General features: G+C 43.0%; 3 protein-coding genes and 1 long non-coding RNA gene across 20 annotated transcripts in view; 1 reads left to right on the top strand and 3 right to left on the bottom strand.

The window, feature by feature from the left end:
- Window positions 1-53996: 53996 nt before the first annotated feature.
- NEK10 (NIMA related kinase 10) lies at window positions 53997-156385 on the bottom strand. Of its 3 annotated transcripts, none has more exons than XM_081883146.1 (37): window positions 156243-156385; window positions 154620-154720; window positions 154230-154290; window positions 152981-153114; window positions 151041-151139; window positions 144758-144842; window positions 143549-143590; window positions 141188-141266; window positions 140743-140810; window positions 139662-139741; window positions 137690-137776; window positions 131612-131836; window positions 130020-130159; window positions 127528-127589; window positions 125975-126052; window positions 124167-124231; window positions 122093-122195; window positions 120874-121002; window positions 120084-120221; window positions 116701-116746; window positions 114450-114571; window positions 112774-112876; window positions 103672-103747; window positions 95670-95799; window positions 94478-94548; window positions 90811-91024; window positions 89504-89687; window positions 89081-89167; window positions 83275-83323; window positions 82821-82858; window positions 82576-82716; window positions 71807-71907; window positions 65290-65400; window positions 61389-61497; window positions 56617-56669; window positions 56466-56521; window positions 53997-55110 (listed from the first exon to the last, which is right to left on the bottom strand). In XM_081883146.1, the coding sequence occupies exons 2-37, from the start codon at window positions 154679-154681 to the stop codon at window positions 55062-55064; spliced, it is 3477 nt and encodes a 1158-aa protein (XP_081739272.1). In that variant the 5' UTR covers window positions 154682-154720; window positions 156243-156385; the 3' UTR covers window positions 53997-55061. The 3 variants fall into 3 exon arrangements, with proteins under 3 accessions (XP_081739272.1, XP_081739273.1, XP_081739271.1); XM_081883145.1 differs by lacking the exon at window positions 156243-156385 and adding an exon at window positions 156065-156223 and having other exon boundaries at window positions 54353-55110; XM_081883147.1 differs by lacking the exons at window positions 82576-82716; window positions 156243-156385 and adding an exon at window positions 156065-156223.
- Window positions 156386-156645: 260 nt separating this feature from the next.
- Window positions 156646-167658, top strand: LOC309353866. Its single transcript, XR_014162092.1, has 3 exons — window positions 156646-156700; window positions 166584-166688; window positions 167559-167658. It is a non-coding gene; the product is annotated as an uncharacterized lncRNA (long non-coding RNA).
- SLC4A7 (solute carrier family 4 member 7) lies at window positions 159306-228963 on the bottom strand. Of its 9 annotated transcripts, XM_081883136.1 has the most exons (28): window positions 226853-228963; window positions 224399-224437; window positions 205470-205551; window positions 200984-201127; window positions 197749-197887; window positions 196939-197099; window positions 195922-196110; window positions 194271-194627; window positions 190898-191013; window positions 189772-189831; window positions 189086-189243; window positions 188628-188715; window positions 187778-187924; window positions 186943-187043; window positions 182525-182699; window positions 179284-179417; window positions 178472-178717; window positions 177859-177964; window positions 176315-176476; window positions 174900-175013; window positions 173393-173554; window positions 172629-172880; window positions 171967-172035; window positions 170895-171068; window positions 170584-170715; window positions 168659-168759; window positions 166708-166815; window positions 159306-164061 (listed from the first exon to the last, which is right to left on the bottom strand). In XM_081883136.1, the coding sequence occupies exons 1-28, from the start codon at window positions 226898-226900 to the stop codon at window positions 163980-163982; spliced, it is 3846 nt and encodes a 1281-aa protein (XP_081739262.1). In that variant the 5' UTR covers window positions 226901-228963; the 3' UTR covers window positions 159306-163979. The 9 variants fall into 9 exon arrangements, with proteins under 9 accessions (XP_081739262.1, XP_081739263.1, XP_081739264.1 ...); XM_081883137.1 differs by lacking the exon at window positions 224399-224437; XM_081883138.1 differs by lacking the exon at window positions 189772-189831 and having other exon boundaries at window positions 226853-228085.
- Window positions 228964-282643: 53680 nt separating this feature from the next.
- EOMES (eomesodermin) overlaps window positions 282644-288358 on the bottom strand; it is a 156864-nt gene continuing 151149 nt past the window's right edge. For 6 of the 7 annotated variants that reach the window (XM_081883258.1, XM_081883256.1, XM_081883255.1 and 3 more), the window contains 5 exons: window positions 286629-286783; window positions 285962-286083; window positions 285522-285680; window positions 285015-285076; window positions 282644-284419 (listed from right to left, as the gene is read on the bottom strand). In XM_081883258.1, coding sequence (XP_081739384.1) covers window positions 283684-284419; window positions 285015-285076; window positions 285522-285680; window positions 285962-286083; window positions 286629-286779 — 1230 coding nt within the window. In that variant the 5' untranslated portion in view covers window positions 286780-286783 and the 3' untranslated portion in view covers window positions 282644-283683. Of the gene's footprint in view, window positions 284420-285014; window positions 285077-285521; window positions 285681-285961; window positions 286084-286628; window positions 286784-288148 lie in introns of all 7 variants that reach the window. The other variant, XM_081883254.1, reaches the window with a different exon arrangement.

Here is a 288358-nt window from a genome sequence, read left to right as displayed (position 1 = left end):
GCCTTCTTTATGGTCCAGCTCTCACTTCCATACATCACTACTGGGAAAACCATGGCTTTAACTATACGGACCTTTGTTGGCAAGGTGATGTCTTTTAATTAATCCTTGCTGGTTTTGAAATGGCTCCCTCCCAAACATACCCACTGAAGTCAAAATGGCTCCAGGATTTTAGTTGCAGATGAAGAAAGAAAACCAGAGAGACGAAGGCTCTGGCAGTTCGAACAGCAGAGTTGCTCTGTGAACTTTTGCCAGATACATCACCCAAGGAATTTCCGAATAACTCCAATCATTGACCATATGTTCCGCCAGTGAAATTTTTACAGCTAGATTAGGCAACTAATCAGAAAGATTTGCTAATGCTCAACAACTAATTTCTGGCACTGCTGCCCTAGAGGACTGCAGTCTGTAGCACATAGTCACAACCGAAACAGTGGTAAAGGAGGAGAAGGGAGATTCTTGTCTGGGTTTGAGTGTTCCCTTCCAGTTTGGGGACAGAATGCCCCATAGGAATGATCCTATATCATGACTATAATTTTTCCATTTCCTGGCTGTAAGCATAATTGCTACTATAATCAAGTTTAGAACTTGCTTCTGCATGCTGGATTTTATTTACACAGTATACTTAAAGCAGCCTAAGAGGAAAATGAATGACTTTTTAAATAACATACTGAGTATCCATTAGCTTAACTACATTAGCTACGGTATATGTTTCTGTTTCTTAACAGCTCCACCACATGTGATAAAAGACTACTTTAATCTCACACCTCCTTACTGGCATTAAACACCAATAATAACAGTTTTTATTCCAGCTAATAAAAAGTATTAAATTCATCCTACATCCTTCCCCATTCAGTCTAAAAAAGGTAAAGGTAAAGGGGACGCCTGACTATTAGGTCCAGTTGTGGCCGACTCTGGGGTTGCGGCGCCCATCCTGCTTTATTGGCCGAGGGAGCCGGCATACAGCTTCTGGGTCATGTGGCCAGCATGACTAAGCCGCTTCTGGCGAACCAGAGCAGCACATGGAAACGCCGTTTATCTTCTCACCGGAGCAGTACCTATTTATCTACTTGCACTTTGACATGCTTTCGAACTGCTAGGTTGGCAGGAGCAGGGAGCTCACCCCGTCGCAGGGATTCGAACCGCCGACCTTCTGATTGGGGAGTCCTAGGCTTTGTGGTTTAACCCACTGCACCAATTACATAATTGATTATTTCCCCAAACCCAAGGAAATAAACATATTCAAGTTGCTTATGCCGGCATAAGAAGTGCTGAATGACTTAGGACTGAAACATCTAATGTGAGACTTCCTCCCATAATTTCTGTGCATCAAGATCTGCAGCCCCTTTTCACCCTTCGGTGCTGTAGCTTGGCCATAAGCCCTACATTAAAGAGGACAGTCCTGTCTGAAGGCACTCCTGTGCTTGAAGCAGGACCAGTGGTCGGGAATGATGGGAGTTACAGTCCAACAACACTGAGGGACCCAAAGTTGAGAAAGGCTGATTTGTAGGGTAGTGCCCACTGATTCCTCTCTCTTTTTGGCCATGTGGAAGTGGACAGCCTGAAGAGATGTCAAAGAGAATCGAATAGACTAAGGAGATTGAGGAACAGGAGAAAATGCTGAGATGATATGAAGACTGAAGGCTGGCCAGAGGACAGAAAGACTGAGATGGTTCCAGAGAGGAAGGCAGTGAGAAGGAATCACTGAGGAAAGAGCAGTCACCACCTTCTGCCCTCACATAGCAGTTCCTCTGACAGTTCCACCTGAGGCCTACATCTGCATCACAATGATCTGTAACCAGAGACAGGTCTGACAACCTTTGAACACCTATGTCTACTTTAGTTATTGGATTCCATCCCTTCTTGTTGGTTATACATTTGTTTTGAATGTCTGTGTGAATTGTTCCTCTAACTTCCTCTCCTCCTTGTCATTCCCTCATAGTGCCTGATTTTTCCTTTGCTATTAAGATTCCCACTCTAGACCAGGACTGGCACCAGGTTTGAGTGGGTCCTGGACAACCTGTCCAGCGTGGTGTAATGGTTAAGAGCAGTGGACTCGTAATCTGGTGAACCGGGTTCGCTTCCCAGCTCCTCCACATGCAGCTGCTGGGTGACCTTGGGCTAGTCACACTTCTCTGAAGTCTCTCAGCCTCACTCACCTCACAGAGTGTTTGTTGTGGCGGAGGAAGGGAAAGGAGATTGTGAGCTGCTTTGAGACTCCTGAAGGGGAGTGAAAGGCAGGATATCAAGTCCAAACAACAACTCCTCCTCCTCCTCCTCCTCCTCCTCCTCATCCTCTTCCCATTGGGGTTCCCGCAGCATCACTCTGAAGCAAAAACTCTCCCTAGGAACTAGTGGCAGCAGAGAGAAAGGACAGCGCTCAGAGAAACCGGTGACTCTAGCCACAGGGTCTCCTTCTAGTGCCAGGACAGGTGGCTGGAACCTCCACCAACTAAATTGCCTCACAGAGCCTCCGGGACCCCCCCACCTCCAAAATAGTATCACTCTGCAACTCTACATCAACTCCCAGAGGCATTGTTAGGAAATAAAAAAAGGGTTGGCTCCAGCCACTTGCCCTAGAAGTCCCCTTAGCATCAGGCCCTGTCAGGGGAAAAGGCAGGGTATAAATAAATATACCATCATCATCATCATGATTAAAGTAGGGAGAAGAGTTTCCACAGTGGCGGCCCACTGGGCATTTGCCAGGCCTGCTACAGATCAACAACACCTTATAGGGCTTTCTCAACATTCACATTTTCAGTCTTTTCAGTGGTAGGTATGAGAACTTCATGATAGACTTGAAGAGAGGGATCACAACCTTACTGCGGTCTAATATACCTCTGTTTTGTTTTGCTCGGCTAAGAAATGGGAGTCATTAAAATTCCTTCAAATTCACTGACTGAGAGATGACTTCTTTGGCTTGTTAGTACAAGATGGAACAGAGTGTTCAGCTTCTTAGTTGCGTTCTGATATCACATTACACGCAAGGGTGGTTCTATATATAGTCACAAACAAAAGGAAAGACCCCGTCCAGGTTTCATCCCATTCATCAATTTCCATTTCCCTGTCCTTACTGCCCCAATGTGTCACAGGCTGGTAAATTCCTCAATTTCCATTTCACACTCCCTAAGCTTCTGTAAAGACTAGCCATTCTACTGCTTAGATACGTGAGTTAATTTCTACCTGAAATTAGTGAAAAGCTCTTTCATTCTCCAGTTAGTCTTGTATTTTTGATCAGGTGTATTTCAGGTGTATGACTGAACAAGTAGGGGCTGTTGATCTGTAGCAGACAGGATACCAAAACAATCTGGTTATGGTGACGTTCTCTGTTGGCTGAAACTGTGGAATCTTAGAATAGCATATTGGCTGTGGACTCCAGAAAAGAAGCAGATGTAGAATTGTTTTCCATACTCTGAATTGTGAGATAACAACAAATTGAAATGTAGGCCGTGTATCTAGGCTTGGGAATTCACAAGAAGCAACGAAGTACTGCTCTTTGATTAGGTAATAGTAGTAGACTAAGCCTCTAGTATTTCTAAGGAATGTGCACCAAGGACAAGGTACAATTTGGACTCTGCTCCAGCACTTCAGAAAGCAGGTTGCTTCACTTCGGACTGCTTTTAGGCACTGCCCACTTTGTCTCAGGTCTGAAGCAGAGCATTGCTTTGGAAATCCAAGGCCTCATATGTCTCCTCATGGGGAAATGGCTACAACTTAAAACAAAAAAACTTTCTGACAGAAGTGGTTGAAATTTGCAGGTTTCGTTACCCTTGCTGAGAAGCATGGGTTTCTGTACTAGATGGATTTACATCCCGTGTTATTGATTTAAGTTTTTTGTGTGTGTGTTATTATTTGGAATCTATATATTTTGTTACTGCTTGTTAGAACCTGGATTAAAAAAAAAGATTTTCCAACTGCACAAATTCCCCATCAAACATCTCACTCTAAGAAAAAACCAAGCTGAACAAACACAAAGATACTTTGCTCCTTGATTATACCCTTTCTCGCTGGCAGTTTCTTCATAAAAGTCACCAATTCTTCTCCACTATACATCATTTATGAATCTGCCTCAGTTTTGTACCTAACAGGTGCAAAACCAGGAGTATTTTAAGGGTGTGTACAAGAATATGATGAAGTATTACCTGCCCTAAGATAAAGGTGAAGAAGAGGAATTTCTGGCCCAAAAGAAGGTGTTTTGATATGGTTTGGGTATTTTGTTTAAGTATGAACAGTGCTATTTTTCTAGAAAACAAGGTGCAGGAGCTCACCATGAACTTTTCCCTTGCTCTCTTAGAACGGCAATGGCAGTCAACTGAGAAGTGCTGGAGCTGAGCTCCAGTGAGCTCTGATTGAAGAAAAACAGCCCTGTGTATGGAAACGTAGTGCATTCTACACTCATAATTTGTGAGCATGCTGTCCCTGACATTGTAATTTAAGTTTTTAATAGAAGCATACACCTAAGATATCTATCACTCACACACACACACACACACACTTTTTCAACAGCACATTGTCAGTTATCTAACTGCACAAATGTTTTTCCAACTCCACATTTCGTGTTCAACATCACACTAAAAAACTTTGATAGGAACACAGTCTTTCCTGTTTTAGTGGTACTGTGTGAAACAAATCACCTCCACAACAGTTCTCTTTAAGTAAAGCCACATGTTCGGTACTATTGTGTGGTATAGCTCTTCCTGGACTGGCCCACTTCTTCACATTCCTACCACAAACAATATAATTCACCTTTCCTATTTCCAGCAGGTTGGGTGAAGTAATTTGTATTTTATTTATTGCCACTGGGGTGATATGCTGTCTTACCATTGTTTTGTAAATTATAGCCACATTCAGAGAGAAAAAGTGTGTGCACTGTTAATTTCTTTAACACAATATTTCAGACCACAACACACAATATTGGTTTTAGCTAATGTTTTATTTGTATACGTCATTAATAATATCAAAATGCATCATTTCTTTCCATTCGTTGAGATATGGCCACTGCACATTACTATAAATAAAATTTTCAGTAAAGTGGCATTTAAAACTAATCAATTAGTTTATAATGGGAAAAATCTCCAGTGACATAATGGTGGTGAAAAGGCTACTATTTTTATCCTCTGATATTCAGAACTTTTATACTCACTTTCCTCTCTACCCATCATTCCAGCTAGAGAAATAGTTTGCTCTGGGGTAGCCAATCAATTCTGTTAACTACTAGAAATAACCAATCAATTTAGAGGCTCATTTACCAGGAAGACCATTCCCTTGTTCAATAAAACCAATTATGGTTAGTTCCATAAATCCATGGCTGGCACTTGGATACTAATATTTTGGTTTAGCTCATTAGTCATTACTGCTTCCTTTGCTCTTTTTAAGATGGAAGTTGGGTCCAGCACACTGCAATCAGGTGTGGACAAACATTTCTTGGCATGCAATTTGCAGATATCATTGAGAGCTGAAATATTGGTCTGCAGGCTCAAGAAGTGCTCTTCTCATCCATAGTTATTCTACTTTCAAATGCATGCTGCTGACTCATTGCTGCTGGAGTTATTTCGCCTCTTCTTTTCTTGCTGACTTTACCCTCCTCCTCCTCCTAGTAAACTGAGTGTGACTAAAGTCTGAGAAGTGTCTGCATTAAGGGAGCTTGTTGTGAATGCAACCTGGACCTCAAAAGCCAGTAAAACACACACTTCAGGGGAAGAAGTTGAGAGGGGAGGGGGTCCTCATCTCTCCCTGGTGTAAATGACTGTTCAGCGTAGCAGCTGGTGGGTTGGCACAAAACCGTATTAGGAGCCAAAGCGGATGTTAATAGCATCTCATACTGATCAGGTGCGCAGCCTGGCTCACCACTGTCCATGGAGGCGCAGGATAATTCTGTGCCCAGGGCAGCTGTTTACCAGCTCCATCTAGTACACAGGCTGAGACCCTACCTGCCCGCAGACTGTCTTACCAGAGTGGTGCATGCTCTAATTATCTCCCGCTTGGACTGCTGCAATGCGCTCTACGTGGGGCTACCTTTGAAGGTGACTCAGCAATTGCAGTTAATCCAGAATGAGGCAGCTAGATTGGTGACTGGGAGTGCCCACTGAGACCATATAACACCGGTCCTGAAAAACCTACATTGGCTTCCAGTACGTTTCAGAGCACAATTCAAAGTGTTGGTGCTGACCTTGAAAGCCCCAAACGGCCTCGGCCCAGTATACCTGAAGGAGCATCTCCACCCTCATCATCCAGCCCGGACACTGAGGTCCAGCGCCAAGGGCCTTCTGGCGGTTCCCTCATTGCGAGAAGTGAGGTTACAGGGAACCAGGCAGAGGGCCTTCTCGGTAGTGGCGCCTGCCCTGTGGAATGCCCTCCCAGCAGATGTCAAGGCAATAAACAACTATTTTACTTTTAAAAGACAACTGAAGGTAGCCTTGTTTAGGGAAGTTTTTAATGTCTGATGCTGTATTGTTTTTAATATTTGGTTGGAAGCTGCCCAGAGTGGCTGGGGAAACCCAGCCAGATGGGCAGGGAATAAATGATGATGATGATGATCACAAGTTCAGCACACACAATCTTTTCTCTCCATGCAGAAAAGGGTTCACCTCTGAATTTCCCTGTGTCACACTGCTGTTAAAAGCCAGATTTTAAAATGGCTACCCTATGCAGTTTGAGTGGAGGAAGACAACTACCACAGCTAAGCATTGGTGACTTAGTGAGGCTTACAGGGACAGCAGTGGTGGCCAAATGCAAATGGAACTAAATGTCATTACACACAGCCCTAGAAACACACACACACACACACACACACACCAATGGTGACTTTAATGCTCTTGTTTATATAATCTTTCTCTTTTTTGTGGTATTTCGAATCTTGAATTCTACGTCTTATATATACCGTCTTGTCTGAACAGTCCATTCAACAAATTACTTTTATCCCCCAACAGCAGTTTATTTGTCTCAATGTTCCGTATTTCTGTTACCTTTTCTCCAGCATCTTCTATTCAGATTTGTTTGGCAATAAATGCCCCTGCAGCAACTTGACATTTCAGGAAGGAGTGACTTGCAGAACCTACATGGCCAGGGATGTCATTAATTCAGGAAACGCCAAGGCTCATGTTTGCAGCTTTCCTCTGTCCAAAAGCACATGCAAATGTTAGGGGGGTTGACAGTCTTCCCTTTTGTTTTCTGAAAAGGAAGGGAAAAAACGAGGCTAGCAATTTCAATAACAAAAAAGTCATCTGTATTCATTTGCAGTTCGGGCTTACTGGCCTGTGTCCCTGGCAACGCTGCCAGATTTATTAGTGTCTTGCTTAAAGACTGAAATCTGGTATATATTATTTCTTGGTGCCCTTTGTCTTCAGCAACTATCATATGCATTGTTCAGCCAGTGCATTTTTTTGCTCCACATTGCATATTTCAGAAGGATTCTTTCAACTGTCCGCTTACCTTTCTTCCAAGTTGCTAGGGGTGACATATTAGGGGATAACTATCTCATTCCATGCTCACAACAGTCCTGTGAGGTAGGGTAGTGACTTGCTAGAGGCCATCAAAGCTGACCAGATATCTGAATCCAGGCCTCTCCAGTAATACTCCAGACCCTGAATGATTGTAAGATTTGTTAGCAGAGAACAGTAGAATCTATAACAATTTTCAAACCTGCTCTGATTCTGGTTGTGCTGAAAAGTACAGAGCATTTATTGATAGGGCTGAATTTTCAAAGAATTTAGCAATGATGGTGTCACTTGCTCTAAGAGTGAACTCAGGCAGCGAGCATCAACAGTATTGTAACCAAAACAAAGTCAATGAAAATGGAAGGAACAAGAAGCTCCCATCAAAGAAGAATGGATAAGTACCGTATTTTTTGCTCTATAAGACGCACCAGACCATAAGACGCACCTAGTTTTTGGAGGAGGAAAACAAGAAAAAAAATATTCTGAATCTCAGAAGCCAGAACAACAAGAGGGATCGCTGTGCACCGAAAGCAGCGATCCCTCTTGCTGTTCTGGCTTCTGTGATAGCTGCGCAGCCTGTATTCACTCCATAAGACGCACACACATTTCCCCTTACTTTTTAGGAGGGAAAAAGTGAGTCTTATAGAGCAAAAAATACGGTAAGTTAATGGGCTATGCAGAACTGGGACTCAGCTACATTAGTAAAGAAAAGCATTTTATATGCGTTTTAACACTATGACACCAGATGGCACTGTGGAGTCCCGTCTTTTGCCAGCATGATTTCCCACTATGAGGTTTATGACGTGTTTTCCTGAAATGGTTTTTGGATGTGTCTAGAATCATGGGTAGGCAAACTAAGACCCGGGGGCCAGATCCAGCCCATTTGGCTTCTAAATCCAGCCCACGGACGGTCCAGGAATCAGCGTGTTTTTACATGAGTAGAATGTGTGCTTTTATTTAAAATGCATCTCTGGGTGATTTGGGGGGCATAGTAATTCGTTCATTCTTATTTTTCAAAAAATAGCCCAGCCCCCCACAAGGTCTGAGGGAAAGTGGACTGGCCCCCCTGCTGGAAAAGTTTGCTGACCCCTGGTAGATCCAGCCCTGGCAAAATAAAGAGAATCTAATGAGTGTTTTGTGGAAGAATGGATGCCTTTTTCAGATTAGGTAAGGAAAGATTATTCTTTGGAATCTTGCTTTTATGTTGTATGTTTGTGACTGCAAATTTTTAATTTGAAGAACCAAATAAATAAATTTATTAACAGAAAACGGGGGTGGGAAGTCAACCAAAATAAGAGAAAAGACAAAATTTTGATTGTATATGTTTAAAATGTTGAAACTTAATAAAATATAATTTTTAAAAAAGAAATATATTCAGTGGAAGCCAGAGATATGTAGAAATACGAAAAAAGCCTATTTTCAAAACACTAAAGGAACAGCCTCGTACACACACACACAAAAAGCCCCAGCCCAATGCAGATCGATCATTGTCATCAGGCACTGGAAAATAAAAAATTGAAAATTTGTACACAAGAAGGAACATCTGGCTGACCAAAACCCTGAACAGAACCATCCCAGCTAAGAGGTCTGATGTAGGCTCGTCATCTAGCATGAACGAGTGACAGCAGGTGTTAGAAACTGATTATCAAAAGGCAGCCAAGAAGTGAATTGCAGAACAGCTGTACCAAAGCTGGCAAGAGGAAGTCAGCAATATGGCTGGACCTTTCACAGCTGGTCTCAGTGATTTCCGTCAACCGCTGAGTTTCATTTGAAAACACGGCTCCAATCTGCAGTGCCTTCAAGGTAGACTTGCTTTCTAAACTCTTTTTCTGGACTTGGGCCTGCACAGTCTCTTGGCAACTTCTGCAATTGTCACTTTCACTCAGAGGGTTGCCCTGCCTTGGCAGGTCGACTGCTTGACAGTCCTTCACCATCACTTGCTAATAAAAAGAGGGGGGAGCTTATGAAGCCCCATTCTTTTGTAGTGCTTGACCATAACGTACACCCTAATTTGGCTCATTGGGATTAAGCTAAGATTAACATCCCAACTGAGGGACGCGGGTGGCGCTGTGGGTTAAACCACGGAGACTAGGATTTGCCGATCAGAAGGTCGGCGGTTTGAATCCCCGTGATGGGGTGAGCTCCCGTTGCTCAGTCCCTGCTCCTGCCAACCTAGCAGTTTGAAAGCATGAAGTGCAAGTAGATAAATAGGTACCACTCTGGCAGGAAGGTAAATGGCGTTTCCGCGGGCTGCTCTGGTTCGCCATAAGCGGCTTAGTCATGCTGGCCACATGACCTGGAAGCTGTACGCCAGCTCCCTCAGCCAATAAAGCGAGGTGAGCGCCGCAACCCCAGAGTTGGCCACGACTGGACCTAATGGTCAGGGGTCCCTTTACCTTTTAACATCCCAACATCCCATTTTAAGGCTTAGAAACAGGAGCTCGTCCTACACTTGAGTAGGATCCTGGCAGAGACACATGCCCGACTGGCATGTTCCCTCCCTCCTGGTCAATCGTTCAGGAGCTTCAAAGGTTTCTTCTGCCCGAACATCACAGCGACCGATGCCAACAGACATCAGCACACTTAGGAATCGGCAGAGTCTTTGCAGCTTGTGTGACAGACCTCAGCAACTCAGCATTTTGGCTAATCTACTTTATTTACATATAAACACACACGGAGCACTGCAACATGGCTCCCTCTCTCTCTAGCATCAGACAGCAAAGAGAAAAAACAAAGGACAATAGTCCCACTTCACGGAACACAGTAACACAAACATCCTGTCTCTGTCACTTCCCACTCTGTGGAGTCAAAACATACCACATCTTGTGATACACAACAATCCTATGACTGCAATCACAGAGCAGGAATTCTAACACCGTTCACCCCAAATTACTCCAACAAGCTACAAAATGTCTTGCATTTTGCAAAGTTAACTTTGGAAATCAAAAGGGATGGGTGAAACTGTCAGTTTTGATTTCTCCCAGTTCCTTGCCTATTTCCCCCCCCCCCATTTCCACACCAGTTTATGGGAGAAGGGTTACTCTGCACAGAAGTCTGAGTGCATTTTTGTTCAAATTTCTCTTAATATGCTCATTTTTGTGTGTGAAATTTTGCCTAACGTACACATTTTAACCAGCGATTTTCACTAACGCGTGCATTTTTGTGTGCACACTTTCACCTGTTATGTTTCTTCTTATGCATTTTTGATTGAAGAAATACATCACAAAATTCAATCTAGTGTGAATTTTGAAGGATAGTTGCATATTGGGTTCAAAAAGTGCAAATTTGGTAAGTTTGCATTAAAATGTGAACCAAACGAATTTATTCCCCATCCCTATACTGTATATCAACATACACACCCCACGCCCCACTCTCATTTGCAGTTATAAATTCTGATTTCTACTTTTATTAAAACATCTATAAGAACACTCGTCTACATTAAACCAATGGTTTCGTGGTCCACCTCCACCAGTTACATGGCATCAGTCATGTGAATAAAAATCTATTAGCAGGTTTATTCCTGCCATAAAGGCTTGTACAGTATCATTCAGCCTAAATTGCCAAGACAGAATCCATCATATCCCTGTTCAGTAAGAGATTATTATTGAAGATCCTTTTTAAAAAGTCTGTAAGGAGCAATCAGGAAATAAAGTGATAAATTATGCATTCTCTAGCCTAATTTGAAGGGATTCTGTAGATTTCCGTACCTAACAAAGACCTTCTATGGCAATGTTCAGATTTTGACAACATGCTCATTTCAAAATGAAAATACAGCTTTGTAACATTACATTTTAGCTAGGGGCTTGCTGAAGCGCCTCACATAATCTTCTCCTCCCACATACAGAAGACTTCATGTATTCAGCCGCACGCAAAGGCACTGGCTGGATCAAATCCCAAATGTTTCAAAAATCTAAGTGAAACATTTCAGAGTCACATAATTTTATATAATTTTAATATAATACACACATATTTTGTAATGCTTTCCCCCCTTTTATGTTTGAAAACTTGCACAATGCAATAATCCCCCCCCCCATTTTGTTTATTGCTATTTCTCTTCCAAAGTAGAGGGCTGCTTTTCACATTACAGGTTAGAGGTACATGATACAGACTGCAACTGTGATGTAATAATAATAATAATAATAATAATAATAATAATAATAATAATAATAATTTATTTGTACCCTGCCCATCTGACTGGGTTGCCCCAGCCACTCTGGGCAGCTTCCAATATACATATAAAAACATAATAAAAAATTTCACATTAAAAGCTTCCCTATACAGAGCTGCCTTCAGATGTCTTCTAAAGATTATATAGTTACCCATCTCCTTGACATCAGATGGGAGCGTGTTCCACAGGGTGGGTTTTAAAACATTGAGCACATTGCAAAAAACATGATGCAGGGACCTGTTATTTTCACTTCCTTCCCAAGGTTAAAATGTTTGGTTAAATAAAGGCTCTGTATTTTCTACAAAGCTTATCCTATTAAAAAAACCAGGACTTCTGAAGCAGCCCAAAATTTGAGAAACAAATTTGGAGTGTGTGTGTTTATCTGTGCACGACAACTTCCTTCCCCAGAGCCACACAGCATGTATACATAAGGCTTCTAATGTGAGGACAACAAAACTAATCAGTGATCATAAGTGCACAGTACCCTCCCTATTCCATATGACAGAAATATATACTCTTCACAGTTCTACTGATTTTTTTTTTAATAAGGCCATAGCTCAGGGGTAGATCACATGCTTTGTGATCATAAAGTCCCATGTTCAATTCCTGGCATCTCCAATTAAAAGGTTGAAGTAACAGATAATGAAAATGCCTAAGGTTTTGGAGAATGGCGACTATCCAAATGGACAATAAAAAGGTAAAGGGACCCCTGACCATTAGGTCCAGTCGTGGCCAACTCTGGGGTTGTGGTGCTCCTTTCGCTTTATTGGCTGAGGGAGCTGGCGTACAACTTCTGGGTCATGTGGCCAGCATGACTAAGCCGCTTCTGGCGAACCAGAGCAGTGCACGGAAACGCTGTTTACCTTCCCGCCGGAATGGTACCTATTTATCTACTTGCACTTTGACGTGCTTTCAAACTGCTAGGTTGGCAGGAGCAGGGACCAAGAAACTGGAGCTCACCCCATTGCGGGGATTCAAACTGCCGACCTTCTCATCGGCAAGTCCTAGGCTCTGTGGTTTAACCCACAGTGCCACCCACGCCCCAAATGGACAATACTGGGCTAGATTGACAAACATCCTAACCTGATATACAGCAGCCTTCTACATTCCTGTATTTTTTTTGGTGCGGGAAATCGGGTCCTCCCTTAAAGAGGACACGTGTTGCGGTGGGACCTGGCAACCTAACCCTGTGTTGTGGGTGGGTACGTTTGGATAGCCACAACACCCGATTTGTAGTTCCCTTGATACAGGGTTCAATCAGGCTAATGGGATGCAGGCTAAAGGGATCAAGGGACCTATATATACCGATGCGTGTGACCCAGAACTTCCTCTTTCGGCGCGTGCATCGGAACACCCGCCCACCTCTCCCTATATTTAGGGCTTGCACGCTTGACCTTGCTATGTCATTGTGTGCCGTCTGTTGTTGGGACAGGGGCATGTCAGGAATTTTCCCCATTTGGCTGGTTGGCTGTTGCCATTTGGATTTCGCCTGCCGCGTAGCAAATCATCACAGCTTGTAAGGTTGCGGATAGGCTCTGGTTCAGGTGATAGGGATGAGAGAACGCTCTCGCTATCCCTATGTGAAGGGTATTCCGTTAAAGGAATCCAGGGACTCGTTGGTTTGATCAACCCCTGTGAGGGGGTTGTGCCCGTGCCTGAGTCCAGGGGGACATTTGGGTGGCGGAGTTAGCCTGTTCCCAGCTTTCCGCTTATCCAGGTGTTCACCCTCAGCTGACTTATGCTGAAACCCTGGGTCAGCGCTACCTGCATGGCAGGGAGCTAGACGAACCAGAGCCTATGCAACCAGTCACTTTCTGTAATTGATAAAGTTGTGGCCTAAATTCTGCCAAAAACCGAACCAAAATTTGAGTCTCGTCTGAATTTATTTAGGGGGAGTTTTAGAGGTCTCAACACGCAAATGGGGATCTCTGCAATACTGCGCCTCTCTTGTTTTTAGAGGCCACGATTTATGTACTGGGAACCAGTTTATTTCGTGCAAAGTTGCCTCCGTGTTCTTGGAAGGGTTTGCGTAGCTGAACAAAAGGTTTTATAATGAGAGTGCATCAATGGCCGCAGCCAATCTTTTCTTGCTTGGTGAATAACAGAAGGAGAATAGACATTTGCCAGATGATTTTGATGTCATATACAGTGACAATGCATTTCCATCAATCCAATTTGTTTTCATCTAAAGCCTTGCTTCTAGGGCAGTATGTTCTGATAGGGTGGCATTCAAGCAGTCAATGGCAATGTTTTGGCGTGCATTAATCAGCAGCCCCGCCGTTTCCAGCCTTTCCAACGTGGAGAATTAATCATTTGATTCTGATATTTACATTTGAAAAAATTAAATGATACGTATAAAGGCCAAGGCTGGGTGGCTGGCTGAGAGGAAGCCGTTCAGCTCTTGAAAATTGTAAAGAGCCACAGGTGACTTAATAAAATTCAACATTAAAAAACTGAAAATGATAAAGGAGGGTGGGAAGCTGTGCGTGCGTGTGTGTGTGTGTGTGTGTGTGTGTGTGTAAAAGCGTTCCAGTCTTTTTCATTGCTATCTTTCTCTGCATCGTTATTTGTGCAAGAATTGTGCAATGTACTGTCTGGCAGGGATGAATGAACTGGTACAAAATAGCATCTTTTGCAAAGTCCATAGATTGAGAGTACTACAGTGGCAGCAAAGCATAAGACATTGGCCCCTGCCCTTGAGGTGCTACATCAATAATAATAATAATAATAATTATACCCCACCCATCTGGCTGGGTTTCCCAGCCACTCTGGGCGGCTCTCAACAGAATATTAAAAATACATTAAAACATCAGTCATTAAAAACTTCCCTAAACAGGGCTGCCTTCAGATGTCTTCTAAAAGTCAGATAGTTGTTTATTTCCTTGACATCTGATGGGAGGGCCTTCCACAGGGTGGGTGCCACTACCGAGAAGGCCCTCTGCCTGGTTCCCTGTAACTTCACTTCTCGGAGCTGAGCCTCTTGACTGTGGTTCCCTAGATATGAAATTCCCTCCCCAAAGAGGCTCTCCAGGTTCCAGATCTGTTTTTGATGCCAAGCAAAGACTTTACTTTTTGCTCAGGCCTTTCAGCATGTCAGTTACCTGATTTTAATTGCTGATTCCACTGGTTTTATTGGCTTCACCAAGTTTTCGTTAGGTGGTGTCCAGCCAAGGTTTACTCACAGTACACCCATTGAAATTAATGTGCCCAATTTTGCACTGTTCATTCATTTCAATGGGTTGGTTCCAAGTGAAACTTAGTTGAAGTGGAAGTCCAGCAGTAGTTGACGGCTTTAACTCTTACTTGTGTAAATTAGGCCTCTGCATAGGGGTGCTGCATTTATGGGTCAGGGACGGAAACAGCCACTGAGGGATCCCAGGGCAGCATCCTAAAATCTGCTGGAACAGCACCACATTGTGTCTTCAGATATTAAGACAAGTGAGAGGCAATTACCATAGCCAGTCAACTCCTATATCATTGGTATCTAACACCGAGTAAACTGGCAAAAATGTATAAATCTAAGTCAAACAAGTGTTGGAAATGTAAAGAGAAAGAAGGTTCTTTTTATCATATGTGGTGGTCTTGTAGTAAGGTTAAAGCTTACTGGGAAATGATATATAATGAATTGAGAAGGATGTTCAAAATAACTTTTGTTTTAAAAAACAACAGCCCAGAAGCTTTTCTTTTGGGAATTATAGGGACAGAGCTACCTAAATTGTATAGAAATTTATTTATGTATGCTACTACAGCAGAAAGAATGCTGCTTGCCCAAAAATGAAAAGAAGCAGAAGTCCCAGCAAAGGAAGAATGGATACAAAAACTTGTGGAATATGCAGAAATGGCCAAACTTACCGGAAGAATAAGAAATCAAGATAACAAACTTTTTATAAAAGACTGAAAATGTTTTATTGAATATTTACAGATAAATTGCAAACAGATAAAAACATTAGCAGGATTGTTGCAATAACCTGCAGTTTCATAAGAGTATATATTTAAAGTAGATAATTAAATGAGCAAATTAAATGAATTTGGATATGCAGAAGATATTAAAAGATAAATTTAAGGAACCGCAGAAAGAGGGGGAAGGAAGTCAAACTTTGCAATGTTAAATTGATTGTAAAACTAATGAAATGTATAAACTTGAAAAGTATAAATAAAAACTTTAAAAACAAACAAACCACTAGCCAGTCAACTCCCAAGTGCCTGTCAAGATTCCTGAGAATCTCAACTCTCAGATTCTCTGTTCCAAGTCTTGTTTTAATGTGAGTGACTGACAGGGTCTTCTCTATGGCAGCCCCAAACTGTGGAATTCCCTCCCCATAAAAGTGTATCTAGAACCCAAACTTTACACCTTTCCGAAAATGCATCTGTTATCCTGGGTTTTGGAAATGAAGCATGACTTTTTAGTTGCCCAACTTCCTTGTAAACTGCAGTGTTAGTTGTGATTTGTTTAATCCATTTATTATAGTTGCTTTATAGGCTGTATGCACACCATAAATTTAAAGCATATTACTTTCCCCCAAAGAATGCTGGCAACTGTACTTTATTAAGGATGCTGCGAACTGCAGCTCTGTGAAGGGTAAAGAACAGTTTGCCAGGATTTCTAGGGTGAAGCTGTGTACTTTAAACGTGCTTTAAATGCATGGTTTGTATGAATAGACAGGTGATTATGGGTTATTTCGTAATCATAATTTAGGCCTTGTTACTAACCCTGAAACCTTAGAGTAAAGATCATACAGTGGTACCTCGGGTTATGTACTTAATTCGTTCCTGAGGTCCGTACTTAACCTGAAACTGTTCTTAACCTGAAGCACCACTTTAGCTAACGGGGCCTCCTGCTGCCACCGTGCCGCCAGAGCACGATTTCTGTTCTCATCCTGAAGCAAAGTTCTTAACCCGAGGTACAATTTCTGGGTTAGCGGAGTCTGTAAGCTGAAGCGTATGTAACCAGAGGTACCACTGTATAAGAAATACTAGAAATAAACAAAATTATATTACATAGTTCCTTCCTGTTTCAAGTTCAATAGTCATGTCAATATCTCTTGCTCTGGCTAATATGTTCAGTTTAGTATGACTATGTGTTATCTAATCTTACCATATTTAAGGAAAGCTGAATCTATCCATGAAATGTGAAGTGTAGGTGGGTTCCCACGAGGCAAGATACAGTGATAAAAACAAGAACCTTTACGGAACTAACAGAACTGGGCAACAGGGGCAAAGCAACTGCTTATATACATTTCTCAAGGCCACTCCCACTCCCAACGTGATTGGCTGTCTAAACTTCCAAGCTGCGAATCATGACTCGGAGTTTAAAGGCCAATGGCAGAGGCCCAAATCCTGAAATGGTCTGTGATTGGATATCATGTATTGAATCAGAACATAGGGGCTCAGAATCCTTAGTCCAGACTCAAGCTCAGGCAAACAAAGACCACTGAATACATAACACGACGTGTCACGGCCAGCTGAGTCACCTGCTATTACTCCAGAGGCGGTTTTAGGTTAGCAGACCCAGTTTCGGTACACTGGGCACCCCAACAATGACGTAGAACGGAGCATGAGATCCGGGGAGCATCAAATTTTAGCTTCGTAGAGGGGGCCACTGAAATTTGAGAGCTCAAAGTCTGCCACTGATTACTCCGTAACTTTGGGTGTTTTGATCTCTGCATTACCATCCCAGACACAGGTGGAATGCAATTCACTGAAGCGGGATCAGGTTTTTTAAAAAGACACCTGGTGCACAAACTCCCAGTTCAGAGTGGCTGATTTCATCAGGAAATGCCCATCCTGCTTGTGAGTTTCAGCTAAATTTCAAGTAGTTCCCCCTTTGATGAACCAGGAGGCAATTATTAAAAAGAATAAATCTTCCCACTGGCTACCAAGCTGCCTTCAATTGTCTTAGACACAGTGAAAACCTCTCAGTTAACTACCCGATTGTTCCCAAGAGAGCCAGCTAGGCTGAGGCAAAAGTAACCCAAGCACTCTGCACCCCCTCAGGCACCACACAAAATCAAATAACTCCTACATAGTCTTATTTCTGACTAGCAGCTCACATTATGATGTACTCGAGGCCCATCGAATGAGAAGGTGTCATGAATAGCTAAGTAACAAAACTGGATTTTGCATACAGGTAGGATTATTCCACACTCATCAATCTGTGGGACCAATGGTGTGGTTTTCCCCTAATGGCTGGAGAAGATGTTCTCTATTAATCAGAATTAATTCCTAGCTGTCAAGCTAAAAGCTGCTCTGAAATTATTCTAACAACCTCTCGGCCTACAATTTTCCTGGGGAAACATGAATTGTGAGACAACCGTATCTGTCTTGAGGACAGGTTTTACATACATGTATTTATCCATATAACTACTGTTTCTGTGCAGGAAGGAGGGGGGAAAGAAGCAACTGTCCTCCCGATCCCTTGGGTGCAGTGCCAGATTTATGTCTAGGCTAAGTGGGCTGAAGCCTAGGGCCTCTAAATCTAGGGGGCCTCGCCAACCCGCCTGCTCCCCAGAAGGCAGTATCCCCTCTCCCAAAATTGCAAACCCAAGACTTCATGCGAGGTCAGGGCAACTTGGGCCTCTAAATCTAGGGGGCCTCACCAGCCTGCCTGCTCCCCAGTGCCGCATCTCCCATCTCCCAAAATTGCAAACTCAAGACTTCATGCAAGGGCAGGACAACTCAGGCCCAGCAACTATGAGACTCAGGGCTAGCCAGTGGGGCCCAGTTTGAAGCATTGGGGCCCAACTTGAATTTTTTTTTGTAGGGCCCCAGTTCACAGCCAAAGTCTGCAAAATCTTAGAGATATAAATAAAATCCATCTAGATTGCCCTGGCATGGGGGCCCTCTTATGAGTGGCCCATGAGGCCCAATTGGCCCAATTGTTCCAATTGCCTTAAGTCCAGCCCTGATGAGACTGTGCAGGGGTTGAACTGACAAGCCCTGCCCCCTCACTATTCAGACTCAATGACTTGTTATGGAAATAAAGGGGGGCACTTATTGGAAATCAGTTTTGTCACTTCTCCCTCCCCCCCCCCAAAAAAAAACCCCTCGAGACGATGAGACCAGCCACCTTTTATTCACAGTTGCATAAGCACTACACTAAAGCATGGCCATAAACCTGTACATATACACCCAATAGGTACTAGTGGAGATTTATTTTACTACTTTATGAATGAACACTGTGATTTATGAATGGACTCTGTATTTTGTTAATTACCTAAGAGCCACCAATAGGGACCTCTAGAATCTGACAGCTAATCAATTGGGTACTAGTAAACAGCGACCCCTATTGCTGAAAGCAGGTAACCAGCAGGAAACGCTTCAGCTCAGCCTTTGCACTGTTGACTGAACACCCCCTGCTGTGCAGATAATGGAGAAAGCTCGTAAATTGTATCCCTTCTGGTTTTGATTGGCAAAACTTGTTACATTGTTGCAAGAAAGTGTCGAAATTGTATCCCTTTGTACTTGGACTACTAACCTTTGAGAAATCACATAAAATCAATGCCATAACTAATTCTCCCCATCTCAATGGCATTTTGCTTCAAAAGGAAAGGCAGACTTGGACATCGCCTTCCTCCATAATCCTCTAAGCAAGAGGTGACATATTCAACTTGGATACCACCCTCCTCCATAATCCTTGGGATATTCAGTTAAGTACACACCTCCCCTTCTTTGAGGGGAACCCATCTGTTGATGGGTTTCTTGAGGCCAGGTGTTCCCACAGCCCATCCTCAGGAGGGCCAGAAGGCAAGGATATGCATAGATAGTTTTATTGTTCTTTAGGTGGTGGGTACTTAAGGTGTTGGGAACTTGATCTGATAACCGGGGTGTCAGGAGTCCCCTTCCTGGCTTGATGACACAGTGAGTGTAGTTTATTAAAGGATGATTTATTGTCAAAACAAACAGATAACTCTGGACGGCTCTAACACAGCGATTGCCATCATTAATCATGATGACCCTTCTGAAGTCTGCTTCCGGTAAGATCAGAAGCAACTGAACTTTTTCCTCTGACGTCTTTTGCCCTGCTTCCTATCCTGTAGCCCTCCCATTCACAGAGACCTGGGATTAAGAGGGTCAGCTCCTGCTTCTTCCTCATTCTCTGAGGGACTGTCTCTTCGCTCTTTCTCTCCTGATGAACTGCTTCCTTCTCTATTTGTAGAATTTTGCATTTCTCGAGAGCATTGGCAGGGCTCTGGCTCACCCTCCGTCATTCTCTTATCAATTGCCAGTAGCCCCCACAGACTACTCTGCAAGCAGTGGGGCAAGCCTTAAGCATTGTGGGGCAATGCTTATTCCACAAAGGGTTTACAAAGTTCAGTTACTGCAAAAGTTTTTCAGTGTTAATTTTATGCATTTTTTAAAATCACCATGGTATTTAACAATAACATCTTATGTCCTTTAGAGGAGAAATTTTGAATTGCAGAATTTTAAATCCCCGTCGTCATCCTTGGCTTCACTCAATTTTGTTTATAACACTCTTCCATTTTCTTCTAGTTGTGAGGGTGGGGCCTCAAAAGTGGAGTAGCCTAGGGCCTCTCTTCATCTAAATCCGGCCCTGCTTGAGTGTTTTATCAGCTGTCATTTTAATCCCTCAGCAATCTGTAAAAAGATGGCCTAGTCTAGGAATACTTCAGCTGAGGCCTCAATTGGACTTCATTGGACTCCTGACAATTTTGTCTGGCCGGGGGGGACTTTAAAAAAAACCCACCAATTGCAAATTGATGTGGAAACATAGTGAATGAATTTAAGGCAGGAAAACAATTAGAAACCCAGAGAAAGGGTATTGGCAGAGTTTCCCTCTCCAGGGGCAGAGCAAAGTGAAAATCAGAAGTGAAAGGGTATTGGAAAGTTGGGTGCGAGATGCTCAAATGGCTTGTGGTTTGTGGAGATTAAAAAGGAGAGAAGAGGAGGAGTTTTTTGTTAAAAAATGCTTTTATTAAATATTTTCTTGGGTTACATAAGTACCTCAGTGTCTCTGTTTCAGTTCATAGAGTCCTTTCCACCGATCAGTTATATTCAATGTGAGACACAAATGGTTTAGACAGTGCTGTTTTTCTAGAAAAAGAGGTGCTGGGACTCACTGTGAACGCCCCCCTCTTTCTCTTAAAATGGCAATGGCACCCACCTGGCAGGTGCCGGAACTGAGTTCCGGTGAGTTCCCTCTGGAAAAAAAGGTTGGGGGAGAAGAGAGGTGAGGAGAGAACACCGAAGAGAGAGAAGGGGGGAATTGCAAACAATCAATCTTTTACATAGTTTAAGTGCAAGATTTTTGAAGTGTAGGTGGGTTCCCACGAGGCAAGACACAGTGATAACAGCAAGAACCTTTACTTAAACAACAGAGCGGGACAACAGGGGCAAAGCAACTGCTTATACTGTAAACATTTCTGAAGGCCTGGGCCACTCCCAACGTGATTGGCTGTCTAAACTTCCAAGCTGCGGATCATGACTCAGAGTTTAAGGGCCAATGGCAGAGGCCCATATCCTGAAATGTTCTGTGATTGGATACCATGTATCGAATCAGAGCACAGGGGCTCAGAATCCTTAGTCAAGACTCAAGCTCAGGCAAACACAGATCACTGAATACATAACAGTTTTTGTGTATTTCTCTTCTCTTTTGTGTATTTGTCTTCTTTACTGATTGGTAACAGCAGCGTATTCTCACAATGGGTTTCGAAAAGGGAACTGTGTCTGTCATCTTATTCAGGAGAGGATTAAAAGAGTAAACCACAAAAAGAGGAGGAGCTTAAGCATTGATATTAGGTGTCCTTATGGGTGTTGCAATGAGGAAGGTGCCTTGGACTCATCCATCCTTTCCTCTGTCCCACTGTTTTGCCCCAGGGAAAACCGCTCTATAAAGCTCAATAAGAGCAAACAGCAGCCGGGTTTTCTGCAGGTTCTGTTTGTTTTGATTTAGAGCTAAATAGCGAGTTTTCCCTGGGATAGGAGCCGGGGAAAGTGAAAGTGCTTGGACCCAAATATAGAAATCATGGTCAAGTGGAAAACTACTAAGCCCCATGCTTTGTAGGCATGGGGCAAGTGGAAGTGTCGAGCAGCCCTCAGCGATAGGAGCTCTGCAAACTCTCGTCCCTGTTCCTCAATATGAGCTCCCTGTAAGCCCAGGCAGTAATGGGAGCATTCTCCTTTAAAGAAGAAGAAGAAGAAGAAGAAGAAGAAGAAGAAGAAGAAGAAGAAGAAGAAGAAGAAGAAGAAGAAGAAGAAGAAGAAGAAGAAGAAGAGTAGTAGTAGTAGTAGTAGTAGTAGTTTGGATTTGATATCCTGCTTTATCACTACCCAAAGGAGTCTCAAAGCGGCTAACATTTTCCTTTCCCTTCCTCCCCCACAACAAACACTCTGTGAAGTGAGTGGGGCTGAGAGCCTTCAGAGAAGTGGACTAGCCCAAGGTCACCCAGCAGCTGCATGTGGAGGAGCAGAGACGCGAACCCGATTCACCAGATTACAAGTCTACCACTCCTAACCACTACACCACACTGGTTCTCAAGGGGAGCCAAGGGGATACATTCAGAACAGCCTACAGTGTCAGCAGGCAGATCTACACCCACTTAAAACAGTTCTGCTGCTCTGTTTTACTTACCAAGCAGCCATCTCTCCTGATTCAGCGCAAATTATGGACAGCAACAGGAGACAGTTCATCATTTGGCGGCTGGGGAAACATTGCCAACGATGAACGTTTCAGAAACAGCTTATATCCATGTGTTCTTGACCTTTCTGCAAACTTTGCCTCTCTCTGGGTTTGGCACTGTCTGGAAGATTTTGTTTTTTAAAAAAATAAAATAAAGTGCCTCTATATGCCAGGGTGTTCCTCCTGGGATCAGCACAGCCAATTCCAATGGCCTCCAAACTGCTTTGCTCTGTTTCTCTTTCTAACAAATCCAATTGCTTGAACTGTATGCTCTGTCCTCTCAGATGTCTTTAATTTATCACCGTATCATTTCCCACCTGCTTCGGATCTTCCTTTATCAGCTTTGAACCTCCCACCTCCCTACAACTGTAGATAAATAAATAAGGGTCCCCGGACGTTTAACGGTCTGTTGATCCCTGTGCCACCACTCTGCTCGCTTCCCTGCTGCCACCAACCCGTTACTCTCTGGTAAAACACTGAGTCCAGTCAGTTGTTAAAAGTGAACCAAAAACACCAAGTTTATTTTACAAACATTAACAAGTTTATGGTTTCTCAGATAATATTCCTGTCAGTATCTTAACTTTAGTTTCTTTACCGACCTATACCTTCCTAATACAGCCAGTGTGGTGTAGTGGTTAAGAGTGGTAGTCTTGTAATCTGGTGAACCGGGTTCGCTTCCCCGCTCCTCCACATGCAGCTGCTGGGTGACCTTGGGCCAGTCACGCTTCTCTGAAGTCTCTCAGCCTCACTCACCTCACAGAGTGTTTGTTGTGGGGAAGGAAGGGAAAGGAGAATGTTAGCCGCTTTGAGACTCCTTTGGGTAGTGATAAGGTGGAATATCAAATCCAAACTCTTCTTCTTCTTCTTCTTCTGACTGATTATCTCAACTGTTTGACTGGCTCCTCTTAACAATTTCTCTCCCTCTCTCACACCAGACTAGCCTAACCCACAGACTTCTCTTCTCTGTCTCTCCTAATTCCAGACTGTCTTCTCAACAACTCTAACTCTCGAAAACCCTCTGTGCTCAAACTTATACACGGTTAACTCTGCTCCCTGGGTTCCCATGGTTAGTCATTTTACAATTAGTTAGCCCTTGCATTATGAACCCAGTATGATGTCACACACATAGGAGGGCAAACGCCACAGCCGTCTTAAGCATATCCGGCGCTGTGGTGCAAAGATCCCTCCACTGCTCCCCCGCCCCGTTTCCCAGAGTTGTTGACTTGTCCACCTTTTCCCAAGGCTCTGCGGGGATCGCTCTCCTCCTGCGGAGGCTTGGGGAGGAATCTGCACACCCGCCAGCCATATGGTTGACACAGCTGGCGGGCATGCAGGGAAAGGCGAGGCAAAGCTGAGCAGCTCCCCCACTCGCTTGGGCGCCCCTGAAAGGCCAGTGCCCTGGTGCAACCCGCCACTAAGCCCAATAGGAAAGATGGCTCTGTTTCCAGGTGTGCAACCAGATCTCATGAAAATGATGTGCTTGTATGCACATTTCATGGTAGCGCTTGAGAGGGAACCACTTATTGAGCAGAGTCTTGGAGGAGCTTGTTTTCTGTGTCCAAACAGCAGGATCACAGGACTTTTTGTTCTTCTACTGTATATGATACTGTATATGATGCTGTGGGTTCATCTTATTGGCAGAACTATTGGGATACACGATCAAACAAGAAGGACCTCTTTTGTGTTTGGGGTCCAAAGACCCTGTAGCTCTGACCCTGTATTTTGACGGGATATAAGGAGAATACCCAAGTCTCTGGTTTTAATTGTGGTGTTGTTTTAATAAGATTAACTCTACAATTCTATGATTCTTTGATTGCACATTTTAATTTGGGGTTTGTTTTAATTTTTGCATATCGGCTTTTTTAAATTTTGTAAGCCACTTATTAGCCTATTTTGGCATGAAGTGGCATATTAATAAATCATCGAGTAAATAAATAAAAAATTCCAGTTCTTGCCATTTCCAACACATGCATACGTTCATAACTGCATTGGTTGAGCAACTTTGATTACTGCACTAGTATCTCCCCGCTGTTGAAGCTGGCAGCTTTCTGTGAACTTGGCTCAACTTTTATATAATATTGAGGCCAGTTTCTACAACAGAAAAGTGATACAATGGTTTGATAGGAAAGTAAGCAGCAGGTTGCCTTTTATGAAGACTGGAAGGAGGTCTGAAATGGGCTCCCTCCCTGCTGTCCTATTTCCTTGCTGTCCTGCTGCCACTCACATCAGCAGTTCCTTCAACCTTCAGAAGAAGTTCTATGCTGGGCTTTTTTAAAACTACTGAACTTAGGAAACCTTCCAACAAGTAAAAGTTTAAAGGATTCAAGCAGGGGCAGGGAGGAGCATAGAGTGGATGCGATGGAACTGAAATGCATGTCACTGGAACCAATGTTGTATTTATTTGATAAGAATAGAGACAGATCAAAGCAGTCTAAACTTCCACCAGCCCAATAGTCAGGTAGGAGAGCGGGGGGTGGGGTTTCACATCTGGCAACCAATGTGCCCCTTTGGTTTCAGATAGTGCATGAGTAGATGAGTCTAAAAAGCCCAGGACACAAATTTTCACAGCCCTCTAGAGACTATAGTGGCTCATTTACCAGAAGTGATGTATTTAGTTGTAAGGTAAGGTAAGATAAGGGGATGCGGTGGGTTAAACCACAGAGCCTAGGACTTGCCAATCAGAAGGTCGGCGGTTTGAATCCCCGCGACGGGGTGAGCTCCTGTTGCTTGGTCCCTGCTCCTGCCAACCTAGCAGTTCAAAAGCACATGAAAATGCAAGTAGATAAATAGGTACCGCTCCGGCGGGAAGGTAAACGGTGTTTCCGTGCACTGCTCTGGTTCGCCAGAAGTGGCTTAGTCATGCTGGCCACATGACCCGGAAGCTGTACACCGGCTCCCTCGGCCAATAAAGCGAGATGAGTGCCGCAACCCCAGAGTCATCCGCGACTGGACCTAATGGTCAGGGGTCCCCTTTACCTTTAAGGTAAGGTAAAGGAGCCCTGGACAGTTATATCCCGTCAAAGGTAACTATGGGGTTGCAGCACTCATCTCGCATTCATGTGTTTGTCCACAGACAGGTTTCTGGGTCATGTGGCCAAGATGACAAAACTGCTTCTGGCACAACAGAATAATACCGTGATGGAAACCAGAGCGCACGGAAACGCTGTTTACCTTCCCACCGCAGTGGTACCTATTTATCTGCTTGCACTGGTGTGCTTTCGAACTGCTAGGTTGGCAGGAGCTGGGACAGAGCAACGGGAGCTCACTCTGTCACAGGGATTTGAACTGCCAACCTTCTGATCAGCAAGCCCAAGAGGCTCAGTGGTTTAGACCACAGCACCACTTGCGTTTTCCATGTGCTCTGGTTTCCCATTGTGCCAGAAATGGTTCAGTCATGCTGGCCACATGACCCAGAAAGCTGTCTGTGGACAAAAGCCGGCTCCCTCGGCCTGAAAACAAGATGAGTGCCACACCCCTTAGTCGCCTTTGACTGGACTTAACCATCCAGGGTTAACTCTGGAAGTGTATGCTCAATCCTGACCAAACTAAGCCCCTGGATGTAGATTTTGTATATTTCTGACTGTTTGCCATGCTGGCTGGGGCTGATGGGAGTTGAAGTCCGACAACATCTGGCAGGAGCCATGCTGGCTTCCCCTGATTTAGAGGAATGTCTGTGAAATCCTTATTAGGTCTTAACAATAGCACAAGCAGACATGCACAAATTCAGTCTATATAAGCTTATTTGTATTCACACTTCCAGCACAAGGCAAGCAGCCCCAGGTGCATCTGAGCTGTTCGGAGACAAGAGTATGTTTATGATTAATAGTGGGGTTTTTTCTTCTCTGTTAATTAAAGATGAGCACTGCAAACTAACAAGTGTAGTGCTTGTTCTGGGGTTTCCCCTCTTCATAGCAAAACCGATATTGGTTTAACTGTCATGGCTTTCTGAAAAGTATACTGAGGTAAGAGCAGCTAATTCTCCTTCGGAGGCTCCTAATTCTCCCCCTCCGCTCCAGACTACAATTCCCAGGGCTCTTTGGGGAAAGGGGATAACAGTTTAATCAATTTAATTAAATTGTATATATGTATATATGCCCAAAGTAAATATCCTCCTGAGGAACATTAAAGATTAACTAGTTTATTTTGGCCTGGGGTTTCATAGCAGAAGCTTATGAAAATATCTAACTCGGTGATATAGTTAGTGTTTAAGGTGTCGTAGGAATTAACCACTGGGTAGAAACAACACAGCAGCGATAGCAAAGCTTTAACCCTATGGAATCTAAAGCTAAGGAACCTCTGGGCTGAGGGCCAACTTTGGCTCACCAGGCCTCCCAATTTGTCCCTCCAGGACATTTCTGAAAAACCACACCCACCTGCCCTGCACCTGCTATGATATGTAACATTGGGTGTGGGGCAGGGTTTCAAAAGAGCAATCAGGTGCTTAAATGCTAGAGCGAACCTCTGTTGAGGCACGTTGGAAGCGCCCCTCCAAAGAGACACATCACCTGACATGTGGCATCAGGTGAGTCACCTCTCAAATTTGGCCCATGATGCGTAGGCTAGAGGAAAGCTCCCCAACCTTACTCTAGAATGATGCTACTGAACTCCAACTCCCAAGCATGGTCAGTGGTCAGAGATGATGGAAGCTGTAGTTGAACGGCATCTGGTGTGGACCACAGGTTCTCCATCCCTGCCCTAGGAGATGCAGTGTGCACTACGGTTCTGTCATTCTGGACATGCCAGTGACAAAAAATCTTTTTCATTCAAATATAGGAATATAAGTTGTGCCTTAGATGAGAGTTGCACATATGAAGGGACCACAGATTCCCCAAAGAGGAGGTGTGAGATACTTGTGGGTTTGGTTGGTTGGTTGGTTGGTTTTTTAAAATTAATTTTTATTTGGTTTTACATAGGCTCCCTCAACCTCGGCCCTCCAGATGTTTTGAGACTACAATTCCCATCATCCCTGACCACTGGTCTTGCTAGCTAGGGATCATGGGAGTTGTAGGCCAAAAACATCTGGAGGGCCGAGGTTGAGGAAGCCTGGTTTTACAAGTATAAAATAATAACAATACCATCATACATTTTCACATTTGCAGATTCCTCCGAATCTCTGGACTTCCCACCTCCCCTCCATGGGTCCTATTATTAAACCTTTTCTGCTGCATCTTTCCCAATAATCTATATTTTATATCATTCCATTGTCTCCATTGGGATGCCCAGGCCAGCTCTGTAAACAGGAATGAAAACCTGGCATCATTCTTGATTTCATTTCAGACAGATTCAAGTCTTATCCCAAATCCATGTTATGTAAAAGGTAAAGGGACCCCTGACAGTTAAGTCCAGTTGTGAATGACTCTGGGGTTGCGGTGTTCATCTCGCTTTACAGGCTGAGGGAGCCGGCGTTTGTCCGCAGACAGTTTTCCTGGGTCATGTGGCCAGCATACTAAACCGCTTCTGGCGCAATGGAACCAGCACCAGAGCAGCGCACAGAAACACCATTTACCTTCCTGCCGGAGCGGTACCTATTAATCTACTTGCACTAGTGTGCTTTCGAATGGCTAGGTTGGCAGGAGCAGGGACCGAGCAACGGGAGCTCACCCGGTCAAGGGGATTCGAACCGCCAACCTTTTGATCGGCAAACCCTAGGCTCAGTGGTTTAGACCACAGCACCACCCACATCCATGTTATGTGCCCAGCCCAAATATTATTGTGCTCGTATTAAGATCTGTACATATTGTCAGGTGAACCCTCTCTTTCTTTTAGAATGCTAACTTTAGAAATGGCCGTAAGGGCATCGAGATAGTGGTTTGTGCACAATGCCTGTAAATGCTTCTGAGCCACAGAGGTGAACTCCTTGAATGCGCCAGCTTCCCTCCAAACTAAGGAAGCACAGCATCTAAAAAAGCCATTTTTGAACCCCTCTTTTCCCTTGAGAAAATCCTAAACTGCCAACTAGAAACTTCAAAAGAGGCTGGCAGCCTGCCACTCAATCAACAGCTTCCGGATAAATCGTAGTGACAGTATTGTCGCAGCAGGGTGCTCCTCTGGAGGAGAATCATTTCCAAATCTGCAAGAGCCATGCCAAATGCTTTGCCAGGGAGCTGCCCTCTCAGAGGTGGCTAGCGATCTTTTCTCTTGTGCCCCTGCCGAGCCATATGCTTGCAGGAATACTTGAGCGGGACAAGGACCGCAGGAGATAATCAGGCCTTGGAAAAGCTGGGTAAAAAACCTCAAAATCTGTGCATTGTACGTAACTAGCTGCAGGCCAGCTCAGGGGCTTGGACTGTGCTTGGAGGTCTTCCTTGCTCCCTTTCTCAACACTCGGGTTGTACCTCAGAGAGTTAAAAGGAGCCTACAGATTACATGTTAAATAAGTCCAATAAACTCCAGTTAGTGTCAGCCTCGTGCACTCAAGTCTATTATTCCCTGCTTATAGAAGCGAGCGCGTTTTAAATATAATTTAAAATGACAGTTTTCATTGTAATCACATTTCTTAATGTGCCCACAGGAATCCCCATTGCCAGCTTGAAATTTCCCTGCCAAGAAGCTTCCCACACCATGCAAAGAGCCTGGTGCTATGGAAGTGCTGAGGCCACAGATTCACAATGCACCAGTGGGCCTGGGAAAGTGAGGACTAGGCAGCTGGGAGATCTAATTTGGGGTCAGCAAGGCTCTGGGCTCCCTCGGAATTGGAGCGGGTGCATCAAACAGAAGGATGGAATTGGACCAGGAAGGCCTTATCTCTAGTCCCTGCTCAGCTTACTGAGTGATTTTAGGCAAGAAATTCTCCCTCATCTCACTCCATAGGGTTGCTGTGAGAGCTCTACTTGCATTGAGCACCTTGGTGAAAGTGTGGAGTCAAAAGTAAATAAATACAATGGTCCTCCTAGCCACTAGGGGGAGCCCTGGCTGCAGTGCCCTGCCAGATCTGACTCAGGGCTCATCCCTACTTCCTTTCGTGCTGCATTTCTAGACACAGGGCCAGGCTTTCCAGGTCTGTGTTCTGAACGCTGTTGTTGTTTTGTCCTGCGTGTTCCCCAGGAAAACCCATGTTTTACCGCTGAACCGGAGCAGACAGCAATGGGGTTTTCTGCGAATTGCCGTTTGCTCCAATTCAATGGTAAAACATGGGATTTCCTGAGGAAAGTGCCGGGACGAAAACAACAACAAATGCTCAGAAGCGGACCAGGGCTGGATCTACATTGATCTGTAAAAACGTTATTAAAAATAGTGTTATATAATGCTTTATACATTTTTCCATTGCTGGTGGGTCGCTGGTTTGCTGCACCCTCTGGAATTGCATTTTAATAACGCATTTTTTATTTTATTAACGACCAGTGTAGATCCGTCCCTGGAAAGCCCAGAGCTGTACCTAGAAAGTGTGGATAAGTCTGCAGTTGGATGTTAACATGCAGCTGCAGGAGCAGCCTGAATCTACGGACTCAGCTGCCACTTTACTTACTACCAATAAAAATAAAAATACTTTTATTATTTGTACCCCGCCCATCTGACCGGGTTGCCCCAGCCACTCTGGGCAGCTTCCAACAAATATAAAAACATAACGAAACATTAAAATATTATGATCTTCCCTATACAGGGCTGCCTTCAGATGTCTTCTAAAAGTTGTACATTTATCTCCTTGACATCTGATTTGCATGGGAGCAACATGGGGCTTCCGAAAGTTTCTCCCCTCCTGAACCGTAATGTAGATATTAAGACAATTCTGCACATTAGATGGCAACAGATTCAAGTAGCTACCCAAGTGTGCATGTTGATTAGCACACCTACATAACATATGTATTTCAAACACCAGTGTGCACTGCATTTGGAAGTCTGCATTTCAAACAAGTTGGGTCTTGGATCTCTCTTAACCAGATGTTGTGGGGGTTGTAATCCAAAACATCTGGATGGAGGACCAGGCTGGGGGAATACAGACTTACAGTAATATCCACCAAGGCACGCTTGTTTGTCTATGGTGCAAGGAAGCAGAGAAGATACACAAATACTTGGCATTAAATGGAATAATTACTATTATCCATAGAGGCAGGTTGAATAACAATGCAGCTGACTGGAGGCTGTGTGGATATATAAATCAAAGCCATCAACAGCTATTCGTATTCAAATGTTGCCGATAAAGATTTGCATTTGGGCTGCTTGCCAGCTTTTACTTGATATGGTCACCTGGAAGTAAGGATTCGAGCCATGGTTTTCTGCACCCCACTCCCTTCCCCGCGGCTATTCTCAAAGCCTTGGTTGCATTCTGCTTTTTGTTCCTCTATTCCCTCTCCTCCAAATCGTCTTCTGTTACCCATCTCATCTGTGCTGCATCCCACCTACAGCACATTTTGTTATTTCTGAGGCTGTCACTCTTTCGGCATGATTCATTTTTTCATGTTTTGTCACTTTCAATCCCTCTGTTTTTAAGAAATAGCTGGGGAATATGGCAGGTGATGGAAGGATTCAGCTGGGAGGTGAGTAGGGAGATAAACACACACACACCTTATAGAGAGGTGGCTGGCTGACATATTTCTCACAGCCCCACGGGCCTCAACTACGTTAAAAGTGCATCAAAGGTTCCATTATGGAAAATGCATTAACATGCACAAATGAGACATGTCACATACTAAATTTGCCACGTGCACCATGGAATTTCTATGCACATTTATTCAGAAGTAGATTCCGTTGTGAGGACTTCCAGAATGGTGGTTCAGCTGTCTCTCTGTTGGATCCTGCTAACAGAAGATAATTGCATGGTGGGTGATAATAGACAGACAGATTAGGTCCCCTTGTTGAAGTTTTCAGCCATAAGGCTTTAAACAAGGGTGGCAACAAGAGGTGTCTCTGAAAGACACTGAGGTCATAGTATAAAACAGGCTTCCTCAACCTCAGCCCTTCAGATGTTTTTGGCCTACAACTCCCATGATCCCTGGCTAGCAGGACCAGTGGTCAGGGATGATGAGAATTGTAGTCTCAAAACATCTGGAAGGCCGAGGTGGAGGAAGCCTGGTATAAAGACTAGGACCAAGCTTAGTGAATTATCTCAGAGTCTCAGCAGCAGCAGAAGGGAATAGGGATATGCCTAGGCTTTGGGGAATTGGTTTCCTTCCCTGTGGCAGTAAATAAGTAGATCAAACGAAAGAAAAGTCTTACCAGTTAGTTTCTTTAATAAACACAGTAAGAAACAAAAGAAAGTGTCTCCCTAGAATGGTGGTGCTCCCAAATAAGGCTTACCCCCCATCCCTATTAATCTATGTCACTCCTACGTCTTGTAATCTGAGTTTGTACCCTCTGCGTTTCCTGTTCTGAGACTTTCTGAGTTCTTCTCGACCTTGGTAGGGGGTTGATTGGTTGAGGAATACTGCCCAACGACTGTGACTCTGTTAACCCTCTCTCTCCCAGTGTTTCTTCTTCTCCTAGCTGTTCTCCATCCAGCATTTCCCAGCTTCTGCTTTCTGAACTATGTCCCTCTGCAAACCACTGTTCTAAATCTATATTGTCCTCCTGTTCCTGGGAAGATTCAGGATTGGGGGAGGGGGTTGCTCCCACCATTCCTCCTCGGTGCAGCCCTCCTCAGCATGGTCCCTGACACAGTGCTACTCTTCTAGAAGAAGGGGTGCTGGAACTCACCATGAACACCTCCCTCATTCTCTTAGAGAACACCTCCCTCACCCAAGAGGTACCTCAACAACAGGATGGAAAGCCCAGTCAGTGTGACCAGCCAATCCCTTGACTTGACTTCTTCAGCAACTTCCCTCAGGTGGTGGATTGGGAAGAACAGTGGGACGAGTATACACCCACCTGCTGCCACCTTCTCAGGCCTGTGCTGCTGTGCCAAAGGAGCCCCTACCATGTTGCCAGAACAAGGCCACCCCTGGCAATCTCTGCCACATCATTCAGATTCCCACCAGGGGAAGCAATTGGCTTGTCAGATGCTCCGAGACCAGGCTGGCAGCCGTGCCATGGCAAACCCCCGGTGGGTTGCCTTCATCAACCACCTCACAGAACAGGAAGCCAGTAATGAGCGGCATCTACTGGCTGGCTGGGCACTCCCCTGTCACTAGCATCCGACTAGGCTCACAGGCGGCTGGCACACCAGACTGGGTAGCAGCTGCTCACAGACTGAGGCTCGGCAACATGAGAGTGAAACAGCGATATGAGTTCGGAAATACAAGAGCAAAAAACAGGCATTGTTTCCCCATCACCACTCCATCACCTTTTTTAAAACTATTATTTCTAAGCAACACCACAGCTCTTATGACTCAGATCTGCTGACTACAACATGGATGCAAAGGGACTTTGTGGTGGGACTTAAGGAGTACAATCACTGGGGAGCAATTGCTTGTGTGGCCAAAAGTTAAGAGATGCTTCCTGAGGCACAAGCAGTGGCACTGATTGCTTTGATTGTGACAAAAGTGTGCACATGGCAACTTTTATCAGCACAGGTGAATATTAGTATACAGTCCTACAAATCAGATTGCAGCGCCGGGGGATCTTGTTAATTAATGCTCTGCTCAGCAAGAAAGAGGATGGATCTAGACACAGCAAAACACAGACACACACACACAAGGTGATCACACAGGGTCCCTGGGCATTTCACCGTCTATTGATCCCTGTGCCACCACTTTATTTCTTGCTGCCACCACCCAGGCCCTACCTGGTAGAATACTGAGTCCAGTCAGGGTTAAATTGGAACATAAACTCTTGTTTATTTTTTGCAGTTTAACAAGCGTGTAGTTTCATAAACAGTATCAGTCAATTACATTCATGGGGTGCCTATCCAGACCTATAACTTCCGCTACCTGCTCTTACTAAATCACCTCTCAGATATTTACTTGTCTGTCCAGCCCCTAACTGTTCCTGGCTTAGCATATTCTGTTACACTAACTCAACCTACCCACAACTCTAGCCCAATTCACTCCCACTCCAACCAACCAACCAACCAACTCCCAATGTACTCCTCAACGAACTCCTAACGAACACCCCCTTTTGCCTCTCCCAGAGCTGGTTTTATAGTCCCTCTGACTCCACCTCCCTGGGTTCTGATAGGGTAACCTGTTTAACTATTTCACCTCCAGCACTCTCATGTGGTAACGTCACAACACACACTATAAGTCAGAAATCAGATCCTTTTAGCAAAAGAAAAAAATCTCTATGGAAAACCGTGTTTTAAAATTTCCTACTCTCTGGCGCCATCTGGTGTTGCATGTTTGTTGCGCATTCAAATTGCTGTTTCTTTACTAATGTAGTTGAGTCCAGAGAGACAGTATCCACTCACCTAGAGCTCCAGGTGGGCAGTCTTTGCTGCATGGAGCAGCTGTGGTAGGTCCAAGGAGGCCGCCATCTTCCAGCACAGGTCGGAGAGGAGATGATCGCTTGTCGCTGCCCACCTCCTGTCGCTCCGGGACTTCAGGTAAGGGCAAGCAGTGCCCACTTAGCCAATTGGTGGCAGGAGCTTGGGGGCTGTAACCAGCCCACCCCTGGCCTATTTAAGGGGGTGGCTAGGTACCACCCACCCTCTTGGCCGATCATTGTGGGATTCCCCCCCCCCTCAGACTTTAGGGGCCCACCCAGCTGGGGTGGAAGTGGACAGGTTTACTATGGGCCTAGCTATGGTTTATTTGGTCACCATATTCGGGGCCAGGGGAGCATTTTCTCCTGCAAGCCAATTGGACGGCTTGCAGGTTTTTGTCTACCTCGTAGCAACCATCACAACTTAGGTGGATAAGATATGTTTTGTGAGTATTCCAGCCACAAAGCTGCTTCTGCATCTATCAAGTTCCAAGTTCGTTATGTCACCTTGGGACGGAAATAATTTAAAATGTTGTGTTAATCTACAGAGTGATCTCTGGCCGAGGCAGGATGCTACTACAGAAAATATTAGCTGAGGTTAAGCCTCGTTTGTCATTCAGCTACTTCGGTCGTAGGGAGAGTTCCCCAGTCGTGGGTATTGTAAGCTAATCTTGCTCAAGTTACTTTGAATTATGATGTCCTTCCTGTTTTTGACATGCCTTGGAACGTTCCTGCAGACCGGAAGGCAGCCTGCCATTTGACACACATTAACAGGTCCTTGGCTTTCCAGCCCAGAGTATATTCATACCAATTCATCATGAAAAGCATTTTCATAATTCAGGATATGAGCGCAGAGGGACTGCTCAACTCTATCTAATGCCTTCCTAATTATCCAAGAAGCTTTATTACCTGTGCTGCCTGTACGTAGTCAATCAAGTCAGCAAAGGCTTGTATATGCTCAGCTCCTCTTGAAGGGGACTCCTAAGCCTTCTGAATATGCAAAGCTTAGGAAGATTCCCTCTCAGCAAGTTCAGAAGCAGGAATACTTACGCCTATTTCAGGCATTGCATATCCAGGTAAAGTTATCAAGTAAGAAGCTGCCATGAAGCCATCAATGAGCCAAGTTAGCCACAGGGCAGGCACACACACAGAAGAGACGGAAGGCAATTAACTTTTTATTAGTGGATAAAACAAGAAGACAGCAACATCCCTGGTATGTCTTAACTCAACAAGTTTCCTTCCTTCCTTCCTTCCTTCCTTCCTTCCTTCCTTCCTTCCTTCCTTCCTTCCTCCCCCCTTCCCCGCTTTGGACAAAGTAATAATCATACATAAATAAGAATAAATATGTGCACCCCACCGCCAAAACCATTCCATTGTAACTATCCAACCTCCCAAAATTTCAACACCTCTTGTGATGGTTTGACTCCTTTCCGTTTAACAGTACAAATTCTACAAACACCCTCCACATCTCAAAATCATTTCTGCTGCATATTCCTCGCCTTACTTAATGGCACATGTTAATTTATCATTAATAGCTATATCCTGAACCTCTTTATACCATTGTTCCATTTTATATTCTGCTTGCCCCTTCCACTTCTTTGCTGTAATAATTCACGCAGCTGTCAATAAATTTGTGAGAAAGTCCTTCCTGGCCTGTGAACCTTCCACCCCATTGTAAATTGATAATAATGCTACCTCTGGATTTTTGGTCAGCTTTAACCCAGTGATTACTGTTATCTCCTTAAACACCCTTTGCCAAAAAAAAATTGTACTTATTTACACCCCCACCACATGTGAACATACGTACTTCCCTGTTTCCTGGCATCCCCTCCAACATAACACCGAATGTTGTTGTTGTCGTTTAGTCGTTTAGTCGTGTCCGACTTTTCGTGACCCCATGGACCAGAGCACGCCGGGCACTTCTGTCTTCCACTGCCTCCTGCAGTTTGGTCAAACTCATGCTGGTAGCTTCGAGAACAGTATCCAACCATCTTGTCCTCTGTCGTCCCCTTCTCCTTGTGCCCTCCATCTTTCCCAGCATCAGGGTCTTTTCCAGGGAACACCGAATATTCCTTGTTTATTTGGTTTAATCTGACTGGCGTTAAATACCATCTCCAAACTAATCTATAATAATTTTCTTTCATTCTTATAGACAATATTTTCAACGTACAATTCCCCCATGTTTTCCCCCAGCTTTGACTAGCCATACGCTGAAGGCTTTGCTGAAACTAAACTCCGGTCATGCTCCTGCCCTCTAGCCTCTCATTTTGGATCTTTCCCAAGCAGATGAAGGCTGCATTGAGGGGGTGAGATTCCTCCGCTAGACTTTCTACAATCTACCCCACATCTCCCCATCCCTCACCTTCACCAGCTCTGTTCAACACTCCTGCAAGTGTTTAGATGTTTAACAGCTATAATGTTTTGTTTTGTTTTTTGCTTGCCTGGATGCAGTGCTTTTTTTCTAAAAATAAATAAATACCGGTAAATGTTGAGGGGTACTCTCAAGAAAATCACCATTTTATAGTTCAAATCAGGGAAAATAAATACAGTAAATGGACAAAAGTACAAAGAACATGCATTACTCATACTGAAATACTGCCCCTCAATGAGGCCAAACTATCATCAGTAAAACACCACGCATCCACATTCCACACTGCTTCACATATTAAACGCTCGCTTCTGTCTGAGACTCGGGAAACACTGTGACAGGAAATGAGGCCGCAACGGAACTGATGATTCGCCGTGCAATCCAATGAAACTGACGATTCACTGTGCTAGAGGAGAAACTAAAATTTTTAGTTTCTTCTCCAGTTAGATTCACAAAATGTTTAAGGGTATGCGTACCCCTGTGTACCCCCAGGAAAAAAGCACTGCCTGGATGGAGGGTGATGGAAAGTTGAGTCTATAAAAACCTCTCTGATTTATGAATGGTTTTATGAATGGCTGGGATTTAGCCAACTGTACAAAGGCAAGCATCTCATCCATTCCGTTGCTTACTTTTGCCTCTGGCTCTGCCCACCACTGCATTGCGGCCCCTGGAAGGTTCCCCACAAGGGAATATGGCCTTCAGACTGAAGAAGCTTCCCCACACCTGCCAGAAAGAGTAAACCTGAATTGAACAGGGGGGAAATGGGACTTGGGTTTTTGATTCTGCTGAAGTCATGTGGACACCCAAAAAAACCAAAAACCAATATGCTGCAGGCATGAAGAACAGTGGTCTCACAGTGAGCACTGACTGGGAGCACCCTCTCTTCCTTTTCAAAGAATTGCTGGATAATTTCCCATCATGCTTCACTCTCTTTCGCAAAAGGGGCGGGTGAAATCTCTGAAGAAGTAAGCCAACCTCAGTTGCTCTCTGTGAATGCAGCACCGACAGCTGACACCAAAATGCTTCTAGGAAGTATATCACCATCCCAAATGAAACAAAAGTCTCATTGCAAATCTCCGATGCTGCTTCAGTAGCGATCCTGATCATGGAGAAGTACCAAAATCCCTAATGACTTCTCCTCTTTCTAGTGTCATTCGTTGGAAAACTAACTTGAGGTACAAAGCAGCTGCCAGAAATCTCCAGAGAGATACCTATATGAGGCTGTTTCTTGGAACTGGCTCTTGTATCACTCCATCTATCTTTATCATCAATGCTGAAGCTGTCTCCCTCTCTTCCTACTTGATTATAATATGTACGCCATCCACACAGATGGCTCCGCATTTCCATTCCTTTCCCCACATCTGCCCTTCATGAGCATCGCTTTATATAAACAGTGCTTGTTACCGGCGACTTTTCGCTGGAGGAGCCAAGTATAATTGGCCGTATATTTCCCAGTAAATTCATTAACCATGAAGGCCTACGTTTCCCTTATTACATCAGTCTCTTTCAACGCAGAGACACCAGTTCGGTTCCCATTTTACATTCAAAGCAGCTCTGAAACTCTCTGCTGCATTATACCGGGTCGTGCCTTCTGATTCCATTCTGTGTGGGGAGTTAAATGGCTTTATTGCGGCTTTATTTATAAAAATGGCAGCAGAGTTCTAAATCAAGGAGGTCAAGTATCAGGAACTAGCATGGCTAGAACTGTGAACCTTCAGGTCTATGTGCAGGTGCCCTGTCTGGTGAGCCACCAGAGAGGAGCATCTGCTAGGCTGTGACATGTTCTAAATTGGAAATTAAGCCAATGTCCAGACTTCGACATTCAAAGTCAAGGGAGACATGTGTGGGATAAGCAGCTAGCTAACATGCTTAAGTCTAATTGATGCATGAAGGGGTTAATACCATAGAGTAAGCTGCCCTGCCAGGCTTCGCTCACATTGTGAGGAACCAAGTAATCAAGTCTTTCTTCTTCTCCAGTGTACCTGATAAACTCAGCATATGAAGAGGCTAAGCTGATTGCTCCAGCTTGGTCACATGGCTCTTACAAGCCTCTCTTGAGCTCCTATAGCAATAATTTATGAACCTTCACTACTTTGCAACTAAGCCAAGTTTTACTGCCTGTGCAACTTTTCTGATGTATAGAAAAGCACATGAACATGACCTTTGAAGAGTTGGTAAGTAAACCAATTTTTAACTTGTTGAATGTGTTGTCTTTTCTTATGCTAGGGGAAGAGGGGAGTTTTGGAACACACAAGGGCATGATTTTAAAGGTCTAACAGCCTAAATTTCCACACTTTACTTTTGTGTTTTTAAATCTCTGTTGGGGGTTCTCTCAAGAGTAGTTGTCCAAACTTGGATCTTGTGATCCAGGAAGTCTCATTTTTATATCTTTTTTTTTCCTTTCCACCAACAATGTGTCCCAGCAGTAACACAGGGAACACTATGGGCAGACCTCCTAAGTCAAGTATAGACAAAGTCTAATTATGGGTAATGGATAGGTAGATGATCCCGAGAGGGAAAGAAATGGGCAAACAAACAAGGGAGAGGGGGTAGGAAAATGTTATGAGGCAAACTGAAGGACTGTAAGAAATTTGGCTGCCTTTGGAATTGTCCAAACCATACAGCAAGTTGAATTTTATGTTGGTAATTAAGATTTTATATGCCTGTTGTCTTTGTCCATGGATTTTTCTTGGCAGGGATACTGGAGTGGCTTGCCGGTTCCTTCTCCAGGTGGATCACGTTTGGTCAAAACTCTCCACTATGACCTGTCCATCTTGGGTGGCCCTGCACGGCATAGCTCATAGCTTCTCTGAGTTATTCAAGCCCCTTCACCACGGCAAGGCAGTGATCCATGAGAGCTGGACCATAAAGAAGGCTGATCGCTGAAGAATTGATGCTTTTGAATTATGGTGCTGGAGGAGACTCTTGAGAATCCCATGGACTGCAAGAAGATCAAACCTATCTATTCTGAAGGAAATTAGCCCTGAGTGCTCACTGGAAGGACAGATCCTGAAGCTGAGGCTCCAGTACTTTGGCCACCTCATGAGAAGAGAAGACTCCCTGGAAAAGACCCTGATGTTGGGAAAGATTGAAGGCGCAAGGAGAAGGGGACGACAGAGGACGAGATGGTTGGATAGTGTTCTCGAAGCTACCAGCATGAGTTTGACCAAACTGCAGGAGGCAGTGGAAGACAGGAGTGCCTGGCGTGCTCTGGTCCATGGGGTCACGAAAAGTCGGACACGACTAAACGACTAAACAACTAAACAACAATTAACATTTTGGGAGGGGGGACTTTTTCTACTTACAATGGGAGTGTTTGTAGTGTTGGTGAATAAATATATAAAAGATATCACACCATTGGCCATTGTAATACTGCAGTGGCATTTGCCATGTGGTTTGCATAAAGTCACAGAATGGCCACTGTGGGCCTGAATTTACATTTGTTGTAAGTCATCTGAGTGTCCAAATTGGCCCTGAAACCATACCCTTGGCACAGGCAAGATTTGCTAATTAAAAGGAGGGGGAATTGCGGCGCGGTGATCCTGCTCCAACACCCGCGTCCTCTGAGGAGACTGCCAGTCCTTTATCTCGGAGCCTGGCGTTTGATTCAGTTAGCTATTCCTCTGCACATTTTTCAAGAGTGAGAAAAATGCACACAGGCGCCATCACCGCTGGGCCCTGTGGCATTTCCCTACAGCTAACCAGTTTAGTCAAATGAATGTTTTCATTGAGGATAATTTAAACATTTCTTCTTGAGCAAATGAAATGATTTAGTACAAACAAACCCAAAGTTCATTCAGTGAGCTCAGGGCACGCCTGAACAACAAAAGGAGTGAATCATTCTGGATGTACAATTAAGCCCGATTCCTCCCCACCAATTGCCATTACTAAACGAAGGAAAGCACAAGAAAAACACCTGCTGTCTGAAAGGGGGTGCGTGGGATTTTTCACCTGCAGCCTTAATTTCCTCAGGAATTATCACACGTCATTTCCCTTAGGCTCCCTGCTCATTTAAACTAGGTGAGCCTCTCCTGACAATTTTCTTCTCACTGAATAAGTGTGAATTTGTTGTTGTTCATTTGTTGTGGAGTGCCACCTTTGCACTTGGGGAGAAGCTAGAGAAGGGCCTCATCTTAAATGTATGCATTTAAAGCAGTATCAAGGAGCCATGACTTCCGCCGAATGATTCAGGGAACTGTAGTCAGTTAAAGGTGTTATGGGTTGTTGTTGTTGTTGTTGTTGTTTAGTCATGTCCGACTCTTCGTGACCCCGTGGACCAGAGCACGCCAGGCACTCCTGTCTTCCACTGCCTCCCGCAGTTTGGTCAGACTCATGTTTGTGGCTTCGAGAACACCGTCCAACCATCTCGTCCTCTGTCGTCCCTTTCTCCTTGTGCCCTCCATCTTTCCCAACATCAGGGTCTTTTCCAGGGAGTCTTCTCTTCTCATGAGGTGGCCAAAGTATTGGAGCCTTAGCTTCACGATCTGTCCTTCCAGTGACCACTCAGGGCTGATTTTCTTAAGAAAGGATGCGTTTGATCTTCTTGCAGTCCATGGGACTCTCAAGAGTCTCCTCCAGCACCATAATTCAAAACTTCGGCGATCAGCCTTCTTTATGGTCCAGCTCTCACTTCCATACATCACTACTGGGAAAACCATGGCTTTAACTATAAAGGAGGAGAATAGAGGTCTCTAAACACCTGTCAGAACCCTTAACCGCGGTGGATGGTACTCAGTTGGGACTGGTAGGGTGGAAGGCGAGGGAGATGAAACCAGATCCAATGACAAACATAATCATTATCCCCAGCAGGTTGCAAGTAAGAAGGCAGGCAGGTGGGGCCTGGCTGAGGGCAGACCAAGGCTGGTGTGACCGTACCCGATTCACCTTAAAAGACAAGCTGGTGATTATGAGGATGCAAGGTGACATGATGGGCCCTTTGTCATATGCAGTGAGGCTTGAGGCTTTCTTTCTTTCTTTTCTTTCTTTCTTTCTTTCTTTTTTTGACTTATATACGCTACTGATTACACTCAGAGAGGTTCACTTCCAGGTGACGAATTGTAGAATCTTACCTGGGACTTGGCTCCACTGAACTCAGTAGCACTTCCTTTTGAGTAAACATGCATAAGGTTGTCTTCTCATTCTTAGCAAAGCAATGTTTTAATTGCTGCCCACCACAGATGTAGTTAGCAATGCCAGTATGAATTTGTTGATTTCCTGCTAACCTCTCCACACAAAAAACTCAATTCATCTAGTATTCAAGTTTTCAATTTATGCCTGCAGTCGGGAAGCAATGAATAAATCAAGGAAAAAGTGGGTCCTAGCCTGAGTGAAGCCAAAGTGCCTGAAAATAATTTATCTAGTCAAGTGAGCAAAGGTGTCAGCTGGGTCATTGGAAGCATGGATATCCTAGCAGTTTTTCTGGTTGACTACACAGGGTAATGAATTCAGAAGGTATATTTGGTATCCTAATTAACTGTGTGTGTGTGTGTGTCAGAGAGAGAGAGAGAGAGAGAGAGAGAGAGAGAGAGAGAGAGAGAGAGAGAGAGAGAGAGAGAGAGAGAGAGAAAGAAACTGGAAATTTGGGCTGTCTTTTTTCGTGCATTAAACACTCCTTCAGACCAGACAGTGTTGTGGCAATAATAACAGATGGCGGCAAAGAATAGTTCCCAAGGAACAAAGGATCAAGTGTACCTTCATCCATCTCCTCTAATGGAAACTTCTTTCATAACCAGATACAAGAAGGATTTCTCACCTTTTGCTAGCTCCCAGAATAACTTGGACATGCGCTCAAATGTTCTCTCATTCTCACAGCTTCTGTCTCTCTTACCTACACAACCACACTATGGACTGGGTTGTATCATATTGCTGCAAATAGGCACATTCAACCATTGCAAAGCTGTGTGTGTGTGTGTGTGTGTGTGTGTGTGTGTGTGTGGACTCTAGGTGGGGCCACAGCAGTCGTCCCCCCCAACTTCCACATATTATGGTTCCGGCTCACCCATTCGCATCAGCCATTTTCAAAGGAAAAATCAACCCCGAAGCGTCAACCTCATAACAATTGTCATGTGTCCAGCTTGTCTCACTGTGCCAGGAGCTCTAAGGCAAATTGGGATCTGGACCTGCTGTTAAATCACTAGGTGATCTGCAGTAGATCGACAAGGATTTCTGACTTTCAATTGTGCCACAGCAAAATGACTTTTCCTACTGCTGCTGAAATAAAGAGAGCTAACCAGGAGTGGACTTTTGTGTAGAAGCCCTGTGAGCTCAGTACAGGAGCTGAAAACTAATTCCTAGATTCAGGATGTGTTCTTTAATTCCAACCCCGTGTTGCCTTCTTCATCTAGTTCTAGCTAGTAGAGCTTAGGTTTCCAACTAGCTTGAAGTCTACCCACTCTGTTATAGATCACTACCAATATATCTAGTCTCTGAGATTGCCTTGGTGTATTCAGATGCTCTGACTGCTCCTGAGCTGACAGACCCACCCTCTCCTCCTTGCAGTACAGTGGTACCTCGGGTTAAGTACTTAATTCGTTCTGGAGGTCCGTTCTTAACCTGAAACTGTTCTTAACCTGAAGCACCACTTTAGCTAATGGGGCCTCCTGCTGCTGCCGCGCCACCGGAGCACGATTTCTGTTCTCTTCCTGAAGCAAAGTTCTTAACCCGAGGTACTATTTCTGGGTTAGCAGAGCCTGTAACCTGAAGCGTATGTAACCTGAAGCGTATGTAACCCAAGGTACCACTGTAAAGACAATTGGCATTCAGCCTTAACAGCTTTCGGAAAGAACGTATATTGGCAAGGTTAGGAAAACTCCAAGAAGCCATTCCCAGCATAACTATTTGAAACAAAGCGTATCTGGCAAATGGCAGAGGCATTTAAAAATTATCAAGAAGGTTGTGTACGCTCCTCCTCTCTCTCTCTGTGTGTGTGTGTGTGTGTGTGTGGTGCGTAAGGTTGCTAAACCAAGCAACCCTGGGAGAAAATAAACAAATGACCTCAGAACTGCAGGTTCAGGACTGCTCCCTCGTCCTGTTCTGTTGATGTGCCAAAGTGAAAATTGGTTTAAGCAGAAAACTGCTTTTAGGGTGGCTGAGGTCAGGTTTATCTCTAATGTCCAGCAGCAAAAATGTTCCTAACAAGGCAAATGCATCTATAAGAAATCTCTAAAGAGAGGCACACACTGGTAAGCCACACGCTGTGCCTCAGTCAGATTTTTAGCTGGCTGGACATGGATTGCCTCCTAACTCAAAATCCATGCTGATTCAGAGGGCATGTCTTCCATTCAGACGCTGTGAGCCGATTACAAGTTTACTTTTGCAGTTCTGGGGCCCTTTGCCACAGTGGCTAAAGATGCAAGCCAATGCAAACAGCAAAGAACAAATAATTTGGATTAAAAGAAAAGCAGCGTTCCCCCACACGGTTTAACCACACACAGAGAGTTCTGGACTGATGCCATCGGGATTTGCGGATTATTTGTATTATTACAGTCTCACTTTTGCTAAAAGCAATTGCAGCAAGCAATCATGTAATCACACAAGCAAAGGACCGTCTCTGTAACAACCTTGCAAATTTAATCTGCAACAGTGGCTAGGATCACAATAAGCCACCTGGGAAAAGGCAATTTTTTGGGATTTGTGGATTAGAAACTGTGCCAGATCTGAAAGGCTAAATATCAATTTTAATTGGGACCTGGGCAATGTGGGCAAAACACTTTAAAAACTTGTTATTCTTGGAACTGGATCCCAGTCCAGTAGCTTCCTACAGGAACCTCCATCTCCCATGCAAACATGGAGGTCCCTTGCCCGCTCTCCTGCCCCAGCTTGCCTCATTTACATGCCTGGCATCAGCACCTGCAACCCTTGGGCAGCTGCCAATAGCATACCAACAAGTGCCCATTGTGGACAGGAGGGTTTACCATAATGAGTAATAGGATCATCAGTCTTTACTGCTCCATAGGCCACAATAAATAATTTCAACAGGATTACACTGAGTTCCAGTAGCAAATTTACCGGTATTTTAAAATCCTCTGATTCAAAGATCTGAAGAAATCTGGGGAGGGGGAGGTTGATAACTGGTTGCCAGCAGTGGCAGAGGGAGGCTCTGGGGAACCTGGTGCAGCGCGCTGAGGGGTTGGGCAAACCACCCATATGGACGACACAAATACTGACGACAGACGGTGCACACGGCACCCATGCCCGGGGCTTCAGCCACCCTACAGCTGGGGGGGGAGGCAGCTGGCGGACAGTGTGGAGCCTGCGGGCACCTGAGACCCGTGGCTTTGGTACACTGCAGGCCCCGTGGTGAGTGCCGTCTGCCATTTTGTCACACACCCCTCAGAGTGACACCCGGGGCACACACACACCCCGCACCACCCTTTGTACGCCCCTGGTTGCCACTGCTACCTTTATAGCTCTTGCTGTATTTCCAGTTCTATCTTGGTAGAGTCAAGTCTAGATTTGAGTACCTAGGATTCTGGAAGCTGACTTGGCATTGTCCATCTGTGTGCACATCAGCGAGCACACTATGATGATCCTGAGGTTGCAGTACATGTTCTCTTGCACACACAGGTGATCCTTCCCTATGCTGAACGTCAGAAAGAGCACCCATCAATAGGCGCAGCTGATGAGGAACGAGCAATCTAAGAATATAAGAACAAGCAAAATACCCAGCAATGATGAGATTTGATGTGTGTGTTTCCAGAACCATAATTTCAGGATGCCTTGCCGAACCGGAATGACCTGCAATGTTTTATGAAAACAGAAAACACTCCACACATTGAGGCCAGCTCAGCCACCTCTGACACATTGCTGCCTTTGCAATGAAATGCATTGACTCCTTAAAAGCATGCCTTGACCGCACACAGTTGTGTAGCTACTGGTCTGGAATGCCACGTCCCACTTAACCCAACTGGGGAATGCTGATGATGCTGTACTAGTGGTTATAATTAAAGACTGCATATGCCTGTGACTGATTTTTATTTTATTTTTTAAGGAATACAGGCAGCTAGCTTATACTTAGCCAGACCAGTGGTCCACAATGCCTGGCAGCAGATCTCCATGATTTCAGACAAGGGTCTCTCCCAGCCATAACTGGAGATGACAGGGATTGAACTTAGTGCCTTCTACAGTTGCTCCAGCACCGAGCTGTAGCCTTCCTCAGTTCCACTCTGTGTTTTGCTGCAATCCAATGATGGCCTTGATTTATTCAATCCTGCTCTCACCACCCGAAGCTTTCATGGCTGTATTATACTCCTTAACAGCCTCTGTCCTCTCTGCAAAGAACCAGAACAGGCAGGACTAAACTGCTTCCCCAAAGGGATCTCAAGTTTCAAAACAGCTGTTTTGCTTCATGGTTTTCAATATATGCCGCTTTTTGTTGATAACACTGTTAGAGTAGCAAAGCAATAGGATCCTGGGACTATTTTGAGGGGACGAAAGTCTAGCAGCTACTTTGAGAAGGATGGTATATAAATTGGATTGAGGTCACCCTCCCCAAATACTGAGGAAAATGCAAGATGGCACCACCACACAGAAATTTTAGTTTCTCGTTGGTATAATATGTCCACAGAGGGCGAAACAAGACATGACACCAGTCTTGCAATTATATGGATGGCTCCTCCAGTCTAGACTAGGCACCTAGGGGAAGTGAGCTTTAACCCTTTTCCCAGTTCCCTATTGTGGCTCCTGTTTACATATTTAAGAAATGCATCCCTGCAACTGCTAAACAGTGTCACTTTAGTTTGTTCCTGAAAGTTCTGTATGTTTACAATGGTTTGGTTTTGAGTTATTGTATGTATCCGAATCATTGTATGTCAATATACAGAGTAACCCTGAACAAAATTCATGGTGGTTCTATTTTATTCAGAACAGTTTTCTCTCTGTGCAAAACATTCCTAAAGTTTGGGCAAATCATCTTGATTTGATAATTGTTAGAATGTCCAGGCACTGTCATTCGCTACGATGATTGTGTCAAAGAACAGAAGTGAACGATTTCTACATGAGTTTCACCTGGAGCTTGGATGACAGCGAGTCCTTTTCTTCTGAAGGTGTGTAGCCTGTGCATTCAGAAGCCACGCTGTGCTACTTTCACAAGCCAGCAATTATTTTCATGGAGTTTCAACTGCACGTCCAATGACAATCAAGCCACTCAGTGTTGTTTCGCAGGCGAGTTACTGCAGAACCTCTTTCAAAGCTGAAAATAATGAATAGTCTCTTATGGCGCTCCTCCGGACACCCTGTCTATTCAGCATTCATTCTGACTTGCTTGCACAAAGCTTATGTGGTGGTTAGACTGTGTCCAGTCTTTATTGAACATTGGTTCCATAGTATGTCTTTGTTATATTCTCAGTTCCCACACAGCTGAATGTTCTGCAAGCCAGTAATGAATTTCACATTTCCATCATGTTACTTCACCTTGTCAATTTCCTGTCATTGCTTTCAGACCTCATCAGTTCTTCTTTGACTTGATTGGATGAGAGCCCAGTTCAATACCAATCTGATTGTCATGTGACTTGCCAATCTATTTTCAAAAGACATCGGTCTATATTTCTGCAAGTTTGCTCATGCTTTGAACTTATTGGCTTAGAATTGTAACCCCAGAACAGGATGTTTGTTATATCTTCTTTCTTGCTGCAGCTCACACATCTACTTAGGTGGGTTGGGTTAGCCATGCAGAATAGTATGGGATGTGGTAGGAGGGGCTGCTTCAGTTAAAGTGATGTGTGTTGTTCTTTGTGTATTCAGAAATGGCTGTAGGGTCTCTGTAACATGTCTTAGTGCCCATCTTGGTTTGTTGCTCCAAAAACAAGTTTTAGAAAGCTCTAATGATATGCTGTTAAAGAAGTTCATTGTCAATACTTGGATCAGAATATATAGGCTGTCATCCAACAAATCCCGATTTTGCCATTTAGGGCAAATCTACTTGCCTATTAATACCTATTAGTCCTTGCATCTAATACAGTTCATTTTCCACTTAGCTCTTGAAATGTTCTCATGCTGCACATTGGCTATTTCAGAAAAGTCATACTGGAAACTCAGTTAATTCTCTTTGAAATCAAAACCGAAACTGTAAATGTTATATTCAATGTATGTTTTTTTTTTTTTTTAATATAATTTTTATTAAGATTTTCCAAATTAAAAACAAATTAGATCCAATTCATACACTTTCTTCCAAAACCAAAGCCAGGACTTCCCCTTCCCGCCCCCAATTGCGTTCCAAATCTTCCGAATAAGCAATTAAATTCAACAAGTTTTTATCCCATGACTCACTTAACATCAATAACCCAATTTTTCCAAATTCCCATCCCCTAAGATCGATTTTTTCCCTTCCACGAGTTCCCCCTTTCAAAATTTTATAAAAAAAGAAAAAAAGATATAAAAAAATAATTTTACAACCTTTGGATTCCAAATTTCCCTCCCCCCTTTCTCTGTTGTGTTCCTTCTATCCCTTCATCCTAATGTCTTCCTGAAGTTCCTACCCGCTTAATCCATATCCCTCTAGTAGTTTGCCAGTCATATTTAATTACAAATGTCCAATCTTGGAAGGAGTCTGTCTCAAAAAGGGGCCCATTTTTTCTATCCAGATTTTTATATCCAGGAGTAAGAAACTCCCATTTAATTTCCATAAGCTTGTCAAATCTGGATGTCCCAAATGTTCCCAATTCTGTCCAGTTCATGATGTTTCCATATTCTTGTCATTCTCTCTCCTCCTTCTGTTTCCCTGTTTTCCCGCAAAAATGTTCTTTTTCCATGACCTTCTTATTTTCTGCAGAGGCTTGTTATTCAGAAGCAAAACATTATGTCATGTCCCTTTCGTTTTCCAACTAAAGAATCCATTGTTTCCTGTAGTTTGTAGCCCTCTGTAGACAAAACAATGTTCCATTTCTGCAGTTCCCAAGAGATTAAAAGTTACAACTGTTCAGGTTTCCTAAGAAAAACACATGCAATGTCGCTCAGCTCCTCTAGGTGGATCGCAGTAACTAAGTTCCCTTCCAGATCAAATCCATTAGTCCAAATAGTTTGTAAATCCTTATTTGAAACAATTTGTATACAATTTAAAACAAATGTAACCGGCAAAGTCCTCAAAGCAAAGTCCCTGCTTTATTCTTCCGTTTTGACAGCCTTTGACAGCTGTCAAAACTCCCGATGCTCTTCCCCAGGTAGTTTCGCGGATCACTCCAGGGATTCCGGGGGGGGGGGGGGTTGTTTTTTTAATACAAATTCCACTTTTCTCCTCCAGCACAGTCTTATAATTTTCCCTCGCAAAGTTGCTAATTCATGAAGATAGAGATACGCTCGATCTTAGTCGTTAAGTCCTTTGTTTTGGCTCTTCTACAATTAAGGGGTAGGCTGACTTCCTTTTTTCCACCTCCCCCGTTCGCTCCAGATTTTAAAAATTTATCCCTCTTTTTTAATCCATAATCCAATTACTCACGGGTTCTTCTTTTAGGTCCAAATTTTCAATAGAAGAAGTCAGCGCTCTCCGCCGGATGGCATGCGGCTGCGCTCGGCAGGGATAGCAGAGAACTCAAAGCACCACGCTTCTCCCCGGCGCCCGATCCGTAGCCTTTAAAAAGGCTCCTTCACGAGCCGGGAGGGCGCTAACGGTGCCAGCCGAGTCTCCATGTCCACGGCCTCACTCTGGCCGTGGTTTTTGAGGGTCCCCGCATCGCCGGTGCGGTAGGACCCAGCCCCTGCCGAGCAGGCTCCCTCCAGAGCTCGGAGGGAGCCCGCCATTCGGCGATGGCGCCGACCCGGAAGTCTAAATGTTATATTCAATGTATGAAGGTCAAAGACTGAAGCAGGTAGTCATCGTAAAACAATTTATCAGCTCATTATCAGCCCCTTCCCAGTTCAGTCGGAGGGGTGGGGGTGGGGGTGGGGAATGACCAGCATTTGGCAGAAGTAACATTTGTACTTATTTGTACAGTACTTGTTAATTGTCATTCTTAATAGGTTTTTTACTGATGGCTTTATTGCATGGTTTGGTATTTAATTTGCTGAACGCCATATATAGATGATAGATGATAGATAGATAGATAGATAGATAGATAGATAGATATAGATATAGATATAGATATAGATATAGAGATAGAGATAGATAGAGATAGAGATAGAGATATAGATAGATAGATAGATAGATAGATAGATAGATAGATAGATAGATAGATAGATATAGATATAGATATAGATATAGATATTTGATGTTAAGCAACATAGAAATAGCCTGAAATAATTAAGTAATATTAGGACCCTGGCTCATTTCATGAAGCTGAAGGTTGGAAGCCTCAGGAGGGAGGGACTTTTTTGCACAGCACATAATTAAACTCTGGGATTTGCTCCCACGAGATGTAGTGATAGCCTCCAACTTGGAAAGCTTTAAAAGGCGCTTATATACATTCATGGAGGACGCTGAAGTCTACTAGAAATGATGGCTATGTTCTACCTCCAGTTCCTGCGGCAGTATGTCTCTAAATATTGGTTACTTGAAATCACAAGTGGAATGAGAGCTGTTGCCCTCCCCTGCCAGGAGTATCTGTTTGGTCGCCGTGAGAACAGAATGCTAGACAAGATGGACTACTGGGTCTGATCCAGTAGGCTCTTCTTAAATGTTCTTAACTTGCAAAGGCCAATTGCACTGTCAATTGTAGTGACCAGTGGAAACTCTCTTTTTCCTTTGCATGTGCTGTTCCTGTGACCTGCCACACCGGTGGGAATGTGATGTCTTTGTTAACTTTGGATGACCCCAATTAAGTGCTTTTAGAATACTATTATTTTCCTTGCATCGAGCACAATACGCTTTTGCCGAAAACCCAAAATGTGCATAATTCATGCTTGGGCTACTAAAAATCAATAGGAAAAAATGAAAGGAATTTAAAACTGAGGCCGCCGACTTGGGTGAATAGAACACACCAACTTCCATACCCCAAATCAATGGTCTTATCATTTGGAAAACAAAGACTATTCCCCAATTATTTTATTTTCCATTCATCAAACCATTTAAAAATCTGGAAAGGCTGCATATTTAACACATGCGTGTATTAAATACACAGATGTGAGAAGTGTTTTAATTGCACAAAACCTAGTAAAGGTAAAAGGACCCCTGACCATTAGGTCCAGTCATGGCCGACTCTGGGGTTGTGGCGTTCATCTCGCTTTATTGGCCGAGGGAGCTGGCGTACAGCTTCCGGGTCACGTGGCCAGCATGACTAAGCCGCTTCTGGCGAACCAGAGCAGCGCACAGAAATGCCGTTTACCTTCCCGCCGGAGCGGTACCTATTTATCTACTTGCACTTTACGTGCTTTCAAACTGCTAGGTTGGCAGGAGCAGGAACCGAGCAACGGGAGCTCACCCTGTCACGGGGATTCGAACCGCCGACCTTCTGATCTGCAAGTCCTAGGCCACTCGTGTCCCAAAAATCTACATTTAAGTAAATTCATTTGCCCACATTCGTTTCTTCCATTCCTCCTCCACTTTTACTTCACCTGAATTACTCCGGTCTTTCTGTCTCCATAATCCAAGGGCACCATCTCACTCTCAGGACTGTGGGTGCCTGCCACCATCACGGGTCTGTGTGACCTTACATGCACACACCTGCATGTAGTGAGTGTGGCATCACATGAGTGTGCATGTGAGGTTGTACGTTTGCACTGAAGCTGCCGGCAGCGGCTGCTCTTCATCCTCCTGTCTGCTGCTAGCGAGGAACCCTTTTCCACGGGAAGGGGCTCAGACTCTGAGGCAGAGAGACTCTGCCTCCACAACCAAGCCCCCTCAAAAAGGGTACGCGCTGGCTGGCAACATACGGTGGAGCTGAACTGCTTCTCTCTTGGGCACGGTGGTGCAGAGGCTTCTTCTTTTTCATTGAATTTATATACCACCCTATACCCATGGGTCTCATGGTGGTTCACAGAATAAAATCAATATATAAAACCACAATACAGTATACCTAATAAAAATTAAAACAACAAACCCCCCCCCCCAAAAAAAAACCATTTTAAAAGGACATAGGATGTAAATCTGATCAACCAAAGGCCTGGTTAAAAAGGAACATTTTTGCCTGGCCCCTAAAGGTGTATAATGAAGGCGCCAGGTGAACTTCCCTGGGGAGAGCATTCCACAGACGGGGAGCCATTGCAGAGAAGGCCTCTTCTCGTGTTGCCACCCTCTGGACCTCTTGAGGAGGCGGCACATGAAGGAGGGCCTCAGAAGATGATCTCAGAGTCCAGGTAGGTTCATATGGAAAGAGGCAGTCCTTGGGGTATTGTGGTCCTTTAAAGACTTTATAGGTCAAAACCAGCACTTTGAATTGGGCCCAGAAACTAATTGGTAGCCAATGCAGTCAGACCAGGATTGGTGTAATAATATGCTCAAACCGTCTTGTCTCGATGGTGAGCAACCTGGCCACTAGCTGAAGTTTCCGAACCATCTTCAGAGTCAGCCCTACGTATAACACATTGCAGCAATCTAACCGTGAGGCTCTCTCTGGCTTTGCTCATTGCCAGACTCCCACAATAATATTTTTGTGGGTGCCCAGGCACCTATGGGGCCCTGGTGTTGGCTCCTATGTTGTAATCAGTCATTTCTGCTCCTGTTCAATTTTAAATAGTAAGCTTCTTGGGAAGAGACCTATTGCAGCGTGTTTTTAACGATGTAATTTTACTGAAAAACAATGTACACAGCATTTTTTCCTAAATTGTCATTATGGTTGTTTTTCTGCTACAGAAGGGGCTTTTGGGGGGGGGGTAGCTGTCACAATCACAAAAATGTCTACTGATTGCTGCAGGCCATATCTGCACACAGACTGGCTTCACTATGCAATCCTGTTGGGAAGATAAGCAGTTGGCTCACATTTATTAAATGGCCCTCAGAGCACTGTAACTACTTGGAATTCTTTTCCAGTGTTGCACAGTTATTGTAAAGAAACAGTTTGACTGTAATCATGAATAAGGTTGGCCAACCCTAGATACAGCAACAAGATTCACAGGGCCAGCTGATCCCATTTCCATCTCTAAACAGTGAAAAAATGCAAGCAGAAATATTCCAAAACCCTGCCTACCACTTACAGTCTCATTCAGTAGATAAAATTTGCTTATGCATAGGCACATTATTAGACAAAATTGCAACTTTAATCAGCCATCCCCCAGCAAAATTGAGATTTATAGTGGTTATGGGTAGATTTTATTTGTGAATAAAATGATTCCGGGTATCAGCAGAAGTAGTATATTATTAAAATTAAGGTATTTTAAAAACTGCCTTCCCCAACCTGATGCTCTCTGGATATTTTGGACATTGGAGGGCAACAGGTTGGGGGAGTCTGGTCCAGAGTTCTCTTAACTACAGTCGTACCTTGGAAGTCAAATGTAATCCGTTCCGGAAATCCGTTCGATTTCCAAAAGGTTCGAAAACCAAATTGAGGCTTCTGATTGGTTGCAGGAAGCTCCTGCAGCCAATCGGAAGCCATGGAAGCCCTGTCGGATGTTCGAGTTCCAAAAGAACGTTCACAAACCAGAACAATCATTTCCGTGCGTTCGGGGTCAAAATGTCCCAAGTTCCGGGGCATTCAGGATCCAAAGTAAGACTGTATACAAAACTCAGTACATTTACACAGGACCAAGAAGCCATTTCTTTAATTGTTCCCTGCCAATTTTTGAACATGAAATGGCTGCAAAAATAGTGATTTGACTGCATAGAGAAATAATTAGGATTGATTCCTTGCAAACGCAAAGGCGCAACACCTGAAGGCAGAACTAAGAGAAGTAGTTTATGGTCTTTTAGGTATCAATCTCTTGCTTTTTTCTACTGGATGATACTTAAAATCAGAGCCATTACGAATGCAAATCTTTCTGCTCTCCAGTGGTGTCTACTTTTCTAAAAATAGGAAGAAGCCATGATTACTTTGAAATCCCCTGGATGATGAATGCTGGGTTTTGAAGGTTGCCAGTGTAATTACACACTTTTTTTTTTAAGCAATCAACATACTTTATTATTTGCAATTTCAAAATGTGTAATCACATTTTAAAATAGTTCCTATTTTTACAGGGCACTGCAGATGGCGCTTTCAAATCCAGTATCACTGTACAAGCATTTGATCTGTGCTTTTTTAATGGCAATCTAAATTGGAAGTGAAGTTATATGTTACGGTTCCTAACTTTACTGTGGCATCCAGCAATAAGCACGAAACAGAGCTGCACTGAAATTTATGGTATGCCATATGTTTGCTTAGAGACGGGAGGGTGAACCATGCGGTGATACATAGTTTGGAAGGCCTCTCTCTATATTGACATAAAGATAAGTGGTGATGGGTGTGTGTCTATTAATTCTCCGTGTGCCACTAATTTTTGCTGTCTGGCTCCCCCTTCTCCAGCAGCTGCTTTCCCCCCATGCTGCATTCTGCAATGCTCAGGAATACTTTTTTACGGAATGGGAAGAACTGCAATGGGAAAGTACCATTGTCTGGGCAAAATGCTACCCACTTCTTCTTCTTCGTCTTTGAACCAAGCAACTGTTGCCAGAGAAGCAGCAGCGCAGCAATACTTAGTCCCTGGATGCTTTGTGTACTAGAATGCATCACAACTGCTCTGGTTTCCACATGAAATGCCCTGGCCCGCTTCATTGTGGCAGAAATCTTCATCATGCAACTGCTTGGTTGGGTCCACTGATTTTGCCATGATGAGCAAGCAAAATATGAAGAACTTGTGCACTTGAGAACTCACCTACTGATGCCACCAGATGTTTCAGAACGGGCACCTTTTCTTACAGACTTTATAAGCCTACTGTGCCAAATGGAGATGGAACAACAGTATATCCCCAGCTCCCTTGCAAAATGTCAAGCTGCTATAAAATAACCCACCTAACGCATTTTTGCTGCAGTGCCATGGTCTAGATTTCAAACGGCCCTATTTGGTTGCTCATGTTGATGATGCCAGACTAACATGGGTCAGAACAAACAAGCTGAACTTGCCTTTTTTTTACCCCAAATTCTTCATTTGTGCTTGAACGATGAACACACTGCCTAGTAGGTTAGATGCACGGTAAGCACCCAACTTCAGCAATATTGCATTGTGTACCAAAAGGCTAATTAAGATAGGCAGGTTTTTAAAAATAAAAATAAAATCATTGAAATTTGGAGGTCTTACCTACAGGGGTATTCTACAGCAGGGTTAGCCAACTGGGTGCCATTTGGATGTTGTTGGACTCCCAACACCCATCAGCCCAGCCAGCATTCATAATGGTCAGGGATGATGGAAGTTGAAGTCCAAGAACATCTGGAAGGTACCACGTTGAATATCTTCATTCTAGAGAATCATACTTTCACTCAATACTGCCAGCAACTGAAATCTCTAGCATGCTGGCAAAAATGAGAGAAAAGTCTTAGCAACAGCTATGCGCACATTCTTATTTTGTATGCATTTTCCAAAAGCATGCATAGTTTTCCAAAGTGCATTATGTGCTACAGAGCTGAACAAAAATAAAAAAAGAATTATCTATTTATTGCACCGTGGGTGTGGGTGTAAAGGTATGAATGCTGCATACAAATGCACACTATACATTTCTTATATACATATTATTGGCATCACCCTATATCTATTTATAGAATCAACATGTATTTAGAAATAGCAATTATTAGAAGCTGTGCAGGTTTTAAATACTGTCTAATACACCATACTCGCAGCAGAAATTGCAAATATCCCAAAGGCTAGTCACAAATGTATTCTAGAAAACTCTGAACTCCGACTTTCTGATTTCCTCTCCTTACAAAAGGTACTCTTATTATAAAAGATAAATCTCTGGTATAAACAGATCTATAAAACATAAGATATATTTCCAACGTTCCTGAGTATTCATAAGTCCTTTAAAATTATATAGAAGCAAGAATTCAGTGGAGCATTATATTGCCATAATGCAGGTACCTGGGATTGTGTCCACATTGCGCACAGAAAGTAAGCATTCTGCCAGCAAAAAAAAGTACTGCAAACATCTACTGAAAAAGTTGTGCTCCAAAGTTCTACTGCCTGGATGACTCTTTGCAAACTATCCCTACATCTGATTTCCTCCCCCCTTTTCTTGTGTTGAAGCAAAGTGCATTCCTTTGGCAAAAGACAACAGCTGAAGTCAAGGCACTTAGACCTTATTAGAAAACATGCCAATCTCGTCCGAATTCCAGGCGCTCATCTTCTGGCCGGATGAGTCCTTGTTCCCCATGGATAGTATTGATACCTAAAAAGATTTAAGAGGCTGTAAGTGTTCACAGGGAATGAAAATGCCATAACATTTACAATCACCTGAGGCAGACTAGACCTTTGCTGCCAACATGACACAGATGCATCAGCATAGACTGCAGGAAAGCTTTGCGGGAGTTTGAGCTGCCAGATAAGTGAAATTCCAGCCTAAAAGCTCCTAAAATTAGGCACCAACATATATGCTGGACTTTAGTGCAACCCAACATTTGTAGAAACCGTAGGCAACAAATATCTCTCATAGCCAGTTTGTTCCTATTTAAAGGGGTCTTAAATTCTTTTGGATGTCACTATTGGAAATGATTGGCTATGGCTAATTAGTAGCATCATTTCCCCCCCATCCTTGTGTGGTACCCAGAGATGCTTTTCCCCTCTCAGTAACACACAAAGAACATAAAAAAGCTTTCTTATATTGAACTTGGCTCATCAAGGTCAGTATTGTCTACATCAGGGGTTCCCAAACAGGTAAAAATAACTATTTCAAAACATTCAAAATACCGTATTTTTCGCTCTATAAGACGCACCAGACCACAAGTTGTTGGAGGAGGAAAACAAGAAAAAAATATTCTGAATCTCAGAAGCCAGAACAGCAAGAGGGATCACTGCGCAGTGAAAGCAGCAATCCCTCTTGCTGTTCTGGCTTCTGGGATAGCTGCGCAGCCTGCATTCGCTCCATATGACACACACACATTTCCCTTTACTTTTTAGGAGGGGAAAAGTGAGTCTTATAGAGCAAAAAAATACGGTAATTAAAACCAGCAATAAGCCACCCCATTGAAACATATGCCAACATATTATTTCTATATCATACAACTTAGTGGAATTCCATTTAAACTTATTGAGTATGAGACACTCAGTCTATCCCATGAATGTTTGTCCCATCACTGTTGAAAATACTGCAGCAATAGTAAGCAGAGGTGGAGCACAACAGCAGCTGTATTGTTGTTCAAATAGCTTCTTCCAAATTTTACATCCCCTTTGCTTTGTTGTCCCAACCCATTTTTGTGCAACATCCAGACAATGTACCCGTAAGGCAAGCTGGTAGTTCTACAATTCTTCATTTGAGGTTTATTTTTCATAAGGGATTTTAAAACAAATTCTCATCCATCAAAATGAAAAGGATGGAGGTGCCTTTCTTTTCAAATATGATTTTACACTACTGGCTACAATGTTCCACACCATTTTATCTAGCGCATACCTACACATCATAAATCATGATTTTTTTAAAAAAGCACCCCCAAACCAAAATAGACAGCTGTAACTAGGAAACTGAATTATAATTTCTGTCTATTCACTTCACCATGATTTTATGTCTCCTTCTGAAATGAAACTCACCTATTTGAGGTAAAATTGTAATATCCACATTCCTCTAGAACCTCCTCGATCACAGTCTACAAAAGGGAAGCACATGGAATTTCATTACACATTACTGAAACGGAACTGAAAAGCAAATGATGAAACTACTAAAAACAAGGTGATGTCTGACCTGCATTTGTTCATATGTCACTCCTTCATCCACGTCAAAAGCGCTAGGAAGACCTATGAGTAAATAATATCAGATACTGTAATGCTGGATAATGGAATGGACATCTGATTTCATAAAAAGAAGCACCACAGAAGCTTCTTAAACTGTTAAAAGTTATGACAGCGTATACTGAAATCATGGAATTAACAACAATCTTAAGAGTTTGATTATTAAACTGATTATTAGATATAGAAAATGCTTCACACCCAACTGCTTCTGGTCACAGATATGTAATTCATTAAGGTGAAAGCAAACCACAAAGGTTAAATCAGCATTGTGGATTAAAGGGGGCAAGAGACATTTCCATCAATCCCGTGATTTGTTGTGGGCTTGGGAAATCCAGTAGGTGTACAGGAGCTTCTGTAGAGGAGCCAACTTTCCAGTTCACTTCTATGGAGATTCATTTATGCATGTAGATTGGCACCCACCATTTTAATTAATGGGAACCTGTGCCATTCACATCTGAGCATTTTCATGCTCATCCTACTTATATTTCCTTGAAACAGAGTTCCACTGAGTTTCTACATATTTCCAAGTATGTATTCTTAAAATAGCCAGCTTGGAGTTTTTATTTGCCCTCTATTTCACTAACCTTGACCATGAAAGCTCTGGGGATTTCTTGCAAAATTAGTGCAGAGGTAGTGTTGGCAGGTTTCTTTTAGCAATTCTTGTGCCATAACCTGAAACTGTCTTATCGCACTTAGGACAGTTAAATTAACTGTGTGTCTGTGTGTCTCTTTGTGTGTATACACACCTTCCAAAAAGGAAACACTGGAAAAATCAGGTGGGTGCATATTTGGTGAAGTTACATGTACAGTGGTACCTCGGGTTACATACGCTTCAGGTTACAGACACCGCTAACCCAGAAATATTACCTCGGGTTAAGAACTTTGCTTCAGGATGAGAACAGAAATCGTGCTCTGGCGGTGCGGCGGCAGCGGGAGGCCCCATTAGCTAAAGTGGTGCTTCAGGTTAAGAGCAGCTTCAGTTTAAGAATGGACCTCCGGAACGAATTAAGTACTTAACCCGAGGTACCACTGTATAACTTTTATTTCAGTCACAAAAGCAGGATACTATCATTGGTCCATTAGCAATTACATGACAAAGGTTGGACTTCAGTATCTCGCTAATTCAATCATTCCATGAGTGCAAGCATTTCTACTTGCCCGGTGAAGCCATCCCTCTCCTCCCCATGTGTGCTGTTCTTGGGGCTCTCCCTACTCTCCAGAGCAGATTTGGGAGAGGAGGGAGGAAAACCCCGCTGCACTAGCAAGAGTCCTTGTGCTGGCTTCTGCTAGCGCACCAAGTTAATTGAATCTGGCCCTTAATTCTGTATGTTTCCCCAGAAGAATAAAGATGCCACAGGGCCAACTTCAGAGTGATCAATACACAAATGTTCCCTTTGTAATTCCCTTGTTTAGTGCAATTTAGAACTGGGCTCATATACATTAAGCAGCAATGAATACTGACGTAATCAATGCGCAGCAATAGTTGTGCAAAAACTGCTTCTATATGCAGATAAAGAGGATCCTTCTTCGTGTGTGTGTGTGTGGACATAAAGGGGAGTGGGTGCGCATAGGTCCTATCTCTAATGTCCCTGCATGCACCAGGCCCATCCATCGTGCCTATAATCTTCCTGCTTTGACTGGGAAGGTACGATGCAGGCTTCTATGCATTCTGTTGAATATACTTAAGACCAGGGATAGACAACGTTTTTTGAGGCCGGACCAGTCCACTCCCCGGCAGACCTCTCGGTGGGCTGGAGCGTGCGCGTCTGTGCGTGCTCTCAAGCTATTTCCGGCGCTCTTCCGACCCAGAAGTCAGTCCCCGCAGCAATAAAAAAAATGGCACCATGGGGGGGGGGGAAGCATGGAATCCCCATGCCAATCCACGGAACGGCCGTGGGCCAGTTCCAGGAAGCTCATGGGCCGGAACTGGCCCATGGGCCTTAGGTTGCTGACCTCTGCTTAAGACGTTTCCTTGTGATAAAGAATCCAAATAACTCAGGGATCCCAGGATGATCCCAGGACAGGAAGGCTTCTAAGCACATGAAATGGAATATAAGAGCCTACATGCCTTATTTCCCACACCTCCTTTGCATCTTGAGTGCAACCCCCTTGGGTGATGTATAAAAGCAGTAAACACATGCCCTTTTCCATTAAAGGCACAAACTCATGGTGCATGAGCATGGAAACCAACCAAGACAGGACAATATTTTGAACGACAGAGCAGCAACATACACAACACACCACCCTTTCAAAACTGCATTCTAGCCAAGGTCTATAAAATTTGTTTAGTTGCTGAAACAGTTTCATAATAAAATAAATTAACCTCCTCTTTCTGGTTTTCCTTCCTGCTACCTCTCCCCAGTCCTGACAATTCAGAACGTTCCAATTGAAATATTTTTTTGCTGTGAATGTGTTCCTCTTCTTGATAATGCTTTATGCTGCTAGCAAGCTTTTCTATTTTTTTGCATAAACACTCTTGACTACATCTTTCATTCTCCTCATAAATGGATGTGCTACAGTTTTTGGCACTGTTTGTTGGGGTTTTGTTTTGTTTTGTTTTCACTATGCAGCTATCTAAATTATTTCCTTCATGTTCAATGTCCCTCACTTCATTCTCACTACACATATTTAATGGTCCATAAGCCTAGTTTCAGTATACTGTTACTATTATTTTAATATTTATAGCCTGCTTCTTTAGCCTAGCATTAGGCTGCCAAATCGGTTCAAGATGCAACACAGCATACCATATCAAAATCCTGTCATCTCTCCTTTGCCCTGCCAATTTAGCACCGGGGGGTGCCATTACTTTTGAGGGAACTCAACATCACTTGCCTCAAATATGGGCAGAATATAAGGACATAAGACAATTCTCCTGGATCAGGCCAACAGCCCATCTGGTCCAATATCCAGTTCTCACAGTGGCCGAACAAATGCCTATGGGAAGCCCGCAAACAGCACAGCAATGCAACAGCACCTGTGATTATCAGCAACTGGCATTCAGAGATAAAATGCCTCTTGCAGTAGAGATAAAACATAGCCATTGATAGTTGATGTCAGGGACTGTGCTGAGGAAGACTGTGCTGACGAAGAATGGTGGGAGTCTCCCCCTCCCCCTGATCTGGATCCTGAATCTTCCCAGGAGCAGGAGAACAGTATAGATTTGGAACAGTGGTTTGCAGAGGGACATAGTTCAGAAGGCAGAAGCTGGGAAATACTGGATGGGGAGCAGCTAGAAGAAGAAGAAACACTGGGAGAGAGAGGGTTAACAGATTCACAGTCTCTGGACAGCATTCCTCCGCTCTCCCCAAGGTCAAGAAGAGCTGAGAAAGTGTCAGAACAGAAAGCACAGAGGGTACAAGCTCAGATTACAAGATGTAGGAGTGACATAGATGAATAGGGACGGAAGGGGGAGTGATCCTTAATTGGGAACATCGCCATTTCTAGGAGGTGGGTTTTTTGTTCTCTCACTGTAATTATTAAAGTTTCTAACTGGTAAGAAAACTCCTTTTCCTTTGCTCTGCTTATCTGCTGCCACGGGGGGAGGAAGCCAATTCCCTGAAACCTGACTCTTGACCTCCAGGAATTTGTCTGTTCCAGTATGATGATCACCAACTCACCATGTATTATTTATTATATATTACAATTATATCCTCACTCCCTCAATGGGAATGACTGCAGCTCAGTGGCGGTGCACATGCTTTGCACACCAAACTCCCTAGGTTTCATATCTAGCATCTCCAGAAACGGCAATACAGAAATGGCCTGGAAAGACCCCAGGCTGAAAGAGTAGACTTGCTACAAGTTAGGACAGACAATACTGAGCCAGATGGAGCAATGGTCTCCTATAAGACAATTTTCTCTGCTCTTAGAAAAAGAGGAGTTTGGATTTGATATCCCGCTTTATCACTACCCAAAGGAGTCTCAAAGTGGCTAACATTCTCCTTTCCCTTCCTCCCCCACAACAAACACACTGTGAGGTGAGTGGGGCTGAAAGACTTCAAAGTGTGACTAGCCCAAGGTCACCCAGCAGCTGCATGTGAAGGAGCGGGGAAGCGAACCCAGTTCCCCAGATTACGAGTCTATTGCTCTTAACCACTACACCACACTGGCTCTTAGGACTTAAGCATGGTTCCCCCCTTTCTTCCCCCTCACAATGACTCTGTGAGGTAGGCTAGGCTGAGAGACAGCAACTGGCCCAAGAGCAGCCATGTCAATTCCTAGGAGCAGAGGACCCCCTTCAGCCCCCTCAAAATCTGCTGGCAGGGGACCGGGGCCCCTTCATATTGAGGGGGTGGAGGAGGCTGAGCACAGAGCGGTTCAGTGGCTGGCGAGAGGGGAAGCCACGCCATATTGAGCTCCGTGCTCGGCCTCCTCCCGACAATGCAACATCGCGCATCATGCTCATGATGTCACACAAGACAATGCCTCTTCTCAAGAGTTCATGGCTAAGGGGTATTTGAACCTGGGTCTTCCTGGTCTTCTTCTGAAATTCTAAGCACTACATCTCATATTGATTTTCACTCTGTGTAGATAGAATCACCACATGGAAATGGTTTAAGGAGCAACTGTGTGGTTGTTTTCATCCTATATGCCCTACACATTTAGCACACTGAACCTCGTTGGAGCTTAAAGAGCATTTAGCAGGAGGAATTCATACTTGCTGAATAATGTCAACGCAGACAGCCGTTGGCAAAGGTTGCGCAACGTGGCTTTCGCCGGACTTACCTGGTCTGTCGTCGAGGACCAAAGTACTCCCCCCTGAAGAGTGCAATAACAACTGGCAATCTGCTGTCAAAAAGTTAGGCTCAATCAGCTCTGGAGAACCTTGGAGAAGCTGCACAAAGACCAAACACAAACAAAACACCTATTGTTTTCCTGCATAAATGTTATAATTGGGAGTGAACGCAGAACTGTAATTTTCTGAAGTCAGAAAAAAATTAAATAGCAGTAAGATTAGTTAAAATGTTTGCCATATCGGACATTCAGAAAGTATGCAGACTTGGAAATATGAAACTGCTCTAAAGGAAAAGATGGATTAAAATTTAGGGGGGGTGGAAATTGGAACAACTTTCTGGATAGGGAATGAGGAACAGGAAGTGAATTGTTGAATATTCATTTGTTCAATAGAGCAGGCTTCCTCAACCTCGGCCCTCCAGATGTTTTTGGCCTACAACTCCCAAGATCCCTAGCTAGCAGGACCAGTGGTCAGGGATGATGGGAATTGTAGTCTCAAAACATCTGGAGGGCCGAGGTTGAGGAAGCCTGCAAATAAGTTTCATACTGAGCATGAAAAACCTTGATATAACTATGTTTTAAAAATAATATTAGAAGCCATAGTGAAAAACAAACAAGGCTTTGAGTTTTCTTAAAACTTGCCTTGCTATTTCTGTTACACACAAAACCGCCTCTCATACCCTGTTCTTTGCAGAGTCAAGTACCAAATACTGTATTTAATGCTTGTTTGGCATGCATTAAACTGTGCAGTCCAATGTAAACAGGGATTTTAAAGGTACTAGATGAATTTGGTATAGAGTATCCCCAATGCTAAGTTCCACAGAGTCTATATGTAGACACTGGCCTGCTTTTCACCACAGCAGAGTGCTTGGCCCCACTGATGCTTATGTGATTTCAGCCATTTTGATCCCTCCTGGGTGCTCAATCCTTTGGAAGTTGCTCAGAAAAGAAGTGACAACTGTCACAGCAGATGAAATATGGGAGGAAATTTCTAATCCTCAAAGTGACAGGTACTCATCCAAGCACTGCCTGGCTCAGCCAGGTGAATAGATTTCTGCAAATTTAAATTGGTAGAAGGTTTTCATATTATACACTATCAACTTCAATTTACAGTTTTGGGCTAAAGCCAGTGTTCTGTCGTTTTCAGTTTACAGAATTAGAAGTTCACAACTGAGAAGCTGCTGCTAGGTTCAGCTTTACTTCTGGGTGGGTATTTAACCCAGGCAAGAAGGAAAACAAGTACCCCTGTCCTTAGTTATGGATCCCTCTTCCTGCTTCAGGAGAGCCTTCTGCTCATTTCTATTAAGCCGCCATAGGAAATTCTCCAGGTGATCCATTTTCATTCATTTTAAAAACAGGTACAACAAAAGGAGAACAGAATTGAAAATGAACAGGTGGAATATTTGAGCTCTAAATGTTATTCCGAGACCAAGAACTAATTTTGTCCAACTTTTCAAGGGGAAATGAATTACAGTACTTTCTAGATTACTTCTGCACTATCAATACTGATTCCTGAGATGGACAGTACATGTTACATGAGAAGGTATAACATTAGTGGGAGCTAATGAATTGGAATTTGGTAGCAACCACATCAATCATGAAATAAAAGACAGGAAAAGACCTTGGAGACAACTTGGCCTGAGGTTGCTGGATATGAATATCATGGAGAACAGAGACTCACTCTAGGAAATGGAAGCAGCCTTGGTAGATCTGCTGCCTGGGGTGTGGATGTCTATTTGCACAACCTCCAATACGTCAAGGCAGAAAACTGGGACACTTTCTTCCGAGGTTGTGCACCGTGCAAGATTGAAGAACTGAAAGATGTGCTTTTAGGGGGAATACCATCCAAAAACATGCATTTTGGGGCACCACACAAGAACACAGCCCCCCAAAAGCACTTTTTTCCAGGGTGACATTGCAACATCCAAAATGGCCGCTGTGCTCTCATGTGAAAAAAACAGTATGTGCCAGGTATGTATTTGTTTCCACAGTGCTCTTCCTGTATATTCGTAAACAAAGCAGCTATTACAAAGACAACAAAAATATCCAGTACCCTCTCATCAAATTGGAAACTAAACCCTTTCACCACACAAGAGGGGATGCACAATATTATTTTCAGAACTAACAGATAAGCTTCAATCCAGAAATGCTCAGTTGCAGTAAGGCATGACTTATTCATCAGTACGAAGCAGAGCAAAAACTATTAAAGGGTATATGCACTATATGCTCATAAGCATTTGCACCAAGATTAATAAAAAGGTGTATCTTTATTTGTCCTGTGCTTAACTTACAGGACACAGGCTGTGCCAGCATGGACATAAACAAATTAAGGCCCAGTGAATGCAGAGTAATGCCCAACACAACAATGAAACCACATACAAGAACAGATCTCTCAAGCTACTTTTGTATAGCACAACATAGCTATTCTTCCTTGTGAGGTTTTTAAGCAGAGGTTGGATGGCCATCTGTCGTGGATGCTTTAGTTGAGACTTTTGCATTGCAAAAATAGACAACTCTTGGGGTCCCTTCTAACTCTACAATTCTATGATCTTGGTGACACCTTTGTGGTTATGAAATACTTTTATCAGAAGTAGAGATAATGATTATAAAAACAACATAAACAAATGGCACATCCGTTTCTGTTAATAAGACCGCATTTGCCAAAGACAATGCAAGGCCTTTCTTTATCTTGAGTCTTTTTGTGGCAGGGCATAAATAAATATTACCTGTTACTAGTCTTCTTGAGCCTAGGGGGTGCAAAATAAATAAATATACATGAATTACACTGGCAGTTGCCACCTTCTGTGGGAACAATTGGAAAAATACTTGGCATGTTATAGGATCAAATGTGCTGCTGATGTCCTTTGGACTTGCTCTGCTAAGACACACTGTAGTCTTTGAAAAAGAATCTTCTGTGGTTTCAGCATTATCTACAAATAACTGTTCTGTGCTGGATGGTATCCAAAATACGATCTCACAAATAATATGGTACCTGGAAAGCAATGACCCGAGTTAAGGCCTACTGGGCTGTGTCAATATTATCTAGCATCAAAGCACATTGGGATAGCTTCAGTGCTTTCTGGTCAGGCTGAGAAAAACCCCCTCAAGGTTTAAAGGGTAAAGCAAGCCCTTCCTTTCAAGCATCTGAATACATCTCTTTTTCTCTCTCTCTTCACATCCCTTCTCGTTCATCTGGGCTTACTCAACATCATCTCCACTTGGTATGATAAGGCAGAATTCGGTTCTGTGAAGATGAGGCGAGCCTTGCATCAACAGAACAGGCAAGCTTTTACTGTTACTCCTAAATTGATTATTCACAACAAAAAGCATTTCATGTAAATGGGAGATTAGAAGCATTATGTTGCTACTCTGACAATTCTGGAAAATTCTGTCTTGTGGGTTTGCTTCCCTTGGGGTTTTGTTTTTAAATCCCTACTTTCTGAACATGAAAGGAAATATAAGTTCTCTGATCTCCAGTGATATTGGCTTTATGCCTCAGTCTATGAGAAGCTGCCAGGGTTTGTATATGTGTATGTATATTTACACAAACACACACACACCACTGCTGGTCCAGACAAATGTATTAGTTTTAAAACCTAAGGCTGTTGACTGCTGATTCTTAATTCCCTACTATAATGAAAGATTAAGGATATATTCAAATTAAAGTGAAGTAATTTTTAAAAATCTATCTCCAAGACTTCTGGGTGAGTTGCTATGCGTGGACCTCCATTGTTCGTGAATAAAATATGACCATTAGCCTATGTAAATGCTTCACATCTGAATATGTAAAAATGTGCTTCCTTCTGCTCCCTGAAAATATCCCGTCCATATTTCAAGTAATAAGGGGAAGGGAATCATAATCACTCTGGGAGTGACCTTCAACATACTGCACCTTTTTAATTTCAGACTTCAAGTTACATGGGTTGCTCTGCTGGCTGAAGAGGCATTTCTTGAATCTCTCAATGACTCTTCTTTTCAAGTTGCAGTGTAAAGTTGGCGGAAGCTGTTTGAAGGTGCAAAAACAGTTATAGCTCGTCGTCATCCTCTTTTTGCAAGTGGTGTTTGAGATACATGAAAGCATAAACTATTGATAACCAGCAAAGCAGTGACCAAACAGCATATAAAATTTGACTTTTAAGAAAAGGCAGCTATGACTCAGTCTTTCACCTCCATAGTTTCCCATAAACTATTTACACCCATTTATCTCCCAGTTACTCCTACTGGCTGAAATGCCGCTTATTTAGCACTTCAGAGTGTAAAAAGCATTCCATGCTCCCAGTAAACCTGAATAAACTTGTAAGGTAACTTAGTATTATTGTACCCGTATTGCAAGGATGAAAAGGAGAGGCTTGCCAGTAAGTTCATGGCAGACCAAAATGTGAACTGCCCAATGGCAGGATATACTGTATTTTTTGCTCTATAAGACTCACTTTTTCCCTCCTAAAAAGTAAGGGGAAATATGTGTACGTCTTATGGAACGAATGCAGGCTGCGCAGCTATCCCAGAAGCCAGAACAGCAAGAGGGATTGCTGCTTTCACTGCGCAGCGATCCCTCTTGCTGTTCTGGCTTCTGAGAGTCAGAATTTCCCCCCCCCTTGTTTTCCTCCTCCAAAAACTAGGTGAGTCTTATGGTCTGGTGCGTCTTATAGAGCGAAAAATACGGCACTTCAAATACCGTTTTGCATCACGGTAAATGTATGGACTTAAAATTTTTTAAACATGTATGAACTACATTTTCACCCAGTTTTGAATTTCAGGGTGACAAACATTGGTATTCAGAATCTACATATACAATACAAAACATAATCAACAATGAAATAATATTATGGGGAATAAAACCATCAAACTAGTTAAAAATAACAACTTCTAAAAAGCCTTGGAAAATAAGGTTTCAACCTTGCACTTGTAGTGTTGTACTTGTACTAGTAGTACTGATGCCCAGTAAAGGTAAAAATGGTAAAGGACCCCTGGACGGTTAAGTCCAGTCAAAGGCGACTATGAGGTTGAGGCACTCATCTCGCTTTCAGGCCGAGGGAGCCGGCGTTTGTCCACAGACAGCTTTCCGGGTCACGTGGCCAGCATGACTAAACCAGTTCTAGTGCAACGGGGCACCGTGACGGAAACCAGAGCGCACGGAAACGCCGTTTACCTTTCCGCCACAGTGCTACCTATTTATCTACTCGCACTGGCATGCTTTCGAACTGCTAGGTTGGCAGAAGCTGGGACAGAGCAAAGGGAGCTCACCCCGTTGCAGGGATTCGAACCGCCAACCTTCCAACTGGCAAGCCCAAAAGGCTCAGTGGTTTAGACCACAGCACCACCCAAGTCCCTTGATGCCCAGTACACCACCTTCAGGAGGATATTCCGCAGGCAGGTGCCACGAGAAAAGGCCTCCTCTTTCATATATATGCACTTTTCCTAATGATGGAAGATGGAGAATGGCCCTCTCTTCTTCTGAGCAGTTCTGCTGCTCAGTGTTGACAAGTAATTGCCATAACAGAAGAGCACCCCCTGCTCCACCAGGAACCCCGTAACTTAGGGTGTCCCATCCAATTTCTCCCTGCTGCCATCACCCACTTGCTCTACAGTATACTATTACAGTTGTACAATACTTCAAGTCATGAAGCTGTCTTTAATCTCCATTTAAAAAATCGAGGTCAGGCCCTCATCCTAAGGTTCATAGGACAGGGCAGGCTTCAATTGCCCTTGGTGCCAATTGTTCGTTCAGTTTCAGTGCCAGCGCTTAACCCTCCAAAATCTAAAACAGGAAAGGATAGGAGCGGTTCTGAGAAAGTCTATATTTTGCAACTGAGTTAACTTAGACCCGCATGCAAAGATGGATGGAGGGGGGCCGCGGCTTCCAGACAGACTTGGGTTCCAGAATCGCTGCTGCTGGAAAGTAAACACTTACGGCAGCTGAAGTCACTGCACACAGTTGATAGAACAAAACACATATTGCTACGTTTTGGCTTGGACTAGAGGCTGCCTAGATTTGTCTGTCACTTAAGGATTATTTGCCAGCCAGAAACCAAACTGTGGGGAAAGAAGTTTCCTGCACATCTCCGTGGCAGCAAACCAAGGGCCCGAGAGGCTGGTTGCTCCCTGCTAAGGAAATGGAGCAAAGTTGGCTTTATGGTTTTCATTCCTAAATCTGTTTTCAGGGACTCAGATGTCAGATGAGTGGAAATAAGGTAAGAGGTTTACATAATCATTTTTTTAAAAAGCTTACATGGTTTTTTCCCCCTCTCGGATCAGAATGAAACCTGTTGCCATGGAAACGGGATGGGAACGGCTGCTGGAAGCCCAGAACTAACAATGAGAGCTCTCCCCTTATGAACTTCAGCTTCTGCTCGTTAAAGGAGATCTGCAGTTGATAGCTTTAAATAAACATCCTACGTGTTTTAAAGGGCTATATAGAAAAGGAGAGGGGGCAGTTGAAGGCTCCAGGGATGGTCAGTGAGCTGTGTTTTTGCACTCCTATTTTAAAGGCAGCCAAGAATTAATGAACATCCAGTGGAATGCTTAGGTAAAATAGTTCCTTTAGTCAGAAGGCGTAGGCAAGTCCACTTAAGGCTTGATAGCGTATTAGGGGGGAAAAGTGTGCTTGAGGGAAATGCCCAAGTATTGCTGTCATGTAAACATCACATAATAAGGTCAGAATGATAGTACAACTCTGGGTCTTCTAATGAGTCCTTTATAGTAGAGGTAATCAACCTTTGGTCTGTTGAGGGCCACAGTTTACCCTTTGAGGTAATGTGTGTGGGCCGCAAGCTGGTGGTGAGCCGATGATGGGCAGAACCAGAGATAAAAGAGTTATGGATTAACTAATCTGGAATCAAGACTGCTCTGTGTCAATTTGCACCATGCCTACCTCAGAATTCTAATAAATCCTATGCAGGCCGCCAAGCAAGTCCTGCTGAGGACACCCTTAAATAAATACACAGATTATCATCATCTTTTAGTGCAGCAGAGCTCTGGAAAGCAAGTGAAAATAATTAGTTTCTTACTTTAGTGTTAATGTAAGTGTGTGTGTGTGTTTTCCATACACTTCCAATTTGTTCACATACAGCTGCAGAAATCAACTTCTTTTCTCATGCAACACAACCAGAAAAAAATGTGGGTTTAAAAAAAAAGTATTTTCATCAAATTAAATAGCGTTCCTTCCTGCTGTTCTGAACTTACATAAAAGGGGGGGCGTTATTTCAAAAAGCTAGGAAACATGCAGGAAGAAAGGAAGGAGCTTGATAGTATGGAGGAATGGGGCAGAATCACCTGTGCCCTGTGGTCAGTGATGGGTTTGTTTTTCCAATCTTAAAGAGTCCACTGGCCAAATTTTCAGCTTAGCATTACAAGCAGAAATTGTGAAAATGTACAGATTTTTATATAAACTTCTCATCCTAATCCTCCTCTTCCTAAGTGGATGCTAACCTCTTAGAAACACATTTACCAACAGTAGATTCCAACTTAATCACAAAGCAATAACCACACTGGTGAAAAGCAGTACCCTGTGCTATACTATCGAATCTAGAGTCTAATCTAGGGTAGTAATTTTTGTAAATAAATAAATAAATCACATTTGACTTTATGGTTCAGACTGTGGATGAAAGTAGATTTATTTTCCTTGTAACAGAAAATTAACCTCAGTAAGGAATATCACCTTTTCTATATTTAATATTGAGGGGGTTCCCCCCCCCCAAGCCTTTGGATAAATTCCAAAACCTTCCATCCTTTAGCCTTAAAGTGGAGCCACTCCTTTTGGGTGGTACTAATCTGAAACCTTGCAAGTAGATAACTTAAGAATGGCAAATGCCCCCTTGCACTGACCACGTTGTTAAACCAAGAGAGTTGCTTCACACACTGTGTTGCAGTCCAGGTACAATACTATTGCACTATAACAGGGCTTGGTTCTATTACAATTAGGAGATGATTAGTAAGAAGGAATATTAATGACATAGCTAAGGAATATATTCCAGGAAAGCTCTGACTCTATTAACTCAGCTTTGCAGCATGACTTCTGCTCTGGAGGGGGGGGAATTCATCCATTCAAAAGAGGGAAGTTGGTAAAATTTGATAAAGCAATAGGTCTAAGATTCAAACAGGGGAAGTAAGAAATCTTACAACGTGTGATAAGACTGCCCTAGCAACTGAGAGGTCACAAACAAAAGAAACATCAAGAAGGGTGAATAACCGGATGGCCACAAAGGCGTAAAGGAAAGGTGGTTGAGTGAGAGGCCCAAGATAATGAAGGTACCGCTCTCAGCTAGCAGAAGCACTGGGATTATTCCCCCATATGGGATAGATCCACATGTACATATTTGTAACAATCTGCCTTCAGGGATCCAACTATGAACTGATGTGAGTAAACTTCTTTTATCATCTTTGAATAAGATTGTGGCATGTGTATTCTTTTAAGAGGGATTCAAGGGAATTTGCCAGGAACGTACAATTCAATCTGAGACACACTGAATTGTATAATAGTGAGAGGCTCACACGGGCCGGCAACCAGCTATCTGCTCTGCATGTAAAAAGGGGAATGTAACTCTGCTACATAAAGGAACTTGCTAGCACAAGTTAGGAAGGATATTAATAAAGAATATATCTTCTCCTGCCACCCTGAACATTTCCACAGTTGGGTGGCCCATCCATCCCAATGGACCAGTCTCCACTGTGACCAGAGCACAGCTGAAAGGCTATCCTCATGCCATCTTCTCTTCAACTAATCCATCAATTTAGGCTTATGCATACACAACTTGGGGGAGTGGGACCACCTCAAACTACTGCTTTTGACATCAGCAAGGCTAGAATGTGTTCCCAGGTATGGATTATGATTCCAAAACCTTTTCAGACAGGACCACTTGAGTCCTGTTTACTATCTAGAGGGAATTATGACAGTTAATTTAAACACCGTTTTATGTTTCTTTTGACATGGCTGAAATGAAACTGATTTGCCAACTCAAAATGGCATAGCTAACTGTTCTTGTATTGCTCCTGTACAGCCCAAGGCGACCCATAAAGTCTTGTTTAAACACTGAGATTGCGTTATAAGGAAGAAAACTACAGTAGCTTGGAATGCCACCTGCGAAGGAAAGCACGGCAGCTCAGTGGTAGAGCACATGCTATGCATAATGATGATGATAATGATAATAATTTTATTTATTATTTGCTTGTCGCCCATATGAGTGAGTTGCCCCAGCCACTCTGGGTGGCTCCCAACAGAACATTAAAAACGCAGTAAAACATCCAACATTAAAACTTCCCTAAATAGGGCTGCCTTCAGATGTCTTTTTTTTCCATGCAAAAGGTCCCAGGTTTGATCCCCACCAGCTTCAGGGAGGTCTAAGTGAGACCCTTGTCTGAAATCCTGGAGAGCTGCTGTCAGTCAGAGCAGACAATACAGGGCTAGATAGCCTGTCTCAGTATAAGACAGCTTTGTGTGTATGTTGGAAACACACGCCAGGACTTGTGGCAGTTAACTTCTTTATGGAATTGCTTGTGGTTTCTGGGTGTTGTTCTGCACTATCTTTTTGTAATTTGGGGCCTGGTTGGTGTTTATACTACTGTACTACTGCTGGCTTTTATTAACTATGTTGAGGTTTGTAGTGGGTTTTGTTCTATAAGCTGCCGCAAGAGGACTTCTGCACTAAAAATATTTTAAATAAACGAACTAAATATCCAGGGACTCTTGCTTGCTCGGCTGGATGTAAGAAAGAGGTTGTGTGCTTGCAGCTACTGGAGAAAAGCTGTAGAGCAGCTCTAAACATCTCTGAACCAAAGCATGTGCAGTTGTACCTTGGTAGTCGAACAGGATCCGTTCCGGAAATCTGTTCGACTTCCAAAACGTTCGAAAACCAAATTGCGGCTTCTGATTGGCTGCAGGAAGCTTGTGCAGCCAATCAGAAGCCACAGAAGCCCCGTCGGACATTCGGGTTCCAAAAGAACGTTCGCAAACCGGAACAATCACTTCTGGGTTTGGGAGCCAAAACGTACGAGTTCTAGGGTGTTCGACAACCAAGGTATGACTGTATATAAGAAGCTTAAGTACAGAATGATGTGCTGAAGGAATACCAGAACTGGATGGTGAATTGTTCTCGGGAACAGAGATCAAATTACCGAAGCATTAGAGGAGACTTTGCTCCTTTTTATACAGGGATTTCCCTCCCCCCCTCCCCAAACTCCTTTCAGTGATAGCCTCCCCCTCTGCCAGTGTTCTTTGGATTCTATTTTGGGGGTGAGAATGCAAGATTTGGGTGCAATTAGGGAAAATCAAAGAATGGAGTTAGATTCCATTCCTACCTTCCTCTCACACATCTCAAGCGCTGCTTAGGAGCAAGAAAACGACTGTGCTGTGCAGACAGAGCAATAAAAACAGGGACGATGGCTTGCACTAGAACAACATAATCAAAACGTACCTGAGTGATGTAGATAATCTTATGCAGCTGAATTAGAATCTGTTGAATAGGGTCGCTGATCTGACGCACCTTCCGTTGTGACACAGCAATGCCTGCAGACGCTGCAGATGATAATGCTACAATCAGCAGTGAGAACCCATTTGCTGGCCTCAGTGTCTCCCTCACATGCAGAAGTGAAACCGGGGAGGGAGGAAAGAAAGGGAGGAAAGCATTTGGATTTTGCAGTTGGCCAGTGAATCAAATGCTTCCTCCCCACCTTACGATACGGAAATTTAACTTTATATCAGGAATTCGAAAAGCAAAGCATTTCTGACGTTTTCCCAATAGGAAAGAGGAACAAGTAATCACCATAAACAGGGCAAAAAAATGCACTAAAAATTGACGCCGGTTCCATAAAGTTTGTCAAATCCCCATTTTTGCACAGATTTTCGGCATGCAAGGGGGACGACAAAAGCCACTTTCAATCTTTGAAATCTGTATGGCAATATCGTTTTATGTGTGCTTTGCAAGTAGATGAAAAAATCCATGAAAGCAATTCAACTTTATTCACAGTGTTGCATAAAAAGAGTACATTTTAATCTTCCCATTTTTGTTTTCTGGCTCAGTACCATGGAATATATGTTGCAAAACTTACAAATAGCTTGTTGTTTGAGGACAGTTAGTGTACTAGTCTACACGAATTCCTGCACAGGATTTAAAATACAGTGGTGCCTCGCAAGACGAAATTAATTCGTTCCGCAAGTCTCTTCGTCTTGCGAGTTTTTCGTCTTGCGATGCACGGTTTTCCATAGGAATGCATTGAAAATCAATTAATGCGTTCCTATGGAAAAAGCCTTCCCCCGACCTCTTCTGGCGGGCGGCATTTTAAAATCGCCCGGGACAGCGGAGGACTTCTCCGCTGTCCGGGGCGATTTAAAAGCCCCTGGGAAGGCAGGCAGGGGGGACAAAGGCTTTCCCGCCCGGCCGCCCGGCTTCGGGACATCGTTCCGATGCCGGGCGGCTGGGGGAGGCGTTCCTGCCCCACCGCCCGGCATCGGGACGATGCCCCGAAGCCGGTCGGCTGGGGGAGGCGTTCCTGCCCCACCGCCCGGCATCGGGACGATGCCCCGAAGCCGGGCGGCTGGGGGAGGCGTTCCTGCCCCACCGCCCGGCATCGGGATGATGCCCCGAAGCCGGGCGGCTGGGGGAGGCTTTCCCGCCCGGCCGCCCGGCTTCGGGACATCGTTCCGATGCCGGGCGGCTGGGGGAGGCGTTCCTGCCCCACCGCCCGGCATCGGGACGATGCCCCGAAGCCGGGCGGCTGGGGGAGGCGTTCCTGCCCCACCGCCCGGCATCGGGACGATGCCCCGAAGCCGGGCGGCTGGGGGAGGCGTTCCTGCCCCACCGCCCGGCATCGGGACGATGCCCCGAAGCCGGGCGGCTGGGGGAGGCGTTCCTGCCCCACCGCCCGGCATCGGGACGATGCCCCGAAGCCGGGCGGCTGGGGGAGGCTTTCCTGCCCCACCGCCCGGCATCGGGACGATGCCCCGAAGCCGGGCGGCTGGGGGAGGCGTTCCTGCCCCACCGCCCGGCATCGGGACGATGCCCCGAAGCCGGGCGGCTGGGGGAGGCGTTCCTGCCCCACCGCCCGGCATCGGGATGATGCCCCGAAGCCGGGCGGCTGGGGGAGGCTTTCCCGCCCGGCCGCCCGGCTTCGGGACATCGTTCCGATGCCGGGCGGCTGGGGGAGGCGTTCCTGCCCCACCGCCCGGCATCAGGACGATGCCCCGAAGCCGGGCGGCTGGGGGAGGCGTTCCTGCCCCACCGCCCGGCATCGGGACGATGCCCCGAAGCCGGGCGGCTGGGGGAGGCGTTCCTGCCCCACCGCCCGGCATCGGGATGATGCCCCGAAGCCGGGCGGCTGGGGGAGGCTTTCCCGCCCGGCCGCCCGGCTTCGGGACATCGTTCCGATGCCGGGCGGCTGGGGGAGGCGTTCCTGCCCCACCGCCCGGCATCGGGACGATGCCCCGAAGCCGGGCGGCTGGGGGAGGCGTTCCTGCCCCACCGCCCGGCATCGGGACGATGCCCCGAAGCCGGGCGGCTGGGGGAGGCGTTCCTGCCCCACCGCCCGGCATCGGGACGATGCCCCGAAGCCGGGCGGCTGGGGGAGGCGTTCCTGCCCCACCGCCCGGCATCGGGACGATGCCCCGAAGCCGGGCGGCTGGGGGAGGCGTTCCTGCCCCACCGCCCGGCATCGGGACGATGCCCCGAAGCCGGGCGGCTGGGGGAGGCTTTCCCGCCCGGCCGCCCGGCTTCGGGACATCGTTCCGATGCCGGGCGGCTGGGGGAGGCGTTCCTGCCCCACCGCCCGGCATTGGGACGATGCCCCGAAGCCGGGAGGCGGGGGGAGGCTTCAAAAGCCGTCCGGGGGCTTTTAAATCGCCCCGGACAGTCCCGGGGCGATTTAAAAGCCCCCGGTTAGGCAGGCAGGGGGGGCAAAAGTCTTTGCCCCCCCTGCCTGCCTTCAAAAGCCGTCCGGGATAGCGGGAAGCGCTTCCCTGCTATCCCGGACGCTTTTAAAATGCTGGCGGTGGGGAGCAAAGCCTTTCGCCCCTGCCGGCCTTCCTGGACCTCTTCTGAAGTCCGGAGGGGGGGAAAAGGCTTTGCTCCCCACCGCCAGCATTTAAAAAAAGGTCCCCGAGATTTCCCTATGGGCTTTCGTCTTGCGATGCAAGCCCATAGGGAAAATCGTCTAGCGAAGCGTCGCAAAAACTGAAAAACCCTTTCGTCTTGCGGGTTTTTCGTCTTGCGAGGCATTCGTCTAGCGGGGCACCACTGTACAACTTCCTTAAAAAGGTATGGTGTCTACTGTGTAGGTGCACATATATCAAGTTAGCACCAGTCCCTTTCCCCCCTGCACACACACACTGATATTTAAAATTAGAACCTGTCAGGAGACGAGGTCCCTAATTCTTACTTTCGTGACACAGTTACATTACTACGACGTGGTTTTCTCTCATCTTTTTTGCATGTTTAGATGCGATACCACCTCCACATGACAGAATGTAAATCTGCTAGGAGCGAAACATTAATTCACACATTTAAATAAGGGTAGAAAAATATTATCGCTAAACCATCATGCTGAATTCTAGAATCATAGATTAGCAGAGCTGGCAGGGACACAAGCATCATCTAGTTCAACCCTCTGCAATATCAGAGTTTTAGATAAGCTGGAACGTACTTTTGCATTTAAGAACTGCTGGTGTCGTTGAGAAGCTGACAAGCCCAAACAATGGTGTTTGTGACTGGCAGGGACTGCGCGTCCCGTTTCTTTGCTTGAGGCAAAGCCGAAATGTGCAACCTACCCTGCTGGTGCCACGCTGCCCCACAAGCCTTCCTTAACTGTACTGAGCAGCGGTGGCAGCTTCTAGTGAGATCTTGTTTGCTCCGTGAGAAGTAATGAGATTTAGGTAGTGGAGGGGTGCCACCTTTTGGGCATCTTCCACTTGAAACAGCTGCCTGTCAGGGACCGTGCTGAGGAGGGCTGCACTGAGGAGCAATGGTGGGAGCCTCCCCCTCCCCCTGCTCCTGATATCTTCCCAGGAGCAGAAGGAGAAGTATAGATTTGGAACAGTGGTTTGCAGAGGGACATAGTTCAGAAGGCAGAAGCTGGGAAATACTGGATGGGGAGCAGCTAGAAGAAGAAGAAACACTGGGAGAGAGAGGGTTAACAGAGTCACAGTCTCTGGACAGCATTCAACACCCCCCCCTCCTTCTCCAAAGTCAGGGAGAGCGCAGAAAGTGTCACAACAGAAAGAACAGAGGATACAAGATCAGATTACAAAATGAAGGAGTGGCGTAGATTAATAGGGATGGAAGAAGGGGTGATCCTTAACTGGGAGCACCGTCATTTCTTGGAGATGGGTTCTTTGTTCTCTAGCTATGATTATTAAAGTTTCTAACTGGTATGAAGACTCATTTTCCTTTGTTCTGCTCATCCACTGCCATGGGGGGGGGGGGAGCCGATTCCCTAAAGCCTGACACTGCCTCACCCTGTCTCATGGGCAGGCTGACCCTGTGAGTGGGAGAGCACCTTTGAACTGATCATGGTCTAATCATCATCATTATCATCATTTAAGAATTTTGGGAATCTCTGTCTCTTGGCAGCATGGAGCCAGCATGTTGTAGTGGTTAAGAGCGGTGGACTCGTAATCTGGGGAACCGGGTTCGCGTCTCCGCTCCTCCACATGCAGCTGCTGGGTGACCTTGGGCTAGTCACACTTCTCTGAATTCCCTCAGCCTCACTCACCTCACAGAGTGTTTGTTGTGGAGGAGGAAGGGAAAGGAGATTGTTAGCTGCTTCGATACTCCTTAAGGGGAGTGAAAGGCAGGATATCAAGTCCAAACTCTTCTTCTTCTTGGTGTGGAATCAGAGCATTATTGCCAAGAGAGCAGTATAAGGCAACTTAAATACTGAGTGGGGAAAGCATGTGCCCTGCTGCCTAGAAGTCAGAACTGAAGCCAGCATGATAATGATAGCAACTGGGTCAAAAGCGATGGCACAATAAGGTCTTTATGAAGATGATGCTTCTTTGAAGTGAGGCTAAGAATATTCCTTTGAAAAACGTAGGATCCTTCACTTATATTCCATGCATAATGTATCAAATAAGTTGTCACTGATGATGTTAAGTAAGAAAGGGAATGTAGATGAAAATGAAAACCCTTGAATCATTCCGTAAAAGAGTCACTGAAACTAACGCTTGAGCCCCAATCCAGCAACCTAATGTGAGAGCGGAGAAAACCTCAAAGTTCCCAAAGTTACGCCAAGGCCTCCAAAAAAAAGCCTGGCATAAAGACATTTGAGCACACTTGCATTCTGCACTGTTGATTCGGGGAAATATATCATTTCCCCCCCCTCCTAACTCATTTCTCAGAAGGAGTTAAACCAACAACCACCAAGTACAGTGTTTCCAGCAATTGAGAGTTTTAACATACTCGGAAACCTTCACTGCTAATAAGTGTTGGAAATGTAAAGAAACAGAGGCTATGTTTTATCATACGTGGTGGGAATGCATGATGCTTTAAAAATTTTTTGGAAATGATCTATAATGAAATGAAAAATATGTTTAGAATAACCTTTGTTAAAAAACCAGAAGCCTTTCTATTAGGTATTGTAGGAGCGGAGATCCCAAAAGACCAGAAAGAATTGTTTCTGTATGCTACGACCGCCGCCCAGATATTGTTAGTCCAAAGATGGAAAGAGGAAGCAGTTCTGACCAAAAAAGATTGGCAAACCAATTTAATGGACTATGCTGAAATGGCAAAACTAACTGGAAAACTCAGAAATCAAGATGACAAGAAATTTAGAGATAGTACAGGATATTTGGGAGGGGGGGAATCTGGAGTAAAAATGATATGCAGTTGAAAAGAATTTAAGGAACTGGTGGGGGGAGGAGTCACGGGATTTGGAGAATACCATTTTATGGATTTGATATTGGGTATATTTTTCTTAGTTTGTTGTTGTTGTTGTAATTGTTTGTTTGTTTTTTGTTATTTTTGTTGAAAACTTAATTAATAAATTATAATAATAAATAAAATAATAATAATAATAAAAAGAAACCCTCACTGCTGGAAACCTAGGGAGAACAGTTGTTTTTTGCACGCCTCCTGATACTGTCTCATGTCTCCCCACACCCAGCAACTTATAAGAATGAGAGTGCTATTCCCACCATTTCTGGAGGGGACAAATTTGCCACAACCCTCCTCCACTAGAAGAGGAAAGGTGGTATCTCCCTAGGGGAGAATGTTATGGCCTGATGGGTGATTTCGCCCAATGGGAAGAGGTGGTGACAGGCTATTTAAGCTTGCTCTGCCCCCACCCCCTTCCCTCTTTTTTATTCGGCATTTATTTATTTAATAAATATAACCTATTTATCCACACTTGGTTGTCTTGACTCTTCTTCCTGGTGTGCTGGCAAAGGGGACAGAGAGAGAGAGAGGAGAAACTGAGGTGATGATGTAGTCCCACGATGAGTTTTTCTAAGTTTTGGCAAATTCTTGGGGAAAACTCAAACCTATCCCCAAAATTCCTTAAAAAAAAGAAAAAGGCTCAGAAAGACGCAGCCCAGCCAAATTAAAATGGGCAGGTTTTGAACTATTTTATCAACTAAAAAGTCATAATAAATAAAAAGAGGCTTGCAGGTTTTCTGAGGGGGGAAAAAAAGGTAAGAATCAAACGTAATCTAAGCATCATGCCTTTGTCAAAGTCCAGTCACTGTACCAACAATACTTATGGCATTATTGTGTGACAAAGCTTAAAAGAGGCATTTTGTGGGGCTTGGCAGAGCTTTACACTTGACCGATCCCAATATTTCCTTCCCTTTTGGGCACTGATTGTGCAGAAAGATACTGCTGCTAATACTATTCTTGAAAAGATGAACACTCCCTTCAATATCTCTGAAAAATGGTACTGCCATTGCTAGCAGAAACTCCTTTGTAACGTCTTTCAATACGATTTCAGATCAAGATCAGGTATTATGCAGCTTGGCCAACAATTAATTCACTGACCCAAGCAAACTATTTCTGCTAAGCAATTCCGCAAAGCACACAATACAAATGGCACACGGTAGAAGTATTGAGAATTTAACAATGCACAGATAAACAGAATAGGCAGTTATGTCATCATAACTGAGCACCACTCAAGGGAAAATATTAATCCAAGCTCTAAGAATCAGTGGAAGAATATTGCTTGTTCAACCTGTTGATAATCAAAAATAGTTAAATAATAAACTATGAAGCATTCATTGATGAAGCAAAATATAGGTAAAGGTAAAGGGACCCCTGACCATTTGGTCCAGTCGTGATATACCGGCTGACAAACAAAAGTAGGATCTAGCAAGCAAAATACCAAAAGGTTCTAATTATTGCATATATTAAGGTCATATTTATTCCCTGTGTCTTATGGCGTCCCCGTGAGCATCAACAATGCACAAATATCTGCAAATTTTAATTGGATGCATCACATTTGAATCACTCTTTGAAAGGGTATTGTCTCCCATCTTCTTAGGTGGGGCAGGAGAAGGGAACTCCTTATAAATGCAACAAATATCTACTAGCCCTTGTTTCACAAAATAGGATGAAGGTTACTAATAAGGAGTTTTTTGCGTTATGGCAAAAAGAATAATGTCCTCTGTATTTGGGTATTTGTAACCCGAGTAAGGTGCCCTGATCTGCCAACAGGCCATCTGGCAAGCTAAGAGATTAGCAGCATAAATACAAGTACAATTTCTCATGCATTCTTCTGTTCCTATGTTAGAACTCCATCACTGCTTTTCTTGCTATGTTTGTCCTGGGATCTGGCTGCTATAATGGGCTGGATGAGGGCAAATAAACTGAAACTGAATCCTGATAAGAGATGCTGTAGCTTGGTGGTGTCTGGATCTTGGAAATATGAGAATGACTTGCTCTTGACAGGGTTTCAGGTACATAATCTGGGGGTGCTCTCTAATACGACCACAACACTTGGCCACAGTGATCCACCCTCTGATAACCTCCCATCCTGGCTTACTAGATTGCATTCAACATAGGGCTGCTCTTGCACATGTCTTAGAAACTGCAGCTGGTGCAAAAAAAAATATTATAAAAATTTTATAAAAATTAATTCCCCAGCCACTCTGAGCAGCTTCCAACAAAAGATTAAAAATACATTAAAACATCAGTCATTAAAAACTTCCCTAAACAGGGCTGCCTTCAGATGTCTTCTAAAAATCAGATAGCTGTTTATTTCCTTGACATCTGATGGGAGGGTATTTCACAGGGCGGGTGCCACTACCAAGCAGGCACCTCTGCCTGGTTCCCTGTAACCTCACGTCTTGCTATGAGGGAACCACCAGAAGGCCCTCAGAGCTGGACCTCAGTGTCCGGGCTGAACAATGGGGGTGGAGACGCTCCTTCAGGTATACTGGGCCGAGGCCGTTTAGGGCTTTAAAAGTCAGCACCAACACTTTGAATTGTTCTCAGAAACATACTGGGAGCCAATGCAGGTCTCTCAGGACTGGTGTTATATGGTCTCGGTGGCCACTCCCAGTCACCAGTCTAGCTGCCGCATTCTGGATTAGTTGTAGTTTCTGAGTCACCTTCAAAGGTAGCCCCACCTAGAGCGCATTTCAGTAGTCCAAGCAGGAGATAACCAGAGCATGCACCACTCTGGTGAGACAGTCTGTGGGCAGACAGGGTCTCAGCCTGCGTACCAGGTGGAGCTGGTAGACAGCTGCCCTGGATACAGAATTGACCAGTGCCTCCATGGACAGCTGTGAGTCCAAAATGACTCCCAGGCTGTGTACCTGGTCCTTCAGGGGCATAGTTGCCCAATTCAGGACCAGTCCCCCACACCTGCCCGTCCCCTGTCCCCCAAAAACTGTACTTCTGTCTTGTCAGGATTCAGCCTCAATCTGTTAGTGATGTCACCGACCAAAACAATGAGGTGTTGGTCCTTCAGGTTTCTCACTGGCTACCAAATAGTTTCTGGTCTGAATTCATGGTTTCACAAATGACATATAAAGCCCCAAGGGGCTTGGGAACTATACATGAGTGAGCACATCTCTCTCTATATATTCCTGCTTGTGAGCGGAGATGTTATGGGGAGGACCTGCCAATGGAAAATGCACGCTGGGTGTTAACGTGTGGGTAGGCCTTTTCCACCATGGTACCCCAGTATCAGCATCTTTAAAAGCATCTTTGTATCCTGGGTAAAAAAGCAGAGACATCACCTTGCCAACAAAGGTCTGTATAGTTAAAGCTTTGGTTTTCCCAGTAGTGATGCATGGAAGTGAGAGCTGGACCATAAAGAAGGCTGATCGCCGAAGAATTGATGCTTTTGAATTATGGTGCTGGAGGAGACTCTTGAGAGTCCCGTGGACTGCAAGAAGATCAAACCTATCCATTTTGAAGGAAATCAGCCCCGAGTGCTCACTGGAAGGACAGATCCTGAAGCTGAGGCTCCAATACTTTGGCCACCTCATGAGAAGAGAAGACTCCCTGGAAAAGACCCTGATGTTGGAAAAGATGGAGGGCACAAAGAGAAGGGGACGACAGAGGACGAGATGGTTGGACGGTGTTCTCGAAGCTACCAGCATGAGTTTGACCAAACTGCGGAAGGCAGTGGAAGACAGGAGTGCCTGGCGTGCTCTGGTCCATGGGATCATGAAGAGTAGGACACGACTAAACAACTAAAAAACAACAACAACCCCAGTGCCCCCCAAGTGTGGCTGACACCCATACTACCGAAATCTAGGTGCCAGGTGAAACTTGGGCATTGGTGCTGTGTTTCATATTGTTGATCCTGTTTTATTTATTTTCTCTGCAGTATTATTATTTTTTAAGAACTGAGATGTTGTCATTTTATTGATTTTATTGTGATGCACCCAGGATACAAATAGCCTAAATAAATAAATACATGTTCTTCAGCACCTATGAAAGGTCAGAAAGTCTGGTATTGTTAAGACTAGCAATAAGCTAGGTTTATTTTAAGGGCTACGGTAGAAGGAGCCAACTAGCAGCTCTCAGAGGCTACTTATCTTTTTTGAAATATCTCAAAATCACATTCCTTGTCATGAAACCCATAGTAAGACACAGGCAATGGGGCCTTTAAGCCTTCCCCCTTTCAGTGTGAAAAGCAAGACCGTAAGTCTTCCCCTTATTTAACAGCAATTAGAAGATGAGGTGCAAAAAAAAAAAAGTCCTGGAGGAGTGCCAAGCTATGTTGCACTTAATTGCATGCGGGAAAATAACATTCTTTGTGACAATGCAGCATCACAGGGGCAGAAGTGCCAGGAGTTTTGGGGGGGGGGGGTTGAGCCACTGCTGCTGTAGAGGGTTAATGCTGTAGAGAAATCGTGCTCCAGCGGCGTGGCGGCAGTGGGAGGCCCCATTATCTAAAGTGGTGCTTCAGGTTAAGAACAGTTTCAGGTTAAGAACGGACCTCCGGAATGAATTACGTACTTAAGCTGAGGTACCACTGTAGTTCAAATCGGGGGAAATAAATATAATGGACAAAAGTACAAAGATTCACAAAATGTTTAGGGGTATGTGTACCCCTGAGTTCCCACCCACCCACCAGAAAAAAGCACTGGTGCTGCACAATAGATCTTATTGTTGAAACAGAGGACTAGGTAGGTAAAGGTAAAGGACCCCTGGACGGTTAAGTCCAGTCAAAGGTGTCTATGGGGTTGCGGATCTCATCTCGCTTTCAGGCCGAGGGAGCCGGCATTTGACCACAGACAGCTTTCTGGGTCATGTGGCCAGCATGACTAAACCGCTTTTGGCACAACAGAACACCATAATGGAAACCAGAGCACATGAAAACGCTGTTTACCTTCCCGCCACAGTGGTACCTATTTATCTACTTGCGCTGGCGTGCTTTCAAACTGCTAGCTTGGCAGGAGCTGGGACACAGCAATGGGAGCTGACTCGGTCGTGGAGTTTCGAATAGAGGGCTACAGAGTCATGGATTGGTTGGAATCGTGGGAGGAAACAACTGGGGAGCCACCCAGGAAAGAAAGCTCAAAACCCAGGGAGAAGTGGTAGTGGGAAACATCTGAAAGGCACCAGCCTGATGAAGGCTGCTGTAAAGCTCCAGGGATCTCTGGGGAACTTTTGACTTGACTTTCCTGAGATTTTTTTATCCATGTATTTCTTTCTATTCAAGAATACATCTATACTATTTCTAAACTGGAAAGGAATCTTTGTTCTGTTATAACTTTGAGTGCAAAATTTATACTATTAAGTACTACCATGATCTTTCAGATTGCGGAGAATCACAGCTGGTAGGCTATGGGACTTCCACCCTGTTACTAACGAGTCCTCTATTTTCTGAACGTGGGCCCTGAACATGAGCGAAGGAGCTTTCAGAAGCAGATCAAAGGGCAGCAAAGCTGAAGGAATAAAAGAAGAAACTGCGTGTGAAACTATAACAAACTTTAAATGAGTGCAGAAACGGCAAGAGGTATTTCCATTGTCGTTGCAGGTGTGAAATTACCTGGTCTTGGTCTGGATCCTGGCAGTCCAATATAATCTCTGTAAAACAGAAAGCATATTGATAAAAAAAGTTTCCAACAATCCTTGTATTAGAAACTCAACGTGGTATTTCGGGTCTGGTCAGTTTCTGGGTCGGAAGTTGCTACAGAGAGGGCCTTCTCGGTAGTGGCGCCCGCCCTGAGGAACCACCAAAAAAGCAAATTTGCTGGGATGTTATTTTGTGAAGCTTTTTTTAAAAAATACATGACAAACCTTGATGATTTTGGCCTTTGCAAGCAAAGATTTCAGAGGTGCCCATGCAATCTTAAGTGCTGGTAAGGACATCCAGTGTGATTTCCACATCCTGGAAAATATTTCCTAATTTTGAACATTTCTACGTTCTGCAGTATTGTACAGTCACAGCTTTGGAGAACTCAAGATTAAAGCTGGCCAAAGATTTTACACTGCAAGCTTACCTTGCGTTAGTCTGTCTTTCAGAAGCGCTGAAGCTTCGTTTTATAATACCTGTAATGAAAGCACAATTGATATATCCTTAATGCTGGAAATATTTTCAGATGCCAGAAATAGATTCAGTCTCCCAACATTTTTATCCTATCATAGCAACTTTTAAAAGAAACTGGTAATAAAAGATAGCTCTAAAAATAAAGCGAACCAATATGTATGCAGTGCATAATGATTCACACAGATTCTAAATATCACATTTTAATCAGGCTAGTGAACCGTAAGAAAATTCTACTAGCTTGCCAAAACAGCTGTGTGCAAACCTACTAAATTGCCTTCATTATAAAATGCATTTCTACCCCACATTTTCAGAAGGACTTTTCAGGCAATAAATGCCTATTTCTTTCCGTCAGTGTCTAAAGAGTCTACTGCAATTTTTACACAGCTATCACTTCTTGTAATCTGTTTATTATTTTTGTAACATTGATACTCAAATAGCACAATATATTCTGTTTCTTTTTTATGTCCCCAAAGGAGCTGTCTCTTGGTGTCTGTCGTGTCACTGGTAGAATTAATGCTAAAGTAACTGTATAATGTTAATGCCCTCTCCTCTATTATATCATCAATTATTTTTTGAATTTTGATTCTTTTCATAACCATCATTCGATTTATCAAGTACCCACTTTCTTAGTTTAAAACAATTAAAGCGATTATCATCTTTGGGTATTACCTCTCTCCATTATTTCCATATGATAACATTCTGTTGTCTTCTACTAAAGCCGCAAACTTTGCTAATTTATAGAATTTCCAGCCATAATCTTCCAAAAAAATAATTAAAATTCAGATTTCTAAATGCAGCAGCTACTGCCAAGTATAGAACAGGCATCTTGGAAAAGAAATACAGGATCACAAGTGGAGATATACTTGGGAAACAGGAATAGAAGTTTTCTGCGTGTTACTTCGAACACATCTTATTATAAGACTATTGCAAGAGGCTTTTGACGTCCTGCAGGCCTTAAAGAAAACACCCAGGAATTATCATCTCATTGTTGAAAATGTGCAAAACCACAAGAGCCAATCAGATGCATGTATGGTAGAACTGCCTTCATATTAGAAATCCAGGTGTTATATCCATGAGTGGAGCTGGAGGGCGCTATCCTGCTCTCCTCCTGCAGTTATCAGATAGTTCTTACAAATTCTCAGTTCCTCTGATTTCCTATTTCCTCTCCCAGGTTTCCATTTATTTATTTATTGCTTTAATATCAAACATTTCCTGCATGGAGTTGAAGGTGATGTACTTAGTTCTCCCCCATCCCATTTTAACTGCACAACAACCCTGAGGGGTAGGTTAGGCTAAGTGAGTGGTCTAAGGTCACCCACCAAGCTTCATTACTGAGTGGGGATTAGACCCCTGTTTGCCAGGTCCTAATCCAACATGTATGGAAGTGAGAGCTGGACCATAAAGAAGGCTGATCGCCGAAGAATTGATGCTTTTGAATTATGGTGCTGGAGGAGACTCTTGAGAGTCCCATGGACTGCAAGAAGATCAAACCTATCCATTCTTAAGGAAATCAGCCCTGAGTGCTCACTGGAAGGACTGATCCTGAAGCAGAGGCTCCAATACTTTGGCCACCTCATGAGAAGAGAAGACTCCCTGGAAAAGACCCTGATGTTGGGAAAGATGGAGGGCACAAGGAGAAGGGGACGAAAGAGGACGAGATGGTTGGATAGTGTTCTTGAAGCTACCAGCATGAGTTTGACCAAACTGCGGGAGGCAGTGGAAGACAGGAGTGCCTGGCGTGCTGTGGTCCATGGGGTCATGAAGAGTCGGACACGACTAAACGACTAAACAACAACAACAATCCAACATTCTAGCCACTACACCATTCTGGCTCTGCATTAGGACAACATTCTACATCATTTAGTTGTTGGAGCATCATCAAACCATTCTAACAACTTCCCAATTTGTCTTACAGTGTGCAATTGGAATAACCTTTATATGAAAAATGGTACCAATACAATGCCAGGTGCAGAAAATAGCAGAGAAATAAAAACAAACTAGCAGCCTCCTGCCTGGTGTGGCTTGGGAATTCTAATAAACCAAAAGATCACTACAGTTTTGAAATCGGCATTTAGAACCAGTGCAGTTGTGAAAGTTTTAGTCCAACCCATCTTGATTCAAAATGGCATCCAAACCTAGATGGAGACCTCTGCTCCTTGATCTAAGGAACGATCATGTAAAACTATGTTTTGGTATCTTAATATATGTCCAAATGCGTAGAGAACAAACAACTTCCCAAAATATATAGTGGATACAAACAAGGATCAGCAAGGTAAAGGTAAAGGACAGTTAAGTCCAGTCACGAACGACTCTGGAGTTGCGGCGCTCATCTCACTTCACTGGCCGAGGGAGCCGACATTTGTCCGCAGACAGTTTTTCCAGGTCATGTGGCCAGCATGACTAATCTGCTTCTGGTGAAACCAGATCAGTGCACGGAGACGCTGTTTACCTTCCTACTTGCGCTTTTTGGCGTGCTTTCTAACTGCTAGGTTGGCAGGAGCTGGGACCAACCAACGGGAGCTCACCCTGTCAAAGGGATTTGAACCACCGATCTTCTGATTGGCAAACCCAAGGCTCAGTGGTTTAGACCACAACACCACCCACGTCCCTTAGGATCAGCAAAGGTACCTTAAATTTATCAAGTGAAAGGGCTTGCCTAACTGGAGCAATATCAGAAAACCAACACTGACAAGCTGTAGCCCAAAATGAGAAGCCGTTGCAACCCATCAAGGTAAGTAAATCAAATTAAGTTTTAAGCAGAGACCTAATCACAGATCTGGGTAGCCAAACATAATATGGAATGGATAACAGGGATGGGGAACCTGTGGCACAGAAGATATTGGTGGACTAGAACTCCCATCATCCATGACTACTTGCTGTTTCGGGGGTTGATGGGAGTTGGAATCCAAGGACAACTCGAGGGCAGGAGGAGACACAAGGATTGTACAGGCCCTCTTAAATTACGCTTTTGAAGCAGAGTCCAAATATTCTTGCGTGGGACCGGCTACACCCTTAACTACATTGAAACACCATAAATCAGTTTTCAGTTGTTTCATAACAAGTGAGTCTGGTATGAATAATTTTGTCCACATTCTTCTGATCTGTTCTCATTACATAGACTTTGCTCAGCTGTCTTTAAAACCTAGCTTCAGTGCGAATTAGAAGGTTCTGATGTGATAGACCGGCCAGAAAGAATACATCATCACAATAGTATGATAACTAACACCTTCAGAGAATCAAGAGAACAGAAGTTCACCTCCATGTTCACAGGTTTTATTTAATGAATTCAGGGCAAGGCGCTTGATCTCATTTGTGTCCTATTGGCTGCTCTCCAAGGTAATCTAGGGCACATTGAATAAAAACAATTTCACAGCACACTCTGAGAAAAAGAGAGACGAGCTAACGAGAGAGAAAAATGTATCTGAAACATTTATTGTTTGGAAAGCTTCACAGTTGATTGTCAAGAGTTGCACTACTCAAAGCAGAGACACTTAGATTTAGCAATTGTTTCCCTTGGCAAATAGAAGGGGGGGAGCATTATTTTTCCTCATTCTTAACTCTGTTCTATTTGCACTCGTTAGTTCTTTTATCGTATCATAAACACAAACAATAAACAACAGCCCCACTTTTCTTCTCCCAGAGGCAGGCAGAAATTGTTCCAAGCACTTGAGAATAATCCATAAAATGTGAATAAGTTACTATTAAATCAGGCAGGGTGGGGAGACATATTATTTACACTTGAGCTCGAATTTTGTCTGGAACCATTTTGTAACCTAGACCAAGTGGTCAGAAATTAACGAGAGGCTGGAAATGGGACAAAAATGCTTCTGGATCTATACTGGACCACGCCAGGAGACATTGTGCCCTTCCAAGATGGAATGGGACTTGCCCACCGGCATGTGAAAAAACCTAGAAGTCAGATGTGTGTGAAATCAAGTTTTAGATCTAGCATCTAGTATCTAGTAGACCTACAAGTAAAAAGTACCAAAGGTTGGTTTGGGGGTGGGGATATTGGACCATCATAAGGCTATGTGTGTTCCTCTTCCCATCCCTTAACCCCAAATTTCAGTTCAAAGGAGGAGAAGGCACACTGAAACTTGCAAAGAGGAATGCATATTTTTATGGGCTAATCATGTAACATTTAGTTTAGTGCTATTAGTGTGGCCGATACTGTGGTAAATACAGAAACTGCACTGCTTGCTATCCATTAAACTTGCAGTATGTTATGGAAAACTATCAAGGGATCCATATGTGATTGATTCATTAGATACTCATAAAGCTTTCCATATAATACTCGTCAGAGTTATTTGTATCTACTCCTGTTGGACTTCGGCAAACTTAAATAGACTGACCCATCCTGGAGCGGGGGGGGGGGGGTTAAACTGGGGTTTTGTTTCCATATTTACCCCCTGGTTTTGTAACTGTTATATAATGGAAATCAGTAAACCATATTTATTTTAAAAAGTCAAAAAAGGACAGACTTGCAATCTAAACAAAACCTAAGTGACACAGTTTGACAAGAGAGTATAAAGGAGGAAGGTTTTTTAATTGCCGAAAACAGAAGGAAATGACAGGAGGCCATAAAAATCACCAAGTCCTACCACAACAAACTCTTAGACAATAGCATACAGTACCTAGTGGGATCCATCAATACGTCAGCGTTCATGTAAAACGTAATCTAAAATGTGTGATTCTTCTATAATTATTTTCTGAGCCCTGCAGCGCTACAGTTCTAGAAATGTTGACTAGAATTAATGAGTTTATAGGTAACTGGTGAGACCTTATTATTTTTGTTAATGTGAGCGAAGAGTCTCAAGCAAAGAGATAGGTGGCATTCAAATAATGTTTTTTTTTTAAAAAAAAAACCACCACCAACACTATACTGTATAGATCAATGTGGCAATTAAAACTGCATAAGCAAACACTTTATCTGCCACAACAGGTAGTGGATCCACTTGATCAGACCTGACGTAAGAGAGAAAGCTGATTGCCTAAAAGGGAGCTGATGCTTTCTAAAACATTAATACAAAGGTGTAAAGACGCAGAAGAAGGCTTTAAAGGCAGTCTATTATTTCTAATTTGGGCAGATAGTTAAATTGCCATAAGTATAAATATTTTCTGTATCTAAGAGAGTGGGGAGATTAATTCATATTCATACATCTGAAAAATGTCATTCTGAAAGGAAATTAGTGGGGGGGGCCACAAACGTTAGCTTAAAGTATTCCTAATTGACATTTATATTCATGTGAACATTTTACCAAAGAATGAAATTCCACAAGACCATAATCCTAAATTTTTCAAATAATGTCTATATTCACATATTGTTTCTTTCTACATATTTTTGAGCCTTTTTCTTTTTTTCCCCCTTTTATTTGCATCACTTTATTTCTTTATAACTGAAACATTTTCGGAAAGTAAAGGCCATAATCACATTGCAGACCATAGAATCTGGCTTCCATCACTGAACCCACTGCCTGCCTCAGAACTTCAGCTTTCATTTTAAAAAGCAAAACACGCTTTTTCTATCCTTCCTATCTGGGTAAGAAAATCATTAAATACGAAGGCTCAGAAGCCCAAGGTAATCTACATGATTCTAAGACCAAGGCTTGGGATTGTTTCTACATGACTTTCCGCTAACCAAGTCTTATTGCTTATTATTCACATACTTCCACTTATGCCTCACACATACCTGTGTCAATACATGCTCAGATCCATAAGAAAAATGTTGGTGATTAGAACTCTTGCTTAAAGGAACTTACCAAACGCTGATTCTTTAAGAGGACTTGAACTAGAACTGCTGGAATTATCTGATACGTCCAGTTCATCATCTAATTCTGAGAAGACATCTGTACATAAAAGTGGAAACAAACCTTTCTATCCAACTCCAGTCAATCATTTTATTTGCATATCACCTTTCCAAAATCAAAGCCGTGCTCAAGGTGGCTTGCAACATATAAAAAATGACATAACTACAAACATAACAAAAGTAGTCATAAGCAATAAACAAAACATCAAAAAGTACACTACCAAACTGAACAATTTCCACAGAAATAAGAAGATCCTGAATAAACATATAAAAAATAAGAGCAACAACACACACCCCCACCAAAACCACCACCACCCGAAAATAACCCAGCATGGTGGAAGTACTAAAAATGCTCATTTTGCTCATTCATCACTACCTTTTTCTGAGTTTTCCAAAGTGCAGTTATCATCCGACAAGGTTAAATCGCAGGTTTTCTCTTCATCTTTTCCAGAGGCTAGATGGAAGTTTTCAGTCAAAAGATCTGTATTTTCAGAAAATTCGCTTTTTAAACTGGCTGCTCCACTGCTACTGCTGCTAAGGCTTGATTTCTCATAATGTTCCTACAAAAGAGAACAGAAACGGTTTCCTTTGACCGTGTGGCTTCCAGAAGTACAACCTGGGTACAGTGTTCAAACAACACAATAAATTTCTCTCAGTTTCTTTTAAGAACCATTAGAAACTCTGCTAGCATATAATTGTATACAAAAATGGCTGGCTCAAAACAGGTTTCAGATACGCTATATGATCTTGATTACTGACTTTAATCTGTAAGCGAATTAATTCAGCAGATAATCTTGCTGCGTAAAAGCACCTGATTTAGAGAGGTTAAGTTGTTTTTTGATCGATTTCAAATATGACTGTGCATTAGCAGATTGCTTCTGATTTGATGCTTCTTGAGCTCCTTTTGTTGGATTTCCACAGAAATAGCCTCAGCACTTTAGATCCAACTAAGTAGAGGAACATTTGCTCTTTGTGTGTTCTAAGCCAATGACACTCCCCACTAACAGAGAGAACTAGAGTTGCAAATGAAGCTTTCACAGTCCCGAGCAATGTTAAATAGAGGGGAACACTTTGGTGGCTGCACACATGGTGTTTCCTCTCTTCAAGCTTGGAGAGCCAGTTAGCCATATTAGATATATGGATGCATGCTTGGAAGCCTGATAACATTATACGACACACCAGTGACAAGCATGAGAGCGGGCCAATGCACTCCTAGGTAAAGGTAAAGGGACCCCTGACCATTAGGTCCAGTCGTGGCCGACTCTGGGGTTGCGGCGCTCATCTCGCTTTATTGGCCGAGGGAACCGGCGTACAGCTTCCGGGTCATGGGGCCAGCATGACTCAGCCGCTTCTGGCGAACCAGAGCAGTGCACGAAAACACCGTTTACCTTTCTGCCGGAGCAGTACCTATTTATCTACTTGCACTTTGATGTGCTTTTGAACTGCTAGGTTGGCAAGAGCTGGGACCGAGCAACGGGAGCTCACCCCGTCACGAGGATTTGAACCGCCAACCTTCTGATCGGCAAGTCCTAGGCCCTGTGGTTTAACCCATAGCGCCACATTAATGCACTCCTACATACACAGTATTTCTGCACGTCCAGTTGGGCAGATTGGTCCAACGGTCCTGTGCATTCAGATAACGCTCTATTATATGTGACAATGTAATTGAAGGCATTTGCTTACCTGAGATAATACAGCAAGCTGGTGGTGACATGTGACTGCATTTCGATTGGCCTCCATGAAATATCTCTGGGTCCGCCTCCTTTCGCGTTCCAATTTCCTCTCCAAGACAAGCTGGGAGGTTGATAAGCCGTCTAAATACTTCATCATCACATTTGGTATCAAGGAACTGACCTCTACAATGTCAGGGCGACTCTCTGCATCCGGGGTCAAGCACCTATTGGGGTGGGGGGAATCCATTATTTAAACAATCTATTATGGTGACTGGCTGCTTACCTGTAATTGTAATTCTTTGAGTGGTCACCTATGCATATGCATTCTGCATTCTGTGGTTTTTTTTAAAAAAAACTAAATAAACATTTTGTTTATTCGCCGCTGTAAAGCTCTTAAGGATGCTGCTTATTTCTTTGTTTTGTACAGATTTCTTTTTGTGCTGTGAATTCAGAAATAATTTTCATTTTAGGAATGCCCATAAAAATAATCACCAGGCTCATTTTAAAATGATCTCTCATAATTAAATCCACTATCGTGTTTCCATTTTTGCACTTTTAAAGCTCATTCCTATCTTCTTCTGTGTTGTTATCTGTTTATATCTTACGTTAGAACGATGTCAATTGTCAGCAAAGTGATTATTGTGATAACCCAAATGGCATCTCTAGCAAATTACAGTGTCACACCAAGTAAGTAAATATTAATGGAATCAGCTGATTACATGCTTCTTTTAATACCACCACTTAAGATCACTGCAGATACTACAGCCTGTGCTCTGTTTAAATAAGTATGTGAACATTAGACCTCGTCTTGCTAACTTCCAGTCATGTGACCCTCTCTATTTCCTCTATCAGATTTCCTTCCCCTTTCATACTTGCTCACCTTCCATTCAACTCTTCCCCTCATTGCTGTGAACTTCCATTTCTTCTTTCTTAGGCCCCTTTTCCCATTACAACGAAATCCCCCTTGTAACATCAGAGCAACTCTGCCAAAGGCAGACAGGAGAACCTTGCTCATATAGGTAGATAAGAGCAAAAATGCAGCATGGAAAAGATCAGGTCCTTTGCTTGTGCTAACAGCCAAAGTTTGATCAAGTGCCAATAGCTAAAGGTAAAGGACCCCTGGACGGTTAAGTCCAGTCAAAGGTGACCATGGGGTTGCGGCGTTCATCTCGCTTTCAGGCCAAGGGAGCCAGCGTTTGTCCACAGACAGCTTTCCAAGTCATGGGGCCAGCATGACTAAATCACTTCTGGAACAATGTGACATAAGCCAGAGTGCATGGAAATGCCATTTACCTTCCCAACCCAATGGTACCTACTGGCGTGCTTTCGAACTGCTAGGTTGGCAGAAGCTGGGACAGAGCAACGGGAGCTCACTCCATCGCAGGGATTCGAACCACCGACCTTCCGATCAGCAAGCCCAAGAGGCTCAGTGGTTTAGACCACAGCACCACCCACGTCCCTCAAGTTCCAATAATAATAATAATAATAATAATAATAATAATAATAATATATTTATACCCCGCCCATCCAGCCGGCTTTCCCCAGCCACTCTGGGCAGCTCACAACAGGATAAAAATACGATAAAACATCAAACATTAAAAACTTCCCTAAACAGGACTGCAGTCAGATAGTTGTTTATTTCCTTGACATCTGATGGGAGGGTGTTCCACAGGATGGGTACCACTACCAAGAAGGCCCTCTGCCTGGTTCCCTGTAGCCTCACTTCTCACAGTGAGGGAACCGCGAAAAGGCCCTGGACCTCAGTGTCTGGGCAGACCGATGGGGTTGGAGACGTTCCTTCTGGGCTGAGGCCGTTTAGGGCTTTAAAGGTCAGCACCAACACTTTGAATTGTGCTCGGAAATGTACCGGGAGCCAATGTAGGTCTTTCAAGACTGGTGTTATATGGTCTCAATGGTTCTTGAGACAAAACTAATTATCGATACAAGTAATTCTTCATGTTAGTCCAATGAAGCAGGGAGTCTGTAGCGGCCAGGGGACAGGCTGGGGAAGTGAGGTAAGATGCATCAAGCTATCAGGGAACCGGGATGTGAGGCGTGGGAGATTCAGGGTGAGTAGCCAGAGGTCCAGCTCTGAAGCCATACTTAGATTGACATCATTTACACTTAGGAATGTTCCCCACTGTGATCAAGATGCTGAATTCCATCTATAAAAAATTACCATTCAGGACCATCAAGAGAATGAGGATGCACACTGGAATAGCCAGGGGCTGATTTAATTTACATTCTTATATTATACAAATTAATGGAGAATAAAGCTCTCAATGACTCCTAGTCATGAAGGACATATACTATCTCCATGATTGGAGGCACCATGACTCTGAATACTAGTTTCTGGGACAAAACAGCAAATGAGAGGTTATTTCTGTATTTCCTGTTTGTGGGCAGGAAATACGTCTGGACAGGAAATACCATATGTTTGGTTACTGTAGGAAGCAAGGTGCTGCACTGACTGGCCTTCGGTCTAATCCAGCAGGACTTAGCCCAGCATGTAAGGAACATATCAGACAGAATTCTTCCCTTGTAGGTTCAGTTTTAAACAGAAGCTGGGTCATTGCTCAGTGGAAGGTGAACAGAAATCACACAAAAACATCAGAAAGCGTATTTTTCTTCTTTGTATATGTTTAGGTTATGAACTTTTTTGTAATCATAATTTGGAGATTTGTACTGATGATAATCAACGTGCATTCATGGAAAGCAATTCCAATTAGCTAGTTCCACCACGCCCACCCCCCAAAATTTTCCTGAGCACACCAGGGCTCCACACTATATGGTATGAATTTTATGCTTCTCTGTATACTGGGTGCAGTTCAACTGCATGAAGTCTACACCCTGGGGGAAAAACAAGACATGCCATTAGAGATGCAGGAATGCTTCTCCATTTTTTTAAATTTATGTATTTATTTCAATAAAACAGCTGGAAGAACCCTTGCTTTGGATGGGTGACAGCAAAGGAGAGAGCATCACAGACTTAATTCAAACAGAAGTCACCAGACCCTTATATATACTGAGAGGGTGGGGAGGGGTATTACTCAGAAGGGTGGCGGGAATGGGTGATTGGCTTATAGGTGTGGTAAACCTGTTAACGACTGCAATTGGTCTTACAGGAAAAAGAAGGGGTGAGATGGCTAAAAATAGCTTTATCATGTATTTATCATGTATTCTATTCAATTTTAGTGAGTATGATGGAAGACTCAGTCCTGGGGCAGGATAAACACCAGCCAAATTATGGCATGAGCTTTATCTTATAGACAAATAAAGAATAACAAAATATTGCAGCGTCTCTTCCGCCCTCCTAACTGGAATGTTTCTGTTTAGAGTTAGAGCCAGTCATTCATTCCCTCCAAGCAGGACATCCCACCAAATTTTCCATTTTTATTTTCCAGTGGGTTGGGTTTTTTAAAAAAATCCTACTTGTACAGAACTTGTGGTTTCCCTCACCTCTTGCTTCTCAAGACTCCTGCTTTGACTTCAATCCAGTCTGCACTCACCACCTCGGTATGTTACTGGAGAGGTTAATTACGCAATCCCCCCCCCCAATTACTTCGACTGGCAATATTTTCAGTGGCATCTCGCATTTTAAAATTGTACTATTAGCTCTGTGGTCACATATCCTCTTTAGACTTAGAGTAAAAGGACCTTTTCCACAAGACACTTACTTTTTAATGACCGCTGAAACCTTTTCAGAATAGGCGCCCTCTGGGACTGGCTCATAGGCAGATTCAACAATCTGTAAAATAAATGAATACTTTGCTGACAACAAGAGAAAAATATCATGTGATGGATAGATAAACTGGGTTTCAACCTGCCCCTTGAACAACAAGGCACACAATCAACCTATTTTCACAATGCCCTTGCGGCACGTATATACCATGAATTTGACTCATATGCATGTATCACACTCAAAAATATACAAAGAAATTTCCATGCAGAAGGTTCATCCCAAATTCACCACAAACACTAATGATGATCCTGCCTTTAATCATATATTTTTAAGCTGTTAAGCCAATTTATATGTCCACAGACAGAAAAGCGGGGTACAACTAATAAATCAAATCTGGTCAATCAGGAATTTCATGACGGAGACCCACCAATTTCTCTACTGAGTATCTTTGATTTTCAGTAAAATTTATTCTTTATAGAAACTTATTAAGAACTTGCTTGATTCTGAAGCCCCTGAAATTTGCAGAGTCTTTTTGCTAGTCTAGACTTTGAGGGATAGCAAATACAAAAAAAGGAAAAAGGGAACACGTTATAAAGTTCAATAATAGTAACTGATGTGATTGCTTAATGTGAAGTGTGTCTCAGTTTAAGGAGATGGATGTGGGGAGACAAGAAAGACATAATAAGACCTATTTGTGAATGCAGTGGTACCGCAGGTTAAGTATTTAATTCGTTCCGGGGGTCTGTACTTAACCTGAAACTGTTCTTAACCTGAAGCACCACTTTAGCTAATGGGGCCTCCCGCTGCTGCCACGCCACCGGAGCCCGATTTCTGTTCTCATCCTGAAGCAAAGTTCTTAACCGGAAGCACTATTTCTGGGTTAGCGGAGTCTTTAACCTGAAGCGTATGTAACCTGAGGTACCACTGTATAATGTGTCAGAGTCAGGGCAGGGCAGCAGAAAGATCCATCATAACCTTAATCCAACACTAGAAGTTAGGCTCACTCCCTAGTCTATACCACTACAGCAACCATCAGAACAACTTCTCTGGTACTGCTGTAATATCCATGTGCGATGAGGAAACGCTGCATAAAGAACATTTTTATTTCAAAAGGAGGAAGGAAGGGGCATTCATAAAAGTGCATGAACACGCAAAGGTAAATGGCTTCAACTAGCAAACCTGCATACTTTAGTTGCTAAGGAGAGCATGTTGGTGCTGTAAAATGGAGGGTTGAGAGTTGCCATCTGGTAAAGGACGCATCCTGCAGCCCAGACATCAGCCTTCTCGCCATATGGCTCGCTCTTCACAACTTCAGGGCTAGGCAAATAAAAGCAAAATTCAAAAAATCCATAACGGAGTTAGAACAGGTTACAATATTATTTTCAGGGAAGAGGCTACTACCTGCCACACAAATGCATCTTTAGGGAAAATACTAATCAATTCAGAGTTTGCAGAAGGTATCGTTTGCACATCAGAATGTTTACGAATGCTTACAACACAAAACGTGATAACTGCTTCTACTTACATGTTCATATCTGTCTAAACAGATGCAACCCCCCCCCAAAAAAATCACTATTTTTTAAATTATCCAGATGGTATTGCAATATTAAATAAATTGGACTACGCTACAATTTCCTTACATGTGTAACACATAGCCATGATTCACCCCACTAATCCTTCCTCTAGTCTGCCCACTTTACTACTCTCTCAGCAAATCTCTACCATGAACATAGGATTAAATAACTTCCAGGAGACTAATTACCCAAGTCCAAATTTACCCACTAAGAGGTCCTGCCAACCTAGCAGTTTGAAAGCACTAAGTGCAAGTAGATAAATAGGTACCACTTCGGCGGGAAGGTAAACGGCGTTTCTGTGTGCTGCTCTGGTTGGCCAGAAGCGGCTTAGTCATGCTGGCCACATGACCCGAAAGCTGTACACCGGCTCCCTCGGCCAGTAAAGCGAGATGAGCACCGCAACCCTAGAGTCGGTCACGACTGGACCTAATGATCAGGGGTCCCTTTACCTTTAAGAGGTCTTTATTCCTATTTGCAGGAAATACTGCCTTAACTTCATGTAAGAGGTTGGAACTGATGATCTTCAGAGGCATTCCCCTTCTGTATTTATTGCTTTCCAGTCAATATCACAAAAGCAAATCAATTATTTTTTCCTCCCCCTCCCATCTTTGGCCAAGCTAATGTAATTTAGTCAACTGAAGCCTTAAATCAGTCATTCTTTTCCACCAGCCAAACCCTTTTAAAATCAAATAACGCATGATTTATGTTCATCCCTCCTCCCTAAAATCTTTTTTATCAGAATTATTCACATAATTCACATTTCATCTACTTCACTCACCGTTTAAAAAACAGTTTGAAAATTGACAAAGTTCTCATTGATGCCTGTCATGTGTCTGTCTCACAAATTCTAAGGCTCCCCCCTCCCTTCTCCTTCTCCTCCCCCACCCATACAAAAAGTTCAGGAAAGCAAGCTAATTAAGGATGGTACTGCTATGATCTGTGTTTGGCAAACTGGAGAGATACAGCTGGCTTTGTTTTCCATAAGGAACATATGGCAATGAAGTTATATGAAATGTACCCTTACAAAAACAAGCCGAGGGGGGAGCAGGAAGCGAGCGAGAGAAGAGTAATACCTTTATTATGACCAACTAAGAAAGATATTTAACAGTGAAAAAATGTTCAGGTCTCCAAACATTCTTCTGGAAGCTGAACTGAGCATGGTGTCTTGAGAGGTACTGGAACAGACACACAATAATGTCAGTCCCTCCTCCCTTTGAAAAATAAAATCTAGCGTTTAACCAGTGGCATAGCACGGGTTGCCAGTGCCTTGGGCCATGCAGAGAGTGGGTGTGAGGGAGGGAAATGGATGGAGTACACATGTGCATTCAACTGCTTAAGGCAGAGGCCTTCAACTTTTTTGAGTTCATGGCTCCCTTGACCAACTACATTCTTTCTGCGGCACCCCTGTGGGACTCTGGAGCCGTTATGTCACGCCTTGCCTGCAGAACTGGCAGCCTCTCACCCTTTTTTGAGCACGCTCCCTTGTGGAGTGTTCCCATCAGCCTCCTTTCCTTGGGAGCTGCTGCTGCTCCTGGTCTCTGAGCTGCCCCCCGTCTCCTTCCCAAAGAGAGGTGCCTCCTCACACTGCCCCACAGTGGCCTGGGACTTCTGTCCATTCCCAACTACAAGGGCTGGCAGGCTAGGCTTGCTTGCTCCAAGGCCACTTCAGCTCCTGGCAACCAGTACCCCCTGGCCAGCCCCAGGCACCATTAACCTGGGCAGCTTGTAGCCAGGGCTGCTGCAACAAACATCTGTGCAAGCCTTTGGGAGGCAGAGGCACGAGAGGACATCAGAGGAGGGAGGGCAGGAAACAGGGACAGAGGCCAGTGTTGCCTGCAGCACTCCTGACCATCATTCAAGGCACCTCAGTGTGCCATGGCACACTGGTTGAAAGCCACTGGCCTGAGGCATCTGCATCACTCAGGAGATTGCAGTCGCAGAGAAAAGAAAAGAAGAGTCGTTCCATTGTCTGGAGAGGTCACTTCCTGGTTCACATGGAGAAGCCGTTTTCAACGCAGCCCAACGATGGAAGTGTGTGGCTGTTTTGAGGCAGCATCAGGTGTCAAAATTTTGCACCCTGGACAACCGCTCCTATGGTGCCGCCCCCCCCCACACACACACAATACACCACTGCAGCAATAACTGAAACTTGTGAGGAAGGGATAGAAATAAAGGGAAACGTGGTAGTCTTGCAGAGTGGGATCTGCATGGTGGACTGAATTTAGTAATAGAATTCTGCACTACAGTAAAATGGCTTTAGCCAAGAAGCATGTGATTAACATATGAATTAGGTGTTGGATATTTAAGTCAATTGGATTTTACAAACGCTATATTCAGGTAATTGCCATATTTGCTTTTAAGCTTTCAGCCCAGCACCTTGTATTCAAGCAGGAAGATTCCCACTTCACTAGTATTCTGGTGAAGATAGATTAGCATATCCTTTGCTAAACTAATAGTTACAGCAAGAACAAAGCCAGATTAGTTGGACATTTTTCAATTTCATTCTTTTCATTTTCCCTAAACAGACTGAGCCGTGCTCTGTGTTTTCTCTGAAAGGACTCCGCATCTGCTCCTCTTATGCAGAAATCGTATTTTTTTATTTAATAACAAATCTTCTTGAATGCTAAACTCAATCTTAAAATGAGTTTGGCAGTTGAACAAAACATTTACAGCAGCACAGAAGATAATTTAATCTTCCAAGTATTTTGTTATGGGATCCACGTTTATGAAAATGACTTGGAAATACAGAAGAATGTATATATGTAGTACAAATTACAGAAAGATAGAAAATAAGTTGATATCCTTGGAAAGCTATGTCATAATGCTATTTATAGAAGAGGATTTTTACTGATTTGTTTTCATGGAAACCATCATTCTTTAGGCTTAAGCCTTTCCAATTTTATTCTGTTAATATTTTATTACAATATTTGCATAAGTTTCATTTTAATAAGCCTGTGGAGACAGGTTTCTTCCCCCCTATATTCCTGATAAGCTAACTGATAGTATGTAACTTGTTTTCAAACTGTCTTACAAGGGATGCTCAACAGTACAGGATTAGCTTGTGTAAATATTAGTTTTCAATGGATGATTCTTTGTGCAAAGGTCATAATAAAAGCTATTACTGTGGGGATGACATACTGATTATATTAGAGGATTTTGTAAGGCAGGGAAAGTTTTAAGGCTGAAATGGGCTAAGCCCAGATTGAACAGCCTGTGTCAGAGTTCAGCCTCCCAAGGAAGAGCTTCCTATCAGAAAGCATACTTCAAATGGCAAAAAACACACATCCTAGACTTGGCCCGGAGACTTCTAAAGAACCCCTCTTCTCATGTCTTCTGTTAACTCAACATGTAGTTGTGCCTCTATTTCCTTTTGCTGTTATTTACCTACCCGGTCCCTGAGAGCAACTTCCGAGGCCCTCCTTTGTGTGCCCCCTCCTCAAGAGGTCCAAAGGGTGGCAACAAAAGAACAGGGCCTTCTCTGCAGTGGCTCCCCATCTATGGAATGCTCTCCCCAGGGAAGTTCGCCTGGCGCCTTCATTATACATCTTTAGGCACCAGGCAAAAACGTTCCTTTATAACCAGGCCTTTGGTTGATCTTATTGACATTCAACACCCTTTTAGAATGTGGCTTTTTGGGGGAGGGGGGATTTATTGGGTTACTGCTTTTGGTTTGATTTTATATGCTGTGGTGAACTGCCCTGAGACCTCCGGGTATAGGGCAGTGTATAAGTTTAATAATAATAATAATAATACTGCCCATCGCTCTCTGTTTTCAGAGTTTGAAACATGGCTTTCTTTTTTATCTATCCTTCTAGGCACAATTGTGGGCAATTTTAACTCATTATTATTTACATCAAGAGTAGCCAAAGTGGGGCTCTGCAGATGTTGTTCGACCCTCACAAGCCCCTCCCCCCCCAGCCAGCATGGATAATGGTTAGGGATAATGGGAGCAGCATCTCCAACAACATCTGGAAGGAACTACATCAATGATGTACAATTTGCATCCATCATGATGGATCTCTCTTCTTCCCTTTGTTTTACAGAAAGAAGTGATGCCATTACTTGTGTTGATGGAAACATCTTTGTTTATCATTGCGTAGCATATGCAGTAATTATACTCCTTACAGTTTGCTGAAAGCTTCAAATGCAAATAGTAATGAAAAGTGTCAGCTGATTTTCCAAAGGTAAAATGTATTCCTAGGAAGAGGACATAGAGCACATAAGAAAATTAAAGATTATGAAACAGATAAACAACAACAGCTCAATCAGGCTGGAACATATACAGTAGCTGCAGAGAACAATCGGAGGAAGGTTGAAAGCTTTGCTTTAAGAAATCAAAGGTTTCAACTAGATGGTGAAAGTTAAACATGGGTGGAGCAAGGTGGACATTTTTAGGGGAGGAGATCAATGAGATGGTTACCATAACAGAGAAAGTCTTGCCATGTGCAAGTTTGCATTGCTCCTTGCCTGGTTTCTGATCACAGCTGGGTGTTCTGCTTTATTTAAATGTGCCTATGCCAATAACAAGGGGACGCAGGTGGCGCTGTGGGTTAAACCACAGAGCCTAGGACTTGCTGATCAGAAGGTCGCCGGTTTGAATCCTGCGACGGGGTAAGCTCCTGTTGCTCGGTCCTTGCTCCTGCCAACCTAGCAGTTCAAAAGCACGTCAAAGTGCAAGTAGATAAATAGGTACCGCTCCGGCGGGAAGGTAAACGGCGTTTCCGTGCGCTGCTCTGGTTCGCCAGAAACGGCTTAGTCATGCTGGCCACATGACCCGGAAGCTGTATGCCGGCTCCCTCAGCCAATAAAGCGAGATGAGTGCCGCAACCCCAGAGTCGGCCACGACTGGACCTAATGGTCAGGGGTCCCTTTACCTTTACCTATGCCAATAATGCAGTGGTGGGGAAGGGGAGGAAATGGATAATTCCATGGTGCCCCAGATGGAGGAATGACCTAGGGGTCTTGGCCACCCCTGCTCCTGGAGTCTGGGCACAGAGATCCTCAAATCGCTGCCTAACAGCTGAGTGAGCAGACAGAGAAGAGAGAAAGGAAAAGCAGTGTACAACTCACAGGTGAAATTCAGGAGTCAATAATCAACCCTGCTCTCCTACAAAAGGCAGAATTGAAACTGGCCAGAAGGTTCACCTCCGTTTCAGATGGGCATGTAGTTTCATTTTCAGTTCTGACCTTGCCTTCTACCCTGTATGCTTCACTCCTCTGCTGACGGAGAAGCCACACACACACACAAAAGACTGATGAAGAAGTTACTCTGCATTGCCCTGCCAAGTCGCGGGAAAAATTCCTTCCCCTCATGCCGCAAGAACACTGCTGTCAATATTATCAAATATTCAATGGAAAATGTGGCTCTCTCAGATTCTTACGTTAAAAGCAACACCTGAATGCCAAAAGAGCCAATACTTGATTCGCTGCAAATTGTGCTCATTTATTTGTGTTTATGTTGCACTCTGTAAACACTCTGTTTTTGTTGCAATGTGTAAAACTATTTTATTTCACTGCCTTGGCTCAATAAATATTTCTTCTTATTGCTCATTAAAACAGAGAACTTATAAACTGTACCTCCAGAGCCTATAAAATGCAATTATCTCACTTCTATGGGGCCATTATGTAATTTTTTTGCAGAGTCTACTGTCTCTACCCAGGAGGTCTAGACTGGCAAACAATCCCCAAACATGGGGGTGGAGAAAGTTCTTTTCTTGGCCCTATAGCAAGAACAACGTCAGTTTCAAGCAGGTTCGCTTGGTCCGCAGTTGCTTTTGTCTTAGCTAGTCATTCTGGCTGAGAGCCAAAGGATCACACAATTAATTCCTTACAACCAAATGCTCTTTTAGCTCGCTTTTGGGGTCATAGGTCATATTTTGGGCATCACACCTATGGGCTTCTAGATTTCAGGGTTCAGAGTCCCAGATTGATTATGCATAAGTATAAGAATAAGAATTTTATTATTTATATGCCGTCCATCTGACGGGGTTGCCCCAGGCATTCTGGGTGGCTTCCAACAAAATATTAAAACATAGGTAAAGGGACCCCTGACCGTTAAGTCCAGTTGCGGACGACTCTGGGGTTGCGGTGCTCATCTCGCTTTACTGGCCGAGGGAGCCGAGGTACAGCTTCCGGGTCATGTGGTCAGCATGACTAAGCCGCTTCTGGCGAACCAGAGCAGTGCACAGAAACGCCGTTTACCTTCCCGTCAGAGTGGTTCCTATTTATCTACTCGTACTTTGACGTGCTTTCGAACTGCTAGGTTGGCAGGAGCAGGGACCGAGCAACGGGAGCTCACCCCGTCACGGGGATTCAAACCGCCAACCTTCCGATCGGTAAGCCCTAGGCTCTGTGGTTTAGACCACAGCGCCACCCGTGTGTGGCTTCCAACAAAATATTAAAACATAAAAGCCCTCAAACATTAAAAACCTCTCAGTAGCTGCCTTCAGATGTGTTCTAAAAGTCAGACAGTTGTTTATTTCCTTGACATCTGATGGGAGGGTGTTCCACAGGTCGGGTGCCAGTACCAAGAAGGCCCTCTGCTTGGTTCCCTGTAACCTCACTTCTTGCAGTGAAGGAACCACCAAAAGGCCCTCAGAGCTGGACCTCAGTGTCTGGGCTGAACAATGGGGGTGGAGACGTTCCTTCAGGTCTACTGGGCTGAGGCTAGGATATATGGATCGGATCCCTGAGTCTGTATATAGCTGAGGGAAAGGTAAAGGGCATCGTCAGGGGCTGGACCCCTAAGAGAACAACAAATGTCGTATTAAGAACATCTCTTTCGTCTTTTTTATTAGCGAGAATGGGGTGGAGGGGACCACTGTTATGCAAAGCATTCCTCTGCAAGACATACTGGCATGCATGTTCCCACCATTTAGTGAGCACGTCACTATCATGACCATGAGAAAGCCAACTGATAGGACTGAAAGAAGCAAAGAGTCAACATGCTTCTAAGGAATATAGTAAAGCAACTGGGAGCCAAGGGAGCCAATCTGAGGTGAACACTTGGTCACCTGACTGCTACAGCCTATTTAGATGACCACATTTCCACACATTTCCCAGTGGGTCCGTCGCCAACAATAGTTCAAGTATTTCTCACAGTTAAGATGTCTACTGCTACAGCAAACAGACACATTCTTTGGAACAAGCTTATATAACCCGTCTGTGAAAGTTCCCAAGTGTGGAAAACCATCTTCTGGGGTTAGGAAAAGCAAGACAATACTGTGCATTAGATTGTACATAACTGGGCAACTTGAACAGAGCTACAAGGAAAATGTGAATTAGAAGAAGGTTATGCCTCAGAGAATTGAAGGTTCTAATTACTGTTAAAGTAGATACAGTGGTTAATTAGCTAAAAAATGAAGTGTGTTAGCATGTCGAGATTTGCCTGTTTTCACATGAATTTAGATATATTTAATTCCATGCACTTTAAAATGAGATGGCGTGTCATGATATGCTTTACTCAAAAAGAATAAAGAATCCAAATATATCCTAGGAAAATTAACTGTCTGAATCAAACAGTGGCCCCCTATATAAGGGCTACATTATATTTGGGGCCACTAATTCACTATTTTAGCAGCAAATTCGCAGGCCTAAAAGGCATTTTTTTTCTTACCAGGAGTAGAGAATCGTTCCGACAACTGAGGTAAGCTTGCTGTTTTCCTGTTTCTGCTTTGCAAGACCAAAGTCAGCTGGAAATAAAATAAATAAAGCAAACTTATTTTCCTTCAAAAGGTTCAATTACTGATTATAGCTGGAGCAAAAAAAAGTTCACTCATATTTGATATATTATCCCCACCTCATTTATGCATTATCAGGCAACACACAATAATATTTGCTCATCTTCTACTCTTATCTTTGCTCTGTGGCCTGGTTCGCATGTCATGGGACGCCCATTCATGATTTACTGTGAATGAGCGAGAATGCCAGTGCACACTGCTCAAATTACACACACACACACATGCCCTTTTCTTTTCCCACGCTGGAAGAAAAAATCTACAGTGCTGACTTAGCATTTATGTATGACTCAGCATTCACAGTTTGGCTTCTCTCCTAAGAAACCACAAGAGCTGGTAAATATGTAGCCAGCACTGTGGCTTGATTCCTCCCAGATTCCTCTGATGTGCAAAGCGGGCCAGTTTTTAGGCGGTAGATGGCTCGATACCAATATATAATGCTTATAGAATTTGTTTGTCCTAATGCTCTTATGCCACCAGCCTGGAAATGAAACACAGTTTAAATAGATATCAAAATCCATTTATGAAGATTAGAACAGAACAGATGCCAAGCTCAACAACATACCAGCTATAGGCACACTTACTTAAGCAACTTTTGAATTTAATCTAAGCTGTTTTCCAGCTACTGTTCTTGGCAGCAGCTGAAAAGAAGTAATTCCCTGAAGCCCAATCTTAGGGTGAAACCTTTGAAAAGGTCACTTAAAAATATGTTCGTTGTCAGTGGATGCTTAGGGTTCAACTCTTACCTCAGGGCAAAGTATGAGTTTAAAGGTGCCAGACTCCTCTAAATTCCTGGACCCAGTAAGTGTTGGAATTTAATCACGCCTCCTGAACCCCTGGATCCAGCAAGGGTAAAACTATAAGCCAGGCTAACTTATATTTGAATGGTTCATCACCCCAGGCTAGCTTCCTCATGAGGTCATTGCCTGGGGTGAGGAACCATTAAGTGAATGAAGGGCAAGGAGATGGACCATTAAGGAACCAAAAAAGAGAGGAAGATGTGTCAGATTGGAAATGGGTGGAGCACCTCCTCCCTCTTTTAAATAGTGAGAAGAAGGAAAGGCACAGTTTAGAGTTTTAGCATTGGCTGCGATGTGACTTAGAGCAAGCAGAAAAGGTTGCAGGCTGCTAAAGGAAACAAGTGGAAAAGCCATAGAGGCAGAGCATGGTGCTTCATGTTTGTTTGGACCCAAGGCTGTAGTGATGGGAGAAACAATTGGGGGAGTTAATGCTGGGAGCCCCTCCATTATAGACTCAGGTTGTATATATGTGTAAATAAACCATATATCTGTCTCCGTATACACAGCAGAGAGCGTGGTCTTGTTGTCTGGGCAGCTCAGGACCTCCATACACACTGCCCAGGCTTGTTCGCTGGAGAGATCACTTCAGCTGCTAACACAAGAGAAGGGAAAAAACCACATGGGAGGCAAAAGTTATGAGTTACCAGGCTCTGCAACTACAGCTGGAACTATCATTCACCAGCAATTTGACCTCACCTCCAGAGGTACACTCCATTGTCTCTCAAGACTGATGAGTGCCAACAACAATTTGGACAGCTCTTAAGATAGCGTAACCATATTCTGCATGGGGGTTCCTGAGATCAAGAAGCAAGTTCTCATCTATGCTTGGATGCCACTGGATGCCAATTTGAATCAAGATGGCAGATTGAACCTTTCAAAACTGCATCAATTTGAACCACTGAGTTCAACATTTTACTAATTTTGTTTGACCTCCTGAAGAATGCTCCTTGAAGTTCTGCATGCTGAGATATAAGTTGACATAATACGTCCATGTTCAACTCCCTCCCTCTCACAAATATACAGTATTTACCTCTCTAAGGCTGCCAGCCTATGCACACCTTTTGGAAGCGAGTAAGCGAGTCCCATGGAGGGAAACAGTGGAACTGACTTCTGAGCAAACAGGCTATGGGGAAAGGGAAATACTATGATATGTGTTTATACGTATTTTACAAATAGAAGGTTCAGAACGACACGACAAACCCTAATCTGCCCAAAGCGCGGGGGGGGGGGCAAAGGATGTGACAGAATTGGAAATTTGGTTTCCTGCTGGTGTCCAAACCATCAAATGATCCTTCCATTTACTTCAACCTATAGAGCAATGACCTATTAGTTAATCCAAATGCCAAACTTCTAAAAGGTCATGCTCCATGCCGGGCTTATTCAGTTCTGAAAAGTGAAAAATGACAAGCTTAGCTATTTTTATTTATTTATTTTTATTTTTTATTTTTATTATCATTTTTATTTATTTTTGACAGAGAAACGGATACTGGACACAAGAAAATGGGATCAGCCCTTGAATATGTTGTCAGAAGCTACTGTTTCACCTTGAATCATAGCTGAAATGCTAAAATTTGTGTTGTTTTGTGATGATGCCCGTTTATGCCTCTTGCCCTGTTATTTCCCCAATTAATATGCAATTGTAATACCATAGCTACTACCAGTAGTACTTCAGGCTGTTTTACAAAACAAACAAACAAAAAACCAGATTGAAAGAGCTCTGGCATTCAGCATTAAACACTATAAAAAGAAATAAAGAAAACAGGTGTGAGATGGAGCCAACTGTACCTCCATGAAAGCAGGTCACTTTGTTCAAGTAGCTGTTTCCCACATTCTTTATACAACCACTGGGAATACTATCCTGACTCGAGAAAAGCTTTTGTCACCTGCATCCAATTTAGGGTTTAGATGGATGTGGTGCCAGTTTTAGATGTTTACATCAGTTCAGCTAGAGGTAATGTTTTAAGAGCTTTTAATGCTACCTTGAAAACTCAACATACATTCTTCTGTTCTAACACAAGCTTTGTAAAAAAATAAAATAAAAAATAAAGGTGTCTTGCAAGTTTACAGTAGTAGAATAGCACTAAATAAGACAAGGCTGGAGTAACTCCACTGTCTTGCCTTCTCTCCATTGCATTCCATGCTAACGTTTTTCAAGGGCTGTTTTGGGCACCTTGCAAAAGCTGTTCCAATCCTCTACTGGAAAAGGTTGAATGAGCGAGAAGATGGGCTACTAAACATAATGCAAGAGCACCATGCAGTGGCTGCCTGTTTTAATGCAGCCTAAAACTACTATTCTAGGAGGTAAATTCTGCACAAACAGTAAAACGCCTCCTTGTGCAAGGCACGACTACTCTGTTACTAGGCAAGCTTTGACAATGTTTCAAATCCACAAATACAATCTGAAGTGATATAGTAACACTGAGGACCATAGGATGGAATGTCCATAACATCTGTATAGTGTTAGAATTACCGTATTTTTTGCTCTGTAGGACGCACTTTTTCCCCTCCAAAAATTAAGGGGAAATGTGTGTGCGTCCTATGGAGCGAATGCAGGCTCCTTGGCTTCAGCGATAGCAACGCGAAGCCTCCAAAGCGCAGAGGGAACGCTCCCTCCGCGCTCCGGAGGCTACGCGTTGCTTTCGCTGAAGCCTGGAGAGCGAGAGGGGTCGGTGCACACTGACCCCTCTCGCTCTCCAGGTTTCAGGGATCGCCGCCTGAAGCCTTTGTAGCGCAGCGCGAGTTCCCGCTGCGGCTTCGGGTTCCTTTCGCTGAAGGCTTCGGGTTCCTTTCGCTGAAGCCGGGAGAGCAAGACTCTCCTGGCTTCAGCAGAGAGGGAGAGCTGTGCAGCGCCCCTTCAGCCAAGCGGGAGGAGAAATGGAAGGGGCTCCGTTTCTCCTGCCGCTTCGCTGAAGGGGCACTGAGCAGAGAGGGGGGGAATATTTTTTTCTTGTTCTCCCCCTCTAAAACAAGTTGCATCCTATGGTTGGGTGCGTCCTATAGAGCGAAAAATATGGTAGTATTGCGCACAATACTGCATCAAGCAATGAGGAGAAAAGACTGCATTTGAAAATTATTGAGAAGGAGGGGAAATTCTGGTTCAAGGTTTTTGATGCACTTGCCTTGCTTTTGAGATTGCCAAGGGGGATTTGTGAATGTCCGTCCTTTCATTCTACAAGTCATCTCACCAGGACTTGCACTCTACAACCTTTGCAGGCGGCTGCACTTTCATCTAAGTCCAGAGTACGGTATCAGGAAGTAATTCCTCCCATGGGGCTTTTCCAGATCAGAAAGGACAGGCAGTCAGGGAGATTGCAGACTACAGGAAAAACATAGACTGAGGGCGGTGCAGAGGGTGGTAAGCGAAGCTCAAAGTCCCGTGCCAACCTAAATTCTCTTCTGCTTTTTTGCAAATCATCTTTATTGGTTTATTTTAATTGACATTCATAGAATCACATTATAACATCTCAGTTCTTCTATGGCTAAACGTGTATTTCTAAATAATAATAAAAAAAACAAAAATTTGTGCTTAATCGATTGATTCATTCGTATTCCTTTTATACTCGACTTCCCTCCCTTTCTTACTTGGGGACCGGAGAGATGCCAGCCAATTATATATACATTAGTTTAAAAAAAGCTATATTATATAAGCATGAACAGAATCCCAGCGCTAACATGAAGATGATACTAGGGAAATCCTGGAAGAACGAGAGACTGCAAAATGTTTAAAACAGAATAAAAGTTGTGGAAGTTACTCTACAATACAAATAAGCAAATGGAAGCATAAACCTGCCTTCCACAATCTGAAGCCATCCAGCTTTTCTGGACTACAATTCCTATCAGCCCTAGATGGTATGGCCAATGTTCAGGGATGGTTTAAGTCCAAAAAACTAGAGAGGTCAAGGCTGGGAAATTTAGCCTAAAGCAAATAGCCAGGTTCCATTTTTACTAAGTCTATCCATTTGATACAGTGTTTATGTTTCACATGGTGTGTGTTTTTCTTTCTTTTTCATCACCAGAATCACAGGAATAAAAGAGGGGCAGAGTAATAAAGACTGCAAGCCCTGTTTACTTGGGAGTAAGCCCCATTGAATTCAATGGGACTTACTTATGAGTAGACAAGGGTTTGGTATCGGCTGTTGGCTTGCCCTGATTTAAATGTTATTCTCCATAATGTCAGGGCAGCTGCTTTTAGGCACAAAGCAACGGCCTCTCTTTTCAGTCACGTTTTTGGAATTTAACTTGGTGAGTTTTAGATATTGTGGCTTCCTCAATGGGTATAATGTGTTAGACTGCTTTTTAGGTTTATGAATGTTTTCAGCTTCTATTTTGTTCTAGTTTCGCATTGGTTTTAATTCTTGTATTGTGTTGCAAACCGTTTTTGAGATTGCTTTTCATAAAAAGCACTAATAACTGAAATTCATAATGCTGTATGTACTTTATCTTTATCTAGATTTTAACCCTGCTTTGTAACATTCCCCCACAAAGTGTCAGAGAACGTTATTATAAATATATATCCCAAACCTTACTATAAGTATACATTCAACCAAAACATAAAATAACAAAAAAGTGCAAAACACATTAATGATACACACATCTAATGACAGTTTTTTAAACTTTTAAAATCAGCAGCAGAATCATAACTATAAACCAGATATTTTACAGAATGTTAGGCTGTGGTTCAAGTCAGTCACTGCACAAATTATGGGATAAGGTACACTTTACCAGTGTAGGAGAATTCAATCTGAACTTAGAAACTATGGTTACCAGCTTCGGAACAAGTCAGGATATTAAGCCAACTTCAAAACCATGGTTTGATATCCTAGTTTGTTCCAAAGCTGGCAACAACAGTTTTCTCATTCAGGCAAAATGGGACATTATGATTAGAGACTTCCTGGATTGATTTCTTATACCACAGAGAGAGAAGCGAAGGAGCTCTGTGTATGGGCTTGTTTAAATGTGGGCTTATTGAGCTGAGATATGATTGACCATTCCAGCCAGTACTTTAGGCTAAGAAAGTACCACACTGGGTTATTCTTGTGTGGATAAAAGGCAGAGAAGAGGAACCATGTACACAGACCTGAGGTCCTTGGAAGGCAAGTTCAAGTAAAATGAAATAAAGATATCACATTGTCCTTATGCTGCAACCCTACCTGTTAGCACAGGTGTACTACTGCACAGGGAAACTGCTAACACATATAGTTATCACATATAGAAAATAGCATTGGGCCATCTCTTCAAATATTGCAAATTGCATCTAAGGCAGTGTGTATAAAATAATAATAATAATAATAATAATAATAATAATAATAATAATAATAACAACAACAACAACAACTTATACCCCGCCCATCTGGCTGAGTCTCCCCAGACACTCTGGGTGGCTCCCAATCAAGTGTTAAAAACAATGCAGCATTAAATATTAAAAGCTTCCCTAAACAGGGCTGCCTTCAGATGTCTTTTAAAGATAGGATAGCTGCTTATTTCCTTCACATCTGAAGGGAGAGTGCTCCACAGGGTGGGCACCACTGCCGAGAAGGTCCTCTGTCTGGTTCCCTATAACCTCACTTCTCACAGTGAGGGAACCAAGGCCGTTTAGGGCTTTAAAGTTCAGCGCCAAGACTTTGAATTGTGCTTGGTACTGGGAGCCAATGCAGATCTCTCATGTTATGTGGTCCCGGCGGTCAGTCCCAGTCACCAGTCTAGCTGCCACATTCTAGATTATTTGCAGTTTCCGGGTCACCATCAAAGGTAGCCCCACCTAGAGCGCATTGCAGTAGTCCACTGCGTACCAGGTGGAGCTGGCAGACAGCTGCCCTGGACACATAATTAACCTGCATATATACATATAAAATATCTGCCAGTCATGATGGAGATGTTGCTCAATTGCTGGAAACCACAGGAGGGGATGGTGCTATTATGCTCAAATCCTGCTTGCTGGTTTCCCACACACATCTGGTTGTGGCCATTGTGAGAACAAGATGCTAGACTAGATGGGCTATTGGCGGGATCCAGCAGGCTCTTCTAGTGTTCTTGTGGCTGCACACAGGCAAATAAAGGAGTGCACCATTTAATACAAGGATGAGGCGCCTTCCACCCTGTTCCTGTACTCCATCTCCCATCAGCCCCAGTCAGCATGGCCAATGGTCAGGAATGATGGGAGCTGTAGTCAAACAGCATATAGAGGAGTAGAGATTCCTCACCTCTGGCTTAAAGGGCTAATCAAGAGCTCGCAATTTCACAACCTTCATGGAAGAGATGTGATATGTTTATTGGCATCTCAAAGAGCTACATGATTTGCTATGCTCAAAGCACATTTAATTCTTCCTAATCCAGCCTGCTGGGTTTTATGCTGCTCTACATCTCCTGAAGATGCAGAAGACAAGATAGCCATTCCCAAAATGGTTCAATTACAGTTGATGGTTATTTAGCTATTAATGTGATAAAGCCTTGTCTTTCCGAGGTTTGTTGCGGGGGGCGGGGGGAGGTTGGCTGTAAGTGCGCAATGACTTAAACACAGGCTCAGAAGCTCATAATCACACTATTTAATTATTCATGAAGCCTAAATGAGAAATGGAAACATTAAGAAAGCTCGTTTGCCCCAAAGGAAACAAAGCTAATGCTCCCCCCCCAATCCCACAGTACTTATTTGTTCTTCATCTAAGATATCATTATTACAGCACACTAACCTAAATCATGCTACCAACTTTCAGAGACACATGCCCTACTCCAAGCAACAAATTAATTGAATGAAGAATTATTAAATTCCTAACTTGCAACAACAGTGAAGATTACCTCTCTCTCTCCTTCCTTCTGCCTAATTAAATACTGAGACTCTCTCTCTCTCTCTCTCTCACACACACACACACCCACACACACCCACACACACCCACACACCAAGGGGGTACTTTCATCTCAACAGTATCCACTCCAGGCTGAATGAATATGGACTCAGTTGTGTGCCATTGAAGGATATGTCAAACAGATACTGAAACTAATTCAATAATGGGTCAATATCGCCCACAACTGCCCACCATCCACTTATTCCATTCCCACTTCGACAACTGTTCGCCAAGTAGCAAACACACCCGACACAAATCTGGCCTCAGTCTGGATAAACGTTGGACAGTTGGCTCTTTGAAAGTATATTTTACATCAAAGGAAGTTGCAATGACATTGAGCCCATTTGAATTATATTCTCCTTATGTTTGGAAGGGGAACAAGGCACTGGGTGTGCCTCTAACCACCAAAACTATGCATCAGTGGGTGTACATAACATTTAAATAAGGTGTATATATTTGAGCTGATATCATTACTGGATTGTGAATCCTGCCCATGTTCAGGAAATCACATCAAGGACTAAGAAACCAGAATACGTACAAATTTGGCATGAAGACTCCTTGTTCCCACTTTGTTCCTACCTCCACACGATCAAGGAAAACCCCAAAGGAACATTGTTAACCACAGCTTCTCCTTACATGTGATCTGAAAACTATGTTTAATGGCTTCCCAACAATACAGGATTTGGAATCCAAATTCCAGCATGATTGAAAACCCTTAACCATGATTCTTGGTTCCATGGTTTAATGTTGGCATCCAAATCATGTCTAGTTTGAAAGTCTACCCATAGTTCCCAGTTCTCGCAAAATAGAAAGCCAGAGTAAACTACAGCTTCCTGGTTTGTTTTACTAGTTGTGCAAAGTAAAAGCAGACTACAGAGACAATAACTCTGTGTGTATCCTGGCTTATTAAGCCAGAATTTGATCATCCAAACAGAGCAATTGTCACCCTGAAGTTTTTGGAGAAAGGCCAGCATTACTAAAGTGAAAAACAAAAATGTGCTGTGGCAAATCGTGTTCCCTTTTTTAGAAAACCAAAATGAAGCACCTGGACTAGAAGGAAACCACAAGAGTGTAAAAACAGAACAGAAGCCAGCCCGAGAACTATGAACAACAGAAGGATTTAAATAACAAAGCAATAACGCAGAAGAAATGTATTAGTTTCCCCATACACAGGAAAGATACAAACAGTATAGTATTGTCTGGAAAGAAAAGGTTTCGCTTGTAGATATGCATTAGAAATGGTTTGGTGATGTCATTTATTCTGAATTAATTTACTGCGATTCTCAGTGGAAAGAAATCACTTTCTACTTAAACAGTCCAAGGTTACAAAACTAGAACTTACTGATGGTTACTTTATCCTTATCTCCCAGCATGATATTGTTTGGAGTGAGGTCTCGATGGACAATTCTCTTCTCTTTGTGCAAATATCGAAGAGCTAAACACAGCTTTACAACAAAGAAAAGTCTTAGCGCAAATGCAAAGCCATATTCGCCAGCAATAATCAAGGGGTAGCTTAGAACCTGGGGACGTGAGGAGCAAGCGTCTTACAGGAAGCGTTGCAACTAAACTTTAGAGCACGAAACCATTTAAGACAGCCATTTGCTATAGGGAGGGGCTGTAGCTCAACAGTAAAGCTCCTGTGAGAGGTGTGATGGAAAAGTTTATTTTTGCTGGGGCAGGTTGGGTCCCCAAGTATTTTCTTTTTCTTTCTCTATGCCTCTGATTGGCCGAGGTTCAGGGAGGCGGGAGTTGAAAAGGAGAGGATTTGGAGGCAGTTAGTGAGTTTTGGAGGGAGTGTTGGGAGGAGGTTTTGGGGTAGGTTGGGATTGAGGTTGGGAGGATAGGTAGGAAGATAGGGAGTGAGAGTTGGTTCTGGGTAGAAACATCCACTCTGAGGAAAATATCACAAGCTAGAGAAATATCACAAGCTACAGAAATATCACAAGAGAAAAGAGTCTCTGAGCTTAGTGTGAAGGATAGTGTGTGGTGTCCTGTAAGAGTAATTAGGCCAGGAATTAACTGGGAGGCTGAGGTTGAGACAGGAGAAGTAGAAGCTGTAAAGAGACAGTCTACTTAGGTCTCATTCCAGTCAGGAGGGGAGAGATTCTTCTAGTAGGAGAAGACTCCCAAACCAGTGAAACCTTGGGTCTATTAATTGGAGTACCTCAGGAGTAGGGTTGTCTAAGGGGTGTGTAACTGACAGAAAGCACCACCTTATTAAGAACCAAAGTATTAAGTTAAGAACCAAAGTATTAAGTGTGAAACAACTGAGAAAACCTTGAAGTGAAATAACATTGTAAACTGAAGTATCCTAAGTTTTATCCACTCGGGTCATAAACTTCCTTGTTAAATAAAATCATTATTGTTTATTTGAACAAATCCTGCCTGAGACTCCAAATTACTAAGTTTTCCTTCACGCAAGTTCCCCACAAGATAACCTGAGGTAGTTTGATAGAATTTGTGGAAGTGGTATTCTGTGAGGTGGGTGCACTATATTTAAGTGAGTGGACGGGCCCAACGGTGCCAGGGGGAAAAGAGCCGTCGCGCCTGTTGCAACAAGCAACACGGACAATATTGAGCTAATGGACCAATGACATAAGTCAGATTGCTGGGTTCCCATGCACAGCCCTCTTAGCTTTGTATCTGGGAGGTGGGCTGGGACAGAGATGACATTGCTTCTGGTGGAGTCCTGTGTTCCTGTGCATTTCTCAGAAAAGGGAAGGGGTAGTGTGTACAGCAAGCTTTGTCATGTTCACTTCTGCTGACGATCACCAGAATCTTACATTCTCTGCACTGCCTCATCTAAGAGGCTCCGTTGTAATATGCTTCAGCACCAGTGACATTTAGTTTATCCCACCTTGGGCGCAATATATCATCAACTGCATAGCGCAGGCAACATGTACGCACTTTGCAAAGTGCAAAAGGACAGATCCCTGACTGATAAGCAGCGATGAATGACTATCCTAGAAGCAAAAAGCAAGACAAAGAAAAGCAACGAAGATATGCGCAGGTCCTTACTTGAATGAATATGTGCCATAGTCTGTCTTCCGTAAACTGTTGCTGCTTCTCCTTCAAAGAATGAAAATGTTCTCCCAGGGGTGCCCCTTCTATGAGCTCCATGACTATGTACAGCCTGTCACCTAGAAGCAACAAAATGAAATAGAAGCAGCAAAACAAGGGGAAACATTTCATTTATGTGCCCAGTGATTGGCCAGGAGGCATTATCCGGGTATACCCCCTGAGCATTTTGGAATCCAGTCTGACCAATGATTCCTGTATAGGCAGACTAAGTGGCTTACCACTACTCTGGCAGGAATGTAACAGCAGAGGGATCTGTACCACCAGAAGAAAATGATTAAATGGTTAAACCCTTACAATGGTGCCTTCTCAAAAACCCCTAAAACTGGACCAGTACAAAACACTGTGTGGCATTCAGCTGTGGGGTCCCACTTGTGCAAGAGAGATTTACCATTCCTCTCATCCTGCCCCACTCTCTATGACCCCCTATGAAGCACCCAAATCTGAATTTAGAATATTCATTTAAATACCCTTAAAATATCAATGACTTCCCTTCTTCTCTTTCCATGGTTCATTTTGCAAATCATAAATCTCTGCATATTTTACATAAACTAAACCATTCAGTATTCCTTTATTACATCCATCAAAACTTATTTACACTGTTGAATTTATCTTAATGCTGCCAATGTTTTCAAGTGTACACAATTTCCCCCCATATATTCAATAAACATTTCCCAATCTTCTTTAAACATAGGTTCTTCTTGTTCTCTTATTCTATATGTTAAATCCGCAAGCTGTGCATATTCCATCAGTTTAAGTTGCCATTCTTCTTTAGTTGGGACTTCACTTGTTTTCCATTACCGGGCTAACAAAATACGGGCCGCAGTAGTAGCATACATAAATAACTAGCAAATCTAAAGCATCCAAAATACTATAAGTTGGGCTAGTCTTTGTCTGGGTTATACTCAGTGCTTTTTTTCTAGACAACTAGGTGCCTGTACTCACCATGAAGTTGTTACAGTAAGTGGCGCACTTCTTAAGAGCAACAAAAAGAGGTGTCAGTACTGTATACCCTTTTAAAAAGTCCTGGTTACACTAATGGTGGTCAACAAGGTCCAAGTGGAAGCCACAGAGATCGGTTCAGAGTTATGAGCCACCTGGAACATCAACAGCATCTGGCCTCTAGCACAAGGAACACACAGCCTATGGTGTATGTCTCCATCCTTGCAAACATTTATCTACATCTTATTCACCTAGGCCAAAATCCTCAACAACCTCTAAAGGAAAGCATGCAGGAAAAATAGAGGATTGTATCCAACATCACTTCTAGTCAGAGTAGATGCATTAAAATTAAACGACATGACTAACTTCGGTCCATTCAATTACCCTGAACAGGTGTTAGTGGGATACAATGCAGATTTTTAATTCCAGACCTGACATAGGTAAAGGTAAAGGGACCCCTGACCATTAGGTCCAGTTGTGGACAACTCTGGGGTTGCGTCGCTCATCCCGCTTTATTGGCCAAGGGAGCCGGCATACAGCTTCCGGGTCATGTGGCCAGCATGACTAAGCCGCATCTGGCGAACCAGAGCAGCGCACAGAAACACCGTTTACCTTCCCGCCGGAGCGGTACCTATTTATCTACTTGCAATTTGACGTGCTTTTGAACTGCTAGGTTGGCAGGAGCAGGGACTGAGCAACAGGAGCTCACCCCGCTGTGGGGATTCAAACCTAGGCTCTGTGGTTTAACCCACAGCGACACCGGCGTCCCAGACCTGACATAATCCCGCCTATATACTGATGCTTCAAGTCTCTCGCCTTCTATTTGAATCCTGACTAAAGCACAATCTTATACATGTCTACTCGGAAGTAAGGTTTACTGGATTAAATGTGGCTTACTCCCAGGCAGTGCTAATTTTCTAGAAAAAGAGGTGCTGGAACTCACCACAAATGCCTCCCTTGTTCTCTTATAATGGCAATGGCGCCCACCTGAGAGGGGCCGGAACTGAGTTTGGTGAGCTCTGGCTGAAAAAAAGCCCTACTCCCAAGTAAGTAGGTATAGGATTGCACCTGAAATCAAATCAATTTTTCCCAGGTCTCCTAATTTGGGGGCTGCAGCTGAAATATAAGCTTCCTGACGACAACAGAAAATATATAGATCATTTTCTTTTTGTAGTTATCTTTTTTCCCCTTTAATCTTATTATAACAATATACTTGTTATGGAATGTAGCCCTGAAAGTGCATACTTACTTTCTAAGAAGGTTCTGTAATATCGTACGACATTAGGATGATAAAGCTACAATAAAAATAATGTATACAGTTAAGGTTAGATGGAACATCCATTTGTATCCTAGCTTCAGAATGTTCCTCTTGGTGGCAGTTATGGCAAATAAGTTTTTAAGACTGTGAACACCAGCACAGTATCTTAACCTTTGACACTGTGCAGGAATCACTTCTTTTTTAAAGATATTGTGGCCAGAATCAGTAAGAGATAACCATAACGTCTGCCTTCTCTATACTGCCTATGGAAATACTGTGTTCCCCGAAATTGCTCAGTTCTCTTTAGTAAGGTTTTCTCTCTCCTTTTAGCGGTATTGGTCTCTTTATGGCCTACTTTGCAGAATGCTTTAAAAAAAAATAAGGGTAACTCGAGGGGCCAACTTGAATACAATATTGGGCAGGCCCAGGTAATCACATGATGTGGTGCAATGGCAACGCCCATCAACTTAGGGGGGTGCAGTCCCCTCAAATATTTCATTGTCTCCTATGTAAGGGTTGTTCTCTTTCAAGAAAGAGAAATGCAGTGGTACCTCGGGTTACATACGCTTCAGGTTACAGACTCCACTAACCCAGAAATAGTACCTCGGGTTAAGAACTTTGCTTCAGGATGAGAACAGAAATCGTGCTCCAGCAGCGTGGCAGTAGCAGGAGGCCCCATTAGCTAAAGTGGTGCTTCAGGTTAAGAACAGTTTCAGGTCAAGAACGGACCTCCGGAATGAATTAAGTACTTAACCCGAGGTACCACTGTAAAAAAAAAGGTGAGCACAGCAAGCAATGTTCCATGGTCTCTGTGTGAGAGTGAAATGGACTTCCACTCAGTGCACAAGGGGACTTCACATTCAGCTCCTCCCACCCCATTCCAGTCACACCCACACCCACAATTGACTCTGGGCGACTGATGGACCATCTGGATTTGTGGGGTATGCAAGAGGGAGAAGAAGGAAGGGTAAAGCTGCAAATACCAATAGAGTTTGCCCAGTGCAACATGAGAAGGGCACACAAATTCCTTATGTGAGCATCACCACACACATACAGTCACTTTCACACTATGCCTTAGATGCATTTTCATATATTAGTATGAAACTCGGCAGGAAAAAGGATATGAGAAACTGGGTCTCATAATGCGACCCTAAGCACGTGAAATCCATGAGAATCCAGCTTAATGAATGTATAGCAAGACTTCATAATAGCTAGCTTCATAATGGTCCTTCATGTATGTTCTATGATATTTAGTGGTTAAACTAGATATTTCTTTAATAGGCAAAGGTAAAGAACCCCTGGGTGATTAAGTCCATTCAAAGGTGACTATGGGCTCATCTCGCTTGCAGGCCGAGGGAGTTAGTGTTTGTTGACAGACAGCTTTCCAGGTCATGTGGCCAGCATGACATAACTGCTTCTGGTGCAACGAGACACCGTGACAGAAACCAGAGCACATGGAAATGCCGTTTACCTTCCTACCACAGCGGTACCTATTTATGTACTTGCACTTCATGCTTTTGAACTGCTAGGTGGCAGGAGCTGAGACAGAGCAACAGGAGCTCACCCCGTTGCGGGGATTCGAACCGCCAACCTTCTGAATGGGAAGCCCAAGAGGCTCAGTGGTTTAGACCACAGCACCACCCACGTCCCATTACTTTAATAGTGCATTGGGATTCTGTGCTCTTTCTTTACAAAGCAAAATCAGCTGCGGGGAACAGCTATTCCAACCAGGTCCACAATTCAGGGGCGGAATAATTTGTAACACTCTCCCATATCATGTTTTCCTGCTGAAATTTGCCCCCTGCTCATTACAGCTAGAGGTTATGTGGGGGGGGGGGAGCAAATGTAACTGGAAAATATTTCTGTTCCCTAAAGCAGGGAAAATAGGAACCTGAAAAACAAAGCGGTATTGGCAACCTGTCATTACCTGGCAACTGCCAAGTGTTATAGCATGACATGTTTTATATATATATATATATATATATATATATATATATATATATATATATATATACACTGCGTAGGTAATAGAGCAACTTTTTCGCTTCCGTGGTTCCATTAGGCTACAGCTCTTTACACACAGTCCAAAGAACAAACAAGTAAAACGTTTCAACTGGAAAATACATTGAAATAGCAATTCTATTTCAAAATATGCATTGAAATAAAAGTCATGTTACTTGCAAGCTAGTTCTGATTGAGTTTAAATCAGAACACAAGGTGTTCTAACCCCAAAAAAACCAAATTGCTGTCGGTGCATTTTATTGTTGAGGTTTGATCTTTTTTTTTCTTTTTTTTCCTTTTTTTTTACTCCTCAAGTCACAGTGTAAAATTACAGTTGCTGGGCTGGCAACTGGGGTCAGGAAATGCTTGGTCTTGCATATGCTTGCACTGAGCATTTGAATTGCCTGAGAACATTTTCTCTGTTGGATCTTAACGTGCATTCACCCTGATGCAGATGCATCGCTCTCTAATTTTTACGTGAGAACAGGTTTCCCCATTCCCTTCAATGGAAAGGTTATCTCCTCCACGTGGACATCTTTGCCATGCATGAGGACTGTGACCTCCATGGAAATGAATGAGGAAGTAACCTCAATAACAAACTGGTAGAGCTGCAAGTCAGACATGCTTAAAGGTAAAGGTAAAGGGACCCCTGAGCATTAGGTCCAGTTGTGGCCGACTCTGGGGTTGCGGCCCTCATCTCACTTTATTGGCCGAGGGAGCCGGCGTACAGCTTCCGGGTCATGTGGCCAGCATGACTAAGCCGCTTCTGGCGAACCAAGGCAGCACACGGAAACGCTGTTTACCTTCCCGCCAGAGCGGTACCTATTTATCTACTTGCACTTAGACGTGCTTTCAAACTGCTAGGTTGGCAGGAGCTGGGACCGAGCAATGGGAGCTCACCCCGTCACGGGGATTTGAACCGCCGACCTTCTGATCAGCAAGTCCTAGGCTCTGTGGTTTAACCCACAATGCCACCCGTGTCCCAGACATGCTTAAAAACCATTAAAAATCAATTTAAGACTGCACATATAAATCCCACTTCTTCCAGCTTCCTCTGGATTGGCTAACCAACTACAAATGCTCATTCAGTTCAACTGGTGTAGAAAACCTTCACAGAAATGGTTGCCACTGATGCTGTTTTATTTTTGTATTTAACACAAGTACAATTGGCACATATCACAGCAACGTATTCAGTATGATATTTAAAAGCATTATTATTACAGGTGTGAAGGTGCTTAAAAACAAAACAAAGCATCATCAGTGTAAGCAAGTTACTTTCCAGTTGGCAACCAAAAACCTAAATACCATACCACTGTTCGGAAGAGAACTCCAGTAATTTCGATGAAACTTATTCCTGGTATGTTTTGACTCACCTGTTCTTTTATTATAGTTAATTCAGAGACAATGTTCTTCACACTGCTGTCTCTGTCCTTTTTGTCCTTTCCAAATGCTGGATTATGTAGATTAATTTCTTTCATCGCTAGAAGGTTCTGACCACTGCGTTTCCTAACCTATGTGGGGGTTAAGAACAACAGATAAGGAACAAGATTAAAACAAGCACTATTTGTTCATCAAAACTAACTGTACTGTGTCTATTTTAAGAAACGTCCTTTTTTTTTAAAGCATCTAATAGCCAGCTTGAAATTCACTGAAGCCTCCATAGGGCAATCAAAACGTGACATGTGAGTATATGAAAGAAAATAGTAACAGATCTATGCAGAAATTGGGAGTCTAAGGCCTACTCAGATGCACTACATCACGGTAGAACAAATACTATTTTGTATTCATATAATGCATTGCAAGTTATTTAAAGTGCTTGGCCTATATTATGTCAGTAATCTTTACAGGAATCCCATATAATAGCACCAGTATTGCTAGACACACATTGAAGATTTGAGGAGGGGGACAAGTGCTGAAAGATAGCCCTTCTGAGCACCATTTTGCATTTGAATAAAACTGGAGGGAGATCATGTGACAGCCTGGTCCAGAGAAATAGTGGGGCCAGCAGACCAAGGCTCGGTGTTACAATGTAAACCAGGATATGGCCCACCTTTACAGTTGGGAAAAGAGTGAAACAAATTTGCAATAACATCACAGGCAAGGGTGGAGTGAAAGTATATAAATGCATGGCAAGATTTGATACATATCCCAAAGCCTATTTACCTTGTAAACACTCCCAAAGGCTCCACTGCCAAGATGGTCCAATATTGCATAATTGCCAATGTATTTCGTAGGTGCTTTGTTCTGATTAATGTCTTCAATGTTTTCCGCAATTTGCTTCACTTCATCCTCCTAGTCATGAAATGAGTTAAAAGACTTATTTTGATTTATGCAATCTTTCGCTAATAGGACATTGGTTTGGGCTAACAACATGGGCTTTATATGCTTTAGAGATCACCTTCTCCCTCATTGGTCTTCTGATTCTTTCGCAGAAACCAAGAACCCTTATGTGGCTATTGTGCTGATGTGTCAGGCTCCGGCAGCAAGAGAACATGGATGAAAGCTGGCGATGCAATCTGTCATTTGTCCTAGGGCAGGAGTGACCAAGCCTTTTTTGCCAAAGGGTTATATCCACCCCTCCAGGCAACACATCCTAGTGATGGGTGCGGCCAAAAGCAGTGTGGCCACCACAGTCTCAAATGTGCAGTTGACACACAACACACACAATGGCAGGCACACAAATAGGCACAAAGCACTCCTCCCATGCAAATCAGCTGAGGATGGAAGGCCAGGAGCATATCGTGGGAAGCACAAGGGTGTGTGTGGCCCCAGGCGCACAATTTTTGAGGAGGCACAAACCAGGCACCCCCAGTGTGGCCAGTCTGGTGCTGCTCTCTGCCCACTAAGGGTGACATTGGCCAGCCGGCCTTCTTCTGCAAGGTGGGCAAGTGGCTCAGCATGGCACCATTTTGTTCTGGTGGGGATGGGGTTACTACAGCAGCGAAGGCTAGGCTAGCACTCCCCTCCCATCCGGTGTGGACACATGTGCTTGCCCTGGGCACCAGCAAACAGCGTTACGCCACTGTTAAGGGTTATCACCCCATCTCTGCTCATCAAATGGTCGAAATGATGATCAGGCTACTGAGCTCTGCCCACCCTCATATTTTTGCTTTCACTAAATTTGGTGGGGCCCTAGAGGATCAGGAATATTGGGGTTGGGGCAGATTCTGCCCCTGTATTGGAGGTTAGCCACCTTTATCCCATAGCCTGCCACCCGTTTCGATTGGAGAGATGCCTAAGCCCATGTGTTTATGAAACTTTATTTTTTATTTCTTGCAAGATCTCTTCATTAACAATGAGTGTTTTTAAGATAGGGTAAGCTTATTTTTTTTTAGCAGTGTGTTAGTGTGACTAAGGACGTAAGCAAACATTTACTACTTACCAGTAATGCATTTAGCTTCGATACCAGCTCTTCATAAGCACTTATCTCCCGAACATAATGCCCAATGTCAATGAAGCTCTCAAACAAGTGTGTAGGGAAGAGCCTACAAAATGCAAAACTATTTATTTATAGAATGCTGTATAAAGTTCATACCCAATTACATTGTGGGGAAAATGTCTAATTTCACTTCGCTGAATAATAATTCTTATTGCTTCACTGGTTTTCTAGGGACAAAATTGTTTTAATAAGGACCACAGGGATTTTAGGGAGATAAAGAAAGGGTGGTTGACATACGACTCTCCAAATGTTTTTGGTTCCCAACTCCCACCAGGCCTAGTCAGCATGGCCAGTGGCAATGGAAGATAGGAGCTGTCGCCTCAACAGCAACAGCTGAAGGAGTGACTGGTTGGACACCCCTGGACTGGTCAGATCCCCTATCTTCAAACCAAATACCATTTAACATTTAAAAAATCCTGTAGCTCTTATATAGTACAGTTATATTCTGCCAGTATAAATTTAATACTAAGGAGTTGTAGCCATGTCATTAACACAAGAAACAGAACAGATTGTCTACTTTATTGGCTCAGACAGTAGCTTCAGAACAGCCAGCCTTTGAACCCCACAAGTGTCTTTTCAAGGGTTGTTTATTCAGAGTAGAAATACAGTCAATGAGCATGACATTCTGCTAATTAATCTGACCTCACTAGAAAGATGGCCTTGCATTTAGTTTTAGAAACACTGAAAATGATGGAAAAGAAAATACATGTTTTTAAACAGGAAAGCTGCTATCCCTAATTCCATTTATGCTTCAAAAAAAGTTATATGAATCATGTTATGACACTGATACAGAAGGTTGTTGAAATACTTCTATGTGCTAAAAGTCCATGCTGAACCCCAAACGTCTGAAATATCTGCTCAACATCTGATCACATGAAGGTTCTCTATCTTGAGCCAATATTAAATGTAAGAAATGTAAGAAAGAGAAAGAGAGAAAGAGCGCACAATTTTTAATGCATTATTCGACTGCAATGTTTCCAAACTGATGACTGGGCTGTTTTTCTCCTCAATTGAAATTGGAGGTACACTACACTCCAAAAATAAATAGGAATTTCCTTGATCAGGTCCCAGAACAACAGGCATGTTATCTTCTTGTCAGAAAAAAATATATCACCAAGGGCAACTGCTCTGTGATAAGGAGCATAAACAGGCAAACAAATAAATTACAGTAGTCATTTTCTTCAGAGTCACTCATGTATTTGGTAGAAGCAACATCAACTCGTGAGTCAAGACGCGGACGCTGTTCCAGTACAATCGGTGTTTCTTCCCACAAAGGGGCTTAATCGTGAAACTGTACCATGAAGTCTAAGCAGTATATAATCAATAGTTTAGAAAAATGGGCAAATCTGTCCCTATGTGCATATCTGTCATGGGAAGAACAGAGAGAGACTTTCCAGCCTTCTATTTGTTAGCCTATTAATGCTCTGGCTAATAATCTCTCCAGGCTTCTTGTCCACCCTAGTCAATCTTTAGGTTCAGCCATCATCCTCTGTCAGCTACAGCCCAGGATGTGCCATTTAATTCCAGTGCATTCTTAACTCCTCTCTTTTAATGATGATATTACTGTGGTCCTCAGAGTGAATGCATTCAACACCTCACATTTACAGTTCCCAGACATAATTCAAAGTCCCTCTTGCTGTACTTATTCTACCGTAAATCAGTTTCTAACTGCTTCAGTGACATTTGGCAATGTCTGAAATACAAATCCTTTAAAAAATATAAATGAGCAGATCAATGAAATGTTACTGCCCCCGACGCAGAGGTGCCAGAAATGTTTCTAGAGATCTCCATGTGGCAGCTGAGCTTTTGAACTGGTCCTAAAACACAGTTACATTTTCTTTGCAGAGACATCTATGGACAACAATGTCAACCATCTTATTTTCGGTTCCCCCAGCTACAAAACAGTAAATCTAAGTAAGACTTAAGCCTAACACTAAGCATTAACCTGCAGACTTGTTGTTGTAACTCAAGTGAACATTTTGAGAGCGTAATCTCTTCTAATATTAAATTTGCATACCTTTTGAAGAGATGTCTGTTCCTTTCCATACTGAAAAGGAATCGCAGGGCTCTGAAGGCATAGCACTGGAGAGAGGGAAATGAATAGATTAAGGTAATTCTATGCAGACGCATTACCGACCACATTTAGCTGCTTTTGCCTGAGAAGTCCATGCCTGTAGACTACTAAATAAGCAACTCCTTGTAGCCAAAGAACGTGGCCTAAAAGTCTGGTATCTTTCTGAAGTAATAGAAGAAGAAGAAAAAATATGCTAGAAATTAAAAAGACATCCATCTTCGTTTCAATTTAGTGTATCAACAGTAAGAACTGTTGCTGCTCTGCTAAAAATATGAATTTGTTGGCACTCCCAGACCTCTACTGGCATTTTAAATCCATGTTTAAAGCAAGCAGTACAAAAATGGATAATCCCGTAATAATGTCAGAGCGATCAAACCAGCTTACTGGAGACATAGATTCAGGACCTTGCCTCAGTGACAAATTATTTAGGTGTCTCACTTCATAAAGTAAAGCACAGAATTTGAGACTACTGTGGTGCCTCATACATTTTCATATATTTCATTGATTTTTTGCATTACATGGTAATGCGTTTTTCAAAACGATTGGGACCATATATGCATGCTGTCACGCCATTAAACAACCAGTTGCAGAATCCAGCATGTGGATAAGCAGAAGGGGCTTCAATGTCATAAATAGCTCCTTGCTTCTCACCGTGTCAAGGAGCCAGCCAGCAAACAAATCACACAGAGTAAATGAAGTTAACTCTTAATTAGAAGAAGCAAGGCCTGCTCAGGGGAGCCAGGCCTAATGAGAATGGTAACTCTTCTCAGTAGGTCTTGCCCCTATGAGGCAGTTGTGGGGAGTGAAGGTCCCTGCCTTCCACAGACTACCTAAATCTCCTTCTTCCCTGGGTCCTTCGCAAGCAACTGGAGACTCCGCCAACAGTTTCTGCTCCTTCTTCTTCATACCTCTCTCTCTCTCATATATATAATATATATATCTTTTACAATTTAGAATATTCATTTAAACAAGCTTAAAATATCAACGACTTCTCTTCTTCTCTCTCCATGGTTCATTTTACATAGCATAAATCCGTGCATATTTTATATAAACTAAATAATTCCATATTCCCTCACAGTGGTACCTTGGCTCTCCAATTTAAACTGTTCAACTCCTGGAACGGTTCAAAAACCAAGGTGCGGCTTCCGATTGGCTGCAGGAGCTTCCTGCATCCAATCGGAAGCCACAGAAGCCCCGTCGGATGTTCGGCTTCCCAAAAACATTCGCAAACCGGAACACTTACTTCTGGGTTTGCCACATTCAGGAGCCCATTTGTTCGACAACTAAGGCATTCGACAACCAAGGTGCCACCGTATTGCTTCCATTGAAACCTATTTACACTGTTGAATTTATCTTAATGCTGCCAATGTTTTCAAGTGTACAGAATCCCCCCCCCCATATACTCAGTAAACATTTTCCAATCTTCTTTAAACGAAGGTTCTTCTTGTTCTCATATATGTTAGATCCGTCTAACTCTTCTAGTCCCGGGGGAGAGGGGAAGGGGAGCTTGTTGAAGCAGGAGGGGGAGACATCCCAGTTTCTTCAGCAGCCTGTCTCTTTGCCCTGCTCCTCTCCAGCCTCTGCTTCGGCCTCTAATTCCCTAAACAGGGCTGCCTTCAGATGTCTTTTAAAAGTAAGATAGTTGCTCAATACAGAAGTTACCTTAAAGAAATACACAATCAACCACCATGTCTCGCTTTAAGTGCTCAGAGGTTTGCATAGAAAGTTGGAAATAAAGGGGAAAAGATTACCTGTAATAAATTGGCTTTCACTACATTCCTTTGTTTATTAGGTAAAATCAGCTTTGCTATTGTGTAGACGCCATTTTCCTGAGAAAGCACACATTGAAGAATATACATTCAAAGAACAGTCAAATGTTAAACCATAACTTACACATTGTATAACCCATTGTATAACCCATTATGTGGGTTATGTGGACCCCCTGGGGTCTGCGGACCACCAATGGGGAACCACTGCTTTACGGTATTGATTTATTTGTACCAGTGCTTTTTCTTCTAGAAAAAAAAGGTGCCGGTACTCACCATAAAGTTGTTACAGTAAGTGCCATACTTTTTAACAACAAAAAAGAGAGGTGTCAGTACTGTGTGCCCTTGAGTACCCCCTGGGGGGAAAACCCAACTGATTTGTACATTTATATCTCGCCTTTGCTTCAAGGAGCGCCCATGGTTCTCCCCACTCTCTATCTTACGCTCACAGCAACCCAGTGAGGTAGGTCAGGCTGAGAGACTGTGACTGGCTGAGAGTCACCCAGGCAACTTCATGACCAAGTAGGGATTTGAACCCTGGTCTCCCAGGTCCTAGTCTGACACTCTAACCGCTACACCACACTTGCATGTTATAGGCCTCTGACAAAGACATTCAGGAGCTTAACCACATTTTCCTTATGAGCCTGTGCCTTGCAGCATTCTTCGTAGCATTTGTCCGTCTTACTGGGTTTGAGTGTAGCTGACCTCCTCCGTTTTCAGCTCACAAATTCTGCCTCCTGGATTTCCTTTTCCTCCTATTAAAAGGTAAAGGGACCCCTGACCATTAGGTCCAGTCGTGACCGACTCTGGGGTTGTGGCGCTCATCTTGCTTTATTGGCTGAGGGTGCCAGCGTACAGCTCTGGGTCATGTAGCCAGCATGACTAAGCCGCTTCTGGCGAGCCATTTACCTTCCCGCCGGAGCGGTACCTATTTATCCACTTGCACTTTGACATGCTTTTGAACTGCTAGGTTGGCAGAAGCAGGGACCGAGCAACGGGAGCTCACCCCGTCGCAGGGATTCGAACTGCCAACCTTCTGATCGGCAAGTCCTAGGCTCTGTGGTTTAACCCACAGTGCCACCCGCGTCCCCTTTCCTGCTATTACTCATCCACAAAATACTCTTCAGCCCGGCCAGCTTGGTGCTGGTAACATCAAGCTTATCCTAACTATATTTTTTAGTCTTATTTTTTCAACCTTATTCCATTCTCAGCTTGGTTCTTATCATAGCAAGCCCTGCCTTCTTCCAGTAACAGGCCCCCCTGCCGGTTTCTTTTAGACTCTCTGCTCTCTTCTCAAATTTCCTACAAAGCATGGTGGCATCCCTTCTTTGAAAGTTAAATCAAAAGCTTTTTCCTTAATTTTTTTTTTCAAATTCCAAACATTTCTCATCTGTGAAAGAGACACACACAGTATCTAAGAACCAGTATCAACCAAGACATCTGCAAACGAATATTTTGCATCCACAACCAAATTAGAACACAATAAAAAATAATCAGTAGAGATTAATAAGTATGTTAGGCAATAAAAAATCTCTTACTTGAACGACTTGGTGAGCGTTGGTATCATTCAGGACCAATTCAGTAATCGCAGCACAACAAGCTAAAATAAATTGCCACAATTGTTTCTCTTATATGGTTCTTGTGAAGTACGATCTATAATGAGGCTACTACTACATACCGTATTTTTCCGTGTATAAGACTAGGTTATTTTCTTAAAATATTGTGCTAAAAATTTGGGGTCGTCTTACACGCAGGTAGTGGAGAGGTGGGAAGGGCGATTGGTGGCTGCCGCGAGCAGGATATTGTCCGTGGCATTTTTGCAGGTGATTGGTGGGTGCTGCCAAGGTCTGCTGGCTATTGGCTGCTGCGGCAATAGGACGGGAGATTGGCACTTGCTTTTGGCGAGACAATTGGTGTCTTTGCCGATGTGCGTGTGACTGGCTGTTGTGTTCCTGAAGGTGAGCGATTTTCATCAACCCCCCCTCCCCAATAAAAGCTCAACAAGCCTGGGCAATTCCCCCCCCCCCTGGAAAAAAACTCAAGAACTCTGGGCCATCTCCCTCCATTTTCTCTATTTGGAGTCCCAAAATACAGTGGGCGTCTTATACATGGGGACGTCTTATACACAGAAAAGTACGGTATATCCATCAGGCTGTATTCAACGAATTTATGCCAGTAGAAGCCAGGTAACAATTCCTACTAGAACAATGCAGCTTTCCCCCCCACTGCACCCTCCCCAAATCTGCTCCAAGGGGTTGAGAGAATCCCCAGAACAGTTGGCCGTGGCAGAAGGAGAGGAGAGGCCATTCTGTAGGCACAGGCAAGTCTCCTTTTCCCAAGAACAATCTCATTTGTGCTACACGGAATGCAACCCACTGTTCGCAGAAAGAAGCAAGTTTGCTTTTTCAGCTTTTAAGTGGAAACGTAAATCACAGCACAGGAACACTTGCACCTTACATTCAGGAGTAAGGTTGTTGTTTTTTTAAAAGAAAAAGCTTGCAGGCAACAAATCCAAAGTTGCAAACTTCCACTTTGCACAAACATGCTTGTTAGGGGGTATGACTGGAGAGCAGCTCTCCACTGAGGGCACATTTCGTTACAATCCCAGATTTACAGTGTCTGAAATGGATCCCATGAAAGAACAAATTTCACAAATTTATTGACAGCTGCACAAATTGTGATAGCTAGGAAGTGGAAGGGGCAAGCAGAATATAAAATGGAATAATGGTATAAAGAGGTGTGGGATATAGCTATTAATGATAAATTAACATGGGCCATTAAGGTAAGACGTGCAGGATAAATGATTTTGAGGCAATATGGAGGGTGTTTGTAGAATCTGTACTGTTAAAATGGAAAGAGGTCAAAACCATTGTAAGAGGTGTTGAAATTTTGGGAGGTTGGATAGTTACAATAGAATGGTCTCGGTGGTGGGTTGCACATTTTTATTCTTATTTATTTATGATTATTACCTTGCCAAAAGAAAAAAGAAATAAAATAAAAAACCCAAAAAGGGACAAATTATAGTTTACTCTCAATAAACTTATTGAGTACTAAGCGAACTTGAAAATCAATCAGAAGCATGGGAATTTCTCCATTCGCCTATTACAGCTGAATAAACTGTAAAAAGGTGTACTTTTGAACTCAGTTTAAGGTGGGGGGTCATGGATCTGGCCAGTGTGGTGCATAAGAACGCAGCTGAGATCTCACAAGGTGTTTAGCTCATCATGAGTAACAGGACTGAGCTCACAGTGCCCCTGGGAGTCAGTGCTACAATCACTGGACCAACTCCCAACCTGATGGTATTGTTCTTCAACATGTTCTTTCCTTAACTTTAAGTATTATTGTTCCTTCAAGTATCAAACCTAACAGCCGCATGTGTATCAGATGGGCAGTGAAACAGGACTGTCCGCAGATGAAGCTGTGGCTTCTGCAAATAAAACGTTTGGGTGGGGTGCTGAGCCAAAATGTCCTGAGCAAAACTGAGCAGGCTAGCAGTCTCCAGGAGCCATTGTAGGTTGAGGGTAGTCAAAAGTCTGTGGAAAGTGGGGTAGGTAAAATCCACCTGCTTTGAGCCCCTAACCCAGGCATAGCCAAACTCCAGCCCTCCAGATGTTTGGGACTACAATTCCCATCATCCCTAGCTAACAGGGTCAGGGATGATGGGAATTGTAGTCCCAAACATCTGGAGGGCCGGAGTTTGCCAATGCCTGCCCTAACCGGTTATGGGATCCTGGAGAGAGAATTTTAAAACTTTCTGTCATACTCTATGGAGTTTTTCCTTTCCCCCCCCCCCCACCTTCCTGAAACCTTGCCCCACTGTGCTATAGAAGGCAAGAAGACCCGAGCCCTTTAATATTCTTTTTCCTCCTAAAATCTCCCTCCTCCCACAAACCACAAATGGTGAGGGCATAGAGCCCTCAGCAGAAAACCTACTGTGGGCTAATAGTTCGATCTTTGCAAAGTTCTTTGTTTGGGCATCGGTTATTGCATTAAGTGTAAATCATCTCAGGGCAATTCATAATGTATGCACCTGCTTGAAGGGAAAACGTATTTTCTTGTATCTCATGAGGGCTTAAATCTTCCGAGAAGCGAAGCTGCTGGATTCTCCCTGCTGCGTTCGCACTGGATAAACTCCCGATGGAAGAACGATCTGAAAATAGATTTCGCTCCCTGGGAAAGCAAAAAACACAATACCGTGAAGCCTTTGGCTACATCTATCAACCAGCTGATAATAATTATTTACTTTTGAATTAAGAACATCAATGTTCTATATATCCTTGAGCAGCATGCTGAAACTCATAAATATGGGATAAATAAAACTTTCGGTCAGGTATTTTTAGGCCATTAGATAGCACTGGAAGCAATATGTGAATAATTGGTTGTTAACAGGGGTGCCAACCTGAATAAACTATTTGAGGGGGGGCATGTCCCCTGCCTAATTAATCACATGACACAGTGCACACATACCATTTGAATGGCAATGCCCATCAACTACGGGGGGAGGCAGTCAAATATTTTATTGGGGGGAGCAATGGGACCTCAGCCCCTAGGAGTTGGCTCCTAAGGTTTCTATATTATAGTGTTCTTTTAAATAAAAAAGAACCTTCAAGACATAAGAAGAGTCCTGCTGGATTAGGCCAAAAACCCACATAGTAGTAGTAGTAGTAGTAGTAATAATAATAATAATAATAATAATAATAATAATAATAATAATAATTTATTTATACCCCGCTCATCTGGCTGGGTTTCTCCAGCTGCAGAATATTAAAATACAGTAGTCTATTAAACAGTAAAAGCTTCCCTAACCAGGGCTGCCTTCAGATTTCTTCTAAAAGTCTGGTAGTTGTTTTTCTCTTTGACATCTGGTGGGAGGGCATTCAACAGGGCAGGGGCCACTACCAAGAAGGTCCTCTGCCTGGTTCCCTGTAACTTGGCTTCTCACCACCAGAAGGCCCTCAGAGCTGGACCTCAGTGTCCGGGCTGAACGATGGGGGTGGAGACACTCCTTCAGGTATACTGGACCGAGGTTCAGCATCCTGACATCTGCAAGCAGGACCTAAATGCTTTTCAAATATTTCCTCCTCCTCCCTATTATTATTATTAAAGCAAAAGAACGAGAAAAATGCGAACTTGCAATTCTCAAAAAGCTAAGCTCCAGATTTACATGGAAGATGTGGTTAGAGGATTAAGGTTAAAGGATCTCTATTCACATGTTCAACATATTGGAAGGGAATTGTTGCAGGCTTACTTCTGTGTAAGTTCTGCAGTGAGAAGTTCACCCACGGTGGATTTCAGCACCGTGCTTCAAAAAAGCCACCGCCGCCAATCCATTGTTTATCCAGCAACCGCTACACATTTTGAAAGTCACATCTCACATTCTTCTGACTTTGCACTCAGAGAATTCTTCCAATAGAGCCATATTACTAGAAATCAAAGCCTTGCCTTGGTGGGTATCAATTTCCATATACATTTGAGCAGGCAGTCCTGCTCTGGCAATAAATGTTATATTTAAAAATATAACTGCAGTCGAGGTGGAAATACAAAGCTTTCTTTTCTTTCTTTTTTTGAAAATTGAGAAATTGCCTATGGGCAGCCTCATTCCCGATGCCCTCAGAAACCTACCCTTGTAAAATATGCAGGAGTTGCTTGATACCGCCCCAAATACGAATTTCCACACTGGTATCAGGATCTTCGCAAACCTGGACTAGAATCCAGACTACACTCCACAGAAGCTTTAAGTGATCTGAGTGGAGCAAACTGAGCAGGATAGGGACACCTTCGTACAACTTGACTTGCTCTTTGACATGAGATTCTACACAGAGAAGGCGGAGCAACTCGGCTGTCAGCCTGCAAGGAAACCAAGAAATCATCATCATGCAAACAGTTAAAACTCAAGTCTGCCTGTTAAATTATCCAGATAATTGAATAGCCCTGCATTTATCCATTGTGACACAAGAAAGTTACAAAAAGTGCCCCCTAGGTTGCTATAAACAATACAGTGGTACCTCGGGTTAAGATGATGTGACAACATTTTGAGCATCTGCGCATGTGCAAGTGGCAAAACCCGGAGGTAACGCGCTCCATTACTTCTGGGTCGCCGTGGAGCGTAACCTGAAAACGCTCAACCTGAAGCATATTCAACCCAGGGTATGACTGTAAAGGGAAGTTTTTTTAAAAAAAAAAATGTTTAATGGATTATTATGTTTTCATTGGAATCCGCCCAGAGTGGCTGCGGCAACCCAGTCAGATGGGCAGAGTATAAGTAATAAAATTATTATTACAAACAATCTTTATTACGGTCCAGAGACCAACAAAACATTACAAATCAATACAGAGTTCATACAGCCTACCTCCAGGTTAATCAAGCACTTTGTTTGGAATATTGGGCTCATTTGTTCTTTCAACCACCGATAAAAACTTTGCCACTGCCAAAGTTCTAGCTTTTGTCCGGTCTTCCAGTAGGAACCTGACATAGTGAGCCTCTGACTTTCCCGGGAAAGGCACCAGCAAGGGTAGTATCAGTTCAGCCCTGGCCTGCTCATACTTCGCACAATGTAACAAAATATGATTTATGGACTCGATGTCTTGAGCACACGAGCAAAGTCTGTCCTGGTAGGGAACTCCTCTCAACCTACCATCCAGCACTGCAGAGGGGAAGACATTCAGTCTGGCCTTGGTGAAAAGGCTTCGATAGTTAGGTACTGTCAGGTTTTTGATGTAAGGTGTTAACTCAAAGACATACCCATATTGAACTCCTGCTGCCAGTGGACTACAGACTGCGTGTGACCGAGATCGCAAGTCACTGTGTGCATTGTCCCATAATCTTTGCTTTAAAGCCTTTTGGGCGCCTTCATAGCCCAGGTAATACAGTTGGGGGGGAGACAGACCAATAGAGGTGGCTTTTTTAGCCATGGTTTTCTGCCATTTGCTGACAAATTCCTCATTGGTGATATGTTGGTACAGACCCTTCCCTAGATTAAACACTGAAATCCTGAGCCAATGTCTTAGGGCAGCCCACCATGCTCTAGCTGAAATTGGGCATTCACCAGCTTCCAACAGAAGTACGGAGTTGGGGACGCAGTTAGGTACCTGCAGCAGAGATCGTATAAATTTTGCCTGAAAGCCATCTAGCTTTGGCAGGTCCCCATTATGCCAGACATTTGCTGCATACAGGAGTTGGGAAACGGGCTTTGCGTTGAAAACCCTTAAGGCTGCTGGAACATATTTGCCGCCCTTTGTGAAGAAGAATTTATGTATGGCTAGCTTTGTAATCTCCGCCTTTTGAAGGGAGGTTTGCCAATGGTGCTTCCAAGATCTTGTATGATGGAATGTGAGCCCTAGGTAGCTGAAGTATTTTACCTGTTCGAGGTTATGGCCATCCAGCACCCATTTAGACTGGGAGAATCTTCTTTCGAAGACTAAGATTTTAGATTTTTCATAATTAATGGATAAACCATTTCCAGAACAGTAATCAGAAAATTTCCTCAACAGATAATTCAAGCCCGGCCTGGAACGCGAGATGATGGCTGCGTCATCAGCATACAACAACAAAGGGGTCCTTCTCATTCCTATTTTTGGAATGTGTCCATCTGGGTCCATTAAGTTCTCTTCTAGGTCATTTAGGAATAGGCAGAACAATGTGGGGGCCAAAATACAACCCTGTCTCACCCCCCTAGTCATCTCGATGCTGTTCGATAGCTGTCCCTGTCGACCGCATCGGACCTGCAGTTTGGTTCCATTGTACAGGGCTTTTATAAGAAAGAGAAGTCGTTTGTCCTGCAAGATCAGACTCAATTTGGACCATAGCTGGGATCTGGGGATGGAGTCAAATGCTGATTTCAGGTCCATAAAGGCCACGAAGAGTTTACCCTGTAGGTGTCTGGTATACTTCTCAGCTAGGAAGGACAGCATTAGACAGTGGTCTGTTGTTGAATGATTCTCACGGAAAGCTGCCTGGGCTTCAGATAGTATATTATGTTCATTTAGAAAAGTTGTCAATTTGCTACTGAGGAAATGGGCATATAGTTTCCCAATTATTGAGAGCAGGCTAATAGGCCTATAATTGGAAGGTACATTTGGGTGGCCTCTCTTAAAGATTGGGACTACTATAGCATGTTTCCAGCTATATGGTACCTTACCAGAGTTATTTACTACTGTAAAGAGTGCTGCCAGAAGCGGGGCCCACCAGTGCTGGTTTGATGTAATCACCTCAGCTGGGATAAAGTCTTTCCCCGGAGCCTTTCCGCTCTTCAGCTTCCCAATTAATGTATGGACTTCCTCCACAGTTACCGGCCTCCAATTAGGGAGCAGTGACAATTGTACCCTGTCATCCTCCTGTGAACTGGAAGGGAGGTTTGGACTTTCCATAAATATATTTCTGAAGTGGTTCTCCCAAACCTGAGCTGGAATGACACAGCTGGGGGCTGAGGAGCTATTTCTCATTGAGTCGGAGACCAGTTGCCAAAAGAGTTTAGTTTCATTGTTTAGTGAGGCATTCAATAGTAGGGACCAGGAATTTTGTTCGGACTGCCTTTTTTTGAGGCCAAAAGGGCTTTGTACTCTTTTTTGATTTTGAAATAAGATTGAGGTAAGTAGCTTAATCCAGCGTTTCTATAGGCCAAATAGGCGTTCCTTAGGGCTTCCTTCTTTGTGTGGCACTCTTGGTCAAACCAACTGCGCCCTTTCGCAGTGCGTGGCTTGCCGGCTGAGTTTATGTTAACCGAGACCACATCCTGCAAGGACTCAATGAGATTTTCGTAGGCTGTCAGGGAGGAGTCTATTGATAAATTGTTTATTATAATTGATCTTAACTTAATTGCAGTTTGTGAATTCAATCTATTCTCAACTGCAATTGCTATCTCAGGTGTCCATTTTTTCCTACGCAATGCTGGATCATTTGCTTTGTCTATGTCCTCATGTTCTATGTGAGAGTGCTGAATTGAATTTTGGCCGGTAATGGAGATGATAAGAGGTAAGTGGTCACTTTCAGTCCTATTATCTATTGTGAATTTTTTAATTGATTCGAAGGCCTGTCTGTTAGTGAGACAGTAGTCTACTGTGCTGGCCCCATTTGAATTTATGAATGTGTACTCGCCTTCTCTGTCCCCGGGGAATGCCCCATTAGCAATGATCAGATCCAGACTTATTTGTAAAAAAGCCAGGCAGAATCCAGCATAGTTGATTTGGCTATCTTTCGAATGTCTACGTGGGGGTGGGTTTAGCAAGAGGGCGCTATTTTCCTTTAGATCTCTTAATATTGGGAATTTTATTTCCAGGCTATCATCATTTGAGCCTATTCTGGCATTCATATCTCCCATTAGGTAAAATGGCGAGCCAGGGTACCTAATTTGTAGGGAATAAAGGAAACTATGGATTTTACGCCACGTGCTCTCTATCTGTGTTTGCACTGTATATGGTGGAATATACACTGAAACAAAAATAATACTCTTGGATTCCATATGCAAGGTGATCCCCAGTGCCAGCTGCTCGAAAACTGAGCACTCAATAACTTGTGACGTCAATTGAGTGGAAACCAGAGTTACTAGGCCCCCCCTCGGTCGTCCCCTTCCAAGCGGTTTAGAGGCCTTGATTTCATAGACGTCGTAACCGTCAAGAGCTATGTTATCAGTTGCCCAAGTTTCCTGCAGCATTATTATGTCAAAACCCATTATATAATCACGAAATGGCTCGTCCCCAAGTTTGTTAGCCCAACCCGCTATGTTCCATGAGATAATGTTAAAGCTGCTCGTTCCATAACTGGCTTGGCTTCATTGTGGTGGGGAAATTGTTATCAGCTCTCCCACTGGTTCGGTAATGATGCAACCGTTCTTAGGGTATGCACGGTGTTGTTGTTCTCGGGGTTGATTTGCAGCATTTTCCCGATTTCCCGGCATCGACGGTGTTATTTGGATTGCTGGTGCCATCGGGGGGTCTTCGTCAAAGATAATTAAATCTGTCTCTGGCTTTCTATGTGTCCCATTTCCCTTGGGAGGGTCGTCACTTGGCATTGGCTGATCAGATTCCAGTTGGGATAGAGGGTGGTGAAATTCTGGATCTGCCAAAGGCGTAATGGAGAGTCCTATCTTTGAATTATCTAGCTTGGGCTGGCGTTCTTTGTGTGTTTGACCTTTTTGGTCTGATGTTTTCCTCTCCAAGTGAGTGTTGCAGCTGGGTTCACCGCACATATTCATCTTTGACGGCCCTTCCGAATGAATCATGGCCCTGTGGCGAAAGCCCTTCGGCAGAGAGGGTGCTGATTGCTTGGAGTTGGTCCGGCTATATGACAAGTTTGGCAGTAGTTGTTTTCGTTCTGTGTCTTTAAAAACACGCCTCAGAACAATATTATAGTCCTGTAAAATGGCCCTATATTTCAATAGCATTTTAGGGGTAGCTGAGTCAGAAAATGTCAGCGTGAGTCTAGTGTGCTGGGGGTCCGTGCAAAGCAAGTTTATCGCGATCAGAGTGTTGCAATGGATATTTAGTAAAAGTTTAAAGTTTCTCTTCACACTGTCGATTGATTTCCAGTAAGGCAGGATACCATTAAAAGGATATATGTCCAGAGCTACTTGAGTACTTTGTAGGATCAGGTCCCTACTTTAATAAAATTATTATGATGGAGTAGGACGTCCCTATTTTTATTGGTGAATTGTTGGGGAGGATGCTATTATGCGACTCCTGAGCCAAGGAAATAAGTAACTATACAACCTTTAGAAGACATCTGAAGGCAACCCTGTTATAGGGAAGGGTTTTTTTAATGCTTTGTGAGGGTTTCTGTGTTGGAAGCTGCCCAGAGTGGCTGGGGCAACCCAGTCAGCTGGGTGGGGTATAATTATCATCATCATCATCACCATTACTGATGATGATGAAATGAGACATCCCTATTTACAGTACACTGGAGAAATGTTGGAGGATATGGGTGTTGCACCTTCATTATACACCTTTAGGCGCCAGGCAAAAATGTTCCTTTTTAACCAGGCCTTTGGTTGACCTGATGGACATCCTATACCTTTTTAAAATTTGGCTCTTTTGGGGGGGGGGTGTTATTGGGTTATTGTTTTTATTTTGATCTTATATATTGCAATCTATTGTGAACCGCCCTGAAACCTCCGGGTATAGGGCGGTATATAAATTCAATCAATCAATAAAACAAATAATGTATAGTGTGTGAAAGCAGGGAGATTGGGTTAGCAATGCCCAAATTTACCTTGTCCAAAATAATTCAGCCCTTGAAAAGGGTTAGCCATACCTGGCCGTGGTGTATTAAATCTTAGGGTGCTTTTACATGCAAGGTGCAACTGATCTTTCTCTCATGCTACTTTTGGGACCCTTTATTAATTGTTCTTTGGGGGGGGGGCATTTGTAATACGAATGAGCTTTCTAAGCTAACCAAAGTGAGCTTGAGCGAGATATGGGAATTCACCCAAAGAATGCAAAAGCCTGGGATCATTAAGCATGGAGAAGCATGCACTGGCCTTGTAAGCACAAATTCCAATCAACCTTTGCATTGCTTCAGTTTCAGAATTACTATTCCTCTCTACCGAGAAAACTGTCTTCCTTAAAAAATGCCATATTTGGAAATCTCATATTTTCTACTTTACAAGTAGAAAGCATGTGGTTGGAGAAAGATAACGGTTAGCATAAGCTAAGTGACTGGAAACCCTGAACAGAAAAAGATGGGCTGAAATTATTTCAGCATCCTACCTTTTAGAAAGCAAGTCATATTCATGCAATATCACCAGCAAATTCTCCACAACACTGAGCTCGCTTATTTTCTCTCGGCATCCAGGACTAAAATGGAAAATGAGGAACGTGTTATTTTTTTCAGTTGCAGTGTGGTAGTATATCATTCATGGCATTTCTATGAATGGACATTTCCTGCAGCATGAGAATTAAACCTATGTATAGAATTTGAACCTTGCCATCATTTAAACGAATGCAAGTCTCAGTTATAAACATAAAAACATAATACTAATAAGAATAAGAATCTGCATGCAATCAACCCTCAAAATCTAGGCCAAAGAAAATGAGTCTCACACTGTTCCCCGAGATGGCAGGGTTGGCATTTGGAAAAGAAATGTGTTATATAATTCTTGTCTAGCTACTCTAGTCATGGTCCTGCCATTGAAACCCAGTGCATCTGGTGGTATTGTTAAAAGTGGAATCTCAGCCACTCCTAGGGCTCAGGTTTTAAAATGTTAACACCTCCAACCATGAATTGTGCTCCAAGGGTAAAAGAAATCCGATACACATTCCGGAGAATTGAGATAATGGCGCCCCTTTTATTACATCAGCATCCAAACCCAGGTAATGGTAACAACCAATTACTGCTGCTGGAAAGATTTTGCATCCCATTGCAATCTAGCTCCAACTTCTATAGACGGTTTGCATTCTCTCCTTTACACCCGTGATCTACAAATCTGACAATCAAGAATCACACAATAACAAATGTGTGATCTGAAGCAGCATACATAGTTTACAGAACGGAAAGCAAAAGTGTAAGCATAGCCAATATTAGGAGGAGGGGATCCAGCGGAGATCCTTCTGTGGGCTGGATTGCGCGCGCATGTGAGCGCACACACCCGCAATTTCCAGCATCTGCGCAGACGCGATTTCCGGCATCTGCGTCTGTGCAGACACGATTTCCGGTGCTGTGGAAGTAGCGCAGCATGTGGGGACTCACCAAGTGGGCAGCTCAGTTCAGGGGCAGCTCCTGGGCCGATTAAACGACCCCCGTGGGCTGCTTGTGGCCTGTGGGCCTTGGGTTGCCAACCCCTGCTCCAGACCTCTCTGTTCAGCCCTCAGGAAAAGGCACACACACCTAGACAGTGCCAGATTTATGTATAAGCTAAACAAGCTGTAGCTGAGGGCCCCACTCTCTCGAGGGCCCCAAAAAAACTTAAAGGGGAAAAAACTGGATGTACATTTCCAAAATATAAGATAAAAAACAAATAAAATAAAACCTACATACAGCAACAGAGTTTTGTGTTGTACAGGCATCTATGATGTAAGGAATGGGCCCCGCCTGCTAGCCTGCTCCCTAAAATATTACTTGTTTGCTTGTTTCTATATACAGGGTGCCTACATTCTGAATGGACTGTTGCATGGCAACATGTGCAAATGGCTTTAGATACCTATTAGGTCCATAAATTACCATATAGCATATATTCAACACAAAAACAGTGACAATTTGTTGTTGACAAAGGACAGCTGGACATATAAAGGGCCCCATTACCTTCAGTAGCTTAGGGCCTCATCAAACATAAACCTAGCCCTGCACCCAGATCATTCCCCTCACAGGCCCTGCTCTGCCTTCTGTGCTAGCAATTTTATCGAAGTGGAATACATCCTTGAACTGTGATAAATCACTTTTGCTTGCATGGATAATGAGTAGCGGGTGATTGCCGGGCCATCCCCACTTTGCCCACACCCACTACTGATACGTAGTCCCTAGAAAGTTGTCCATGATAGAATGTGGTCTTCAGGCTTAAAAAAAGTCCCCCACATCTGACCTATAACTTAATGTTTGCAAGATAAGGGGAATAAAGCTTGACTGTCAATATTTTGCTCTTGTTGAACTTGAATTATCCATTCCCCCCACCCCACCCCCCAAAAAAGAAAAAAAGCTGAGGTAAAATGCAAGGGACAAATCCAAGCACACTAGACTGAAGCTTACCTTTCTGCCAAGCTAGTGAGGGCAAGCAATGCACCTAGCAGGACGTTGTTTTCTCTAGCTCCAAGCAAGTTGATCAGAGTCTGCAAAAATAATTGTTAGACAATTATAAGACAGGCAAAATGCCTGCTTAGCTGTAATAACAAACACTACTTTAAAGAAAGGGGGGGGAGAGATGCAGTTTACTTATCACATTTTTTAGATTGTAAGCCTGAGGGACTCTTGATTTGAAAGCTGCTCTGGGCACTGGCGGAGGAAGAGGGGTGCGGGGGGAACGCACCACCCCCGGCAGCGAGATCCCGGTGGGGTGCCATCGTGGTTGCTCCCCGGCCCGTGCTGGGCGCCACACCCCCAGGACGTGCGCCATGCCCCCAAGATGCGTGCCACGCCCCTGCGGGCAGAGTGCCCGCCCTGCCCCTGCCTGCTCTCCGCCACTGGCTCTTGGAGCCTTTTTTGGCTAAAGAGCAGGGCCAAAATCCTTTACGTAAATAGAGTGGTACCTTGGGTTAAGAACTTAATTCGTTCTGGAGGTCTGTTCTTAACCTGAAACTGTTCTTAACCTGAGGTACCACTTTAGCTAATGGGGCCTCCCACTGCCACTGCGCCACATCCACCATGCAATTTCTGTTCTCATCCTGAAGCAAAGTTCTTAACCTGAGGTACTATTTCTGGGTTAGCAGAGTCTGTAACCTGAAGCGTCTATAACCCGAGATTCCACTGTAAATAATAAATCGCTTCTTGTTATCTCTGCCTATCAGGAATAAGTTCTGATCTCTTCTCAGTGTGCCAACAAAAGTAAAATGTCAACATGTTTGGGGTTTACATTTGTAAATGCCAAGGTTGGTTGTCTGGTGATTTAGGAGCCAGGGTCTAGGGGCAGAAAAGGGACGGATAGGAGCCAACAATTTGAATCTGCCTCCTGATAATGCGCTCTCTTGGTCAACCCGCCACTTAATTGATTCACAGCTTTCAACGCTGACAATTTAAAATTGCATAGCAACAATCAGAAGGGGTTTTGTGCCATTTTAAGGACACAAAACAGCCATTAGAAATCCTGATTACGTAGAAGGGATTGTCCACTTACTTTATGTGCTCCACTGGCTGTTACCCATTCTCTTTGATCTTTAACTGCCGATAGTTTTTGAAAAATATCTGCAAAGAGAATTAAAAAGAAAAGTTTTATCACGAGGTGGGGAGGCAGAGGGGGTGGAAGAGGACAGCTTCTAAAAAGCAACTTTCCTTCAAAAATTAATAGATTTTGCAACGTGATTAAAAAATGACACAGCAAATAAGTGAAGATGCCTTGAAAATAAGAATTGCAATCATATCAAAACAAGAGCCAGTTTTTAGATCTGCTTAATCATTGTTACTTCCTGTTTGACTGCAACAGCTTAGCACTACATTTTTAGAACATTTTGACAAGAATTTATTTCATATACACATCCCCACTTCAACCTAGAAGAAATATAATCAGAAGAGAAGAGATATAACCACAGGAGAGATATAATTGATATATAACCAGCACTTACATGTCATGTTGACCAATTTGTCTATATTATGATGCTCTTCTCCATAGCAAAGGTAGTCATTTGCTACTGTTTCCATATACTGTAAGTGGGGGGAAAACATTGTAAAATTGTTAGTGGAAAGTTACATGGATCAAAATTAAAAAGCAAAGTGCATCCATGAGACCAGCAGATGGCAAACTTGTACCATGATTCACTGCAGACAGCTATCACAAAAAATAAACACACTATTCTGGAAATAGAACAAAGTTACTACAAGAGGGCTTTTTCATGCAAGAAGCTGTAGGTTCCAGCTATGGTTTCTTGGATATATGTTTGTTAACTGGGAAAGGGCTGCAGCTTGGTGGCTGGGCACACGCTCCACGTAGAAAAGGTCCTAGGTTTCATTCCTGACACTCTCAGGTACGGCTGGGAAAATACACTTCTGTGAAGCATTGGAGAGTTGCTGCTCTCAGTGTAGGCCACAGGTGGGGTATCTGTAGCCCTCAAAAAGCTGCTGGACTCTTACTCCCATTAGCCACAGTTAGTATGGCCAGTGGAGGGTGTCGTTTGCAGTCTAGCAACATCCCTGCATATAGAAAATGTGTCAAGACACCTCTTTTTAATTTGGTCTATACATTTTTTTTAAAAAACAACAACCCGAGTTGCTATCTGTTTGTTTGTTTTTTAAAGTAGTGCTTTGTGGGAGTTTTTCAGACGTTGCTTTTATTATTTTCTCCTTTTTGTGTGTGTGTCATAATTTTTATTAGTTTTCAATTACAATAACCCAATAAAAGCCTCCTTGTCACAATACCAAATCATAATACAATTAATAACGCCAATTGTTCAGATGCCAAATTATATTATATTATTTCTTTGGGCTAGAATTGATGATTTGATAATTTACTTTAACTCAGCAATCCAAAAACTTATAAATTCCAATTACACACCAGTCAGAATAACAAACCCTCATACTGCAGCTGCTATTTTAATGACTTCCATTCGCATTAACACATCAAATACAGTGGTACCTCGGGTTAAGTACTTAATTAGTTCTGGAGGTCCATTCTTAACCTGAAACTGTTCTTAACCTGAAGCACCACTTTAGCTAATGGGGCCTGCTGCTGCACCGCCGCTGCGCAATTTCTATTCTCATCCTGAAGTAAAGTTCTTAACCCGAGGTACTATTTCTGGGTTAGCGGAGTCTGTAACCTGAAGCGTATGTAACCTGAAGTGTATGTAACCCGAGATATCACTGTAATGCTTTTATTATTTTTGACCTGTGGTAAACTGCCATGGTGATTTACAGAAAGTCTGTGTATGTGTGTGTGTGTTTGTGCGTGTGTGTAAAACACCTGCAGAGCCACAGGTTCCCCACCACTGATGTGGACAATATTTAATATGGGCCAATAGCCTGACTCAATATAAGGAAACCACCATGAACATGCAGGCTGGGATGGCTCCCAAGTTCTTCTATGGCAGCCAGCATCCTATTATGGTCCATAAAGAAAAAGCTCCTGCTAGAAGCTACTTCATGCCAAGGCATAAGCACATGGTAGCAGCAGTAGTCACTGCCCCAATTCTGAGGAGTTAATCCCACTCCTGGTATGATCGGTAGGTTCCTCTCAGCCTATGTACATTAAAACTGCAGGTAGCTGTATTGTTCCATTAGAAGAAGTCCAAAAATAATCGTAGGTAATGCTTTCTTTCAATGGGACCAACCAAAACGTCACAAAAGTAGTGAGCGAGCTTTCGTATTCAACAGAACTCTTTTTCAGGCTGGATGTGGGATATGATGCATAAATAAAAGGGCACAGGGATCTCATTCACTCAAAACTTGCTCACTATTTCTGATTGGTCCTGGTAAATATAGTACCCTGAGGTTTTTTATGTACATTGCGCTGTTATTAATGTGAGAAGAGAGAGAGAGAGAGAGAGAGAGAGATGTCCATTTTTAAAAGGCATTTATTTAGCGAAACCCACAAACACCACTGAAGCAGGACTGTGCTGACCGGCCCTACTCAAAATGAAATACTTCATTAGTTGTGTGCACTTTCTCATTCTGGCCAGAAGAAGTCCAATTTGACAAGCCAGATGGCCCCGCTGAGCAGATTATAATTCTGATCTCTCACCGAGGCATACGCCCTTTTCACGGAAACCAGCCAATTCAGAGTCTAATCAAATTACACAGGACGGTCACTTCTGCAATTCAGTCAAGCTGCAACTAACATTGCCTTATGGTCCCTTGGAAATGGAAAACATCGCATGTGTTTAGTGTTTATAGTTTCGCCTTCCAAGAGGGAAAGCCGTTTTGCAATAACTTCCGTCCTTACCTTTGGCAAACTTAACGGGCAACAAAACACAGTGAAAGGCAGAGATGGTTACCTGTGCTAAGGCGTCAATCCCACCCAGGTTGTGGAGGGCCTCCTATACAAGAGCGGAGGAAAAAGCAAAGCAAGTACAGTATGTCAAAATTCCAGAAGATTCCTAGCAGCCTGCTCCCAACCAACTACCAATGTTAAATTCAAAGTCCCCTGGATTCAGAATGGCAGGAGGTATGCTTAGGAGTGCAGTGCCTTAGTAAGTCAACTAGCAGGTAAAAAAGGTAAAGGTAAAGGACCCCTGGACGGTTAAGTCCAGTCAAAGGTGACTATGGGGTTGCGGCGCTCATCTCGCTTTCAGGCCGAGGGAGCCGGTGTTTGTCCACAGACGGCTTTCCGAGTCATGTGGACAGCATGACTAAACCGCTTCTGGTACAACAGGACACCATGACAGAAACCAGAGACCACGGAAACACCATTTACCTTCCCGCCACAGCGGTACCTCTTTAGCTACTTGCACTGGAGTGCTTTTGAATTGCTAGGTAGGCAGGAGCTGGGACAGAGCAACAGGAGCTCACTCCATCACGGGGATTCGAACAGCCAACCTTCTGATCGGCAAGCCCAAGAGGCTCAGTGGTTTTGGCCACAGCGCCACCCGTGTCCCAACTAGCAGCATGCAAGCCGGACATGCAAGTTTATAAAGGGCCCCTCCAGACCCCCTTTTTATTGCTCATTCTTGACGATGTGTGATCTCTGTATTGGGATAGTTATACACAATTCCACTTTCAATACTGTTTGCACCTGAAAAGGTTTTGGGGCAGACATACCACCTCCTCTCCAATCTCTGCATGTCCTGTCACTTCCTGCTGTTATTCTGCAACATTTTAGGCCACAAATGTTGCGGTTTATTTTCTGTCCCGCTTTTGTTGCAAGAGTGCCCCCTCTAGATGGCGATAATGCAATAACACTGGGGGAGCACCGCAGAACAGCTAAAAAGGTGGAATGATTTGTGGACGGTCCAGTACAAATCCATCATTAATGTACTATAACTGCACGTTGCAGGATACACCCACACAAAACACAAAACCCAGTCTGGAGGAGCTCTAAGATAGGGGGTTGCTAACTATATTTGGTAAATGTTGTTTGCAAAGTCGCTAGTACACCATCAGCTGACCAAGTCTACTAAATCAATGCTGCACTAATATCTAAGCAGCCACTTTTAGCATCATGTTCCTATTTTATGTTTCAAGGAGGTGACCATGGGCAAACTAACCTGATAGCACTGGTCTCTCATTAATAATCTTATGCAAATTAAAACTCTCAGAAAGTGGATAGATGATGCTCGGTTAGCCCACTCCCTGCAACAAACAGGTAAAAAGAATGCATTAATAAGATGGTCCAATTAAGCTACATCAGCAAGCAAACACAAGATTGAAAATCTAAATAAAGGTTCTATATTCAGCCAATTGGCAGGCAATACATTGCATTTTTATGGAGCACACAATTAATCATCTGAACTTCAACTATTTCAGTTTGAATCTAGCACATCTAATTTGTTTCTGATGCTAATCTTTAGACTACAGTGTAGCTCCACTACTTTCAACAGAGGGCGTGTATTTAAGTGCCTTCCCAGTTTCAACGTCAACACTTTGAAATTACGAGCCAAGGTAAGCTGAAAGTAAAAGCAGACTGTATATAAACTTGCCACTTGTATTTGTATATATATTTTTAATTCAGATTATTTTCCAGTAATACCAGATGAACTAATAAACTACTTTATCATTTTCTACAGATGAATATCAATAGGGATGAATGGATACATATCTAAACACATACAATTTGTGTATATATCCAGCTCTCTCATTCACCGCCTCCCCCCCTTGCTGAAACAGTTATGGTTGATCAGCACAGCAGGTCCACTCCATGCTGGGAATAAAGCCAAAGGCTAAAAATAATATGATAAAAATAAAGGCTGTGCTGCAATGGATGCACGTAGACTCCCAAGAACTGGGTTATTTAGAGGAATCTCTGCGGACCAAAAAAAATCACCATGTCCAGCAAATCTTTTCCACATTCCCATCAGTTGCCTCTTGGCCAATAACGGGGCTCCAGATTGATTTCTGACACTCGGAGAAAAGTGCTGATTTAAAACTAGTTAAAGATAAAACAGTTAGGAAAAAAAGCCATAGTCCAGTGTCAGAGCATCTCTTTTGCATGTGGAAAGTATGAGGTCTGAAATTGTGGAGACGCACTGCCAATCAGTGTAGACCAGACATGGGGATCCTTTGGTCTTTCAGAGTTTGATGAATCAGAACGCCCGCAAAACAACAACAAACAAACCTATGGTCACGTAAAGCATACTCAATAAACACACGAGACGTAACCGGCTGTGTTCTTAGATAAATAAGGTATACTATTCATAGTATCAAATTATAAATTTGGTCACATAAAGCATATTCAATAAACACATGAGACGTAACCGGCTGTGTTCTTAGATAAATAAGGTATACTATTCATAGTATCAAATTATAAATTTCAACGGAAGGAACTCATAAAGTGGATCAGATCATTCTTTAGTCCGTTCATGCATAAGGTCCATCCGTGTAATGGTGTCCATTCCATCTGTCTGTTCGTAAAGTCCAAAAAATCCACATGAAAGGTTGTTACAGTTCCACAAAATCCTTAATAGTAGCTGCTATTATGCCATAAGATCCATTGTCCTGTAATATCACATATGAGCTTTAAGTACTGATGAAGCCCAGCCAATATTCCGAAAATTCTTGTCTAGACTCTGTGTAAGGATTTTGTGGAACTGTAACAACCTTTCATGTGGATTTTTTAAGTTACTTCCATTGAAATTTATAATTTGATACTATGAATAGTATACCTTATTTATGTAAGAACACAGCCGGTTACGTCTCGTGTGTTTATTGAATCACAACACCCATCATTCCTGGCCACTGGCCATGCTTGCTTGGACAGATAGGTTGCTGAACTACAACTCCCATGTAAAGATTGGGCTACTGAATCTCCAGAGGAAATTGTACTCCATCTCCAAGGAAAACTGTACAAATGGAAAACTTCCAGAAAGAGGTGAACAAAAATGATCGAGGAACTGGGGCACCCTTCCTCCTTAAGATAAAATGTTGAAATGTTCTGGGGAGCTAACTTTGGAGGGAGGCTGTGATGGAGTCTCATAAAGCTACACAAGCTGTGAAGGAAACAGGGTGTTTTTCTCACATAACTCAAAATCACCAGCAAAACTGATTGGCAACAAATTCAGGGCAGACCAAAGAGGACTTCCTTGCACAATATTTATGGAATTTTCAGCCACTTGACAGGGTTATGCTGCCCCCGGCCTCCAACACACACACTTATATAACTTGAAAAACAGATTAGATCACTTGGAGGACAGGTCTGTTTGCAGCCACTAGCCATAACAGCTAAATGGCCAGTTTACCTCTGAACGCCAGTTGCCCGTAGGCTTCAGTGCTGCAAAACTACTGCTTTCCTAACATACTTCTGAACTTCCCACTATAGGAGACAGGATTCTGGACTAGACAGACCTTCTGATCTAGCAGGGCTCTTATTGTGATATGATGTTCAGGATCAAACCCAGAATAGCAAATATGGTACATGACTTATTGAATCAGTGCCAAAGATACAGGAGGCGGGGATGGCTAGCTGAGCTTTCTGCCCCGGGTGAAGCCTCCAGAGGGGCGGCATTGAGGCTCCCAGCCTGGACGCAATGCACATACCAAACTGTGCCAAACTGGGTCTCTGCCCTGGTTATAGTAAGCCTAGTTTTGCCGCTGATAGAAGCAGTGTGAGACCTCAGGCCTGAAAACCAAATGTGGCCCTCCAAGTCTCTCTATCAGGCCCTCTGACGTCTCACCAGGCCCTTTCCCCAGCCATACTCAGTCTTGGCCCTGCTTTGAAAACTACCTGAGTGTTTTGACTGGGTGGAATGAATGCCTCTTGCTTCCCTGAGTTTGTGTTTGTGTGTGTGTGTGTGTGTGTGTGTGTGTGTGTGTGTGTGTGTGTGTAGAAAGACAGAGAAACCAGCATACTGACAAAGGTAAGATTTGCATTAATTGCTCTGTCCACTTTTGCCTCTGGTGTTACCACCACTGCCAAGTGGCCCTCAACAGGTGGCTCCAAAATAAATGCGGCCCTTGGCTTTAAAAAAGGCTTCCCAGACCTGACCTACTGTGTCATGTTTGTAATGGCAGACCTTTAAAAAAAAAAAACCCTCACGCCTAAAATATACTCAGAATCGAGTAGTAATTTCATGCTATTTCAACTCATAGGAACAGTGATTGAATTCCCATCCCCCACCCTCAGGCTTTATATACATTATTTACACAATGAGTACCGTCTGATTGGTTGATTATGTTTCCCTCCTGCAGCCTGATTGGGCTGCTGCTGCAGGCCAATCAGTTGTTGTATCCTAGTTTCCTACCGGCCTAATAGGCTGATAAACTTCCTCCGGGCTTCTGATTGGGCTGCTCCTGCAGGCCAATCAGGTTGTTGCATTCTAGGATCCTACCTGTCTGTTGTTTTAGATCCAAGCTTAGTACATAACAACACCTCACCCAGGGTTACAAGGTGTCCTTTAATTCAACAGGCAGCATTCAAAGAGCTGATGAGACTCATGTAAATACTTCATGCAAGCACAGCAGAACTGGGGCTTTTCCCTTCAGCCTGATCCCCCTTCCTGCCGCTCCCTCAAGATGCCACACCACAGATTGTTTCTGAACACCAACCGGGTTTAATAAGCTTTGTGGCCCCACAGGGACAAGTTGCCATTTAATGAAGCTTAAAGCCACTTTTGTTCGCAGAACTGCTTTCACAATTATTTGAATACTGACGTTGTATAAGATAAACTTGTATCCAGCTAAGCCATTCTCAAAAAAGGCCCCTTGAAATCAATGCACCTAAGTTATTTTGTTGATTTCAATGGGTTTACTCAGAGTATGACCGAGTTACAGGCAAACCAATGAAATCAGTCTTAAGGAAGTATAATTGTAAGTTTAATGCATTTAATTCAAGATTTTTTAAAAAAAATTAAAGCTACATCATTTCTGTAACCTGTGCAGTATGAATCTGTAGGAAAAATACTGTGTATCTCAGACTGACACGGGGCTAGTCACACACTAGGGAGGCATGTCTTAGAGTTGTTTTGTATACTGTAGTTAGTGATAAAAGTTCTTCACACTTTAAATTTCAAGGGCATTTATTTGAAGCGGAATGCATTGCCTTTCACAAGACGGCGTTTTTGATGCGTAAGTTCAGTTGAGTAAAAAAAAAAAGGAAATCTCTGAAGATTTCTCTGGAGTAGAAGTTCAAAGATTTGTCTCTGGGGCCCGTTTCAGTTTCAAAAACAAAGTGCTTGCATTTTCCTCAAATATATTTTAAATGAAGCATACGCAGATGTTCATCTTACCCTCGATCTGGTGGCAGGAAAAGGAAACAAGAAATGCCAGTTTACCTGGAGGAATATTGAAAGAACCTTAATGGATGGGCCCATGGAGCAAAATATTTACTCCAGAATAATCAACAGCAGGGTGAGCATATGGCTATCCACATGCTACCCAGCCAGATTCAAAGTTCTGCTGTTAATTCACAAAGTTCTAAACAGTATCTTAAGGACCTTTCCTGATGCCCCACCTTGACCACTAAGATCTACTGATGAAGCATCCTTGATGGTCCCCACTGCTGCTGAGAGTCAGCTGGTCTTCAGGAGGGTCTAAGCCTTTCACGTAGAAGGCCATGATGAACTCATTGCCAATAGAAGTCCAGGAAGAATCATCCCTGCTTTCTTTTAGACATCTTTGACAAACTGCACTCTTCAGGCAATCTTTTGCAAGCTTTATATTTTTGGCTGATATGCTGTTGATATTTTATACCGAGCTCATGGTTGTGCTGTTAGGTTTTTGCATTGCATACCACCTTGTTATATTTTTCTATGGAAGCATGGTTTAGAACTATTTAAATAAATACATAAAATAAAAACATTACTCCAACTCCAAAACCAGGGCAATGCAGGCAGGCAGGGTGAAGGAGAGACAGGCCAAATCTGTTCTCCTGATCCAGTTAACATACATATACAAATCAGGCGAAGGAGACTAGGACAATCAGGCAAGAGTTCAGCTACTGGTGTGTAAGGCTGCCATACATCTGAGTTTTCCTGGACACATCTGGGAATCAGGCTCCCCAAATGGATTTTGATGAAGCAGCAAAATATCCAGGAAAACCCAGACACATAGCAAAGTAGGGCAATCTTAAAAATGCTTTTAAATTTCCCAAACACCCCAAAAATGTATTTTGGGGGGAGATGTTCCCAAAAAGCTCAACAATTTCTCCTTCCCCCCACCCAAAAAAAGATGAACAACTTTGTCCGGATTTTCACTTTTGGGAATATGACAACCCTACTGATGTATCTTCACATAAGACCACCTTCCCTTTCTTGTACCACAGACACTGATCTGGGTATAGTGTCAAGAGTTCTAAGCAACAGCAGCGATATATTATTAAACAGGACAAGTAGTTTCCTTGCAGATCTTTTTATGTTACTGGCATCACAGAGCTATTAATACAGCAGCTTGGTCAACATCATCCACATCCTCTTGGGCAACCATACTCATGATACCACCCTCAAAATGACACAGGGATATCAATAAAATATGAAATGTGACATAAGAAAATAACAGAAGATGTCATATAATAACTGTCATGTGTTACAGTTTCCCTGCACTGAATAAGCAGCTGATAATTTTTTTATTGTTAACTATACTGTCCTCTTTCAGAAAACAAATATCTGATTATTAAAATATTTTGCAGTTTGCCACACAGTTGCAGTCAAACAATGAAATGCACGGGTATGAAAATATCCACTCTCCATTACTGTAAAAATGAAGTCCTGCTATCAAATATCAACAAACAGTAACAACTTACAGTGAAATCCTAACCATGTCTATTCAGAATTAAGTCCCACTGGATTCCATGGGACTTATTTTCAAGTAAACAAGGTTAGGAGAGCAGCCCTAGGCAGCTACTATATACCCATCTGTCTGTGAGTAAATGAATTCAGTGGGACTTACTCCTGAATAGACAAGGTTAGAACTGTGCTGGCGATCTTACACTTCTTGGCATTGCTGGGATGAAAAGTCCCAGAACAGGAAATAAGCCATCATCAAAACAGCAATTCAGATTTTAGTGAAAGCAGTGTTAGAAGTATTTCAAAAGGCTACAACTTAGGAAGATAGCAGAACTGTGTGTCTTGTCCACCTTTTTCCTCCTGATTTTAGACTGATTGTAGAATTCCAATATGCCACCTTTTAACTGGAACACCCCAAACTAATGCTATTTCTTTTAATGAAAGTCAATAGACTTCCAGGGTTAAGGTCAACTACCACTGGGGAAGTCTAATATTTTGAGAGAGCAGCAGTCCCTGTTCCAAAGGGAAACTCAACCACACAAAGAGGCGCCTTTCTGATCCCGCTGGATGCTTTGATACTCATTCCAAAGGTAAAGACATAGGTGATCTTTCTTACCTGCAAATCAGCCGGTTTTTTACCAAAGCTGTGAAGATATCTTGAAACAGCTTGTGCTGTGGATGTTGACTAAATTTCCTCTCATTCTTGTAATTCATACTAAGGGGAGAAAAGGCAAATGGGCATTGCACAAGGCATAAATGCTTTTGCTCGCAGTGATGGGATGCTAAGAGATGGTTGTCTGTGCAGGAAATGCATTTTTGACTACAGTGACTTAATGAAAATGACCACAAAGATTAATAGGTTACAATCAATGTACTCCAAACTGAATTCCTGCTCCTGCTTGGACTCACTGGTCAGCACCCAGGGGAAACAATAGAGCAAGTCCCTGTCAGGAGCTTGTCCTACACTTGAGTAGGACCCTGGCAGAGACACATGCCCAACTGGCATGTTCCCTCCCTCCTGGCCGATCGTTTGGGAGCTTCAAAGGCTTTCTTCTGCCCGAACATCACAGCGACCGATGCCAACAGACATCAGCACACTTAGGGATCCGCAGAGTCTTTGCAGTTTATGTAACAGACCTCAGCAACTCAGCATTTTGGCTAATATACTTTATTTACATAGAAACACACATGGAACACTGCAACATGGCTCCCTCTCTCTTTAGCATCAGAAAGGACAAAGGACAATAGTCCCATTTCACGGAACATAGTAACACAAACATCCTGTCTCCGTCACTTCCCACTCTGTGGAGTCAAAACATATACCGTCATGTGAAAGACAACAATCCCATGACTGCAATCATGGAGCAGGAATTTTAACAGTCCCTACCTCTCCCCTGAATGTTACAACTGCCACTGATGTCTTAATTTATTATCTCAACTTGTATGCTGCTCTTCCATATAAATATTGCAAAGTGGTCCACAAGAACTCATTCCATTCATGCCTGGTGTCAATTATCATAGGAGGGGAGCATGCAAGGTTCAGCCAAGTTCATTTTAAAGAGACAAATCTGAAAGGGCATCTTTCCCGGATGGCATACTAGCATAGTGCTGGTAGGACCTGGGTTCCTGGATGGACTGCCCATCAGAAGAGGCTTCTGAAACTCCTGTCTACAGTGTTACATGCAAAGCAGAAGTTCAGGATGACTGCGAACATCCTAAATTGCCTCCTATATGCAAGGCAACAATGAAGGCTGCCATCTTATCCCCCAATACCTGGGAATAACCCTATCCAATTCAATAGGACTTACATCTGAGCCACAGTGAAGACAGCCCTGTCAGATGTCAATAATACAGTATGTCTTAAGGTCACTTATGATTGAATTTATTTACTATTATCCCATGAGGTTCTAGATGTCAGTTTGCATTTCTTAGTGCAAAAAGTATTGATCTGATGTGTAGAGATCTTTCCTATTCTACTTAATTCAAGAAGCTTCTGGAAGCTTCTCTGTGTGAAAGAAACCAATGATGTTTGGGTTATACCTTCAGAGAAGCTAAGTACAGCTGGTTTGAACTGGTTCTCTTACCTCTTTCTGTCAAGGTTATGCTGACTATAAAAGTAAGGACAGATGGAGTCTGGGTTTCACTTTCTCTTTCTTTCCCGTCTGGTGTTGTGTTCTGTATACTTAGTGCTAAGGTTTAGTCTTGTTATAAGTTATTGTAAGTTTAAGTTAAGTCTGCTGCAACTGGATTTCTTACGGACAGTGCCAATCCTAAATTTTTTGGATTTGTGACCATTATGCTCATTTGCCTTCAGTAGCAGTAAAGCTCTGCTGGATGAAATATAATCGCCTCTGGTCTATTTTTTGGGAATCCTGCAACGTGTTTAAGATTTTACTCTGCTAACCATACGTTGGAATCTGCTCTGGATCAATACTGAGTAGAATTTCAATGACGCTAGAGCACACGCAATAGTAAAGATTATATATATAGCATAAAAGGATTTGAATTGGATCCAGATAAATAAAATAAACATTCATTTTCTTTTCTGCACGGTACCTAAAGTGTTCGAGTTCAACAGCTTCAGTTGATTCTTGCCATTGACCTCTACATCTCTCTCCACAAGGGTTGCTGGAGTATTGCTCAGACTTGGTCATGCTATTATTAGAACTTTCAAAGTTAAGGGCTGGCAGCTGCAAATGCAAAGGAGATTTACTATAAGACAAATGATATAAAGTGTTTAGCTGGGTCAGAGGAAAATACGTGATTGTCACTGGGACCTCGGGCAATTTAACCTTTGAATTCAGACAACAAGGAGATAATTTTTTAAAATAATAATCCAATATATACAGAAGATTTCAAAGCGCCCTAGGCTGTCTCTTCTCCATAGCTGCACACAGATCTTGAAAAGATGCAGCTGGAGTATGCAGAGGGGAAAGGAATGAAAACATAGCAAGCATTCTCAAAGTGGCAGTTGGGTGCACCTGATGCAGAAAGTTCTGAGCAGCAATGGCTGCTTAGCCTTGTTGAATGCTCTCTAAGAAGCAGGAAGCTTGCATCTATACTTTTCAGGGAAATTTTAAAAACCTGGACCAAAAAACGAGGAGAGATCTCTCCTCAAATAGCCTTCCTGGAATAGAAAGCACCTGCTCTGCAGAAGTAGACAGAGAACAAAGTGAGCTTATTAAGAGCAGGGAATGAGAGCACTGCCTCCTGAGAATAAGTTGTTTATGTACATAGCAGGGATGAAGAACCTATGGCCCTCTAGATGTTATTAGACTCCATCTCCCCTCAACCCCAGAAGGCATGGCCAGAGGTGAGGGCTGAGAGGAGTTGTTGATGACAGCTCTCCATAATAGGGTACCAGAGAAAAAAGACTTATTTAAAGGGAACAGGCAGTTTCTTAAAGAAATACTTTTACTATTGGCATGACCTACCTCAGCACACAAATCCCATCTACACTATAAATTTAAAACAGTATCATACCCCCAGAATCCTGGGAAATGTTGTTCGTTGAGGGTTCTGAGAGGTATTAGGAACCCCCTATTGCCCTCTCAGAGCTACAGTTCCCTGTGAATAAACAAATGAAAACCCATATGCAATGGGTTCCTTCTTTTCAACTCCATCCATCCCTAAAAAGCATCCTCCCACCCTCATGTTTAGGCAGAGCTTGAAAGCTACTGTTCAAAAATTAATCCTGAATATCTGAATATTAATTTTGAGTATTTTCAAAATCAAATTAATTTCAATAATAATGAATAAATTAATAATTACAGCCTGCCGTTACAAAATGGCTAATGAAAAATACCTGTTGTTTGCTTGACTGGACATTGAGTAGTGCCAGAAGCCTTTTAAGGTCTGAGTAATCCCTAGGAGAAAACATAAATTATATGCTTATTAACAACACATTACACTACCTTATTTCATCAGTAAGTAATCTAAATGAAACAATATTGAAGTTTATATCTCTATGGCATTGTATCAAGCATTCCACAATATTGCCTCAGCGGTCTGCTCTACACACCCACAATTTGTACAGGCTTCTTAACCACCAATTGTTTCTGTCAAAGTGAAAAGGTCTTGGTGACCAGAGTAACAGTCACCATGTACACAGAGCGATTCAGATTAAACTATTCTGTCTGGCAGCTGGTGCAGATTCCAGAGAGTCACTGCTGACATTTAGCGAAAAGCACAGTACCCTTGAAGTTTGGTATCAGTTGCCTTGTCTGTGGTCTTCACCTTCTTGTGTTGATCAGGCATTGTATAACATCAAGGCATCAGGATTAACACATCATGCCTCTGAAGAGAAAACAAATGTAAAAATGTTGTTTTTTCACTTGACAAGTGAAGGACAATACCAGTAGATGACCTGAGTATCTGGAGAAAGAGATATCTACAGGAAAGAAAACAAAGAATACATAATAGGTCCAGGGATTAAATAAATCAAAAGAGCACACCCTTCTACATTTCTCCAATGAAAATAGGAATGTCCTATTCCATTAATATTATTAACACCCCACCCATATGACTGTGTTGCCCCCACCACTCTGGGCAGCTTCCAACATATATAAAATCATAATAAAAGATTAAACTTTTTTTAAAAAAAAATCCCTATGGCTCGGGGGTTGCATAACTCCATAACCTCCAACATTTCTCTAATGAAAATAGGGACGTCCTAAGGAAAAGCAGGACATTCCAGGATCAAATCAAAAACCAGGATGGCTTCTGTAAATCTGGGACTGTCCCTGGAAAATAGGGACACTTGGAAGGTATGAAAGAGCTGTTTTAGCTTCTCTTAAAAACTCCTGCTTACAAAGTGGGATTCTTCACCTTGGTTGTTTTTAACCACAAATCTACATGCCATATCTCGAATCGCTTTTGAGATACTTCTCACTTTCAAATATGGTTTGTCACACAGCACATCAAGGGGAAAGAGGAACTGTTGTTCAAGAACTTAAAAGCAAAGCTGAGTGGAATGGAGCTTTCAGAGATCATGGTCAAAATATGCACAGAGTCTAATTTCTTTGGATTCCCATTTCGATGGCTGGGGGGTGGGGGAGCAGGAACTAAAAAGATGAGTGGCCTGTTAGCAACCACCTGTTATTGATTACTGGTTTCCATATTTGTTTGTACATTCCAAAACGATAAAAAGTTCTCTTTAAAAAAAATTAAGGAAGTGCTGACACCTGTTCTTCAAAAGCCTTGATAAATGTACTGACATATATAAGATACTATGGTGTACAAATTTAAAAAGAAGTGCTTTTTTCTGGGGGTACTCAAAAGTACACAGTACTGGCACACACACAGCCTCAAAAAAAATGTTAGAAGTGTGACGCTTACTGTAACAACTTCATGGTGTGTAGCAGCACCTTTTTTCTATAAAAGGCACAAATAATAATAATAATAATAATAATAATAATAATAATAAGTGTTTCAAAGTTAAATCTGGCAGAGAACAAACCACGCACTGCATTTGTTCCAAAGCTAAATCTGACCCCGAAAAGAGATCCTAGTGGCTCTCCCCGGCCTGCTCTCCGGGGGCCGCTGGGAATTCCCATCCAATCATAAATTATGGGATGGGAAACTCCACAAAACGCTGCTTCCTTCGTTCCTCCCAAGCATCCCCTTCCTCGCTCTACTCACTTCGCACAGGGAGGGGCAGCGCCCTGGATTCCCGATCTCTCTGCCCCTCCCCAGTATGCAGATCCACCGCACCTGTCCGTTATTATTTTTTAGGATTCTTCTTATTACTATTTTTTAATCCGAGCCAAAAAAGACCGAACCCCCCCGCCCCGCTGAGCGAGCCAACTGACAAACGTACCAGCCAATGAAAGCGCGCCTCCTTCTAAACGATCGATTCCTTCGACCAATGGCGAGCCGCTGCGAAGGCGGCGGCGCTCCAGGGGAGACGGATAACGCCGCCGCTACTGTTGCCATAGGAACGGGAGAAGCCGCTCGCGGCTCCCAGCCCCGAAACGACTCTCGCGCTAAATTCTCAGTAGGCGCGGCTTGGCGCGGTGACGTCACCGAGCGGCCTTGCAGGAGCCTTTTTCTGATTGGCTAATGGCGGCCCTCCTTCTGCAAGTACCCGGAAGCGGGCAGAAGGGGAAAGATTACCGTATTCACCCAAAAGGTGGAGTGGAAATTGTAGGCTGGCGCCACGTCACTTGCGATTTTGTTTGGAAAACGAACCAATCCAGAGCCGGAGGGTGTAATGCCATTACGTATTTTTATTGAGCATGTACAGACTGCTGCTTCACATCCAGTCTTCTCCAAAAGGTCTTAAGATAATATTTTTTTATTATAATTAATGACCGCAATAAAAAAATAGAGCTAACCTAACTTATGTAGCAAATCAGATGTTCTGATTTGGAAGAGAGGGGGAAATGAATTTATAGAACACAGCAGCGACGACACTCAGTACATATATACTGAAATTTTATTTGCTCCAAATCATTGAAACAACGAAATTAAGGGGCCTGTGATTAGCTCTCAAACATATTGTGGATCTGTAAAGATGATGCTTTGGAATACGTGTAGGAAATCTCACCTTCTGAATGACCAGCTTCCAAAGATTATGCTTTAACTATGGTATGGTTTCCAGTTAGCTATTCTGTCTAAGCAACTATGCACAATCTCTCAGATGAGATTCCTGCATTGCAAGGGTTAGACTAGATGATCCTTCAGGATCCCTTTCAACTCTACCAAATTCTAGGATTCTACGGCACTTCATACCATCCACTCCCCAACAGATCCCATGATGTTGCTTTGTTGCAGTTGGGGGCATTTTCTCCTTTTGTGCTGTACATTTTAAATGGGACTGCCCTTTTTATTTTATTTTGAAGTTGAAGGCAACTGGGGAGCTTTTTGGGCACAAGAAGGGCTCCAAGTAAATGAATTGAACATGTTTCTATAGAAGCACAGGACAGCTCCAAAGCAACAGAGCCATAAGACTTCTCTCTGGGGCCAGTCCACCCATGAGGCAAGGTGACATAACTGCCTCGGGCAGCAGGTACCACAGGGGCAGATCTGCCCACCGCTGAATGCGTTGCCTGCTGCTGCAATGTGCTCCTTGGAGGCCAATGCCACCTCTACAGTGGCCTCTTGGCAAATAGGTGGTGCTGCTGATGCCCTCATCCTTGTTCCTGATGTAGATCTTCGCTCACCTCTTATTCCTTGGTGCACTATTTAAATATTTTGTGATTCATCTCAGGTGCCAATTGCATTGGGCTGGCTCTGTTTCTTTTGCTCAATTTCAATAGACCTACAGCCTAGAATAGAATTGGCAAGACTGAACAGAACCAAATCTTACCACAAAAGAGCAAAAACATACAATATGGGTAAAGCTGCAATGTCTAATAGTTATCCAGAGTTATATTGCGAATCTCTAGACCACTGCTCAACTCTGATCAAGCATCTCTTTCTGACCCTTTACATTGTAGTTTTTATTAATTTCTCTTTTAAAAATGTAATATTTTCCTGTTTCCCTTTTAACATTCTGTACAGCCCAATTACTGTACTAACCTTGTCTCCTCGTAAAGGGAAGAATCTGTGCATACTGCTATGGCTTCACCCTCAAGTGCTGACATACTTTTGTATGCCAACAAAATTATTTGGGTGCCAGTTACAAATAAGGCAAAGGATTGACTGGAATTCAGGGCAAGATAGAAGGGAAGAACAGCATCACCTTGTCCCATACAGTTCTTTAGAATCTGAGTATTTGCAGGGCAGATATGGGAAGGAAGCTGTTTCTTCCCACTTACCTTGATCCAATAAACACAGGACAAGAAAACAGAAAATATGTACTTTTCCCCTCTTCACTTTTCTTGCTTTTGCTAACATGGGAGGAAGAATCAGGTGTGTACTATAGGAGTGTACATTTCAGCATACTTTGTGAAATAGATACCATTCCAGTAAATGTCTTTTTCTGTTACCAGTAAAGGCAAATCTGCTTTCTAGTGTCACTAAGAAACAAAACTCAAGTTCTCAGTGGCTTCCTCTGAGTTTTATGACAGTAAACAGGATAGAACTAAAAAGGTTATTGCAGGGGAAGAGCATAACTTGCCCCATCACCCACAAAACTGTCAACACTGGGCCAGATCAACCCACCTCAAGCCTACAATGGCTGCCATTCATTCCTGAGAAATAGCAAAAACTCTACTCTAGGAATCCTTGAACTGTACTGGTCTTCAATTCATGACAACCCCTGCCCACCACAGTGATAGGATTTTGACCGTCTAATAATATAACACAACTTCAATCCAAAAGATACATACTGTATTGCAGCATTATACAGTGGTACGATTTGTAGCATTGTTTTGTAGACTCACAGCTCTTACTTGCTGGTTGTGCAGTTCTTAAACACATGGCAAGAACTCTAAACTAGACTAGCTAGATAAAAGTTAAGAGCACCAGAGAGCTTTCATGAATTATATCATTAAAATTAATCCTGCATAACAAACAACATGTGATTAAAGATTAACCAAAAATGTTAAATTCAGTGGCATTTTATTGCTTTTTGTCAACTTTTTGAAACATTACAAAAAATAGTTTTCGCAACATTCATTAAACAAATTATAAAGGCTGGATTTTTCACAGTACATGTTGGAGAATTTTTTGTAGGCATTATATAAATTAATAAAATATTGTTTCTACATTTGGAACAGTGTTAACTTGCTTTGGATTTTATTATAAAAGGAAATGTTATATGCAATTAGAAAACTGTCATAAAAACTGGAATAAAGTGTGGAATCACACTGCAAATCAAAGTAAATGTTTTTGTTCAGCTCTGAACACTGGAAGACACACTTACAAAACAAAGCATCAATAACAAATGGGAAATGTTACAAAGGAATTCGTCTCCTGACTAATAAATTGCATTATAAAAACCTGGCATTAAATAAGTTACTCCAAGACTGCCATATAGTGACAATATGTACTAAATATGAAAAACTTTATTTTCACACCAATTGCAACCATTTTCCTATAATTGACAAATTTACTAAAAAGTTTTAAAATAAAAAAACTGCAAGTAGTAAAATCACAAGACAATATTTTGTATTCAGAATACGAGTATATATCGACACACAACTATGTGCCTATACATTCACTAAAATAAATGGTTCTTCACAACATTTGTACTGTATTAGGTAATGGATGGCACCTATAATCAATCATTCTAAAAAACATTAAATTACTGACCAAACTTAAGAAAAGCAAAAGCAAAATACATTCAAAATGTTGTGCTAATGATCTACAAACTCTGAACTGGTAACTTCAAACACAATGTATAAAACATATGTATAATACATAACCCCTTTAAACAATGCATACCAGTGCATTTTGGTTTTGCATTTCATCTATCCATGACATTTTTACATTTGGAACTTACTTTTACAATGGGAACATTTTACAAGACTACTGTACATAGAGATAAATGTGTTTGAAGGGGAGGGAGGGAACGTTCTGTTGGATGCTAAATGACTGACATGCTTTGTACACTATCTTGCACATTTTTGTTGATTATCTTGATAATCTGGAATAACCTGCTTTAAACACAGTTTGCAGCATGGAACATTGCAAACTAAGGATAATGAGTTGTTTGTGCATATCTAGAACAGAGTTTTACAAGTTCATACATAAACCAAAAACACCGGGTTGTTTAGATTCTTTTGTGACACTAAGATTCTTTACAGAATATGCCAGTACCAAGGTATCTAAAAAAAAGTGCTCAGCTATTTAGTCTACTGGTTTAATGGAAATATACTGGCTTTAAATTAGGCTCCACCCTAAGGTGAATCAGTGCACAGTAAAGTTTACTCATTTACACCTTTTAAGGCAACATTTATTATCTACGTACAGTAAAAGCTCTGTCCTTCACTGTCTTACTTTAATACTATCCTTTTTTAATTATGGAGAAGGAAATAACATTTATACAGTATAATAAGCAGTAAATCACCTAGATTTTACCACTGGAATTCTCAGCATGTCATCAGAACTTAATATGCTATCAAATGTGTAAGGTAACATTAACAAACAACATCGAAACAATCAATGCAAACTACATTGCAAGTCATGGTTATGCCTGGCACTGTATAATATTTTTACATAATTAAAATAAAATAAATATTGTGATTCTAAGTAGTTTTCAGATCTTTGCTTAAATTACCAAAATTATTAACCCTTTGGCACTGAAAAGTCGATATGAACTGTTCAGCATTATGGAATTATAGGCTTAGAAAACAAAGGGTTAAAATTCAAGACAATCTGTTTGGATCTTTGCAAATTACTACCCACAGCTCTGAATACAGAATTTTTCAGTAATGGAAGACGAGTGTGAATAACTCTGAACGCTACAGGCATGATTGGTTTTTTTTTTTTACTGTACCAAATAGAACACATTGTTTTCAAACGTGATTGTTGAAGACGGTGAACACACCTTTTGTGAAAGAGATGGGGTGACAGGTGGTCATGATTTTCAAATAAAGAAAAAGTGCATATTTTCTGGAGTAGGCTAAGGCACAAGCTACGTGAACATCCAGGAATGAACATTATAGCTATACTCTTACCAATATCAAAGATAAGCAGTACTGAAAAGCTAATTTGATGGTGCTGAGGCATCAGCTCTTCTGTTTAATGATGACCCATATCCCTACATGTTGATTTGATAAGGTTAACTTTTTCTTCAAAGTGTGAATACATTTAGCAGCATTAAAAAAAAAACAATAAAAGGAAATGCCACTGTTCAAGTAAATCTTAAGTGTCAATTTCATAGGTTTCTGTTCCCATTGGTGAGCCCCACAATCTGCTTTTATGCTGTGGGACTTATTCACTCCTCTGGTTCTGCCCTGAAAACGGCTTTTGAAACACCCCACTATTTCAAAAGCAGTTGATGGCACGGTACATGAACTTCCTCTTCAGAAAAGTAAAATGTTCCACTGGGTGCACCAAGTTACTTTCAAGATCCAACATGCACTTCTTGCCATATTCCCAGTGAAAAGTTCTGTGGGAGACGTGCACAAATTCTTCTTTTGACAGAAAGCACAAAGAGAGGTGCAGATGTTCATTATTGACGGAAAATAAGCACAACCTTAAGTTATGTGGCTTCTGTTACAATTGTGAGCAATGTCAACAACTAGACTTCTTTGTGAGGTGTGCGGAACTTAAGTTTTCATACGAACAGCATTCTTCAGTAACAAGTGGAGAGGCAGTTTGCTAAGAGGAATTGCATGCTGCCAGGCAATCAAGGAGGGAAAAGAAAACAGATTCTTAACGGGAAACTGCTGGGAGGTAGCAGTGATGATGGGCTCCACTGAGAATCTCTGCTAGCATGAGAGGTCCATATGGACTTGAAGCTCCTAACCAGCCAGTAACTACACGGTTTACGTTTACATCAACTACCACTTCCAATAGTGATCTTTAAAGACCTATTTGATTGCTCCACGGTGCGGATTCCTACCAATGAATGGCTTCACCAGTTGCTGCCATTTCACTTTTAGAAGCAGAATTGGTTACTGTGAGTTTCACCATTGGGCAAGATGACTGAAGTCCATGCTGGCAAACAGATACTATCCAGCTGCAGTTCAAGCCTTAAGTCCTGTGCATTTCATCAGGACAGATATACACAAATGCTTAATTCTGCCACAGAAAGAAATGAGCATTAATATTCTGGTGCAGGGATGGGGAGCCTGTGGACCTCCAAATGATTTGAACTACAACTTCCATCATCCCTGACTACTGGCCATATTTGCTGCGGATGATGGGAATTGGAGTCCAACCATGACAGGTGGGGTCAGATTCCCCCCCCCCATCCCTGTTCCGGTGTGGCTAGCAATTTATACAACTGACTTCAGTAAGAGGAGATAATAAAGCAATGTGCTTTTAAAATGGAAGACCTTACATGTTTAATTTGCCTTTTAATTTTAACTTCACATAAAGTTGCTCCATTCCTTCAAATGCATAGAGATTAATGTATTACGTAATCCTCACACCTTGATGCTAAACACAGTGGCTCCAGTTTAGGGGCCTTCTTCATATGTGTGGGATTTTCAGATAGGTACCATGAAAATCCAGCATACACAAGATATTTCCTTGATATAGGGTATAATTTCATATGCACATCCTCCACAAAAGAGAAGGCCTTGCCCATTGCAGAAGCTCTGCATGCACAGCTTTGGACCCAGATTCACTGCCTTCAAAATTAAGCACCATTGACATCAGTGCAACTTACTTCTATGCGTGGCCTAATATCTTTTAAACAAGCTGTAGTTCCAAACATATTGCGTGGATCTCGAAACGCTCAAGCAGAACTCTGTTCATGCAACAGGGCCCTCCTGGCTCCCTTCCCCCTGCTGTAGGTCCTGTGGTTCCCCAAAGCATCTCCTAAGGGCCAGTAGGACCCTCTAGAATGTAAAATGGGGTATGGGGCAGCAGCTGGATGAGGAAATGGAAGAAATTCAGCAGGGTTGCCTTTCACAAGTGGAAGTGTTTTTTTCCACTCACACAAGAAATCTCTGGATCCAAGCCTTCCAAGTAATAGCATTTAGATACTGAGTTCTATTGACCGAGTCAGAATTGGCTCCATGATTGCTAGCCTTTTGCTCTGTCTCCCATCCTCTGTGAGGCACAATCCCTCCAGCCTACATGTTGGCTGCTCTGGGTCTGTGTGGGGCTGTTTGAAAGCCCTTTGTTTAAAAGCAAGATTCCTGTGCAAGCCCTCTCCTGAATCAGGAAAATGTTTGCATTGGGATCCCCTGCTCTCACCACCCTGAATGTATTTTCAGAGATCAATTAATATTATGCACATGCAGGAAAAGGAAACAAACTCATTGGCTAATCAAAGTCTGTTAAGCTTACATTTTAAGTCAGGAACCTTAATTTGGAGCCTACATGTGTATTCAAATCCACAGGCCCTGTATAATTTCAATGCCTCATTAACTTCAATGGAGGCAAAAGAATCTGTACGCAAAATATGTAGTATGAAGAGGTACTGTGGTATCCATGACTTAAAGGATCAAGGGAAAAGCAACAACACTGTGTTTAGTGCTATATTAATTTAGGACTAATAAATCATTCTCACAGATATCCATTTAGATCCCCATAAAACAGCAACATGAAGTAAGAATGGCCTGAAAATAAAGTCATTTATGAAAGGGCACATTGGGATTTTTTTTCCTAGGGAGACTGACATTTATAACATTTTGCAAACACCCAAACAGCAATTGCCTGAAAACGTGACGTGTACTGCAATAAATTATAAAAACTACTACATACTAGAAAGTTATAAACAATGCAACCAATACTTCACAATTAAAGATGATTTGACATGCAATGCATGTACTGATAACTAAAAAGAATTTTTAATTTTCCTATTTAAAAAAATGAAAAACATTCCACTAAAAATAAATATTTCCAGAGCGGACATCACTTCTATCTTGTCTGAAAGTCTTGTTGCTGTACATACAGTATCCATATCTCTCGAATTTCAGTACTTGAAAGAAGATGTGAAGTCACCCTTTTACAGTATATCCTATAAAATAATATATACCCTTGTTCACTTCTATAATGAGGTTTCAGCATCTACATACTTTGTTTCAGGAGTATTTTCCATGTCTATTTTCACACACTCTTCTTTTTCAGAGCTGTTAAGAACAATTCACAAAGTTAGACAAGCCAAAGAATATATAACACACTCAAATTTTATCAAATAGCACCTGTATTTCATGTATCACATATTATTTTTTATTATGAACATGCACATACACACACTCAAGTTAACACATTTCAAGCACATGAAGCACATCAGAAAAGTTTAACATGGATTCAAGATTATTCTCTTAGGGTTTATGGCTTGAATGCTGTTTTTGGCTAAACATTTAAGCCATTTTCAGCTTTTCTTCCTATAGATGCATGTGTATTCAATATAATTGCAATAAACCACCACTAATTATTCAACTTTAAGGCTGCAATTCTATATCCACTTAATACTTTGGTGATTATTTTTGGGTAGACATGTAAGGTCAGTGACAGACTAGGCAACATGCATTTAGTCTGGATTCAGATGCAGCCTGAACCAGAACCCACCTAATAATTTTAAGTTCCTATTATATGTGAATTCATGGAACATTGACAAATCACAGGGCCATTGTCCCAACGCAAGAGGCTGCTTCACCATGGAAAAATGAAGCTGAATTCTGAGCAGACAAGCATCTCAGACCTATAGTCAGCCTGGCATATGTCAAGAAGCTCAGACTATGAATTGGGTTCACTATGGTTAGCACAAACCATGGTTTCATGTTACATCTGAAAACAGCCGTAATGTGGGAAAGGTTTTGCTGTTTTGTTAAAATATTTTGTGTTTTTATCTTGTATTTTTATGCTGTAAACTGCCCAGAGAACTTCGGATGAAGGTGGTATAAAAATTAAATAAATAATGAGGTCTTGCAACCAGCCTCCACATTCAAGATCTCAAGTCTGCAGCTACAGGACTAAGAATATTTGAAATTCCTAGTAGCAAGCAAGCTTTTGTGAAATTTGTGTTTGTGTATACACACCTGTATGTGTGTGCATCTGTAGCCAAATGGGGGGAAGAGTATCATGCTTTGTGTCTTTTCTACTCTTTATTCCAAATTGAAATTCCACAATGAGTAGAAACGATATGAAACAGCTATGCATGGCCATTATGCTACAGATTAAATATTTATAAAAGAGCCACCCCATATCTAAATCACTATAATACAAAGAAAATGTGCTTTGGGTGATATCCAACGCTTCCCTTCCAGTAGGACTTCCTGGATCAACTTTTGATTGGGGGCTGTGGGTGGAGGGAGAGTACCGTATTTTTCGCACCATAGGACGCACTTTTTCCCCTCCAAAAATGAAGGGGAAATGTGTGTGCGTCCTATGGTGCGAATGCAGGCTTTCGCTGAAGCCTGGAGAGTGAGAGGGGTCGGTGCGCACCGACCCCTCACGCTCTCCAGGCTTCGCGGACCTCTTCGCAAGGAGCGGGAGCACTCCGGCTCCTTGCGGAGAGTTGCCAGCATGCTGAAGCCTGCGCGCGCTGAGCTCAGCGCGCCCAGGCTTCGCGGACCTCTCCGCAAGGAGCCGGAGCGCTCCGGCTCCTTGCGGGGAGTTGCCAGCATGCCGAAGCCTGCGCGCGCTGAGTTCAGCGCGCCCAGGCTTCGCGGACCTCTCCGCAAGGAGCCGGAGCGCTCCGGCTCCTTGCGGGGAGTTGCCAGCATGCCGAAGCCTGCGCGCGCTGAGCTCAGCGCGCCCAGGCTTCGCGGACCTCTCCGCAAGGAGCCGGAGCGCTCCGGCTCCTTGCGGGGAGTTGCCAGCATGCCGAAGCCTGCGCGCGCTGAGCTCAGCGCGCCCAGGCTTCGCGGACCTCTCCGCAAGGAGCCGGAGCGCTCCGGCTCCTTGCGGGGAGTTGCCAGCATGGCGAAGCCTGCGCGCGCTGAGCTCAGCGCGCCCAGGCTTCGCGGACCTCTCCGCAAGGAGCCGGAGCGCTCCGGCTCCTTGCGGGGAGTTGCCAGCATGGCGAAGCCTGCGCGCGCTGAGCTCAGCGCGCCCAGGCTTCGCGGACCTCTCCGCAAGGAGCCGGAGCGCTCCCACGGCTTGCAGAGAGCTGCCTGTTTGCGGGCTGGGGTCGGGGGAAGCTCGAGCTTCCCCCGCCCCAGCCCCGCGCCTGGGGGGGGAAAAATAATTTTTTCCCCTTTATTTCCCCCCCCAAAAAATGGGTGCGCCCTATGGTCCGGTGCGCCCTATGGTGCGAAAAATACGGTAATTGTCAAAAACTGCCTCTCTCATTCATTTTGCTGATAGATGCCTTCTACCACTAGAGGGGAAGTACTGGATATCATCTTCTCTCCATTATCTAAAAAACCAACTCCAGTTTAATCAAGAGCCTTATGCTAATCCATTATATATATTTTTCTTTGACAATGACCCTCATAACATGTAAGCAAACTGGGCTTTTAAAAAAGATACCCTCACTTCCAAAGCACATTTGTTAGGCAGAATGGTAGGCTGTTATTTAAGAAAATTCTATGGACATCTCCAACTCATGACACTAGTTTCACTGTTCTTGGGATTCCAGACTTCCAAGTTTAGAAACTAGTCCTTTTCTTTCCTAGGTCTCATAAACTTTTCCATTGTTTCACAGGTCAGATGTGTGATATAAACTCTTATTTGGGCATTCGGGGTATAAATATAAATACCAGTCAAAATTACTTCCACAGCTCAACAAAATCAAAGCATAATCAGAAAGGTGAGTAGTTTTAAGCTACCTCAAGTTAGATCTTGTTACTTTGGCATTCTCTGTGTTCATGGAAAGAGCCTTCCACTGTGCAGTTTTGGCCATTTCATCTGATATGTTTACAACAGAAGGATCAACGCTAGACAACAAACACAACTTGATTAGTACTCAGTGCCTTGCAAAAGCATTAATTATGTCTCATGCTCTTTACATCATTTGAGCCTTATGTTATGTATTTACCCAGCCACTAGTGACGTGTTGCTTTAAATACTACATTCTGTATCAATACACGTGGTGTAAGAATTCCTGGGCTAAAAAAAGGTATTCCATTACAGGAAAAACTGGATTGGCTTATTGAGTGATTTTAATCGTCATATGGCAATAGAAATATTTGTATGAAAGAATCCAATTCTAACTGAGTCTATTTTGAGAGCAGATCTGAACTATTTCTGTAGTAGCAACATTTTTTCTTTGGAACACATGAGAATAACCAAAATACTTCTTTGTAAGAATTTCACGTATTTTCTTGCTCACCCAAAATTCTTACAAATAAGTATTTTGGTTATTTTCATGTGTTCCAAAGAAAAATACTGTATATTGGCCAAATCCATACAAACTAGGGGCCACCATAAGAAAATAAGTAAAAGTATCTTTTTATAAAGCAAACTTGAGAATATGGCTAGGGATGCTTGCTGATATTGAAAAGGTTGTTGGGATGCTATTCTTAAGTCACTTAATCCTAACTAGCTCTATATGGAAGAAGGTATGTTCCTGGGTAAAGTGGTTGATGACTGTAGCCTTAGGAGCTCTGGTATTCCCACCGGAGCCAAATATTTTGCCAAGACCAATTATTTTAAAAGTATACATGTTCCCTTCAGACAGATTACAGAGGAAGGATGGAAAGTGTTCTGGAAATGAGCTGGCTGGAAAAGGCAAAGACATTTCATTTTTTCCTGGGCTTCTGGCCCTTTAATTTGAATGGCATATATTAGCTTCTTTAGAGGGATGAGACTTAAAGTCCTGCCTTCTTTGTGTTTTTAGTCTTATTCAAATTGTTGTGTTTTTAGGTTTTTATTGTTGTTTCTAATTGGTTTTAATATGAGTCAGTTTGAGTTACCTTGTAAGAAAAGTGAGTAGCAAACAACATTAATAAACAACATCTCTTTCTTCTAACTTGAAAAAAAAAGGATACTCAATTGGGATTGATTTTAGTAGTAGATAAATTAAGGGTTAAGTGCTATGTCCTTCAAGTCCGTTTACAGTGGAACCTCGTGTTACATACAGTACTCATTGCGAACACTTCGGGTTATGGAAGTAGATGCTTCCAGTTGCAAACTTTGCCCCGAGATGCAAGCGGAAGTTGCATGCCGGGAGCACGGCAGCAGCAGGAGGCGAAAGCACAGCTCATGTTATGAGCGATTTCTGCTTAAGAACGGACCTCCGGAACAATTTAAGTTCATAACCGGAGGTATCACTATATTATCAAGTGTCCCCAGACAACTTTTTAAAAATGTACCCAAGGTTTGTTTTTGTTTGTTTGTTTTGTGTTAAAAGGAAATTACTATATAGAGCTTTTTTGTTTTCGTTTTTTTTTTAAAAAAAAGACTGTCCAGGCTGTAAGCAGCTGGTAAATTTATGGCTCAAATTATATTTAGTATCTTCAATGCTTCTCACATCATTAGCCATGCAGAGTAGCACACTAGACAGAACTGACCAAAACAGCTTCTTCACCCTGAGAACAGCTGGTTGAAAGTGAGTCATCTGATCTGTTCAAAAGGGTCACATGAATAACATGTAATTTAAAATAGATATATAAAACCATATTGTAGACATCAGGAGGTCTGTTTCTTTTGTTCCTCTTTCCCAGACAGTTGAATCCCAGATCTATAGGTCAGTACTGATTCACAATAGTTCAAATACATTAACTTCCACATAAAGCTATGTAAAAAGCAAACAATAAAAATAGTAGGTATATATCACACCTGTATTTTAGAGCTTTCACGGGAATCTCTAACACATCGCCTCTGTCATATGGAAGGTGTAGAGTTTCACTGTCCACTGCCTGAAACATTCGTTCAGCTTCCTGAAAGTTACACATTATCCAATACATATTTAATTATTTTACTCTACAAGAATGCATGCAAACAAGGCCTTGTATGATTTTCAATTTAAACACAGAGCTGTGGCCATAACTGTATTTTGGATAGTGCTACATTATAATTGTACAACATGGCATCCTGCCCAATGACCTACCGACCCCTCCGAGATAAGTCATATTTGGGACACAGAATAGGGGATATTTAAAGAGTTTCACACAGGTAATGAAGCTTGGGTCCCTTTCTTCCTGGAAACTACTGCCCACGCCATCTGATAAGCCATTCATAATATCAGAGTATGGGGCTTTCGAGTGCAGTGCCAGCAGCTGCTGTCAACCCACTGGTACCAACAAAATTGGGTATCTGCTGTGATGCATGGGAGTCTGAGGGATCCATCCATCAAACTCTAAAATATGATCTCTAATCCACTCTAATCCACCATTCTCCCATCACTTGGGATATCTAGAGGAAGAGTGGGTTAAGGTTGTTTAAGGAGCATGTTTATGTGGGGAAAGTGTTATATACGCCAGGTTGGCCACTGCAAGAACATGATGCTTGAGTAGATGAGCCACTGGCCTGATCCAGGAGGTTTTCTTGCTTCTTACAGAAGACCCCAGTCCCCATCATGCATCTCTTGTTTATAGTAATATTGAGTCAGCACTTGATTCAATGCATGCATGCCCTTGCATATTTAAAGAAGGTTCTGGGTCACAATTTTAAATTTAGTCCATTTAGTCCAGATGAATTTAGGAAGGGGGAATATTCCTGCTCTTGCACTTACAAATGAGATTTTAATTCATTAATAAGTGGAGAAACACATCTTCAAGAGCAGTGGCATGCAGAGCCCAGAGACAGAGCCATGAGAGCAGGTAGTTAGTTCTATTTACTTTCACTTGCCCTGCCACTCCCTAACCCCAGGAAACTCACTGTATGCTGTAGCCTGAAATTGGGTCTGCAAAGCGCAGTTGATTAATTGCTGAATGGGACTAAGCCTGAAGGAAGCTCTATTATACTTCAGGGCCTGCCCGTAAAAGGAAGCCCTGTCATTGGATAGTGAGTTTGTTTGGGCCTTGGGTGAGAATCAAGGTGAATGGGTGGAGTTCCAGTGTTGAGTGGGCAAGTATGTCAAGAAGATAAGTAGAGAATAAACTGAGGGGTTGGCACTTGCCTCCCAGAGTTCTTTGCTCTCCTGCCTCCATGACATGAAGAGGATTAATACCCAACCCATTTGGGTCATCAAATGGGGTGTGTGGTACAAATCAGTACCAAATTATGCTATTGATATCAAAAAGAAACATTTATGAAATCTTGTTAGCACTTTAATCAGAAACTTGCACCGTGTATTATTTACAACATCTTCCAGTTTGCATTTTGCACTGTGTTATATCGATTATGTTTTGGGGTTATGTATTGGGTTGCTTTTTCACTGTTTCAGTTTTGATTGTATTTTTATGTACCTACGGCAACCTGCACTGGGACATACTGGTGAAGGGCAGGCAAGACATACAATAATAATTCATAACATCATGAACACTGCTCCACTCATACGCAGGAGCTTTTCAACTCGTTTCCAGTGGCAGCTTCACAGATCCCTGAAAAGCCTGTCAAAGTCTGGGGGCACTTCAGAACAACACCCAAAAGAGTAAAATTACACCTCATTTTTCATGTATTTATACAAATTCTAAAACCATACAGGTGACAGATCCATGAAAAACTATAGGAACAATATTTTGCTCTTGCCCCCGTCCCAAACCCCTCCCCCACTGATTTCAGTTGTTCTTTTTTTTGTTATAAATTACTATCAAACTTACTTCCTTTGCTTTTTTCTTTTTGTCATCTTCCTTCTTCTTCTTACTTTCTGGCATAAGGTCATCAAGCCAACTGAGCTCCCGTTTGGTGAAACACAAATCCAAAAGTTTGCGAATGAAAACTAGAGCTAAAACCTTGAAAACAATAATTTAAAAACAACAGCTATCACATAAATATCAGAACACTAATAGAAAAGACAAAACTAATATAGACTGAGTTATAAGAGACAAAATTGTATGGTGCAAATTCTTTGTCTAATATATTGAGTTGACATAAATGTATATTCTCAAATACACTATAATTATTTACTTACCATCATAGGAAAAACAACAGCAGCAGCAGATGCTTTAATTGCCCACAAAAGAACGAGACAGGTGAGTTGAACTACCGTAAATACATGAACCTTCCAGAGTGGCACGTAACGCAGATAGATCAAATCAGGCTGATGTTTGGCCGGCATTCCAAACAATTTGATACGGTCAAAAAACTAAATTGAAAAGGGGGAAAAGGTTATTGAACTTATTTTCATCCTAAAGGGAAAATTAGGAAAGAAAAATGATCAGAAATATAAATTGAAGGGATTGCAAAATTAGGCAGGGTTGCGAATTTGACTGTCCAACTATTGGTCAAATACTTAAAGCATTACTTGATTAGACTGATAACAGAGTTACCCAAGCTGCAAAAACAAACTGAGTAGCATCCAAGTCACACTCTGAGTAGACCAATTAAAATCAATGGACTAAAGTTAGTCAATGGATCATTCTTAGTATGACTTAGCCAGAACCTGTCCTATGAGAATTTCTAAACAAGGAGTGCCTAACCTGTGGCTTTCCATACATTACTGGACTACATATCACATTATCTCTGACTACTGGTCATGCAGGCTGGTGGGATGATGGAAGCTGAACAGCATCTAGAAGGCACCCCTGTTCTAAACTAATTAATTAATTGTCATTAATATTGTTAAAATCTAAGTGGTTGTGAGCAGTACTCAGGAGACTGGTTCAGGAGTGGAGTACAAACATGACTCCAGGTCAAAGAAAGAGATGTAAGGAACGCTTCCTCCTCAGCTTGAAGCTGCATTAAGCCAATGCCTTTCGCACCCTGCTAAAGCCACCTTCTGATGCTTTGTGGGAACAGGCAAATAAGCGTAAGAAAAATAGTGTCCCCGTTCCCTGCAATCCTCAGTCTGCCCACAGAGTTGCCATCGCACCCAGTTTCCACCAGTTTTTGCCTCCTACTGCAAAACTCCTTGTTCCAATACCATGCAATGAGCATCCCCCACAACTCTTAGGGGCGACTTTTGGGGGGCTGGGGAGAAATGCCAAGCTATAGTATCTATTTTTCACCTTTTTCCCTCAGATACTGATTAAAATAGAACTTGCCTGGATGCCTTTTAGTGAGGATGCTCCCATGTAAAGAAAAACACCATATAAAACGGGCATTGGAATAAACTGTGGGGAAAAGATCAGCAAGTTCATTAACAGTGAATGCATTTTCTACCATCTTTATGCTAACAGTTATTATTTATCAAAGTCACAGGCTTGAGCACAGCATCCAATTAGGGAAAACACATGATTCAACAACAATTAACTATGAATGTGTGTTTAACAGAAAACTTAGGGCTCATCCACACGTTTGCTTGTCCTGTGCGAGGAAAGCATGGGTCAGAGTGATTTTCCGCTTTCTAGGTTTTCTAGGCACAGGTCCAAGTGGTTTTCATTTGTCCAGCCGGTTTCCACGCAGAAAAACCAATCGATGTCTGTTCTGATTCAGCGCAAACAGTAGGTTTTCTCAGGACAAAGTGTCAGAACAAGTGGACAAGCCATTAAAACCCATCTAGACTCAGAATAATTAACTTAACACAATATAAAAAACATACTATAGATACACTTTTCATGCTTAACACATGATTTTCTACTGAGATTGGTTGGATATGGCAAGAGGCATGTTCATATCATTGAAGCCATACCACTGGCACTTTTAATACTGTTTTACTAGCATGTTCAGCCTACATAATGTTACGGAATAAACTTCTTTTTCTTACCTTTAATACAGATGTCATAAATACAGACAGCCCCATCAACACAAAGATCATTAATCCTGTCACTCTCTGCTCACGAATTCCCAGGAACTTTGGCTGCTCCCCAGGAGCAGAACACTCGGATTCTACTTTTAAACTGTTGACATGACTTATAGAAAGAACAGTTGCAGCCACAAACCAAGGCAAGCCCATGATTGAGCATATACCTAACATCATGCCAACCATGAGCAGATCGAGATGATATCCACCACCTTTCTGTGGAGTCAAACACAAACATGTTTCATAGCAAATATGCACATATTCAGGCAACAACACTTTTTTAAAATTGACACAGACATCTGGAGTATTCCAATTGCTACATATTCATAATGGAAAATATTTAGCATATAAAACCTAAACACACTGAATCTAGTGATCTATAGAAGAAAAATGTATGGTAACAAAACATATGTTTTTTCAAGTCAATATGGTATAAAAATAACCCAAAAGGTATGAAAATCAGAACACACTGCTGTGACTGAAGATCTTCAGAATAATTAATAAAAAATACACGGCTTTAAAAGAGTTTCACCCAGGATAAATGGTGCAATTTATATATTAAAAATGGGTCTGATTACAAATAGCTTTATCCCACTATCTGAATACAAGATTTTTGCCTCCATCTTCAGCATTTTATAAACCTTTGCAAAGTATACAGAGGAAGTTACTATTTCAGAAACTAGGTTAACTTTTATATTTACAATGAGGAAACATAATCAAAATTTCACCTTGAGTTTATGTTCTTTCCTGTTTATGATAACTGCTGTAATTTGCTGGTCCATAAAAATAAGAATGGTGCAGAGTAAAGCAGGAACTGCAGCTATTACAAGTGTCCACCAAGGATTGGGTCCTAGCGGATCTATGAGCCATCCCCGATCACTTCGTGTGGGCTTGGGGGGGGGAAACAGAGGTAACAAAAGGACTAAGTACTTCTTCCTTATCTATTAGACAAGTATGTTAATTTCGAAGTTGGTATGCATACTATTTGCTAACATTTCCCAAAAATTCAAAATTTAAAAGATTAGTTAAAGATTTTTTAAACAAGTAGTACTGTGTAACATTTGAGTTTTAATTATTAAATTGTGGCATGATCCTGCATTGACAGGACCTTTCTACTTCAGAAGCCACCTAATGTCCTTCTATTCAGGATAATAAACTATCAAAGTTTAGTAACAGTTCAATCCTGTGCATGTTTACCCTAACACAAAAACTCACAGGACTGTGCTGTAACAAAGCGGGAGTAGGACCGTTTTGCATGAAGTCACACTACTGGGATGTAGAATACCAAAAAAGGGTGTGAGCTAATGAGCATTTATTCAAGATGAGAGCCCTACTGCATTCAATGAGACCTGTTCCCCAAATTAACAAAATGAGAACTAAAGATAAAAATACAAAAACACAAAACTGATTACTATAGCACTAATCATTGTGCATATCTAAGCACAGTGGAAGAAAACACAAATTTCAAGTGCATGAGCCTAAAACCTAAATCAAATCTGTCAATTCCAGTTCTGTCACAATACAGTGGTGCCCCGCAAGACGAACGCCTCGCAAGACGAAAAACCCGCTAGACGAAAGGGTTTTCCGTTTTGGAGGCGCTTCGCAAAACGAATTTCCCTATGGGCTTGCTTCGCAAGAAGAAAGCCCATAGGGAAATCTCCGGGGACCTCTTTTAAATGCTGGCGGTGGGGAGCGAAGCCTTCCCCCCCCCGGCCTTCAGAAGAGGTCCAGGAAGGCCGGCGGGGGCCGAAAGGCTTTGCTCCCCACCGCCAGCATTTTAAAAGCAGTCCGGGATAGCAGGGAAGCGCAGGGAACCGGATGGCTTTTGAGTCCTCCGCTGTCCCGGGGTTTTTTAAAATGCTGGGGGTGGGAAGAAAAGCCCTTGTCTCCCCCCCCCCCTAGCCTTCAGAAGAGGTCGGGGGACAGACTGTCCCCGGACCTGGTCTGAAGGCGGTTTCCATAGGAACGCATTGATTGATTTTCAATGCATTCCTATGGGAAACCGTGCTTCGCAAGACGAAAAACTCGCAAGATGAAAAAACTTGCGGAACGAATTAATTTCGTCTTGCGAGGCACCACTGTATACGCTTCATTCAATATAGCTTCTAAACAGTGCTAGTATAATAGGTTGAGCTCTCATTAAAAAACTACCATAGAGTTGATTCCTAGTGAAAAGTTAGCAGTATTTAAAGAATTCCATTCCAGATTCAGCATTATTATTATTATTATACTTACTTCAAATTTTTCAGGCACATGAAGTTTAGGAGAAGGAACTCCAACAAGATAATCAATGAGAACCATGATCACTATTGTCAAAAATACAGCAAAATCACTTATTGTAGACCGCACCTAAAAAGAAGGAATATACTGGGTTGCTGTTTTTTTTAAAAAAATGCAAATTAATGCTATTTGCCACAGTGAGAGGGATTGTCAAATAATTAATCATTCGGAAGTAGTTTAATACAAATTATTGAGATGTATACTTACTGAAACCTAGCAGCATATAAACTTACTCTAAAAGTTGAAAGTAAGTTAAATAGGAATCTCATTATCTTCAAGAAGAGATTTCTTCTGGATGAACAGATTTATGATGTTCCAGGACCAAAATTTAAAACCTTAAATCAACATTTTCCTAATCTTAGTCTCCTTGCAATTAATTCTGTGTTGTTGCAAACAAAAAATAACAACTCAGATATCTATTATTTACAGAAACAAAATATCCAGTTAGATCATTTAAAACCTCCTTTCATCTAACAATTTCAATCAGATTTCTGCAGAAATGAGCAATATATAATAAAGCATACTCAGCCTCACCAGTTTCAAAAGGACATACATGTGCAGCAAAAGGAATAACATGAAATCTTCCTTGTATCAGCACAGAAGATAAAACACTGAACCACTTTATTGTTAATGCATGCCTATATTTAGGAACAGCATGCCTATATTTAGGAACTTTTACATTTTTGGATGCCTTTGCTGCTATTTATTCTAAGATAATGTGCTTAAGATAGCACCACGATTGTGGTTTTCTCTGATCAGGATTATTTTAGCATTTGAATGCTCACCCAAAACTCAATCAAAAAAATCCTATTCGTATCTAATTTAACTGCATTGGGTGTGTGACTGTACCACAAAGCCAAAAAATTGCTTTGCCTCTTATGTTTGTATCACTGATCAATCTTTTAATAATTACCAATTTAAATGGTACTGCCGTTTTGTATTGCATATTACAAATGCAAAGCTTGGCATCTAAGAGCTGGTGATAGTGTTGAAACTGTAGGGTTTTTTTACTCAACTAGAACAATTAACTATGGGTTGAAATAGCTTTAACCAATGATAAGTATGGTTAATTCAACTCCTCCCCAAAGCAAAACTTTGGAACAATTACCGTAATTAAAGAACACAGCATCCTCATCAGTCCTTACAATAGTTGCTGCCACAAGCTTGTCCCATATACATTTACATGGGTGATTCTGAACTTTCCAGTTCTATACACATTGGGGGATACTTACTCAAATGAGTTAGTTTCTCATCTAACACGCACAAATGAGCCATTAAGTTGTATAGTTGATTAAACCCAGAACCTGTGCCATCTTTGGACTTGCATGCACCAGAAAACCCTCAAAATGAATAAATGCTACCACAATTACCTTAGTGGGGAAATAGCGCTTGGTCTTGAACTGCTTGAGGAAAGAGGAAAGGAAAAACGTTGTAAAGAACAGTATGACGGACCAAAAAAGAACATCTGGGAAATATGGACCATGGTGGCCGCAGGCTGATCCAACAAACACGCCGTGAAGATCTGTACATTGCTGTAAATCAAGCCATGCAGAAATGCAAATTAGATGTAGAACTGTTCTCATATGCCCTATTTAAATGTATAGAGGAATCAACAGATCCGAACTCTGAGGGAATGCAGACAACTAGGCATCACCTGGCCTAATGGCAGTGCCAGCCCTGGCAACTGGTAAGCAAGAGGATCTGATCCTGTGCAGTGCCACTTTGCAAGTGCTTTCCTATAGGAGCCATAGTGTTGAGCCTGCCTTCTTCCAGGAAGAGGCAGCTACCTGTTATTAGGTACATCCTGGCCTTTTCTTGCTGTTTTTCCACCCTGCCTGCCTCTCCTTGCTGCCTGATGCCCTCCCCTCTGACAGCCTGGGCCATCCAAGCTGACTCAAAGCAATCCGTGACTGTTTATATCCAACTCATCCAGGGCCCATGGTCCTCCAAATATGTCTCCAGTTTGGCTCGAGGCTCAGCTGAATCCAACGTACAACCCAAATATCAAGTGTTATGGCTTCATCATGTCTACAAAGCAGTAAACTGGACTGTATTTGAACAAAAAACTCAACTTAAAGCACCTTTATGTTTCAAAAATGGGGAACTGTCAGGAACATTTTCATTTTATATACTCTACATATTTTTGCATTATGTAAGAAACTAGGTTGAGACTGCTGCAAAGAGCAAGCTAGCTAACTGGATTCAACAAAATATCATCCATGATTAATTTTCAGCTCAAAGATTTTATAACAGATGAAGCAACTAGCTTTTCACTAAACATCCAATGATATAATGTTCCTTTTCCCGTCTTGTCATCTATAACCTCCTTTATACTTATAAAAACACACACAAGGGGAGCCAATGGATTCTTTAAGAGTTTTAAAAAATAGTTTTAAGTAGTGAAAAATCATGATACATGATGAGAGACCCCAAATTTATTTCCATTATTTATCTCAATAATATTTTCCTTCTCTGCCTGGAACTTCTATTCATGGCAAGATCAAAAGCAGGTCTCAGACACATGGAAACCTACCACTCCAGACTTTTCACTGGCAATTTCGGAAGCTGGAAGATACTATATTTCTGAAATATACAAAACTATCCTTGCCCCCAAAACAGGAAAACAAAGTGAGAAGCAGCAGAGGGAATCATTCCCTTGGAACCAACACACCAATTATTGTTTTATGTCCTGCCTACTCTTCCATCCATGATTAATTATTTGTTGGACATCTGCTTAAGTGGGGAAAGAGTTTAACTCATTAATTGTTCAAAAGCCAGACAGTTCAGAATCTAAATTGGCAGCCCTGATCTCAAGTCAGTACAACAATATAGAGTGTGAAAGATTAAGACTCATGTGTGCCAAGTTATTTCAGACTATTTAGACTAGTTCTACAGCACCTCTCAAGATACTCACTTTAACTGTGAGGTTAGACCATGGTATAGTATCCACAGACTTGTTGGCTGTCATCCACTGCGCTACTGTTTCATTGGTGGGGTCTGGAGGCTCTGCACACACACATCTGGCAAGTTTAAAAATTCAGTATTTCAATCAGTGTGTTTTATCTTGCTCCTATAAACATTTACGATATCTAGCCTGACATTAATAAACCAGGAAAAAAATGACAATTAAATGAAAATTTATCATGATATAATGTGAATGCTTGAAAAGTATGAAGTACAGAATAACAAAATTGGTTTAACAAAGTAGCCTAAGATTGATCCTGAAAATATCATTTTCTTTTCAATGGTTAAAATATTAAAAGGCAGCCAAAGAGAATGAAAAGGGAAACGATATGGATGCTAAAGAATGGCAAGAAATTTTATTTCTTATCCTAAGAAATAAAATGCTTTTTGATCCTCAGAACCGATGGAAAGTGAGGGAGAATATAGGCATGGAAAACAACATTGTTTCCATGTTCTGCTGTATACAATAGAACATCAGGAAATAACTCATGTCAAATAGGCAGATGAACTACCAGTTTAATCTAGTACAGCACAGTGTATTTTATTAAGAAAGCCAAACTTACGAATACAATGTCAATTTATTCAGGTCATTGTCCCTGTTGAATTCATACATTTCTCCCAATTGAAAAAGCTTTTCCAGTGCTTCATATATGAATATTATGCAAATAAGAGCAGCAAAAGCCTCCTCAGTAAATCGAGTGATGTAACACACAAGGCTGCTTGCATCAGTTGCCACTAACAATATGCATAAAAATGCTGTCCACAGACCAATGCTGGTTCGTAGAGAGAGATAAGAAAGTCCATAGTCCCTATTGAAAGAAGAAATATGGATTCAGTAAAACTAAATATAATGCAACAAGAGACACAAGTTTGACAATATCCTGGGTTTGGATCTGTCTCCATCTGTTAATGCTTATGCCATAATGAATGTGTTAGTCTTTAAGGTGGCGCAAGACTATTGTTTTTACTATTTCAGTATTATTTGCTGTATTTGTGCTATCATGTTTTTATTATAATTTTGTGTGCTATTTTAAAGTGTATTCTTGTGCCTCGAGGTTTTGGTGAGAAAAAATTCGTTCATTTATAACTTCATGTCTAAAGAATCAAAATTGTAATTAGTGAGAAGACTTTAGAATCTGATCCCAGAAAGGTCATAATATCTGCCTTTAGTGTCAACTTCAGATTCCTCTGATGCGGCAACACTGAACATAGCATAATGGTTTCTGGCTACCATTCAGATATCTAATTTCAGAAGTAAACATTGCTAGGTGTCCTTGTACCTACTTTCACTTTCAAGCGTAAAACATTTTTAAAAATATTTCAATAAAAAATGCAATGCTATGCAACTATATCTTGTGAATAAAAGTTCACTTACTTGCAGAATTTAAATAATATTTTCTCAAATACTAGGACAGGTCCAGTGCTCCCCAATATTGTCAGAGGTTGCCCAGCAAATAGTGAATAGGCAATCCCAGTTAATGATGCTCCAAATAAAGATTCTATTGCACTCTGAAGGGAGGAAAGAAACATGTGATTCCCAGAACATAAGATTCAACAATTCAGCTGTGTGCACATTAATTTATAAACAGCAGCAAGAACGATGAAAACATTATAACCATTATCGGCTGTAATACAGTTTTAAACTAGAAATGTCACTTAGCAGTATTATGGCCAGAATTCGAGGTGCTTAAAAGTAGTGAAACTATCCAAAAACAAGGGGAATAAGTTACTCATTTGGCATGCTAAGGAAGAAAGGCACATGTCAACAAATATAGCACACAAATTCGGGAGAAAAAGGATAAATAAAGGGTCTTCTCCTGTATAAAGAATGTTGCAACAAACCTGTACCCAAATTGAATATGATGTGCTGTACTATATGCGAACTCTCATGACACAACAATGAATGAATGCAACTCAGCAATGGTGATTAAACATAAATGGGGGGGAAACATGGGCACAAAAAATAAATGGAGAAGAAAGTCATCATCCCACCTGGTAATGCATTTTATCAATTACAACATACTGTAATTGTCTGGCTCTGCATGTTTTCCAATACGGCACGCTTTGTGATGTTACCCATTTACAGGAAACGACAAGATTAATTTTGGTACTTTAAGACAAACTAATCTAAAAATGCATGGGGGAGGCAACACTATTTTTCCTTTACGTAATTAACTGCAAGGTATTCAAAACTATTTAAGGTAATTATGGGTCAAACACAATACACTAGCCCTAGGCCTTTTGTGGCTAATGGCAGCAGCAGCCAATGGGGAGGGTTTCCTTAGCGTTGATGGCAACCCAGTCAGACGGGCAGGGTACAAATAATAAAATAATAACAATTGTTGTTGTTTATTTGTTTGTTTTAGAGCACTTTGTGCCCCCGCGGACCAAACACATTGGCTGGCAGCAGCAGGAGTGGACCCTCTTGCTCTCCTAGGTTCCCAACTCTATGAGTCACTGCCACTTACCAAGATGGGGAGGGGCAAGGTGCAGAGAGCTCAGCATGGTGCAATGAGTGGTGGAGTATCAGATTATCTCCACTGCCACCTGCTGCATCACAGAGTTCCCCCGAGCCCTCCCGGTAAGCAACAGTGCCCCATGGTGTTGGGAACATGGGAGAGCAACAGGAGCCCATCAGCGCTGCTGCATCAGCCACGGTTAGCTAACGTGTGTGACCCCAATCTCTCCTAAACATGCTCACTTTAAACATCTGAAGGGGGCTACAGAGTGCACTAAAAGCTATTAACGTTAAGGGAACCTAAACCTCAACAGGAGAGATACGCCAAAATAGCTCAAAACTGAACCATCTGAAAATGATATATGGAATGGTATATTGAATAAATGTAAGTTAACCGAGAACATGCATTTTTTGTTGTTGTTATGAATGAGTTATAGAAGAAAATTAAAAAGCAGGCCCACAATCAGCAAAGTTCATTGTTTACCACTTAATGTAGCACAAGATCAATCTAATCCTTCAGATGTTAACCATAACCTAGTCTTGGGTTGATCAATGCATTAACCTTGGTTTCTCTAGGCAGGATGGCAACAGCGGGGAGCACTGTGGAAGTGACAGCCTCTGGAGATGTGGGGAAGTGGTGTGAACACAAGTGTGTACCTTACAAGTCAGTTACTGTGCTTGAACACATGTGTGCAGTAGCTAATTTAATATATTCACTGATGCACACCAAGCAACTGAAGGCAGCAAACAATCCCAGACAGCTAAAAGAAAGAAGGCATTTTTCAATTTACATGCAGGAGGTACATATTTTTAAACCAGCTGCTTGAGAACATGCTTAACTAGTATTTCAGAGCCTTTTCTAACAGTTACTACACCTCATTATTCCATGTTACTAAAAGTGGATTGTCCACAAGCAAATACAGCAGGGAGCCTTTTGTTTTGTTTTTGAAAGGGCCACAGTAATGTAGAAGAAATATATATAAATGTTCAAGTTATGTAAAAAAAAAAACTAAGTCAAGCCTAACAAAGGGGAAGCATTAGTACTGTATGAAAAAGTGAATACCTGTTACAGAAAGCAATGCCGACACTTTCAATACATATAAAAACAAATTTCAAAATTACATACATTTATACTGTGAAGGCAGATTTACAATGAAATATAATTTTAACCCCCATTAGATCAGCTGTTATAATGGCCTATACATTCTAAATCATCATCAGTAAAAACATGATGGTTAAGGTCACAGAAAATTCAATGTCAAAAACAATTAAGAATTTAGTTCATTTGTACAACTGCAAATAAAGTGGGGCAGTTATTTTCAAGAAGACCAAACATTTTACACACATATATATGTATTTAAACATCAACAAATTCTTATAGAGGAAAGCAGCTTCAGGAATGACGATTGGAGTAGAGAAGGGCTGATGAAAGGTGTTTCACCCTTTCGCTTTACATTACTTTTCCACTGCAACCCCATAGTGCCCCACCTGCCCCCACCAGGCAGGGAAATGCATTTGGTACCCAGAGGGGAGAAAGTGGTGAAGTTGGTTGGGCATAGTTGCAGCGAAGAGTGGTGGACAGAGACAAAGTTAAGCACCTTTTCACCACTTTTCTGCTCCACACAATTCCTCCCTGAAACGGTTTTCTCTAACAAAAGTGCCCATCTAGATTTTATCACACACATGTGCGACATTTAGGATAGCTCAGAGTACTTAGTTCTACATTTCTCTTTCCAAAACCTTTTTTAAAAAGGCATTCTTTTTATGGTCTACTACCCAATAAAACAACCAAGCTATCCGAAACATCAGCCTTGAGCAGAAAATCAAGGTGGGTCCAAAGGCAGGTGATCCATAGCCTTTCCACAGCCAGTTTAAGGCCTCTTTAAAATAAAGACAATGCAAGCTGTTTTCCAATCCATGAAACGATTCATCAAGACAGAGTAATTTTTACCTTAACTGTGCGTCTTCTCCTGTTCATACACACATTTTTATCCATGTTTTCCAGTTAATATTTGAGGAACATTTAATAGGGGGCAAGGCTAATCAAATGCTGTGGCTAAAGGTCTTCAAATAAAGGTAGGAATAAAGGAGACAAATGAACACAGTCACTTGCCTCTGAAAATCTAAACGCCTGGCTACTACCATTCTTTGTACTCACTATTCTGCCTTCTGTAGCTTCTCCAAGGAGCCCTCCAAAAGTGATTACAGGAGACATACAGGCACAGTATAGGAAAAGAATCGAGGCCAGGCACTGCAGACTTAATGCATCCTTGAAGTCACTCAAGAAAAAAGGTGCTTTCCTTTTGATGTCAAGTATCAAACCACCAAAAAGCCTAAATAGGTGAGATGAAACTCGTCAAACTGTACACTAAAGGACTCCAGAACGCTTAAAACTATGGGATACACAAGACTGACAGTGCAGATTTTTTTAGCACAAAGTAGCCTTATTTCATATACTCCAAACCTACTGACAATTACAAACCGCAAATGTACCATTTTAATCTACTCATGTTCAGTACCTAAAGTAAACTTAGTTGATATTCTGTTTTTAATGCTGGCAGATAATTTGTGTATAATGGGCTAGACATTGAAAAAAGCTTGGAAAATATTCAGTATCCCTTCCTGAATGTAACATTGATCAAGATATTTTACATCTAACTTCTGCTGAAAATCTGTAGGACTTCTGTTTCCCTGCATTTGTTCTTATGGACCAGCCACCCCTCTTAATTTTTTTTAGCAAAACATACTTTTACATAATTTGATGCAACCCACAGCTTTGTGGATATATTAAAACTCCATGTGCATGGTCTGTACTTCCCACAAAAGTGGTCATTAATGCTCTCGTTAACAGATGGGAGTAGATACAACAGAACCAAATATTTCAGATTTGCGTTAGTCTCAGTTCAAAGTGTTTGGCATTTATTCCTTAAAGGTTTTACAAAATGTCCTAGCAGTGCTATGAAAATGATCAAGGCAGCTGACAATAATATTAAGAAATGCAAAAATATACAGAAGACAGTAATATCAGTGCATACACTGCACTAAGAACTCAAAATTCTGCACTTCAGTTTTTCCCCCATACATCTTTAAAACCATCAGTTGGCTCTTGCCAACCCTTGGAAATAACTCTCAGTCTCATCTCTGAATTGTGACATTTTACAGTGGTGCCTCGCAAGACGAAATTAATTCGTTCCGCAAGTCTCTTCGTCTTGCAAGTTTTTCGTCTTGCGATGCACGGTTTTCCATAGGAATGCATTGAAAATCAATTAATGCGTTCCTATGGAAAAAGCCTTCCCCCGACCTCTTCTGGCGGGCGGCATTTTAAAATCGCCCGGGACAGCGGAGGACTTCTCCGCTGTCCGGGGCGATTTAAAAGCCCCTGGGAAGGCAGGCAGGGGGGACAAAGGCTTTCCCGCCCGGCCGCCCGGCTTCGGGACATCGTTCCGATGCCGGGCGGCTGGGGGAGGCTTTCCTGCCCCACCGCCCGGCATCGGGACGATGCCCCGATGCCGGGCGGCTGGGGGAGGCGTTCCTGCCCCACCGCCCGGCATCGGGACGATGCCCCGAAGCCGGGCGGGGGGGGGAGGCTTTCCCGCCCGGCCGCCCGGCTTCGGGACATCGTTCCGATGCCGGGCGGCTGGGGGAGGCTTTCCTGCCCCACCGCCCGGCATCGGGACGATGCCCCGAAGCCGGGCGGCTGGGGGAGGCGTTCCTGCCCCACCGCCCGGCATCGGGACGATGCCCCGATGCCGGGCGGCTGGGGGAGGCTTTCCTGCCCCACCGCCCGGCATCGGGACGATGCCCCGAAGCCGGGCGGGGGGGGGAGGCTTTCCCGCCCGGCCGCCCGGCTTCGGGACATCGTTCCGATGCCGGGCGGCTGGGGGAGGCTTTCCTGCCCCACCGCCCGGCATCGGGACGATGCCCCGAAGCCGGGCGGCTGGGGGAGGCGTTCCTGCCCCACCGCCCGGCATCGGGACGATGCCCCGATGCCGGGCGGCTGGGGGAGGCTTTCCCGCCCGGCCGCCCGGCTTCGGGACGATGCCCCGAAGCCGGGCGGGGGGGAGGCTTTCCCGCCCGGCCGCCCGGCTTCAGGACATCGTTCCGATGCCGGGCGGCTGGGGGAGGCGTTCCTGCCCCACCGCCCGGCATCGGGACGATGCCCCGATGCCGGGCGGCTGGGGGAGGCGTTCCTGCCCCACCGCCCGGCATCGGGACGATGCCCCGATGCCGGGCGGCTGGGGGAGGCGTTCCTGCCCCACCGCCCGGCATCGGGACGATGCCCCGATGCCGGGCGGCTGGGGGAGGCTTTCCTGCCCCACCGCCCGGCATCGGGACGATGCCCCGATGCCGGGCGGCTGGGGGAGGCTTTCCTGCCCCACCGCCCGGCATCGGGACGATGCCCCGATGCTGGGCGGCTGGGGGAGGCTTTCCTGCCCCACCGCCCGGCATCGGGACGATGCCCCGAAGCCGGGCGGCTGGGGGAGGCGTTCCTGCCCCACCGCCCGGCATCGGGATGATGCCCCGAAGCCGGGCGGGGGGGGGAGGCTTTCCCGCCCGGCCGCCCGGCTTCGGGACATCGTTCCGATGCCGGGCGGCTGGGGGAGGCGTTCCTGCCCCACCGCCCGGCATCGGGACGATGCCCCGATGCCGGGCGGCTGGGGGAGGCGTTCCTGCCCCACCGCCCGGCATCGGGACGATGCCCCGATGCCGGGCGGCTGGGGGAGGCTTTCCTGCCCCACCGCCCGGCATCGGGACGATGCCCCGATGCCGGGCGGCTGGGGGAGGCTTTCCTGCCCCACCGCCCGGCATCGGGACGATGCCCCGAAGCCGGGCGGGGGGGGAGGCTTTCCCGCCCGGCCGCCCGGCTTCGGGACATCGTTCCGATGGCGGGCGGCTGGGGGAGGCGTTCCTGCCCCACCGCCCGGCATCGGGACGATGCCCCGAAGCCGGGCGGCTGGGGGAGGCGTTCCTGCCCCACCGCCCGGCATCGGGATGATGCCCCGAAGCCGGGCGGGGGGGGGAGGCTTCAAAAGCCGTCCGGGGGCTTTTAAATCGCCCCGGACAGTCCCGGGGCGATTTAAAAGCCCCCGGTTAGGCAGGCAGGGGGGGCAAAAGTCTTTGCCCCCCCTGCCTGCCTTCAAAAGCCGTCCGGGATAGCGGGAAGCGCTTCCCTGCTATCCCGGACCGCTTTTAAAATGCTGGCGGTGGGGAGCAAAGCCTTTCGCCCCCGCCGGCCTTCCTGGACCTCTTCTGAAGTCCGGAGGGGGGGGAAGGCTTTGCTCCCCACCGCCAGCATTTAAAAAAAGGTCCCCGAGATTTCCCTATGGGCTTTCGTCTTGCGATGCAAGCCCATAGGGAAAATCGTCTAGCGAAGCGTCGCAAAAACCGAAAAACCCTTTCGTCTTGCGGGTTTTTCGTCTTGCGAGGCATTCGCCTAGCGGGGCACCACTGTACCATGCATGACACATTCACTTTTCAGCCTCTCTTTGAAATGTTAAAGATCCAAAACTTATTTTTAATTAAAAAAACTGAATGTTCTCAGGGTGACAAATTCTGCAGCCAGTACCAAGTTCTGTGCTTATACCCAGGTTGCACTGAATTGTGGAATATATACAGCTCTGGGCAACTAATTAAAAGGCAGGGGTTCTATACAGCAGCAGAAACTATCAAGAGAAATCTCAAAATATTTAAGGAAAATGGAAATAAGCGTCAAACATTTGATAGCACTGGTATACCGGATTCAAAATATATTGGGAATAATTAACCTTGGTCGCAGAAAAATATTCTTAGAAAGAAAGCCATTTGAATCTCCATTAAAATAACTATTACACAAGAAATGTGTCGATGTACATCTTTATACTCAGAGTGTAATTGAATTAAAAAATAAAAGTACAGTATGCTATCATTTTTGTGCATTTCAATAATGTTCCTCAAAAAAGTTATTCAAATTGTTTAAGATGAAAAACTTTTATGAAAAGCCATCTAAACGCCTTAAATCTTTCATTTTTCATACCCATTAACTGTATTTGATAAAGCTTACTGATTTGTAAATCTCTAGTCAGATACATATTCAACGGTTGTTTTTTAGTGAAGAGAAATTTCAAATTGGCAAAGAGAATTCTCTTTGAAAATGGCTTCTTCTATCTCAGAAAGTTTTTCCTTTCTGTGAATTCTGCCAAGAGGGACGAAAGGGGACATCACTAATGTTTCCATGTCTAGGAAATCACTGTGGTTTTTCTTTACAAAATGTTTTGACTATCTAGCCCACTATATACAACTTTTGGTTTTAAACCATATCTATGGCAAACATAAGACTTTGAGTACTGTTTCAGTTTGAAAATAAATTTGGGTAAGGCATCGACACATACTCTATTCTTCCTGGAAGCATACTGAAGAATACTGCCATAGTATTAAGTGCCTAAAACAGGCCAACGTATTAGGTGGAAACTAAACATTATGAAAATCTACGAAAGCAAATAAACATTATGAAATATATATTCTGCAAATTTCTAAAGCAGTAAGGATTTAGATTTCTACTTCTTTAATATTGCTAGAATTTAAGCAAACACCACACACCTTCCAGTCCTCTGTAGTTCAGGTCCAGCATGATGGCCTTCTTCAAGAGACTCTCCAGGAGAAGCAGCTCCATTTGGAAATTTAGGTATCTTCCGTTTTTCCTGTATCAAGGAAATGCATGAAAAGATTGCATTAAGGTCAAACCACAATAGCAAGCACAATTTCAAGCTCTTTCCCTCGCACCTAAGGAAAGGCCTACACGCTGAGCATGTGATGCTATTTTCCTGCCAAACTCAAAAAGTATTTTTCAAAAAGCAGCGTTAATTATTCACTGAGAAATTATTCTGCAACACTTAACATGGCTCTGAGAGAAAAATCTTTTGATTATTAAAAACTTTAGCTATCATTAACTATGCAAGGAGATAAGTTCACAAAAGGGAAAAACCAAACTTTTTGCTTCATTCTAAGTAATGATTATTTTTGTATCAGAACAGCTGATTAGCATGGCATTATCTAGGGAGAAATTCTGTACACAGAAACCATTTAGTTTTTAAAAAATACTATTTGCAAAATTCGCTTCATCAAAGCAATTAGACACATTCAATTCACCGTTTAGTCCATCCTGTATCATGAGCTCAGGGTAATCAAACACACTTTGCAGCATTCAGATACTGAACATAGCATGTTTTCCTTCAAAGTTAGGAGCCAACATTTAGCCACATCTCTCAAAAGGATTAGCAGTTCTGTGAAGTGGTTTTCAGTTACAACCAGCACTTTTTCATTCTGTGTGTATCTCATGCAGTTTTGTCATTTTTTTAGCTGTTTGCATATCCCACCTATGTCCTGTCACACCACTACACTCTTTTAAGGTGCCCTTCACTAGAAAAGTTCTTACCTGAGAAGGAACACTTTTGGGTGGCTCAATTCGAATAGATGGATCCCACTCTCCTGGAGGCAGAACTGTTACTTGATCTAAAAATTCATCGATTCCAGAGAGCAGATCATTTCGGTCTTTAGCTTTATAAGCAACATCATGGAAAACCTTTATAAAATATATACACACTTATATTTGATTTCCTGACATGATGAAACTCTTCTCTAAGAGGCTGGAAAGGCATCACAGTTATTATTTTAAAAGGCTCAAATAAATAACTTGTTTCTATACTCAGTTCTACATGCACATATGCCTATGATCAGCTTTCAAATGCATGCTCAAGACACAAGTTATGTGTGTGCGCTTATGTACACATACACCTGTTTGCATGGACAATGACATTTCAAGCCTATAATATTGATATTTAAACATAGTAAACATCTGTCAAAGTTTCAGAGTAGCAAGGAAAGGAAAGTTCATAAAGACTGCAGTCCTATAAACAGATACATGGGAATATGTCCTGTTGTAGCTAATATGCATAGGATTGTACCACGCAAGGAGGAAGGAACAGTGAAAAATCTAAGAGCATTATTGTGAGATGTATATATACATACAGATTTCACAAAAGTGGTGCTTTCATTTAGTAATTATTTCACACACACACACAGCTTTAGGAATTTATTAAAAACACAACATGACATAATTCACTGCACCATTCATAAATTCATGCATATGGTAAACATACTCGTTCCATAGCTATTTCCTTCAATCACCATATAATCATTAGCCATGCCAAGTTCTACTTGAATGAAGATCCCATTCAGATTTTTAAGTGAATACTTTGAACAGATACAGGATGCTTAGTACTCACGTCATCTGTCATAAGTGTTGCTATTGATCGACCAATCTCATGGTATTGTGGCGCTTTGCCTGCTGGACCCAGCAAAAGAAAAAGGAATCTGTGGAAGAATGAAACAGACTACAAGAAATCAGACACTAGAACTACGATAAGCTGAATTTTTTAGCATCAGTGATCAGTGAAGATATGTCAGGTGCTGTGAGAAAGCATAAATATGGAACTGGAAGGCTGCCCAGTGTCTAACTCAGTTAGTGGCAGCAGATTACCATTTCTATTTATTTTTTAAAAAATGAAATAAAAAAGTACCTACAATATTTCACACCAATGCACAAAGTAACAAACAACAACAAGGAGGTGGCAGCAAAGGAAGTATTTCTCAGTTAAGAATTTCTGCCTGAAAAGCTTAAGAGTCAAAACCGTATTATACAAATACAAAATTCCAGCTTTATTATATGCAAGATTTTCCTTACCGGGTAGGAACAGGAACTTCTGTAAGGCCTGAGAGAAGTACAGCGGGGGCCAGCCTCACAAAAGCAATAATTGGTCTCTCCAAAAAATCCACTTCTCCCACCAACACATTTGATGCCTCTGCACCTATGGGAATCTTCCTCATAAAATTCATATCTACCTATTTACAAGGATTAAAAATAGCTACTTAGTTTACAGTTGATTAATGCCAAAAGTGTTTCTAAAACTAGGATTAATGGTATGTGACTCTGTTGTGAACAGAACACTATGGCGTTGCTACAGGAACAAATGTGTGTCAGAAGAAGCTTCAGAAATACATTTATAATGTAACCATATCTGCACACATTGTTGCATATTTTAGTATAAATATTTAAACACAACTACTTTTTTAAAAAATAGTTTTTATTACTGGTATCTACAAATATCACTAAAAAGTCACTGCAGTTATATACAAAGTTCTTTCATTTTATAAAATCGGCCTGAGGGGGGAAACTAGTTTTGGAGAAGTATTTACTGATATATATATAAGGTTTATTAATAAATTAACTGTGCAAACTGTGTATATAATTACAGAAAAATACCACCATATTGTACAGCACATGAACTATTGGTTCACATACAGACAGATACACAAAGATCACTGAAACTAAGACACCAGTTACACAGCTATCTAGGAAATAAAACTTACAGCTGGCCTCTTGAGTCCCACACCAAGTGTGCCACAACTACAGTGCCAGGAGGCAGACTCCTGCCCAACAGGAGACAAGGCAGGTGCAGAGAAGAATAGGCCAAGTAAAAACACAAAAACTGTGATAGAGGAGCAGGAATAGTGGCATCTGCCATGATTAACTAAAACGTAAGTTAACTTCGTTTACATTTAATTTACAAGATGCACATTCACAGACAACTTTTAAATTAGTAATTACATTGCTCAACTGAATTATATAAAACAAACGGATGCAATCTTGTCCCTCTGCAGGTTTAAATACAGAAAACTAGGAGGAGGAATAGTGCCTTAAATGCTTCAAGCAACAACAGAAATGTAGGCTTATATATTGTTTCCAGGAAATAAAATATACACCACATTAAAACCTCCACTGCAAGATAGCATTCATTCCAATACTAAAGGATTCAGTTCTGCACACTTGAACTCGGTCCTAAAGTGTCGATTTTAGCAGCACTGGCACATACCAGGCTTCCACTGCCGCAACTGGACTGTGACCAAGTAGGGTACAACCCTGCTACAAAAGGCATAAGGGAATAGTGGCTAGAAAACAAAATCATCCATACGGCTGCACAACTCTTGCTATCTCTAAGCATACCAAATGTAGCCAGAGGATGTTTCCAGGAAGAGTTCTCTACCCTGTTTCTGCAGCTGGCCAATAATAAATGAGCTGGTGATGCAGAGGCCATGCCAATCCGGGAGCACTACAAAATGTGTTCAGGTATTAACTGGGTATTGGCATAAGAGGCAGCTTGGGATAGGGGACATACTAGAAACCATGACTAAAACAAACCCTGGTCATTGTTTGTGGCTGTAGGAGATTTCCTTGGTCATTTATATAGGAAGTAATGTACAGACATCAGCTGCTAATCCTACAGTCCAGAAAATTATGGAAATATGTTCATAATTCTTAATTTCTTTCTAGGAGTCATTACAAAGCTGTCACAAGTAACTTCAAATAAGCAAACAAAAAAATCACTTAGAATTTTTGCTTTTAACAATATACGAATCATGATCTTAAACCCCGAATAAATAAACAGCTTTACAATGCACAAAGCTCTCTCGCTACTCTCTAAATGACATAGTTTACCTTGCTGAAATCAACAGTGCTGTTTTCTCTACTTCCCCCTGTTCCACTGCTTTTAAGTTCTCCACTTTTTCCAATGTCCAAATTACCGGGTGCAGATTGTGGCGATGCAAGAAGTCCTACAAGCAGAATATACAGGGCCGTTCAAAATTACATCAGTAGAAAACAGACTTAGTTACACAATGACAGTGGCAGCTTTCTAAAAGCGAATGTGGAAGTTAATAAACAAAAGGTGCATTAGTATCAAAAATGCCACACAAACAAGTTATTTTCTTCTGAAAAACAATGAACACTTGTTAAAAAGTTGAAATTAGATGTTGCCTAAATGATGGCCTTTTGCAAAATGCACCAGAACGAAAATGTGTTATTTTTTAAAAGAGAACATAAGAATGTGTGTCTAACCACCAATGCTTTGTGTGTGTCTCGTGCATCAGAGGGATGTCATACTTTCTATGAGTCTGAAAAACCACAAAAACATACTTTAGAATACCTAGCAAAACACCTAGCTTGTTAAAAGACTGGCCTCAAGATTACATCTATCTTCCATTAGTCAACACTAAAGCAAGAACATATTTTAAATAGGATGTGACCCATGATCCTAAGAATTAATTTTACACATGAACAAGAGGAACCAATTTTATTTGGAGTTAACACTGCAGTTTCATCTGCTCCCAAGGTGGCAAACCAGTTTTAAGAAAAAACCAATAGCAAGAAGAACTGTTATAAACTTCAAAGACATATCAGAGTGGTATTCAACAAAATTACACTCAGAGCAGACCTATTAAAATCAATGGATTTGCATAGTTTGAAGGGCGATATACATATTTTACTATTATTAAAATTACTACTACTACTACTACTGGTTAAAACTCTTACAAGATGCCAACTTTTTTTCTTTTCTACTTCACTGCTTTGTCTACCATCTAGTCTTGTACACTATTTTGGAACTGTTGTTTCACCATTTTGGACAACAGACACAATATGTAACCTCTGTTGTAATATTCTATGAAATACATGGTTTTAAAACTGCATTTTTAAGAACCTTGGCCTAGTCATGACAAGACGCAGATGGGGCTACCAAGAAATCACAGAATCACAGAGCTGGTATATAACACAGAGTTCAATAAGCCACTGCAAAAAAAACCCCACCTCTTTGTGCAGAAACAAACAGTCCACATTAGGAACATTAAATAAATAAATGTAAAAGAAATTGCCTCAGCTGGTTCAGTCTTGCTTCCAACCCTGCTCTGGAACTGTGATGGTGCTTATCATCCTCCAACAGGATTGCCCAGTATATCAGAAACTAGACAAGAGAAGTGTGGTCCTGTTGGTTCTGCTTAACGTCTCAAGTGGCTTTTTATGTTCCTGGGGCTGGTGACACTGCTTTACAGTATTCCTGGTCCTTTCTAGCAGAAGGTGGTATCTGAGGGATACTGCTCAATTCCATGGCCACTAGCTTACGGTGAGCCACAGAGTAACAACTTGTCCCCAACATGTTGAACATCTACAGAAACACCACTGGAGGTTGTCGATAAGGACCACTGCAGCATCTTTATGGTGGGAACAACCAAAGCTCTTTCTTGTAAATGGTATTACATTACTGCATTGTTGTATCAACTTCACTAGCTCCAAGTCTGCTTGCAAGCTCAATTCCAGATGCTGGTTATTTTCTTTATAACCCTAATTAGTTTAGACCAGGAAAGTTGAAGTTCCCATTTCTCCAATACAAGGCTTCCCACTTAATTGGAGTGTGTGTGTGGGAGGGTGTTTTCTGCAAGACACTACTGTTGTAAGTTGGGAATGCAAGAGAAGGCTTTCACTGTAGCAGAGCAGGCAAGCAAATGTACTCTAGGACAACTGCTTGCCCGCTCTTAGTTACACTACTTCATACTAAATTATCATTATTTCCCTTGCATCCTATTCTAGTGGAATCCAAGTTCGGAAAACTTAGGACTGTTTTATGCAGTGTGTTGTCTGATCCCAGACAGTACCAATACCTGCAGAGCAGATTATCTATTTACTGAAAGACACGATTCCATGAAAATCTACAATGGTCATATCTTCTCACATGAGATAACAGAAAGCTCAAAGTTTAAATTAATCTAATATATCAGAGTGCCCCCAGATGACAGTAACCAAGAAACAGAGCAACAAAGGAAAGCAATTGAATAAAACAACCTCAGAGAAAAGCAATAATTTCAGGATATGGCTTACAAAGCATCTTCAAGCTGCGTCACACTTTACACAGCACTGCAACAAAATGTGAGTCAGAGAGAAAGAGAGAGATGTTTAGTCCATATTTGCAGGGGACCTACTTCTGTCAAAAGTAAAAAAAATGTACATTCGACTTTGCAGTTCAAAGGCTCTCAGAGCGTTTAACCCTAAATATATACGTACTTTACATTCACATTGCAGGTCTTAAAACAACTGATTGCTGGTTACTGATTGCTACAATAGCCTGAAAAAATAATTTGCTGTACACCAACACACATAATCAGATGTTAAGCTCCTAGCTAGAGTAGTCAATCTTCCTAGTCACAACCTCTGTGCAAAAAGCTACTGTGCAGAACAGGAGACTGATGCAAGAGGTCTCACGCAGGAAGTGAATAAGACCAGAACACTGAGGACTGCAAAAGGCATCCACATCAATCTTACAGGTATAAAGTGTTGCTGTAACCAATGGAGTTTAGAGTTCAAGTACACTAGCAACTGACAGCTCTTACCCATTTAATTCAGAAAAATTAAATGCCCCCTTAGCTGGTGCACAAGCCTCTCCTTGTTACAATTCCTTAAAGGGGGCTGGCTACAGTTAAAGTGGCCCTTTTCAAATTAAACAGGAAAGAACTGGTTTATTAACCTGAAGTAGGAATTTCAAGTTGGGTACAGCATGTTACTGTGTTTTCAAAGCACAGACCATAATTTTTTAAGGTAACTGGCATCTTCTGGTGCTGAAGTATACATCACCTACTATAAATTATGAGGTTTAAAAAGTAGTAAAAGGCCACCATTTGGTATCTTAGTTTCAAGTTTATAATGTATAACTCGCTTGTTTCTTTCTTATTTTTTAAAGGCAGAAGCACTTGCTGAATGAATTCCTTTAGGTTATGAACATAAAAAGTATGGAGAAATACTCAGATATTTCATTGCTTTCAATGTGTTAATACTTGTGTTAATATTTCAGTGTCAACTCCAGTTCGTAATACTGACTAAAGTATCACACAAGAAAATATCACACAAGAAGAAATGAAGCATGCAAACGAGTGACAGACTGATATACAACTCATGATTGCTCAAGCTGTGTGATAAAAACTTTGCAGTGGACGTGATTCAGCTGCAGAAAGCACCACACATGGACAATTTGAGTTCAAATAGTTGCCTGGTATTATGTCACTATTATCCTCTGTCGTCTTCTCCTCGCTTTCCTGAGCTTCTAAATCCTCCTCAGGTGGATGAATTACTACTTTAGGGATATCATCACTAGAAGGAGACACTAGGAGTTCAGCACCCTGGTGCTCAGCTGGTGGTAAATTTGTGGTTCCCTTGTGACCGCACCTAGGACTGGAAGGTGGAGTGCTTTGTGGGGTAGGTAAAGGGGTGGCGCTCCTTGAGGCGGCTGGAGTTCCAGGAAGAAGGTAATTGAGAAGAAGGGATAAGCGATTCTCTCCTCTCAGGGAAATATTTGAGGCAGAGAGACCAGCTCGTAAAGAGTGGCGGGAGGCTGAAAGGCCTTCCCCTGAGGTAAAACAAATAAAGTGATAAAAAAAAATGTTCAGCAGGAAGACAAGTTATTCATATTTTATATATCAAAACTCTAAAAACACAAAACATCACTCAGTCATAGGTGAGATAAGACTTAAGCAAAACATAAGAGCTAAGCAGAATTTTCGATGTTAAAAAAGTCAGCTTATATGTACACATATCTACAAGGTAAGGAAGGAAGGGAGAAATATATTACTGGTGACTGCTTAAGATCCCGAGAGAATTGAGCAAAACATCTAAGTGCTATGCTTATGATAAAGGAATCTATATATATTAAATCAGACATATAAGCACCTTCTGCAAAACAAGTTCTGGGAAAAACAAGAAAGTACAGTACCTAAAGTACAACATGCAAAATAAAAACACAGTCACTATCCTGACCTAGAGTGTCAACAGTATGCAAACCTTTGTTTTTCCTACTTTAAAAACACGTCACCACAGGAAGGTATGGAAGAAAAATGCTAGGATCAGGGTCTAAAAAGACTCTGTAATGATTACAGGCTCCTAATAATAATGCAACAGTTTGCTGTGGAGCTACCAAACTCAATATCTTTAGAGGCAGGTTTTATCAAAATCGGCAATTTGAAATATACATACATGAAATGTCAAATATGTGATAATTCTAATTAAGAGTATAGATAGCAATATAAAATGAGATACACATTGATTACCTGAAATTACCTGAGCAGTGACTCTATTTTTTTTTTAGCATCAGAAACCACACCAACAGAAACGAAACACCAAATGTGAGAGCCACTCAGTAAATAAAAAGCACACTATCAGAATATCCTATAATGATTCTATATTATAAGCAAATATAAACACATGCACATACAGAGAATAGCAAACAGGAGAAACCAAGGCAATCATTTAGATAAAAAGCAGTGTGGTTTTCCTCACCAAAATATCATTTATTGATTATTCCTAAAAGAAAAATGGACTTATTATAAAATTCAGTAGCATAGGCATAAAACAGGAAGAGCCAGAAAATAGAGGAGGTATATAATAAAACAAGACACAATATTCATAAGCCTTGGTTTCACAAGCATCTATCCATATATTCAGTGGAGTAAGCACAGTTCTCAACTCTTACAGATCAAAAGGCATGAAGACAAAGTCACTAATTCTACAGACAAATGTTTACTCAACTCCTTATATATCAGGAATGAATTATGAACTTGTTTTCTTCAAGTGTGCTGACTTTTCTCACATCTCTGCATTAAATTTGTTAAAAGTTAAAACAAACTGAATGCCATGACTTATCTCACCATTTCTTTCAAGCAAGAGAGGGTCAGAATGTTTCTTGCCTATATCTGCAAAGGATCGGACAAGGGGAATCCGATTAGTGAATTTTTTTTCATTCTGATGATGGTGCCTCTTCAGAAGAGCTTCTCTGACATTGTCTCTCATAGATTCATCCAGGTGACCAGAAGCTATCATGTTATCCAATACCATATCTATAGAGAGAAAAGGATTAAGTCAAATTCCACATTAAGAGCAATCCGTAAGACTCCTTTGGTAAATGATGGTTCTGGTTAAAGATTATAAAGCAAGCATTTGCTAAACAATGCAAAGCTCCTGCGAGATCTCACGATAGCATCCCAGAGTCCATGCGCTGAGCAGAACTTGCCCAGTATACAAGGCAGAGACATTAAAAGCTCTTTCTGTGCCAGCAAAACCCAGCACAAAAAGAGCTTTTAAGCTCTCTGCCATGCATGCAATTAATTGGTGCAATTTCAACCAGCTGCCTTTCAACCGCACAAGGTTGAAATAACGCAAGTGAATTGTGCACAAGATGCAATCATACTGTATACAATGTGGTCCTTATTTGGAAATGTCCAGATTTCTTCTGAATGAGGCACATTTTTGCTTAGATTTAATCCCAAAACTTAAAATTGCTGCCAACAAAATATGTAGCCCTGCAATAAACCCTCAGGCTGGAACCATCTTGTTATCTCCCCCACTGAAAATATTCCAGCCTCAGAGAGGTTCTGGTTAAGATTTATGCTAACACACTGAATAAAATGATTTTTGTGTGTGTGTTACAACATTATGCTACAGAAAATTAAAGGAAGTACAACTTGTAGCATAGCCCGTATCTGCTAATGAAACACAGTTAATCAGCAGGACTTTTAACTTCAAGCTTTAAGTATAATGGTGGGTATTTTTTGCCTTTATCATGTTTCTTTCTTAGACAGAATAACTGCTTTGTTTTGTTTTTTTGTTTTAGAACAAGATCTACACAAGCAAAATTTTAAAAATCTTAAAGGAAAACTGGCTGTTACCTGCTATTTCATCCAGCGTACTGGCTCTCATATCCAACATGACTGTCCCGTTTAAGATACAGCTTCTCAGTTCAAAGAGACTGTGCAGAGACAGGGTAGCCACATAAGGTTTGCTCCACCTATCACCACCATCTTCAACATCTTCTTCAAATTTTAGCCATCTGAAACGAAAATACACTGAGCTACATGCACACTAACAAGTCGTCATCTTTCAAAATACTGCTATTTAAACACACAAAAAAACTTAATAAAAACTATTTTTAATTTAAAAAACTCTGCTATTTACAATCTATGTATTTCTTTAGATGACTGATATACCGCTCTTTGCACAGGGCACAGGGCAATTTACAACCAAAAGAACTAAATAATAATACATAAAATCTCTCATTTGGCCCTGCTTCTCAGAATCTTCTTTCCATACATTCTATAATTTAAGTGTTTGTTTATTAAAATATTTATAGTACAATCGTATTCTTTCCTACTCAGAAGTAAGCCGTACTAAACTCACTAGGACGTACTCCCAGGTAGAAGAGTACAGGATTACAGCCTCATTTATCCTTCATTTATCAACCACCCTACCACTTGACACCAGCACCCTTATATAAAAGTGAGCAATATCTTTTTTTGAAATAAGCAGTAGTATCAACAGCCGCGGAGCTAGGAGAAGTATGCTTAGGTGTTAAGGAATACTTATCAGGCACTTCAAACAGATTTCACAGATTTCCACTTGTCTTAATGTAAACTGGAGGGCGAAGTCTCTGTGCTGTAATCATCACTGAGAGAATTTGAAGAGGACTATTCATTGGTTACCTGGCAGTTTCTTTCCATTCATATTCTTCTCCTTCTCTAAAGCAAAGTTCATCCATTTCAGTGAATAGATCGTGGGGAATGTGTTCTTCATCATCATCCTCGGTACCCAGGATAAATTGTACCCTCTGGGATGGTGTGTCTTGATGGAAATGAGATTGTGAAAGGCACATCTTAGTTTAAGGTTTAGATTGTCAAACTCTTACCTATACCACCACACTGCTAAAAACAAAAATACAACCACTGATGCTGGAAGTGGAAGAGAAGGTATTTTTTAACCACCAACCTTCTATAAAAATAACACCATCTATTATTTAGATTTTAGCTCACCATATTTCAGTGGTTCTTAATCGGCAATGAATGTACATGAATACATACAGCTAATTTGAAACAAAACAGAGCACTGTCTGCAGAAACTCTGCAGTGGCTAGGTCTCACTGAGATCAGTCGGACTGCAGCATTTATGAAAGAGTGCCCATACAATACACACACCTGGAATCTGTCTTGCACAAATGGATCCCATGATCAGGGTCTCCTTTTGTGCACAGGCATGTGCTAGTCCCTGGTTTACAAAGGTTTTATGAACCATTGCCAAACATACATGAGGCAAAGACTCACTGGTGCACATGTATAACCTATTTCCCTTGGACATATATAAGCAAGACTCTTTAAGCTGGCTCACATTAACATTAAACCATGATTCTCTTCACGCACTGCCCTCTCTTCCCCTTGTATGCTTTGACTGAGATTCTTACACTGCAAGGGGCTGGACTAGATCAGTGTTTCCCAACCTTTTTTGGGCAAAGGCACACTTGTTTCATGAAAAAAATCTCGAGGCACACCACCATTACAGCCCCGTGACGTCAGCGCGCAGCGTCACGCCGGGAGGGACGCAGGAAAGTGTAAGATTCAATTTTTTCCCCTCCCCCTTGCCTTCCTTCTGTGCCAACCGCCAAAAAGCCAAGAATCGCGGGACCGCCGGCGGAGGGGGGGAGGGCGAGCGGAGGCAGCGGCGAGCCCCGTTCCTCCCCATCCGCCCCATTCCGTGCAAGGAGCGCGAACAGGTGTGAGAAGGGGGTCAAACCTGCGGGTCGGCGCTGGGGAACCTCCAAGCTTTGGGGGTGGGGGGGGAGGAGGCAGCAAAGCGAGGCAGGAAGGAGAGCGCGGCTTGGCGAAGTACTCGGCGGCGAAGGCCAGCAGGTCCGGCGGCCGGTGCCGCAGCACCTCCACCGTGTAGCCCTGCAGCAGCTCAGTCAGACCCGGCGGGATCTCGATGCTCATCTTGTAGCCGAGGCGCGTGGGAGACTCAACGGACGGGCCCGGGAGAGAGAGAGAGACAGAGAGAGAGACACGACGGAGAGAGAGCGGGAGTCCCTGCTCGCCGTCGCCACCGCTACAACTACTGTGGCGGTTGGTCGTGGTCGTCGCTGCCGCCGCCGCCGCCCACCTCTATCTATCTCTCCCCCTCAGCTTTCTACGCGGGCCTCGAGCCGGAGGTGGGGGGTGGCCGCCGCCGCCGCTTTCTCCGCCTCCACGTCCTGCCTCCTCCTCCTCGAGCCCTCCGTCAGCCCTGAGGGAACCGCCGCGCTCGCGCCGCCGCTCTCTGACACGCGAGAAAGAGAAAGGAACGGAGCGGCGGGGTAGTCGGGGGAAGGAGGGGCCGGAATGGAAGCGCAAGGCGAGCTGTGCATGCCCAGCAGGAAGCGGCGGAGAACGCCACAGAGAGAGAGAGAGAGAAGCAAGGGAGGGTGGGGAGTGGGCGGGAACACGCTTCATGCGTCACAATAACGGACAAGAGGCGCTCGAGGGATAGATTAGGACCTAATTTGACTTTTACAAAAAAAAAAATCTTTCGAATTTTCCCCGCGGCACACCAGGCAACGTCTCGCGGCACACTAGTGTGCCGCGGAACACCGGTTGGGAAACACTGGACTAGATGACCCTTGGGGTCCCTTCCAGCTCTGCAATTCTATGATTCTACACATCTACTGTGAAGGTAGTATATGGTCTTGAGCAAACTGTGCTTGTGTACTAGCAATACACAAAATTTGTAGAGAGAAGAATGACTGCTATGTTTGTAAATACAGGAACATTTGAAATGGCACTTAATCTTTACACAGAAAGATTTCTTTAAAAACAGAAATCATAACCGGCATAGAAAAACAGACAAAAATCCTTAACAGATAAAGGAGATTATCATGGTTTGAGAATGAAATAAAGCCTCTTGTTCCAGGACCAAGATTTCCAAACCTGATTTGAGTCACTTTAAAGGCTCAAAACACTCAAGTAGTGATGCGTTTTCATTTTCGGTTAACTCATTTCTAACCTATTAACCTTCTAGCAAAACCTTCCACTGAACAAAAATGGCTAAAGGAGCATGAAAGGGAGCAAAATGCATTTGGATGTTAAATGGGAGGACATACATTTAGCTCCATGTCTTTCCATGATCATAGTCACAATAATGGTCATGGATTAAACTAGACATCATCCTTCTCAAGTGGGGTGGGGGGGGAAATCAAGGGATATTAACTATTTCAAATATATATATGAACAATCCATTCATATATATATGAATATATATATGAACAATCCAGGCAGAATGCATATTCTCCTGAATAATATTGAATGTTTGGTTAAGTTTGTTATATGGCTTTAATCTTGCTACAGTTTTGAGTGCATTAATAAATTGAAATTCACAAATCCAAATTCCTGAACTACATCCTTATGGATATCAGACTCTCTCCATTATACAACTTCCTCCTTTAACATTACAACACTCATGTTACGCAATGTTTCCCTCTTTTCCTCTCTTTGCATTCATTTCATTATCTGTAGTCATGTACATTTCTTGTATTTAACGCAAAAATCAAGTTAGCAGCCATGTAAACATTTCTGAAGCCCCACCATTTTCAAGGCTCTATATTAGAAAACAATTAAAAAGTTCCGAAATTAATCTGACTAGCCACTGACCAGATATAATAATTTAAGATTATGTAGCACAAGAACAGAGTGCAAGTTCTTGACGTAAAAAGTTCATAAAGAAAAATAATGAGGCAATAAAGCTCTGTGAACATTGTATAAACACAGGCAACTAACTATTGTAATTTCTCTGGAACATGCCCCTAAAACCCTTCCATGCTGTCAATTCTACTCTTCTTAAAAATAAATCACCAAAAAACTGGGTTTTACTATACTGCTGCTTAAAGTGCAATGAAAGAACTATCTTTTTTTTTTTTACCATAGGATGGAGATTCTCGCCCATCTTCTTTGTCAGTTTCCTTTTCTTTTCTTCTTCTATGATGCTTATGTCCACGGTGCCTATGACGTCGTCGACCCTGCTTTCCAAAGGGGACGTGCACACCAATATAAACAGCTCTGTGACCTTAACCAAAAATGTTATGAAACATATTAGGCATATCAATCAGACAACCACAGACCACATAATTGGCTTGAAATTAGCATTGGGACACTTGTTGTACTATACAGTACACATGAATTATCCAAAAGATGACAAAGAGCCAATCCTGCTATTTGAGGAACATTGTAATAATGTTCTATTTACAGTGGTACCTTGGGTTAAGTACTTAATTCGTTCCGGAGGTCCATTCTTAACCTGAAACTGTTCTTAACCTGAAGCACCACTTTAGCTAATGGGGCCTCCTGCTGCTGCCGCGCTGCCGGAGCACGATTTCTGTTCTCATCCTGAAGCAAAGTTCTTAACCTGAGGTACTATTTCTGGGTTAGCGGAGTCTGTAACCTGAAGCGTATGTAACCCGAAGTACCGCTGTACAAGAATTTGAAGGCAACAGAGAAGTACCAATTTGGCACAAATGGATTTTCCTTTTTTCATTATCAGGATAGAAATAAAAACATCCTCACTGATTTTTGAACATCTAGATCCCTTTCAAGAAAAGGTTTGAACTCCTTAAAGGATGTACCAGCTCAAAAAATGAATTTGGTACAGAATAATGAGATATGTAAAGGACTTCAAACATCACCTTGCCCAACCACCAATAGATAAAGGAAAGCTTTTACTGCTGCAACATCCACAGTAGTTTGCCAAACAGACATAGCAATAACGTAATTAATGGTGTCGTTTTAGAATTTTTGTAGATGTTCACTACTTATTCCATTCATTACACTATTATATAAATCACATACTATGAAAATCATGTGATAATTGGTAATCTCTTTACTATCTTAGGCTACCACAATTTCATTTTCTAGACAGAAAAGGCAGGCTTTTACATTTCCAAGTACTGAAATCTGAATACAGTACTGGGCCCAAACTAGATACAATAAGATGTTTCCTTTCCCCCACAGTGTTTTTGTTGAACTGAAAGTGGCCTCACAGCTGCAAAATGATATGGAGGAATATTAAACAGGATCTCCTTGCCCCATCCTTCTTTTCTGAATATCTGGAAAAACTCATGCAGTTTTTTAAAGAAAAAAAAAACCACGTCAGTTTGAGGCTCAGGCGGCCTTAGTGGCATGGAGTGCCTTTCATCAGCTTCAGCTAGTAGCCCAGCTGCACCTCTATCTGGACAGGAATAGCTTATCATTGCCTATGCTCTAGTAACACCTAGGTTAGATTACTGCAAGGCGTTATATGTAGGGCTGCCTCTGAAGACAGTTCATAAACTTCAGCAGGTACAGAATTCAGCAGCCAGCTTGCTCACCAGAACAATATAGTTTGAGCGTATTACACCGACTACACTAGCTTTCAATTAGTTTCCAGGCCCAATTCAAAGTGCTGGCTCAGGCACAATTCATCAAGGACCACCTCTCCCCATAAAAACTGATCCAGACCCTGTCATCACAATTTGAGGCCCTTCTTCGTTTGCCTCCTCCACAAGAGTTCCAGAGGGCAGCAACATGAGACAGGGCATTTTCTGCAGTGGCTCCCCACTTGTGGAATGCTCTCCCAAGAGAGGCTAGCCTGGCAACTTCAAAAACATTCCTCTTCTCACAGGCTCTTAGCTAGTGAAACTTGGGGGGGTATTGTTTTTGTTACTATGTTTATGTATTTTTGTGTTTTTTATGTTGTAAACCGCCCTCTGATGCTCGAGTGAAGGGCGACATAGAAATTTGATAAATAAATAAATAAGGTGATGGGATGCAGCACTGAACTCGAACATCTAAACTGGCCTGCAATGAAATTGTCAAGACCATGTGTGCTATGGTCAATGTCTATCACAATTAATAAACTGGTGTCGGAACACAGTCAAAATCGGTATTCTTCTCAATTTCAAAGCAAGTGATTTAGAACTTGCTGTAAGCCTCACCTCACTTAATTGTTGCATTTTTTTTTAACTAAGTCTAGGTCAGAAAAAGAGTCCAGTTCCCAGCTGCAGCTGGCCAGCAGTTTGACATCAAACCTGGCTTCTAAGTCAAACGCAGGATGTTCAACTTCACTGCAATTTAAGCAGGAAGCAAACTTGATCACACCCACAGTTCAAAGAGAAAGAAAATAGACATTGAAAAATAAGAAATTTACACAGGAACACTGTAGAGGAACTGGTGTGTGGTGTGTGTGTGTGTGTGTGTGTGTGTAAGAATTCTTTACAAATAAATCTACTTGAGGAAAGGTCTACTAGAATGGCACGTTCCAGATGAATTTAGATAATCCTAACTCAAGTTTAAGGTACTGAGATATAAATGAGCCTTTTGCCTGTATACGCGGCCTGTTCTCTCTTCTCCCCTTCGTAGTGGCCACAATGAAATAAATAGAAGCATCTAATTAACCATAGTATCCCCTTCATCAAAAACTTCAAACTACTTCCACATTTCACCGAGGCATACTGCAAAGAAGCTATGATGCCCAATGTAGTCTCTGGGTATGTGGGAGAGAGGGGGGATGGAGGGGAAGAGGAACATCATGCATATGTAAAAATATTAAGTAATTCCATTAAATTCCATGGTCTCAAGTCATATACAAAAAAAAATCCTTATAGTCCGAAGCATACAGCTGAATTGTTAAATGACCTTCAGAAACCCCACTTCCACAATGGCTGTGCCATACTAATCTCAAGCAAAGCTTGTTACCGAATTAGCTTAATCCAATACTCAACAGCATTAATAGAATGAAGGACACTAAATTTAGTATACATAGCTCCAGAGACAGTTGTTTGGTTTAATCAGACATGACTTTATCCAAGCTTAGTTGACAAAATCCACAAATAGTATTTACCAGTTAAGGTCATTAATGGTGTCACTTTAAAATTTCTTAAAAGGTGCTCACTACTTATTCTACTCTATATACTCAGACCACACACCATGGAAAACTTATGATACGTAGAAAATAAACAAAATACATTAAAGGCAATTCCAATTCAGCTGATTTTTGCACAGCATCAGAATACACTTTTAAAAAAGCAATTCACTACTTTTTATCCAATAATTTTATATTATTACTGTATTATACCTGTAACTTAGTAATATGCAACATAAAATCTTTTATTTTTTTAAAAAACCCAGAAAATTCTTACGCTAACAAAGGATTGTCTCATAAAAAAAGTCTACCTTCTCTGGCAACTCAATATTACAATTTCTTTCTTGATTTTATTGATTCAGATATATATAATACCTCTTTTGTAAACTCATTAACTATGAAGCATAGCACTCTAGCTTCAATGGAGCCTACTTAAAACAATTTTTGCTTAAAACTGCAGGCTAGCTTTGGCATTTTCTTACACATGTTCAAGGATTTCTCCATTATGCTAACATGTTAAACCAACATACACAGAGAAACAGAAGAATATTTTGCTGTCAAAGAGCAAAAATCAAGATTGAAAAGTCTGCCACTATTATTAAGAGCACAGTTTATAGTATCCCATATCCGAGATAATAGAACTATTAAATGTAAACACGGTTACACCTGGCAAAGAAAAACCTAAGTGAAGCTAAGTAAAAGTCAAGTGCAGCCCCCTCTTCTTAATGAGCTTTGTTTGGACTTATGCCATGGAAAAAGCAGATGGCACAAGCCATCGTTTTTCAAGGATGCATCAGGAGCCAAATTTCATAACATAAGCAAATACCAGATGACTGCTCACTTCACAAAATGGCATCATTGTCTTCTGTCCAACTAACATCTTCAAGTTCTTTGTGTGAAGCGTTCTTAGTAAAGTGTGTGCCTGAGTTTGTAGACAGCTTTCACTGTTGCACAGTGCAAGTCACTTAGTTAGATTTGTTCCTGCACGTATAGCATACTCCCTTTTACATGGTTACCTGTATAAGTTTGTTTCTCTTCCACAACCAGTTACAAATATTTCCCACATATTCAGCAAATCATAAGAGCGCTTAAATCAGTAGCTATCCTAATACCCTTTAAACCATTCAACAAGCACATCCCAAGAACAGCACAACTGAAGGATACTCTCTGACCCCTGATTCTACTCCAAACTGGAGATGATTGCAGGAGGGGGTTTTTTTGGTGTTGTGCTCTCTTGAGGTTCTCAGAGCACCTCAAATCCTGTCTTTCACTAGAAAGGATGGCAAAGCATAGAGCTAGAAAGGAGAAAGGGTAATTGTACCTGACTTCATCTTGTATATTGGATGGAATGCACACTAACAACTTAGGTGGAAATCCCAGGCATGACTTCAAATGGCATCGATGCAACCATGCCAAACCGGATAACACAAGTGCAGCACTAGGATTCTAACATGTTTTACTTTTGAACTTGGGAAAAATAACAATCCTAACGAGACCAAAAATATATACTTACTTTCTAGTTCTTCTTTCTCAAAGTTTGTGTTGATAGTAGAGCTGATTTTGCCCGTATCCACAACAGCTTCTTCATCATGACCCTAAAAAAGACAGAGCAGACATCCACTTTAACACTATAATCACATCTACATATTTATGTTTCCATTTTATAAATGACTATGACAAAATTTTAAAATTGCTTGTCATACCATCTTCAGAAGGTTAGGAACAACAGAGAACACAGGGTTATTTTCTGGAACTGCATATTTTAGTATAAGTTTTTTGGCAAGTCATCATGTTGCCCAGAAAGCCTGAGTGGAATGAAAACCAGTTTTATACCCCATTTTTAATTGCTTGTCATAGTCCAACTTAATAGTTTTGTGTAAGCTTGTCTAGCATGTGAAAACAAGAGTTACTGAGTAACAGACTGTGCATCTTCTATAACAGGGAAGAGAAACTACCATGATTCAAAGGAAACATTAAAAACTTTGGGTGAAAACAAGCTTCACAAATATATCCTCTTTTTCAAGCTGTGCATTTAGCAGACGCATTTTTATAATGACCCTAAAAAGGCATTATGTTGCACATAATATCTCTCTCTTTTTACTTCTGCCAAGTTAAACATTAAATGCATTTCCGTATTATGGATTTTGTAGCTTAAATCTGCATTAAAGTGTTTTCCATTTAACTACTGGCTTCCAACATTTCTTAAAGAGTTAAGCTGTAGATATTTCTCCTTCCAAAAACCTAAGAATTAATTGGCAATAGTGTAGCATTGCAAAGACTTAAGATTCTGAACGGCAAGTGGAAGAGAAAGAATCATATTGGGAAAAACCTGAAAGCCAAGAGGCACAAAATTTACAGTTCCAATCACGGCTTAGCCAAAAACTCATTGGGCAGATTTACGCAAATAACGACCTCTCTGTATCAGGCCCTTATGGGGATGAAGTGGGTTCAAGACAACCCATAAACATTGAAAGGTTGCAGGGCTGCACAAGCCATCCCTGTCCCTCCTCCTATACTACTAATGGGCCTGGTCCCCCATACATAGCCCCATCATCACAAATTTGGTGTAAGTGAAAAATAGTCAGTATTGATAAGTAGGGCCTGATGAGCTGGACCCAAGGTACTAAAAGAGTTTGCAGATGTAATCTCAGAACCTCTGCCTATAATCTGTGAGTATTCTTGGGTAATAGATAAGGTCCCTGTGGACTGGAGGTGGACAAATGTTGTTCCCATCTTCAAAAAGGGGGAGAAAGAAGACGCAGGTAACTACTGACATAGATACCAGGTCCTAGAATAGATAATTAGAAAGTCGGTCTGTGAGCTTTTAGAAAAGAATGCTGTGATTACTAAGACTCAGCACAGGTTTCTCAAAAACAAGTCATGCCATATATAAAGAGTGCATTCCACTCTAAGGCAAAAATCCTGCTTGTATCATATAATGTAGCAATAGAAACAGCTAAGATGCTCAGAATATTTAATTTATTTAGTGAGTGCATGACTCTCTACACGGTATTAAGAGAACAAATCCTTGCTCTCAGGAGCTTACAGTCTAAAATGTGACATAAGGGAGACCCCACTAGAAATAGAGGCTATGCCAAGGGTGGGCAAACATTGAGGGCAATATAGATACATATAGATATAAATAGATAAATAGATAGATAGATAGACAGACACATATACATACAGACACACACACACAGAGAGAGAGAGAGAGAGAGAGAGAGAGAGAGAGAGAGATTCTTCCCTTTATTACTACCTCTCTCTCTATATATATATACATATACACACAATAACTAAGCCTTAGAGTGGAATGCAGTCTTCTCTACAAAAGATAAGATTCTTTTCTTCTAGAAAAAACCATCATGAGAGTGCATCTTGCAAATACTGCTAGATACTCCTAAAAGGAGAATGCCAGAAAAAAGTTCATTTTTAGGTTACATATAAAGTTATGACATGATTCACAATTATGACTGCATGCTTGGTAGGGTCACAAGAGAGAGAATTCTTGGTGGCTGCTCACTCCTTAAGAGAAAACAGACTGGCTCCCTCCTGGTTCTCCTTCCTCCAGCAGATGAAGACTTCCTTGTTTTAACAGGCCTTCGAAAACAAATTGCTTTTAATGAAAAGACTGGTGCCATGATGTTTTTATTATAATTATCAGTACGGCTTTAATATATTTTATATATGCATATAATTTTTAATTCTATCAATTATTTGTGTTTTAATGGTTTTTTCCTATGTGTTTAGTAGCTCTTATTTTTATCTGCAAGCCATCTTGAGTCCCGTCAGGGAAGAAGACAGGTATACATTATTTTTTTTAAATCAAAGTCATCTGCGCATACCAGGAGATGAGAACCTGTGACCCTCCAGATGTTGCTAGACTACAACTCCCATCCTCTTTGACCACTAGCTATCTAGGGCTGCTGGACAACTGGACTCAACAGCATTTGAAGAACTACAGATTCACCATTCTTGCCTTAGGCTATGGTATCACCTTAATTATGTAGCATTTTTAACTCTTGTGTGCATTCAGGTTAAAATGTTTTTATCTATTAACTTTTAAACTCCTACCAGCTTTTTTATGCTTTAAAAAACACAGAACACAATTAACTACTTTTTGCTCCATACCATTAATGATCATTAATGTTCTGTGGCACATGTGTCAGTGTGTCTGGCTGCTAACCAGAAGGTTGGTAGTTTGAGCCCACCCAGGGATGCCTGTGTACAGGATTCCTGCACTACCAAGGGTTGGATTAGATGACCCTCGGTGTCCCTTCAAACTCTACAATTCCATGATTCTATGCTTCTTACTATTCAATGCTAAAGCATTTAAGAACTTTAAAAACAAGTAGTGCAATGCTCAAAACAAGCTCTCCTTAATGTACTTTGGTGGTACCTCTGGATGAGAATGGGATCCGTTCCGGAGCCCCGTTCACATCCTGAAGCGATCACAACCTGCATTTGCGCGTCTGCGGGTCGTGATTCGCTGCGTCTGCGGATGACGTCATTTTGAGCGTCTGTGTATGCATGAGCGGCAAAACCTGGAGGTAACGCATTCCGTTACTTCCGGGTCATTGCGAAGCACAACCCGAAAACGCTCAACTCAAAGCTACTTTAACCCAAGCTATGACTGTATATTAAGGTTAGATGAGGGGTGCATAAAGCACCACAAATTTAAGATGGCCACAACTACAGCCAACCAAAGACAACCAGCCACACCCTAGGCCATCCCCAACCTCTCTCACCACCAAGGAAATACTGCAAGCGAATAGTAAGAGAACACATATGTGACGCTGAAACAAAACCCCACACATACACTAAGAAGAGAAGCATTGTCACACCACCCCACTCACCATTTCCCCCTCTTTCCCTCTCTTTTCTTCCTAACCTAACAATGTATGCAATACTAAAGTCTCATAACAAATGAAACTGATCTGTAGAAAACACAACTTGAAAAAAGAGACAATGCACGTATTTTTGTGAACTAAGAAATCTTTAATAATTTTTTAAAAATATATATATAACCACAACTAAGTGGAGCCAATGTTGAGACATTACCAAATGATGAAGTTGTCTTATTAACTCAGAGAAGGCAAAAACAGCCTACATAAATTCTCGTTTCAGGTTGGAGTCATAAAAATGTTCTAATTCAGGAGGAAGGACTGAAGGCTAATTATTTATCAGTTTTATGGTTCCACAAGCTTTTACATTTGTATTTGTATTTACATTTCCCTCTCTTATTTGGTTATTAATACTACCATTTGATGATTAATTTTCAATACATTATGAGGTTTGATTATTGCAATGTTGCTTTAATTAAAAGCAACGGAACTGCTTACACTATGCCAGAGGGGAAAAATGTGTTTCAGAATGCTGTTTATACCAACATTGTAATTTTGACAAATATGAAACAGGCGTTCTTTGCCAGCTCGCTCATAAAGAAGTGGCCTTCAAAATTATATCATGTGAAAGCAGCCTGTCTATAGATTAGATTACTGAAAGGCATGTGTGCCCTTGTAGACCTTCCCAAGGCATTAAAGGCATGCCTGTTTTTAAAAATTACAATACAAATACACTGAGATTGAGATTATTCCATGAAGTAATAGTAGACTTAATCCCATTCTTAATATTTTTTTTGTCAAACAACTTGAAATTAACAAAGCTCTGAGTTAGGAACTAATTTTCTGCTTAAACCATAATCCTTAGTCTTCAATATACTATATCTGTTGCTATAAACAGAACTTAGTCACATAGGTTTCCAATACTTAATAACGTGCAAGTAAAACTCGCTCAACACATTGCTGAATTTGCAGCTTTCTAGGACACATCATGAAAGTCACCTTCTGCTCTGTGTCTCTCTTACTATACTTTTCTGTGTCTTAAAAGTATGTAACTAAAAGCTAGTGAGGTTTATACAAACCTATTTAGCTTCCCCAGTAGTCCAATTCCATGCAGAAAAAGGATTGACTCATCAGAAAGCTGAATTAGAGGGGCTTTGCAGTCTTTACAAGCTGTTACATGTTCTGACACAATAGAATTAGGCAAAAATTCAACTTAAATAAAGACCCGTTTGCTGAAAAAATACAGCATGATAGGTAATATGGTGACCAAGAATTTCTCTAGTACTTTTTAAAGCTGTTTTAAGATACTGGATCTTACAAAATCATTTGGCAGTGAATTTCGTAACCATGTATCATGTTAAAAGCCTTCAACCTGCTGCCTATCAGCTTCATTGCATGACCCTGAGTTTTAGTATTGTTGAAGGAAAACAACTTTCTCTCTCTTCATACTGTTCAAAATGTTATCGATCTCAAGCATACCTGCCCCATTTGTTGTCTTTTTTAAAAAGCAAAAAACTGCCGCAATTATATTAGCCTTCCCTTGTATAGAAGATGCTTCAACATAATAAACTGTTGTTCCAGGCATTTTTCCACATTTCCAGGAATGTTTTCCTGGTTGTCACAGTCCAGATAAACTTACAGATTTTTTTGTGCCATTACAATCAGCTTTGCACTTACTTACATCAGTCATGTCAGATGGCACTCCTAATTTGCATTCATCTTACTGTGTTTGTAAGCTTCTGACATCATAGCTCCTATATTTAACACTGAAGCAAATATAAGGGGAAATAGGGAAGGAGTTTCTCATTCTCTTTGCAATTCTTACTGAGATGAAACAGACTGGAATCTGATTCTCTGCAGGCAATAGAACTAAATCAGAACAGAGACAGAAAGGAGAAACTAAAAGGATCCATAAAATGAAAACACTTTGAAGTATGCATTTCCACCAACAATTTGCAGTTTAATATTAATCAGCGAGTCTTCTAAGAAAAGTAAGATACCTTAAAATAAATGTAAGTTTATTCTGATCAAAACATGTCCTTAATTTGATTAGCATTCTCAAATAACTTTAAGTGTTCTACCATCACTTTTAAAAACATCACAACTTTTAATTGAACTAATGCTGTTGGCTGAAAGAATGCTCATCTAACAGATGTGTAATGTAAAACTAAAGTTGTAATATTTTTGCTTTGTGAAAAATACACACTAAACTACCTACATTAAAGGCAAAAAGTAGCATTACACTTAAGGCCAATTCATCACATACCTGTACATGTTTATATTTGACAGGGATTTCACCAGGGTATGTGTTATGACAGCAGAAATCAGCAAGTACACACTTTTACACACTTGTATTTCAGGCATGGCAATCCACCCCATCCCATTATGCCAGGCAGTAAGGGGTTTGGACTCAGAAGAAAATCTGCTGAACAGGTGGCGACAATACATGCTGGAGGGTTATTCACCAGTGGAAATGTAAGGAGGTATGTGTTAATCTGAATTTATGATATGGTTTATCTCACCAGATCATGACTTAACTATAAGATTGAGAGAACTCTAATATGACATGAGATCCTTCATGATGAGCTGTGGTGACCATGGAAAAAGCCTCCTGCTGAAAGGCATTTAGGGCATATCCTGCCTTCACCCACATCTGACCAGAAGATTAACACATGCAAATTTTGTTTTCAAGTACATGATACTCAACTCCTCAGTGAGATCCATCCCCACAATGGTAAGGTGATTTAAAGGCAGATGGCAGGCAGAGATGGGCAGGTGCAGATACCATCAAAGTCTTTCACCCTTTTGTTAAGCAAACAGGAACAGGATGACCAAAGATGGGCAAGGTGAGAACTAGGCAGGAAAGTCTGGAAGAGATTATGGAAATGGTAGGAATCAATCATTTCACAGACCCTTTCCCTCTCCACTAGTATGCCTTGGCAAAAAGGTATTTTTAAAAACCTATTAGATTCAAAGGCTAGTTGGCCCTCATAGCTCCAACAGGATAGAACTTAACCAAGTCTCAACACACTGCTGCTTCACTTTAAGGACAAGTATACTTTCGTTTCCCTACTCCTCCTAGTGTAGGTTTACGGCAGCTTCTGTAGGGCTTTTAGAATAAGGGAATCTTTTACTCTTGAATTAAGGTGTGTATGTAATGCAATTTGCTACCTGCTTAGCCAGTAACTTTGCTGTCTAAAGGAACAGTTTCATATATATTCTGTCGCTCCTGTTTTATATAATAAACCAAGCTTCATTTCTTTGAGTGACAGCTTCTTGTGGGCATAAGATTAAGGGTTAATGCACATCCATAACAAGCACACGTTATAACTCCGGGAAAAGATCCTAAACCTCTCAGCAGTGAGCATGAGTGCTGGCTGTGCACATGCAGGTCCATGTACACACTCGTAACATGAAACAAGGGCAGGGAGGAGGCAGTGCTGTGCTAGCCTGGAATGAACTGGATTACAAGCTGTTTTCATGGCTCTTGCTGGCAAGTATCAAGCCCAATCATGCTGCTGCGGCTGCTGCCACCAGCCCTTCCCCCCCCCCCCCGGCAAGTGGCTGGGTAGCAGATGTGGCAGTGGCTTTACCACTACACAAGGCTCCTCTGGCAGGCAGGGTTGGGGTTAGGATAGCAGCCTAAAACTTAAAGACCACCTTTCTATCATCCAGTGCACAAGCAGAAACATATAAAAAAAAACCTTACAAATATGGACAGACTTTACCTGATTTTATATTACAATTGTTCATGTAACAAAAGCTGATATACCACTGAGAAACTTTCTAAGATTCTCAAACATATTTTCTTTACATGCAGCCATATGAAAAATCTTTTAATATGACAAAGGGTTAGACTTAAATCATAATAAATCAATATCCAAGCTAGCAACCACATTATCTACTACAGCAAGATATATTCCTAGAAGATAGCAAAACAGAATGATAAGTGGGGAATGAAAAGTGAAGTCCAGGAGACTACTGGAATCAGACATGTTTTTTAAATGCTGGATACCTCCATATTGATAAGTCACTTAAGTAAAGTTATCTAGGCACGTTCTGCAACTTCTATCAAATACGGAACTCAGGAAGCTTTTTCTCACTAACTTTAAACCATACAGTTTTCCAATTAAATAGTTATCCTCTACTGAACATGATACTGAGAAAAAGTCCTATGATACTAGTTTCACAAAGAATGCTGATGAGCTTCTAATCCTGATTATGTACAGATGACCTGCCCAAGAATCTTACATTGTCAAACGTTTACTACAGACCTAACAAAAATTGTTATAATATGGTGCATAAAGGAGAGAAGGGTGCTAAGAAAGTAGTGGAAGGTATGTTTAGACAAGAAACCTGTAATTTCACAAGACGCTACTTTTAACACATTTTAGTACAATTTCCTAACATACATTAATCCTGAAAAAATCTGCCCTCTCTAAAGAAATGAGTTAATAAGTAGTACTATTAATTGTATTTGAGTCAAAGGTTTCAGTCACACACGTTATAAAGCTAAAGGAGTTTATAAAAAGACTATATAGCTAAATTTGTGTGTATTTTAAACCCTGATATTACAAAGGTTTTCAAGACAATTATTTATGCAATCTGACATACAAGAGTGACTATCATGAGTTCTGTTCTAGCCACTTTAAAATGTTATTTATTTGAAAGAAGTATTTACCAGCTCCTTGTCTATATGTGTTCCTTCCATGCTGATGCTGAAGAAATGGAGAATGCCCTTGTGCAAGTTTGCAGTGCTATGAGCCTGAAGAAACCAGACCACACATAACTACTTTATAACAGTACAGCCAACACAGATGTACAGCTGTATAAATCACTCTGTTGTAGCCAGTTATCTTGTAAAGATACTTAGTCTTCCAGGCCAGTAACTACATCCAGCACAGGTCACATAATAACAGAATTGAGGAACATGGCATGCCTTCAATTCCCACCAAGGGAACACCAAAAAAGGAATTGAAACTATGTGGTTTGTGACTTAACGTTTAGCTACAGCAGTAGCTAAAAACGGCCTGCAATATGAATGTTTTGCTGTTAAGGCCCAAGGTTTTATCGTCACTGTGTTTGACTCAACTCCCCAAACTAAAAAAGGTCTCAAACACTGTACACATTTATATATTCATAAAAGCCAATTTTCTAGTTACGTGGAGCCTGAAAAGCTCTCTTGGGGATCTATAAAAAGTACTGCAGGTGGGAGGGTGGGGGAAGGAAGATCAATTCCCATTACAGAGCAGATGCCAAGAATCATTTTTCAAACTATAGCTTCTAAGGAACAAAATATAAGGTACAAGTTCCTACATACATATGTTTAGTTTGCACATAACACTAAACCATTTGATAGATACATGAGCAGGCTTCTGTGCTCTCCCCCTCCCCTTTCCTCCTGCCACGTAGACAGGAAGAGGACTTTGCTAAAAACTATCCTGTCGTTATGTAAGAAACCAAAATTGTGGTTTATAACTAATTTTGGTCTTCTTAACAATACACTTTCTTACCCCAGAGTTTAAGAACATAAGGCTGACATCCAATTCTTATAGCAGCCAATCAGATGCCTATAGGAAGCCCTCAAGCAGGCCATCAGTGCAACAGCACTCTGCCCATCTGAGATTACCAGCAACTGGTAATCAGAGGCATATTGCTTCTGACAGTGGAGGCAGAACATAGGCAAAATGGCTAGAAACCAATGACAGCCTTACCCTTCATGATTTTGACCTAATCAAGTTTCAAAGGCATCCAACTTGGTGGACTTCACTACCTCTTTGGGCCTGGTGTTTCCACCCACAGCAACTCTGTGGAGTCTGCCCTTTTGAGGATTTCTATCTTGCTGGACTTTATGCCCTCTTTGAGGTATGGGATTACAGCACCTCCAGCACAACCTTCCCTGTCTTTCCTATATACTGTTTAATAGCGATAACCAGGTCTAACAGGGATTTTTTCCCCAGTCCACCAAGTTTCCCTTATGTCCATTATAGCTATGCTCTTCTCTCAAAATCAAGGACTCTAGCTAATGTTCATTTTTGCTCACAGGCTTCTAGCAGTAGCATATAAACACCCATAACTAGTGTGTTTGGTCTTTGGAATATGGGTTTTACCCTATGGTGCCTTTGCTTCTCTAATAGTTAGCATGTGCCCCTGCTTTCTCAATGCCTCGCTGTACCCATCCCCCATTTGAAAAATGATAAACATTTTACTCCTCATCCCTGGAATGAAATGGCCCCCACCCTATTAGTTTAAAGGCTGCTCTGCCACATTTTTTATTTTAAGGACCAAATGCAAAACAAGAAGTAACCATAATGTTAACCAAGGACCAGGTTATTATATTACTAATACCTGGTTCTTAAACTAGATTCCTAAAATAGAATGGAACATTTTATAAACACAGCCTTAAAAGGCTACACCGAAAAAGGATAACTGTTTAACGAGTGCATTTTTTACAAAGCCAAATTTCAAATCTGCACATTTGCTATACCACGCATAAATATACAGTAATGCAAGGCTGAGAAGTATGATGTAATCTTTACAGTTGGGGCTGTTTAATTATTGTTTATAATACTTATAAACCACTTCAAAAAATTTAAATCCCTGAATGATATACAAAAGTATATCTATGTGTGTGTGCACGTGAGCAAATATCTATTGTCAAACTTAAAACAAATGGTGAATTCCCTTAAAAATAAAGAGTTTTTAGATACTATAATGTCAACTAATAAATTGACTGATGGTACATCATCAGCTTTCAAAGGAATGGAGCGGGGTGGGATGAACACACAGAGACACACATATACCTTCACAAGGTGACACACATTCTGGACAATGTCAGAAAAATTCAGCACCAGTGCTGAACATTGCTTTTTGTTTGTCATGTAATGCTCAGTCTTTCCTAAGTTCCTACAGATGTGAGAACTACTTTTGTTGAAAGCTTTCAAATATCACCTGCTTCTTACTTCTACCTAGACCAATGTGGTACTGCAGGAACTACTTCTCCATCTCCTCAAAAAAACAACAAAAACAACAACAACACAAAAACCCAGAGAGAATAAAGGTTTTAAGACTGTCACAAAACAATGCAGGCATGATAGAAAGAATCAAAAAGCCTGGTTCTGAAGTCCTCTACTGATCCACATACAGTCCTCATAGCTGTTCACTCTGTTATGCCACAGAGTAAAGGAAATGACAGAAGAGACAATTTTCAAACCGAGGGAAAAGACTGCTTTTGAAAGCTAGGTCCACATGACAGTGCTGTGCTCATTTAATGGAATAATTGAGTTGTTGCCACTGCCAACCTTAGTAAGTTGACTTGCACACTTTTATTCTTATCTGCTTATACTTATCTACCGAAATTATCCCAGTATGAACTTCTGAACCAGAGAGTGAAGGTTCTTGAAAACAAGTATTTAAAAAGTGCTAAAACAATAACAGAAGGAATATTTCAAACAGGGTAATTGACTTTTGGGAAATGTTGCTCATTTTTGTCCACTCTTTTAATATATGCCAATATTGATACACAGCACAAGAGCTGAGTGATAAATGTGATATATAGTTTATAAATGAAATGTGTTGAACCGCTTATTTTCAAACATATGTTTCTACTAATAAACTATTTCTGTGAGTTTTGTTTGGCTTTACTCAAGTTTTTGAAATATATGAAATACCTTCATGTTGTAAGGCACTGTTCTAAACATTTACAGGTACATTTGATTAACAACAAAATGTTTATTTGTTTGCTGCATTTATGTCCCACCTTTTTCTCCAAGGACCACAAGGTAGAATACAAAGTCCTCCCCACCTCCCACCAGAACCCTTTGACGTAGGGTAGGCTGAGAGGCAGTGTGGCTTGCCCATGGTCACCAAGTGAGCTTCATGGCTGAATGGAGATTGACAATTCATCCCTGTACACTGCCAGTGCTTGCATTTCCTTTATGAAAGAAATGATTTTACACATTTCAGTTTTTAAATACTGGGTGGGTAGACTCACCAACTATGAAGTCAAATGAAAGTATTAATCAAATAGCACGTGCACAGGAATTATTTCCAACATTGTAAAAATATATATACTATAGATGGTCTTGGGGACATTATAAAGAACATTTCCCAATATGTAATTCAGAAATCAGAAACCAAAGGTCCATTCTTTGGTATATGGGCTGGTACTAGGTAAATAGACTGACAGACAGAATGGCACAGGACCAGTACCAGCTCTATAGGTGGGAAAATGGAACTAAGGGTCCATTCTTTTCCATGTGGGCCAGTACTAGGTAAATGGGAATTTGGTTGTCAGACAGAATGACACAGGACCAACCCCATCCCTATAGGCAAATAATACAAAATTAATTTCAAATGGCTGGTGGTCACTATAATCAGAGACTGACAAGTGTGTGAGCAAGAACAGCTATATAATTAACTACGCAAGCTCTAGTGAGTGAAATATGTAAAAATTTCCATTTTGGCCTTTGGGGCCCTTGCTGTTTAGCAGCATATAATTAGATTTGTAAAAGGCCTGATATACCCGCTAAATTGATTTTAGTGTCTCTTGAACTGGAGAGGGAAGTGGGGGAAGAACCATTGTCCTTCAATTCAAAACATGCCACTTGTCTAGGGTATTCAAATATAGGCAAGAGTAATAGCCAAGAGTAATTAGAAATTGCATATCATATAATCTGATTTTAAGAGTCTATTTTTCACTACACTAAGCAGCTTGCAGTTTCCAAAACGCTGCTTAAGTAGATTCCATTACAGATGATTAATTTAAGTGAACACTAGCAGCAGTGTGACTTGAAGAAAGATAGTGCAGATACACTGAATGCATCAAGTCTCAACAAAGAGTGAAACAAATAGATTTTGTTCTTATAGAACTAGGTCAATCAGCAGAAGCACTTTTTGGCATTTCCAGCTTGGTCCTCCTTTCATCACTGTGACAGAACATACTGTACTAAGCTACTACTACTTCAGGAGTTAGGAATAGACTCTGTTTAGCATAGGCCTGTGCCACTTTAGCTTTACACTCAATAAAAATAAGAGAACTCAACTCACAATGTGTTCCTCTGAAGTATTGCTGATAGTATATCCCAAGCTTTCCTCTGAACCAGAGTACAACTCTAGACCTCAATTTCAAGCATGTTCTTTTGTGCACTAATCTAAATGTCATACAAATTGTCATATGAACTAAATGCATTCACCAGACATTCAAAATTTGAAAACATGAGTGCAGTTCTTAATTGCTTCTACAATCTCCCCTGACTAGGCAAAAGTGATTATTGCCAGAGCAAATAATAAATTATTTTCTTAAGAAGATCATCAGAGCTGCTGAAGGAAAAGAACTGTCAGGTAATGTCAGCCGCTCCTTTTCTCAATCTCCTGGCAACATAAAGCTAGCCTCAAGAATAAGCATCTTTTACCCTGCTGATATTATGACCACCTATGGAAGCAAGGCATTCCTCTTTTCTTGATTACAAACACACACTTTCACATTCATATAAATGGTCTCTCATTAGATCATCTGAAGCAAGCCTTGAGACTTTATTTCAGTATATTTTGAATCCAAAATACTGCATATGCTGTTCATCACTGTATTAAATATTCTATTGAATCCCATTGCTCACGAAGAATTAGTATCAAGTAATATTTTTAAATCACCTTATTTTTGCTATCAACACTAAACTCTACAGTCTGAAGAGGAACCACCACACATCCATATGTACCAGAAGCAAAGAAGCAAGTAATAATTTGGAATCATTATACAAAAGCTATTTGAATGCCTGTGATATGCTTCCAGTCACATTCCAAACACATATTTTATACACAAGCAGATATTTTAAAGAACACAATGACCCCACTTGCACTTAACACTAAGCTAAACCAGGGTTTGGCAGTAATCTGCAGGTTGCTCAAGCAAAGATCAAAGCTCTATTGCTCCTCACTCAGGTGTTCTGCGCTCAGCCGTTCTGCTCTCATGCTACCCAGGGAAAAGCCATGGTTTGGTAAAGCATTGCACCTGAATGTTGGGAGTGAGACAAGCAAGTCACAAGCTGTAAAAAAAATTGTTCTTGCCTTATCACTTGGAGTTTGTCTGAAGGTACAAACCACAAGCCTGGGTTTGAACACAATTTTAAGACAAATCATGGCTCAGAAGGAGCACTGTGGCTGCAAACTTTGCTCCAACAACCTGCATGTATTCTCATTCATGCTAAGTCATGGTTTGGCTTTCTGTGCTAACTAGATCACTGCCTAGGTTCATTACCTGTTGCAGCACCCTTTCTGCTATTAGCACAAGTGCACTTCAATTTCCATAGATGTCAAACTAGTTAAGTTTTATTTGTAGTTGAAGTATGATCCGTGTATCCTGTCCACACACACTTTAATTACCCCACAACACACTGAAGGCTTTATATATGAAGAAAAGAATAGCTGTATCTATTCACAAGTATGGCTTATTGCCATGACCAAGATACTAGCTTCAGGAGTGCCAAGTGTGCAGTGTAATCTGACACATCTACAGTGGTACCTCGTTTTGAGTCCGTCCCGTTTAGGGTCCACTTCATCCAACGTCTGTGGCAAACCCGGAAGTACCGAAACTGGGTACTTCCGGGTTTGCCGCATGCGTAGAAGTGCTAAATCACGCTTCGTGCATGCGCAGAGCAGCACTTTGTTGAGTGTCCCTTTCGTTGAGCATCCAGGGCTCCGGAACAAATTCCAGATGCAAAGGGAGGAACGACTGTACTCAGAAGTCAAATCAGAGACTCACAGAACTATAGAGCTGGAAGGGATCCCTGAGGGTCATCTAATCCAACCCCCTATGCAGGAATCTCAACTAGATCATACATGACAGGTGGCCATCCGGCCTCTGCTTAAAAACCTCCAAGGATGAAGAGTCCACCACTTCTCATGGGAGGCTGTTCTACTGTCGAACAGCTCTTAGTGACAGAAAGTTCTTCCTGTTCCTGTCAGAGTGTATATTCTTGTAACTTGAATCTATTATTTCGGGTCCTAGCCTCCAGAACAGGAGAAAACACTCAATCCTCCATGTGACTGCCCTTTAGATACTTGAAGGTTGCTATCATATATGTTCTCAGTCTCCTCTTTACCAAGCTAAACAGATCCAACTCCCTCAACTGTTCCTCATAAGGCTTGGTTTCCAGACTCTTGATTATCTTGGTCAACCTCCTCTGCACACATTCCTTCTTAAATCATAGTGCCCCAAACTGGAGACTGTACTCCAGGTATGGTCTGTTTGACCAAGGCAGAATAGAGCAGGACTATTATTTCTCTTGGTCAGGACACTATACTTCTGTTGATGCAGCTTAAAATAACATTAGTTTTGTTGCTGTTGTTGCAGCATCATACTATAAATTCATGTTAAACTTGTGATCTACTAAGACCCCTAGATCCTTTTCACAAGTCCTACTGGTAAACCAGATGTCACAAAATCACAGAGTTGGAAGGGACCTACCTCCATTTTATATTTTTGCAGCTGGTTCTTCCTGCCTAAGTGTAGAACCTGACATCTGTCCCTCTTGAAATTCATTTTGGTCCAGTTCTCCAGTCTGTTAAGGTCATCTTGAATCCAGATAATGTCTTCAGTGGCTTTGGCTACCCCTCCTAGTTTGGTATCATCTGCAAATTTGATGAGCATCCCCTCAATTCCTTCATCCAAGTTGTTTATAATGAATTTGAACAACAACAGGCCTAGGGCAGTACCCTGAGGCACCCCACTTGTCAGTTTTTCCAAGATAATGAGTTAATGAGCATTTCCCCATCTTCTCCAAGCAAGGGACCTACTACTTGATTGTTCTTCCTCTTGCTTTGAACATAGCCACAAAAACCTTTTTTATTTCTAACCCAGGGGTCAGCAAACTTTTTCAGCAGGGGTCCAGTCCACTGTCCCTCAGACCTTGTGGGGGGCCGGACTATATTGGGGGGTAGGAACGAATTCCTATGCCCCACAAATAACCCAGAGATGCATTTTAAATAAAAGGGCACATTCTACTCATGTAAAAATACACTGATTCCCAGACCAAACACATGCCAGATTTAGAAGGCGATTGGGCCAGATCCGGCCCCCGGACCTTAGTTTGCCTACCCATGTTCTAACCTCTCTTGCAAGCCTGAGTTCATTCTGAGCTCTGGCCCATCTTACCTTGGCTATTTGTGTATATTCTTCCTTCATGATTTCTTCTTTATTCACTACTTACATCTCAGCTCATCTAAAACTTCCAACTGAGTTCAATGGGGCTTATTCCCAGGTAATTATGTATAAAATTACAGCCTAAAATGTTATAAATGAAGCCCTCACTGGCTTGCCACATATTATGTGTATTTTCGTAACACAGGATTTCTCTTAACCAAGATATGAGAGCAGTGCCCTCTAGTGCCTCTGCAACAGAACATCCTATATTTGTAAAAGCAAACTAAACCATAAACAACAAAAATTCTCACTGAAGCAGAGGCACCTCTAAGCTATGTTTCAACTTGAAGTGAGATATATCATTATTTGGAAGTTTTTGTAAACTGCATATTCAAATATGTTAGAAGTCCTGAGCTGACATTCCCAGCCTTCATTTTAAAAAGGAGATGGGGTGAGGGGGCCAACAAGAACACATCTCAAAATTACCCAAGTCAGAAATGGCAGAAGTAGAACGGAACATATTATGAGTGAGCAATTTTGCTCAAAGGTTTTCAGCAGCTGAACTGTACCAAGCTACCTCTTGTCAGAATCTTACTAGGCAGGTCAAATAGTTTCTAACCATTTTATGCAAGCCCTGGTCCTTCACCTAAGAAATTCTTTGTTATTTTGCATGTCCCATCAGTTCCCCACCCCCCAGCCCTCCATCATCAACAAAATTAAGGCAAACACAGAGACACAACAAATAATTTTGTAGGCAAGAAATGATTCTCAAAGATTCTCAAAAAGGAAGTTTATATTTTCAGAAAGGCAGAAGGAAGCAACTATACACCTCTATCAAGAGAACTTCAGAGCATTAGGCCTTGTCCTAGCAGGGACTACCAGTAATTTAGAATCCCCATGGGATGTAATAAAGATCAGGTCGTCATCAGAAAGTCTCAAATGCTAGGTGGGTGCTTATATGAGAGTCTTATATTAGAAAAAACTCCTTGACCTATCTACTGAATTTGAATGAATTGATGATGCTATTATTCTCCTCTGCCTCTCCTCTTAGGGCTTCCCTGGCATTAGCCTTCTTAATTCCCCTCTCTTCTCTGCATCTCATTTGAGGATTTTTTTATTAATCTATCCTGCTTCTATTAAGATAAGAGCTTCTATGCACCATAAAATAATCCATCACATGATTCTCTTCAGTGTAGTCCTAGACCTAGGCCATCAAAATCAATATTAAGTTTTGTCATTATTTTCAGTGGGGTATCTGCAAGCTAACTCTTGAGCAAGATAAAACCAATGCACACAGTGTCATATGTGGATTTGTAATCCTATTCTTACACTTCAGGCTATTTTATAGAGCTGCATATTATCTAGAATTGTGTTTACAATTACTTACAAGGTTAGCTAAAACTCACTCAAGGTGCAAAATAAAGTTAGAATTATTGTCAAGAACCATGAAATTCGGCTTAGCAAAATGTTTCGTTCAAAAGGTGTCTGGATTAAGTCCTCAGCTAATACCCTTTCTTATTTTCACTAGTTTAGAAATTAGTTTAGAAGAACAAGTAGATTTGTTATTGCAAATGAAGTACATAACCTCAATTTAGCTGGCTTTTGGAAGAGTCAATAAAAAGAACAACAACAAAAAATATGACAACATTGCAACCAAATGTTTTAAGCCAAAATACTTAACTCCTGTGAGAATGATGAAGAACCAACCTCATAACGGAGTAATGACTGAATGTGATTTATGAAGGACAATGCCATCAGGTGACAAGTTTGTGTAATTCTATAGCAGGAACCCATATGTACAAGCTATTTTGAGTTAAGACATTTTTTTCTGGCACACACGTCTGTGAAATCCTATGCACTGTCCCACTATTAGCTAACAAAATAAAACACAAGGCACAATATGCGTATACAGGGAAGTCAGAGCAAAAGCAGGTAGAAAATATTTCACCCAATGTATTTTCATCATATTTGGGGGGGGGACTATTCCAGCTATATTCAGTTGTATAAACAAGAGCTAAATAGCACTGCACAAATACATATAGTTCCTTGCCTTTTTAGGATAGCCTGGCATTTATTAATTTCAGTACTGCATTTTTAGACAGCTATATAAAGGCAGCCATGACTTTTTGAAATATTAAATGGTAATTGTGTTGAATCAAACCAGAGGGAAATGTTCTACATTAGAATCTGAAGAATTCCATCCTTATCTCAGGTTCATTAAATGCTAGGAAATTATCTAGTTCACTTATTAGTTCCTTTCATCTTCTTAATCTCCAACAGAACAGAAAACAGATTAGCATGCAAGCAAAGAGAGGAACCCTCTTCCCAGCAAGTTCATCCTTTCTTGTTCCACCTACTTCAGGTAACTCAAAAAGAGGCGAGTGCTGTGCTTACTAGTAGGCCATGGGGTGAAGTTCACCCCTTTCTCTCATATCCAATAGCCACCTGGTACAGCTAATTGCAGCCATGGACACGGATGCACCTACATGAATCATCAGTGCAGAAGAGAATAGTAATAAATAATTAAAGCTATTTTAGTGGATTGGTTAGTTTAAGATTGATTATATGACCCTCAACAGATACTGTAGGAAGCTGTAGGCTCGTTTCAACTGTTCCAAAAATACCCTCGCAGATTTCCAAGAACAGATTTCTGAGAAGCACTCAGGATGCTATAGATATATAGATTATAATATGCAGGATCCTACATATGTATAAGGAGCAGTAAGATTTGCTTGTCTTCCTAGGGCATTCACACTTAATGATTTATCATAAGTGCCGGATAAAATGTGATGTTGTCTTTTACTTTCAAGGAATTTTCATATTAGTCGATAGGAAACCCTCCAAAAAGTTAGCATGCAAGACGCTTCATCAGAAGATCAACACAGATCCAACCTCTAGCAAAACATTAAATCCTAATGCTGGCATATTCCACAGAAAGGTTGCCTGAGAAGGATGGTTAATATTACCTGTGAAGTATTATTAGTACTTGTAATACTACTGTGAAAGCCTCCAGATAGGTTCAGAAAACCTATACAGTATGTGGTGCTTCAAACGTTAAATGCTAAAAAATGCCTGATCAAAAATCATTGGCACAAAGCAAAAAAGTAGGTGCAATTGAACATTCTAGAACTACACGTAGCTGAAGAGCTAATTGTTGCAAAAAGGAAATACGCACAGGTCTACATCCGTTTCATTATAAAAACACTTTCATATTAAAATAAATGAGTGCTCTTTTCTTCCTAGACAGGAAAAGAGAACTAGGCAGACCACAATCTATGTAAGCTTATGAGAACAGGGACCATTAACCCTCTCCATGATTGTAAAACCAAATCCAATCTTCTCTAGCATCTTTCAGTGAATATATCATAGTCTCCTATGTAGAAATATATCTTAAAAGTAAATGTAGCAATTCAATTTTTGTAGTCATGCATTTCTCTACTCAAAAGATTAATGGGCCCCCACCTCCTTCAAGAAGCTGGAACGACCGTCTCCTTCTGTAATCTGTAAGAATTCAAAAGATGCAAAATTATTCCCTCAAAAAACTATTATGACCAAAACCAAAACAAAATATATTTGCAACAGATTACTCATATTCAGCATAATGAGAGGATAGCCAAAGAACGCAAGAAGCCACAGGGTCAAAGGAACCACTACAGAATCAGCAATCAGATCAAATGCATCCTCCCTTTCTTAGACACTACCCTTCCCAGAGTAACATTCTGCTTGTCTGCTGTCAGACACTTAGCCCTAGTTACAAGCAACACTCAGATGAGGCAAGGTGGAGGGCAGAGGTGGTATATAAATGAAAGCAGTGCTAAGATGAGAGACCTGAACCCCTGCCCAATGAAAACTGCTATAGCTGTGGAGGTTTTCCACACCAGAAGCCTTGGCAAACAACTGGGCAAGTAACTTTTAGAGATACACTCCAGGCAAAAAACCTGGCATGGTTTCCAAGTGTCACTTCTGTGTGCCAGCTGAATATCAAAAAGATCAGACATTACTGTATTTGGATTTAAGGACATCTACTAACCACAGGAAAGGAACAAATCCTGTGGCTCCCCCCCCCCCCTTGTTTGTGGCTGCTGGCAAAACTGAAGCTAAAGACTCTTGACTCTTTGTCCAAGAGATCTTAGGAGCCCTACTTTTGTTCCCCTCATCATAGATCAGGAGTGATAACTCTTTTTCTATTACTGTCTTTTGCGCAAGTTAGCATTTTTTATTATGCCACCTCCAGTGTGCAAAAACCACACATTTGACATTTATTTACTTTGATTTAAATAGGCATACTCTAATTAATACATAGTTCAATACTACCCACAATGTAGTCCACCACAACTGTTTTACCGAAAAACGAAAAAATAGACCACTACCTTTCTACATAGATTATATCAAACAATTTGCTGTAGATGTGCAGCAATCAAGTTAAATGCAGTACTTAAATTGTTTGCCACGTGGTACTAATACATATTACTCTTCAGTGAACAAGCCAAATGATGTAGAGGGAAAGCTTTTACACTAGGTTGTTCACTCGCTTAACTTCGTTTGCTATCAGAAGAGCTCTCCATCTTCTAGTGCCATTTAAAACTAGATTATCTGCCCCGGCACAGTCCCAAGGAACCTTGGGAATGAACGCAACCTTAGCGGCAGGACAAAGTCATGGAAACACTCAATAAAATTCCTGGCTAACTCATCTAAAACGCAAGGGGGCAAAAAAAAAAATCTGTGATGAACCACTAATGTTTTTTTCCCTAGTACCACTTTAAAAAGCGGGGAAGGGTAGGGTGGCGGGGAAGAGACAGACTGCGCCTCATTTCACCCCCAGCCATGAAAGGAAGTAAAGTGAATCACTGCTGAGTTATCTGCCACTTCCTTGAGCTCTGAGGACAAAAGAGCTGCTTCGGGTTAGCCATGTGTTTGCACTCACAAAGGAGTCAAGAGGAGCAGGAGGACCGAAGGCAACTCACCGGAGATGCCCCTACCTCGCCTGCTGCACTGTGCCCAGGACACATGTCCTTTTTATTATTATTATTATTATTATTATTATTATTATTATTATTAGTTCCCATAGGACAGCAGAGGCCAGCTCTGACCCGCTGCAGCCTGCCCATTATGTCTCCTCCTTTACCCCGTTTGACACTTCCCAGCCCGAATGAAGGGAGCACGTTAGAAGGGTAAGAGGGAGAAGGGGGGGGGGAGCTTCGAACAAAGAACCAGGCTCCCCCCCCCTCCCTCTCTGCCCACCCCTCACCCTATCAAGAGCTCTTGCCTGAACAAAAGCAAGGAGCCCAGACCAGCAGGAGCTGGTTGTTGGAAAGGAAGGAGACGCGCGCCTCCCTCCATTTCCTCACACGCGCCAAGTGGAGGATTCATTCGGCGGAGATGATGCTGAAGCGAAATGTTTCCATGAGCAAGAAAACCGCCCCCCCCCGCGCACACCCTCAAGTCTTAATTCCATCCACGTGTCACAACATTATTGCTCCTGTTGTTGTTGTTGTTAGTAGTGTTTGGCTGCGGAGATGAAGGGGGGGGGAGAGGAAGCGCGAAGTGGAAGGAAGGGCTGAGGGGAGGCGAGAGAGAGAGAGACTGACACCTGTCGGTTTGTGTGTGTGAGGGGGAGACTCGAGACCGGAAAGAAAAGAGCGCCTGGCTTTGTGTCGCCTCCTCGGGCATTAATCCGGCGCCGCTTCCCCGTCACAGAGCCAGGGAGCCCAGTGAGGCGCCCGGCGGGGCTCCGCCCCCACAAAGAGGCGCAGCGGCGGCGGCGGCGGCAACGGCCGCCCGAGCCCTCAGCCCAGGGGAAAGGCGGGAGAGATAAAGGGGCGCGAGCGCCTCCCTCCACGTCCCCCCTCCCTCCCTCCCTCCCTCGCGCGCAACCGCCAACTGCCATCCCGCTTCCTCCCGCCGCTCTTCAGTTACCGTTGTGAGTAGCGGTCTCATCTGCTCCCCTGACCGCTCCTCCTCCATGGTGCAGGGCTCGGGAGGAGAGAGGGTGGCTGCGCTGGAAGGAATAATAGTACTGGTACTACTATTACTACTACCAGCCGGCACTGTTCCTTCTTCTGTCGTCGACGTCGGCAGCACAACGAAGCTCCTGACTCGGCCGGCCGCTTTTTTTCTCTTTCCCTTTTTTGCTCTCGCCGGGAGCCGCGCCGGCTCTACGCTTGGCCGCGCCCCTCGCCCGCCTGCGCGACTGGCAGCAGCGCCGACCAATCGGCGCGGGAATGCGGCTCCTCCTCCTCCTCCTCCTGGGCCGGAGGGATGACGCGGAGAGGCGAGGCGGCTCTCTCTCTCTCTCTTCAGAGGCAGAGGGGGATTTACGGCGCGACCTTCCTCCTCCTCACTCAAGGGGAGCCCTTCATGCAGGGCGGCGCTGCCTCTCCGTCCCCGCCCCGTGCACGCTGCTGCTTAGAAGTAAAAGTCCCTCCCGAGTACACAGAATACACACACAAACACGAGAAAAATCGAGGGAGGGGGAATAAATTGCTTCAGGGGGTTGTCTGAATAGGCGTCGACGGTGCTTGAGAGGCAATGTGGGGCGTTTTTAACCACATCCCTTCGTGGCCCGAGGAAGAATGAATAGCTGTGCGAAGCCCTTGGAAGCCGCTCAGGCAATCTTGCTTTCACAGTTTAAAACGGACCCCTTGAGGGGAAATAAAAAAATAAAACCTGCGGTCCTAGTCCACGCACGCGAACATACCACTATGGCGGATGAGATCATTAGGTGTGTTCCCCTCACCCCCCATAACGTTAAATGGCTGCTTCGGAGGCCGAAGTAACTCGGTGGATGAGTAGGAGCCAAACGGTGTGGTCCTACATACGGGTTTGTATTCGGAAAAAGCTGCCACTGAGTCCTCCACCCTCTTGGTTTTCAGCCAGGGCCGGCCCACCCATGAGGCAAAGGGAGGCGACCGCCTCAGGCAGTAGGATGCACAATGGGGCAGCAGGTCCCCCTGCAGAGCTGAGCCTCAGAGAGGAAGGGATCAGATGCACACAGGAGTAAAGTGCATCCATATAGGAAGAAGCCGATATGGATATTTGTAACTGAGTCAGATTCCAAGGTGCAGATATAAGCAGTGATTTTTTTTCTGGGGGGGCGCATACCCCTAAACATTTTGTGAATCTAAGTTTGGCCTCATTGAGCGGCAGTATTTCAATATGAGCGGGGAAATGAGAGTACCCCTAAACATTTTTTTAAGGGAAAAAAGCACTGGATATAAGGTTGCCAGACATCTGGAATTTCCCGGACATACGCAGAACACTGTGGTTGGAAGCAGCGCCTGGGCGAAAATCGTCCAAAAAATAAAATGTCCGGGGAAATCTGGACGTAATGCTACCCATATTGGCAGCATTGTTTTTGCCAATTCTCCTTTAAAAATTAGCTCAAAAACATGGTGGTGGTGTTTTTTTAGCAAGCAAAACAAAAAGCTCAACAACTTTGCCCAAAAAAGCTCAATGACTTTTGTGTCCCGATTTTCAATTTTTGAAACGTGGCAACCCAGTAGGCTACTATAGGAACGTGCTTTATACTGGCTCAGCCTACTTGTCTGTCTTCCCCAATATTGCTACTCCATCTCATGGTGCCTCTTCAGGTGTTTTCACCAGGCCTGCTGAACTGAGATCCTTTTGTTCAGGGCAACCCTCCGATGCTGTTGGAACTTGGACTCCAACTCCCATCCGCCCCAGCCAGTCTGGCCAACGATTAGAGGTGATGGGAGTTGTAGTTCAGCAAAAATTGGAGGTTCACAGAGTCCCCTTCCCTGCTTTAAGTAGAGATCCATGTTTTCCTCCATTCCACCCAATGGTTCCTATATTCACCTTTTGATTTCCAAAAATGCACTTCTTAATCAATATTATTCACAAATGATATGAGAAAGGGGGTGGGAAGCTTGATAGGGCATGGGAAAAGAAATACCTATTTAATGAAGCAGCTATGTATTAGTTTAATATGATTCATAATACCACACTTTAAGATGCACTTTCTAATAAATATATGACTTGAATGAAATGAGAAGGGGGAGCAGAGTGGTAGCAAGGACTTGTGATGGAATAAAAAGCTGTGTAATGAAACAACTATGTATCAATTTAGTATTATTTAATAATTTTAATGGCATATTTTAGAGTACAGGGGCTTCATGGGTTGACCAATAGTGACTCGCTCAGTAAACTAAATGGTTGAACGGAGATTTGAACCTCGGTATTCTGGGTCAAAACCTAATATTGTAACAGTACACATCAGTGCTGCTGGGTTTATATATGCAGTACCTAAGCACTGCATTATCATAATTAATTAATTACAATACTCAGATCAAAATTTAAAATGTATTGCATTGTTTCCTAAGTTCAAGGTGTCACAGGAACAGCATTGCACAAGATAACATTCTCTTTCCCACGAGAGTCTGTTTTGGGAGAACATGTTCTTCCCACACATGGACTCCTTGCACTGCTTCAGGGAGTGACCTCACTCTTAGCAGCTGCATAGCCAATTTACAAATGAGTTTGGACAACCTTTTGGCTCAGTATAAAGCACCCAATTAAGTCTATGTCAGTTCTCTAAATGTTTAAAATGTTTCCGGAATTAATGTTTCCACTTTGATGCCATCAGGCTTCTCAGTCCATCAGAACTCCTCCCCAGCCTTCATTTAGAACTCGTAATTCTGTTAAATTCTCTTGGGAGCTGGTATTGTTAGCATGCCATGGGTCTTGGTCAGTGGTACATAAAAGACAAATGTGGTCAATACTCTCTTTCCCTGTTGGATCCGTATCCATCAGCTTGTCATTATTTATATGTATTTATTTATTACATTTATATATGCTGCCCTTTCTGCAAGGAACTCAAGGCAAGATAGATAGTTCTCTCTCCCAGCACTAGCAGTATCATTTTATAATCACAGCAACCTTGTGAGATAGGTTAAGACAGATAGCATAAATGACCCTAAATCACTCTAATGTTTCATGGCTCAGTTCATCATCAAATGCAAGATTGGGGAAATCACTGAAATCCAACATTTTCAAGAAGGAAAACAAAAAATGTCTAAGATCTGCTTGAAAATAAATTTTCAATGCAAATAGAACTGAAGGCTGTTGTGCCCACTGTAAACATCAGAATCACATTTCAGTCTCAGGTGTTTCATTGGTATTACAAGAAGTGTGAGGAAGGTTGTGTGAATCTGAACTTATGATATGGTTTATCTCTGTAAATCGTGGCATAAGTATAAGATTGACATAACTAATATGACATGAGACCCTCCATGATGAACTCCTTGGTAACCTGGCCCAAGCCGCACTCCAGGCATTCAGGAATATTCTGAGTTCACACACACCTGACCTAAAGATCAACATATGCAAATATAGGATTGCCAAATACAGGATACTCATCTCTTCAGTGGGATCCATCCACACAGTGGTAAGGTGATTTAAAGACAAATCTCAGACAGAGATGCCTAGGATTAGATAACTGTTCACTGTCACAAGACTTTCACCCTTTTGTTAAGCAAACAGGAACAGGATGACCAAAGATGGGCAAGGTGAGATATAGGCATGAAAATCTGGAAGGGATTATGGAAATTGTAGGAATCAATCATTTCACATACCCCTCCCCTATACACTGACATGCCTTCGCAAAAAAGGTATTTTTTTAAAAAAACATTAGATTCAAAGGCTAGTGGGTTCTCATAGCTCCAACAGGACAGAAGTTATGCACTACTCCCTAGGAGTCTGCACACTTCTGCTTTGCCTTAAGGACAGGTATACTTTCTCTCCCCCCCTCCTCCTAGTGTGGGTTTATGGCAAAATTGTCATGCCCATGCTTCTGTAGGTCATGGGTGGCGCTGTGGTCTAAACCAATGAGCCTCTTGAAATTGCGGATCAGAAGGTCAGCGGTTCGAATCCTCATGAAGGAGTGAGTTCCCATTGCTCTGTCCCAGCTCCTGCCAACCTAGCAGTTCAAAAGCATGCCGGCGCAAGTAGATAAATACCGGTAGGTACAGCTGTGGTGGGAAGGTAAACGGTGTTTCCATGCACTCTGGCTTATGTTAACGCTCATCCGTAACAATGGGTTAACGCTCATCCGTAACAATCACGTGTCATAACTCCAGCCAAAGATCCTAAACCTCTCAGCAGGGTGTATATGAACATACATGAGTGCTGGCAGAGCACATGGGAGTCCAGGTACACACTTATAACGGTAGATGCTTCAATGCAAAGGTCAGCCCTGAAATGCCACAGCCACACATCCATCCCCAATAGTTAGTGTCTATGGCAAGGATAAGGAACCTGTGGCCCTGCAGAGGTTGCTGGGCTCAACCCCCAGTAGCTTCTCTATGGTCAAGCAAGCAGAATTCCAGAAACATACAGAAGGCTTCTAGAATGTATTTTGTATAGTTAAGTTTTTACCTCTATCTTCCCTACATTGTATGTTATTTTATTGATATGGCTAGTGGCTGATGCAAATGTTCTTCTTCTTCATATAGAAGGGCAGAAGTTCCCAGTCCCTGGTCTCATTGAGATGATCGCTCTTATTTATCCATTGTCAATGCAAGTGATGCTACAGTTGTATCCAGCACTTATTTTTTTTAAGTGAGGGGAAGTAGATAGAGACGAGGCACACAAAATTGGTCCATGCAGAACGTATCTTAGAAGAAACTGTATTATTTATGTACATCGGTGATAGAATTTACAATAGACTTAAAACAGCATCACAATTAATTATAAAGAGTTTGCTAGGAACCCAAACTATAATAATGGCTGCAGCATCATTTTATGGAAGCCAAGAAGACCTCGCTTCCAGTAAATACTTACATTAACTGTTTACTACTATCATTGCTCATATGTTGAATTACAGAGGCCAGGGTGAGTGCCCTGCAGTTTATTACTTTGTATTAATTTGGAGGCTTAATTTGGACCATGGTTTTCAATCACTTGCCCAAGACACATAGCATAACTAAGACATGAGGAATCTGGACTTGGAGTCCAGACGCTGTTGGACTCTGGTTCCCATCAGTCCCAGGCAGTGCTTTTTTTCCTAAAAAAATGTTCTCATTTTCCTACTCATATTGAAATACTGCCCCTCAATGAGGCCAAACACTGATTCACAAAATATTTCGGAGTATGCGTGCCCCTGTGTACCCCCAGAAAAAAGCACTGGTCCCAGGCAATGGTGTGGGATGCTGGGAATTGTAGTCCAGCAACTTTTGAAGGGCCATCGAGTCCCCATCTCTTGCATAGCTGTATACTTGCATTGGTGTCTCTTGCTAAAAAATATTACCCTGCACCAGGTGTCAGCTTTTCAAGACTCTGAGATCCGGGCCCCACATGCATTTTTATTTACAGAGTAAATCTACATTTTCTCCATCCTTTGTGCATGTTGAATGCCCTGAGTCAACTCTGCTTGCATGTGTTAATGAAGCAGAGATGTTTGTTGGGGGCATTAATCCATTATAAGTAGGCATCATTGCGAATGTGGCAGTGTTGCCATGGTCACTGGGGGCATGCCTGTCTATTATAAAGCTACACACACACACACACACACACACACACATATACTTGTGTGTGTTTTCTCCTCCCATCTTAGGCAAAACATATACACTGGACACAACAGCTGTTCTGCCATCATAGTGGTGGCTCTTCTCTGATGTAATATGACTATAGAATTGCTGTTTGTAGATTTGTTGGACATAAATTTTACACATCACCTGGGAAGACAGGTGAACTAATATCAGTGTAGTGGAAGAAGCAAAGATCACCAGTGTTGAAGCAATGCTTCTTCAACATCAACTTCGTTGGACTGGTCATGTTGTGCGGATGCCTGGTGATCGTCTTCCAAAGCAACTACTCTATTCCTAACTTAGAAATGGAAAGCGTAATGCTGGTGGTCAACAAAAGAGGTTTAAAGACTGTCTCAAGGCAAATCTTTAAAAAAGTAGTATAAACACTGACAACTGGGAAACACTGGCCTGCGAGCACTCCAGTTGGAGAACAGCCTTTACCAAAGGTGTCATGGGTTTTGAAGACACTTGAACTCAGGACACAAGGAAGAAACGTGCTAAGAGGAAGGCACGCTTGGCAAACCCGCAACGTGATCAACTCCCGCCCAGAAACCAATGTCTCCACTGTGGAAGGATGTGTGGATCCAGAATTGGCCTCCACAGTCACTTACGGACTCGTTGTTAAAACTGTGTTTATGGAAGACAATCTTACTCAGCTACGAGAGATCACCAAAGAAGAAGAAGAAGACATATATATGGAACTGGCAGAAATGACCGGCAGAATCCGAGACCTGGGAGAAGAGGCCGTGGAGGAGGACTGGAAGAAATTTAAGGACTATTTACAAAAGTATTGTAAATTGTATGAATGTTAAGAAAGATGTAAGATTAATAACAATATGGCACCATTAAACTAGTTAAAGGGAATATGAAGATAAATGGAAAAATTGGATAAGATAAATTTTGGATAAACATGAAGCTAGAGTTAAGTTTTTAAGGTTTGGGTAAAATTATCTGAAATTAGGGACATAATATTGGGAAACTTTAATTTAAGAATTGATACAAGGTAATAAATTGCTGGGTAAAGCTCGAAAAACTTGGGACCCAGGAACGAGAGATGTGAGGAAGTCCAAAGAAGTGAAGAAAATATGGTCATTGTAAAATTATATGTTATTTTGTTTGTTTTTTATAATGTATTGAAAAATTGTTAATAAATATTATAAAAAAAGAAGAAGAAGACATGGATTTAGAAGGAATCATGGCTGTAAGAGGTAATATGCTTGTATTTTGTTCAAAATGCATAATAAAACTGATATGTATGGGTGTTTTCTTTTTAAAAAATCAGATTGATATCTGGGATTTTCTTAAATCGTCAATTTTATCCACTCCTCTTTGAGGAGTGAAGTTATTACCCCTCTACTACTGTCCATGCTGTGTCACTCAACAATTGCTATTGTGTTCTTTCTTCTAGCAGATCAAGATAACCAGGTGACAGCAAAAGCTGCCAAAAAATTAGCAGGGGCAATTAGAATAAGCTCTACCGGGTATTATTTGATTATTGATGCAAACCTCCAGAATGTATTTTGTGTAGTTAAGTTTTTACCTCCCTCTTCAGTGCACTGTATTTTATTTTATTGCTATGGCTAGTGGCTGATGCAAATAATGAATCTTCTGAATCCGATTCCACTCTGTTTACATGTCGTATGTGGTTACATAATATAAATAGTTCATCCATGGTTAAATCTGTCAAGGGAAACCTGAAGCTTAGAAAATCACAAATAGCCAAAAAGTGTGCCACTTAACTACGAAGGCTACTCCTCAGCTTGAGGCCAGTTCATAAGGAGGAAACCTGAAATGTTATTCATGAGAGCAGAAAGCAGAATGAAAAACCTGTTTGCACACGAAGGTCATGACTGATGTACAAGAGGCTACATGCCCCATTACTTCTCCCCTCCCAAAAAAAAGTTTTCATTAGCATGACGTATCAAAATTCTAGCAGATGACTTTCCTTTCTTTTTTTAAAATATTTTTTATTAAGGATTTTCTTGTTTTACAGAAGTGTAGTGCCTCGTATTTTTTTCTTCTTCTTCCATGTAACGTTTTTACAAATCCGTTTACTTTCCTTTCTATAGAACCAACACTCAGAAATGCAATTTCACATTCTGGCTTTTTCTGAGGATTCCAAAATTGTATTCATGCATTATACTTTGGGTTTTAAGATAAAGCAAACCTGGACTGCTCATGTTTCAGAAGTTACCAACGGGACTGAATCTCAAAATGTAGTCTGGAAAGAAAACTGAAATGTCTACCCTGTATTTTAATGGTCTAGTTAAACCATGATTACCAGTTCTGGGGTTTGAAAATTCAGTCTGCTCTTGTTTCTGCCAGACTTCATATGTTGCCTGCCATATTCTGCCTGTCTCCACCTTTGACCAGCCAGACTCTCATCTGCACTATACATTTAAAGCATCATCATACCACCTTAAACAGTCATGGTCCCCCTCTCCCCGCCAAATCCTGGGAACTGTAGTTTGTTAAGGGTGCTGAAGGTTGTTAGGAGAACCTTATTCCGCTCACAGAACTATAGCTGTCAGAATCCTTCATCCAAAGGAACTCTGGGAACTGTAGTTCTTTGGAAATCCTCGGTGGGTGTCATCCGGACCCAGCAACTTGTCAGTTTTTATTTTGTCTATCAGGCCTGGAACTTCATCTCTCATTACCAGAATTGGTGGGGCTGCTGAGGCAGTTACAGATCCGGTCTCCAAGGAGCATGCCACTGCTGTTGCTGCCACTGCGGCAGTGGGCAATGCACTACTGGAGGCGGGACATGCCACTCCTGTGGATCCTGCCACCTGAGGCAGATGCCTCAGTCTGGCTCATGGGTGGGCCAGCCCTGAATGCACATATAGAAAAATTGCCCCACATTCACATTAATGCCCTGGTAGGTACGGTCTAAGATATGGTATGCAAAAAACAGAATTAGTTAACGGCACTAATGTTATATAGCAATATTTGAGTCCAGCAGTGAAAATGTGGCATACAGTCTCTTTCTCTATAGATGAGAGAATCAGTTCACCATGTCAAGTAATATGATCGTGCAGTATAATTAAGTGTGGAGAAACAGTCCCATAAACCTTGCCTACGTAGTTTGCAGTCTAGACTTGAATTAATTTTTGAAGATATTTGGGTAACACGGTGTCAGCTTTCCCCGTTTTCTGAGATCCCCTTTGTGCTAGTTTTTAGCTGAACTCATTCTCAGCACTGGATAAGATAGAGAACTTTAATTAAGCTGTAACTAGATAGCTTTAGTGGGCAATCAGTGAACGCAATAGAAAGATTACACGCGCTAAAAGGTTTGACCTGGCTAAGCAATGATTCATACAATCTAGCTAGCGTAAATGTCAATGCAATAAGCTTTTCTTTGCCAGAAGGTATTGTTAATTATTTCTGCCTTTCTCACTGCCTGGAATGTTGCAAAATTCTTATTCATTCTCACAGCAGACATGGCAGGGAGTTCCCTACGATTCCCATTTCTCCTTTCTGTGCTGGTTCTGCAACTCTTAGGGATCAAGCTGTCAACCCCTAGTAGTAAGGATAAACCTTTTGTCCCAGCAGGCTTGTACATGTACTTTTTGTATCAATTATATCCTGCCATTGTTAGGTAAGCTTACTCTGTCATGTAATGATGGGATCTTTGTAGCTCATTTTTTATTTTATTTTATAACTGAGTAACTCTTTTCTTTCATTAGGACTTTGGCTACATTGTTCTACAATATTGTTGAGCTACAAACATAAAAGCAAGCCGGATTTCAAAGCAGAAGTGCAATACTTTGAGGTGGCTATGCCTTTGGATTATTATTTTTTTAAAAAAATGAATTGTATTTACTGTTTTATCACTGGTATATCACCTTCAGTGCCTCTGGGCAGACAGTGAAATTTAATACTCTCCTATCTGTAAGGGTGGCTGCTGTATGCAGGGAGAGGTCAGGAGTTTAAAACATAAGAGATGTGGAGGGAAACCCTGGTTGTATAAAGGAAAACAGTGGTGTCAACGGATGGGTGAACCTTGATTTTCACCAAACCTATCGAGAAGTGGTAAAATTCCTGGGTGGAGCAGTCACAGTTTAAGGATTGTAATTAAAAAAGGTAAAAAGGTAAAGGACCCCTTAATAGTTAAGTCCAGTCAAAGGCGACTATGGGGTTGTGGCGCTCATCTCACTTTCAGGCCAAGGGAGCTAGCGTTTGTCCACAGATAGCTTTCCGGGTCATGTGGCCACCATGAATAAACTGCTTCTGGTGCAACGGAACACCGTGATGGAAACCAGAGTGCATGGAAACACCGTTTACCTTCCCACCACAGCGGTACCTATTTATCTGCTTGCACTGGTGTGCTTTCGAACTGCTAGGTTGGCAGGAGCTGGGACTAAGCAACAGGAACTTACCTGATCAGAGGGATTCAAACTGCTGACCTTCTGATCGGCAAGCCCAAGAGGCTCGGGGGTTTAGACCATAGCGCCACCCGCATCCCTTAGATTGTAACAGACCAGCAGAGGGAATTGTGCAGTTGCACGGCCGGCTTGCTTCATTCACATTCAGCTCTGTCCACCCATTAAACCATAGCCTTTATCATTCAGGATGTTATTGGATGTAGGGTAGCTGCAGATTTAAGAGAGTGCCCTGGCAAAGGGTCATCTGGCTCCCCCACCCCAACATTGGTGCTCCCCTAGTGAGATTAGCAGCAATGGCAGGCAGAAGGATCGCAATCTGCAGTGACCAGCTGTGAGCCACCCATCATTTTACATTTCCCACAATTCTCTGACATAGTGTCACTCCTGGGCATAGCAGGGGAATTTTAACTGGTGGGTGGTTTGCAGGTGCCTGTCATTAGGTAAAAACTGTGAACTTGGAGAAGTCCAATAGGTCAATTCACAGCAGGCGCCAGTGAGTCTGGTTGCCTGAGAATACTGGGGACTGATATGTAAAATATGAATGTGTATCTGCAGAATGATATGCAGGCAATAGATGAGCAACAAGACCGAAAAGTCATACAACCAATGCAGCAGAAAGGGTTAGTTTTTTATTTTTAAGACACAGATGGAGAGATGGTACGTTAAACAGGAAAGAGAGGAAAGACTTGCTATAGTATTATTTGGAACTACGTTGCCAAATAGACAGTAGACACAAAACAATATAGAAACTTGAGCCAGCTGATTGGGTGTAACTGATGGAATTTACCAGTAGCTAAAGGCCAAATTACATGTGGCAGGAGAAATCTGGCCTTAGATCTCCAAACGTATTTTTCTTTACTTAAAGGTAAAGGGACCCCTGACCATTAGGTCCAGTTGTGACCGACTCTGGGGTTGCAGCGCTCATCTCGCTTTATTGGCCGAGGGAGCCAGCATACAGCTTCCTAGTCATGTGGCCAGCATGACTAAGCCGCTTCTGGCGAACCAGAGCAGCGCACGGAAACGCCGTTTACCTTCCCGCCGGAGCGATACCTATTTATCTACTTGCACTTTGATGTGCTTTCAAACTGCTAGGTTGGCAGGAGCAGGGACCAAACAACGGGAGCTCACCCCGCCGCGGTGATTCGAACCGCCGACCTTCCAATCAGAAAGCCCTAGGCTCTGTGGTTTAACCCACAGCGCCACTCACATTCTTTACTTAAGCCACTTTAAAGCTAATTTGATGGGAAACAAGCGCCGGGGAGGGAGTGCTTAACCCTTTCCCCTGAGATAAGGCACAAGCATTATGGGGAAGCATTATTACAGTCGTACCTTGGTTGTCAAACTTAATCCCTATCCGGGAGTCCATTTGACTCCCGGAACGGTTCGAAAACCAAGGCGCAGCTTCTGACTGGCTGCAGGAGCTTCCTGCACTCAAACGGAAGCTGTGGAAGCTGCATCGGCTGTTCGGCTTCCGAACAACGTCCACAAACCGGAACACTCACTTCCAGGTTTGCGGCGTTTGGGAGCCAAAACATCCAAGTACCAAGGCATTCAACAACCAAGGTATGACTGTATTAAAAAGAGGCCTACAAAGAGTCTTTCCCAACCATGGTAGGAGAAACCAGGGGCTGAAGTAGCATATGTGCCACCATCAAGCTATGGCTCACGGAAAACTCAAGTGCAAAAGAGCTTAATCAGACTGCAGGTGGGAGGACGCACACATGCTTTTTAAAACCCACACACCATGAGCGATTCAGAGTGCAAAACAGAGCATGTGCTAATACAGATACAAATATGTCAATATTGCTTCGTCAACATTTCAAGCATGAGAAAAATAGTGACTATTACATAATATGCAGCCACGATCGGAAGATCTCTGTCTTTTGGAAAGGCAGTGGGCTGGATCCACACTGCAGACAGTGTGGAGTGGTGGTTAGAAAGCTGAAAAAGGACCTGAGCAGGCTCCCAATCCCCACTCAGCCATGGAGCCCACTGGGTGACTGTCACTGTCTCTCAGCCTAGCCTAGCCTACCTCACAGGGTTGTTGTGAGTATAAAATGGAGAGAGGGGTAGCTGTGTACGCCACCTTGAGCTCTTTGGAGGGAAAGGTGGGCTATAAATGTAATAAGAAAGAAAGAAATATTAGACACATTATCTCTGAAATCACTGAGATACAAGTAGACAATTTCAAATCTGTTCCATGGATTTTCGTGGGAATTAAGCGTGACTAGCTTAATTTGGCTTGAACTCAGTTCTTGCAATACCGCCCCCCTCTCCCAATTAGCAGTACATCAGCAAATAACCGTGTGCTTTCTTTTCTATATGCAGAATCCAATATTAGAAAGGCACCAGGCCACATTGTTTCTGCATTCTGGGAATGATAACATATCAAACCTATTTCTCAAACAAGAGGCTCTAGGCCAGCACCTGGGCTATTATTTGATGTATCAGAAACAAATGAATTATGAATGAAGGATATAGAAAAGCCAAATATAAAGATTTCAGACTTGTCTATAAAATTTAACCTTGCTAATCTGAGAAATTGATGTACCGTGCAGGCAAAAATTCAGAAACATGCTGCTGAGGGGCTGCTGAAGGAATCCTAGCCTAGTAGAACACCCCAGGTCTCACATGCTGGGCGTCACAAGTTTGAATCCAGGGCCAAACTGGTACAGTGGTACCTCGGGTTAAGAACTTAATTCGTTCTGGAGGTCTGTTCTTAACCTGAGGTACCACTTTAGCTAATGCCGCCTCCCACTGCCGCCGCACGATTTCTGTTCTCATCCTAAAGCAAAGTTCTTAACCCAAGGTACTATTTCTGGGTTAGCGGAATCTGTAACCTGAAGTGTCTGTAACCTGAAGTGTCTGTAACCCGAGGTACCACTGTAATGTTTGGTTACACTGGGTGTGGAGTCTTGGGAGCACCACAGGAAGTGCTGCAACAATGGTGCAGAACGGAAGGTGAGAGACCGGGGGGGGGGGGAGAGGGGATTTCGCCATCACACAGGGTGCTGCTGAAATTTGAGACCCAAGGTCCGCCACTGACCAAGTGTGCCTCAGTACTCAAGTGAGGTCACATTTCATTGAACACAAAATGTAAAAGAGGCTTCAAGCTGAATATTTACATTGTATAATAAGGTAAGGTCAAGGTAAAGGGCCCCTGGATGGTTAAGTCCAGTCAAAGGCAACAATGGGGTTACGGTGCTCACTTTCAGGCCAACAGAGCCGGCGTTTGTCCACAGAAAGCTTTCCAGGTCATGTGGCCAGCATGACTAAACCGCTTCTGGTGCAACGGAACATCATGACAGAAACCAGAGTGCACAGAAATGCTGTTTACCTTCCCGCCACAGCGGTACCTATTTATCTACTTGCACTGGCATGCTAGGCTGACAGAAGCTGGGACAGAGCAACGGGAGCTCACCCCGTTGTGGGGATTCGAACTGCTGACCTTCTAATTGGCAAGCCCAAGAGGCCCAGTGGTTTAGACCACAGCACCACCCATGTTCCTTACATTGAATAATATCTCTTTGCAAAAGGAAACACAAGTATGTCATATACAAAGATCCGTATCAATGCAATGAGAATTCCTGAAATGGTCTTAAGAACTCCTATAATCACTTTGGGTGTATTTTTTTTCAGAAGAATTCGGCCTTGCACATTCCATAGCTGCTATCCTTGCTCCTAGGCATAAGCCCTGTGACAACATTAATTACAGCATTTTGGAGCGGAAGGGCCAAGTGAAACCAATTCTAGTGTAAATCAAACAATGCAGAAGGTTGTGAGGAGCAAAGGACATACCAAACGGAGATTTTCAGGAGTTTAGATTTAAGATGGTAGTTATGCCTACCTAGGATAATGCTGGGGGGGGGAGAGAGATACTGCAACACTGTTAACACACACACACACACACACAAGCTGGTGTTGGAAGTTGTAGTCCAATAACATCCAACTACCCATTACTGCCATTATTATTAGTTGCAACCATTTAAAATTCAGAATTAAAAACAGTTAAAACAGGGCCGGCTCAATACATTTCGACACCCGAGGCGTACCACAAAATGGCGCCCCACCAGTGGAGAAAAGATGAGTGAAGATCTACATTCGGAGCAAGAGTGCAATAAAGATCCACAGACAAACAGAGAAATAAAATCTTACTTGATGGCTAAAGTGGGACTCAAAGGCCATTGTAGGATGGGGGAAAGCGTGAGTGCAGGGACCAGGAGACCCCAGAGGGCAGACCCCACCATTTCCTCCCTAGAGGTGGGGAAGACCAGAATCACCTCCTATTTAACCTCACCTGGTTTAGCCAGCTATTCCCAGGGTGTGGCCACTGCCACATGCTAACAGCTTCTAGGAGCCACAGGTGAGAGCTGAGTGCAGGTGGGGAACCAAAGGGGGACAACCTACCCCAGAAGGGGCATGACATATCCCCCACTAAAGGAACTACCTACCCCTCCCTTAATACTCCATACACCCCGATGATCTATACCAGCTTTATATTTCTATTACATTTGAAAAACAATCCTGACATCCTTGGTTACTGATGTCAAGTGAGAACAAAGATTGTTTTATGTGTTGCTTTATGTAGCTACCCTGCCCCACAATAACCCATTCATCACCATGCCCAAGCTAATGGGAGCCCTCTTAATATAATTCTCTTGAATTGGAGGAAATAGTTTCAAGTCCCAGTTTCACATGGATAACGAAAAGGAAAGGGGAAGGAAGGAAGGAATTCTTTTTTTTTTAAGGAAGCAGAAAGCAGAAAAGATACTGGTTAAAGAGGCACATGAGTATTTAATCACACACAAGGAAAGCAGTCTTATTTGTAAAAGTAGAAAGGTGTGGTGGTAATTGTTACATTCTAAGTGACTAGTGGAAAGAAAATAAAGCTATTCACTCATAAGAGTTAGGTAGTATGGTCATAATGAGAAATGGGAAATGCCATTCAATGCCGTCAGAATTTTCTGTATGACTCCAACCAACAAATTCTTAAGCAGAACAAGATATCTGATCTCACCTTAAAAAGAGCATTTCATACCTACATGAACAGGTTAGGATATCCAACTATTCAGCTAGATATTCTGCATCCTCGTGCTGGAAACCTTTCGTGCATCAGATATACAGGACATCTAATTTCGTTCACAGCTTTTATTACAGAGAAGCAGCATTAAAACCTCACATGGATTTATTTATTTGGGTATTTACAGAGATTAAACACTCAATGGCGGGGATGTAACGTGTGACTCCTTCAAAATGCACTGTTCCTGCAAAGGGAGGCTGATGGGACTGATACTGTTTTGGTGAGATCACCTTGTAAACACAATAAATCGCTCTGACAAAGGGATGTACAAATACACACTGCAGAGATTTCTATGCTACTGGATTCGCCACCGCAGACAACAGTGACGTTCTGAACCTAGCAACATTCAGAAAGTATGAAACAACTATAAAGATCAGCACAAAAAAAATGAATGAACAAATCGTGCAGTTAATTAAATTGGATTCATGTTAATCCTAGCTGTGCCGTGAGATAGTGCTTTTAGCATGGATTTTTTATTTATTTATTGAATGTCAAATGTAACACACACACAAAAAACATAGCAAGGTTTTTAAAAAGGGAAACTCATATTGAGAAGGCATTATTATTATTATTATTATTATTATTAATAATGTCCCACCTTTTTGTCCAAGGAGCTCAAGAGGGCCACATGGCTCTCCCTCTGCTCATTTTAATCCACATGACAACCCTGTGAAGTAGTAGATTAGGCTGGGAGACAGTGACCGGCTCAAGGTCACTGAGTGAGCTTCATGACCGAGTGGGGATTTGAACCCTGAATCTTAAATGGCAATGACCGCTGGTATGAATGGGAAAGACCAGAGTTGCTCCTCATATACAGGTTTAAATACATACAGTTGTGTGGACAACCCCAGTCTAATCTGAATGGAGGATATGTGGATTAAATAAACATCAAATGTAGACAAGCCCTCAATTAATAGCTACACTTCTGGAGATTCTAAGGAGCGGCTTTCTGAACTTCATGCCACTAGGACAGCGGTTCTCAAAGGGTGTGGCGCTCCAGGAGAGACTGGAAAGTGTGCTAGGAAGATTCAAGGATAATCCAAAAAAACATGTAAACATTTCAGTGTAGTGCAGTACAATATAATATCACACACAAAAAATATTTGCAGAATACGGATATATATCTTTTCAAAATGAGAGCAAGAGCTTTGTGTTGTGTTGAGCTTCTTTGTGTTGATGAGAGTTTATTTGTCTCAGATTAAGCCTAATATAAATGAGATTACCTGGCAAAAACAAGCTCGCACCTCTCACTGAGTTTGCATACCTACTTAATATACATATATTTGCAAAAGGCTCGTTTATAATTATATTTTTGGAGTGATTTGCGTTCTTATGTAGCTGTTTTGTACTTTCTGGATGTTCCCTGATCATATTATAAAGTAGTTGTGTTCTATGTTATAAACCAAGCACTGCTAGGAATTGCTTCTTTTTGTTTTCCAATGTACTTCTTACCAATTAAAATTTTTTATTCCGTGTAGTCCAGAGAAACAAGTTTGTGAAGCACTGCACTAGGCATAGGAGCCAACTCCTAGGGGCCAAAATATTTGAGGGGACTGCCCCCCCAAAGTTGGTGGGCATTGCCATTCAAATGGTGCAGGTGCACCCCATTATATGATTGATAATGGAAGACAGGGCTTACCTGACACCCCCCAAAAAATATTTTATTCAAGTTGGCACCCCTGGCACTAGGAGCACAGCTACTACCAAACTTATTTTGAATAAAGCAATCTAATAGAAAACAAATCCATTTCACTGCTGTGTTTATGGAAATTTGGTCTGTTTGATTACTTGCTGTCCAAATCTCAAACTCTACAAAGTAGCAGAGCCATCTGCACACTTAATCTCTACACTTATCCTCGGCATTGACTTCAAAACAGAGTGGGAACATTCTGCCTTCTGAAAATTAGACCCATGGGTTCCATTTATCCTTATCAGGCACTTTTGAACTCAGTCTAATCAGGCTTTCCCCTCAAATGGTCAGAAGCTTTAATTGCAGAAACACCGTGCCAAACTACATTGCGGCGAGGGGAGAAAGCCTTTGTTTTCACAAGAAACAAAGCAGTCCAAAGCTTTAAATTCCACTTTGGAATTTGGAGATGGCAGAAAACATTTTCTCCACCATCAGGTTCTTCAGCCTGACAACATAACAGAAATAACTCGCTGGCTAGGACGGAGTTGCATCGCTCTACTCAGCTATGCGTCCAAAGTCATTGTCCAAATCTCCAAACAGGCTTAGAAAGGCCTCAGCAGAGCTACTTCTTTTTACACTGAGCCGTAGAAGGAGTCAACAGATTAATTAGGCTATGTGCACATTACTGTTTTAAAACGCAGCTTTTTCCTCATTTGAGACTGAAGCTGGTTGCAGGGGCAGGGATGCATCAAAACACAGTATTTCCTAATAAACGACAGAATAGCGATGGATTGCGAACATCATTATATGTGCACATGATGGGAGAGTGCGGTGGTTGCAGAGTCAACAGGAACATCTACACATTTCCCAGGTTTTTCTTAGCCCACCTTCAACCCATCACCAACCCCAAACACCCGGTTAGGGCCTCTGTCACATCCCTGGAAGCTGACAGAAACTGTTCAATGTGATTCTGTTTAATTAATAAAGAAATTCCCAACTTAAAGCACTGCGCAGGCAACGGCCGATTTTACGCGCGTCTGATGGGACAAGCAATTGCACGGCACCCAATGGACCTGAAAAAGATCACTAAATAGGGCAAAATGAGGGGTGGAACAAGGGGCAGGGAGGGGTGGGAGTTGGGGTGAAACGCCCAATTGCCTTCTAAATCCAGCCTGCGGACGGACCTGGAATCAGTGTGTTTTTACATGAATAGAATGTGTGCTTTTATTTAAAATGCATCTCTGGGTTATTTGTGGGGAATAGGAATTTGTTCATTTTTTTGTTTTTTCAGAATATAGTCCGGACCCCCACAAGGTCTGAGGGACAGTGGACCAGCCCCCTGCTGAAAAAGTCTGCTCACCCCTGCTCTTTGCCAATTTAGACATTTCTATCCTGCTTTGTTTTCAGCTACATAACTTGTGGTTAACAACAGAAATATAAATATAAAACAGGGATAGGCTCATTCAGGCTGCAGCCTCTCCTGCTTGCTCCATTCAGGCAGACAGAATCATAGAGTTGGAAGGGACCACTTGGGTCATCTAGTCTAACCCTGGAATGCAGGAATCTTTTGCGCAACACTGGCTCAAACCCACAACCCTGAGATTAAGAGTCTTGTGCTCTACCAAGGTAAAGGTACCCCTGCCCGTACAGGCCAGTCTTGCCAGACTCTAGGGTTGTGCGCCCATCTCACTCTAGAGGCCAGGAGCCAGCGCTGTCCGCAGACACTTCCGGGTCACGTGGCCAGCGTGACAAGCTGCATCTGGCGAGCCAGCGCAGCACACAGAACGCCGTTTACCTTTCCGCTGGTAAGCGGTCCCTATTTATCTACTTGCACCCAGGGGTGCTTTCGAACTGCTAGGTCAGCAGGCGCTGGGACCGAGCAACGGGAGCGCACCCCACCGCAGGGATTCGAACCGCCGACCTGACGATCGGCAAGTCCTAGGCACTGAGGCTTTTACCCACAGTGCCACCCGCGTCCCTAGCGCCACCCGCGTCCCTCAGCTGCAATTAGTTTTGAAACCAGCCTCCCGTCAGAGCCAGTGTAAGGCTCTTTTCCAGCCCAATGGAGGAGGCCATTTGCATGGTTTGGGGGTTGGGTTGCAGCAATGTGACCCCAGCCCTATGCAGTGTGACCACCATCAATCCCCCCCCCCCCCCGGCTTGGATTGTTGGAAATGCTCCATTGCCTCCGACAATTGTTGTGTGAGGAACAATCCACATAGAAACTGCAGTTGGGGAGGGAATGGTTAGCCGTCCTCAGTTGTAGTCTCCATTGATATCACATTGCTCCCCAGCAATTGGGCTTTTAAGAAGCTAACATGATTTCCCCAAACCACCACCCCCAAGTCTAGCTACCAGTAGGGGTGGTGAATTAAGTACGAGAGATTGAATGAATAGGTAGGGTGTACATGTGAGACAGAGAATGAATAAATGCATGCATTCATGTATTAGGTGTGAGAAAAGGCGTGTGCGTTTTGTGTGGGTATGTATGAATGCATGCATTATTTGAGTATGAATGCATATCAGCAGAAAACACACGATAAAAGCAGCTTAAATATCCTCGAAAAGCTCAGGAGTTTAAAATGGCCTTAACTTGGTAACTCTAAACTATTACCTTAAACTAGGTTCTGAACATTTTGAGGATACTTTAAAGCAGTTTTAAAGTTGGTGGCAGGTCAGTGGCCTTGGGGAGAACATTCCACAGTTGCACTGCCAACAACGAGAAGGCTCTATTTTGGATCACAACCAACATATACTCTGGTCCTAAGACTTCATAAGTCAAAAGCAGTATTTTGTGTTGTTCCAAGAAATCATTTTCTCCCTCCTGATAAGAATTATGTCTAATAATGGGTGTAGTCAGGATTTTTTTTGGGGGGGGGACCTGGTTGGGAGGTAGGACTTTAGTTGGGGGGCAGAACTGATGTGATTGGTCAGTTAATTAAGTAATTCTACTGTTTTACTTGATGGGGGGCATCTGCCCCCCTGGCTACACCCATACTTCTAATCTTGGAGCCCCACCAGAAGGAAGAGAAAACTGCTGGAGATTTTGAAAGGAAAGAAAGGAATCAGTGCTGCCTCCCATCCACTTTAGATCAGCTCTTCATTCTTTGCTACATAGTACCAGATGTTTTGGACGACAACTCCAATCACCCCAGATGGAAGCTGTAGTCCGAAAAATTTTACATATCACTTGGGAAGACAAGCGAACTAATGTCAGTGTACTGGAAGAAGCAAAGTTCATCAGTGTTGAAGCAATGATTCTTCAACATCAACTTCGTTGGACTGGTCATGTTGTGCGGATGCCTGATTATCGTCTTCCAACGCAACTACTCTATTCTGAATTAAAAAATGGAAAGCGTAATGCTGGTGGTCAACAAAAGAGGTTTAAAGACTCTCTCAAGGCAAATCTTTAAAAATGTAGTATAAACACTGACAACTGGGAAACACTGGCCTGCGAGTACTCCAGTTGGAGAACAGCCTTTACCAAAGGTGTCATGGGTTTTGAAGACCCTTGAACTCAGGACACAAGGAAGAAACGTGCTAAGAGGAAGGCACGCTTGGCAAATCCACACCGTGATCAACTCCCACCCGGAAACCAACGTCCCCACTGTGGAAGGATGTGTGGATCCAGAATTGGCCTCCACAGTCACTTACGGACTCGTTGTTAAAACTGTGTTTATGGAAGACAATCTTACTTGGCTACAAGAAGACTTAGTCTCTGAGACTGATCATCAACACCACATTTGCAAACATGGTGACGAAACTGTTCCATCCCTGAAAGGCTGCTAATTAAAGCATGGGTTGAGCTGAAGATAAGGGCAAGCAAGCTCAGTTCAAAGTTGACTGTGATACAGGTATACTAGATCAATCTACATTAGCAAAATAATGGTACTTAACCTTTTGTGCTAAATTAACCTTTCGTGCCAAATGCAAACTGAATATTATCCACATAATAACTGCTACTCCCTATGAGGCTCCTACTTTGTTATGTGGCAGCCTCCTGAATTCTCCCTTATGCAACAGATTTAGACTTGCGTTTTGTTACCACTCAGGAAAGGTAGCAGTATTATGAAAGTTATAAATCGTGTTAATTAAAACATGATGTAGCTAATATAATATCCCACCTACTTTTTTTTTAATCAAACAATAAAAGGTGTTTCCCTACTGACACTACTTCAATCACATACTAGCAAATTCTGGGAACTGCAGTTTGTCAAAGAGCTACAATTCCCAGCACCCTAAACAATCTACAGTGTCTAGGACTCCTTGGGGAAAATCCTGATCTCATGAGGTGTGAAATTCCATCCTCTTTGTAGCAGCCTGCCATCCCCAGCTCACCAAGGTCATCCCCCAACTTGCTGTCATTCAAAGTAAAAACCCTAAACCTGGCCTTTGCCTCTGCAAGGGGGGGGGGTTTCTCTCCCTTGCCTGGCCATCTTGTCCTCTGATGGTTTCCTGCTAATGGCCCATCCAGCTAACTTTGCCAGCTGGCTTAACTAAATCCAGGGGCTTCCATGATTGGCAAACCATGACTAATTCTAAATTTCACTACATCATAACACATTCTGGGGGGACGCGGGTGGCGCTGTAGTGTAAACCATGGAGCCTTGGAATTGCCATTTGGGAGGTCGGCGGATCGAATCTCTGCAAGAGGGTGAGCTCCCGTTGCTCTGTATCAGCTCCTGCCAACCTAGCTGTTCGAAAGCATGTCAAAGTGCAAGTAGATAAATAGGTATCACTCCAGCAGGAAGGTAAACGGCGTTTCTGTGCACTGCTCTAGTTCGCCAGAAGCAGTTTAGTCATGCTGGCCACATGACCCGGAAGCTGTCTGGGGACAAACGTTGGCTCCCTTGGCCAGTAAAGCAAGATGGGCGCCACAATCCCAGAGTCGTTCGTGACTGGACTTAACTTTCAGGGGTCCTTTACCTTTAAAAAATAATTTAAAAACAACACATTTTGGGGGATCTAGCCGCCGCCACAAAAAATACATAACACTACAGTGCTTGGAACTCCTTGAGGGAATTAAAGTGGTAAATTAAAGAGTGCTTTAAATTTATGGTGTAGATGTGACTGACCACAGGTTATCAAAATGAACTCACCACAGGTAAGGTAACTGTAAGCAGGGCCCCTGGAGAAGATATTGATGGCAATTATAGAACTGCAGAGTTGGAAGGGGTCCTGAGGGTCATCTAGTCCAACCCCCTTCAACGTAGGAAACTCTTGGTCCAATGTGGGGCTCAAACCCACAACCCTGAGATTAAGAGCCTCATGCTGTAGCAACTGAGCTATCCTGCAGGATCTAATGGAACTCATATGAAGGTAGGCGATCTTTGAAGCACCTTGGGCCCAAGACACTTAGGCTTTTAAAGGCCGTGACGTTTGAATCGATCCCAGAAACAAATTGGCAGCCAACGTAGCACCACCTTTCAGGGATGATGGGAGTTGTAGTCCAATGTCTGGGTCACACAAGTCCACCAGAACCCCTGTCCTTTCTGGGCTCACAAAAAAGCTCCACATTTCTCTTCACTTTTGTTGCTCCCTTTTATGTGCCTTCCGCGGTTGGTCTTGGGCAGGGGCAACACATTAATAGAGAAGTTGTCCCTGGGAAAAACAGGCCTATCTCACCTCTGTATTCACAGGGGCAGAGCAATTAAAATTATCTGTCCTGTGGAAAGTGGCAGGGAGAGATCGCTACCGAAAATGTTGTCAAGGGAACCATGGGCACTCAGGCAGCCAAGGAAAACAAGTCATTTGATGATAACAAACCACAACGGCCCAAGTAAACCACAAGCTCTAGTATAGAGAAGCCTGAAAGCCTTCTGGCCTTTTCAAGGCAAAAGCACTCGGCCAGCGACATAAAGGAGGACCATATGGAACTGGTTACATGGTTCAGTGGACTTTTCCCACGTGGGAAAGTCGATGCACCAAAGATCTGCTATTACCCTCACAACGCTTGGGTGCCTGCAGCCTAGATACAGAGAGTAGTCTTCACCTTCCTCTTGCTGCTTACAGGTCAGGCTGGAAGCGAGTGAGGCTGTGCACACCCTTTGAAGCACATTCTTCACCTCAAAGAATGACGGGCACTGTCGTTTGTTTAATGGATGCTGGGTACTGCAACTCTGTAAGGGCTTAATTCTGTTGGGAGCTGTCAGAGTGGCTGGGGAAACCCAGCCAGATGGGTGGGGTATAAATATATTATTATTATTATTATTATTATTATTATTATTATTATTATTATTTAAAGGACCCCTGACAGTTACGTAAGTCCAGTCGCAAATGACTCTGGGGTTGTGGCGCTCATCTCACTTTACTGGCCGAGGGAGCCGATGTTTGTCCGCATATAGTTTTTCCGGGTCATGTGGCCAGCATGACTAAGCCGCTTCTAGCGAAACCAGAGCAGCGCACAGAAACACCGTTTACCTTCCCGCTGGAGTGGTACCTATTTATCTACTTGCACTTTGGCGCACTTTTGAACTGCTAGGTTGGCAGGAGCTGGGACCGAACAACGAGAGCTCACCTCATTGCAGGGATTCGAACCGCCTACCTTCTGATCGGCAAGCCGTAGGCTCAGTGGTTTGCACCACAGCGCCACCTGCATCTATTATTATTATTATTATTATTATTATTATTATGAACTACAGCCCCCAGGATTCTTTGAGGGAAAGCCATTGTTTAAAGTGGTGTGATACTTCTTTAAATACAGTGGACGATCGGGTTGCGAACGTGATCCGTGCAGGAGGCATGTTCGCAACCCGCAGCATTCACAACCTGCAGCACCATGTCTGTGCATGCGCAGATAGCAATTTAGCGCTTCTGCACATGCGTGACTGCCAAAACCCGGAAGTAACCCATTCCAGTACTTCCGGGTTTCAGTGGGTCCGTAACCCGAAAAAACACAATCTGAAGCGACTGTAGCCTGAGGTATGACTGTATATAGTACAGGTGGGATCCCAGAGATCTTCAACTATTAATGGGGGTAACAGGGAATGTCTTGTACTGCAACCCTTTGCATGTTTGTCCAGAAGTATGCTGCACACAGTTCAGTGGGTCTTACACCCAAGTAAGCATGTATAGGCTTGCAACCTCAATCAATGAATGGTTATTAATTTCCTTACATAATTCCTGCATGTCTACTCAAAAGTAACTCCTATTGTATTGAACAAAGCTTACGTCCAATAAATCAGTACTGGATCAACGCATCAACAGAGCCATTAGCCAGTTACAAAGTACTCTTGGAGACTTCTCAAATACTAAGGAATACTAATCTTGCCGGGCTTTCCTTAGCTTGCTGTAACTTTAATGGGATCAAATGTTTCGACCTCTGTGATATCCTGCCTTACATTGGCTAATTGCTCTGATATAAAGATTGAGAAAGCAATTTAATGGCGCAGTCGAAAGGTAGTGACCTAAGAGCTTTAAAAAAAAATTGCACACAGTGATTCAGAACAGCATGTCTCCGTTAGTAACTATACACTGCTGCCATAAACAGCCACCTGGCTATTGCTTGATGTCCAAGGCAAAAATCTTTAAACTTCCTCCTTCTGGCATAAGCCCACAGAGCCACAGCAGAGGCAGAATGAAGGCTGCAACTTGACACTGCTCAAGAACAGCCTGAAAAAAGCATGGTAGAAAAATCAATCCCTGCTACCATAAAAGCCACGAGGCAATCAACGCACTACTTTGCGATCACATGCAGGAGGGAAAGACATACCTAGTGATCTTGTTACATTTGTTTGTAGGACCAGCTTTGATTATTTCCATTTTGCCACTGACGCATAAGGGCATATTTCCATGGAGAGTTCAGAACAGGCGCAGCTGGAGCAGTGCTTTATGAGCTAAACCAGACGCAGAAAACTCTAGCTTCTGTAACATCCGAAGTGACATCAATAGAGTAAAATCCTGGCTCAAAGACACACACCACTCCCATCAAATCCTCATCACCGTTAGCCTGTGCTCTTTAACTGAGACAGACAGGTCCCTTCATGGTAGTCACAACCCAACACCTTTTAGACAGGGGTCAGCAAACTTTTTGAGCGGGGGGCCGGTCCACTGTCCCTCAGACCTTGGGGGGGCCGGACTATATATTGGGGGGGAAGGAACGAATTCCTATGCCCTACAAATAACCCAGAGATGCATTTTAAATAAAAGCACACATTCTACTCATGTAAAAACACCAGGCAGGCCCCACAAATAACCCAGAGATGCAATTTAAATAAAAGGACACATTCTACGCATGTACAAACACACGGATACCTGGACCAGATCCAGCCACTGGGCCTTAGTTTGCCTACCCACATTCTAACATCATATAGTAAGAATAATAAGAATGATACTCAGCCATGTCCACAGAATGGAAGATGGCAGGATCCCCAAAGATGTACTCTAGGGGGAGCTGGCTTCAGGCGCTAGGTCCATTGGCAGACCAACTCTGCATTGCAAAGATGCATGTAAACAAGGCATGAAGGCTGGCAACATCAACCTTGCTGTGTAGGAATCCCTTGCAGAAGATCACAGTGCCTGGAGACAGATAGACAGGTCATGTATCTATAGCAGTGACCAGAGACCACTGGGAGGAGTGCAGAGAGAAGGAATGCCATAGTGCATCGGCAGCAGCACAACCAGATGCCTTCATCTGCCCAGGCTGCAAGAAAACATGTCTCTCCCATACTGATCTCTGCAGTCATAGCAGGTGTTGTAATTCTCCAGCAGTTTTACTTCACCCTTAAAGGTGTGCTCCTCCACTGTCTCCCAAGCAGACAGATGCCAACAATTGCAACAATCAATGCAGTTCTCCATGTGCTACCTTTCATCTAGATCAATAATAATAATAATAATAATAATAATAATATTTATACCCTACCCATCTGGCTGGGTTTCCCCAGCCACTCTGACGGCTCCCAACATAATATTAAAAACACAATAAAACATCAGACATTAAGAACTTCCCAAAACAGGGCTGCCTTCAGATGTCTTCTAAAAGTCAGATAGTTGCTTATTTCCTTGACATCTGATGGGAGGCCGTTCCACAGGGTGGGCGCCACTATCGAAAAGGCCCTCTGCTCGCAGTGAGGGAACCGCCAGAAGGCCCTCGGAGCTGGAACTCAGTGTCTGGACTGAACGATGGGGGTGGAGACGCTCCTTCAGGTATACTGGGCCGAGGCCGTTTAGGGCTTTAAAGATCAGCACCAACACTTTGAATTGTGCTCGGAAACGTACTGGGAGCCAATGTAGATCTTTTAGGACTGGTGTTATATGATCTCGGCAGCCACTTCCAGTCACCAATCTAGCTGCCGCATTCTGGATTAGTTGTAGTTTCCAGGTCACATTCAAAGGTAGCCCCACCTAGAGCCCCACATACTTAAAAAAAAACAAAACATGTTATTAAAGATTTTCCTGGTTTACAAAAGTAGGTGCATTGTCTCTTTTTTCAAACTGTGTTTTCTACAGATCAATTTCTGCCCACATACTTGAGAAATGATTCGGAGCGCTCTCATATCTTCTACTGGAGTCGCCGAAGTGGTAGTTTTCCCATGAAGTTCCATTATTGCACATAATAGAACTTGCAAACCATTCTCTTGAAACTGAAACACCTTGTGTTTTCTGCATTCCAAAATGCTTCGCTTTTGTGCCTGTGGTGGCTCAAAAGCTCCCCTTCCACGCTTTTAAGATGCTGGAGGCAGGGGGACTCTGCTGCAGAAATAGTAACTGGCCTTTGACCCCCTGCAAAGCTGGACCATAATACAGCGGAGCCACGGCGTTATGGCAAAGTGTCTAGAAGCAGCAACGCAGGAGTGGGAGAGAACAAGGCTGTATTTACCCAGTTTAGACAGCAGCGCTTAGCTTCCCACACAGGAACACACACCTGCATGTTCTGACTGTTCTTGTGTGGTTAAGCACCACTGAAAGCCATTCAGATCTTTTCATGAGTTTCGCTGGGCTTTGAGTCAACTGGTGAGAGGCCATTTAAGGTCACTCAGGCCTAATATGAGAAGGGCAGGTTGGGGGGGGGGAGGAGAAATGAGGCTGCCAGAATTTATCCCCCTTTTAAGTTGCTGCCTTGAAACAATTCCCTAGGTTTTGTTTCTGCTTTGTGTAAGGGTTCCTATGCATTAGCTTGAACTCCCTTCCCAGCTTTGATAAAGGAATGGGACGTCATTGCTTCTGAAACCTTGTACGCTCACTGTTCATTCTTGGGTCAACTCCAGGAGAATGCTTTGTGGGCAGTATGCCTGATGGCAGCTACATTCTTCATGAAGAGTCTCACTGGGTCACAGAGAGCCATGTCTCATCAACAGCCTTTCCATCACATCTCTGGGGTATGTGGACGAAGGAAGGAGGGGGGAAACCTGCCTTGGCCATAAAAGCATTCCGCAGTTGTTGTGTTTAGTATCCTTTTCAAAACCATGTACAAAATATTGTACAAAATATTGCCGGGAACCTCCAGACTGGCAGCTTTTCAAGACGCTTTCCCAATATAATAGGTGGCATTGTCTATTATCAGAGGCCCGATCCAAACCTGATTTAATTTCCCAATTAATTTCAGTGGATACGCTGTTAGCCTTGTGAACGGATTAACTTCAATTGTTTCCATTGGAATCGTAATTGCTCAAAGTGTCCACAATCACATGCGCACTTGGGGGAAAGTAAGAACCAGTTCACATAGCTGCATTGTCGTTTTGTCGGCACAGATCATTATTAATCAATTAATCAGGTAATCAATTACATTTTTACAGAGGAGATTCAGTATGGATCACAGCAGAGGTGTGACTGTTTCGGCATGTACCCAATGGCTGTGTACACCACACACTGTATTTTTAAAGCCTATTTCTGAAGCGTGGGGAACTGTAGTTTACCCTTCACAGAGCTATAATTCCCAGCACCCTTAAACTACAGTTCCCAAGATTCTTTGGGGTGGAGAATGTGCTTTGAATATACGGCATGTACACCAATGTTTCAGATACATAGCTTGTTGACTGGACTGGGTTCTTATCCCTACTAAGCAATGAAGATCACTAGATGTTCTCTGCAGTAATACCATGAGAAAGATGCTTGGCATTAGGGCAGTTTGGGGCAGCAATACAGGTGAGGAAATTCTTCTTTGTCAATGGGACAGCATCTGTATGGTGAAGCTCCTGCCATTTGTTTCTGTGTATATCTGTGTATACATCAAAAAACAATCCACAGATAGTATGATATCCCAGTGAGAGCAGTGAGGGGAAACACCAACAGAGGTGCTGGAAGTCCTCATGTGATTAAAGGTAAAGGTAAAGGGACCCCTGACCATTAGGTCCATTCATGGCCAACACTGGGGTTGCAGCGCTCATCTCACTTTATTGGCTGAGTGAGCTGGCGTACAGCTTCCGAGTCATGTGGCCAGCATGACTAAGCCGCTTCTGGAGAACCAGAGCAGCACACGGAAACACCATTTACCTTGCCGCCGGAGCGGGACCTATTTATCTACTTGCACTACTTTCGAACTGCTAGGTTGACAGGAGCAGGGACCAAGCAACGGGAGCTCACTCCATCATGGGGATTCGAACCGCCGACCTTCCAATTGGCAAGTCCTAGACTCAGTGGTTTAACCCACAGTGCCACCCGCGTCCTGCCTCATGTGATTACTTTGTGTTAAAACTGGAAGTTACTGTGCATCACATTGAAAATTATCATTGGATATTAGCAGTGTAATTGCTGGAAGATGAAAGCACATCAAAAAGACTTTCTTGGGGCTGTAACTAAAATCTGTCACATACCAGCTCTGATCGTGTTCTTCAGCTGTTTAAATAAATCCCACTAGTTGCTCATTTCCACTCTGAAAGCTTCTGGTCTGTCAGTAAAGCTTCTGGTCTGTCATATGATACAATTCATCATGCTATGTCTGGAGGCCTCTGTGCAAGATGAAAACTGGTTTCTTTTGGAATTGGGTGCTTTCTTTTTTGACAGTAAAAATAAATGCATATAACCAATTCATGGCTGCAACAGGAGTAGAAAGGTTGTGTTGTGTTACAACAATTCCCACCAACAAGTCTTAGGTATACAATAAAGTTCATATCACACTACGTAACGTTACTGGTCCGCCAAGAGCCTTTTAGGAATATAATTGGTCTCAGGGTCAAGAAAAATGGTCAGTATGTCTTGCAAACTGTAAGATGGCTTTAACTGTTCTATCTAAACTTTCAGAACACCAAAGGAACAATATAACAAGAGTATGAAGATGACAATGTGTGTACGCTAACCCAAAAATGCATCTGCAGAAGGAACCAAATACAGTGGTACCTCGGGTCAAATACTTAATTCGTTCCGGAGCTCTGTACTTTACCTGAGACGGTTCTTTACCTGAGGTACCACTTTAGCTAATGGGGCCTCCTGCTGCTACCGCGCCGCCGGAGCACGATTTCTGTTCTCATCCTAAAGCAAAGTCCGTAACCTGAAGCACTATTTCTGGGTTAGCAGAGTCTGTAACCTGAAGGGTATGTAACCTGAAGCGTATGTAACCCGAGGTACCACTGTACACTTTATGGATGTGTGTACACACCCCTGGGGTTAGGAACGGTATGGTTCGTGACAGCTGAATCAGGAGTTTATCACATAATGAAAACAATGAAACAAGGATGTCACCAAATTTTGCACTTAGTGAATACTCAAAATCCCCAAATGGTTCTCAGTTTCAAACTGAGCCTCCTGGTTCTTGCGGCCCTGTTTAGGGAAGTTTTAAATGTCTGATACTGTATTGTTTTTAATATTCAGTTGGAAGCAACCCAGAGTGGCTGGGGAAACCCAGACAGATGAGCGGGGTATAAATAATAAATTATTATTATTATTATTATTATTATTATTATTATTATTATTATTATTTGCATCAACTCTCCTCAAAACAAGAGTGCCAACTTGAATAAAGTACCGTATTTTTCGCTCTATAAGATGCACCAGACCACAACGCGCACCTAGTTTTTGGAGGAGGAAAACAAGAAAAGAAAAATATTCTGAATCTCAGAAGCCAGAACAGCAAGAGGGATTGCTGCGCAGTGAAAGCAGCAATCCCTCTTGCTGTTCTGGCTTCTGGGATAGCTGCGCAGCCTGCATTCGCTCCATAAGACGCACACACATTTCCCCTTACTTTTTAGGAGGGAAAAAGTGAGTCTTATAGAGCAAAAAATACGGTATTTGGGGGGGAGGTAAGCACCGCCACACATAATCGATCATATGAAGGGGTGCACACACACCATTTGAATGGCAATGCCCATCGACTTTGGGGGCCCCTGGCACCCTCAAATATTTTATTGGGGGGTGCGAAAACTCCTTGGACCCTAGGAGTTGGCTCCTATGCCTCAAAATAAATACTCTTGTTTGGAACAGAAACCACAAGTGCAAGATTATAGTTCTATTACCTTTCAAAAAGACAGTTGGGAAAATGCACCTTTAAAAGGAGTTCCTTGTCATATATGCAAATTTGGTCAGGTTCTAGAAGGGGCCCAATCCACACATCCACCTTATAAGAGTTCTACTGTCCCTGGATTACCAAAACTGATCAAACAGAAGGAAGGGAATGCCCTCTTTCCTCCATGACACACCTTCTCTTTCGCCAGCCCTAGGTCAGTCACAATCTTGCCCACAGCAAATGGTAAACAGGCACTATTGCTAATCACACAAGGTAACTTTTTGCACCGTTGATTAATCAAACATAGGTTTGCCCTCAGTACACCAGCTGCTGCTGCTGCATTATTTTCTGAATTGTGGACCTTCTATCATATCATGAATGCAATAAAAGGTTTTGATGACTAAGGTGTATTTCTGGAATGCTTATCTATTGCTGTAACGCTCCAGATTTTCTCCTGTAATCGTGTAAGGTGTATGGAGGGAGGCTGGCTTACGAACAAAGCTGAACCAAGGCAATATGTGGTTCCAAAAGAAAGGCCCAGCTTTTCTCCACATCATCGGCTTGAACTAGAGAATATAAATTTAACATCTGCAGTGTTCTGAGCAGAGTTCTTGGGCTGCTCTGAATTCTGTGAGCTGGGCGCCATTTAAAATTTCCCACAAGGCCTCGCTGTAGCGTCTCAGAATAAACTACAGTGCCCAGAATTACCTGAGGGGGAAAACTGCTTGGAAACCAAGACTTATGAGGAATGGTTGAAGGAGCTGGGTATGTTTAGCCTGGAAAAGAGGAGACTGAGAGAAGAGATGAGAGCCATCTTCAAATATCTCATAGAAGATGGAGCGAGCTTGTTTGCTCTTGCTCTGGAGAGTAGGCCTCAAACCAATGGCTTCAAGTTACAAGAAAGGAGATTCTGCCTAAACATCAGGAAAAACTTTATGACAATAAGAGCTGTTCAACAGTGGAACGGTCTCCCTTGGAAGGTGGTGGGCTCTCCTTCCTTGGAGGTTTTCTAAGCTGAGTTTTGATGGCCATCTGTCATGGATGCTTTAGCTGAGATTCTGCATTGTAGGGGGGAGGACTAAATGATCCTTGGGGTCCCTTCCAACTTTACAATTTTCTATGTGCTTTAAAGGTTTAAAGCCCTTTATCCTCCAGATTGACCAAGCATAATACAGTGGTACTTCGGGTTAAGAACTTGTTTCGTTCTGAAGTTCTGTTCTTAACCTGAAACTGTTCTTAACCTGAAGCACCACTTTAACTAATGGGGCCTCCTGCTGCCACTGTACCGCTGCTGCATGATTTCTGTTCTCATCCTGAAGCAAAGTTCTTAACCTGAGGTAATATTTCTGGGTTAGTAGAATCTGTAACCTGAAGTGTATGTGTCAGGGTTTCAGGGAGAGAAGGGCAGATGGGGGAGGAGACAGAGAGCGAGGGGGAAGAATCCCAGAGAGACGAGGAGGAGGATGACAATGACCAAAGGTCGTCCGTGAGTCTGTCCAGTGAGTCAGAGGACTCCCAAAAGGGAGCCCCCCTGGTCAGACCAAGGGGACCCCAAGGGGGAAGCAATCAGGAGCAGGGGAGCGAGAGGAGAGCCCCCAGTGAGAGTGGGAGATCGGAGCCGGTTTCTCCGCCAGAATGGAGTGAAGGGGGTGGAGTTACCAGTGTGTCAGAGGGAGCAGAGCAAGAAGGAGACAGGGGGAGGAGATCGGAGCAGGGCGCTCTGCCGGAAGGGGCAGAGAGTAGCACCGGGAGCAGTGTAGCGGTCGAGAGAAAGGTCAGGAGCAACGTACGCGCGCCAAGTTCAAATGTGGAGGCGCGCGGAAGTGAAGAGAGCCCTGGGGAGGAGCCCGGCCCCAAAGCGCAAAGGAGGGGGGAAGAGGCGTCAGAGGATTCAGCCTCGGGCGAGTCCCGGCGGGAGGGAACCCAGGGGGGCAGAAAGACCCTGCGGAAGAGGAAGGAGAGGAAGAGGTGGTCCAGCACAAGCCTCTTAAACTGGTGTAGAGGCGGTACCGACCCAGAGGGGACTTCAGCGGTCTAACGTTCAGACGTAGAGCCACGGAGATGGAACGTATAAGGAGCAATGATCTTCAATAAAGACTTTTGCAAATAAACTGGATCGGACTTGGGTCTCTTTTGAGCTGGGACCAATGGGTGGCTCTGACAGTATGTAACCTGAAGCGTATATAACCCGAGGTACCACTGACCTGACCTTCCACCTGACCTTCCACCTTTGCCTGGTCAACAGAAAACTGACACTTGTCAGCTGCACTCCGGGCTTTAATTTCATAGATGATGATAATAATAATAATGATAATAATAATAATAATAATGATAATAATAATAATAATAATAATAATAATAATAATAATAATAATAATTTATTTATACCTTGCCCATCTGGCTGGGTTTCCCCAGCCACTCTGGGTGGCTTCCAACAAAACACTAAAATACAATAACCTATTAAACGTTAAAAGCTTCCCTAAAGCGTGCTGCCTTCAGATGTCTTCTAAAAGTTTGGTAGTTGTTCTTCTCTTTGACATCTAGTGGGAGGGTGTTCCACAGGGCGGGCGCCACTACCGAGAAGGCCCTCTGCCTGGTTCCCTGTAACCTTACTTCTCGCAGTGAGGGAACCGCCAGAAGGCCCCCCAGAATGATGGGGGTGGAGACACTCCTTCAGGTATACTGGAGAACATTATCCTGGCTCTGGATTTTGGTACAGAATTCATGCACTGAAGTCTGACAGCAGCTATGCAAAGTGTTGCTAAAAGATCTCTTAAAAGTGAATGACCAAACCACCTAATGACATCTGATTTTATACCCTGAAGGGGAAAGTATTTATTTATTTCCATCTCACCCCAACTGCAGCAGCATTCACTTTTCGTGAACAAGCATGGAAAAGTAGGACAGGCTCCTGCTCAAACACCATTCATTCCATTCTATGAGAGCCCAGTTGCGCCCGAGGGCTTGATTTTATAAGCTATTGATATTCACAATAACTTCCTCCACAAGTGCAAATGTCACCCAGTAACCATCAGGCAAGAATCTAATGATCATATTGTAACCGATGCAGAATAAAGGTTCGTGACCTTTTGCACTATTCCCTATAGTGCAAATGCCACCATGCTTACTAGGATATTTATGTTTAAGGGTACAAACAGGGAGAGAAAGAGAGAGATTTTACGTTTTTTAGAGTGACCTTTACAAAGGAAGCTTGCACTGGAGTAATGGAAAACCCCAAAGGTCAAGAAGCATTCTTCTGCCCTAGTAAATATCATACAGTGATAATGCTTTTAAAAATGCTTTGGGGTAAATAATAATAATAATGCTCTAGTAATTTAGTGCTAATGTGTGTGTGTTTTTAATGTGTCATTTATTTAAAATACTTATTTCCTGCCTCTCATAATTTCTCAACTGTCCTAACTTTTCTGATATTAGGTTTTTTTATTGTTTTATGTATTTGAAAGTTTATATTATAGCTAGGTTTTTTAGGCAGAAATTCAAGAGTAATTGTTCAACTTTGTTCTCGAGGATTACAGACTTCACTTTAAAAAAATTCTGCAAACTATTCCGAGATAACAGACTGGCTGTAATATGCAGTGGTAGAAGTAATACTTAATCAATTTAATGCTGTGCATATATTACTGGTTTAAATGAAGATATGCCATTCTTTTTCTGATTGTGGATTGAATCTGGTTTGCGGAGAAACACATCAAAATGCAGGATTTCTTAAGAAACTATAGGATAGATATAGGAGAGGTGTGAGTTTCGGCTATTGCCATGTGTATACCACTTCCCAATTCAGGAAGACTGCTGTTCCTTCTTGGTAGAATGAGACAATCTAGCCTTTTTCTCTAAAGCACTTTTCATTTTTAACAGTATGAAACACTGTACTGTACTCCGTGGGAAAGTGTTACAATGTAGGCTTAATAAACGAAGCAGTCGGACAGTTGATGAAACCAACATGCCCTCTGCTGGAAATAATGGAGAAATTAAAAAGGAGACGATTCAAAATGAATGGCTTTTATTGATTTTTTTTTAATAAAAAAATTCCCTTCAAGAAAATCTGAAACAAAATATAAAAGGCATGAGGTAAGAAGAGTCTCGCTAAATCAGACGAAAGGTTCATTTAATCCTGCAACCGTTTTCCACAAGGGCTGCAGCTAATTCTCCACAGAATCTCAGATATGTGAGACACACTTTCTCCCTTCAGCATCATATAAAGTGGGGAAGTAGCAGGAACCAGAAAAGCAGCATAAATGTGGAAGGAAATAATATTTAGAAAGGTAAGCGCTGCCCCTGTGTGGGAGAGGCAGCAGGAACCAACAGGGAATTTTGTTCCGGGTGACATCCCACGGCTAGTTCAGCCATTGAGGGAAGGCAAAAGGAAATGTGCCCAGCAAGCCAATGGCTAAATTATAATAACAGCAATTTTATTTGATTTTTTTGAAACTGTTTTTATTTGATTTTACAAATACAGTCATACCTTGGATCCCTGGGACTCGGATATTTTGTCTCCCAAACGCCGCAAACCCAGAAGTGATTGTTTCAGTTTGTGAATGTTCTTTTGGAACCCGAACGTCTGACGGGGCTTCCGCAGCTTCTGATTGGCTGCAGGAGCTTCCTGCAGCCAATCAGAAGCCACGATTTGGTTTTTGAACGTTTTGAAAGTCGAACAGACTTCCAGAACGGATTCCATTCGACTTCCAAGGTACGACTGTTAGAGTTCTAACAATACCAAAATACATATCCATATACAGAGATTCCTCTGAATCTCGAGACTTCCTACCATCCCCTCCATGGGTCCTATTGTCAACATTTTCAACTGCATATAATTTCGTAATCTGTATTTTTAATCTGCCCATATTGTCCATAGTGTTTGTTACATTACAAGTGTTGCTAAAATCCTGCTAATGTTTTCATTTGCTTACAGCAGTCTCCTAAATAAATTATAAAAAAATTCCCAATCTTTCTTGAAGTTTTTGTATTCTTGGTTCCTGAGCTTTCCAGTCAGTTTTGCCATTTCAGCATAATCCAACATAATCAAGCATTGCCATTCCTCTCTGGTAGGGACCAATTTTATTATTTGCACCCACCCATCTGATTGGGTTGCCCCATCCACTCTGGGCGGCTTCTGACAGATATAAGAACACAACAAAACTCCTCTATGCCACAGGAGCAGCAAGGATCCTAATTGCTAAAAACCGAGGAAAAGAAACTGTGCCGACAAAAAAGGAATGGCAAGATATACTGTATTGAACTGGCTAGATTAACAGGCAATTAGAGATCACACTAGACAAGAGTTTCAAAAAGCATGGGGGAAATGCAGAGAAAATACTTCACAAAACAAGTGCCCTAAAATACCGTATTTTTCGCCCTATAAGACGCACTTTTTCCCCTCCAGAAATGAAGGGGAAATGTGTGTGCGTCCTATGGGGCGAATGCAGGCTTTCCCTGAAGCCTGGAGAGCGAGGACGGTCGGTGCGCACCGACCCCTCTCACTCTCCAGGCTTCAGGAAGCTATCCACTAGCCGTGGGAGACCCAGCTCTCCCAAGGCTAGTGGAGACCTTGCCGGCACCCAGAAGCTTGGGGCACGCTGAGCTCCGTTTGCCCCAAGCTTCGGGATTAGCGCAGCGCACCTGGGGGGGAAATAATTTTTTCCCTTTATTTCCCCCCCAAAAAACTAGGTGCATCCTATGGGCCGGTGCGTCCTATGGGGCGAAAAATACGGTACATACCTGCACTTGTTTCGATTAATGTCTGCAGGAGACTTTGTGGATATTTAAGTTATAATTAGAAAAATCTTAATAATTATTCATAAAGGAAACAGTTTATAAGAAGTAAAAAAGGAGGCTAGATACAGGATAAAGGAAGTCTTTTATCTGCTTGTTTGTATTGTTGCATGTTATGCTCATTGTATGTTATGTTCATGTTTAATGGGGGGAGATTTATGTATTGGGGGATTTGTATTGTTGTAAATAAAATTCCAATAAAAATGGAAAAATTGGGGGGGGGAGAACACAATAAAACATCAGGGGAGCATCATGTGCAGAGTCTAAACTCAGGGATTCATCAAGACCTACTTTGCAGAAGCCATGCTGACTCTGTTTCAGGAAGACTTGTTTTACTATATTCTGAGTAATTGTCTCAATGTTTTCCACCAGTTCCCCCAGGACAGACGTTATAAGCTAGCTGGCCTGCAATTTCCACAACCCTTCCCATTCCTCTTTAAAAGTTAGTATTATATTGGCCACATTTCAGTCCACTTTGTCAATTAATGCCTGCAGCTTTTGTCTCTTGTCACTAACGTTTGCCTCGGTTCCTCAGCTTCCCCTTTCTTTTTTTGTTTTTTTTAATTAAGGATTTTCCCTTTCTGAGAAAGTTAGTTCACGCACAGGGATCTGCCCTGTGTCTTCCACAGCACAAGGCAGATGGAAAGAATTCATTCCACTTCTCTGCCTAAAACCTCACTTATCAGATCAGCTTAGTGGGCAGCAAAGGCATTCGGATCAGGAGATAGTCCATGAATCCTTTGGGCTTACCTCTTTAGGCGCTCAATCCTGCCCAGCCCCATTAAATATAGCAGGACTTACTTCTAAGTAAACATTCGTGGAATTATGCTACATATCTTCAACCTCAGCTGTAGCCAACTAAAGGACATAGATCGTACATTTTGCTCTCGTTTATCTCCAGTAAAACTGTAAGTTTCCTTGCGCTGTACTGATTAATACTCAGGAACACTGAGCTAAGTGGCTGTACACGCAACACTGGTGGAACAGAAACATGAGACTGAACAGCAGCTCAAAATGACAACTATTATGTATCACTGCATGCCACTCCAATCTCTGAGTGTTGCAAGATTTCATGAGTTCCAGGAACTTACCCAGGGCCTTTGGGGAACGAGGCACAGCGGGGATTGTGGTGTCTTTCTGATATATGGTTTATTTACACATATATACAACCTGAGCCTATGATAGAGGGGCTTGCAGCATCAGCACTCCAAGAGGGTCTTGCTTCTCCCATAGCTGCAACTTAAGATTCAAGCAGACACCAGCCATCGTGCTCTGACCCTCTCTCCAGCTTGCTGCCTTTAACAGAGTGCAACCTTCCCCTGCTGGATCACATCACAGTCAGCCCTAAAAGTCTACTTCAAACTATGCTTTGTCTTCAAAGCTAACTCTCAGTGCTGTAGGAGGGGGCCCACCCACTTATCATTTGGCACAGAACCACTCTCCATAGCTTTCGTAATGGTCATTACCTTCCTTTTGTTTTCTTAATGGTTCATCTCCCAGGCGATTACCTCATCCGGAGACTGGCCTGGCTTAAATTTTAATCCTTGCTGGACCCAGGGGTTCAGGAGGCTTGATTAAATTCTAACACCCAGTTGGAAAACTGTGTATGAGGAAGACATTGATGTACTTGGACTGACCTGATGAAGGGTGACAAAACAGAGATTTTACCCGGATGTCATGTTGTCAGAGTCCTCCTCGTACACAGTTTTCAACTAGAAAATTTAACACGGAGAATCGACGCTCAGAACTTCAGTACAATATAGTTGAACTTTTAGAAGTGGAAAGTGGAGACGTTAAATAACAATATGTGGGATTGTATATATCACTTCAAGATTGACCAGAGACTGCAGAGACTCTGTGTGTATGTGTGTGCGTGCGCGCACGTGTGTGTAGTTTAAACTGATAGCAATTGGAATATTAATACATGTTATATTGTGATATTTTGTGTACAATATATTTAAAATACTCTTATTTTCCATTTACAGAGTCGTGCTTTATGAGTTTTTCTCTTTGCATTCCTTTGTTGTTTGATAAATTCTAACACCAACTGGACCCATGAATTTAGGGTGTCTAGCACCAACAAACTCATAACAGTATTCAAGATCCCATGCCTTTGAAGACATGGTACAGTGGTACCTCAGTTTACGAACTTAGTCCGTTCTGGAAATTCGTTCGTAACCAAAACTGTTCTTAAACCGAGGTGCACTTTCCGTAATGAGGCCTCCCGCCGCCATTTAAAGCATGTGCTCATTAAGGTAAATTAGTCTAAAGGTAGTGAATATTCATGGCAAATTTGGGGAGAAATGTTTTGATTTTTGCAAGCATGCTATACTAAAGAAAATCTCAGAATCTCCAGATCACCCCAAATCTCATTGAAGGTCCCTGTTTTTTAGGGTACTTTGATAAGATCCCACTTTGCCTCTGACAGACCCTGAATATGTCCGACTTTTCCCCCACTAGATGGCAGCAAAGCATTGCAACTAGCGAGGGAGGTAAAACTAATAATAACAAAAATCTTTTGAAAATGCATTATGTAGAGTTTATGTATACTGTACACATATAAATATACACATTTCCCCCTGATCTCTCTTTTTTCTCTCTCCTCTTTCCCCCTTCATTTCTCATTCTTTCCCCCTCTTCTATGGTGTCCTCTATCTCTCTCTCTTTTTTCTTTTTTTACATTATTCATATTACAGTGGTACCTCGGGTTACAGACGCTTCAGGTTACAGACTCCACTAACCCAGAAATAGTACCTCGGGTTAAGAACTTTGCATCAGGGTGAGAAGAGAAATCGTGCAGCGGCAGCGGGAGGCCCCATTAGCTAAAGTGGTACCTCAGGTTAAGAACAGTTTCAGGTTAAGAGCGGACCTCCAGAACGAATTAAGTTCTTAACCCAAGGTACCACTGTATTATTAGCTTTCTTTCTATACATCTCTTTTTACCAACTTTCCATTTTTGTATGTGTCTTTTGAATTTGCTGATACTAACATCATTTCTAGGGGCGCGGGTGGCGCTGTGGGTTAAACCACAGAGCCTAGGACTTGCTGAACAGAAGGTTGGCAGTTCGAATCCCCATGGTGGGCTGAGCGCCTGTTGTTCGGTCCCTGCTGCTGCCAACCTAGCAGTTCGAAAGCACGTCAAAGTGCAAGTAAATAAATAGGTACCGCTCTGGCAGGAAGGTAAATGGCGTTTCCGTGTGCTCCTCTGGTTCACCAGAAGCGGCTTAGTCATGCTGGCCACATGACCCGGAAGCTGTACGCCGGCTCCCTCAGCCAATAAAGCGAGATGAGCCACAACCCCAGAGTCGGCCAGGACTGGACCTAATGGTCAGGGGTCCCTTTACCTTTACCATCATTTCTAATGAATCGGATCAGGTAATTATGTATGCACCCACATCTAATGAAACGTGTGATTCTTCAGCTTTTCATTATATAAGCAACGCCCCCCCACCAAAAAAACAATGATCAGGCAATGCTAAGATATCTGAGCCACATAATGAAAGCATTTATCCAAACTCTTACAAGAAGATCCTTCCAGTTGTGTGACTAAGGCAGGAGCCTGGGCTTAGCAAGTAAGTTGTGTCACACAGCTATAAAACAGGAGGTGAGTAATTTATTAGAGTGGTGGGCTGCAAAAAGGTGCTGAGGGTCCTTTCCTGCGGCTACCCAAGCAACAACACCAACCTTTTAAGCTTCTCTAAGCAGGAGTCCGAGCAGAGGAGATTGCCTGGAACTTCTTCCATCGCTCTAAGAAGTTCAGTGGGGCTGGGGCTCGTGAGAAGATCTTCTGAACGGTGGCCCAAAGAATGTAGAGCCAGAGGATATGGGGAGCACGGCTAGTTCACCTGCACTCAGCTCTGCAATAATGACAAATAGTGGAAGGTGAGAAGCGCAGGGCACCAAATTTTGGCATCACACTGGGCGGTGCTGAAAATTTAAAGCACAAGTCCACCACTGGTAGAACTCCCTCCCCACAGAGGTGCATCTAAACATCATTCCTTTACAGCTTATGTCCATCTCTTGGGAAACTGAATAACTGATTTGGGTGCCCTCCCTATAATGCATTTTATAAACTGATTTTTTGAACTGTTTGTTGTTTTATATGTGTGACCTTGTGACCTTCTGGTGAAGGACAGCTAAGAAATGCTACTAATAATATGAATACTATTATGAGACGTGGGTGGCGCTGTGGTCTAAACCACTGAGCCTCTTGGGCTTGCCGATCAGAAGGTCAGTGGTTTGAATCCCCGTGACAGGGTGAGCTCCTGTTGCTCCGTCCCAGCTCCTGCCAATCTAGCTAGTGCAGGCAAATAAATAGGTACCACTGCAGGGGGAAGGTAAATGGCATTTCCATGCACTCTGGTTTCTGTCACAGTGTTCTGTTGCGCCAGAAGCAGTTTAGACATGCTGGCCACATGAGCCAGAAAAGCTGTCTGTGGACAAACACCGACTCCCTCAACCTGAAAGCGAGATGAGAGCCGCAACCCCATAGTCGCCTTTGATTGGACTTAACCATCCAGGGGTCTTTTACCGTTATCTTTACTATTAATACTACCAAGACTACTACTAACAACAATATGAACACTACTAAGGTAAAGGTAAAGGTACCCCTGCCTGTACGGGCCAGTCTTGCCAGACTCTAGGGTTGTGCGCTCATCTCACTCTATAGGCCGGGAGCCAGCGCTGTCCGCAGACACTTTCGGGTCACGTGGCCAGTGTGACAAGCTGCATCTGGCGAGCCAGCGCAGCACACAGAACGCCGTTTACCTTCCCGCTGGTAAGCGGTCCCTATTTATCTACTTGCACCCGGGGGTGCTTTCGAACTGCTAGGCTGGCAGGCGCTGGGACCGAACGACGGGAGCGCAACCCGCCGCGGGGATTCGAACCACCGACCATGCGATCGGCAAGTCCTAGGCGCTGAGGTTTTACCCACAGCGCCACCCGCGTCCCTCCTATGAACACTACTACTAACTAATAATACAAGTAACTCAAAAGAGTCAATGTTGTCCCTAGTGTTCTTGACCCCCGGGCTTCAGTTTCATACAGTGAGTCCCCAGTAAGCTCCTTAGGTACTCTGGGGCACTCTGAAGTTACACAATCCTATATTGTTTTCCAAGAGTCCACTCATTTTCCAACTGTCAGGCCTTAAGAAGCCAAAGCAGCACGACCCACACACAAAAAAGGAAGATATCAGCAGACAAAGGGGGACACCAAGGTTTTCATATGAACAACAAATTTTGGAGGAGGGAAATGAATCCCCTAAACAGCCCGATACTGACTGACTGTTGCAGGGCAGAATTGAAAATTATGGGGGGATGGAACAGAATATCCTGGAAAAGGTCATGGCTGGCTGGCATCCTGAATAAGAGCACTCCAGACTGCACCATTTTGTTGCAGGTCACACTTCTATGATCAAAACCGGAATCCTTCCAGCTTCTAAACATGCATTATTAGATAAGCCATAAAACAATTCAACTGATGCATGCCACCCTGTAGATTGGTCTCTAGATTCTGAATTTCTCCAGTTTAGGTAGCTTGCACGCATATTGAGCAGCAAGCCAGACCAGTACAAATCCATAAAAGCAGTGCTTTTTTCTGGGTACGCAAAAGGTATGCAGAAGAAAAGCATTGCATAAAAGCACCATAAAAGCCCAACAACGTTAAACAACCAAAGGCTCCATAATCCTTCTAAATCACAACAAGCCTTTCCCAATTTCCTGAAGTTTCCATGTGATCTACAGAAAGCAAAACAACTCCAGTAAGTCCATTTTAACCCAGACCCTCCTTGATAACCTCTGGAGCACTGACAGGTACATTTGTAAAGCCAAAGGGCATAAACACTAAAACAGTGTAATCCCCTGCGACATACAAAGGCAGTGTCTGATTTGCTTCCATCTTCCAAAGATGCACGCTTGTTGCCGGGTGGTACCTAAATCTAAGGTGTTAATGTACCTTCAGAAATCTCCGGAGTTGTTAACCCCAGGCAAAAGATCTGTATCTTTTAGGGCTGCCACTCTTAAATGTAACCTATAAAACCTATTTTTTTCTGCTAGAAGAAATGGACATTACCTCTTGGGCTGCAGTCAAGGCAAACAGCATGCTAAGGACATTGGACAAAAGAGGATTGGCTCCAGGGAAGTAGGGATTTATCAGATAGAAACCTTTTCTTCCTCATTTCATTATATGTGGCTGGAGTGTTGAAACTGAAAACAGAGGGCTAGCTAGCACTAAGGGTTAGGACCACTGGTATACTCAGAAGTAAACTCTACTGAGTTCCATGGGAGTTGCTCCCAGGTTAACTGAACATAGCAGGAGCACAGGTAACATTTTTCAACCACAGGGCCACATTGTGTTGTGGTGAAAGCTTCTCAAATCTCGATGCTAAGCACCACAGAGCAGAGATTGGAGATAATCCCCAAGATCATAGAGTTGGATTCCACAATGCAGGAATATGCAGCTGTCCCATAGGGGGGGTCGAACCTGCAACCTTGGCATTATCAGCACCATGCTGATACACACAAGGGTGGCACTGTGGTCTAAAACACTGAGCCTCTTGGGCTTGCTGATCAGAAGACGGGCAGTTCAAATCCCCGCAATGGGGTAAGCTCCCATTGCTCTGTCCCAGCTCCTGCCAACCTAGCAGTTCGAAAGCACACCAGTGCAAGTAAATAAGTACGTACCGCTGTGGCGGGAAGGTAAACGGCATTTCCGCGCGCTCTGGTTTCCGTCACGGTGTCCCGTTGCACCAGAAGCGGTTTAGTTATGCTGCCCACATGACCCGGAAAGCTGTCTGTGGACAAACGCCGGCTCCCTCGGCCTGAAAGCGAGATGAGCATCACAACCCCATAATCGCCTTTGACCATATAGGGGTCCTTACCTCTAACCCAGGGGTCAGCAAACTAAGGTCTGGATCAGGCCCAATTGCCTTCAGGATCCGGCCAGTGGACTGTCCATGGATCGGTGTGGGGATTCTGTTCATTCGGGCTGCACCATTCCATTCCCACACGCACACACCACGGCGGTGCCTCCTCCCTCCCTCCTCCTGACTTCTCCTCGCCCTGCCTAGAGGAGGAAGAGGGCTGGGCTGAGCTGGCTGAGCGCCATGTTAAGCAGCCCCTCTCCAGAGCCAGCCCTTCTTCCCTCTGCCACTCATCTTCCCTCTGCCGCTGCTGCTGCCACCGCTGCCCTGGTGCTCCTGTGGGCCAGAGAGCAGAGCGGATGAGCTCATTCTGCCTACCCACGAAAAGCAGCAGCAGCGGTGTTGGTGGCAGTGGCGGCAGCTGGGGCTGGGGGGTAGGACTACATGCCCCCCTCACCTCTTCTTCCAGCTCCCCCCTTGGTGCCACTTCTCTGGCCCGCCACAAGGTCTGAGGGACAGTGGACCAGGCCGCAGCTAATACATTTTGCCAACCCCTGCTCTAACCAGCTGAGCTCAGATAGAAAAGATCTCTCTCGCTGTTCTTTAGAGAGGATCTCAAAAGGTGCCATTTGCCGGCTATAGCGCCCTTAGCGGGCAACAGAGCAGAAGGCGGTAGTAACCTGGTGCAGATTTATTTAGGGCTTTGTATGTAAGCAGCAGAATCCCCCAAAAATGGCTTGGTGTCTGATTGGCAGCCAGTGCGGCACGCTCAGCGCTGGCAGGATATGTGCCCGATAAGGAGCACCAGCCACATCTGGGCTGTGGGGTTCTGCCCCAGCTGCAGCAAGGGAATTTCAATACAAGATTCCAGGCGGGGCTTCCCCCGCAGCCGTATGAAAGCAAAAATAGGCAGGTTAACCAGGTTGATCAGCCAGGTAAACAGGCACAATTCTAGGAAGACAAGCAGGCCAGGTGCCAAGAGGGATCAACAATAGATGAGGTGGAGGATTAAACCAGCAGCACCCGCTACCTGGAGAACTTGAACTTCAGGTGCATGCCTGGATTACCAAGGATCAGGGCTTTTTTCAGCCGGAACTTGCCGGAATTCAGTTCTGGCACCTTTCAGGTCGGCGCCCTTGTCATTCAAGAGAATGAGGGAGGTGTTTGTGATGAGTTCCGGCACCTCTTTTTCTAGAAAAATAGCACTGATTCCTGGGTAAGCTTCTTTGTGGACCCCAGAAAATGCTCATCACACGAAAAGTCCAGCCTTCGTTTAAGCAACTTTAGTGCAAACAGATCTGTTCGCTGAGGCCTACCTGAGTCTGGCTGACCAAGCCTAGAGTAAGAAGGAAGTGAGCCCTGAGGAAAACCTAAAATGGCTCCGGATTCTGGTCTGCTAGGACTAGTAGAAAACATGGAGTGGACTTTTAAGCATTATAGTGGACTGGGTTTGGTGGGCCGCTGCCTTCTTTATGGAGGTCCAAGGGACGATACCAGAAAGCCGAACATCACCTCACCTAGTTTCCCCCTTCTTGTTGTCATTGTTTTCCTGCCATCGTCTCTTCGGAGGATTTCTCCTGCCCAGATTAGGATTTAATTGTATTCCTAGTGAGTCCCTTCTGGTTGTACTCATTCTTTCAGATGAATGTTTCATCAATATGATTAGGATCACATCTCCAGTCTAGTTTATTCAGGCAATCCGTTGTGACAGCTCAGAGCATAATACTCCCTCAAGGAACTATTTGATACCATGCCTATCATTTTATTCAAATCGTAGTTTGCATTCCACACTGGCAGTATAATGTTCTTCTCCCCTGGATTATATTTCATGAAATCCAGCAAGCACTAAAATCCTTCCCAAAAGGGATGAGATTAATATTTATATTAGCCGACATCATCATATTATTAGCATACGGGGATATTCTGCCAGGCAAGGAGGGGAAGAAAAGGCTGTGCGTGGTCATCATCAACATAATCATAAATCTCTCTGAAGAATCAGGCGCAAAAGAAGAAAGGAAAAAAGGAATTGAAAACGTGGCAATGTGCAAGGCTGCCTTGTGAAAAATGAACTTCTGCCCACAAAGATTTACCTCAGTAACCAATAACTAGACAGAATGTGAATTTTATCAACGCTTCTTCATCCAGTTACATGTTATCCTAAAACATCAAGTTGATTGTCCCTGTCCAGCTCCTTTCCCCCATTGTTACAGATGTTTAGTATTCTACAGTATCTCTGGAACCCAATGGGTATTGTCCTATTCCGGGTGAAATCCAAAATGTTGGTCACCATCTTTAAAGACCTGAATGACTTGGACCCACAATAATTGAAGGACTGTCTCCTCCATGTCGTCCTTTGCGAACCTGGTACCTTCCAGATGTTTCGGACTACAACTCCCACCAGACCAGCCAGTAGCGCACTGTTTGTAGTCCAAAACATCTGGAGGACATGAGGTTGATGAAGACTGCCCTATAGGAACGTGCCTATTCCTTTAGGCCAAGAATGGAGAACTTGTGGCCTGACAGACGTTGGACTTCAGCTCCCAACTGGCAAGGTCAATTGTCAGGGATTATGGAAATTATAGTTCAACAAATACCTGGAGAGCCAGAGGTTTCCCATGGGTTTAAGAAATGATCCCTCTTTGGGCTTTTGTGTTTTGATCCACTACTATTTCATTTCACTGTTTTTGATTATAGTCTTTGCTTGTATTTTTTAAATTGATTTTTGGTAATTAATGAACTTCTGCTGATGCAAACCACTTTGTGGATTTGCTTCTGGAATCAGAAAAGCAAAATATAAATCCTCTGATAATCAGAGAGTTCTTAACTGCATATGGACAAATCCTTGTAGGCCCAACATATCTGAGGTATTGTCCTTCCTACTCTCTGCCATTGTGCTATCTACTAAAAATTCTCTCTGATCCATGGCCTGGCTCTCCCAGAGGAGGAAAACCAGTATCTGGGCTGCAACGCTTCAAACTGCAGGTGTGGGCTCACACAATTAAGTGATCTTTCACACCGAAATAAATACATCCCAGTGCATAGAGAATTAGCGTATCAGCCTGGAATCTGGTAATCTAATTTGTCCAACTGAAATCTAAGAGGAGTATTGCTCCCCACACAAAGGTTTACCACAAGAATGGGAACCTGTGGCCATCTATAAGTTGTTTTGACTCCAACTCCCATCAGCCCAAGTCAACTTAACCAATGGTCAGGGATGATGGGAATTGTAGTCCAGCAATATCTGGAAGGTCACGGGTTCCCCACTCTTGGTTGAACACCTCAGTGAAAGTTTGACCTATATTGTCCCTGTTGTCTTCAAACCCCCTCCTCAATTAAATGCTGTCAGTCTTTGGCATAAACTATAGTTTCAGCTGACTTGTATCCTCTCTTTCATGTTTCTCCCCCAGGAAGGAAGTCACCAGCTAGTGGAAGAGAGGACATGATTAATTCAGAAATTCTTACTGGTGAGTGGATTGTCACTGGGGGAGCTTAGGCTGGTCTTTCTCTTTCACCCTGACCTGAGTTGCAGGGTTGTTGTAGATATAAAACGGGGAGGGAGAAGAGAACTGTGTTCACCACTTTGAATTTCTTGGGAACAAGTGCAGGATAAAAACTAAATATTTTTGCAGAAAATGTCCTTCCATCCATATAAAACTGGATTTAGAATTGCACCATAGCCTTTCACACATGCCCAAAATGGGCACGAGAGAGGCATGCTTACTCACATCTAGGTCTTTTGAGAATTGTTTCATCTGAATGAGGTGCAAGGGCATACAGAGAGAAAGCTGTATGGGTGTTAGCCTCATAGTCATTATACTGTGCTAGGGAGTGGGTGGCACTGTGGTCTAAACCACTGAGCCTCTTGGGCTTGCCAATCGGAAGGTTGGTTGGTGGTTCAAATCCCCACGACGGAGTGAACTCCTGTTGCTATGTCCCAACTCCTGGCAGGCTAGCAGTTTGAAAGCATACCAGTGCGAGTGGATAAATAGGTACCGCTGTGGCAGGAAGGTAAACAGTGTTCCTGTGCACTCTGGTTTCCATCACGGTGTCCCGTTGTGCCAGAAGCGGTTTAGTCATGCTGGCCACATGACCCAGAAAGCTGTCTGTGGACAAACACCGGCTCCCTTGGCCTGAAGGCGAGATGAGCACAGCAACCCCATAGTCTCCTTTGACTGGACTTAACCATCCAGGGGTCCTTTACCTTTTTTTTTTTTTTTACCATTATACTGTATTTTCTTGTGACTGCAAGCGATAGAAGAAAATACCGCAGCAAATAGCAATATGTTAATGGTAACTACTGAGCAAAGGTCCTGCTTGTTTGATACACCCACTTTTACCTTTCAGTTGTGTGTACATTATGCTACTAGTTTGTTATTGTTTCTAACCTATCGTGTGGCTATTTATTTATTTATTTCATTTATATCCCACCTTTTCTTCCAAGGAGCTCAATGATAGCATACGTGGTTCTCCCTCCCTCTTCATTTAATCCCCATAAGAACTCTGCGAAGTGAGTTGGGCTGAGAGGCAGGGAATAGTCTAAGGTCATCCAGGTAACTTAATGGCCAAATGGGGTTAAATCCAGGTCTCTTGGTCCTAGTCCGACACTCTAACCACAGCACTACACTGGCATATTTCCTCCAACGTGTCATAAACTTCTGTGCTTTTAATTTGATGGATAAGGAACGGTGAAGTTGCTCAAACTTATGAAACCATCTGCCTTCACAGCCTTCTTACCTATCTGGGGGTGGGGAAACAATATTGTTAGGAGGGATAAAGGTAAAGGTAAAGGACCCCTGACAGTTATGTCCAGTCGTGAACGACTCTGGGGTTGCGGCGCTCATCTCGCTTTACTGGCCGAGGGAGCCAATGTTTGTCTGGGTCATGTGGCCAGCATGACTAAGCTGCTTCTGGCGAAAGCAGAGCCACGCATGGAAACGCCATTTACCTTCCTGCCAGAGCGGTACCTATTTATCTACTTGCACTTTGACGTGCTTTTGAGCTTCTAGGTTGGCAGGAGCAGGGACTGAGCAACGGGAACTCACCCCGTCGCGGGGATTCAAACTGCCAACCTTCTGATCGACAAGCCCTAGGCTCTGTGGTTTAGACCACAGTGCCACCCACATAAGCTTAGTTGGTGGGGTTGCATAAGGAAAACCTGGTGGGTCAGGTCACTGGCTTATCCACTCTCCAGCATCCTGTTCTCACAGTGGCCAACCAGTTGCTTATGGGAAATCCGCAAGCAGGACCTGAGCTTAAGCACACTCTCCCCTCCTGCTGTTCCCAGCGACTGCCATTCAGAAGCACACGCCCTCCAGCAGTGGAGGTAAAAAATAATACATCAGGGTTGACAGAAGCCATTGTAGCAGAAAGCTGTGCTTGCTATGTGTGCTTTTGGGCACTAGATGGCGTCGCATTTGTTTTCTTTGGGGTTCTGGGAAGGTCCGATGCCCAGTTACCAGAGCTTTCATACTGTATCTAAAAAGAAAAAAACTCTAGAGCAGCGTTTCTGCTTTCTTCCACACACAAAGAGGCAGAGGAAATAAGATCTGCTCCAATTCTGATAATGCCGTTTGGCCCGTGATCCAATTTGAGGCACTTTTTGTTTGTTTGCTTTTCAATCAAGCAATACATTAAATGTATGAAATAAACAAATGACTGTGTTCCACCATTGCTTCCTTCTACTAGGGAAAGGTCTCTGGACACAGAGCTCTTCCCAGACTCACCCTAAGCTCCTTGCGGTCATTAGAATCAGGGTGTTTCCAAATTGGTGATTATCCTTGGACCGGAATACTCATGCATGCAAGTTTTTCTCGGTGCCCACATGACATCATTTGTATGCATTGGAGCATGCGGAGGGAGGGCACACACTCCTCAGGGTTCTTTCTTGTACACTTTCTCCAGAGTTTCCCCAGAAGCCAATGGCTGACTCATCTCCTTTCACTCCGATTGACTCCAATCGGCAGGAAGGATATGAAGACCTTGGCTAAAAGGCTCCTCCTTCATCCCAATTGGAGGCCTCTAGGATGCTGGAGACAGAGACCCTGCTGCAGAAATAGTAGTGTATCTTTGACCCCCCCCCCCACAACGCCAGGCCGCTACACCTGTGTGAATGCAATGCCAATTAATCATTGAGCATTGATGATGTTGGCTGGGGTTAATGGAAGGGCAACAATTTCACCTTAAAAACTAACTAGAAGTTACTAGTGAGTGATTCTCTTCCATTGGGCTAGATTCAGACTTACATCTGGCTGAGTACACAAGCATAGGATTGCACAGAGGCTGTAGTTCTGCGAAAGGAAATAATTCTGGGAGCAAGTCCCATTGAACACAACTGTACTCACTTCCAAGGTGATGTGCACTGGATGGTGCTATTTATTGTGGCATTTGTGGCCAGAGAGCTTATGTGAAAACCAGTCTGTTCCTCCTCCAAGTAAAGGTAAAAAGGTAAAGGAGCCTGGGACAGTTAAGTCCAGTAAAAGGCGACTATAGGGTTGTGGCGCTCATCTTGCTTTCAGGCCTTGGGAGCCAGTGTTTGTCCTCTGGGTCGTGTGGCCAGCATGACTAAACCGCTTCTGGTGCAACAGAACACTGTGACGCAAACCAGAGTGCACAGAAACACTGTTTACCTTCCCGCCACAGCGGTACCTATTTATCTACTTGCACTGGCGTGCTTTCAAACTACTAGGTTGGTAGGAGCTGGGACAGAGCAACAGAATCTCACCCCATTGTGAGGATTCGAACCCATGGGTGCCTTGCCCATAGAGGCAAGTGGCACGGGGTGCCAGGGCGCCAAGTTCTGGAGGGCGCCAGGGAAGAGGCGGAGGCTGGGTGGGGTGCCGCCCGGCAGCAGCTTGCTGCCCTCGCCCACCTGCAACCATGCCGTGCCAAAGCAGTGCTGCGCCCAGAGCCTTTGCCTGCTGTGGCCACCACGGCACGGGCACCAGGGAAGAGGCGGAGGCTGGGTGCGGCGCCTCCCGGCATCAGCTCACCAGCCTCACTCACCTCGCTGAAGCAGCACCATGCCCAGAGCCTCCACCTCTTCCCTACCTCTTCCCCACTGGAGGAGTCACTGCCTGAGTCATATGCAGGTTTGCTTGGGCCCACAAGAGTTTAATGGGATGCGAATGTGAGTTTCATCCTCACAGCATTAAAAAGATGATTTTAAAAAAAAACCTCTGCTCTGGTTCCTCAAAAATTAAATATGAAAAGATGGCAGGGAGGAATAAATGGAAGAGTAGGATGTTTTATTTTAATAAGGCACCCTGAGGTATATTGGGCAGTGGAAGGTATTTAAGTACAGTGGTACCTCAGGTTACATACGCTTCAGGTTACATATGCTTCAGGTTACAGACTCCACTAACCCAGAAATAGTACCTCGGGTTAAGAACTTTGCTTCAGGATGAGAACAGAAATCGGGCTCCAGTGGCGCAGCAGCAGCAGGAGGCCCCATTAGCTAAAGTGGTGCTTCAGGTTAAGAACAGTTTCATGTTAAGAATGGACCTCCGGAACAAATTAAATACTTAACCCGAGGTACCACTGTATTTAATATCTAACCACATTTATATATTGCTTATTTTTTGTTTATTGGTTTTATTTATATACCTGCAGGTCTCAGAGAGAAACCCTGCAAACCTGGGGTCTCCAGCTGTTGTTTGACTACATACAGCTCCCATCATCCCTGACCACTGGTCCTGCTAGCTAGGGATAATGATGGGAACTGTAGCCCCCAAACAGCTGGAGACCCAAGTTTAAGGAATGCAGCATCTCCAGGTCAGGTATGGACCCTTTGGCGGTCCCTATGGTTTTGGTCGGGTGGGACATTTTAAAGGTTTGGGGGAGAACAGTCTGTGTCTGATCAAAGAAGCTGAAAACTTAAGGGGGGGGGAAACCTAGCCAGCCGCCTTTCAGAGAGAGCAGAAGGATGAACCAGACAGACAGACAAACCTGGAACGAGGCTGGCCAGAAGTCCCTGGTGCGCCGGCCCTGCCATTCCAGGCAAGCAGCCATTCCTGATGCCGTGGATAAGGCTTATTGGGTGCGGTCTACTCGGGAGCAGGTGCTCGATGGCGCTCCAGGGCTCGCCCGGTTTGAGGGAGGGAGAGAGCGGCGGCCTGCCTCGGCTAGCAGCGTGGGCGCCTCGGCCTGGGAGACCCACGATGCGCTGGTGACTTCTCGCACAAAGTCGCAGCAGTCCCAAAGGGCACGTTTCCCAGGGCCGGAAGTTCTACTTTAAATGCGCTTGGGGAAAAAGAGATCGGAGGGGGAGGGAGGGGCGGAGCCATCGCCTCTGAAAGGAAGCCTCCCAAGGCTGATTCCACCAAGGGCCAACTGGCCTGATAAAGGAGATGCCTCTTAGCCGCCTCCCCTGCAGACATCCAGTTAATAATAATAATAAATGGAGAGCCTAATGCCGGTGGTCAACAAAAGAGGTTTAAAGACTCCCTCAAGGCAAATCTAAAAACACGTAGTATAAACACCAACAGCTGGGAAACACTGGCCTGCCAGCGCTCCAATTGGAGGACAGCCTTTACCAAAGGTGTCCTGGGCTTTGAAGATGCTTGAGCTCAGGATGCAAGGGAGAAACATGCTAAGAGGAAGGCACGCTTGGCAAACCCTCACCATGATCAACTCCTGCCAGGAAACCAGTGTCTCCACTGTGGAAGGACGTGTGGATCCAGAATTGGCCTCCACAGTCATTTAAGGACCCACTGTTAAGACCGTGTTTATGGAAGACAATCTTACTTGGCTACGAGTGATCGCCAAAGAAGAAAAAGAATTTTTTATTATTTGTACCCCGCCTTCTGATGGGGTTGTTCCAGCCACTCTGGGCGGCTTCTAACCTATACAAAAACAAAATAAAAGATTAAACTTTAAAAAGCTTTCCCAGGGAGCTGACGAGCCGAGATACGCTGCTCCCTTCGCGAACTGACGCCTGGCCGGCCCCTGGCAGCGGATCCTGCGCGGAAAGGGGCGCAGGCAAGCGCACGTCCCTAGACGTGCTCCTCAGGGGGGAAATTCTGGGACTGGGCACCGGGCGGGGAGGGGACCGGGTCAGGGGCTTTCCCGCAAATGGGTTTAAGATGGGATTAAGTGGTCCTCTTTGACTTGACACGATTAAAAAAAGCGCGTGATTTTCTCCATCCCTTGCAACAACAAGCGACGTTGGCACGTTTAAAGCGTACGGCTTCCCACCTAAAAAAATACAGGGAACTGTAGTTTACCCCCTCACCGAACTACAATTCCCAGCACGCTTAACGTACTACGATTCCCAGCATTTTATTTTTATTTTTATTGACCTTACTCGTATGCTTGGCTGGCCTCAATTAACGCTCTAAATGTATGGTGCGTATACAGCCTGTATGTAAAGAACGATTTCCGATGGGGACCCCGGAGACGTCCAGTTTCTGGACGCCCCGATGGCGAGGTCTCGTTTCCCCCTCTCGCTTGATAGAGACGCGCGCCTGAGAATCAACTCTCGCGCGCTGCGCGCTCTCCAAAATCCCGATGCGTCTGTTGTTGTTGTTGTTGTTGTTTAGTCGTTTAGTCGGGTCCGACTCTTCGTGACCCCATGCACCAGAGCACGCCAGGCACTCCTGTCTTCCACTGCCTCCCGCAGTTTGGTCAAAAGGACGATTAAAAATAATAATCACCGAAAAGGCTGTGTATGCGTGTGGGCGCATTTGCGTGCGAGTCAGTCCATACATAATCGCTCTTGCACCTTTTCTGTGTCAAGCATTTCTTGCCTTTGATCGTGCACTGTTTAGATTAGAACCAGCAATTCAACGAAAAAGCCGAACATTTCATTTGCACAGCGCCCAGCGAGCCTATGTTATCCGGCAACTAACAAAAGAAACAAAAACTAATTCGGGTTGCAATCCTAACCCGACAGACCTGGGGGGAGGAAGCCCCATTGAGCTCAATAGTACTTCTATCCGAGCAGCCACGGCTAGGACTGCGCTGTCAATAGCTTGAAAAAAAAACATTATCTGAAAACATCGGCTGATCACTCGTCCTCAGCCTTCCTGAAGAGTTTACGCGCAGACTTTAGCGAGGCTTGCTCCTAAGTAAACAGGCGGGGAGGAGTGCGTTTGCGCGTAATTTGCGCATCCCCACAATACCGACCCCGCGGGTTTGCTGGGTGGCAGCCCCGGGTCGATTGTCGTCAGAGGACTGCCGTGCCTTAAGTCCATTGCTTTCAATGGGTCTACGCTGCGTATAACGTCGCATATTTAACCACTGTTATTATATACTGTCTCATTTCCTGGTCTCCACACACACAAAAGAAATACACAAAAATCTTTAGATTCTTTAGAGCGTAACTAAGGAGGAAAACACAATGTATTGGAGGTGGGTCTTCCCTTTGGCTGTAACCAATCAGCACGGCTCCCGCTGCACCGTTCAGCTTAATGTACGCGCCCTCGGGGCAGGGAACAGTACTGCCACCAGCCCGCCCCAGAAAACCCCCTTACGCCATGCTTGATGTACCAAGTTCGGTGGTGGTGCAATGTAAGTCAATATAAGGAGTGCGGCTCTGCAGTGGAGGTTGCAGCCTGGAAACGGCGGGAGACCAGGCCCGTCCGCCCCCTCGAGGCGTCTGTCGCTCGATCGGTGCGCCCCGCTGCCCAGGCGCAGCCTGCAAGATAACGCCGAGGCTCCTGCAACCCTCTGCCCGCGTCACCTTCGCGGAAAGCCGCCGGGGCTCTCTTAACTTTCCTCCGCGGTTATTGTAAACAAATAAGGCGCGATCCTCCAGGCCCTGCGATCTCGGTTTAAATATAGGCTTGTTTGTCAGTGTCATCCTTGGCGGATTAATTAGATACATTTATTCGCAATTTGGTGTCTGGCACCCCCATTTTAGGAATGCCTTATCACAAGGTGTTAATTGGGGCCAGCCAGGCACTTATGTTTCCATTAAACAGTGTGAGGACTTTTCGCAAGTTGTTTTTTTCCCTTCTCTCTCCCCCCCCCCTCTACCTTCTCTAACCCCACCCCCAACCACCACCTTTCTTCTTCTTCTTTTTGTTAACTGTGCAGTGCAAAAATATACAGGCTGCTGCGCGAAAACACTGCAGCGGAAAGGGAAGGATGGAGTTACAGAACAACGGAAAACGAGGGAAAGAGACCTTGGGAAGAGGGAGAGAGAGGAGGGGCAGGCAGGGGGGGGGAAATGGTTTGGCAGAAAGGCAGAACCATGATCTTGGGAAATGATGGGGGCGCTGGGTAGCTTGGTGACCACCAGTTGGATCGTGGAAAGTGGCAAGCCTTCGGCACCCACAGAACTCTTCATGCGGAGGGAGATGGGCAAAGGGTAAGGACTCTGTGGGCTTAAAAAGCTGCCTATAATCGGAGGTGCAGCGACCCGACACAGCTTCTCGATGCCTTGGCCAAGGAGTCCCAGTCCATAATGGTCACTTTCCCGTTTGCCGCCCATGAAAAAAGAATAGGTTGCTAAGGTTTGTAAAGCTCCGCGCGGCACAAGTAAAATCTCGCCCCACCAACGCCAGCTTTATAATGATTCCCAAGCCTACTTCTATCGAAGGAGGCAGGCAAATAGGACTGGAGCTTTTATCAGCTCTTTGCCTGCATATTCTGTTCCGGCGACCTTGCATGGTTCCGTTTGCGGGGGGGGGGGGCAATCAGATGACCTAGCAATCGCAATGCACTTGATCCACGTTTGGAAGCTTTGCCTTACGCATTCCCGCCCCGCGCCCCATCCATAGTGACAAGACGACCAGCTAGTTCTCTGACCCAAGGATGTACATTTCACCGGGGCCGTCTAAAGTCCCCTTTTAAATCAATGCGCTCCGTAGCGAGAGCGCTGTGGAACAGGTCGCGCTTAGATTTGTTTCATTTTAAAGCCGGGCTCTTTCAAAAGTTTTTGTTATTTAAACGTCCCCGTTATTGGGAAAATTAAAAGAGGCCCCGCCCAGTTGCCAGCGGCAGATGCGCGGAGCACAGCCCAGTTTTTAAAACTGGGAGCAGCGCGTTTCCATCAGGTTTTCCAGGTGGCAAGAGGAGAGAGGATACATAACGCGCGAGGATGGGCTCCCGTTGCACCAGCCCCTCTCTAGGCAAGGTGGAGAGCTGCCGCTTTGATTTACATGGGAACAAAAGCTCCAGAAAAAGGGATCGGAGCGGCTCCCTCCTCCCTCGATTGCTTCACTTTCCTAGCAGGGAAACTCCCCGGCAGAAGGGCTTGTTTTGGCACCGCTGAGCGCCAAGCCCCGGTTCGTGATCACTTTCGCGCGGCTGGAGGAGAGGGAGCTCTCTCTGTATTTTCGGGAAAGAGAAGGTGCAGAACGCTTCTTGTCAACCGGCTCCCGGACGGCCAAGGCAAAAATACGCCTCGCTTCCCAGTTCATGGAGCGTCGACCTGGAGCGCAAAGTTCAAGTAAAACATTCATAATGAATTTAAAGCACGCGAATAAAGAAAGGGCTTACCCGACGGAAGACAAAATCCCCACAGAGACGCGTTAGCCTGCATAGGACTAGATTACTAATCTGACGCGCAATAGGAGTTTTAGACCTTGTTCTTCCTTGCTCCCATCCCAGTCTAGACGTCTTTCTTTTTGAGTGATGCTAGGGAGAGGCAACCAGCTTCAGCAAATATCCACCTGGCAGGACTGGGCAACAGACCCACCTGCACAATATCTGGGTAAGTAAATTTGAAGCTTGCCAAACTCCCCAGCACTGGTGTCTGGAGCAGGAGAAAGTGGGCAGCTCTTTCATCTTAGCCCTGCAGGTGCTAAGAAGAGGGGCTGGGCTCTTGGCTTCCCCCCCCCCCCGACTTTGAAAGAGCCCCTTCCCCATTATTGAAGGCCATCACTCATGTACAGAGCCACTGAAGATCTGGATTCCTGCGTTTTGCTTTGGGTCCTCAGTGGACTAATTTCCCACTTTGGGTTGGAGCACAGGAGGCCTTTTAAGAAGCTTTAGACTTCCACATTTTTACATTTAATTATTATTATTTTAAATTTGCTTCTAAGGTCCTGCTGCACACTTATTACTAACAAGGGATAGAGGGCACACCGACTCTCAATTCTCCTTTGCAGAATTCAGCACCTATCATTGCAACACATTTATTAAAAATCATTATATACAGACAAAAGTCTCAGCTTCACCCTCCCCGCCCCACCCCTGCAATAAAACTAATGCTTTGTTTTAAAGTCTTTTGCCACCTTGGCATTGTCTCATAATATTTATAGATTGAGCAAGGAGTTACAACACTCAGTTCAGAACGGCTGAAAAATACATTCACCACCTACCAATAAATATATATTTTGATGTACTCTCAGCATCAGAATCCACTTTGAAGTTGTTTTAAATAAAGAACTCCCAACACGCACCGGCTTCAGACACTCAACTGCACTGCCATGACTAGAACTACACAGAATGTTTTGCCATAGTCCACAATATATCTAGACAACACAGAGCTGTACATTTAATACTGGGTTTTTGCTACCTTTGTAGGATTCCTTCACTGCCATAACTTTCTGCCAAGCCATTTAAAATCTCCCCAGAAAAAAGCAAGGCTTAGTCATTGAGCCAAAAGTTTGGTTTTTGCACACATCATGAAGAAATATTCTATTGATAAAGCCTCCACTTTGAATATTTCCACTATTCAGCTACAACAATAGATCCAATAGGATAGTAATTTGTTGAATAAGCACCTAACTCTTCCCTCAAACTGATTGTTAGTGCACAGCACTTACGCACTGGCCAGATTGTACAACCTTTGCTTTATTACCCCCTCCTTTCCTGGCCCTTTCTGAAAGCCACACTTAAAATCAGAATGATGCTTAGAGATTCTTCCTCACTGTCTCCTTAGCTGGGGGTGGGGAGCAGGAGGGGGTGGGGGGGTAAAGAGGCCAAGTCATTTTGGAGTGCTACCCAGTTTCTTCCCTTTTTTACCTGCAGAAGTCAGTCAAAAAGCTTTGGCACCTTCTATGGAATTGCACAAGAACATTTTTTTTTTTCAAAAAGGTGGGAAGGTAAAGAGTTCCTTTGGCAACATTTTTGCAAAAGACCTCCGCAACACCACTGAAAAATTATAGCCAAGTCAAGTTCTAACACAGAGGCTAGGGCTTAAGAACTGGTATAGAAAGCATAGTAGCCCATGCCTTTGGAAGTGTCTTTGCCATAGTCCTCAGCATTAATGTCCTCACACTTCATCGTTGGGGAGTTTTCGTTGCTGGATGTGCTTGGGGAGAGTCGCCGCCTTTTGCAAGCGCCAGTGTAGACTCCAGAATCGTTTGAATCTAGAGATTTTATGGATGGCGGCGTCTCGATCCAGGACGACCCCATTTCTTCTTTCACTTTCTCCTTAGAAAGCAGGTCTTCGGAGAAACCAGGGGGGCTTGTCCTGGAGGCCCAAGGTAAGCCAGCAGACATTTTCCTCTGGTAAGAGCCTCTGCTCCCCCATCCAGCCATGGAGGAGAACGTAGGGTCAGGGTAATAGCCCAAGGCATGGGATGTCTGCAGGGGGAGGGACTTGATCCCATAAGGAAGTAAGGTACTAGGAGAGTAGTCTGTTTCGTAAGAGTTCATGTCCAGTTTGTTGGCCCCAGACTGCTGGACTGGAGTGACAAACCATCTCTGCGGAGGATTGGCCACCTCTTCGTTCTGCTGAGGCGAGAGGAGCCCGTTTGTCTGAGGCACAGTTCTTTCCCCGTTATAAAATCTAGTCGGTGGCAGGTTGTTGACAAATTGTTCCTGGAAGAAGGGTTGCACGCTGTACCGGGCTCCTGGGACAATCTGGTGGGATCTAGGAGAATCCGTGGGAGATGGAGTTAATCTGTCATTTTCTGAAGCTGTGTACATGCTACAAACACAAGAGAAAAACGCCTAAGATATTGTTCTTTACCATTTAGGATGTTGGCATTAGCATGCAAGGAGGGATGGCTCAGCCCCAAGGAGATCATGCTGGACTGGCCATTTATTATATAGTCAATATTAAAGACAACAAATATAAAAGTCCATTTTAATGTATACTTTCTGCAAATTCTCCCAGTTAAGTTCACTTTGAAACGCAATATAAAAAGTCTAGTTAAGTGAGGAAAATTTAAAAAACACAAATGAATATTTATTTATTTATTCGCAGTGGTGTATGTGCAAATTTAGACCTTATTCCAGAATAAAATTTTGTGCTACTTTTACTTTCTGCAAACCCAGTCAGCTGCCTCTGCTACAATTTAGGTAAGTGAAGAGCTGAAATAGCTTGCAATCTAACATTCATTTTCACCTAGATGGGAGACTAGTTTTGCTTAGAAGAAAGTTCCATCGCTCTCAAGTAAGACACTTTGAAGATTGTTGCTAGCTACCAATACAAAAGCTCTTAAATTAATATAATTTTTAAAAATCTGCACTTTTATAGAATAGAATTATTTGTACCACATAGAGATGAGAATACTACTTACGAATCATAGTTGTCCCGAAAGCCTTTTGCAAAAGGATTATGGTCAATTTTAAGCTGTGTGATCTGAAAAGTAAAGACAAAATAGTGGTGTCCACTTAGATATCTTAAAATCTGTAAAAAGACGACGATAATTTCCTTTGTTCATGCAAAAGGAGAGGCACTTATTTAGAAAGCTTTTGTATATTTCTTTAGGAAATCAAGTTAACAACTATATTTACAGCAGTGGCAAAACAGATAGATGTATTGCTGCTTGAGTGGTATTCAACTATGTTTTACTCTGAGTATACCCCCTGAAATGAACACAACTAAACTAGGTCCATTAATTTCAATGGGTTTACTTGGAGTAAAACTCAGTTGAATACCACCCCTTGCTTCCAGTTAACAAAAGTATTTAAAGCTCCATTTATCACTCTCTTTGTGTTCCTATTTTACCTCTTAATTTATGAAAGGTATCATAGCGGACCCCAGATAAAAGCTATTTAGCATACCAAGCATATTTTATCCTTACATCAGTGTTCTGATATGCAGTCACAGCAATGAATTGCGTTTCAGGGAAGTTAAATGTCTGTGTCTTAGAGGAGTCATTCATGTCCTCAACACCATCTTCTGTCACTTCCACAATGTGGAGACGAGGCTGATATTTATGCAGAGATTGAAGTACTATCATCTGGAAAAGATGAACACTGAGTTAGTGCACAATACTTTTAAAAAAATCCACCTGACATAGGGAAGGAGACTTTCAAATTTTGCAAGCCTTTAATACGACACTAATTCCCATGTCCACATGCCAATTTATAACTTTAAAAAGGGGACAAGATGTACTGTCGAGATGACTCCAGCAAATTCAGAATTTACTGGAGACCTGTTTCAAAAACCTACTGAATCCTCCTTCAGGTTCCAGGAACCACAGATCAACTAAGCAAACCAAATTTAAGTGTGTTGTTTTACCTGAGTATTATTATTATTGGCCCCTTTGTTATTAGTTAGTTTTAGTTTTCCAAAAGAGATCTCTTGTCGCATCCAGTGGGCTCCAGTGTTGGGAGATTCAGGATGAACATAAACCTTGTTACCTGTAAGATGGAAAGAAGATGAGAGTCAGGGAAAGGTGCATTTCATCTCTCCTGCATGTACTTGTATGAATTAGACATTTCCCCAAATCAGACATAACACCAAGATGAAATGCACTCTTCTCTTGTGTGCCACGACAAAGGAAATACTTGCACACAAGAATGCACATCTAATAGGATGCTGGGTTGCAGCCATTCACTTTCAGTGGCAGAGAGTCTGCAGGATCTGTAATTAAACCATGAGCATGAAAGGGGGAAAGAAGGGAAAATGCTGAGCCTTCCTTTAATTTCTGAGCAAGCTGGAGTAAAGGAGTCTTCCAAACCCCCCTTTTTTAAAAAGCACAAAGTCACTTTCTGGAGAGGATTCATCTCCTTTAGATTCAGAAGTCACATTTCAAAAGGCTGTATGACAAGGCAATTAATTTCCTTGCCTTCCTTGTCTATAAAGAGCTTTGCATCTGGATTCTGGATGAAGCAATGAAGGCATGGAAGGAAGCTGAAGGCAAGAGGGAAAAGTCTCCTTGCCTGCCCGTTCCCCAATCGCTTACCTTGCATGTTGTTATCGGCTTTGCCACACGTCACCCACTTTCCCCCTTGGAAGCGCCAGTGGTTGGGATCCGCCAAGATCACTTCCACGAAGACGTTGTAGTGGGCGGTAGGGTTGAGGCCGGTGATGTTGAAGCTCAGGAAGGGGAACATCCGCCTGGTATTGGAAAGAGAAAGGAAGGGGGGAAGGCGCGCATTTAGAAAAAGGGAATCGAGGCCGCCTGCATCCCTGAGCCAGGAGCCCCCGCCGATGCTCTTTGGCAGCGCGCTCTAGCCTCGGCTAGCGCCTGGACCGAGAGCGGGAGGCAGATGGCGGCTCCCCTCGCGGGGTTTATATTTAGAGAGAGCCGCCACGAGAGGCTTTGGCTCCAAGTCTCGCTCTTCTGCGAACATCCAGAGCGACGGCCTCGGAAGGAGAGATCGGAGAGGGCAGCCTTTCAATTGCAGCACCTCGAAGAAAGAGGGACACCACCAATCCCATTCCAAATATACCATGATCCGAAGGCTGCAATAGTTTCAAACCCTCGCTTGCCCTGGGTTATAATTTATATATCACACACACAGAATTCCCAGGCTCTTCGGACAGAAAGTAATGGCACATTCTGTTTCCCACCCCGTCCCCAATTCTTTTATCTCAATCAACAATTATGATGGACTGATAGTGCCGGTTTAGGGAACACAAGAAACCAAATATATTTAAATGGCGGGGGGGGGGAGATAGAAAGAAACCCTACAAGTATGTCTGCCCTACTTCGAATCAAGCACAAGGGTGATTTCGGCGGGGAAGGTTTCGATCGACCAGTCATTTGTTATAATTGCACTCCGGTATCCCCAATCCCTCAAATCCCGAAATTTGGTTGGCCTCGCTAGTGCCATAAATCCAGGGCGTCGCCTTCCTCCCCCAGTTTAACGTCCCGATCGTAAACCAACGAAAAAGAACCTTATTACGATCGGATTTTATTTCCAAGCAAAAGCAAGTCCGGTTTTCTGATGCTTAAAAACACCGGCACTACATAGCTCGATTTAAGAAATTTCTTCTTTAAAAAAATAAAATAGTTTTTTTATTTCTTTTAAATCGAATTCCTGCTCCCCCCCATATACTTTTAAGTACATGAACTGGAAAAAAAATGAGTTTCAGAGCGCAAACCTGAGCATGTTAAGTTTCCTATTTAAGCCCCCCTGTGTCCAGTGGCGATTACTCTCGGGTTAATGTGCACAGGGAAAACTTTGAGGCGGGGGAGAGAACAACTGTTGACAATCCGGGGAAAGCTGGGACACACCTGATGACAGGCACGCCAATGCAGAGAGCAAATGCAAACCAATTCCGCCCCGGATCCCTCAAGACTAAACCGAGTTTTCCCAGCTCTTTCTTAATTTGATGAGATCCCGCGCCGAAAGCTCCTCCACCCGCTCTCCCAAACGGATTAACTCTGCGCCATTTCCTCGCAAATCCGATCTGCCCCAAGATCCCGCAGTCCCCCCACCCCCCACCCCCCAGGAAAGAGACAAGCAGCGGCGTTACCTGCCCTGCTTGGTGATGATCATCTCGGTCTGGTGCCGGTGGAACTTGAGCCAGAGCGGCCGGTTGCACAGGAAGACTTGGGCTCGGAGCGCGCCCGCCCCGCCGGGCATCGCCAGCGCGCCCAGCCCGCCGCACGAGCCCGCCGCCGGGTAGGGGCTGTAGAGGCTGCCCGGAGGCGCCCCCTGGCCGTACTGGTAGGCGCCGCCCGCC

The sequence above is a fragment of the Podarcis melisellensis genome (genome assembly GCF_964234715.1).
Source record: "Podarcis melisellensis genome assembly, chromosome: 12".
Classification (NCBI taxonomy): domain Eukaryota; kingdom Metazoa; phylum Chordata; class Lepidosauria; order Squamata; family Lacertidae; genus Podarcis; species Podarcis melisellensis.
This window is presented reverse-complemented; position numbering and strand designations above follow the sequence as displayed.

Excerpts from the sequence above, each read along its gene's own strand:
- NEK10 (XM_081883146.1), bottom strand. The coding sequence starts at position 154,681 with ATGCCTGATCAACACAAGAAGGTGAAGACCACAGACAAGGCAACTGAT. Across the intron at positions 95,800-103,671 it reads GGAACGATTCTCTACTCCTG|CCCTGAAGTTGTGAAGAGCG; the intron begins GTAAGAAAAAAA and ends TTATTTGCCTAG. Across the intron at positions 82,859-83,274 it reads GAAAGACAGACTAACGCAAG|AGATTATATTGGACTGCCAG; the intron begins GTAAGCTTGCAG and ends TCTGTTTTACAG.
- SLC4A7 (XM_081883136.1), bottom strand. The coding sequence starts at position 226,900 with ATGGAGGAGGAGCGGTCAGGGGAGCAGATGAGACCGCTACTCACAACG. Across the intron at positions 187,925-188,627 it reads CAACACTTATGACAGATGAC|GTTTTCCATGATGTTGCTTA; the intron begins GTGAGTACTAAG and ends TATTTTATAAAG. Across the intron at positions 171,069-171,966 it reads CCTCACTAAAAGGCATCCAG|TTTTTTGACCGTATCAAATT; the intron begins GCAAGTTCTATT and ends TTTTCAATTTAG.